Below are 215947 nucleotides of genomic sequence, written 5' to 3' on the forward strand. Positions count from 1 at the left end.
ATACATAAAATGCATGTGGCACATTCCATCAATATGGAAATCCTGACTATCTCAAATGGATCCAGCAGTTAAACTCCTAGTATAATTTAGTATTTTAACTTTGTTTAATTGATATTTAATGTATTATAGTACAATTACTTTGTTTTACGTCATCTTAAATACCAAAGAAGTGCAATGTTTAGTTGCCCCAAAGTTTTACTTTGGTATAAAATGTAGACTACCAGATTTTTTTTTTTTTTTATTATTATTATTAATATTTTTACTCCGCAAGTATGCATTGTCATGCATGCGTTAAACTGTTACAAAAGATTTCTATTTCAATGCTGTTCATGTTTTTCTATTTATCAAATAGTCCTGAAATAAATGATTTTCAGAAATGTTAAGCAGTACAACTGTTGTCAACATATAATAAGATATTTATTGAGCATATTAGGATGACTTCTGAAGAGTTGTGAGACACTGAAGATGCTGAAGAATCAGCCATCACTAGAAAATATATAAAATATATATAGAGAGAGAGCGAGAGAGAGACTATATTAAAAGTGAGAAGATGTTTTAAATTGTAATAGTACTACTGTAGTTTGGTCAAATAAATACAGCATTGGTAAACATAAAATATACATTTAAAAAAGACATTAAAACTGGCGCAAATCTTCATAGGCATGAAGAAATGTCAGTTGAACCCTTTTAATTACATTTAGTCAATATTTTCCTTTTGATAATTTCATTTTAGACATTAGATGCTTTAATCTGCTTTATATGCTTTTATATCTCTTCTTTTTTTGTTGTTTCAAAAATGTTTGACATTACAAGACCTATTTCAAGAAATGTCTGCAAATTAGATCCATCAGTATTTAGTTCTGTTTTAGAACGAAAAAACAAAATCACTTTTAGACTGACATAACATTTTGAGAGATAATCTCAAATGAAACCATCTTCAATTTTTCATGTAGTTTGTCAAAACAGAATACAACAAAGATGCATGCTGGTCCTGTTGGTCTAAATCTCAGCGTTTTAGAAGAGATATTGATCGATCTCTGAACGGTTCTCGCCTTCAGAATGGCAGATATGTAGGAATCCCACTGAGAAACACAAAGGAATGAAGGTGTGCGAGCGTAGCGGCCCATCCATTATTGATCGGGTGTATTTAAACCCAGAGCGTGACTGTGATCCGGTGAGCTGAGCCGTCCGAGACACGAGCGTGTATTCGCACACGTGTTCATGCTCAGAGACGTTAGATGGATCCTCCCCAGTTGGCTGTAATTGCAAGGTCATGACGTTTTTCTGGGAGCCGTACGTGAGCAGAGGGGCTGTATCTGTCCCCTCTCCTCTGATTTATCACGAGGACGTGGAACGCACAACGGCGCTTCAGCGTTTTCCTGCATTGGAGATCTGATCGGCAAAATTGTCGATAAAACAGAGCTGTTGTTCTCAGGGCTCGTATCCATCTTTTAAACTAGCACAGTGACCTGGTTCTGTGTTTAGTGTGCGAGTTCACTGGTAATATAACGGCTCTGTGACATTTCCTCTAATTAGGCTTGTCCTTTGGCGTGTGTGAGTCTTGTGGGCTGATAGCATGCGTGTTATTGTTAGCTGATTTTAAAGATTCAAATGAACATTAATATTGACGACATTAATGTCGCTAAAGCACAATGAACTTGATTATAAGGTCATGTAAACGCTTAGGCTTCCTCGCGCAGGTCATTAACCGTTTCAGGTAAACGGGTAGGCCTATAACTAACAGGAAACATTTAGCAGATTTTATTTCATTTATCACTGTTACGCAATGTTGAGCACATGGGTTTGCTCACATTTTAGCGAAACCGAAAAGACAAGGCTGGAAGAGTTGTTTAATGTGCTCTCAGCTATTCTCGGGGAAAACAAATATAGAAAAATAATGGCAGCTGTTGTACAAAAACTGTCGAAAATTAGCATGATAATAAAAAGTATGGCGAGTTCGAAAATACCAGTGAACAGGCATTTCGAAGCCTGGGGGTTCCAAGAACCAAGACTTTTTATATCATTTTTATGTGTTTAAAAAGAGGATCTCTTCTTGGGTCATTTATTTCATTCCTGTTGTAATGCTGTGGGATAGTTCTGTGGAAAATTCAAAAGTCACGCTTATAGCGCTGTAGGTAGTTGGCAGTTGTTGCTGTGAGGTCTGTCCTGAGAGGTTGCTAAGGGATATTCTGAGGTGGTCTAGGTTGTTGCTAGGGTGCTTCCGTGGAATGTCTGACTGGCTGACAGGCCTTTGCCAGGGCATTTCTACGGATGATGATTCGCAAGGCAACTTTGAGCAATGTTGCCATCAACGGACAATCAGGTGAGACACAGGGCCCACAACCGATCTAATCAGATCTAATCATGAAATGGTATATTGGTCTAATCTGAATCGGCCCGTGTCTGGATGCTGTGGGGGTTTCTAAGCTGTTCTGATCGGTTGCTAGAATGTTAGCCTACTTACTGGCCCAGTTCAGTCTCATGATTCTAATCCTTAGATATGGCTTGGACCCCTCCTCCAGTATGTATGATTTTTTATCATCCATCATGAAAAAGCCCAATTGCTTATTGAAGTATCAACACCCCTAATTAAGCTGCGCTTGTTTGAGTTAGTATATATATATTTGTAACACAAATAGGAACTTGCACCCTAAAGTTTAACCTTCACTAGGATGAAGGTTTTGCTCATTTCCCTAACCAAAAATATGTGCAACTGTAATAGCAATGCTTGCCTCAGCAAACACTATTTAAAAAAAAAAATTAATAAATAAAAGCCTCAGATCTGTTGGAATAGCTGAGAGACAGGAATTTTGTATAATCTTTTACAATGGATCAATAAACAACGCTGCATTTTTTTTCTTGAGGCTGCACGGATGTTTTTTTCTTCAGTATGTTTCTACCATGAGATCTTCTTTCTCCCTTTATCTTTCTGTCCGTTGGAAGCTATTTCCCTCCTCTCCTCCCTAGGGTGCTGTGCTTGTGTTGGAGTACGGCTCTTTGTACCCCGCAGGTGTTGCCTCTGTTGTGTCGGACGGGTGACACGCTTCCCTTTGTTCCCCAAACAAGCCGCAACAGTCGAAGTCGCAGATTCAAGACCTTGAAAAATGGCTTCAATCATTTGAGAGCCGGTGTGCGGTTGACAGTTCAGTAAATTAGACTCCAGTGGCCACCAAGATAAATCATTGTGAGGGACTAAAGATGTCCTTTTGCATACTTTTTCATGACGCTAGCAGCTCTTCGGAGGTCTGAGCCCATCGATTGCTGGTGTAGGAATCCACCCAGTGCTTAAAATTTAAATAATGCAAATTGGGAGGGAAAAAGGGAGATGTAGGCAGAAAGAAAGGGCTACATCCTCTGTTCTCCAAAAATAATAGGCTGTGAGAGTTACCCATGCGTACTGCGCTTTCATGAGGCTGTTGAATCATTTCAGTGCTGTTTTCTCTTGTGTTTAATATGAGGCTTAGTCACTGACAATCTCCAGGAGCTGTAAAAGCTACCCTTCGCAAGTTAATATAAAGGAGCTCCCCACCACTGAATTTTATTATGAGTGATATGAGGCACTGGTGAGGTTTTTACCTGGTTTTCTAGTTTTTCCTCAGTGGACACGGTGTAGTTCAAATTGTTTCATGTTGCTTTTAACCGTAGACCAAGTAAACTAACTTTTACCGGTCTAGCAGTTAGAGCACTGTACGATGAAAATCTGTTGATTTTAAAAGTTATTTATAACCATTCATAATAAAACAGGTGGAAGAAATACAAATGTGTTACCACGCAGACACAAAAGCACATCAATATACACAATGTCGCAATAAAAGCAAATAACAAAAATGTGCCATGTAAACTTAATGCATAATGTACACCAGAAAAAGGAAGACAGCTTGTACAGTAAATAAAATATAATTATGAATCACACAGGGGTTTCTATTTTTAACAAGGTTTTACCGTTATGTTTACCGTTTACCATGTTTTCTTGAATGCAATTTGAAATTTCACAGTAAATTGTTCATATCAGGAACATAGCTTACATCAATGTGTCCTTAAGTCATGTGAGTATCCCATTTACTGTAGCACCATAAACTACAGTACGAACAGCAGTTATATACTGATACTGATAGACACTTTATTTAAAGACAGAGCCAGAGGTTTAGTAGTGACAGTAACGCAGTGTTTAATAAAGACAAGAATAAGAAATATATATATATATATATATATATATATATATACTGTATATATGAAGTATGCACACGCACATATGTTTCAAACTTTAGCTGACACATTATAATAAAATGAAGCATAAAGTAAAGCAGCTCACACGTACAGAAACCCATAGTTCACTCTGCTGGTTCTGGCCTAGCCAGACATTTCCCTAGGCTAATGAGTGTTACAATACGGCCATATCTCGCCTCTGTAATTACCTTTCCTCAAGAGAGAGAACGAATGATTGAAAACAGCTATAGAATGTAATTAAGTGGAATTGACAAATTGAAGAGCTCAGTGTAAGAATCAGCACAAAAACAGCTTACACGAAACAACAAACATATAGCAACTACATCTCCTGCGCGACGTGATCACAAATGCATTTGACCTTTAATGTCACATTTGATGTAATGGGTCAGGGTTTTCATCGCGGTCATTTGACGTCTAATACGACACATCATTCTACATTTGAGTGTGTGAATGTATTTTTGACCTGTCCTTAGGGGTCTCTCCTTATATCTGACGCACACTCACACAAACGCGTGTTACACACTGCCAGACCTTCCGGACTCCAGTGGTCCTCTGCCACTCTGTGTAATCAAGACGAATCATCTGCTTGATTTTTGTAAAGAGAATGACCTTCTACTACCGCCCGAAGCATCAGAGGCATGAGAGAGACAGAACAGGGGGGTTCCAGGAGTCAACGGGCCCCTCAGGTTCCCTTATGCTAACAGTCAGTCATATGGTACAGATATAGTGTTCATCTGCACAGGAAGCTTTATATTCACAGCTCTGTGCCTGCTTCAAATAATCAAAAGCTTCACTGGAAAAAAGGACAGATATAATTAATATCTCGAAGTAAGAATGATGAAAAGAAAAGGGCTCAGTGAATAAAAGTTTATTCAAATAAAAGAAAGGAATCATCTCAAAGTAGAAACTAGCCATATATTTCTTCTTTTTGATATGCAAATTTTGCACTTTCTTTGAATTGCTTTAGAGCTTTATGGTTAGCACAAACACCAGCTAAAAAGTTTCAAACTACATTTTAACTCCATTAAAAATACAAAAGAGAGCTGTGACTGTAATAAAAATGAGGGAATCAAACGGAAATTTGATCATTGTAATAACTAAAGCCATTGCACTAATTGTATCATTGTAATGCGAAATAATATAATATTAGCCTAGCATATAAAATACATTTTGTGCTGAATTTGAACAAATAAATAATAAGAGGCCAGAGGTGACGTTCATGACAATTAGATAAAAGTTTAGATATTCTGAACAATGCCACAAAGCCTTGTTTTGAATATAGATAGATAGATAGATAGATAGATAGATAGATAGATAGATAGATAGATAGATAGATAGATAGATACAAAAAGGTTCCTTACTCAAATCCTATTTTATTCTTTAACAAACAGAAAAAAACAGAACACAATAGAATTGTTAATTATACTTAGAATCCGCATGAAAGCCAGATGTTATTGCAATAGTATACAGTAAACCAATACGAATTTTATTTTGCGTCCATTTGAGCGTCTGGTCAAATCTCGACGTTCCCTTAGCTGTGCTGCCTTATTAAGTATCCCATAATGCACCACGTCGCTGTCATGGCTGCTCACTGATGACACTTGCAGCACATGGGCAGAAATCAAACACATCACAGTGAGCACACGAACTCTTCACACCTCACATTCACAGCCAGAGCAGGTCTTGAGCGACGTGCCGCGTGTTTCATTTCTCCGCTGAGGGTTGACGAGGATGACGATGCTGCAGCTCGAGGCGGCGGTTCTGGGCGGACAGAGTCCGGACTGGAAACAGAGCGGCTTCAGCACCGCAGGTGAGAGACAGCGGCGCATCTGAGCTGATCTGGTTTTGTATTGATGATGATGATGATGATGATGGTGATGGTGATGGCCGATGTGGATAGTGTCCTCCAGTCGTGTTTGGATCTGCGCAGTTATTGTTGTGTGCTGGTTGGTTTGCTGGACGCAGCAGTTAACGTTACACACTCTCACGTGGTTTAAATGTGCCGCATGTGTGTTGAAAACTCCGCGCCGCACCGACGCACGGGACTGTGTCCAGACAGGCGTGAGTTTCCGCTGACTGTGAACTGAGCGGCGTTTGACAGCGTGCTAATAGCATTACTTCTTTATTTGTGCGTTGACTGCGTGGAGGGATGGTGTGTGCAGCTTTAGCGCATCGAGACGCGTGTATCCTGTTGATGTTGAGGTGAGAGAAGATACGCTGTTATTTAGCTCTCAGTTTAAGAACAAAGCCGGGCTGCACCTGCCTACCTTACCTTGCATGACTCCTGTGCGTGCATTATTTTAAGTGGGCGTTCACACAGGACGCCTTAATGACAACTGGAATGAGCGCAGCGCATTTCAGATGTCGTTATTAATGATGTTATTACACCGGAACTGAATTATTGCCGCGGTTAAAGGTTTCACGATTAAGTGGTGTGTTGGTTGTTATCGGTTCTAGAAGCTGTCGATGCGTACGGAATGCCGTATTAAATACTGAAGAGTAAGTTGGTGTTTCTTGCTCGGCACCGCAACACCGCTAACAGTTACAGGTTTTACGACGCGAAACATAGCAAGCATATACTTCGATTCTCTAAAGCACGACTGTGACGACTCGCTTATTTTATTATATTAAAAGCATGTTGGTGTAGTTAGAAAACGAATAAATGGCTCGTTATTGGTTATGAATGGCACAAACATAAAAAATAAATACAGCGTGACATGTAGTTCGATTCCTGAACAAAAAAAAAGAGTCTTGAGAACCGATTCTTTTAGTGAATCCATGTAGATTCCGAAAAATGATTCTTTCATCCGGTTCTTTTTAGTGAATCGCAAAACAGCGCGGCACAGTCCAGTTCCTGCGCGAAAGACTATTAAGAGCCGATTCTTATAGTGAATCAAGCAAGCACAGTGTAGTTCGGACTCGGACACCGAACGAATTATTATTTTAGCCGGTTCTTTTTAGTGAATCGAATACTGCGCTGCAAATGTAGTGCGATTTCCTACAAAAGCCCATTCGTTTAGTAAATCAAGCAAATGCATTCTAGTTCAGTCCACGAACGCAGCATGTTTATAAGCTTTTTTTTTTTTTTTTTTTTTTTTTTTTTTTTACGAAATCAAAATTCAGCACGTAGCCCGTCCGGCTTACCCGTATAAAACGATTGAGTTGACCACAGTTGACCACAAGCGTAACTCGCCGAGATCTGATTTGTGAACCAATGACTCGAATGAACTGGTTACTCCACAGAGCGGTCGTTAAGGAAATTATCTGACTCATTAGAATAATCAAGCTCTGACTCGAACTCGTTGGCGTTTGAAAAGTATTTAAAACGAACTGTTTCTTCTGAGTGCAAACGTTTTAAAATGTAAAACTGACAGTGCAACACCTCGGGCAAAGTCACACATGTGAATGAACGCAGAGGGAACGCGTCCTTGTGTGAACGCCCCATTAGCCTAAATGATAGGATTCATGATTGCTTTATTGCCGGCCTCTTATTTCATACATTATCCATCTCCCACATCCTTCTGTCAGTTTAATGTGCTGTTATTGGCGTAACAAATAGCTGTGTGTTTTGAATATTGTCAGTAAGTGTTCAGTTGTATACATCCTACACTGCATACTTCATTCCTCCCGTGTGTGTGTCCCTCTCTCATGGACATCAACCCCAGGAGTGATTAATGTGTAATTCACAGGATAGTGCGTCTGAGATCTGTCGATCTGATCTTCAGTAAAGCTATTTCAGTCCGTCCTCATTCAGTCACATTTATTCACGCCAGTTTCTCCTCAGAAGAGATCAGCGACTGAAGAAGTGGCTGGAAGCGGTGTGTTCTTCTAGAAATAGTGCGGCTTTGTTCACTCGTATCAGAAGTGGCACCATTTTGTATCTGTAAAGTGATGCATGTAATCCAAATTGAGTTTGAGGCTGTTCGTAATTCTGTAATCGATTAAGTTTCCATTTAATTAAGTCTAGTTGTCCATATATAATGTACTCATAGGTTTATATATAAAAAAAATTGCTTCTGTATTTGCTTCTGACTTTTTATAGCAGAGACTTTTTTTTGTGTGTCTGGTGAATGTTTCTGCAAATATGCCGTGAAGTAACTGCAAGTTTGGTAAATAAACAGTTTCTCTGAGGGAGAGTCATTTTGTTATGCTTTTTCAGGCCGGTGCTTTGTGTACAATGAACTATTTAATTTCACGGTTCGCACATTTCATGGAGGCGTACTGCTGCTCCTCTCCTTTTTTGTTTATGATTTTCCTTCCTTTTTTTCCGCTAGTATGCAAGTGAGGGAGTAAATGGCTGAAACTGAATTTGACTTTGATCCCGAGGAGGTGATGGCTGGAATTGAATTTCTGTTTTATTTGCGTGGTAGACATGGGTGTTCGTTTACTCATTTCTGAGTTTGTTTGTACTACGACGAAACAAATTAATTATATCAAATATGTTTTGTGTAACGCAGGGTTTACGGGAACGTCCACTCTAAGAAAAGTTAGTGAGTTACTAGTGTGTTAAAAGATTGTGTGTTGCTGTAAAGGATTTTAAGTGTTGATTTCACAGGTTTTATCCGTATTTGATGAATGATGGATTCTATTGTGTTGTGTTTTAGGGTTAAAGGTAATGTCTGGAAACCGAATGGTTTGTGACCAGGCTTAAAATGAACAGCACAGTGAAATTACTTGTAGTTTTCACTTTACGGTATATGGTAACTAAACATAGTTAACCAATGGTAAAACTTTTTGTTTTCTGTGGAATTTCCAGGTAAAAATTTTTTTTTAATAACGTGTCAAACACTTAAGACTGCGGAGTGTCATCAAAAGTGACACCATAACGAATCGTAACTTTAAAAAGTAGGATCCTTTGTGGCATATCTGTGTAAAGTTGTTAGAGCTTCAAGCTGAAAAAGCCTAGGCTCATCTCACAAATGTATTTTTGCGATCGATTGGTTTTTTTTTTTTTGTAACTTCATCTAGAAGCCAGTGTCATATTTTAAACCTCTCCACACGCGTACTGTACACCTAATGCTCGTAGTCGAGTTCTTATTAAAGAGCTTGAGAACGGAGTGTTCTGCTCTCGTTTCAGTTTGACAGTCAGCTGAGAATCGCGTTGGTCTCCGCGTGAGGCACTGGCGCTTTTGAAAATTGTGCTAAAACGTGGCTTTCTGGAACAAACCGTAAACGCATTGGCTTGTTTGAATGCTGTCTTTAGCTGCTCTCTCCTTGTGTCTGTGTGTATGTTTTAGATGGAGGGTCCTTGCTGCAGTTGGTTTGTGAGGGAGACTTCGAGGCAGTGCTCTTCAGCTCTGCGGTGCAGGTGCTGCTGGGAGGTGCTCCTGAAGAAGATGACAGTATTGAGGCCTATCTGGAGAGACAGGTGCTGTCCTACCTGAGCGATGCCGCTGAAGAACAGAGGAGCGACAGGTAAGGATTTAGAACATATGATGGCTGGCTTTCCGTTTTTAACTGTGCTTGTATAAAGAACACAGAATGTTTAACTGTTGTTTTACACTATCAAGCTCCGTGGTCTTCGCCATAATGAGAAATATGCCTTTTGCTCTTAAATGCCAAAGGCACATACGTGTCCTATGCTTTAAACACGGAAATTATGCAAGTTAATCAAATGAATTAGAATCTAAATGCAAATGAGGAGTAATTTAATTAGGGAAACTGTATTATTCATTTAAATTAGATGGCTGCCTAAAGATGTCCTCAATTAGATTCACTTATTGTTAACTTACTGAGGTTTCGCCTTTTATTGCGGCGGATTTGCAGTTAAACAGCGCTATTTAAATGAGTTCTGTTCTGTGGAGTGAAATGTCATATTTATTGTGATTAATGGGTTTTTATTTGTACTGTCTAATGTAATTGGCTACGAATTATTTAACGGCAGTTCAGCCTGTTTATTGTAAATACAGTGTTTCTGTGGAGGAGTTATTGATGGGTTAATGGGTAAAAAAGAAAAACACTGACATAAAAAAAAAAAATCCTTTTGTGTGTTCTTTAGATGAAAGACACACAGCAAATGATGACAGAATGTTCATTCACACGCTTGCACATTCGCACTGAGCAAGAAACGCAAAGCTAGAATGCTTCCATTATAATCAAGGAAGCTGACTGCACCGCAAGTGCGACGTGCAGCGCCACGTAAGGACTTTTAGCGGGTTGATTGTGGCTTCAGCTGAGTGGAGCGTTTTATTGTGTTGAGAATGAATAAAACCACACAGAAGAGTTCAAACACTGTCCCCCTCTTTTCAGGCATAAATTATTAATTTTCGATAAGCCTACTTTAACATCCTTTCTCTCCAGAGAAAGAAGGAGTTGAGGAAAGGAGGGTTGCGTTGCGCTCCTCAGCCGTGCCTTATCTCTCCTTGGCTTGATCACGCTCCCTCTCGCTGTATTTGTCTTCCTCTACAACCTCACTCATTCTGGCTTCTGTTAGTGAGGCAAGAAAAAGTCGTAGATGGATGGAGTGAACTGAATTATGAGAGATGCTTTCTGGTGAGCGATTTAGATGCAGGTAGATTGATGTTTGTCTGCTGTTGAATGCAGAGAGATACATTTTTTTAGGTTTTTTTTTTTGTCCTAACCTTCTCTTTCTGTCATGTTCTTGTGCATTCTCATTTCTGTATTATTTTAAACTGTACAGTGAGATTCATGCCTCTCGGTCATTTCTCTCCTGTGAGAATACATCAGCTCTGTAAATCGCAGTGAAACGTGAATGCATGGATGTGTGCGCATGTAAATATGTCCTTTCTCAATGGCATCTGGGGACTGACTCCGCCGTAGAGCAGAATTACAATCTCAGGTCTTTGATTTCAGCAAGCATCACATTGCAGCCATCCGATTCGTTCTTCCAGGTTTGTGCAGAGTCTTGTAGTCCGAGGGCAGAAATAAACATTCAGAAATGAACAACATTTACCTGATGGAAAATTGTGGTGGTAATCAGATGAATAAATCCAGTGACTATAATGACATCGGCTCTCAAACGTGCATGTTTCTGAATCTGATGTCTTGTCTGCTGTAGAGAAGCTGCTCTGTTGGCGTTGGCAGTGGCATGTCTGAACCTTTTCGTTCAGAGTAATTGGACCGGGCCGCCGGTTGAGCTCCATGTCTCTGATTATCTGCCTGAAGCCTTGCTCCAGAAATACTCGCAGGTAAAGTACCCTGATGCACCTGTGCTTATACACAACCAGTGTCGCTGTCTGTAATTGTCCAAATGTATTCAATACATTGTGTGTGTGTGTTTATGAGCTTAAATATGAGAAGTATCACATGAGAGTAACAATGTGATATGGCTGTATAATCACAGCATGCCGGTATACAGTCATGTCGCACAGCAAGGAGTGTGATGCTGCATTTCTATAATATTTTGATGGCACAACTGTGTAAGTACTTAAAAAAACAACAAAGAAGTATCTTTAAAAAACACAAAAATGTCACTTTAGATACAGTAACGAAGAATTGTTGAGTAGCTGTACTGAGTGTGATTACCTGCATCTGATACAGCATTCATTCTTAAGATCAATCTCATGTTCACAATAAAACTTTAGTTTTAAAATACACAAGTAATATTTAAATCATTATTATGAATAAATAATAAACAGCGAAAACAGCAGCCGTTATAAAAGTTGCTAGGCAATTCAGTCAGAAGTACAAATCAATGCTTTGATATGCAGCATTAATATTACATATGTGCTGTATACAATATAATAGCATGAAGAAATTTTGCCTTCAGCCAAAACTATTTGCTCTGAAACAAATAAGTAATAGACTGCCAATCATATTCAGAGGAGCAGAAAAAACCTGTTCTCTGTGTACGTGTGTGTATTCCTTCATTTTGATATTTTATAGATTTATTTGTATTTATAATTTTTTATATTATCTGGTTGACCTCAAGGATCATTTTTCAGAGTGTGTGTATTCTTTAGGTTAAGTAGTATTTTGGTAATATCAGCACTTTTGTAATGGGTGAAGGAAAAAAAAATGGCTAAAAGCTCATGTGATGCATGCGTGATGGATGGAACGGAAGGAGATGGCGACTCTGGGCAGGTCAGTGCTCTGGATAATGAGTGTGTCGAGGGCTGCAGGGTTGCTAATGAAACCTCTTAGGGCTCCTAATTATGCAGAGGTGAAGAGATTCTTCTCCCTAATGCCCCACGGAGGCCTTGTAGATCCCTAGAGAGAGTGTGTGTGTGTGTGTGTGTGTGTGTGTGTGTGTGTGTGTGTGTGTGTGTGTGTGTGTGTGTGTGTGTAACACTTTCTGCTGTCTCACACCTTTCTAAAGCTGCTGATTTATCAGCCTTGTCCTAGAGAGCACAGGCCCTCTAAATTAGACTGAGAGCAGCACACTTGGTGAGAGATGGATGGACCGAAAGCACTTACCATCAGTAGGGCCTGAATATAAGCTTCATAAAATCAATTCAATAAATATCAAAACAGGTCCTGAGACTCTTTAAATGAAGTCATTTTGTTCTGTTTATTCTGTTGAAATAGTTTAATTTGAATTTAGAAATTGAATATGTATTTGTGACCCTAAAAGTTCATAGTTTATTTTATAGTGCTAAACCTAAATATAGCAAGTGATGTATTGCATACAATGCTACTCTTGATTTTATAATTTCCTCTTTTCTCACAACAAAAAAGAGCAGTAAGTAAATAAAAACAAATTGGAAAATCGGCTATTAAACTTTTTTTTTTTTTTTTTTTTTTTTTTTAACAGTAGATGAGAAAACTAAAATGAAGTTTGTGGTTTAATTTAAGACTTAATTAGTACTTTATTTACAGTTTAACTCAATACCATAGTTGCTGCAGTTTTAATTATTATTGTAAAACTATGATAAATTGATATTAGATGTCCCTAATACTGTGAGAAGTTGTAATTTTCTCTAATCTTTTTTCTCTCCACTCTCGCTCTCTCTGCCTTTCCTCATTTCTCTTTTTCGCACACAGCCTGCAGCCCTGAACACAGCCGTGTTGTCCAATCTTCAGCTGGATGGAGAGTCTGTCTACGGTCTAGTCTCCAACCCCCTCCTGCTGCTGCTGACCAGAGTCATATTCGTCAACTGCGGCGCCAAACTGGAGACCCTTCAGGTGAGATACACAATCTCTTTTTGCATCACTGCAGGAATGCAGTAGAGTTCACCTTGGTTTGCAAAACCCACAAGACGATACACCATTGCACTGCAGCAGCGAGACAATATCAGGTGACATACCAAGTAGATTATATATATATTGATTGGAATTAATATTAAAACAAGATAAGAGAAACTGATTATCGGTGGGAAATTAATTTTAGGGTCAAGGAGTGTTCTGTGGTTTACTTGAACTGTTAATATGGTGCTGTTTGTGTTCATAATAAGAAAGTGTCACTTTAATTTTCCTCCCATATGTTTAAGGGGTGACTCCATGCTCCTTTAAGCATTACTGAGAGAGAGGAGAAAGAATTATGAGGCTGTCAGAAGTAACAGTTAAATTATGACCAAGGTTGGCTGTCTTTTGGCTGTGTGTGTGTCAAGGCCTAACCCATTACACATCGGCAGATCATTAGACTGTTTGTGTCCCATATTTATTACATGATCCAGCTGGATGACTGTTTGTTTGTATTCTTGTTTACAAATTCTTATATTCACATGAGGAAAAAAAACTGCTGGCCCATTAAAACATTAAAAGTGCAATTTCATAAAAATGTGCAAATATGCATACATATACACATACACCCACATATATATACACACACACACAGTATATTTGTTTTTTGGTTTTTTATTACTTTAAGTATTGAAGTTTCGAAAGCAAAGCATTTAAATATATATTTTTGCAATGTTTGTTGTAAACTTTAGAATGCCACTTTAAATGATCAGTAAGTGTTTAGTAAACCCATGAAGCTCCATGCATGACAAAAATGTCATGAAACAGCAAAAATATTCCATACAACTTAATTTAAATATTTCATTAGCCCTACAGTTGTTTTGTTAGAAGAACCGACTAATATTTAAAATGTTATTCTCTGATGTCACCTACCGTGTGTCAATTAATGATTCAGTTCTGTTCTAAAAGGGTTTATGGCTCATTACTGGAAGAATGGTAACAACCAATTCATTGCCATGCGCAGTATAGACATTAATTGTGCTAATTGCAAAGTCACAGGAGTTATGCAGCCCGCTTCCACGGGATCAGCCCGTCGATAACGTCATCGATTGATTCATTATGCATTAAACGTGCTTCCCACTTTCTCAGAAACCCTAAAAATCATCGTTAGCAGAACTGAAGGTGTCGTTCTTGCTGTTTCATGCTGTCAGTCAGAATAGGATTAATTCTGTGAGAGAGAGATGTGGTTCTTATGCGTTCAAAATCATAATCTCACTGTTCTCTCTCTCAGTGCAGTATGGTATAGCCTTAGTCTCTTGCTGTGATTTAGGTTTATTAAATTGTAACTATTAAACTGTTTATTTTCCCACTCTTTTACAGTATTATAACTGTTGTGCTGTACCATGTGTCTTTTTCCCCCTCCCTTCTGTGGATATTTATGTGGTCAGACAGGCGTTACTAATGCATTTATATATTTATTATTTCTCCTTCTTGTACGACTACAAGCACAGGGATGAAAATATTTCTGTTGCGATTAGTTGAGCGAGAAGGAGAGGCTCAGCGTGTCACCCCCATCCCCCCCCAAACCTCCCGCTGCTTCATGTCCCAGAACGTTATTTCATTAGTGCAAGAACAAACAAACACAAACTCTGACTCTGGTCATTTTCAGGGCAGATACATCAGCATAAGGATTGACTGATTGTGTGTTGTGTGAAAATAAGCTAGTGAATGCTTCTCTCTAAACATAACAGCTCTGTGAGTTTGTTTGCGTACACAAAACGAAGCCAGGTTTTTCAGGGTTTTTTCCTTTCATACTTGACTGTTTGAGTGAAAGTGGACAACATTTGCTCTCCAGTCATGACGCATAAATGTTGCTTGTCTAGAACAGATGAACTAACAGTATGTTGTTTTAGAAAATTACAGTTCATTTCTTCAACAAAATTCAATTCATAGGGAGCATCTAGACGTGAATGTACTGTACACTAATGTTCAAGTTTGGGGTCAGTAAGGTGTTTGTTGTTGTTGAAAAATTTATGATATTGACCAAAAGACACAGTTAAGGCATTTATAATGTTACAATGCATTTTATTCAAGATAAAAAATCTAATTTAAACTTTTTTCATTAAAAAAATTCTGGAAATCCAAAAAAATATTTTGGTTTCCACAAATAATAAGCATCCGAACCTTTTAAGAGTGGAGTAATGGCTGCTAAAAATTCAGCTTTGCCAACATGGGAATACATTTACATTTTTAAAATGACATTTTAAATGGAGATCTTTCAAAAATATAACCATCCACAAAATATTTCTGTAGTGTGAATGTAACTTGTGTTCTTGTCTCTCTGTTTGCGTGTTTGTAAATAGCTGCTGCCCTGGTGGACGCTGCGATATGTCAGTCTACATCAGCAGATACTAGAGGAGAGATCCCCACAGCTCCTCAACCTCGTGCTCAGCTGTATCGAGAAAGGCAAGAAAACATGCACACTGTTACGTAGTTCTTGTTACCTGAGATTGCAGTGCAGCAAAGAGAGTCCTGGAGGGAAAACTAAACTAACTCCCTTTTCTTCAAGAAGTTGATTTTTAGAGATAATGTAAGTCTTTCGATATAGACCGATCAAGAACACTGTGCAGCTATGCCTTAGAAGAACTATTTTTGATTCTACAAAGAACTGTTCAGTGAAAGGTTCTTTTAAAGAACCCTTTCTTTCTTATCTTTTTATAATTTGAGAACCTTCTTTAGCTACAAAGAACCTTTTGTGAAACCGAAAGGTTCTTCAAATGTTAAAGATTGTCTGTTAAAATCTTTTTTTTTTTAATTTACTGTCTGGGGTGTGGGCTTTTTATTGGGGGGTGGGGAGGGAAGGAGTCCTTGGAGTAAATAAGAATCAGAAGTGTTTAAAAGGATTTGAGATTTCTTCACAGCTCAGATCCTGACGTCACTTCAGCTGCTGAAGGCACATGTCAGCGATGTGAGATGCTCTTTAGCGGAGGGATGACACAGCTGTCAGCTCTTATTAAGTGGGTCGTTTTTAAGGAAGCTGATGTCACCCCCGAGTTGACGTGGAGATTCAGGGTGTGTGTGTGTGTGTGTGTGTGTGTGTGTGTGCGGTGACAGTGACAGCGTTAGTATGAGCTGATGATGTCAGCACTTTATGTTTGTGTATGAAATGGAGATGCAGTGACACAAGGTGGAGTAACTTTGAGGTTTCACAGGGCTTGTGATCTGAATGCTTTTGTCGGCTGTGATCAGATTTTGCTCTCTTCAGACCAAACCTATTACCAATGATCTTATATTGTGAACCATGTGGAAAGTGAATGTGCATTATGGGACCATCTCAATGGGTTCAAATGATAACCACTTTAAAAAAACAGAGGATTAACACCGGTAGAGTTCTATAGGTTGACCTTATGAACCTAAACACAGCAAAAAATAAACATGGAAGAAACCTGATTATTTTGGGGCCAAATTTTTAGATATTTCAGCATGCCATTTGAAAATCTCATTAAGTGTGTATTTCCCTTTGGGCTAGTTCATTACTTCTGTTCATTTTTTTTGTTTGTTTTTAGAAGGATTTAGGTTTTTAGGAACAGGATTTCACACTCCTCAGGATTATGTCACCTCTGACTTAACATAACATGACACCCGTGTGTCAGACGGCCCTGCTTCAACCCTCACATACAGTCAGGTTTAATGGCTGTGTATTAATCACTCCATATGGATGCGTTTAATACATTTTCAAAATGTTTGGGTCAGTAATATCTTTTTTTGTTTACTTGCCTTGGCAAAACATTAAGCAGCATACATTTGTCAAAATTGATATAAATAAGATACCAATAACATATTTGATGGATGGATGGATGGATCGTTATCTGAAAGAGTTGATTGGGAGTCATTCAGTTGGTCAGATAATAATAAAGGCTGAGTTGCCAATAAGTTACTTGGTGTATATTTATTCATTCAATATTGAAAATGCTACGAATTGCCAATGTATCAAACCATTACTGATGAAATTAAAAGGTCTCGGCATCAAACATGCGACGGCGGTTTCCTTTTTAATACTTTGTGTGAACTGAAGCATTCATTGTAGATGCCCTTGAAATGGTTTGTGAGGAGAGAAAAAAGGGAGTCAAAGATTGCCTTGCTTTAGCGGCAGGATATAGACCCGTTCCTCTGAAGAGTTTTGGATGTTAATGTGGATTCACCAGGGAATCACAGACCAAATGATGAGCTCTGCAGCAAAGCAGCATCTTAATTGGGTTCCTGTGCCTTCGGAATGAGTTTCCTGTGCTGCCTTTTAATCAGACACGCATCAGCTACACCCCAATATAGATAATCAGCAGAGATGTTAAGATGCGATATTTACAAGAGGATGTAGGCGATAATTCTGTCTTGTATTGGTGAGTGGATCTGCTTCAGAAGACCCCAAACATCACTCCTGTCTTTCGTGGCACGCAAGGTTGAATTTGCAGAATGATGTTATATTTGCGAAGCTTTCAAAGCTGGAATAACACCTCGCTGAGGTGTGTTGTCGGTTCCAGTATTGACTGCCAAAAGCATTCGCTGTCCTTCACAGAGAGTTGTGGGGTATTTAGGGGATCGCCAGGGATTCACTGTAGCCGACACTTTGACTGCTGGGCCATTTTATATCGTTTTCAGTGGAAATAACATGCAGTTAAATATGTGGTCATAGACTTTATACACAAGGTAGAATAATGCTTTTTATTGTTTCCTTTTTATCTTTCCGTCTCTCTATATTTGGCTTGAAGTTTTTTCCTCACCAGTTAATCAACGTGTGGCAACAGCGGAAATATCGTTTGAGTTTTCTGTCGTCTTTCTCTGGGTTTAAATAACCTGTGAGGGCTGCGCCTGTTACTTTTGCTTTTAATTGTACTTTCACTTGTACGATAGTGGCAATTCGACATCAAACAATAAAATACAACGTAGAACGTTTATTAACACAACGAATGAAAATACACCATGCTATATAAAATACCTAATAATTTACCCAAGATTAAAAATTAGGGGGAACAAATAGGCTAACTATAAAAAATAGACTATACAATGTATTATAGGCTTTGAATATGATGAATAACAAAATAAGGAGGCTAACACGCTTTTCAAAATCCAAATTTTTTAACAAGGTGCTTTTGCATTTCGTTTTAAAACTCTTCCGTCATCGTCTTGTCTTTTTCACCTCACTCTTCTTGTCCGTCAGCTCAACTCACTCACGCTCAGACAAGTTGTAAGGCCAATTCACTGTACCTTTCTCGGACAAACTAGTACTTAAACCTCTTATTCAGCTTTGTATATGTTTACCAGGGAGACAACATTAGCGTGAGGGGGAGTAGATTGCAAGTGTAATTTTTGGGGTGAATTATTTCTTCATTATCAGTGCAATGTTTATCATTTTTAAAGCCATTTTCTCCGTTATGGATTTTTACAATTTTAATTAAAGTTTAATTTGCCTTTGCATTTTAAACAAAGCAGAAAGAAGTACACATCCAGCCTTTTTAAATATAGCTTTTTTCATTATTTAGCAGAAGCATCGACAAAGTTGAAACTAAATGACAAAAAGCTCACTTTACTTTTTGCAACAATTTACTCGACGATTATTCAGAATGCTCAGTTTGCGATTTCAGACAAAAGCATTGATTAGCATTCATGAAAAGAGGCTTTATTTTCTAGCCTTTAAATAGGTTTTAAAAAAAACCGAACCACTGTCTTGTGTGGAACCAATCAGCTAAAAGTCAGGGGCAAATAAATTTTTGTGATCTGCAAGAGCATCTCTCTAAACCTTTATGCCTTGAATGCCAGCAGAGTTGTAAAATTAGCATTGACTAACTGCTAGTTGTTCATGGATTACCAACACTGTGAAGCAGAGCGTATCGATCAGCAGGAACAAACAATATCTAATATTCACTTCACAAATAACAGCAGTCTCACAAACGAGATGAATTCCTCTCCAACTTCTCGAACGTGGCCTTACAGTCCAATTGACTCAAACGGTTGTTGAATTCAAGTCTTGTCAAGAGATTTGATCTATTTATGTGATGAACCGCTTTAATCGAGGCTTTCATTTATATCTAAACAATGATGCGCATGCACACACATGCTTAGAGCACAACACGATATTCGACAGAGAGACAGAAACTGCTCAGCTTTCATTAAAATTTTTTGTAACCGTTCTGTTTTATAGGAAACCCACCTTTACATGCCAGTTTTACCCTTCATGCGCGCACACACACACACACACACACACATACAAACAATCTTTTGGCCTTCAGGCATCAATTTGCTGCAGGAATGGCTACATCTAAACAATCAACACACCTGCCTCTCAAATCCTCTGGACTGTTAAATTCATTACACAAACGGCTATACAGGTTTGCTTTGTCCTTAATCTGGCTGGCTGAGCTGTGTGGAAGGGAATGTCTGAAATAGCTGCTTTGCAATTGCTTTCCGAGTCTGACCGGCATGGGTGGCTTGTATACTTGGCCAGTGGCACCAGAGCCCTGGGACCCCTGAGATGAAAATGTAAAATGTTTGTGCTTGAGTGCACATGGAGGTTGCCACATGAGAAATAAGCAAACTGGTGTGCGTTCATAACCACTGTTTCCTCATCATTACAGCTTTGCAGTTGTACCAGTCGTGTTTATTCTTTCTTTGCAATGCATAACTCTTATGGAACTTTATATCTTGCAATTGCAAGTTTATTCGTCATATTTGCCATCTAATTTTATTAGTACGTCTCCCACCAAGGGCCTAACAGAAACATAATCCATCCTCGCTGACCAGATGTCATTATGGAGCCCCTAATGGAAGGAACTGAGACTCCCACAAACAGAATCCGTTACTGAAATATCTGCTGCGGCTGAGAGCCCAAATACATTTGAACTGAAACATGGTTTTATATTCCAGCTAGAAAGTCTTATGATCTGAGATGCAGACGTGAGCGAATCGGTGTAACCTCACATGCTGATATGTGAAGGCCTTTAAGCTCTCGAAGCCGGTCTACTTTTTTTATTCCGAGTGCATCTCCATACGCTTTAACAACTCTGATTAAGAAAAGCTGATGTGCTACACAGTTCAATCTGAATAAAAGCACACCGTGTGAAACGTATACCCTAACAGTCATTACTCCCGCAGGACACGGGCTGCTTTTGGATTTCAAAAAGTAAAAAATGAACCGAAACGCAGAAAGGATTTTCAGAACGGTAAGGTCGTATTTCACTTCAAGAACCGTGCTCGGGCATAACCACGAGATGAGATTTCAGTAGGGTTTATGTTTCGAGCAAATTTGTCTGAGCGGGGTGTTTTTCCCTATTTATCACTGACTTTGAAGTCAATGGAGCATTTTATGAGTTGGTAAATAATAAAGGTGAATTATTTTTTAATCAGCGTTTACATTGGGTGAGTTACATGGGTGAGTGGCTGTTGGTCCAGGTCTTTCATCATTGTGGTTAGTAAATGTCAAGGCCGTACTGGGATTTCTCTGGTCCACTGAAGATGTTAACGCAGGTTTGTAGGTGACCGTCTTCAAGAGGGCGTCCGTAGGAAACCGATTTGGTGGCGTTTTTATTATTCAGAGTATGAAAGTATTCATAAGGCCTGTCAGTCTGCGTGATTTGTAGATTTGAATGAATTTAGCCATGGCTGCTTTTTTTTTTTTATAGATTTTACAGTAAATATCAGTTAAATGTGTTTGATAAATCCCTTAAAACGTGAAAAAAATAATTAATGCTAAACCTATCCATAACATGTGGTTAATAAATATTACTCTGTAATTATATGTATATTTAATCTAACAAGGACACCTTAAAAGTAGTGTAACGTGTATTCATTTGTGTGTATATCATCATATCATAATTCATTGCATTGTTTTATAATTAATTTTATAATAGCTAAATTATAAATGAATACATAATTAGCTTTTTTTAATTGTTGCTCTTGTTCTCATTCTAATACTAACACCATTAGTACTGCTACTAATGTTAAATAAAATATATATTCAGTTTTATTCATGAAGCATTGTTAAATAATTCTAGCATTCATATTTAAGGCCCTACTAGAAATATAAAATTATCACTTATGTCTGTATCCCATTAGTCACTGATTTTTGTTTCTGGAATAAATGCCTCAAATATTGTTACACTTTTTTTTTTTTTTTTCCCTCTTAGCCCCCAGGCAGAGAGATCTGTGCTGTAACACGCTTTCATAACATTTGATGACATTTGAAGATGTGACATTGAAAGTTGGCTGCTTGTATGATGAATTCAAAATTAGAATTTCAGCTATTTTAGTCAGCGTGCACAAGGCTCTTTGTGATATTTTTAAGACTGTGATTCTCGCTGATTTCTGTTGTTAACATGAGGTAATCGCGGTTTATGTCACAAGTCTTTGTGAAGGGGAAGAAATGAGCGCTCGTCTTTGTTCTGCACACACAGATACATGAGCGTGACTGGCCCATCAATGATCCGGAGCTGTTAGTATATGCAAGGAAAGGTGCTGCTTTCACTCGCTAAGTGAGCTTTAATCTGCAATGAGGGGACTTTAAAACACTCAGATCCTCTCCCAGATCACGCTGAAGGTCACTGTGACGCACATTTTCATACTAGAATACAGCTGAAAGTGGACCGAGAAAAATAAATCAGTGACCCTTCATTTATTCAGTTCTCCCTTCTTTCTTTCTTTCTTTCTTTCTTTCTTTCTTCTTCCTCCCTCTTTCTTTCTTTCTTTCTTTCCTCCCTCTTTCTTTCTTTCTTTCTTTCTTTCCTCCCTCTTTCTTTCTTTCTTTCTTTCTTTCCTCCCTCTTTCTTTCTTTCTTTCTTTCTTTCTTCCCTCCCTCTCTTTCTTTCTTCTCTCTTTCTTTCTTTCTTTCTTCCCTCCCTCTCTTTCTTTCTTTCTTTTTCTTTCTTCCCTCCCTCTCTTTCTTTCTTTCTTTTTTTTTCTTTCTTTCTTTCTTCCTCTCTCTTTCTTTCTTTCTTTTTCTTTCTTTCTTTCTTTTCCTCTCCTCTCTCTTTCTTTCTTTCTTTCTTTCTTTCTTTCCTCCCTCTCTCTCTTTCTTTCTTCTTTCTCCCTCTTTCTTTCTTTTCTTTCTTCCCTCCCTCTTTCTTTCTTTCTTTCTTCCCTCCCTCTCTTTCTTTCTTTCTTTCTTTCTTTCTTTCTTTCTTCTCCTCTCTCTCTCTTTCTTTCTTTCTTTCTTTCTTTCTTCTTTCCCTCCCTCTCTTTCTTTCTTTCTTCCCTCCCTTTCTTCCCCTCCTCTTTCTTTCTTTCTTCCCTCCCTCTTTCTTTCTTTCTTTCTTCCCTCCCTCTCTTTCTTTCTTTCTTCCCTCCCCTTTCTTCCCTCCCTCTTTCTTTCTTTCTTCCCTCCTCTTTCTTTCTTTCTTTCTTCCCTCCTCTCTTTCTTTCTTTCTTCCTCCCTCTCTTTCTTTCTTTCTTCCCTTCTTTCTTTCTTCCCTCCTCCCTCTCTCCTTTCTTTCTTTCTTCCCTTCTTTCTTTTTCCCTCCCTCCCTCTCTCCTTTCTTTCTTTCTTTCTTTCTTCTGCACTACTACCTTTTCCCCTCATTTCTTCGTTCCTATACCCTGCATTTCACCGTCATTTTGTCCTTTCTCCTCCTCCATTTGTTCATTGTCTTTTCTTTTCATCTTTATTCTTTCTACTCTTCTCCTCCGTCCTTTTCTTTTTCCTTCCTGTTTCTTTTTTCTATCCTACCTTTCTCCCTCATTTGCTCCATTTTTTTTCTCTTCATTCTTTCATTTTTTATTCTTTTTTTAATTTCTTTTCTTTTTATTTTATTTATTCATCCTTTTCCTTTTTACCACTTTATTCCTTCCTCCTTTTCTCCATTCCTTCCTTATTCTTCTTCAGTTTATCTTTCATCTATCCGTCCTTCCTTCCTTCCCTTTCCCTTTCCGTTTCCTCTTTTTCTTTTTTTTCTCTCTCATCATTCATTCTTCATTTCTTCCCCTGAAACACTGTTTGGGCTCTCTGTGGGTATCCAGCCATATCCTTACCGTATAGGCAATAGGTTTGTTCCCTCGCAGTGCAACCTCATACTGTATCTATGATAATCATAATGACATCTATAAATGTGCAATGTATTATACAACCATTTAGCATTGTCCTCTGGAGATGTATGGTAATATAATAAATGCTGAATATATAGAAGACTGTAAAAATACAGATGGTGCCCCTTATGAACTAGTCTTTCCTCTCTGTCTTGTAGTGTGTAAATGTGAGGAGCTCTTCACCAACAACGCACACAGGAACCTGGCCATTCAGTTCCACCTGGAGTGCAGTTATACCTGCCTGACCTACTACGAGTATCGCAGGGCCAAAGAACACCTGCAAGCAGCCCGCGATCTGTCAGGAATCGATGTTAACGTGACAGGTAAGGAGTGTTATGTAATGTCAAGAAAAATGATTGTTCTGTGGAGGTGATTTGTAGGAGGGATAAATGACGATATGTGACTCAAGTAATTGGAAGATGAAATGAATGAATGGAAGAACCATATTGATGACCCAGGCGTATTGATGGAATGCATGAATGAGTAAATAATTGTTTGTCTCTCTCAGGTGCTTTAGGAAAGAGAACTCGTTTTCAAGAGAACTTTCTGGCTCAGCTCATCTTAGATGTGAAACGGAAGGACAGTTCGCCTCTTCCCGATTCTGAGAGTCCCTCCCTCACAGCAACACCTAAAGAACTCTTACCAAAGGTACATAGAAGGTCTAGTATTAGCTTATGCAAGATTTTTGTAATAAAATATCCAAAAACACTTGCATAGTGTTATACATTTCATGCAATGGTGTACTTGCGTTATCTCAAAAGTTCCCTTTAATAACGACCCATCCCTGGTCATTGTCGCCTATTAATGATGCAATATTTGCGCTATCCTCAGTTTCCACCTATGAATACTACGGCAACACACTTGGACAAATACGGAAGTAGTAGTTATTTATCGTGCAAATGCAATACAGTTATCATGATTAGACTTAAAATATCGGTGTAGCGTGTCCGAAATGTTGAGAGCTTCTCGAAATCCTCACAATGGACAGAGGCTCTTGTATGTGTTTTCATAGACAGGTAAGCAAATATATATTATTTATTGTACAAGTAATAGTCGTGTACAGGTGATTAGGTGATTACATAGATATAAATGAGCAAAGATCTTCGAGCTTTGCCTTTATTATTGGTTTGAAAATGTGACCTCTAACGGGGAAAGCGCACACATTGTGCCTTTTAATGTCACGACAATGGAACGTTAAATAAGAAAAAAATTACAATTTATTTTATTAGAATTTAATCATTTATTTATATTAACTGTATTTATTTTGTTGCAGTAAAATTTGTTAGCTGTTGTAACTAGTAACTATAGTGCCCTATGTCTATGAGCATAATATTTAATGAGCTTTATTTATTTTATTTACTTGCATCATTTACATGAGAGTGGGTTATTTTTGTACATTTCTGAAATTTATACTCTCATTTTAATGAATGCCTATCACAGTCCCTGCAGGGGCAAGAACGGTGCAGTTCTTATGCCATCCATCAGGGGGCGACATTTATTCTTGTGCTGATGGGAGACATGACATTGAGCTTCAGTGAAGGTCGTGAAAAATAAATTTTATGCAGATTTCCATCTGTCCCAATCTTTCCCCTCTTCCTCACGCTGTCTCTCTCCTCTCACCCTGAGGCAGTGCTTTACTTTTATTGCACATTTTTGGACGGCGGTTGAGTTTTATCTGGTGTTTGGCTGATCTGTGCAGTGGCATTGCTCTGTCTGGTGTTATCTGCTTTGGCTGCAAATATGACAAATTGGGGACAGACAAAGATTTTACGGAAAATTTCCTAACCTTATCTCTGTTTTCCCTTAGCTGGCCCCATTTTATGTGTTGTGGCCCTAAAAAGTGCATTAAATCATTTTTTCCAGGATGACTTGAGTTTTTGGATTAAATGTGATAAGATCAGTATTGCTTACAAACTCTGAGTTGATAGCACTCCAGTGAGTCTTGGTTGTCATTTATCTGCATGTGAAAGCTTTTCAGGTAGAGTGTCTGTCCGTGTGTGAGAGCTGTCAGACTTCATTTCATGGGAATTGAATTTGGACGTCAACAAATTCGATTTTAAATAGGCTAAATTAGAGGAACATTTCCATTTGCATATGCCCCGCCCTATGCTGACTATCATTGATTTCTTGATGCATGAGCCAGCATGGTTTTCTCTAATAATTTTTCTAAAGGGATTAAAGATCTAAATGCTTGTTTTAATACACTTTAATAATGTAAAGTCCGACATAGGGATGAGCAATGTTCTAAATGCTGTTCCTAATACAATAATAGAGTAATGTTGCCATAACGGTGTTTAAATCATTTACTCATCTAAACGGTGATCTGTGATTTGTCATACTCTGGTCATTTGGGGATCTGCTCTGGTTCTCATGCCCCTGTGTGTGTGTGTGTGTGTGTGTGTGTGTTTATAGGATCATCAGTTGAGTGATGATACAGTTCTGAACCAGATTAACCTGGCAGATCCATCTGAACATGAACTTCCGGACCTCAGCGCTGAGGAACAGACGCTTATATTGGCCACATGGTGAGTGTCTCAGCTGATATGTATATGAGATGTTTAAAGGTGGCTGTAGTAACAGGATGGGAACTAGTACCTAGGTATCCTGAAGTAACAACAGTTATCGATCATGAAGAGCAGTAATTGTCTCGACTATTTTTTTTTTTTTTTTTTTGACTTCAGAACATTTCATACAGATTGAAAAGCAGTAATGACTGTACACAGATGCACAAAAGTGGCCTCTATTCTATTTTCTATTCGAGATTGCTTGCCACTGCATTTTTGGCAGCATGTTGAAGCCTGATTTCACCAGACAGCAATTTGTATCAATATTGTTTATGGTGGCTTGGATGTGTCATCAACGCTCGATACTAAGACATTTTTCTTTTTGAATGGTGGTAGACTGTGTGTAAAACAATGATTAAAAAAAAATAAAATAATAATAATAATTTACTATTTCTATAATGCAATACTTTTATTTCTAATATTTAATTTATTTTAAATGTTTATTTCTGAAGTATAATGTAACGTTTAATAGTTCTAGTTTAGTATCTGAGTGAATTCCTTATTTCTTTATTTATTTTAACATAAAAATGCAATGCTAATGTTGTGCAACAATTTAAAAGCGGTGAGACCTGACGCAATGGCCAAATATGACGATGTAAATAGATGCGAACATAGACCAGCAGTAAAAAAAAAAAGATCAAAATAAATGATGCAAATATTTCCAGTATTTTCCCAATTACTCAGATATTACTAAACTAAACTAATGACTGCAAAACAGTACATGTCTTGAACTTCATTTTAGATTCAGCTTCAGTTCAGTTTTATTAAAACAGTATTTTACGTTAATTTTAATTGAATCTACATATGATTTTGTAAGAAGTGAGGATGTTGCTATGAAGGTAAAATCTTTACTTTTTATAGAAGAAATAAATCTTCCTGAGGAATTGCATATTCTGCCACTGTCAACAGTTAAAGGAAACGCACATCCCTTTTTTGCCACAAGTGTGTGTGTGTGTGTGTGTATATGTCTCTTGGTTTGTGACACTTTAATATAGTCTGTTTTAAGAGTCTACCTTGTGCATGTGAGATTGAACATACTTCAGAAAATCAGGTTGTCAAAGCCCAAGCCAAACCGTTTTACGAGTATGACTTCAACAGGTCCTCTGGCTGAAATGTGCTTAAAAAATTCATAGACACAAAAATCCAAGGAAAAATTGTCTCCTCTTTGTCTCCTCATCCTTGAGATTAGTTTTAGTAGCTGTAGTATTTTAGTTCCTGACTTTTAAAGCCGCAGCTCAACATTACTCGTGTTGGGATGTGTAGATCTTTGTTATTGCTGAGGGTCTTGTTTTATCTTAACTTTGAAGTGCTGCGTGTCTTGCAGACTTTTGTTTTTGTGCCCGAGTGCATATAGATAGTAGTCTTCTCTATCCTGAATTAAAAAAACAAAGAAGCGTGCGGTCATCCACCCCCATCTCAGGCCCGGGAGGAGGTGCGGGGTTCTCCTACACTGCTCTCTAATTAGCTTTGTACCAGCTTGTGCGCCCTGTTTGTTGTAGAAAGGTCGTCATCCTGCCCGACTGGCTGCTAGGAGACAAATTGCAGGCGTGGAATAATTAGCAGGGCGTAATTATGCAGGCCTGGGACCTTAATTGGGCTGCGTGATGGCTGAAGGTGAATTATGGGCCGTCATTGGTGCAGTCGAGCAAAACCGCACATACGGTGTAACTGCATTCTGTTGGAATGCAAACCGCCCAACAACGTATATTTATTATTCTCTGCTAATATAAAGAACTCTGACTCAAATGAGAAATTCATGCAGTTACAACTTGAGGAAAGTAGCTGAAGTTACCTAGAATATTGAGTTATGGGTATAATACGAGGATTAAATAATTGAACTGCTGAGTGAGAGTTGAGATGTGCAAACTCGCATAAAATCTTTTCGACTGCCTGTGACAACTTTGTTTTAATGCCTCTACTGTAATAGAGCGGAGTGAATTTCATGAAATGCGGGGGTCGGGTTTCAAACCCAGATGTAGAGAGAAAAGGAAGCCTATGTTTTAAGATCTATATTTCTGTCTTGGTGCTTAGTTGAACTTGGGTTTTCATTCGTTTCTTTCAATTAATGAAGAACAAATTACTGAGAGAATCTTCAAAGTAATAATGAGACTTTTATGCATTACACTAATGTGTCATTATGCAAATAAATCATAATGGAAGGCTTATTTCTAAGTTTTTATGAAATATGTCTCGATTCTTAAATGTTTTTATATATATATATATATATATATATATATATATATATATATATATATATATATATATATATATATATATATATATATATATATATATATATTATTATTATTATTATTTTTTTTTTTTTATTCAAATGTCTTTTTTTTTTTTTTTTTTTTTTTTTGGGTGACTTGTGAACTCAAATAGAAGTATGCATCATTTATGTGATGATTTTTTTTTAGACCACTGTTTGTTGTTTTGCAGCATAGACTTTCAGAAGAATAATCCAGTTCACAAGCTAAATGACGAGGAGCTCCTGGCCTTCACGACGGTAAGATGCACGTTTTTCTGTCTTCCTCTCACTGCCACCGTGCAGTTGACACATCTCTTATCAGTACACGCAGTTGTATTTTCAGCCTGACAGACGGGGTGCATGTAAACAGGTCTCTCTCATTTGGTGACAGTTTTTATGTCTAGAAAGTGTGTGTTTACACTAACAAACACAAACCAATGAAATGGTCTGTCGCTCTGCCAGGAACGTATAGAATTAATGAGGCGTCATGACCTTGTCATTTTAAACTGCACTAGTCAAATCTAGCACATAACCTTGTATACCCCTGGTCAATATATTTTCATAGGTTTATGTCAGCACAAGACACACTTAAAGATTTTTAACAGACAGATTTGACAGATTTTTACTATGTATTACACATAACTATAAATAAATTTGCATTGTTATTATGCAGTTTAAAAGGAATTTATGTAGAATGTGGGATATTACCAAAAAAACCAAATACAAATATATGGTCCATAATATGCATAAAAACTTACATATAAAATGGATAAAAACATGCATAAATATGCTACTTTTATTTACAATTCCAGTATAACTCCTTACAATTCTAGTATTACATTAGTTAAAATAACTAGTCCTCACACTTTTGAAAAGTTTGAACAATCTGGAAAATTGAGGGCCCGTAAAAAACAAAGCTGTGAGAATCATTGATTTTTGAGGAATTTGTGAGGAACGCCAAAACTTAACCAAAGACCCAAATATTATTAAAATGTTTAATGTTAAAATGGTATTATATTGTTAATATAAATGTTATTATTGTAGAATATATGCAAAAACCATAAACATTTTTTTTCTAGGCAAAAAAGAAACCAATAAAAATCCAAAACGCGTTCAGCAGGGATATGTAAACGTATGAGCTCAGATGTATAAGTCTTTTTGACATCTGTATGCTGTTAAAGATTTGACTTCCAGACTTTTTTAATGTCAGAAAGAACGTGGTTTGTTATTTTGACACGTCTTTATATTTTTACATGTAGCAGGTTTGACAGCTTGGGTGAAAATGATAGGCAGATTGAAAACTGCCCATTTCCTTTCAGCTCATTCACTCAAAACTCGGATTACAGAAGAGTGAAAAAGCATCGGAAACCTAAACGTCTGGTCAGTTATGGGGAAAGCAAACTCACTTACAGAAACCGAGCTAATGAAGACGCTTCTCCGCCAGCAGGCCATATTGTCTTCCTCGATAATCTTTAAGCCACTTCCTGTTAATTTAATTAGTTCAGTGTTTCAGCCACAGCAGCACACAAACAATTTGGAAAGTTTCCCTAAGGGTCACTTCTTTTTAATCTGTAGTGAGCGTCTCGCCATTAAGATGTGGAAACAACAATGTGGGTATTCTTATTAGCAACCACCCTGAACTAAAGCACTGCATATGTTCTGCTGAATCGATATATATATACCGGGGTACCACAAATGAAACCCTGCGGCGGAGACGCGCCTGTAAGAACAGTCATGTGCTCAACTCGACACTGTCTACATCTGCTGTGAACATCATTTTTAACCAGCAGCAAATTAGCATACAAAGAGTTTCTAAATCAGCAACCTGTGCCCACCAACAGCCACAATTATTTATAGTCTGTTATTGCTGCGGACAGTTGTGTGTGATTTATATCCATTTACAAATGTCTCTGACAGCAAAATCAACCACTTCACGATCACAGTTGTGCCTCTCGCTCTATTGTAGAGGTGCCATATATTGAGTGCTTAATATGTGAAAATGTACATTTTTCCATTACCAGGTCTTGTTTTACTAAACATGGCCAGGAAAATGTTTAATAATCAGACTTGAAGATTTGCATTGAAACAGTTGCATATGATCATTGCATATATATGGGAAAAACATACAATAAATTTTATATATATATATATATATATATATATATATATATATATATATTAAAAAACGTTTGTATAAATATTTAAAAACAAATAAATGATTAATGATGTAGCTATACAATTAAATGTATTCAATCAAAATGTATTGTATATTATAAAATCTATTATTTTTTGCCATTTGTCAACTTGGTAGGTTATCTATAAAACATTACATGTTTCATAAAACATTTTTTTTCTTGGTACCTCATGTGCTGTATTTACTCACAAACAGCACACACACACACACAGCTTGTATCTTGTGATGTTAGTCTGTTTGAATCTGAATTCTCCTATTCCTGCAGCTGCTTGTTTAACTCCGTCTGATGCTGTTTAACAGTTCTTTAGCTCATTTTCAGGGGTGATGTTTCAGCTTGTCCTCCTCCTCAGTTGTTTTCTTCTTTTCTAATTTATACTTGGGTTACTGCCCTACCCATCTTCACAGACTCCGAATCTATTTGCATTCATTAGAAGTTGCCTTTCTCTGGCTCTCGGAGGACCTCGGCTGCTCCGCCTCGCCTCGCTGTTCAAAGCTCGATATCTTTATTTGTACGAGCAACGAAGTGAGTCCTCTGCTCTCGTACGTTCGGCTGTGAGCACTTCTCTTTTAAACTGTCCCATGTCTTGGAATGAGGTCAGTTCTTTTCGAGTATTTCTGTGTTATGGCCAATTGCAAATTTCCCTAGAGTATAGTGACTTTCCCAGACAACTTTAACCTTGAGGGGACATGGTCTGACGCTTTGACAAATACCCGCACCTGTTCTCATGGCTGTAGCGCTGGGATGTTGGTGGTCTCTCCTTGAAATAAATCCTTCCTAATCAACACCTTTTAAGATCACAGATTGTCGAGGAGCCCAATTAGGTGTGGTGCTGTGAAATATGGGTTTAAATCCATGGAAGGTTTGACTGTCTGACAGCTTTTGGCAAACAATTCAAATCCAACTTTAATGTGTCAACACCCACCCCAGAGACGTCACCACAAGTCATCAGATATGCCAATCTCAGGTTTGCTTAAGGTACGGGGCTCTGACGGACAGGGTGAAGCGGTGTGATGGATTGGAAATGAGCAGCAAAAAGGGAAAGAAGGAAAAATGTGTCTCCAGAGTCTGACCCAGAGGTTTGCATCATATTCGGCAAAAGCTGTTAGAGTCAGGTCCCTCTGGAAAAATAATCTACACTTTGAGCAAAGAGTTCAAACAGCAGTTTCCTGTTCATGATGGAGCTCTGCTTTCTGCATGAACTCTAGAGTCCATATTTTAAGCAGGTTGGAAACAAAATTAATGGGGTAGAATATGCCCTGTGAGTCAGTTTGGGATGAGGACATCCTCTGCCTCTGGACATAATTCAATAGAAATCACTGTAGTTGATGAATTTGTGCTCATAAACACTAGAAAGAGATGAAATGATGAATATTTGGTGGTTTTTCACCATGGTTGGGGAAAATTTGAATAATTTCAATGCGTAAGGCTAATATTGTTAATAGAATATTATTGTGATGATATCACAATCAGTATTCTATTGTTAATAAACTGTGTTAATTTTCATGTGACAATACTGGTAACATTGTGGTAGGGGTTGTTGAGTTTTCCGTCTTTTTTTCTCACTTTCTTTTTGATTTTTAAATAGCCTGTAAGCGTGTTTTACTTTCGCTTTAAAATTTTATTCAAGCAGTTGTTTGCTTTTAGATGAGTTGGGTTTTCCCTCTTTTCCTCACTTTTAAATAAAGAAACGTATGCATTTACTCTTAAATTCACACCGATTTGAATCCAATTCAAGCATCAACGCAGAACATAGAACTTTTATTAACAAAATATAGCCTATACCTAAAAGAAAATAACATGACTTAAAGTTTAAATGTGTATGCAGAACTAAAAATCAGTAAAGAATGAGGAACAAATAATTATGTATTTACTGGCAAAGCGAATGGATTGGGCATACACCTTGGTATAAAATAATGACGTAAAAAAATTCAGTTTAAATAACAAAAATCAGAAACAAACGCGGAACCAATGTTATTTTTTTTTTTTTTTTTTTTTTTCGTTATCACTTAGATTGATAGCAGAAGTCAAAAGGCTTTTCAAAATCCAAAATATTTCAACAGGTGCTGTTTGCATTTCGTTTTGAAACTTTTCCGTCATCGTCTTGTCTTTTTCACATCATTCTTCTTCTCGACTCGCTCTCCTCACATTATGAATTAAATCTAATCTGTTTTTCTGTAATCGTGTTTTTCAGTCAATGTGCTGCATTGAGCAGCCACCTTCAGTTTTAGTTGTCTGTTCTCTCACTGAACTAAATGATTTTTATTATTATAAAAAAATCTAAACAACAGTGTGGGACTATTGACGTTACCAGTGTTGGGACTTAACACTGGTATCATCAGCACCATCTATCGCAACAAGGCTACCCTGTAGTTGTATTTTATCAAAATAAATGGTCCGTTTAGACAAGAATCAGTCATCAAATTGATGTGTAAAACAACAAATTGCAGCTCATTCATAGTCATTGTCAGATGGAACTGTTTGCAGTGCTGTTACAGGGAGTAAAGACTAAAACTGATGTTTAAAGTGTTTAAAAAGTGTCACTTTTTTGGGAATGATAGATGGGTTTACGGACCTGATTATGATTTAGGTTTAGCTCATGAATATCAATTTAAATTCTAGTTAAGTTAAAAGGTTAAAAATACTATTTGTCAGAGCTGTAATAACCATATTCATTAGTAGTCTGTTGTGTGACATGCTGTTTAAACTCTCTCCTGAATGTCATTTCTGGATATTTCGTTTTACTGAGCTTCTTTTTAAAATGCATGAGCTATACAGCGTTTCCTATTTAACCTGCCTTATAGCACTCGAGCCATCCAAGAATAACCAGAGAGATGGAGCGTAACGAGGGGTGGAGACTATCATTTATATGTCAGGATTATTTATTTTCTTCATCCTCAAAATGAAGTCTTTTCAGAAAAGGCAGGGAAAGGGACATGTTCGTGGCTGAGTTAGCACTTCTGTAGGAACAGCAGGGAATACTTTCATAGCCCATGCGTTTAACGCAGCAAACACTCTTTCCTCTCATTTAATCATTTCTCGTGAAGGGTGGGAGGATGATAAAAATGTGTGCTGTCAGAAAAAATACATTGACGTACGCGCCCTCAAAGGATGGGGATGTGTTCTTTTTGTGTTTGCGCGTATGTGTGTGTGTCGGAGAGCTCATTGCCGTAACTCATCGCATAAACGTCCTGTCGCCCGATGGATGACTTCTGGCTGTGAATCCCTCCGGTTTTAATGATCAAGAGTCATCGATTGACCTCGGATACTGTTGCACGTACAGCCGATAATGATTGTATTGAATGAAGCGTTCCTATCATTGTCACGTGAAGTGGTAAATCATTTAGGACTTATTTATCATTGCACATTCCCATTACCAGGATCTGTTGGACATCAATAGGCATTTGCTGTATCATATACTGCTCCTAGAAATCAATTCAATACCACGTTTGGCTGAGTTCCCAGATGCATATTAAGCCCGGTGTAGGATTACGCTGTTAATTGGCAAATCAGGTTTGAAAAACCTTGTTTAGTTGACAGTATGTCCAGGGAAACTAGCTCTTTAGATGATGAGGTTGTTGAGATGCAATAAAGCATTTGTTTGTGTTCAGTCCCATTTTTAGCCATTTTTATAAAGTAGTACTGCTGTCTTATTTCTCCTCCTGATCCTTCCTGTAAACCGCAGGTCTTGGCCATGGGAAGAGTAACATCATTCGCATTAAAATCCCCCTCGTAAGTGCCAAACCCGCTTCGGTTTCAAAGAGCTCCTCATCTGAGATGAATCATATGGGTTTTGAGGCTGTTCTGGTCTGATCTCTTTGGTTTGTGATGTCATGGGTGGTAGCATCCGTTAAAATGGAGCCCAGCATTTGGCAAAGCCACCTGGGTGGTTTGTTCTTCCTCTATCTTTCAGCACTTTCCCGCTGTTTTGGCCACCCAGGCCACATGCGGTCACCTCCAGGGTGTGTCGTTTGAGCTTGTGTCAGCGGTTTAATTTCCGTTGATCGCTGAATCCCTGTTAGGGATCTTGACCCCCTCCTACACCGGGTCAATGTAGAGATGGTGTTATGTATGTAATGTGAGCTTGTGTTTGTTTGGTTGGATTGGGTCGTTTCCTCGCTGTTACCCATGAGGCCGATGCTTGTGTTGATCTCACCAATGATCTCTGGCCAAGGGCAGTACACTGTTGGCTGCATTGTGTTCCTAAATCCAGTGCAGCAGAGTGTGAACGTGTTGGCTCTTCCATGGCAGCGTGTCCTCTCAGATCTAAGGTGAACACCTGCAGTTTAACTCATAAATCTTTTGTTCACCGAGATGGGCGTCTTCGTTGGGAAATGGCAGGACTGCGCATCTTGAGAGTATTTCTGTCAACGGTGGCTAATTTGAGCTTGGATATGGAATGGTCATGTCGCCAGTTGTTCATGATGTCATTTTTTTTTTTTTTTTGGTAGGTGTTGCTTACGGCCACTTTTGTCCCTGGTTGATTTTTAGTAAAAGTTTCAAGCTTTTCATTTTGTAACAGGATTAACTCTTTTCTTTATTTTCAGTTTCTTTTATAAACCCTAATAAATAAAATATGAATTATAAATTGATTTATATCCTTGTGTAATATTTCATTTTATTCATATTTACATATCACTTGACAAGTTAACAGAAAACAGAACTATGATATTTTGAAGTATATGCCCCCCCAAAAAAGTCTACAAAGCAGTCAGGCTTCCATTTTATAAAATTATACAACAAAATATTTTTTTCCCTTTAATTTTTAAAGGGTTAAAAGTGCCAGTAGTTGATAAATACATTCTTTGACAGGTTTGAGTTGGAATCTAATTTTCCCTAATTCTTCCTGAGGGTTCATCTTCACTGAGAGAGCATCTGGTTTTCTCCCGCTGTGTTCAGAGAGCGTGTTGATGTCAGCTTAGTACTTTGTAAAACATGCAAACCACAGTTGATATTTTCTGTGGAACAGAGGCAGATTTAAAACATTCATGCGCAACTTTTAGTTCCAGTGGGCTGTATATTTGTACGCTGCAAAAGTAGTTAATGTGGTTTGAATGAGAAGATGCCTTACACTCAGGGAAAGATCAGTTGAAGTAATATGAAAAACATTACCCAGATCTATGGGTGACCTTTCAGATTTAAAAGTTTGAGGATTAGACGTTAATGAGACATTTCCTCATTCACTGCTGAAATATGCACCTGACTGAGATCTAATTTGTTTTCCCTCGCTCTTCATGTCTCTGTGCGGTGAAAGTTTATTTATGAGATAATGGGGTTGCGTTGTTAGGGAAGTGATGTTTACTTTCTGGTACTTTTTGGTGACATGGCTCATGTTGGATGTACCCACAGCCCTTTTTTCCATATAGTACAGTCCACGTGATTTTGGGCTTTTCCTTGTGCCTTCCTGAATGTCAAAAGAGCAGTTATGACGATATAGTGAGAGAACAAACAATCCCTTTCCTTCCACTTTTGAGATTTACTTAATTCTCTGTGACTGATTGATTGCACCCGAAGCTCAGTTTGATTTCACACCTGTGTTTCTACAGCCCTTGTTTTCTCTTAGACATCATAATCGATGTCAGCATCAGTTCATTGACATGATTTGCCACCAGTCTTTCCATCTTCTGCTGATCTGCAGTCTGCTGTTGCTGCTCTTCACTGGCTGGTTGTGTGTGCAGGCATCTTTCCAGTCTACATGTGGATCCAGGAGTCTGCAGGCTGGTTAGATGGTTGTCACGTACCCAGCAAACGTCACAGAGTTGTATTGTCTGTTTCTTATCTTTTTATGAATTGAATCATGAAAGTACATTTACATTTGGCAGATGGTTTTATATTTTAAATTTTTAAATCATGTTCTATTTAATGCAGTTTTTTTTCATTTGGGGGCATTGTATGCCTACAGTCCTTGTATGTTAATCTTGTGGTTGCAAATTATTGCTATTATTGTGGTTGCAAATTCAACTACAAAAAAGTTGTTACAAAATTATGGAATTTTTATCTACTGTAAAAGAACACGGTCCACTTTGTGACATTTGAAGAACTACCAAAGACACTGTTGTTAATCATAAGCTAAAATTTACTTTCACTCACCGGATCTTAGCTTGTTGGCTGTCATCTGTAATATGTCCCCTGACAAGCAATTTCAAATATTTGTAAAGTTGAAACCATCCAGAAGATCATAAGTGTCTTTTTTTTTTTTTTTTTTTTTTTTTTTTTTTTTTTAACAAAGTGCAGAGAATCCCTTTAGTCTTAGCAAAGAATAACCAGGTTGTCATTTTAAAGGGAATGTGTGCTAAATTGTAATATATTTTCAAATAATGATTTGCGTCTAATTTACAGTTAGTTCTATGTGTGACTAATACAATTATATAATTTTTCTCATTCGCATTACTAATGTAACTTATACAGTTTGATTTAATACATTTTCTTTCTTAAATGTAATGTATGTAAATTGTTAATTAAAATAAATGATATTATCAAAGTATAGTTTCTGTACCAGAATTAAGCCGTTTCTTGGAGCTCCTGCAGTTGTGCTTGGACGGACTGAATTTGGAGCAGTTCTGGATCTGTAAAACACAACAATGTTACCTGCCATTTTGAGTTTCTGTTTATAGGGTGATAAAATAATATTTGAACCAAAGGTCTGTCTCTTGCTTTGTTGATCATTTGGGATCTTCATGTGGCTCTTCATTCACTGAAAGGTTTATGTGTCTGAAGCACCTGCTGTAATCTGAATGATATCATGGCGGCCCAGACGTGCGCTGGCTCAAGTCGTCTTACTGAATGGTTTCCAGGAAGGACCAGCCATTTCAGGCTGAACTTGAGCTCTCAAATCTGTTTGGAAAGTGGAGCCATTCTGATTGTAAGCGGGTCGGCCGCTGGGGTTAATTTATAGCCGTGGCGTTTATGTGGCCGTCTCGCCATAAATCTTTTAGTTCCACAAGGGCCTAATGACTTTACCAGAGTTCTTGCTTTTCATGTATATTTCTAAATAAATACATGTGGAATTGGGTCTTTGCAAACTTTATTACGAGATTAAGTCATCGTCTGTTAATTATTTTTGTTCTGTTTGTACCCTCACGGTTGAATTTTCCATTAGGACCTTCAGGGCTTCTCTTGAAATATTACCCAAAATAACAAGAAATGGGACGCTCCTTTCATACAGCTACTAAGAAAATAGAGAAGTACGTCTTCAGTCACATTTACCTGAGTTGTCCTGTCACTGTTGAAAGCTTTTGCACGGTTCATTGCTCACCAGTAAGTGTGTTCCATAGGGGGTATACTTCTTTCCTCTTATATGTCTGCTCAACTCTGATCAGCAACTTCAAGACCTCACAACAAATTATCCTTCCTAAGCTGCGACCTTCTCTTTCCCAACTCTGTTCTTTCGCTCAGGGGTACATCTTGGACTAAAGACATATCACACCACCCCATTTCCAACACTAGGCTTGTGCACATGTAGAACCTGGCATGTTTCTGTCTTGCTGAATTAGAGCTGTTGTTCACTGTTGGGGACCCTTGCCATATCCAAACACCTTGAGGTGCTTGAGTCATAGCAAAGCTGGTGCACCTTCAAAGCTAGTTATTCATGTTTTCATCTTCAGCTCAGAGACCACAGACATTGGATATTGGACGGTAACCTCACAGGACGTCTGCCGTCCACCTTTGCTGTTAGTTATGGGGCTTTATTGTCAACATGGTTCACTAGAACAAATTTCGAAAATTGAGAATTTCACGGTAGATTATACAACCATTGACACAGGGATGCTTTGACTCTTTAGTAAACTGCATTTAGGTCAAAAAGGATCGTGTTTTACAAATGAGCTAAATCGATTGTGACATGATGGATTCGTTCAGACGCAAGAGGACTTTAGGGAAGCTTTTTTAAACAATGCAGAATCTTGGGATGGTTTCAACAGTCAGAATTCCTCAGCATTTTCAGTGAATGATGTCTTGACCAGATGTATTCAGATGTGTTTGGAGGTCAGCACTGAAGTGGTTTCAGTGACAGGGTCAAATTGAAGATTTGTCTCCTTTTCTGTTTGGATTAGAATTGAAATGGCTACAAAACCAATGGGTTTGAATTAGAATGAACAGAATTGGAATTTGCTTGTTTACAGTTCACAGTTTACAGGTTTGTAAACGTATTAAATATGAAAAATATAATTTAGTTGTAGTATAGTATTATTACATTTATTTTATTAAAATAAGCAAAGCTCTCTTAATTAAAAAAAAAAAAAAACATTGTTATATAATGGCATAATAAATTCTATGGTCGGCACTTTTTTTTGGCCTAGAGCTTTTTGAACTTGAACGTTTTAGAAATCAAAGTAATTTTCATTTAATCCTCAATTTAAAGTCAGTTTAAAATTGAGGATGAGAGACTTTTAAATACCAGCATTTCCCCATTAGTAAGGCTGCTATTGAAGAGGTATTGCATCAGATCCAATAATGTAGCCACAGATAATAAACTTTTTTTTTTTTTTTTTTTTTTTCAACAGTTTAGTGACGCACCAGTTCCCCATGAAGTCCTGGTGATGCGTTACAGCTGTATTTTATTTAGCTGTCATCGACAGATTTAAATGATATAATGCACAAAATAATAATTTTTAAGCCTGTGCATGGCATCATACTTGGGCCACCTGCTTTAGAATTAAATGACATTTGAACTGAAGATAAAGATGTTGATGCTATGAGATCATGTCTGACACTTTGCTATTCAGAGTACCTTAACGCTTTTGCATTGCATATGTAGCCCTCTTTTTGGGGTTTTATCCACACACCTCACCAATTAAAGTAATCTACATATAAATACTTTGTGGTGGCCAGATTGTGTTACATTAGTAGCTCTGTTAATGGGGACTGTCTCTTTTTCAATGTCTTTCGTCATAGATATTGTGCAGATACACATTAGTTATCTGACACTGAAGGACTATTTACACAGGCTCACGGACAAGCCTTGGCAGCATAGCATGCCAGTTGTTTAAAGATGAAATGCTGGGATATCCTTTTCAACAGATGATAGGCTTCACTTACATCATCTGTTTGGTAAACCACCTTACGTCAAAGTGATGCCTGATCAGTGACACTTTTTTTTTTTTTTTTTTTTTTTTTTTTTTGTGAATGTTTGGGCTAAGAAATACTCGCTCTTTGGGAGCCAGTTACTTGTACTTTTTTTATACTGTTTTTACTATTTATGCTCTGGTACTAGTATGGAGTTTTAAAAGTTTACTTGGAATAAATAAAAATGACCTAAAGTAATTTTTTTAAGTATAGTTCTGTTTAACACATTTATTTGTTTTGTTTAAAAATTGGTCTTTAAGGATAGTAATGTTTTTTTTTTTTTTTTTTTTTCACATTCACAAATATACCTTGTTTCTAGACAGATATTTATACCTACCTTTTTTGTATTTTTTTTTTTTTTTGAGATATGTAAAATTAAATGATGCATCTTTTAAATCTGCTTCTAAATGCGGTCAACTATGTATGTCAAGATACTTTTGCTTTTTTCTTGGAATCTGAAACATACTTATTGCAAAAAGACTTTAACCAATTTATCTGGTTGTGTAATCATTGTGCTTTTGTGCCCCAAGAGAAATTTTTGGTTGATGTTAATTGTTCTACAAAATGATCTAATATTCCCTCTATTGCTCAATTCAATGACATCTTAGTCTCTGAGTCTCCTGATGTCTGCTCTTGTCCACTTCAGCAGTAGTAATATGAAGTATGCAGCCCTGAATGTAGAAACTTTGTATTATATTGCTGGTGGTTTTGTTGTAATTAACCGGTAAAAAGCAAAGACTGATGTTCAAAGAATTTCACAATAGCGTTTCAGAGTCGGTCATGCCTTCATCCTCCATTAAAAAGAGCCTAAAGTCTTTTTTTATTCCCAGAAATTAGGACATTTTACTCTTTCTTTGTGTAATTAAAGTAATAAAGGTAAAGACTCGGACCACTGAACAGCTCATTTAGGCAGCTCTTAAATTTCCCTCTCCCTCCATCTCTCATGGTGTCTCTTTGTCTCTTGGAAAGACCACCGAAGAGCTGTGCTGCTACTGCTCACATCTACCGTTCTGTGCCTTGTGCTTTGGACGGGTGTCTCTACAGGCAGCCTGCTGCGGCTTTAGCTCATTTATTATTCCAGCTGTGCTTTTATTAGTGATGTCAAGCTGCTCTGAGTCGCTCAGAGTCATCCTTCTTTTTATAGTCTTATACATTTAGTAGCCAGAACACTGGCTATTCAGTTTTTTTTTTTTTTTTTTCTCCCAGTTGTGCTTTGTCATAATTAAGGATGTGAAAGTTATCTCGACCGAAGTCCAAAAATGTGTTAATCTTTAGCTTGAAATGATGCTCTAGTGTTTGGGGTTCATCAGATGAAAAATACTTTCAAATTGTGATTTTATTTTTGCTTTTGTAGTTATTGGTATCAAGACCCTTGTAGATATTAATCACAGTGCTAAGAGACAGAGCCAATGAGCTTTGAAGTCGGGTCTGGAGTTAAGGTGCACATGGAGTCCCTCAAGAATCAGTGTCTTTTATCTGGTCTGGAACCTTCCTGTAGGATTAAAATCACCCAACTCTTAACAAAGATCTTATGGAACAATGGATAACAATTGTGAAAACAAAATCACATGCCAAGAAAGGTTATAGGATCGGTGAACAATCAATACCAATGCAAGCACATTCAGATCAGCCTGCATCCAATCAACAACCGATAAATAAAACAAAGTCCTTTTTCCTCTGTTTTACTTAGATGTGTGTCACACTGAGGAAAAAAAAGTATTTGTGGAACATAAAGGGGATCTTATTATATTTTTGGTACCATGATATGCAAGTTTCCACTTGAAGAGAAGAGAACTGTGGCTTTGATTTACTTACTGTATATTATGCTGCCGCAACAAAGATCTAATACAATACATTTTTTTTAATTTGTGTTAACATTTAACAATTAAAGCACAATAAGACATGAGAAAGCTTAGTTTAGTTACTCCCATGCAGCTCCTTTCTGTGCACATGCTTCAGGCTCAGAAAACCATATATTTAAAAAAATAATAATTTTCACAAAACCAAACCTATATGTTATAGCAGAATATCTGAGGTATGAGCTGTAAAATATGACATATTATTAAAAGGGACATATGTCTCTTTTTAAAGCCAAGTTTCCTACTAAAAAAAACAACTAACCATACACTGACTCTTAAGTCTTGGGCTGGTCTAGTGATTTTAAAATGCTTTCCCTCCCATTTCCGAGCCTTGATACTGTTACCATAGCAACACGGGTTTTTCAGAGCGGCAGAAGTGTGGGGAGAGGAACAGAGGTGCCATTCTGGAAGTAGTGGGAGGGGTCAGCAGCTTGAGAAGTTGTTTCTTGGTGGTTGATCTTCCCCAGGGAATGAAGCAGCTTTGTGATAATCATCTTGTCAACTTGGCATTGCAGTGAGCAGCGAGATCTCCTGGGGTGGGAATTTGTTTTGTACAACCCCAGAGTACACACACAATATAAGTATTTGTGCATATACTATGTTTGTGTGCTATATGTAGGCCTATAAGTATGTATGTATGTATGTATACTGTTTAATGTTGCATTTCTCCCTGATTTTGTGTGTGTGTGTGTGTGTGTGAGTATTCAGAGCATAAGACTAAGTGTCACCCACTGTGCTGAGAACAATTTGCTTCCTCTACTTAAAAATCAGGTTTGTTAGATTGATATCCATTTCTGTATTGGTATTCAATTTTGTAAATCTCAGTTTAGTCATGGTCTGAGTTAGTTTGGGTTTTGTCTGACCTCAGGCGGCGCTGCGCGTTCTTCTGCTCCTCAGAGATCTTATGTTATCAGGTTCAAATCTCAGATATGCTATGCTCCTCTGGAAGATAGATAGCACACACTTAAAGGGAACTCAGGAAGTTTTGCTGCAGAAAAAGACAAAATAATCCACACATTATCAGCTTGAGTTTCCAACTGATGAACTGCCAAAATGCTTATGTCACTAACAATTTCTGCCCTTCCATCTGATACACTCGGCCCGTTTGGAGACAGCCGAAGTATCTCTGTTATTCATTATGTTCATCAGCGCTTCAGAAACATAGCCAGGTTTTATTTTATTAGGATAGTGCAGAACTGAAAAATGAGATCTTTCTGGCTCTCTACCAAACCTTGAACGTTTTGCTCTCTAGAAGTTATTTTCTAATATGGCATTCTAACCAAAAAGTGACTTGGGCTTACAAACACTTTGTAACTTTGTTTAAAAAAAAAAAATAAATAAAAAAATCTAATTACACAGGAACAATGCTTCTCAGACAAAAGTAGTACATTTCTAGCATTTATTTTTTTTTAATGCTCAGCTAGAAAGTGCATTGAGGATGCCTTATCTGTGATGATACATGCATAGATCAAATGTCTTGAGAGGCAGCATAACTTTTCTGCCTACTGTTCAGAACAACCTTTGCATTGTGAGCTTGCCAAAGATGCCTAAAAATGCTGTCTGGGTAGTCGGTTCAACTGGTGACAAACTCTCGCTCTGTAGTCTTTCTGGAGCCCTTGTGTCTGTAGACAGAGTTGGGGTGAGGCCTGTTACAGTATGGGTGAATTAAATATAGACATTTCCACACAGATAAATATAGACCCCCACCATACAGTAGGCTAACACACAGTGAGAAAATGGACCACAGGAGACTGATGTTTCTTACAGAAACATAACTCCTCAGCAGGGCCCATTTTCCTTCTAAAAATATATCTGCTGCCATTTTGCTAGTCTTATAAGACAAATTCATCACCGTTAGCATCATATTTAAATGTCAGACTTCTTAGTTCATTGAGTTTGTGCTTCATTGTCTATTAATATGATTTAAAATATACCATGATCATATCGGATTGAGGACCTTTCCCATTTCCACCCACCTCTCTCTCTCTCTACCTCTGTCAGCTCTAAACTATCCTAAACTAACATGGTTTAAGAAATGAAATGCTTGAAGACTAAAAGTTTTGCTTTTTTTTTATTTTCATTGGTAAAATTTAACAAAACAGACAAGATTGTGTATATGCAGTTAAAAACTGAATTCAAGCAACTGTAGTTGTCAAGAACACATTTGTAAATGTATATTATCTGTGTATTTTCCATTTTTCCTAAATAGCTGATTATATTTATAGAATCGGGGTATGCGGTTTAATGTGTTGATGTTGTAGTAAATTGTGTCTTACACATATATTAAATTGCTCACCCTCATCCTCCTTGCTTTTACAGCAGTGTTTCACAGCATATCTGATGTTTGATGTTAAAACGGGAGATGGCAAGGCTTTGAAGTGTATGTCGGTTTAAGAGCAGGAGTTTGATGAGTCAGGCTTGAAGTCCTCATAAATCACATGTAAACACTCCAGAGCTTTTTTCCTTTTCTTTCTTCCCCTTTGTAGGTCAGGGTACCGAAGTGCTGTTACCCTTTCCTGTAATAAATGCTTTGAGGGGAGGAGGCCAGACATAGTGCTTGAAATCATGAGATGTGTATATGTATGTGTATGTACACTCCGTAGTAATACTCAGGAACTGACCTTTTGTTCATTGACTACAAATACTCCATTACTCATTGCTTTCCAAGAAGACCAGGATCAACCCTTCCTCTCCTTTTCTCTTCTCGTATCTCTCCCCAGTTGGCTACAAAGACAGAGCTAATCCTCACACTGCTCACAATGGTTGACTGTCTGACGATTCAGTATCTCTTACTGACCTACTGTACTCCTGGTAGACTCACCTTTGCCTTTCTCTTAGCATCGTTGCTGTGAAACCATGATCTGATCTCTGCTGCTGCCGCTAATTCCCCTGCACATCTCCGAACCTCTATTTACGAACCAAATAGCAAATTCAAAATGATTTGGTTTTAAGCATTTGTTTTGTCAGCGTAAGGAATATTATTGGCTTTACGTGTCCTGCCAGTGCCTGTATTAAGCGTACTGAGAGTTACTTAGGATAAAAGCATTTAACTTTTAACTTATTTTATCTCACAATGATCCAAAAGCACATATTCAAATTGGATATGGCTTGGGTCAGTATACGCTTTAAGTCGCTTTCTGCCAAATGTATAAATGTAAATATGTAAAGGTTTGCTCAACAGTATTTACCACTTAAAATCCTTCTCCCAGCCGCAGATGTATATTTCTTGATTTCTTGAATGCCTTGTCCCGTTTTAAACAGACACCTCATATATTTTAATTTAGTATCGACGTGTTGGTCTTGCTCCAGTTAAGACAGGATGCTTTTCCAGTAACGTGTGTCGGAAAGTATTTCCATCTGAGTCCTCTACCTGCCGCTCTGCTGATGTGATACAGGCCACTGAACACTGGTGTGTCTCTGTATGCAGGAAGCGGTGTGTTTGTCGGCGACGCGTAGGTGTTGCCTTTTTAAATGTTTGGTGGCAATTGCAATCTCACTGCAGCTGAGATTGTGACAGGAATTTCTCTTATTGGTTAATGATATAGTTGCACATATGATTTTTATATTCATGAAAGGGGGATGTGAAAAATCTGTACGTCGCCGTGAGTGATTTTTTTTTTTCCATCTCTCTCTTCCTCAGTGTTTGCTGTCTCAGCCGAAGTTCTGGGCAGTGGAAGTGACATCGCTGTGCCTGAGGACCAAGCTGGAGAGAGGAAGCTCACGAAGAGTTGAGCGTGCCATGATGCAAACGCAGGTAAAGTGCAGTTCAGAACACACAGGTTTGCTTTTCTTTCACAACAATATTATGCAGCTTAACTGTTTTCAGCATTTATGAGAAGAAATGTTTCCTGAGCACCAAACTGGCAAGTTCAAATTTGATTGTGACGCTTTAGTAATAAATTTTAATTTATAGAATAAATGTACTTATTTTGCAATATTTTCATAAAAAAACAAACAAATCACACAACATGCAAATAAATGCAGCCTTAAAATAGAAACAGATCTTACCAACCACTTGTGAATGGTAGTGTGAACTCTTTCATTCTGAGACTCAGTAAATGTTTTAGTCTGATGTAGTAAGTAGTATACTTTTTTTTTTTTTTTTTTTTTTTTTTTTTTTTTTTGCAAAGGTTTGCGTCATTCAATATGTTTGATTCATACATTAACTGGCTTCAATGTAATGATTCCAAAATTTTACGCCACCCAGAAAAATGAGATCCCAGATTTCCTCACGTTGTTTTTGCTGCATTTGTGTGTGTGCAAGAGAAATGGAGATAAGCCCGAGGGAGGAGGATGCTTTAGCTTCCCTTTGGCTGCTTCCCGTTTCCTCTGTCATTTGTCATGACAGTTTGTGTCCATGTTTAACTGAGGAAAAGCCAGAACAGTAAAACCAGAGAAGTGCTGATATGTTCGGTGTGTATTCTTGTGCTTTTGTGTGTGTGTTGGTGGGGTGGGGGGGTGTGCGGTTTAGGCAGGATTGGAGAATTAGATTTGTCACCCTGTGCTCTGGAGGAAACAGAACAACCTGGCTCTTCCTGTCCTTTTGATCAAATTTAGTTTAATAGCTTCTAATGTCTTTCTGAGGAACAGAAAGACTTTTGACAGAAGCTGGCTTGTTTGTCCTTTTATTATTCATTTATTTATTACTGTAGTACGTTCACTGTAGGACTGTGAATATAAATCTGTCTCGCCACACAGACATTATATGGCTGTTCTGCTCTGAAAGTGGTTTACTGCTAAGGTTATGGTTTGTTTTTAGGCTTTTTAAAAAGTCATGGCTTAAAATCGAGTCTGGTGAAAAATCTAAATGTAGAGAGATTTTTTTTTTTATTATTATTAACAAAATGTAATTATAATAGGTCATAATTCACTTAATGCAATTATTTTGCATCTCTCTATTACTGTTATTGTTTTTATTATTATATTATTAGTAAAATGTCATTATTATAATACATTGTGCTATCTATTTTTCAGTTTATCATTAAACACAAAATATATTATAAATGTATTAATCCCTCTAGTAGGAAACACAACTTTTTTTTAATTGTTGCTTTTGTTATCGTTTGTAGTTTTAGTACTAGCAGAAGTAAAATGTTGGTAAAAATATACATTTAGTTTATTGAGAAACTGTAAATAATTTTTTTACAGTTATCACTGTCTGCTGCTAACAAATCATAGATATTGCAGTAGTTAAACTTTGTCAGTTTGCTGTGGCTAATGATGGCATCCCTCTTTTTGAGCTCAAGTGACGCCCATAGACACGGCCGTGAGCGCTGAAGGTGATCATCATTTAAGAGCCCAAAGAGCTGAAGGGTGAGATCAGACGCTCTCTGTATGAACATACGAATGATGGAAGGTCGTTATCGAGCGAAGTTTGCTGCGACACATTGCTCTCTATTCTTTTTTTTGATTGCTTCCTTCCTTTAAGTTTTAAGTGTTTGCTCAGTGGAGCAGCTCTCTGACATCCCAAAACTCAATGTGACAGATCGTTGGGGGAGCCTGACTCTAGGAGGCCACCCTGAGGGGCAAGTTTGAGTCAGACAGGAGATCACAGCAAGTCACACAAACACCTGTCCATCACAGAGTTAGAGAAACATGAAGCGCCCAGCAAATCCCACTGCTGACACCGGTGAGTTCAGTCACCCTGAGAGCGATCCCGGCAGAGCAGAGCCCCGGAGCGATGGCGAGAGAGTGGCAGCACAATCTCTGATGAGTGAAGAAGGACAAACACTTTAACAAAGGGATAGAGAGCAAAATGATGTAGAAGGACAGTCAAAAAGTAAAAGCCTGCATATACAATTTACATATTCCTCTTTTCTTAAAAGTTTGCATTCCCTTTAGCCAAATATGAAAGGTGTTTAGCACTTTCTTCAGACTGATTTAAAATCTTTTAAATAAGACCGTAATATTGTTTCTGTACTGCCCTGAAGAAACTATAACTTGATGCATATGTTCTACAAGACAAAATAATAACTTGATTTGTGCAAAATGCCGTCTATGAAAGTCATTTTTACATGTCTTTTGTTCTTAATGTTGTGTGTTGCCAAGGAGTGTTTGCAGGCATTTTGTTTTTTTGATTCTGTTAAAACCGTAAATGTTGGACTGGCAAGATGGCTGCCCTTAGAAAGGTGGTGTAGAGTTCTGGGACCTGACCAGATTTCATGCGCCGTGGGATTAAATTCCTGAATAAAACGTTGTAGCGGTTGGTAACTCTGGTGTAATTTGAACGGGAGCGGGCGATCTAACAATATCCCATTCCCGACTTCCTTTCAGAGCAGCTTATCTGTGCTTCGTTCTTACTGACCATCGGTACAGCCAGCGTTCAGGGTTGTTATGCACAAGCTGCATGCGTATACCGTGCTTTCTGTGTCACGTGTATTATTTGTGACGTGCACAGTGATGCCCAGCCTATTAGTGGTAAATATACGGCCATGCAGTCGATGATTGGCAGAGCAGAATAAGGATTGAGCAGTGAGCAGAGAGTGTAGATGCGCTGTCACTAAAGGACTTTCAACTCGGTTGTGGTATTTTTATTTTTTTCTCAGTCTATACTTTTAAATGCAAAATCAGAAAGCTCTCGGATTTCAAATGCATCTTAATTCGTGTTTTAAAAATAAACCAAGGTCAGGCAGGTTTGGAACAACATGAGGTTGAGTAGTTGAAGACAGAATTTACATTTTTGGGTGAACTAACCCTTTAACAACATGAATCATTTATTGTCTGCTGACACGAGCCTTCTTTAATGGCAGAAGTTCTAGTTCTTGATTGGGTGAGTTCCAGGAACGTACTGAACATTTTTACACAATCATTTGTAAGTTCTCATCCACTTCACATTTGACGTGATCAATTTAGAAAGATTTTTGTTTTGTCTTCAATATTCAGCTCTTTCCATCGTGAACAGTCGTGACATTTTGTGAATATCTCACACGCAGACTGTTATCTCCTCTGTCTTGCTGCGGTTCGAGTTTCACAGCGGTACTTGACGAACTTCATTTCCTCTGCCTCTTCTGGCCTTTCTTCTGAGATCAAGAGCACAGAGTATGTATTCAGAAATGGCAGAGAGGCACTTTGCCTATGTGCTTGGCATTTTTCTCACAGTTTAGAGCTGCCGGTATCTAGGCCACGGAGTGGGCCAGGACTTTAGAAACTTTTTATTCCCTTTGTATATTCAGAATGGCAGAGTCTGGTGCATTGTTGAATTAGAGGCACTCTTTGTGACTGCACACTTTGCCTGTGCAGGGCTTACACCACGCGCTATCGACTGCCGACTTCTTATTTTTCATTTAGGACTCCGATCAGGCCCTGGATGAAGTAGATTTCTCTGGATGCAAAATTCAATTTCAGTGCTTAATCAATAATATCCCTGAAATAGAAGTTGGCAGCTTGGGTCTTTGCTATGGATTTAGTCTTCTCACGGCAACTTTGGGAAAAAAAGAGACTCCAGCATGTGTGATATTTTTGCCGCAGAAGCACGGTTTGTTTTGAAGTAATTCGCCGGAGAGATGTTTTTATTTATTTTTTTAATCTACAACACATGCACACTGCAATGGTTTTATGACAAGCATTTGATTATACACAAACCTTACATTTTAGCTAAAAATAGTTTGGCTGTGATCAGAAATTGTTCATTGTATTGTTATATGTTGTCTATACACTAAAAATACAATTAATTGTATTTTTTGTGTATGGATGGTCTCAGAACTAACCAGACACGGACCAAAAAGCCCCATAACTTTAATATGGAATTTAACTGGGTCTTTAAAAAGTTCTACTGGACTTGTTTTACAAATATGAAGCCCTCAATCAGTTATTGTTGTTTTATTTAAATGTCATATAGCATTTGAATTGCTGTGAATTAATTGTGTCTTTCCACAGGGTTAGTTTTTTTCTTTCTCTCCTAAAGTATGCTGAGTCATGAAGTGTGCTCAATGATGTCATTTCCTCCCGCCACTTTATTTGGCTCTTGGAGTTCCTCCATGGAAAGGTTTACGCGTAATTCAACGAAGCGGCCAAATTGTCAACTGTGGGGTAGTTTGCTTTGCCCCATTTTGTCAACTGCTTGAGCAGAGAGAGCTAAAGTTTAACTGACTAAGCAATGACCAAAAAAAGTTACAATCAGTTATATATAATATTTATATATATATAATATTTCATCCACCACTTCAATGGCTTGTTGCAGTCTCTTTAACTCTGTTAGGTAGTTATTACTGTGTGTTACTTGACTTATTTTCTATGCCAGTAGTCACTGACAACTGATTAAAGGTCTTCTGAGATGTTTTAGTGTTTTGTTTATTCTTTAATGAAAGGAATGTGCATACTGGGAACACATTAAAAGCACAATTTGTGATTTGTTATATATATATTTAATGTGTGTGTGTGTGTGTGTGTGTGTGTATTTTTATAATTTTATCAAAACTTATTGGCTTACAACAGTAGAATAAAAGAGATACAATTGTTGAGAGAAATATTTAAAATATTAAATTTTTAAAAAATATAAATTGTTGCACTTTCTAATAAACATCTACTGGCCAGTTGTGGTGTCCTTCCACATCAGAATTCATTTCTCAACTGCTCCCTCAACCTTTCCTGATCGGTAGATTAGCATTTATATATTTAAGGCATTTCCCAGCACTCCAAATGCTAAATAAGTAATTAGTTATCTGCTACCAGCAGACAAGCTTTGCCATCCTCCATAGAAACTGATCGTATCTACTCAGTCGGAGGTTTTATTTCCAGATGAGTTTCTTCCTAAGTGAACCCCCAACTGGAGCTAGAAAATTGCGTCTTTATTGCATTTTGTCGTCAGTTTACAAAATGCATTTTCTGGAATATGTAACATTTACTTTTGCTTGATTCTGAAATGTTCTGGAAATGCTTTTGATATCGGTTCCACGTGAAGTTATTTACAGCATCTTGGAGAGAGATATTAAAGCCGGTACAGTATGGCACAGTTTTCCTGTCCTTCAGATTAGAGCTGGGTGCAGTCCATATGTTCGTAATGATTGACAGCTGGAGGTGTCAATCAAAGATTTTTTTATATGGTAATGCCCAGAGACAGCATTCTGTGTACAATCATTATTAGTCTGTTATTTTGTAGACTAAGATGCTTCTAATTTGCTTTTGCGGCCATTTTTGAGTGTTGTACACAGCTGCGTTGTGTTGAGTTTTGTCTTATTGCTTTTTGAAATATTGAAATATGGTTTGTGAACAGAACGAGTGTTGATCTTCTCACTACAGTCTAAAACAGCAGGCCCACACATGCTTTAAGTGAGTATGTAGCAGTCAAACCCTGTAGCGTTTCTCTTTGGAGAGCAGAGGCATCTCTTTCAAAAAATTTGAATAAAGATGCTGTCATTTTGGCATGTGCTGACAGATCTATTTCTTATTGCCATCATTCTTGGAATTTGTGATTTGATTTGTTTTTTTTGTTTTTCTTCTTGATCACTTTTTGCCATCTTGTTAAGGATTGGAAAATATATTTAGGTCTGTGTTGAGCAGTAAATCAAAGTTTTGAGTCACTGGAAAAGTTTCTACATAGTTTTTCCCTCACAATGCTTAGGGGTGTTTTTAACACTAACATATCACACTAAACCTTAAGCACATTAAAAATGCTCTTTATATTAATGTCTATTGTGTTCGAAGGATGTCTGTAATACCTGGAGAGAGATATCTGTAAACATTAGTCTTGAAGGCAGCTGCTCTGCTGTTTTGGGACTCTCTGGAAGTTCATGATTTGAAATCTTTGCTCAAGGCTGCTCAGCTCTTTGAACTACCTTGAGGAAAATCTGCAATATTTCAGCATAGAAGAGAAAGATGTCATTAGCAAAAGCAGCAATGGTTCAGAAATAAGACTGAAAGTGTTGTAAATGTCATTGTGTTGTCTTCCAGATCTTGGTTGATTTCTTCAGTGAGAAGAACTGTCCCGTCATTGAGAGACTCAAGATGTTTTACACCTGCCGGGCACCTCCTCTTTGGGATCTTCAGGTGAACTGAATTCCTATTTGTTTATATGAAACTTTTTTTTAACTTTTTTTTTTTTTTTTTCAAAATTATACTTTTAGAAATGTTGGTTTATGAGGTAATTGTATTGCATTTATTATTTATTTATTTGGTAACACTTTACAATAAGGTTCATTAGTTAACTACATTAGTTAGCATGAAGTAAAAGTGACAATACTTTTATAGCATTTATTAATCTTCATTTAAGCATTTACTAATGCATTTTAACAATCACAAGTTGCACCTCTTAACATTAGTTAATGCACTGTGAATTAACAAACTAACATTTAACTATTTTTATTAACTAAATATTAACAAAGATGAACTAATACTGTAGTAAATGTTTATCATTGTTCATTCATATTAGTATGTTAACTAAAGTTAACTAGTGACATCTTATTGTAAAGTGTTACCATTTATTTACTTTTGTTCTTTTTGAGGGCGACACAAAATACTTTATTTAATATAATTTTATTAAAAAAATTATTAGATGCTGTATTAAATGCTGACCAAGATAGAAGTTTCTGTGATGAACAGAAAGATTAATTTCTTTTAAAGTAATAAATATGCGAAATTCCCAATGCTAAAATGATATCCTTTCTGAGGTCTGAAGAGCTTGATAAAAAGACTGTGTAGTTGATCGTGTGTGTGCTTAAAAGTGCATAAGAGAATTTTGATCTGAAAACCCATTTTACCCTTGACTGAGCCCCCAACCCTCATTTTCTCATCTTTATTATGTCTGAATTTATTCCCATGTAAGGAATAATTCACATATTATAAAGCCAGATTACCTGAGTTAATTTGAAACGGAAATGATTGACTCATTTGTTGGTGCCTAAATTGATTTGCTTGCATATTTTCTCTCATTACCACACGCACAAGTGCATTGAGCTAATCACCACAAATGAGCGTGGGCAGACGTTATTTATCTGTCTACTTCTCAGAAACCCATTTCAGTAAACACAACAGCTGGGTTATACAGCCAGTGTCGCGTCAATAGGAGCTTTGGCAGATAGAATATGAAATTCATTTCCTGTACACGGCGAGGGCATCCAGGGGTATGAGACGAGTTCATTTTGACAGTGTGTCAGGTAATAGAGCAACCTGTAACTCTCCGTTCCTGCCTGATTGAGCAATAATGCAACTAATGAAAAGCAAACAAATGTTTTCTGAAGAGAGACGTTGTTAAACAAGTTAATAAATCAGAGAAAAACGAACAAAGTATGGAGGAGAACGGCAAATTGTAACAGGCCAGCATGGATGGGGGCTTTTGAAAGAAAATGACTGAATAGAAAAAGAGAGTGAGTGGGTGGAGGGAGAGATGGATAGATGAAAAGAAGGGAGGGCTGATGTGATCAGTCCTGTGGATGACATTGCTCGCGCTCTGTGTAATAACAGTGAACAGCAATAAAGCTGGAATTGAAGTCGCTTCTATTGCTGGCAGGGGAATAGAATGCTGCAAAACTGCAAGCGAGCGAGAGAGAGACGAGAGCAGCATGCAGCCAGAGAAAGAGAGTGTGTGTGTGTGTGTGTGTGTCAGGAGTAAAGAGACGGCAGAGTGTTGGAGGGCATAAAGGTTTTTTGTTTGTTTTTTTTGGGAACAGATTTCAGAAATTGTTGGATTTGCTTTCAGACTGAATCATTTTGGCATGTGTATGAATCAGGAAAGCGTTCACTGTGGCAGTTTTGTTGGAGATGAAATGAATGAGGAAATGAAAAGACAGAGAAGTTGCACAAATGGGCTCCCAGTGCCTTTCCTTCTCTCTCACTTTTACTTTTTTTCCTCTCTCTGTAAGTCAGTTTTTCAAATTTAGTATGTTTTATTGGCAAGACAAAAGCTGCATTTTTTTTATTGCTAAAACGTTTGCTGTCGTAAAATGAGAAATTGTACAATTTAAAATGAAAATAACTAACTGTGAATAAAATGTAAAATAATTTAAGAATGTAAATCTTTTATTTTTTTTTTTAAGGTGTTTAAGTAATGTAGATATGAGTATAAAGTACAATTTAAATAATACAAATAAATTATTGACTAGAGATATCTCTCTCTCTTTCTCTGTATTAGTTGGTAGCATCATATTTTGTCTCCTTCCTGATAGGTCACATGATCACCGGCAGTGTGTGTGTGTGTGTGTGTGTGTGTGTGTGTATATCTAGATTTATAGGTAGCCATAATGCCTGTGGGACGTGATATGCCACTGAAAGCGGGTGAGGAGGTGTGGGGGGGGTGTCACAGGACCGAAAGGTGAAGGAGAAATTGAGCAGGAATTGAGCATTTCCTGGCACTGAACCGCTCGCAGCTACGTGTCTGTGATGTCTTGCTGATATCCGAGGTCGAGGGTGACGGCGGTTCAGTGTGTGTTTACTCTCCACAAATATAGCAATTTTATACTTCGCCATCATAAACGTCAATAGATGATCTCCAGCGGGGGCAGTGCGCGTCTCAGTATGTTTATTATCAGAAATACACAGACTTACGGTGGACACAGCCTACGACTCTTCATCCTTTTTGGCACTTCATCCATCCATTCTCAAATGATCTGTGAATGACAGAAGGAGTTGAAAGAGTGTAAACACACGTTTAACCAGTAGCATTCATCAGAGACAGACGAGGATCATTAATAGCACAGATGTATATATAGCTGCTGTCTGTGAAGCATGACAGGGGTGATCGATGGCCATCCGCAAAATGCATCCTTCAGAAAGAGATTGAGAGAGAAAAAAGACTGAGAGAAAGAGAGAGGGGGCAATCTATAGCTTTGGGGAAGGGTAGGTGACCTCCTGAAGAATATTTTATTTCATTTTATTAACTAAAACACTTGTCTAAAAGACCATCCGATTATGTTATAACTTTAGATCAAAATTATGTATCCACCCATAATATCATTCCAAACTTATTTTTCTTTTGGTGAAACAAAATGCCATAACTGTATGTAAAATATATCTCTAATGTATCCAATGAACCCCATTGAAGGTAATTGCATATAGTGTATAAATACAAATAAATAAATGTACTAGATGGATAAATACTAGAGTACCTGATGGGTCATTTCAGATACGTCACAAACTGAACCAGTAGAGGGTCATTTTCACTGCTCAGATAAAATGGCTTGATTCCCCTGGTGATATCTGTAATTTAATGCCAAAATACACCAAAGTGAGCTGAAAATCACTACATGGATTCCTTTAATTTTTTTATATTTTTGTATATGCTAAATATATATTTTGAGTGCCTTCCACATGCTGTGTGTATATAGAAGCATGTGGGCTGTATGTTAACTGATCTTGGCTTGCTGTGTGTGCGTTTTAGAGGCAGTTGGCGAGTCTGTTGACTGATTTGGGCCTTACAAGTTCTGCGCTGCTAATCTACGAACGACTGGAACTTTGGGAGGACGCAGTTGTCTGCCTGGAGAGGATGGGACAGCACGGCAAGGTACGCTACTCACGTGTGTTTTGTTAAACAATACGATAAAAAAAGCATTCATTCACCCAAAAATGAAAAAGTAGCCTGTTCTTTACTTACCTTTTGAAGCATCCTAGGCATATGTGACTTTCTTCTTTCAGTTGGCAGATGCACCAAGTAAACGTAAAAAAATGTTAACCCAGTAACTTTGTTTTCGTAAGCCTTTTTCTCCAAACCAGAACGTCTGATCTCTCTCCTTGTGACGTTGCAAAGGGATTGAGCAAAACGTTCTAACAGAGCCTCAGAGAGCAGTGGATTTATTTACTGTAACTAATATTGCTGCTGCCACACAGATCTAATATAAACATGCAATTTATTTCTCTGCTGTTTTTTTCTCTGCTATTTCTTCACCGACACCCAACAGTTTTGTAACTTGTGTGTTTTTAATGTAAACTTGTTTCCCACAAGTTTTTGAGCATTGACATTTTGAGCTGAAACTCTACAGACACATTCTGGGGACACCAGAGACTTATATTAAATATTGCAAAAAGGGGCATGATATGTCTCCTTTAAGGCCTTCTCTAGCAAATCCATGTGTTTGTATAATATTTCAAACATAAACACTTTTCTCTCACTTTCTATGGAAAGCCACGTAGATCTCGGATACTTCATAGGCAAGTAAAAGACGAGGCTAATTTTAATATTTGGATGAACTAACCCTTTAAGTATCAGTGTAAATGAATAGTCCTTTCCCAAATAAATGCCAATGGTTTAGTCAGTGGTGTTGTGCTGGTCATCTCACAGTATTTACTCTTCTGGGAAATCAACCTGCAAATGACAAGCTTATAGTTGTCTCTAAATTTTAAGCTGGGATAAGAGAAAGTGACTTCTGTTAAAGATCTTCAAGAGGCCTTTTCCTCTTGCAACATCCATCTCTTCCCTTTGTCCTTTCTATGTCTCCTGCTGTCTTCTTTCCTTTCTATATGAGCTCCTGTCAGCATGCTCTAACAACACCTCTCTCTCTCTCTCTCTCTCTCTCTCTCTCTCTCTCTCTCTCTCTCTCTCTCTCTCTCTCTCTCTCTCTCTCTCTCTCGCTGTGTGTGTTACTGCAGATTTCTGGGAGCCATTTCACAGCTTTATTAAGTTACTGTCCACTTTGTGTACCAATCAGATTATAGGGTACATCTGAGGTCAATAAAACCAGCCAATCACCCCCAATCTGAGCTGTAATATTATAAAAATGTACTGACATCCACTCCACTGTAGTATCTACCTTTCCCTTCACTCATATTAAAGTTTAAAGCCATAAACTGCAGGAATGCATGGAAAAGAAAGTAACGACAGAGTACAGAGGCGGTTGAAAGGGAGTGACGCTTCATATAAAAGGGAAAGAAATGAGAAAATCAGTGAAAAGGGTGAAGCAGAGAGAAAGTGAGGTGAGAAAAGGCGTATACACAAATCAGCGAGACCGGAGTGAGGAGAAGTGCTTTGCTTTGAGTTTTGCTGGTGGTTTAATCCATGAGGTTCTGTGGTCGTTTAATGAGGGAACATCTTCAGAGCACGAGGGATGTGTACTGATGTTTATTTGATTTGGGTTAAATTTATTGTCCCACAAGAGCTTGCATGAGTAGTTGTAGATTACTATTGGAATTTACTGTTTGGAGACTACTTTTATTTTTACTAGGGCTGCCTTCGTCTAAGGATTTTTCTTTTTAAGCATTAGTTGACTAATCGACCGTTTATTAACAAACCATTACAATCATTATAATGAGCCTTTAATTGCCTACATAGTCTAATAAGCACTTAAACACATGCATAAAGCTTGCTACAGTGGAACGGATTACGTAATCGGAGAATGTTTGTTTTCCATTTGAATTGGTTCATTTAAAAGTTGACAATTCACTCTATAGATATATATTTTTTTATGTCTGTAAGGCAAAGATCACGTCTATTTGTGTACATTAACAATAACAACAAAATGTGGAGTCTTTACAGATTTGACAGTTGTACACTTTTGTCTATATGACCAAAACTGAGGAAGTATATGATCAATAAGTGAGCAGTCCAACCCCTCCGTCTGTCATGCAGTGAGCGCTACTATTCAGCTCCACACAGGCACTGAATAGTGCACATATACTAGGTTAACATTAGATTGAGCGAACATATAAAGTTGCGTATACTTTTTTAAGAAGATAAGCCATATTTGAGGCTGATGAATTATTGACAAGCTTTTTGGATGTCCTGCTTGATGTACTGTACTTATAAGCGCCACGTGACGTAACTTTTGGATTTTATTATTTATTTATTTATTTATTTAACGTTTTTAGCTTTTTTTTTTTTCTGCAACTAATCAAATTTTGGTTGACCAAGCCTTTTTTGGATGACTAACGATTAGTGATCATTAGGGTGCTGCACAATTTTTTTCTTTTTCATTGACCACTGTTATGACTATTATCTAATGTCTCTATTATCTATGTTCTCTATTCAAGTGCATAAAACTATTTTCATTTTAAATTAAGAAAACATTTGGTGACAGAACACTTTGTATTAGAACTAAAGGTTTTCTAACTAAAGGATTGCGGTTTTCTTGCAGTTAAGCCCAGAATGTTTTTTACCATGGTAAACCTTTCTGAAATTTCCAACCTGTGATTAGCAGCGAAACCGATGACCTTGCCCCTGATTAGCATCTGTTTGTTTTGTTGGCTGTCATAAGATCCATCAGAGCCTGACTGGGCTACACAAACCTTTGTTGGCCCCAATGGCGCCTTGCTTTTTGTGGGCAATATGAAATGTGCGCGTTGAACAAAGGAGCATTCAGGTGCTGTCAGACCATGAGGTTCTCTTTCTCTTCAGCGTTACCTCGTGTTATCAGTGTTGTTCCTATAGAACAGAAACATGTGCACAAGTAAATATCTTATTCATCCTCTGTCTGGGGCGTCAGGTTTTGAGCTTTCCTTTTTATGTATTGTGTCGAGCATGAAGAGATATTGTTCCCACTTCTCAAATTATATGTACCCACAAAAATAAATAAGCACCCAAATAGAAGTGCTGGCCAAGCAATGTGAATTTTATTGCCGCCCACCCCCTCGCTCCCACTACAGCTTTAGTTCTGTTCGTTTGCAAAAAGCCCTTTATCCATCCGTCCCCATGAGTACCAGCAGGGGTGGAAGGGCAGGAGGCGATGAGAGTAATATAGCCCAGTGTCCAGCGTATTTCAGAGTGAAGCCACATTCACAGGGACTATAAGGGTATGTGTTAATGGTAGCTGAATTTTCCCCAGCTTGTACTGGTGACTCCTTCAATGTCAAGTTCTCATGTGCGCAATGGTGTGTGGGCATAAATGCTGAAGATATGCTGATCCTTGTTTCAAAGTTTGACACACTCCTGCTTTTAACCCTTCTAAAATAGTTTCCTGTTCTGTTTTGTACCAAAAACTGATGTTTCTTGTTTGATATGTCATCTTTTTTTGTCTGCTAAATTGATGCCCATTAAATTTTTATTGCTAGAAAACTCAGTACTCAGTTGTCAAATCTATATTTAGACATTACTTAAGTATTGCTATTATTATTTTTGCAAAGATTGGGTAAAAAAAATTATTTGCATGTCATTCTAGAAAAAAAGACTCCCAAAACAAAGTTTCAGCACATGATTCCCTTAAGTGTTTTTATGTGAAGTGGCATATTAACTGGAATTAAGGGGCCTAGACAAACCCAATAATTAGAAAGAGGTCTCCACATGCTTCGGGCCATGTGCATATTTTCCAATATGAGGATTAAATCTGTCAAAGTTTGCTTTAATCTGGCGGGGCTTTTTTGTTTTTCTCTCAGGCGGAGGAGATTTTGAGACGTGAGCTGGAGAAAAAGGAGACGCCATCACTTTACTGTCTGTTAGGCGATGTGCTGAAGGATCCGCAGTATTATGACCTAGCATGGGAGCTTTCCAAACACCGCAGTGCACGCGCCCAAAGGTCCAAAGCTCTGCATCACCTGCGCCACAAAGAAATCCAGCAGTGCGTGGAATGTTTCGAACGCTCACTGCAAATCAATGCCATGCAGGTATGATGTGCATTTGTGCATAGCTTTATAGTCCTTACCCAAGTGTCCTGTAAAAGACTTTAACCACCCATACTTCTTTTTCTTTTTCTTTTTTTAACTAAAATGATTCCGGTGTATGCTGGGTACTTTTATTTAGCACTGAGCAGTGTTAGATCACAAATAAAACTGTTAGATCACGAATAAAAATGGCCTTTTAGTGTTAACGCAGCAACGTATTTTAACATTTATAGTACTTTTATTCAGTATTTGTATGGTGCTTTGGCAGTAGTGATCAACTGTTAATTAATACAATAAATAGCTGTGGAATTCCACATGATATGCACAAATAAAAAATTATTTTATATGAACAGGGCAATCAAAGTTGCTGGAGCTGGTGTGCAACGCAAAATTGCACAAAAGTGCAGTTGTAAACAGTATAATTTGAATGTGGCACACCCACAACATTCAAACATATCATTTTTATGTAGAAAAATAATGGAAAAGCTAGACAGTGTGTGAATGTGCTTGTGAACTTCATGTTGACATACACAAGTTCTCTAAGAGCAAAATGATGAATTTACCCTATAAAGTATAATAATCAGTATAGTTGAGAAAGTAAACCTTTTAAAGACACAAGAATTTAATAATGTTTTTTGCTGGATACCGGGACATATGAGATTTGCTGGCAATGAACGGGCTGGTAAAACAGCAAAAAAAGCATTCCAGTTCAATGTGACCAAAGGAAAAATACCAGAAACTGACATGAAACCTTTATTGACTCGGTACATTAATAGTGAAAGGAGTTAATGTATAAATAACAAACTGTATGGGGTAAACCCACTATTGAATCAAGGCATAAAAACCCTTATAATTTTGAGACTCAATATGGTCAGGTTGTGTATACAACGTGTCAATTTGGTCACACATGACTTCCTTATTCTTATGTCAAAAGGGGAAGAGAAACAGTCTGTGAAAGGTGTAAAAATCATTTTAGTATAAAACATTTTAATTGAATGTACTTTTTTATTCAGAAAATAATGGAAATTTTCAAAAAGAATTCTCTTAGGATGATTTTTTTGGCATGTATTAAGCTAAAAAAAAGATATATATATATATATATATATATATATATATATATATATATATATATATATATATATATATATATATATATATATATATATATATATATATATATGTCATAAGTTTTGAAGTGAGATCTAGTTGAATTAAGATGTTTCATCTTGTCATGAATATAGCCATTGTTGCTGACATGACATAAAATCATAAATAAATAATAATAATAAATGTACTGTATAGAGAAGATTGGCAGAGTGCTGACAGAGAACATGAAAAACACAGAGGCAGAAAAAATTAAGACAGCAGTAGTGTGTGTGGATGAGAGGCATCAGGTTCATCCACCACAGACCCAAAAGTGCACAGCTCTCTTTTTTTTTTTTTTTGCCTTACATTACTTATTCTTCATTCCTGCCTTCATCCATAATGCAGAAGCACAGGCAGCAATAAGACAGAGTAATCTTCCTGAGGGACTCATTGATGACCCTTGCGTGATCTTTAACACCACCTCGCAGTGCTGCCGCAGGGCCTGGCGGAGCTAAAACTGCCTTCAGGCCTGGAACTCAAAGTAAGGACAGAACGAGGGCCACAGAGATGCAAGGATGAGCACTCGGGAGAAGAAACGTTGATTTAAAACATATGAAAGAGACAGACTCCTTGAGGTTCATGGGTTCAAAAGACATCATTAATTTTTAGGGGCCGAATAACACGTTTAAAAGACGAGTGAAGCTCTTGAAACCTCTCATCAATTTTATTTTTGCCCTCGTCAGTAATACTCTTTCTCATGCTCTCTACTCCGTCTTTTATCTCCTCAGTTGGGTGTGTGGTTCTCCCTGGGCTGTGCGTATTTTGCACTGGAAGGCTACGAAGGGGCCGCCAGAGCTTTTCAGAGATGCGTCGGACTGGAACCAGATGTAAGTCACATGGCCCTTGTAAGGAGATCAGTGTCATATGACCGTAAAAAAAGGGCTTGTGCTTCGTTATTCTGTACTTGTGTGGTCATATCTGGTTTATGTCTATCGTAATCGATTGATTGCGTCTGCAAACGCCTCAGACTATTGCTTGTTTTGTTTCTATAAAACTGCGTAGAATGAGAACACCTTTACATGTAGTACAGAAGCCTCTTATGCTCCTAATGGTGTACTTAAAATTCAAATGTAGTCAAGCGGCAGGCTTAATAGTAAACAAGCTGTTAGGAAATATTCTGTACATGTCTGGTTTCTTATTTATTTATAGTGGTTTATTTTGACAAATGGCTTTCACCTGTGGACCTGACTCTGATTGTTACTCTCCTCCATTTAGAATTCAGAAGCATGGAACAACCTTTCCACGGCCTACATCAAACTGAGAATGAAGTGAGTATGAGTGTAAGCGCTGAGAATAAAGGCTTCTTCAATGAAGCTTTTGTTTTGCTGGCGTTTTAATCCAATAAGAGCATTTACTTTTTTGCTCGGTAATGGTATTTGCAGTAAAGACACTAATAAGCAGCTAGTTAAGCTTTCCTTGAATATTTTGGATGTCCTGTAAAACGCCAGGCACCGAAACAAATGGCATGTCGGTATTTTGTGAGAATACATGGTTATTTTTTAAATATTCTTTTTCTGGCCATGTCAGTTTTGGGTTTTTTGTACACGCGATGCTGTTTAAAAGTTGAAGGCAAACCAGATTTATTTAATTATTTTTTGGAAGAAAATTAACTCTGAACTAAAACTGAACAAATCTAATAAAGACCATTTATGTTCTAAAAGATTTTTATCTGAAATGTTTTTTACTTTCTCTTGATCACCAAATATATCATACATCAATACATCAGAATGATATTTACCATTACAGGAACAAATTACAATATTCTAATATTGCACAATTATAATAACAATGTATAAATGGTGCGCTTGAGAATCTTTAAACACTGTATATAGATAGATTAGTGCTGCTTCTATTGATCTTTTTTTCCCATCCCATGACAAAGTGTGAATTTCTAAATAATAGCTAGCATTGCTCACACACACTTATCTTTCTCTGAAATCGCCACCATGTACAAACTGTAGATAAGCTCCTATTCAGGTTCCAGTTGACCTGATTTATGCTGCTTTTCTGCGTTTCCTTCATCCTGCATCCGCTGGGGACCCTCGGAGGCCTCCTTGCTTTTCAATTACTGCAGGAATGACTTTGGCAGCTGTAATTGCAAAGATAAATCTCCTCCGGGCTCTTGCTGTGTCTACCCCAGGAGCCAGCACTTTGCCACCACTACCAATCGGCCAATATTAACCAGATTTGGAAACTAAATGCCAGTTAGGACATTTGTTGCTTGACATGATTGGAGATTTTTTTGCTGATTTCTTGCGAGTACCGGAGATGTTTCCTGGAACAGCACTGTAACGGCATGTAGCTGAGGGATTCTGGGAATGATTCCTCTCTTTTCTTCCTCTTCTCCTCTGCCCCTCGTCCAATTAGCCCTGTGCACTCATCCCTGAGATGAGTCTTTGGAATCTTCTATTAAAACCTGATTAACGCTCCCAGGGACCATCCAGAACAGAGGAGGTGTGTGTGTGTTTGACAGGGGATGTGGACACACCTGCATGTGTTCAAAGGAAACTAGGCTTTAGATGTTACAACGAAACCCAGGTCAACCCCTGTGTCGCAGCCTTTTGCTGACTGCGCTTACAAACATCCCAGCTCTGTTGCTGTCTGCGGTCTGTACCAGCAGTGTTCTTACTGAAAGCTCATACTGTATGTGAATGCTCTGATAGAAGTCTGTGGCACACACAGCATTTCTCACAAGACTAACCCTAGATTACATCTAGTTTGATTTTAGCAGCTTGCTAAGCTAATGGTCCAGTACTCTTAAAACAATTTGTTTTAGAAACAGTTTTCAGTTAGAAGCTGCTGGTAAATTTTAGTTAAGTACAATGAAATGGCTAATAGTACATTTTAAGGTAGAAGGACTGAAGTTATTTTCTTGTAAAATGTACTTCAATACACTTTTTTTTTTTACGATTTATTTTACTTTTTTACTCTTCACTTTCGTTTTTGTTTTCACTTATTTCATACTTATTTTTCACTTTCAGTTTCTTTTTCCTATTTAACCTTTTTTTTTAACCTTCACACATTTTTACACATATTTTTTTCAACTTTAATTATGTGATGCTTTTTTTTGTTAGTTTTTTTATATAGATGCCGATCTAACGTTTTATCAAAAGTATGCTTCCATTTACATTCAAAAATAAGAAGAATGAGAATTATTATTATTTTTATTTTTATTATTATTAAATTATTAGTTTTTTTGTTGTTGTTTTGTTTTACTTCATCATCCCCACCCCGGGTGGCTTTTTTATTTGTGTAGGTTCAGTTTAGGATTTGTTAATTACGAACCTGTTTTATTCATTTTGTTAAATAATTCAGTCTTATTTAAAATAGTTCAGACTAATTAAAAATTGACAATTCGACCAAAGTACATGTGTGCTTTGAGCTCCCTTTTTATGCTTGGAGTGTTGCACACATTAACATCACCTCTGGAATCAACCGTGAGGTAGTGTACAGTAATTTCCTTGACTTCTTGTACATTTTTAGAACAGCCTTTGTACCTCTCTTTGTAGACAGCTTACTAGGTTTTCGGAAGACAACTACTATACAAGTCTGCCAAATCATTTTTTGTAAGGGAGAACCTTAAAATAACTTTTGTGTACCATACTCTTTAATACTACAGTACATCCTCAAGCAACTCCTATTAGCAGTAGTTCTGCTAAACACGCCAATCTTTCTGTGTGTGTGTGTGTGTGTGTGGCAGGGAGAAGGCGTTCCGCACTCTTCAGGAAGCGCTCAAGTGTAATTATGAGCGATGGCAGATCTGGGAGAATTTCATCGCTGTGTGTATAGACCTGGGTGAATTCAGTGAGGCTATCAGAGCCTACCATCGGCTCATGGACCTCAAGGACAAATACAAGGACGTGGAGGTGAGTCAGCCTCGCAGTCTATCCCCAAACTCTTTCCATACATTTCCAAAAAGATAAATCGGATAAAATGGCTAAGAACATAAGCTTGAACTTTTGATAAAACCAGTGTAAAGCAGCTGGGGTCTCATTTGTGTCTCATGTGCTGCTGTCATCACTGCTCCGACCACACTAACAGCTGCCCAACTGCATGCACAGATGAAAGTCATGTGAGAGGCTGTGTGTGTGTGTGTGTGTGTGTGTGTGCGCGTAAGTGAGATTTGATGAGTGACTGAGTGAGATTTGATGAGTGAATGTTTGTGTGAGAGAAGAGAGAGATGATTTCACCCCGATCTGCCCAAATATGCATGAATATATACATATGCGCAAAGTAATTCTTCCCCCAGATGGGCTTCTGTCTGCTCGCTTTCATCCAAACAGCTCTGTTTTCAACGCGCTGCCCGTATGTCTCTCTGCATCATGGCCCCATCACACCTCTCCTCCGTCAGCTGTGAATCTAATAGCGGTGCTGTCATAACACACGTCTTAAAGCTTTACGCCATTAGACACGTTTGTGCCGCGGCTGGTTGATGCACCAGCTGCTGCATCCTATTAAATGCGTCGATTGTTTTATCATTTGGTAGTCAAATTGCCTGGTAGTTGTTTACCTCCTTCACTTTACAGCGGCTCCGGGGTCACCATGGTGGCAGTAAATTATGTTTTATTTTCACAGAAATTATGGCTGCATCTTAAAAAAAGAAGCTGTTTCTTGCATCTCTAATTTTTAAACACCCACCTCGGACTTTGTGAACAGCGCGAAAGAGCAGAAAAGTCAGGCTGCGCATGAGCAAGTGGCAAATTAGTTTTGTGCTCCATTTATTTTTAGCAAAAAATGAAAAATTAGTGGAAGCATGCACTAGGAAACTGCATATTAATCTTTTTCGAGGAAGTCTCTAATTTGGAGCAATTATGTTGAAAGGAGACATCCTGTGGAAGTGGCTTTCAATGGTAGTGTATATAAAAAAAAAAAAAAAATTTTTTTTTTTTTTTTGCTAAATTCAAGCTGTCTGTGTTATACAGTATGTAATTTTGAAAGTATTACATACTGATCTTTTAGAAATCATTGATTTGTTTATGTGGAAATAGTTATAAATGTATTCATCTGTAATGAATAGAAAGTTAAAATCTTTTTGTTAATCGTTACAAAATGTATTTTTACTTTTATTCTGCCTTGCCATGTTACATTTTATTTTTTTGTAGTTTGACTTGATTTCATGTCATTGCAACCAATTCTAGCAATTTTATACTAAATTCTAATTTTATTTGACTAGTATTACATTACAATTTCTCTCTCTCTCGCTCTGTCTTTTATTTATTACTATTATTATTTTATTTAATTTTTTTTTTACTTGGATACAGAAGCAAACATGCACAAACAGAGAATTGAATTGTGGTGGAAGTTTTGGGGTTTATGATAACAGGGAAATGCATATAATCCCATTTCTGAATGGTATCCCATAGCTGTTTTCACACACAACCGTGTTTTGATTGCCTTCTAAGTACTTTTTAAATTAGTCAGCTCTACACTTAAACATTATCCCTACTTACATGGTCACTTCCAACTTAATTTCCCCTCCTTCCTCAATTTAAAATTTTTCGGATTATTCGTTTACGTCTAGTGAGCGGCTAGTAGCTCATCAATTAAAAGTTGTGATGTGAAAGCACAAAAGTTGAAAAGGTCAACGCTAGCATTTGCCTCCAGCCCCTGTGAGAGTTTCAGACAGTAATTGGGATCTGGGCGCTTGGCTGGACTCAAAATCATCACTCACTCTCTACTGTTCATTTTACTCCCTTCATCATCTCTCTCTCTCTCTCCATACTGAAACCCTTCAGAGTGGGAAATTAGATGAGAACAGCTGTTAATAAGGGAAAATGTTGCGCGTGTGTGGGAACATCTTGGTGTACAGTCATAAGACCAGTCTCTGTCATTGATCCCACCCATTAATTCACATTCCACAGAGACCGAAAAAAGAGAGACCATCCTCCCTCATCCCGAGTGGGGAAAAAAAAGATGGATCAAGTATCCTCTTATCTCTCCCTCTCCCTCTTTCTTTCTCTTTCTTTCTCAGTACCATTCTTCATTCCCTCGTTTCTCTCAGGAGAGTATTACCTCTCTCCTTAATTTCACGCTGTAAGAGGATCGTTCAGGAATTACACCCAGACACCCATTCAATTTCCCCTGTAACATATCACTTCCCCCATCATGAGGGGGCGGAGTCTTATCCAGTTAGCCCATTTAGTGATTTCACAGCAGACAGTAACAGATAGCATACTGACTTTTTACTATTATACTATTATTTAATTGTTTTTTTTTTGTGTGTGTGTGTGTGTAGATGCATTTTGAATTAAATGGATTAATGGGTACAAAAATGGGGTTGTTTTAGGTTTATTTTTTTCATTTATAACACCTCTTTGTTTACCTAAAACAAGGCAATAAAAACAAATTTGCCTTGAAATGCATAAATTTATTAAAAAAAAAAAGAAAAACTTACTTACCCGATCATTTTGAAATGTAGTTTGTGTGTGTTAGTAAAATCATATACCACTATTTAGACAAAATAGAAAATATATTGTTCTTTTTTAATTTTTTTATTTTTATGCATTTTTAAAACTGTAAACAAAAGTGAATTAATCAGAATAAGGGTTTTTTTATTATGTGATACCAGTGACCAAATAGTTTGAGGTAGAATTGTGGTTATCAGAATCTCTAGGGTGAAAAAGGATATTTCAGAGGCAAAGCCTCTGGAGGAGAAGTCTGAGGAGAGTTAACAGATATTACACCACTGACTTGGGTGACAAAGATCTCAGCACATCTGCTGAACAGCCTGAAGGGGTCTAGAGGTGAATGAGAGAATCAGGAGAGATGGTGTTATGAAGATGAAAAAGTGATAGCTGTAAGGAAAGAGAAAGGCGATGACGGATGAACTTTTACTTCAGGAATGTGTGCTGTATATTTTCATGCTTTCGAGAACGATGTGACCACACAGACACGCTCATGAGAACATGTGGTCCGCATAAAAAAACACACACGCTGATCTGTGTGGAGGCTGTGTGCTCTGATGAAGTTAAAGTGTTAACATTAGTCTTTGTTGAGTGTATTTACACACACGCACACTGCTGCATGTCTCTCACTTTCTCTCTCTCCGTTCGAGTGCTGTCATTGTCACAGCTTCATACTCGCATGTGAGGAAATATATGGAGCATGTAAAGTAAATTGGGGTCAGTTTTCCCTCTTTCATCTTGTGAAAAAACACTGCTGCTGAAGTGAATTAAAGTGTTCTGGAATGCTTAGAATGTGACATCATTAATCGTTTTTGGTGAAGCTGTCAATCATAACGCAGCTCATATTTGTATTACCTTAATGGTATCTTAATTAGTAAACACTTAACAGTACAGCATAGAAATCATATTTATAGATGTTACCAGATTTGTAAATAATGGCATCAAGAACTTTGACCTCATTATTCATGATAATGAGTATGTAACAAAACTATATAATCTTTTTTTTTTTTTTTTTTTTTTTTTTTTTTTTTTTTTAAATGTAGATTAAAATGAAAATAGGAAATTAATACTTTTATTTAGCAAGGATGTATTCAATCAAGGTCAAATATCAAAAATATTTGTATTTCAAATAAATGTTTTCATGTGTACGATAAATGCCATTAAAAAATTAATAAATTGCATATTAAAATGCATTAAAAAAGCTTAAACAGACACTCTCCATTATTGGTTATTTTTATGATCATGTTACTACCTAATAGAACTAGGCAAACTTTTGCATAAGCAAAAACACCCCTCTCCTTATTTACACACACACACACGCGCACACACAAAGTTAATGACTGCAAATCCTGGTTCTGCTTTAGTAATTACAGTACAGTTTGGAGCTTGTTTGTTACAGAGCATACGGACACACAAACACATGTGGAACACTGTGTGAAGGCAGTGATTAATAGCTCTTACACACACACACACAGAAAGAGAGAGAGAAAAAGGAATGCGGAGCCCAGCATTCAGGTCAAGTATTCTGGTAGTTTAGTGAAGTTTAAGGGTGTGGTGTGCTTAGTTTAGATTTTGGAGTTTGAAGAGAAAGCCTTCTCTGTCTCTGACACACACACACACACACACACACACACGTGTACTTACTCACTCTTAACAGCTTCCCTCCTGGGAATCAGACACTTCAGACTAGTCACACCTCACCGGAGACTTCATAGACCCTGCTATTAACGTTAGTTTCTAGTGATCCAAATTAGACTGCGCTGAATTCTAGTGTAAACCGACTCAGAACACATTGTTTAATAATGTTTAATTCATTTATATATATATATATATATATATATATATATATATATATATATATATATATATATATATATATATATAAGTATAGCAAAATGCAGTTATATATCATCCAGGCATAAACTGCAGTTTCTGAATAAGTGTATATGAGAGAGACAGAGAATGAATGAATGAATGTAGCATTTGTATAGCGCTTTCATTGTGTATTCCTGTATACCCACAGCGCTTTATGATCATATGAGGGGATCTCTCTTCAGGAAGTTCAAATCTGAACTTTTTGGCTGTTCCTGGTTTCTCTGGCGCATGTACAGACTCTGGAATCTGCTTTTGTTTGAGCGAGAACAGCTTTTTCTTTCTTTATGTAATACCTTTTTTATTATAAGGGTGTGATTTGGCTTAGTTTCAATTTGCCTGTACAAACTAAACTGTAACACACTCACAGGTAAGAGTGTGTGCCTCATATTTTATTACAGTTGTCAGTCAGAGTAGAGGCAGGCAAACAGAGACCTGCTTCAGGAACTGTGTGAGGCGAAATCTAAGTAGTGTCAGGCTGTCACACGGCCAGGACAGAATAAATGTTAGGGAACAGAGGGCTGGAAGAGGGAAAGGCAGCATCAACAGACGGTTGGTAGACTGTAAATGTAAGAAAGTTGAAAAAAAAAAAATAGCGATACAAAAGCCAGGAACATGAAAGTATGCAGAGGTCAAGTTTAGAGATTTGTGTTTTGACCTCCTAGCTAAAGTTATGTCAGGTAAGGTTAGATCAGTCACAGCACACAGTAAATGTAAATCCTACAAAGATTAGATATAGATTTTTGATATTTTTCAGATTAGATATGTTAGGTATGTTTGGTTGAGCAGCCAGTTTTACACTACTCCAAGTAGTAAGTTCTCTTTGGTTACATTTTAGTTTAAGGTGTCCCTGTTACAGAGTTATAGTAACTACATGTACTTACTTGCATGCAAATTAGAAGACAAACCCTAATCATAGTATGTATAAATTATTACTATTATTATTATAAAAGTAAGTACATGTAGCATGTGTAACAAAGAAACCTTAAAATACATTTTATTAAGGCACATTTCTTTTTTTTTTTTCCCACCATCAGGTGCTGGAAATCCTGGTGCGTTCAGTAGTGGACAATCTGACAGATCACCGTGGCGAACAGGCCTCCAATCTTAAAGCCAAACTGCAGGAACTCTTCGGTCGAGTCTCCGCCCGCTGTAGCACAGACGCCCAAATATGGAAGCAGTACGCTCGTCTCTATGGCGATGGCAATAGCAACAACGTAGAAGACAACGAGAAGGTGAACTTTATTTAATTTTAAGATTTTATTTAGTTTTATTTTTTACTTTAGTATGGGATAGTATATAAGTGACGGGAGGGAAAGTGTGATCGGGGAAAGGTCCTCGAGCCAGGATTTAAACTCTGGATGCCCATAGCACGACGCCACTGTACGTCAGAGCACCGTCCACAAGGCTATCGATGCCATCTTTATTTAACTTAACAAGAAAGCATCCGTTATTTTCTACACCAAGGTTTATAAGCAAATAGTGTTCCCTAAACCGTTTTAGGGAAACCAAACAGTAATTGTAGATTGTAAACGCTTTTTGTTTTTTAAAGTTTCAAATAAAATAAAGATTGATAGAGTAAGTTTTTCAATCTACGTTGACCGTGCAACTTTTGAAAATGTATATCTTGAAGTCTTTTTGGATAAAACGCTTGAATGTCAATTTAGCTTGAAGAGCACTTCCTCTCATGGTGCTGCATCTATAGAAAATATATTTATTTACAAATTCAAAACAATCTTGACTCAATTTGACTAGTTATTGGTTTTATTGTGGTTTTATTACCTTGCATCTGGTTTGGTCTTGTAGTCTAACTGCATTTTGATGCGTGTGTTTGTAGGCACTGCAGTTTCTGAGTAAAGCGCATCGGTGTGAGACGCAGGCAGCTGGCTGGGAGAAAGACATGGGCACCTTCAGATCTGTGGTGAAAGGTGCCAGAGATATGGCTAATGGTAAGACTTCTCATACATGCACGCACACACACACACACACACACACACACACACACATCTCTTTCACAAGGCCATTTGAGAGGAACGTACAGAATCGTGGTCCTGCACTCATTCAGAGAGTCACTCTATCATGGCTAATGTGGCAGTGCGTGAACGTAGAGAGAATCTGAAAGGGCTGATGGATCGAGAGCAGGGAGCAGGAGCAAGAACGACAAACAAGCCTTTTACCCCTCTGACCTCCACCAGGGACAGACTTCTGTTTGTGTGTGTGTGGGCACGTGTGCCTGTGTGTGTTTACCAGATGGGTTTGCTTTTGTCTGTCCATCTGTGTGTGCGTGTCTCATTAGAAGGGATGCTGAGGGTTTGGTCAGTAAGTGTGTGTTGAATTAAACATCAGTTGGGACTGAGCGCAGGTTTGTGGTTGAATAGCAATTCTTTCTCCGTTTCTAACAATCTGAATTTCTGTGTCTTAAATCAAACTTTCACATCATTTTATTCTCAGCTGGCATTGAACATGGACAAGCCTGTCTAACCGAGTTACATGTGTGTTTATTTGCCATCATTTTAGCATCTCTCCTCTTATCCATTTCACACACCCTCTTTATCAGCTTGTCCTTGAGTATGCAGTCTGTTTGTTGTTGATCTTAATGATTTATAAAGGGGGCGGCTCGGCAAATGTAGCAGAACCCTTCACACTCCTCCATCCCATCCCTCTTACTCTGGTTTGTTTGTTTGTGTGTGTGTGTGTGTGTGCGTGCGTGTTTTTGTGACGCATGAGGACACAAATTTGTATAATGACATGGGTATTACAAGGAGGTGACTTATGAGGACCTTACCTCATTTACCCACTTTTCCAAATGTTTAGAAATCGTAGAGAGTGAGGTTTTTTGAAAACCTAAAAATGGCTGTAGTCCAGGAATTTAGAAAGGGGAAAAAATTGGGGAAAGCAAAAAAAAACATAATTGAGAGAGAATTTACAAATTGGCAGGAGTTTACAAAATTATTTAGAAAGAAAAAAACATTTAGAAAGGGAAGAAATTTGTATTTAAAATTAAGTTCAGCAAGAATTAAGAATTTCAAAATACATAATTCAGAAAGAATTGCATCAAGAATGTAGAAAGAATTGTTCAGAAAAAATAAAAAGTTTCAAATGATTTAAAATTAAGAATTTAAAAAGAACATGAAAGTTATATTTAAAAAAAATAATTTATGTAATTTATGAAAGAAGGGATTTTAGAAAGAATAAAATAGAGAAGGAGAAGCACAAAAATAGGGAAGAAGGAATTGGAATGGAAAGGCGGAAATAAAAACAGGTGTGCAGATATGAGAAAAAGGTGAGATGAGGAAAAACTGAGAATCAAAGTAAAAGAGGTCTTTGACACTGAGGTAGATACAGATACTCATGAATCTGTTGCTTTCATATTTGTGAGGAAGACAACATGCACACATGCATGCTGGGAATGCACCTTCTCTGAAGAATTAAAGTATCTGCACTAGCTCTATTCGATATTCATATTCTGCTAGATGTGCTAGTCTGCTAATTATGTCTTTCATTGAGAAAACAAGTGTAAAATAGATGGCAGTGGTGTGTGTGTGTGTGCGTGGAATGACACTTGTTGTTTCTCACACTTACAGCTGTACTGATTAAACATAAATCGCTTGGAGGTCACGTAATCCATCACATAATGTAAACAGTACTACACACACACACAAGTGTGATACAGAAAACAATGACCAACTCTTTGTATTAGGCCACAGTCCTTTATATTGCATCGCCTGACCTCTCGTGACCTTTGACGGGCCGACACATGGCTGTCTGTGCAGCATACAGATGTTCAATGTTTTAGCACTGCCGTGACTCTACTGGAGATGAAAACTCCTCAGTAATTCCTGTCTGTGTCTCTCAGTCTCTATCAGCTGTAGCAGGTCTAAACGAAATTCTCAAGAGGCTCTACAGTTGCTGTCTTCAGCTCGACTCAGTTTGAAGAGCCTGGTCACCAAAGCCAAAGTGAGTTTCACACACTCTCAGCTCTTAAAGTCTTTAGCTTTAAGAGCTTTGCTTAAGTCTTTTAAAGCTATCAATAAAAACAGGCCTTTTTTATTTGTTTTGTAAAAAGTTAGCATTTTCTGGCAAAACCTGCCCGTTTAATGCTATTACACACATGGCAACGCTTTACACCAGACCAGTTCTGACTATTAACTAGTTGCTTATTAGTGTCATAAAAAATAGTGCCTTTTTTTAGTTCTCATAAACCACATATTCTGCATGACCATATTCTACATTCCTAATACTACCCAATATCTAAACCTAACAACTACCTTACTAAATATTAATAAGCAGCAAATTAGGAGTTTATTGAGGCAAAAGTCGCAGTAAGTGGTTTGTTAATTTCAGGAATTTGACCTTTTAATATAAATGTGACCAAATATTTAAGCCTATATAAAATAGTGCTAAAAACTCATGTTACATTCATTACGTGATAAATGCAACAAAACAGGATATGAGAATATTTAAAGTGGAAAATAGGACATATCACCAAAACAGCATTTTATTTTATAATAATGTTTCACAATTTTGCCATTTTATGCTGTATTTCTATCTAATAAATGCATGGTGAGAATAAGAAACAAGTTATTTCAGTTACATTTTGATGATTTTTTTATATTGAATAAATGTGCAATTAATCAACAATTTAGTAATTACAATAAAACCAACATTTTTTGTTCTAAATAATTTGTGAATTTTGATTTTGTGTTATCTGTAGATAATATATTGTAATGTTAAGTTCACCTTTTTTAATTTTTTAAGAATTAGTTTTTTTCTGTCAGCTGCCGTTTATCGGTCTGTTTTTTTTGTCTCGTCTCTTCGCAGCAACTCTACACTGATGTTGCCACAGGTGAACTCCACGATGACCTCAGAGGTGATGTCACCGAGCTCGAGCACCTTGTCGAAGAGTTGCAGGACCTGAGTGCCCAGCTGCGTAGCCAATGAGAAGCCATAGCACTGTTTTCTTCCTCCCTTTGGTTTAAACAGTGTATCTTTTTAAAGTTGTTTTAAATGAACAAAACGTATATCTGGAAGTCCTCAGGACCTCTGTGGCTTTTTCAGTCAACAAGAAAAAATCTAAAAGAAAGACTTGGTGACTGAGTTAAAGATGTTTCTCATCACGACCTGTTCCAGGGTCAGCTGTCTGTGCCCTAAACGGGGCTCCTGTTATCACACAATGTGATGTTAAGGTCCCTGAGGCTTGCTATATTCAACAGTGCCTCATTCCAATAAATAATACACAGCCTCTTTCTTACATAAATAATCTTTGTGCCTGTTTTTTTTTCACCATTTGTGCATGATGATTTAGTTAATATTAAAAGATTCACAGAAAGTAGATTCAGATGTGGACAACCAAGACAGCTAAGTTCACACAAAATCACATGCGTTGCATCATTCCTGTAGCGAGACAAGCTCATGCGAGTCTGAATCTAGGCCTAGACTTGAGTAGGTCGAGTCTGAGTCGAGACGAGAAAAGGGTTGTGTTTGAGTCAAGATGGAGTCTGAAGGCTCCAGAGACTGACAGGACCAAGATCATGAAAAGTATTGGACACAGGACAGACTCACTGATGTGTATTATCATTTTAACTGGAGGATTTTCCTACAGCTGTCATATAAAGCATAACTCCTCATTGACCCTCCTCACCCCGTCTCTACTGTCTGTTTAGTGCTCTGCTGAAGGGAGTGTTGGGAGATTGCCATCTTGATTCCTTGCTGTTTACCTCAGGATGTGCGCCTCTGTTGGGGCCTGTTGTTTTAGTTCATTTAAAAGACAGTTTACACAATGTAAACACTGACAACGCTTGCTGTAAATTACTTTAGCAATCTTTTTTTATCCACACTAAACTTACTCATAGGTTAATGTAGTTAGGTCAACTTCCAACCTAGGGTTAACCACCAATTTGCCTTTTGAATTTTAAAATAGTGAATACAACTGTGATTTAACAGCTTCAAGTTTTAAAACCCAAGATTTGGTTGTTTAATAAGAATATTACGTGTATAAAACATTGCAATTAAAATGTTTGGGGCTGTAACTTTTTTGCAAAAAGCCCCTTATGTTCACCAAGGCTGCTTTGTTTTGTAATTAAAAAAAAAAATAAAACCAAAATATTGTGTATTTTTTTTAATTTTTACAAAATAACTTGTTTATTCATGTGATGGCAAAGCTGAATATCAGCAGCCATATTTAGTGTCACATGATCCTTCAGATCCTTCCTTATAATGTCTTCGCTCACTTATGGTCAATGAATGTGTCCTTGCTGAATAAAGACAGTAAAGTATTATTTTTAAAAAGACAAATCTTACCACTTTTAAATATTAGTGTCTATGCAGTATGTATCAGATAAGGTCATTATGTCATTGAGAGTTTGCAGATCTTTCTGAGTCTACTGATTTGAAAGATACTTATATTTACCCGTCTGATTTCTCACAAATCTGGACTCTCTTCCTGCCCTTGACGTAGTTTTGCTCGCACATCTCTTTGTGTCTGTCCTCAGAGAAATGACATCAAGCCAGTAATTTTTCAGCGTGGTATTTGAGCATTACAGTGTATCTGTAAGTAATTAAGTTTCATTTTTGTTTGCTTGACCGTTACAAGAAATGAGGAAATTGGCAGTGTTAGGTTATTCATCATATTTGCCTATTTGTGTACAAATGATGCAAGACCATTGCCTCGAGTTGCCCCAGAGAACCTACAGGACAGCTGAGGGATAAAAAACATATAAATCTGATGCAAAGCCAACATCCTGTGTATACTGTGGGAACAACTTCTAGAGATTACACAATGTCAACATGCGATGGTAGAGCTATTTAATATCAGTGTATCCACATATATCTCACATATGTTTGGTATTTTGTTAGAAAAGCATCCTAAAAGTTCTGGTCTGTTTTTTCTGAATAGAGTGCTGCTGTGATTATGCATTATTATAGTCACATGACTGTTACACAATTGCTAAGCTTACATTTTCTCTTCCGTTGCTTATTTAAAACTGAAATTAAATTAGAGTTGTTTGCCATATAGTGTAATTATAAATGCCAAGCTTTGAAAGCAGACCAGTAAGTAGATGAGTTCACCTGTTTGCCATTGTAATGTTTTTTTGTTGTTGTTGTCGTCGTCAGCCTCTGTAGTCCAATTTATCCACTTTGTTTTCTACAAGACAAAAATCACAAGGTATATCTTGATCTTGAATCTTGATCAAGGTATATCTTGATATGAAAATATCTTGACCATGTTTTAACCACTAACTTTATTTCGGACATTTACCCAAAGCTTCACTGACTTTTGAACGTTAGAAGTCGTTTCCGAGCTGTGGTCTGCAAAACGGCATCATCTCTGCAGCACCGCTTTTGGAAGCTGTCAAGATGTGCCTAAAATAAATATCAAGCTCTCTTTGACTGTCCTGGAGGTTGTCTAAATGGCAAATGTTGTAGCTCAGGTAGCGTCTGAAACCAAACCGTAGTGTTTGAAAACCATGTATTATAGTAGAGAGTTGCTGACGGGAGATATCTGCGTCCCTCCCACCGGGGCTGCCCCGCTGGCTGTGACAACAATCGCAAAGCACATTTTTAGCTACATAAACTGTTAATTCCCCAGCACAGCTCTCCTTCCTCCCGCAGGATTGTGGTGATACCGCTGATACAGTGTGAAGTTCCTGTCCTCCCTCTGTGGGCTGCATATGTGACTGTTGTATCATTTAATCGCGTCCCTGCTGTCTCACGCACAAGTGAACAACTTAACGCGTTATGTTCTTTAACAGTTTATTAGCTGTAAAAGTTTATTGTGTCTGACACAATTGATCTTTTGAATTCCGAATTTGATTTTCAAGACGAGATTACAAAATTTGATCCCGGACGTTCGATTAGAAATGAGAGTTACTGTTTGTAATACAGAAACAAATGATACCTTAAATTGGAGAGATGTCATCAGTGGGGTAATTACGGAGTCTGGGCCCGCTGCGCAGAATTTGTATGCGAATTAATTTGGATTCGCAAACTAAACTAAGATTTGAGTGCGGTGTGAGCTACTTCAAATCAATCTGAAGTCCTGCCATTAACAATGTCTTTTCTTTCTCTCTTCAGCTCTTTTAGTTATGATGGTCATTATTTTTAAACTAAAAATAGCTATGACCCAAGAATAGCTTTATGACAGCACTGTCTCTCTTCCTTAACTGAATCCCCTTTTCAGCTCTAGCCATTAGACCTGGCAGACGTCACAGGAACTGTCTTTTTATTAAATTAGTGATTATCAGTTGATGAATGCGTGAATTTAATTTGGCAGTATTCTTAACAGAAGCATGTGTTTTTGCATTACATTATAAGAATGGACTGTTAAACACCTGTTCGGTCGTGTAGAAACAGAACAGTTGGTTCTCCTCAAGGATGATCTAATGCAATCGATAAATCAGTCTGAAATCTCCTTCCAAAAAGCTTATGAGGAATGGTATTTCATGTCTGTCTATGTGTCTCTCTGGCCGTCTCACCCACGCATATTCTAGTGTGGGCTGAGCTTAGTCTAGGCCTAAAATGCTCTTGATCTAAGGAAGTTTCTGAGTCACCTTTCAGTAATGCTGTAAAGACATTCTGGTAATCCAGATAACAAGCATCTGTAGGAGGACAGCGGCTTTTGGCTAAGTTTAGGGAATTGTGAGCATGTGAAAGAATGGAGGCATGTTTATCTATTTGTGTGTCGAAACAGGAGGGTGTGTGCGGATGCTGAATGTATTAATAGGATCCGGTTTTTGACGTGTAGGGAGGCTATAGGGTCCCCCGTTCATGGGCAGAAGGCTCTCAAAGTCAGATTTAGAGCTGGTAAGCAGGCAGGCATGCTGTAGGGAGAAAGTCATTTGGATCACATAACTGCATGGAACTTCACAGACTGCTTTGTTTCAGTGTTTCTGAATGGCACTCGAGTAAATCAGCAGAATAAATTAATAGCTGATGGCTTTGCAGGTCTGGTACAATAGTGTTGTGAATGGCATCTTTAAAATGGTCTAAGATGGTTTTACTGCTTAGTCAACACACTTAAAAATAAGCTTTCCCGAAGGCTTTCGCAGTGATGAAAAATTCAGATTTCCTCAGGAACATTTTAGTGAACGATTTTTGAAAGTGCTTTTTTTTTTCTTAGTGTGATAAACATTTTAACAATATATTGATCCTTTGTACGCTGTAAAAAAAACTTTTGTGGAATAGTAAGTTTCCATCTAAGTTAAAGTTTTTTGTGGAATAATCTGCCAATAAAGAACTTTTATTTTTAAGCCAGCTAAAATATTTCCAGCAAAACCATATATTTTTCAACAGTGTCTTTTAACCCCCAATCTTACCAGTTTCAAAGTGTTTTTTTTTTTTTTTTTTTTTTTTTTTTTTTATAGCTTATATTGGCGGGGTTATACTTTTAGACTAGTTTTCATGCTATTTTTATTTTGTGGCTAATGTCAAATACTAAGGGAAATTCTACCAGATGAAAATATAGGAAGGGTCTCCTCAAAACTATAGATTACAAAGGCTATATTTACAAAGCAACAGTCTGATTACTGATGATTGGCTGAGTAAGGAATTATTCATGTTCAGTAAAATATTCAAATTGTTTACATTCTACATACCACTGCCATGTGTTTTTACTGCAATTTTGTTGCTGTTTTGTCTTCAAAAATGAAATGTTGGCCATTACTCAACAATCTGGTCAATTACATAAGCTGCTAAAAATCATTCCATTGCTGTAATTTTAAGACTTGATCATGGATCAACATTACTGTCCAAACATATAGACTTATCCCAACCAAAATCCTTACCCCTAAACCAGTGTGAAATGATAGCTGATTAACAAGGGTGTAAAAGCACCTAACCCTGATCATAAGCCTAAAACAGGTATTTGCTGAAAAATTATCTCTCAATGATTGGCTGATTGGAATGTCCACCAATGGTAACACACATTAGATTTCAGAAAAGTAACCCTGTTTCCTGAGCACCCCCAAAGCGTGGCGGCTTCTTTTCGGTAGATGCACACTATCAAAGAGAAAAGAAATGTGGTTAAAGCATATACCGCGATTATGGTTACTTATATGCATAATGTTGGTACCTTTGTATAAGCAATATTAAAATTCAGTCTCCAGTTGATGCCCAATGTAATATCCTGAGAACCTTTTTTGAGTGGAGCAGTGGAACTGATGCCCGCGTTCTACATGACAGGCTTGATTTATGATGGATGTACTTATCTGACATTTTTACAGACGACCCCCACAGTCAAATCCATGCCTCTGAAGCTCAGTTCTTCAGTTTTTTTGCCTTTGGTTTAAGGGTTCAGCCCCACATGTGTGTTCCAATAAGAGCTCCATCCCTGACGTCATGTCTGCAGGAGATTGGCTATATGGAGCTCGAGCACAAACTCCTGCCCTTGCACACACACGCGCTCAAACTTTTCTAAGAGTTTTCAAACTTCTGCTCGAGCTAAAATCGCCCGCACGCGAGCTCTCTCGCCGCCTTGACTCCCGTTTTCCCCGATTTCCGTTTCGTGCTTTGAAAACTTTCTTTCACTCCAAGCATTTTTTCCCCTCTTTTAAGTTATGCTTGCCTCTTAAGTGTTTTCTTATGGCGAATAGATGACAGCGCGCGAGGGTTTACAACTGCTTCACACGCGACAGAGTGGAGCTGCGCTTCTATAGTTTTATTTTTGTGTCTTTCTATCTATAGTGTGTGTATATAGTAGGCTACAGAGTAGTTCTCTCAAACTTTCCCAACACTTTCACTTCCAATGGATATGGCTGCGCTCATGTGGGACATCATTGTTTCTCTAACGTTATTGATTTCTCCGGCTTCGCTCTCGGCGGATAAGAGCGGCTTCAGGAAACTGTACGTGCTTCAGCCGGGACCGAGCGGTACGGACGGGGTTCACGTGAGCTCTATTTCGTCGCTATCGGGAGCGTCGGGACAACCGCACTCCTACAATGTGGAGCTCAAAGCCAGCTTTGGTGGCCAGGTCCGGACCCGCAGAATGGGTCACCAGTCGAACCCGAACCCGAGCATTCCGATCCGTCAGGACGCGCAGCCCGGCCGACACACAACCAGCCATCATTTGAAAATGTCAGGGTAAGAGCAGAGCCAAGTGTACTCGTCTAGCTACATAACATGTACAGCAATTTAATCTTTTGTATGTACCATACTATACCTACTGCATTAACCTATACAGTAGGTATTGTATGGTATACTAGCCTAGACAGAATAATAAATACTTGCCATTAGTCAGCTACAACAGTAAAAATATGGATATGAATTGTCATTATTATTATTATATAATTCATTATAAATATGTTGTTTTTATGCAGAGTGGTTTTGCGGTCTAAATATTCTCAAAGTTCATTATCCGAACTAAACACAAATGAATGAAAAATAAAGTAACTTTATAAGTGAATACCGATATTAAATGATTTTCTTTAGAGACCCACAAAATGCTGCCGATAACGAATATCGGTAAGTCAAAAGGATTTTTGAGCTGTCTGTAGTTCAGGAAAAGAAGAAAAATTATAGGTTTTGTATGAGTTTAAAAACGATGTGATGCTTCCATTTTAACGCTTTATTTGTATTACGCCAATTTGTTAACGTAAATTGTGTCCATGTAATACAAGAATGTGAGTGTTGTAGTTCCATTAGTTTCAAACTTGCATTTGATTGCCAATGATGTTAGCAGCCAGATGTCACTAAGGAGCGATAAATTTGATAAGGCAACCAGTCTACAGTGATCATAACATTCTTAAAAGCAAAGTAACATCTGTTGTTTCAAGAAACCATGCGAGCCAGATTAAATGTAGGCTACCGGCTCCCCTACCAATGAACCTGATGCCCCTTAAAAAGCTTCACCAGGCCATTCACAAAGATTTTTCCACATTTCCTACAATCACGAAGAGTACTGAGTGTATCCCAGGCCTGTATTTCTTCATATTTCCTGTGCTTTGGATCGGTTCCTCTTGCTTTGCTCTAAAGTGCAGTATGAAATAGCACAGTGGGAATAAGAGGACTGATTATATTGGAGCCTCATCTAGCTTTGGCCCCCGGGCTCTCATGTCACTTCAGTGAGAGCAGACTTGCGTCAGAAACCTCTCTGGGTGGGCGAGGAGATTGACCGAGGGGGTTACAGTAAGGTTAGTAGGTCCATTCCGTTTATGTGTGAGTATGACTCTTGATGTCATTGCAGAGTGAACGTCTGTGGGGGGCAGTGCTGTGTTGGTTGGAGCAAGACCCCGGGATCTCAGCGCTGCACTAAACGTGAGTTATGACTATTCTTTTGAATCATGCATGTGCTTGGGTTCTCTCAGGTCTTTCTTCTGCACTACACCACTCTTGAACTTCAGTTTAAAATCTTGCTTGAATTAGGGAAGTCCTACAATCACCATGAACGTCTAGTTCGAAATGGTTTCTGGATGACTGGATAACAGTTGTGTGTCTTTCAAACCCATTGGCGTAGAAAAGGGGATTGAGTTTGTCTAATTAGAAAGGGTTTAGGCTGAGAACACAAAAGCTGCAGGTTCAGTCATATTTAGGCATCATCTATGAGTTAACAATCCTGCCCAGCATCATTTACTGATCACAGATCGAGGGTTTGGATTTACACTTATGCCCCTTTGGCTTCAAACCTTTATTATGTGCCTTTGAGCAAGACTTTCGTCCATGTCTTGCCCCATAGTTCCCTTGATATAAAATGGTGTCTAGAAGCTCCCTCTGGACACAAATGTGTGCTAAATATAAGTGAGAGGAATTATCAATATTTAGTCTCTATGACTTTAATTCTTCTTTAAAAATGTGAAAACAGATGAGGTTCAGTTGTTGTTTTGGGCCCCATTGACTTTCATTGAATGTACAAAAACTGTTTAAACAATTTTTCCCAAAGTAGAAACAAAGTCATACACAGATTTTCTGAACTGTCCTTTAATGCTATGAGCAGTTGCTGTGGTTAAAACATGACATATGCTAAGACATTTTATGGTGTCCTTTATAAACAACCAGACAGACAGCTGCAGTGCCCACCTGTGATCAGAGTCAAAATGGTCTCTGTGAGATCTGAAGCAGAGGGATGGGGGTGGTCGGAAGGAGGGTGTGTTTTGTTATCATAGGTGTAGATTTCGAGTGGGTGGCGGCGGATGGTTCATGATAGCATATATTAGCAAACACTCAGTATATCACAACATGCTCAAGTTACAAGCAAATCTAATCTGTAAGTTACTGCACACAAAACCCAGAACACCAACATGAGGTTTGTGAGGAAAGGAAATGCAAGACATGACAGAAATGTTTTAGTCAGAAAGTACACGAAAGAAAATACTTTAAATATAATTTTAGAAAACAAAGAGAGAAGGACACGGTGATAAGGGGTAAAAGGTGCATAATTTTGAGGCTACAGAGAGTATGATAACCCAGTGGAAGAGCTGGATCAGTTTCTCCTCATCCTGTGTGTTTCTGCCAGTAGGTTATATAAGAACTCGCCACTGTATGTGTGGAAGTATGTGGAGGGCCACAGGGGAAAAGCAGGAGCTGCACCTCCACCCGCTGTCTGGGACTTACCTCCAGCGCAAATTCCTCTTACCCACCTTTTACACATATCCTAGACAATCAATATTGTGTCTACATCGCGTGTCTCCAGTGACATTCCTCCTTCCTTCCCCTTGTTTTTCAGGAATGACAAATTGACTTTTTTTGTGTGTAGGGTCTATGGCGCCTCCAAGATTGTGTCTTGGATGTCTGCTGCATTTTGACGAAGTGTTTTGACTTGGAGCCTTGCATTGAACATCAGGTGTACATTTTGCTAGTGTACAGTGATTATGCAGGCAATTTCATCCAAGTGATCTTTCTCATACATTAATGTCAGTCTTGGTTCTGGATGTCTGTATTTGATAGATATGGGTTTGTTTCTCAGTGGCTGGTGTGCAAACTACTAAGTTGCAGAGAGTTTTTGCAATGCTTCTTGCATTGCTTAGAATGCTTCTTACGTTTTCTATTGTAAAATCAGATAACTAAGATGCTATTAAAACTTAAAGGAATAATTAAATCCAAAACTAAAATTCTTTCATTAATTACTCACCCTCGTGTCGTTCCATACCCGTACGACCTTTGTTCATCTTTGGAACACAGTTTAAGATACTTTTGATGCATTTTGACAGTTTTCTCTTAGACAACAATGTAATTACAACAATCAAGGTCAGAAATGTAGCTAGGAGATCAGTAAAATAATCAAAACCCTATGTGTTTGAGCGGCACAGTACAGGATCTTCCATTAAACCAGTGGTGTTAGTTTGGGGGCAGGGCTATTTTACACTGTTATATCTATTGCATATCTATGTTCTATTTTCCAGCAAACTAAAATACAAAACAAAAACAAGTAGCTTTGTTCTTGCATTAATCATTGAGTTATTTAAGTGAATGATTGTCACCTGATGGCTTATTTAGTTCTTGAATTAATCATTGTTTTTTTAATTATTGAATTATTGAATGATTTGTTCATTAAAGTGATAGCTTGTTTCATTAGTGAATCATTTATAAATTTTGCAGCTTTTAAAGTCACCACCTACTGGCAGAATGATATTACCTACACTGAAACATCGGCAACACTATGCACAGTGCTGTCTGTGCCTGGAATGTAATGCATCGTGTATATGTGAGAGATTTTAGTAATTAGTATTATAATATACAATAAATATATATTTTATTAAAATATCTCTATATATAATAAGAGAAAGGGAAAAAAAAAAAAGAAAACCCCCTGTTTACAGAAAGAGGCCCTGTTTCCCTGTTTACACGGGCAGAGGAATCACTTCGCAGGCCATCTGGAGCAAACCCAGAGCACATTCCTGCTTCAGCCATCCCTTTTATTTTCAATGGAAGCATCTATAGTTTGATGTCAGCCGCACAGTGAGTAGCCTGAGAGCTCTTAAATTTGAGCTGAAATGTAACAGAACGTTTTTAATGGAAGACCTTGCAGGAAAATTGAGTGTGGAAAAGGGAAGCCTCTTTACTACCTTGTATTATGTCTCTGACCATTTTTTCTGCTGACTCAGGAAATTTTGGCTTTATATTGTTTTTATTTTGTTATACAGTACCACTATGGTGTCATTAAGCCATTTATTTGTATGTTTTGCCAGCCTCTGTGCGCTTCTTTTAAAGGCTGTTTTCATAAATGTACAGAATCCAGTTTTTCTGCCAGATCACTTGCGTAAACCCATAAACGTGTCTGATGGGGTCACCACTGTGTACACATGCTTTCAAGTAAATTAAGAATGAAATATGATCTTTTTCGTTCATCTGACAGCAGCATTAGCATTAGATGTTGTAATTTATGGTGACTGGGACATAGTGGCAAGGGACTAATCATGGGTCAGCCATTTTTCATTGCTCATATATTTTTTCGATATAGGGATAAAATGAGAAAGTCCAGGTTATAGTCAGTACCTCCCCCTGTCTCTATATATCTTCCTTTCCATTTTGTTTTTTAGAATAACTGTCTCCATCCACCACCTCTCTTGTCTTAGAAGATAGACCTAACTGTAAATTTTCCTGCTAAATGTTTAATGGTGGTCGATTTTTCAGGTTTTAAAACTCACCTCACTCAAAGTCCAAACAAAGAGAGTAGTCTAAATAGAAATGCCTTTTGTTTTTCCTGGCTCGTCCCACCGAGCTGCAAGAAACCTCATAGATGAAGTGTTTTATCTGGAGCTGTCAGTCATCCAGGTAGCTTTGGTGTCTGACATTGAGTCCTATTATTGTACAGTACAGAAGGACGCTGGGATGTTAGCCTTTCTATTTTACCACCAGGATATTGCACTCCAGTTCTTTATCTCTAACAGAACAGGAAGAGTGTTAATCCTGGTTCATTTTTGGCCCACCATGTCCTATAAATAAATGACAATGTGGACGAGGGACTGGTTGTAGCAGCTTCAGCACTAACTGGCTTGCACTTCTAAATGTTTGAACATTGCACCATTAAACTTAGTTGAAACGTGACCCTACTACATATAAACTAAATATTTACTTAAGTCATCAACCAGAAGTGATAGTTGGAATAAACTGGAAGACTGACTGGATCAATGAGCTCATGTTTTAAATGACAGATAAATTATGTTGACATTTACATTTGTTTATATTTTTAGAGAGTGAACTTTATATGGATAAATTAGTTCTAAGCAGCTTTCTGACAGTGAACTTTACATTGTGCCTGTCATTTGTGCATGCCAGCTTTTATTAAAAGAAAATAAACATTTCTGGATTGCTGTACTACTATTTATTTAATTGATTTACTGTTAAATTCCTGATTCCTGATTTAATTAACTTAATAAATAGATTTAATTAATTTAATTGACACATTATTTTAGAATTATTATTTAATTTTATAATTGATTGTTTTTCAACACATTTATTTTTACAAATTTGAAGGCAGCTTATTGGACCCATAATTTTGCTCCTGTTCAACTACACATTAATTTATTTATGAACTCCTTTCTAAGTCTTAACAACAATGGCATGTGTGTGTGTGTGTGTGTGTGTGTGTGTGTGTGTGTGTGTGTGTGTGTACATGTGTTTGTATATACGTATGTATGTTTTGGTTAGGATGAAGTCTGATTGTGAAAAAACAACAGACATGTTTAAGAGTTGTCTGAGCGGATGTCACGAAGTGAGCCTAGGTTCAGTCTGCAAAATGACTGCCGCCTTGTTGGCCTCTCTTTCCTGAGGAGTTTTCGTGCTTGCATTTGCCATGTGATATGCATTCAGAAGCTTCTCAGACTTTCCTTGAGTTCTTTTATTGGATTGAGATCATCAGGAAACATTCAGAGCATTTTTGTGTTTCTCAGACAGTCGAGGGTTGATGGGTGATTTAATTTGTCTGCACAATGGAAGACTGTGTAGCACCGAAGAGCTTGCAGATGGTAAAAACTCTAATGAAAATTTAGCACCAGAGAGCAACTTTTGCATTGTTGACAGCTTTGATTTAATGCCACTACATAATTTACATCTTATTTACAGTTTGTTTTACAACATGTAAAATGCAATGAATGCTCATGTCTTCCATCTGAGCCTGGATTTCTCATATTGCTCATCTGAAGTGTTTGAGTGTTTTTCCTGAGCTCAGGCATGTGTGCACAGCTCACCGCTGAAAGACTGCTCAGTCTATTTTGTCCCTCAACTGAACACGGCCCAAGCGTTCAAGTCCTTCGCCAGATAAAACACAACATGAAAATATTTCACCTGGGCTCCACAGCACGGCAGAGAGACAGATACGTTTTTCCTGGCCGTCCTCGCTGAAAAAGTGTCCTAGATCTGCAGGAACAGGTGACTAAGTTGAGGAACCTGCTGGGATGATCCTGAACTAAAGAGAAGAGCTCAATTCTGTTGCTTTCCCTGAATTCAATAGTTGCACCACTCTTAAATGTGGTAATTCAGTACAGTAACCTGTGTCGTCTTTATTAACCCCCTGCAATGCAATACAGTTTAACCAGCACAAGTGATCATTTTTAGATGGGGCTTATTGTATTATAGTTCAGAAAAGTGGTCCAGATCAAATTATTAAGCATTTTTAGTTTTTCAGATTGACAGAATTAAGTAAGGTTTAATCAGATTTGTCCATGTTTTCCTAGGCATATGTCACACATACACAGGAAACTAGTTCTTGATTGCCTAATAATGTCAGAGATTTGGCTTTGTTTACCTGTTGGCATGCTCTCAACAGCCCTCATACATTATATATACCATATTTGTATTGCCACATTTGTACCACATTTCTCTGTAGATTCCTCATAATCTTGAACACCAAAATTGGTAGATTATGTCCAAAGGCTGCACACAATTGGTCAGTCATTACTTTTAGCAGGTATGAAAACAACAGGAAAACAAATTTAAAACCTGGAATTTTTAGACAATTACAAAATCCTGGCCAGGACATTTCCTGGAATAAGAGGACTTGTGGTCGCTTTAAAGGGTTAGTTCACCCCAAAAGTAAAAAAAAAACTTAAGACCTTTGTTCATCCTTGGAACATTAATTAACACAAATTACCCTGGTCATGATTAAAATAATAGCTGTGTTCGTTTTTAATAACTAAGTGGTCCAATGTCAATCATACCATTAGCACATGTCTTTGTAATGTTTTGGCCCGTAAAGTTTTTTATTATTATTTTACAGGTTAAATTCCAGTCTTTACACAACCTAAGAATCCATTAATAGTTTGAAAAGTACATGAAAAAGTGATAAAGATTTGCAATCTGGTCTAAAAACCTGGAAATACATACTTAATAGTCATACAATTTATAACCATTTGAATCTAGTGTTCAACAAAGCAGTATAAATCATACAGGTTTAAAACGACATAAAGGGAGTATGACAGAAATATCCTTTTTTGGGTGAACTTTCTCTTTAAGCTTAACATAAGTGCTTATTTTTCCAGGTTAATTAAGGCATGGCTTGTTTGAAAGGGGTTGCTGTGTCAGTATCTCCACAACAACTTGTGAAATGCCTCTCCTGTCTGCTCACACTGCACGTTTTCAGTCCTCAGGCAGTAGCTTAGCATGCTAACCCACATGTTACATTCTTGTCCAAGCAAATCCAAGTTCTACCTTTCAGATTCAACACGTCTAAAGATGTTAGAGCTGTGGGAGAGCTCTGCAGCATACAGATCCTCTTGAATGAGCTCTTAGATGTGTTACACGTATAAAGCTCAGCGGAGAAATGGCCCGACCGCAGCCGCCTTTAATTGCCTCTGTGTCTACTGTGAAATACTAGCAGACTGAAATGGGCTTATCGACCATTCTGTCTGCCGCATTCAGCTGTGCGTAAGCTCTTACACCGCTGAGCACGTTGAGGGTACAATGCAACACATTTAACACCGATTTCAATATTGACTTGAGGGATAAAACTAATAAGAAGCTGGACGTGTTGGAATTACCCTGCACTGCTCCCCATAGCCCGGTCATCTGAGTCAGCAACATCGCCCTCACTTTATCAGTCTTTTTTTGCTTCGTGTTCTCTGTCTTTGTGAGGCCTAACTTTATCTCTCATATTCTTTTTTGGGTGCAGTGAAGTCAGCAGGAAGGTTCATTTGAAGAGGCTTTGAGCAGAGTATTGTATAGTAGCCCTCAGCATTAGTCATGAGGATTGGTGATACGATCTGACTCATTTTTAATGATGGCAGGATGTCTGCACGATCTAAAACTTGTGATATACTGACTTACTGATTCACACTGTACAAGCAAGTTAGTTTATACTAAGAGGCAGGACACACTTATGTGTGGTAGAAATTATTATTATTAAGGATTAACTTTTTGCTTCTCAGTGGCTTCAGTGTTATGTGATCCTTTAGAAATCTGTCTACATTTGTGCCCACATGTGTTCATTTTGTGTGTGTATGTGGAAGAGGAGGTACACAAGGGCATGACATGTACAAGAACAGTGTTCATGTGTGTACCTCGTTTCTAAGGGCTGTCTCACTTTGTAACCCTGAGCCCCAGAGGACCAATGAGGTACATTGGAAAAGGAGGGAAACCTAGTGAGGGTGGAAAAGAAAACAGAAATCCCTTGCTGTGGGTCACGTCAAATTAAATGAAAAATTCCAAACCGGGAGGAGTGGTTTATATGATGTCATATTTGATGTAATCCCTCTCAGCTCTGTCACAAGGCATGTGCATAATAATTTCTGGTTAATAAATGCTAATTTAATCGAGTTGTGTTTGGGAACACTTTCAATTAAACCTACCTCAGGATCTGGAAAAAGAATTTATCAATTAAGCACATTATTTCTATTATGAAAATAAATTATTATTTCTATTATTTTATTTTGTTAAATAGTTTATAACTTAATTAAATGTGAATCAAATTTATATAAATTATGATTTAAATCTATATCATGTTTATTTGTAAGTAAAAAAAGGGTGTGGCTTTGAATAAATCATAAAATGCACTGTACTCTAAATTCTGGCCTGTAATAGGTATATGAAGATGTCTTTCTGTAGTAGTTTGTGTAAAGCAGCTGCTGTTCAGTGTGATGTCACAGAAACTGTTGATGAGATCATCCTTCCTAACATCTGTCTTGAGCTCTGGGCACTGATCCACTTCCTATTTGGGAATCTCCACAGTACTCAGACTCATATATAACTATAAATTTGCTGATGAGCAGCAAGCTGCCCTGTTTTTGTGTGTGTGTGTGTGTGTGTGTGTGTGTGTGTGTGTGTGTGTGTGTGTGTGTGTGTGTGTGTGTGTGTGTGAGTTAGTGAGGGAGGGAGGGAGGGAGTGAGGGAGAGAGAGTCTGTGTAGGTTGGCCACAGAGACCTGTAGGCTCTTTGTAGTTGAATGACAGCTTTGTTCCTGTTCCTCAATGATGTAATTACAGACCACAAGTCAACACCCAGTTATCCACTCATTTTCTCTCTTCTCTCTGTTAGTCTGCTTCTCTCTTGCATTCTCTTTGCTCTTTCTGTCATGATCTGTGCAAACAAATGTTCTGAGCTTTAGTTTTTAAGCTTTGGTCCACATCATAAAATAAGTATACAGAAACTATGACCTTACAGACTTTCTACTGTATTAAGAATTCTGAGAATTTTGTATGCATATCTGTTTTTATAAGTATACATATAAGTAATTAAACTGTAGAATATTATATTTTTAAGTTATATTATTTGTATTATATATATATATATATATATATATATATATATATATATATATATATATATATATATATATATATATATATATATATATATATATATATATATATATATATATATATATATATATATATATATATATATTATTTATTTTTTTTTATTTATTAGGGTCCAGGTTTTTTTTTTTAATTATATTACATTTCCCCTCTTTGTTACAGCTAACTGTACACCTCCATGCAAAAATGGAGGAATGTGCTTGCGGCCCCACATTTGTGTGTGTAAGCCAGGCTCTAAAGGCAAGTCCTGTGAACAGACCACTCTGCCCCCATCCTCTCATCCAACTGGACCGTTAAACGGACACACCAATGGTGGACTTCCAAATGGAGGTCATACAAATGGATATCCCAACGGTCATAATTTAATTCCCCAGCGGCCTATTCCTCAGCAGATCTTCCCGCAAGGCCAAGGTCAAGTGCCATTACCGTTGCCAGGCACCAACATGGGACATCTGACTCTGTCCATGAAGCCATCACCGAATGGACCCATTCCTTATCAACCACAGTGAGTATGACGTCTGGATTCAGTCATTTATAGCAATACTGTGTCGTGGTTGAGGATTTGAGTGCATTTTCATTCATAATGGTTGTTTGGCTTTGTACTTTTTAGCATTTGGTCTTTTAGGTCAACAAATATATTTCCAAGAGGTTAAAACATTCCTAACTGATTGTACTTATTAATAAAAGGACAGTGCAAAATTCCTATGACCAGAGTTTTGACATTCACAATGAAGTCTGGTTCACGCTCGTAGTTGAATAATTAAATATTATATGCACTTCCAGCTAAATGCACAGTGATGTAAGGGCATTGTAGAATGATAGTTTTAAAAACTTACTAGATGGAAGAATTTATTAGTGAAACTGATGTTTAAGAAGCAATTATATAACCAAAAAAGTCTGAGTAATGGTAGATAATAATAATAAATGTATAATCAAACAGTTTATTTAAAAATATATGCGAAGGCCTGTGAGTAGTTGTGTAAATGTCTTTCGGACTTTTGCTATGCATCAGGCCCTTAGTTCACTAAACTTGTCATTTTATTATTTCGGAATAAGCTCCATAGCTCTGCATTAATGCCAGACATCAGACCCACAGATGTCACCGACCTTCCATGAACCCCTACTACTCTCACAGCCTGGGTCTATTTTACAGAAATACCTACTGTTCTTTAGCCTGACAGAATTTTTTTTTGCATGACTTACACTTGGACTTTCACCAACTTGTGATGTCCTGTTATGTATTAAATGCCATAACTTTTGTTTGCCCTCAAAACATGATTTTTATGAGAATCTTTTACTGTGACTCATTAAAACCCCTGCAGATCTGTTTTTTTGAAAAGTTCTGGCTTTTGATTGTTTTGACTGCCACAAATATAGACGACTGGAAAGTTCACAATCATATCGGATGTGAAGCTTTCTTTATTTTTTTCTAACAGAGCAAATCGGACTAAGTGCACACACTGAGTCAGAATCCTGAGATGTGGGGGGAAAGCCACAGAATTGCCCCCATGTTGGTTCCAGGAAAAGCTGTAAGATTGTGGCAGGACAGGATATTGATGAATTCTACTTAAAATATTAATGAAAGCAGTTTATGTGCTGGGACTGACGTGCATTTTCAGTCAGAGTTTGGACGTATCTGCTTGGTAATTGCTACCAGACCTGTCCTCGAAAGCTTCTGTGGGTTTCCACAGGGTTTATTGTGTGTGGAGGAGGTAGGCCTCTCTCCAGAACTCCCCTTCCTCTCAGCTGCAGACAAACTTGCTCAACATTTCAGAGGAATTTCCTGCATTTTAGATATTTGTATTATTTTGATGTTATCAGTGTATATATAAACAATATTTAATTATATTATTAATAAAATATTTGGGTTACAAAAGTCAAAAAGACAAGACTATGAGTGTTACAAGGTAGAACTATCAGGATAAAATAATTTAATTAAAGTTTTTGTTAATGTTAATATTTTGTAAAGACAAATTTTTTTATTGTTTTTATTTTTAATCAATATTTTTTTATTTTAATAAAAAAAGCAACAATGTGCACAATATGAATTTAATTTTATTTAAAATGTATTTTAAATAATCTTTTATTTTAAAATGACATCTTGTTACAGTTTTGAAAACTGGATAGTTACTGTCAATATATTTGTTCTCTTAGACTGTCTCTGGGTTGCCAGGGTAACATATGGAAGCAGTGAGTTATGTATTCATAAATTTTATATGCAATAACATTTAACGTGTTTTTTCACTGTTATTTTATTTTTCAAATGGGATATTTTCAAATGTCAAAATGTGACAGTTATTAGGCTACACTTCCCTCCAAAACCGACTGAATGAGTGAAAGGTTTATTGAAGCACAGATTGAATGATTTGTTGGTGACACGCAGCTGTGAATCATCAGTGTGGGTTTAGTTTAGTGAAGCTGTGGTTGGGTGTCATCACCGCAGAAACAGGTCAGTGAAATGGTTATTAAAACACTTGGGGAATCTAAACGTTTTGGCTAATTGTGGACAAGCATCTAGGAATGAATAGATTCCAATTAGAACCAAGTATGAGCCATGTAACAAATCTTTTTGACGTCTCAATGAACCCTTAACGCTCACAAAAAGAATCATTTTCAGGAAGGTTTCACGTGGCATGATTTTACAGGTGTGCAACAGTTCTACTGAAAAAAAAGTCTCTCTGCGATGATAATTTTAAAATCAAGATGTTACAGGGTTAAATTTGCAGAGGCCTTGTATTAATATAATAGTGAGAAAAACTTTTAGATTTATAGTTGAAGGGGTTTGTGGATTTGTGTCTAGAAAACCTGATCCATCCACAGGAACACTGCTGGTCATGGAAAGGATTGAGACGCTTTAGGAGAGATTTTATACAGTGTTTTCTGTTGACGCTTTATTTTCCGAGCCTGGATCAATGCTGAGCATTGTGCTCAAGCTGTGTGGCACATTGTATTTACTCTAAACCTATTGTTTGACTAAAGTGATTTGAGGTGTTTAATGTTGGAGGTTATAATTAAATCTTGTAGTGTTTGTGCTCTGAGGATTTTTCTGTGTTGACTTATCCAGATCTGAAGTAAACTCATGAATCCTTTGTTGGCAGTTTAGGTGACCTTTAGGTGAGTCACTGGTCCTTTTAAAAACCCACATAAAACCATAAGTTTGAACTGACTGGGCTGGTTTAGTATATTGTTCACACCCTATCAAATCAGATTTTGGTAGAAAATAATTGCTAATTAAAGTGAAGAAAGGAGCTTACAGTATGATGCATGTAAAAGCAGCAGTAAGCACCAGGTTGCACTCTATTTAAAATAATAATGAATGGAACTTTTGTATTACTTGTTGATACTTCTTCATTTAGAGTATTTTGTGCATCAGTATGCTAGTGTAAATTAGTCTGGAGAAGTAAGCAACCAAGGCTAATTGGAAATATGTACATTTATGGATTAGGAGTAAACAGTAAATCAAAGACTATAACTTTAATTCCTCCTTCAGTTACTATCTGTGAGCCCAGACTTGTGTTTTTTTCTAGGTAATCTTTTAGTTGATCTACACTTACTCTATGTACATTGAATGAAAAATAACCTTATAGACAAACTGTGTGGTCTGTGTGGTCTGCATAATGTAAAATAACCCAGTAATGTCCTGGCAGAAAATGACCAGTACACCTTCTGTTAATTTTACATTTTAATGACCCTAAAACACAGCACAATGCAGTGTGTAGTTCAAAGTAAAGGTAAAACACCTGTGAAACGTCAGTACAAAAAATGTATGCGTATATAATCACCCTGCAGTGCATACTGACTCCACCACAGCATGATGCAACCGCTAGCCTCCAGTGACAAAAAGGCACCCATAATAGAGCAGTGATGTTAACACACACCTGGCTCTGTAACTCCTGTCAGTCATTGAGTTCTGGAGTTCATCTGTGCTGCTTCTCTCATGTCTGGCAGGACTTTGAAGTGTCAGTCACATTCAGGTTACACCATGATATGTTTATGTAACTGGTGATAGTACATTGCAATAATACAAATAGGTTTGCTTATTAAATTGACAAAACGTAATTTTGCACAAAGCAATGGTATCATCAGCATAAAAAAATACTCTAAAAAGTTCTGCTTGGTTGAAAATACAAAACTGTGTAGGACACAATAACTTGCGGACTCTCACTTCAGTGAGGCTTATATACTGTGTCTTTAATGTTTTAAAGTATTATATGTCAATGTGAACCGTTTGAAAAGAAAATAGCCAAGTGAAGGTCACGAATGAATGATTTGGAGAGGTCACTCGGAAATATAAAAAATTACACTCTCCAGGCCCTCAAATGGGCTTCATATTGAACATTTTTTGTCCTTTTCAAACACTTATCTATAACCAGATGTCCTACTTCTCTGTCCTCTGCTCACTTTACAATGCCATTCACTGCAATACGGCGGCAAGACATATTATGCATTGAATCGTTTGTTTGTGGAAATTAGACAAAAATATAAGCTGGCATTTTGCATTAAATTCTGTGAGCACAGAATCATGAAATCACGAGGGACTGTTTAAAGAAGTAATAACAAAATGCTTGTGACAGCTGTAGCGATTTTAAGGTAATCAACATTACGATTTATCAAACAACATTAGCATGTAGTCTAGGTGTTATGCATCACTGATAAGATTGGGTCTGCTGGTGTTTAGGAAACAAATATCCATCTGCAGACAATAGGTATTGAAGAGAGCAAAAGCATCGTGATGTGGGTCACTGGGTTCATTAGAAGAGAGAGCTGTGTAGTGTCTCGCCGAGCACGAGGGAGGAACTGCGGCAGATTCCGCCAGATTCTGGAAATAACAAGAGGATAAGAGCGGAAGGAGAAGAATAGACAAAGTGGTCAAAATGTGGGAGAAGGAAATGGAAAACCGAGATGGACGAAGTACTGATATTATTAAAGGAGGAGGATGGGCAGAGTGGTACAGAAAGAAATGGAGAAAGGTCAGATAAAAGAAAGACACAGAGAGAGAAATGTGAAAAATTAAGTTGTTTATGTGAAAATAAGCGACATCTGGAGATGACTGGAGTTCAGACCTTTGTAGCTGTTCGGTTTTGATTGAGAGGGAGAAAGAGAGAGAGTAAAAAAATAACTCCCTGCATCTTTTTTTCAATTTAATTACAGCACGTCTGCCAGCGTACGAGGTCGCGCCAGCTATTTTGTTGAGACTGGAATTGGAGCTTATGTTTATAACTTTTCTCTCTCTCTCTCTCTCTCTCCCTCTCGCCCTCTCCGACATCCCCCTCTCACTCTCATCTTCTCTCTGATGGAGCTGTAGACTTCAACAGCAGTAGCTGGATGATCCATAAGTATTGATTTCAAATTAAATGTTCATCTGCAAGTGAAATTTGAGAGATGGCTTTGTCACCATATACATCACATTCTAAAGCTATTCTAATTAAGTGGACTGTAAAAGCAAAAGTGGCTCACTACTAGAGAATGAAAGAAAATTACTTGGTAGAAAACTTTTAGTTAGAAAGTAAAGTAGATAAATTAATTCACAATAATACTGATTAACTGAGGTTTTGAATAAAAGATGCAACCATATTGAGCGTAAAAGTCTTTCAAAGATATTAACCTTACCGACCCCAACCTAGTAATATAGACTGTATATGTTTGAGTTTTTTTTCTCCTTGTGATGCCTTTAATTACCATGCTCTTTCATTCAGGCAACCCACTGGCTGGTTGATTTTGAAAATATGTCGTTTTGCACATTCCAAGTCATTAGATCGCTGGGCTGCAATAGACACATTAGAAGAAGTGAGCGGAGCCGCATCACATGTGTTCAACCGCTATGCTCCAAAAACCATAATTACAATTCATATTACCAGGATTTACTCTGAATCTCAGCCCAGTGTCGTAAAATTCAATATAAACAGCTCATTATACTTCTACTCCCCTTGCGCAGAATAATCTTAGGGCAAATAAACATTAGTGAATTTTTCAAAAAAAGAAAAATATGTGGCTTCATGGCCACAGGAGCAGCATTAAGTGCTGACTGGCTCTCTAGAGCGCTTTCTGAATCCAGAAGCGAGCGGGTTCAGTTCCAGTCTCAGACAGGTTCCTCTTCATCAGAGACGGCACATGTAAACAGATGTCCCTGCTGATCTAACCTGTCTACCAGAAGAGTCTCTGTGGGCAGAAATCAGCTGGGATCGCAGCACCTAAATGGATCTGGCTCTCTGCTCTGTAAACTTCTTCTCTTACTGGCCTGCTGTGGTGATGTGTGGAGGCAATAAAAGATCCTGCTGTTCTTTTGTTGTGGTTTTTATTGAGATATTTGAATGCAGACCACACAGTTTGTTCAGTTAACTGCTTGTCTGCAAACCTCATTTCATATTATGATACTATTCAAGTAGCTTTATACTAACATATTAAACTCATTTCTCACAGTGACTGTGTTCCTTGCTGAGTTTTTTTCTTGCTTTGTTTGAAAAATGTTAAATGTTAAAGGAAAATGTTAATATTGCTTATGTGTGTATGTATATGTAAAAAGGTCAGGTTTGAAACAAAATATTGTGAATAATAAAAGCAGGACCTTCATTTTTGGGTAGACTGTCCATTTAAGACAAATTTTTAAAACATGTAGCGTTGAACCCTAGTGAAAGCAACATAAAAGTGCACAGCTCTAATGGTACAATGAGATACTTGTTCTAGAGTTGATGCTGAAAAGAGTTTCAGTACATCCATCCCCATCCCTTTCGGCGGTCCACAGGAAGACAATTATAACTTGAACAGTACTTAGTTGTCTGTGCTAAACATGCTGAAAAAATGGTCTGGGCTACAGAGCACATCTGGGCACAAACCCAGTGGTTCCCTTACTATGATTTACATTACGGCACACGTGTATTCACAGATTTATGTCACCGTCTGCTGAACATTCAATAACAAGCATAAGAGAATTCTGGATTTCACATGCATACATCATGTGCTGCTTACATCTTACACACGTGTGTTATGTGGCGTTGAAAGCGTCCAGTCAGCCCTTCAGGGAGGGTTTTCGTCAGGGATAGTCTTACTCTGTCTGCGGTTGTGGGTGTTTGGGCTTTACGTCACAGTCCTAAGTGTCTTAAGGACTGATATTTCTTTTAAAGGTTGTCCTCATTTATATGTGCATGTGCCTGTATGAGTGGGTTTCAACTAGGTCTGGTGTTTTAGGGAGGATCCGTGCGTATGGACAGTGTTTGTGTGTGGGTTTAAATGTATTTACAGACTGTGGGTGTGTGTGGTTAGTGTGTAGGCATTTAGAAAGAGTGTATGTGTGTGGTTTGTGTGGGTGGGTGTGCACATGTGGTTTGGCTTGAGTGTGTGTGTGTATGTATGCATTTAGAGAAGGTTTGTGTTGTTGGTGTAGTGTGTTTGAACTGTTACAGTGTGTGTGTATGTGTTTGAACTGTTACAGTGATCCACAGGTGCTGGGCAGGTCAGGTTTCCTGTGTTATTTGGTTTCAATCTGAAATGCAGCCTGGCAGTGAACCAGAGTCTGGATTCATGGAGCACCTCGGGTTTAGTGTGGTAGACCTATCCAGACACCTGTCAGACGAGAAGCTGGGGAGCAGTGTGCGAGAAGAGGAGACAATAAAAGAGACACATGTCCTCCCTGTCGCTATTGCCGCCAGCTTGTGCACCTGTTGAGGAAGAGCTACGAGATGCCCGCTGGCATAAGAACATGAGAAACCGTCATGGTGTAGTGTAGTCCTCTTGGAGGAGATTTGAACAAGCCAACTGGCCTCCCTCGCAAACACAGACGCAAAATTTAGTTTTCCTGTCTGCATGTGCAGGAAACCCACAGCTCTTTCCACACCAGGTCTGGTAACGCAGCTTATTAGGAAGTTCATGAGTACTGGCTTTAGAATTATAAACCCATTCCGGCTTTTAATGCTCTTGGCTTTATTAGTAATAATGCTTGCTTAGGCAACGCCCAAGCAATCACCCAAACACCCAGCTTCACCGCGTTGGGCTGCATTCATTAGTAATTGCGCCCAAGTGTTCTTACTTGGATTGGCAGACACAGTTCTCGTGCATTAAATTTATTCATTCCCTCGTTCTAATGTTTATAAATCTGGATTATTTTGAATGTAGAGCACGTACCTGCAGTTGCGAATTAGCATAATACATGCCCAAGACATCGCCATTTAAGGCAATTTTGTACAAGCTGTCCTGTGCAACAATTCATCTCTCTCTGCAAATGCATCCTTAAACTTATGTGTATGTGTTTGTTTATAAGGGAAACTGGTTCTACGTTTACGGTGAAATGAATGGGGCATATATCAAACGTCACCTGACTAAATCCGAAAAACAGATCTCATTACATTTGCTACATTTGACAGTGTTAACAGCTGTATGAATGAAATAAACTTTTCGATATCAATTTACATGTGATAGACATAGGTTATGACCATCTTTGGTTTCCCCTTTGAAGAAATCTTGAGTAAAACTGCTCCATATTTAACTAAGCACATACACAACACTTGAATGAGACCTCTATAGAATACGCAGGTCTGTCTCGCATGACTCACCATTATATGTATACATGCATGTGTATAGTAGATAGTGGGAAAATAGAGAGATACATCTGGAAATGCTTGAAACACTGTCTTCCACTAGTTCACACCACATATCAGCTTCCACTATCCAGGACATGTGATGGTGTGTGTGTGAGAGAGAGCACTTACACAGCTCATTGCTTTTCACCTGTTTAGGAAGAGACATTTTGCACTCTTTCTTTTTATGTGTGTGTTCTGCTTTTTGTAAACTGTTAATGTTCTGTGTTCTGTGGGGTGTAAGTGGTTTTACTTCTGAAAAGACCAACTTGCATTGTCATTCTGGTTCAGGGTGGTTTAGCTGGTGAACAAGCACGGCTTTGTTTCTTGACAGCAAAACCAGTAACAACCACACTCTGAGCCATACAGTATCTTTTAAGTTAGGTTTGTCTTTGCTGCTCTAAGTAGAGGGCCCAAAGTCAATTCTCAAAAGCTATTATATGCTTTTCCCAGACAAATTCAGTTAGTCCTTGCACAAGGCTTGACTTTTGTGTCTAAACATGAACACATTTACCTTCTCATAACTAGAATGCAAAATACTTGCTAAAATCTTTTTTATATCTGCATGCCTCTGTTTTTCAACCCCAGAGTTGTGAACACTGAGCCAATTGACTGTTCTTTAAATCGTTTGATCTGTTGGTACATATGCACAGAACAGAAGTACAATATTAGAAAGACTGTGAGAAAGGGTGAGAGACTATGCTCTTCAACACGCTGCATGACATTTGGAGCAGTATAAACATACATTTTAAAATGAGACCTCTTAGGAAACATCAAATGAGAGATGAAAGACAGACAGAGCAACAAAGCTGAATAGTGTGAAAGACAAGATAGATCAGTGGAGAAAAGCAACTTCTGTTTACACTTTCCTTGTAAATATTCTCATTTTGTTTACTCGTTTCTGTGTATCTGCTTCTTCCGTTGCTTTACATTTGATTAGAAATCCGACACTGTTTATACTTTGTCCTCACATTCTCGCTTTGTTGTGGGATTGTTTTGAATAAAAAGCACGTTGTTATGTCTAAAACCTTGCCCGCACTGAAAGGCGGCGATTACTGCCTACACTTCCATTGGTAGTTTTTTCATTGTGTAGCTGCTCATTTGCATGCAGTATTTGTCAGTATTGGTGACAAGTTACTGATGTCTGTTCCATTTTCAACTGCAATTTTACATGATGGTGAATGCCTTTTATCACTAAGACACCATTCAGACAGATCTGAGGTCTGTGCTGTTATTCTAAGTTGCCAACCCTGATTTAGTCCTGTGCGTCACCGTCTTAGAAAGATTCCCAGCTGTGATTCTGAGCAACCACATCCCTGTTTTCTTCATCCTAATAGATGTATGAAAGACAAATCAAATTTTACATCCGTTTCCTCACAGCTGTGTGCTGTGTTTTGTCTCCTTATTAGCAAGATGTTTGATACTTTCACACAGACGTAGCTGATAATTATCAGTGCCCATAATCCCCTCACAGACTTCTTGTGTGGAATTTGGCTGTATTTGGTTTTTAAGTTGTGTTCTGTACTCGGGCTAGTAGTGATCTGACTATCTAAAGAGCGTTTTAAGGTACTTTCCAAAATTTTGTGAAAAAGTCTGTCTTTTGAGATGGCTCAGTTTGGCCAAACATTAAAGCAACATTGTGTCCTCATTTTGATATTATTTATAATATATTTATTAATTAATATACATTTTTTTTTCAGTTTTGATTTTAGTTGTAGTGGATGTTATGTGCTTTCATTATTTTTCATTATTTATATTTCTGCATGGTTTTACTTTTTGTGGTAATTTTAGTTTTTAATCTTAATGCATCTGTCAAGGCAGCAAATTGAAGTTTATCATGTAATATTTATATTTTATTAAATTTTTTATTTAAAATTTGCTTTTAATAGTTTAAGTTGACACTGGCAGTGAAGGCAATCCCAGACTGCACTGCAACAGCAGTATTTCATTCATTCATAGTTGAGCTCACTTGGTCAGTAAACTGATATGCTATACAAAAAATATAGAAAAAAACATTTTACAGAAACATTTATATGGTTATAATACAAAGATCCATGTCTCTAGTGCTATGATTGATTTTTGTCCATGTGCTGGCGTTCAGCTGCGTGTGTGTAATGCAACATAATGCAAACAAATATAAATCATGTGAATGCTGATGTGTTTTCTATGTTGCAAATGATTGGTTTCATTTATGTGACCAGAAGCATGTCTGAATGTTCAGGGTACTATGGGTTTCCATATGGCCTTGAGCAGGAAATGAATCAAAATGAAAAGCACATAAATTAAAATATGAATGCATGAATGACATAAATATATGAATATTTAAATATGGACATAAATCATTGTAGCAGAAAGACAGAGTGACAGAAAAAAGAAATAACAGTAAAAACAAAAAACTTTAAGTGATTTAAAGTTTTTTTTTGTTTGAATTTCTTTATCTTGCAGAGTACAAAACCCGGTTTCAATGACGATGCACCAAAGCAAAACCCAGAAATACATGGTTCAACAGAAAAACTACCACACTCACACACAGGTGCATGGAGTAGGCCCTACCCTGAACCGGGCCATCCCTCTTTCAGTGGGACACAGTCCAATAAATGGTAAGTACAATCCATTTAGTGCTGGATCAATTCAATGTGTTTTTTGTGTTGTTTTTCACAGCACATGAGCTTGTCACTTAAAGGGTGGTTGTGGGGGGAAGCAAATGCAGTTTTATGCATTCAGGAAGTAGGTCTATGTTTTCAAAGAAGTGTGTTTTGATTGTAAAGGGAAAGATAACCTTGTTAAGCTTTCCAAAAGAACCCAGCATCAAATCTCTATGTTCTGTTCGAAATGGGAAGTGCTCGTCAGTCTTTAGCTCCATCCACAAAGAACGCTTCCAGCTCTGCTTTTTTCTGAGAAAATCGTAAAACCTTTTGGAGATATTGTCAAGAATTGTTCATGTGTCACTGAAAACTGGACTAATGGCTGCAAGTAGAACTGTTATTTTAAATCGTAATAACATTTCACATTATTACTGTTCTTGCTGTGTTTCTGAAAAACTAAATGCATCTCTGGTGAATATTATGGACTACTACTTCTTTAAAAATAATTAAAATCTTACTCACTCCCAGCTCTTTCATAGTAGTGTGTGTCTTGGCTTCCACTCTCTATAATTTTGACACACTGATGTAATCCCAAAGCATCTTCTCCTGTTGAAGAAATCTGAGAAAGAGTGACATAAGCATCTCAAAATGTTATTTAATGTATCAGTTTTTATTTTTCAACAAGTCTCACTGACTCTGCGTGAAGTCCCGGGTGTTTGACGGAATGATAGATCACACACACCGTGAAACATTCTGTGAAAAGAGTGACAGCATGTCTGGCTCGCTTAGAAACATTTAGCTCCCTGTCTGCAACGCTGTGAGATGACAGTACGGTTCTGTTAAATGTCTGTAGTTGAATATGGTGATAAAACAGGGTTCCCACGGTCATCAATATTAAAGATGAATATTAAAACTTACACGCCTGGACGAGTTACGCAAATGTATTAAATATTGAAAAGTCATGAAAGTATCTAATCATGCTGGATTTGAATACAATAGCTACAAAATGATTTTTAAACATCATTATCTATCACAAACCACCAGAATGTCATGGAAAAAGAAGGAAATTCATTGATCAAAAGGTGTGGGAATCCACAGTATACAAATTAGTGGTTAGATGATGCACAAACACAAGCATGTGCATTTCAGACCCTACTTTCTCACTTCCCCTCTCTCTATTGCTTGTCTGCTGCTGTCTCATTTATTGTAATTTTGTATTGCTGCAGGTCAGCCCTTAAGTTATGGCCCCATTGTTTTTTTCCAAGCGGATCCTCTGGTTGAAATCGTATAAAGACTTAAGCATTGCCTTGTGCGCTGCACTGTCTAAAGTGAATTATTAGCCTCATTTTCTCCGGGTAATTTTAGATAAAAGCCTGGCCATAAGGGAAGGCAAGAACTGGAGAAAAGAGAGAGAAAGAGGGGGGGGCACTAAATAAATGACAGAACGTTACGATAAACGGTCATTGAGTGCTCTTAGGAGGCAGGTGAGAGGATTAGATACAGTAGTTGTGCATGTGAATGAGGGGACAGTGGGGCGGCAGAACTAATGTGTAGCATGACATCTATTATCCCTCTTCCTGCCCTGCAGACTGGCAGCGTTACACAACTATGTCGAATACAGCCAGAGCTCTGCTGTAATACTAATGCAAGGAGGAGCCCGTGGGGTATTGGGTAACTGTTTTTGCACGGTGTTGTGGTCTGACATGCCGTTTCTCGCTGCTTTGAAACTCAGCCAAACCGCACGCTGACTGGATGTCGGATCTTACAGAAGTGACCGGGTTCACTCAGAGGGAGACAGACCTTTACATATTACATTACGTTAGTCTGTAGGTCGTAAGAGACAAGCATCTCACTGACTTCCTGTTGACCTCATGTTATGTTTGTAGTTTTGATTGGATTTAAGGATTTAAGGGGTATTGTGTTTTCTTGATATTTTGATAACAATGCATATTTCAGGTTTAATGATGGACAAATACTTTATTCGATTTATTTATTGGTCCACCTAGTTTTACTTTGAAGACAATGAACACTTAAAAAAAGTCATTTGCTTACAAATCAGACTACACAGACTGTGCTACATGTTTCTGGTTCTCTAAAAAAGCAGATGTTAGGAGAATTCAATTTTATTATATTACATTCAATTCCTGTTAAATCTTAAGTCTTTCAAGGTAGCCTAACTAACCAAAAGTGTTAGCAATAGGCATAAAGGTAAAGCAAATATTCATTTCCTGTTAATATAGTCTTGATTTGAATTATCTCAGCTCTCAAAAGTTCAATTACTGCTGTGTCTGCAGCTTCAGGTAAAGTTTGTAGGCCAAATTCAGTGCAAAGATTTTGTTTACTGCAAAATAATGAAAAGAAAACACAGTTTTGTATTACTGTGTCTTATTCGCAAAACAAATGACTTAAACTTTTTACTGAATTGAAAAATAAGCAACCAGTGTTATTTGATACCTCTTGTCTCTTGATCCATTTCTTTAAATTGTAATGTTCAAAAAAAGATGGGAGTTAACATTGAAATCAGTTTGTCACATCCTGATACAAGTGATGAAATACAGATGCTATTTTAATATTCATTTATTTAATGAAAAAATTTACCATCTCTTGCTTGACATGCAAGTTGCATCCCTCTAAACCGCATTAGCTCATGTCCAGGTAGGGGAGGGAAATCCTACATCTGGGGTTAGCCTTTATAATTAGTTCTTACAAAAACAAAACAAGTCTGTGGTATTTCCTATGGTAATTTAGGTTTTCCAACTAAAAGTGTTTTTGTGGTTAATGGTAGTTATAGCAGACTGACTAGTTTCTCAATGTCATCTGGCACCCAGTGAGGTCTGTCAGCAGCCGTCTGTGTGTGTGGGGTCGGGCACTCTCTGGTAAAGCCATTCATCTCTTGTCGTCTGTTGCTGTACGCTCTCAGTGTGTCTTCCTCGATTTACTTTCCTTTCTCACTTCATAACAGCTGTAGATGTGTGCGCGAGCTTCATTAGTAACTAGCTGATTTATCTTGTGTCTGTGGAGACGCTGTTTGATCTTTGAGGAAAGGTTACATGTTAGATTCTAGTTGGTACATGACAGAGAGAGGGAGGAAGACTAAGCAGTATAAAGCATAATGCAGATGTTGGTGACTTTCGGCCAGCAGTGATGCAAATTAGCTCGCACTTCACTTTGATCTTTTAACATAGCTAGGATATGGCACAAACTGTGTGTATGGTCTGCACAAACTGTATGGCCTACTTGTATTAAAACCTCTACGATATAAACGTTTTTTTCTGTCCCACAGAGGAAAGTCATGGTAAAAGTCAGTGTTATTCATAGTATTTTTTTAAACGATCCTTTAATGAGATTTGTTTTTAATGGATCAATGGAGGATGAATGATAGCGTAAGGGTCAGGAATAGAGACAAAGAAACAACAGAAACAGGAAGCAGACAGAAAAACAGGCAGGTAATTGAGCAGAAAACAGGCCAGGAATATCTACAGATGTATGACTGGAAAATATTTAGTGAGACAGTGATTCCAAGAGTATATCAGACTGCAGTTTAAATAACATGCTCACTAATACAATGAATTAATTAACTAGACACAGAGAGGGGAATGTGAGTAGATTCTTTTCCACATACTTTTACAGGTGGAAGTGACATCATTTCAATTAAAGGATTCAGTACAGACTATTTTAGGAAATTTGTTTTCCTTGCATTTTTCAGATGGAGGTGTGAAAGTCTATTTATGCTGGTAAGAGATGAAGCTGCTTAAGAGAGACAATGAGGTTGTAAATGGACTTCAACTAACAATTTTAAAATCATTTAATCTGACAATTATACATTTTTCTTTAATTAGATTAATTTACACCTAGCCAAACCTGATTACCATAAAAAACTATACACTTTTCATAGTTAATAATATTAATATGTTTGATCAGTAGTTGTAGCTTTAGATAGATATGAGTGGAAAGCCATCATTCCCTGTTTTCGTCGCTGTATAAGGCTTGGAGTTGTGGTCACTTTGTCCGAATCATGGGAGAAGAACTGGGTCTGGTCCCAGAGTTGTTTGCTCTCTCTCTCTCTTTTTCTCTCTCGCTCTTTTGCTTCTATTTTTTCCCCAGTCACCTCCTCATGTTCCAGAGTCTGAGATATTGGACCAAGGACAGAGAAAAGGAGGGAATGGACGAAAAAGGAATCAGACAGTCACAGGGGAACACGTACAGGAGACTAAGAAAAGACAAGACAACAGAAAGACTTTTTTCCTTTCTCCAGCCTCTCTCCCTCTCGCTCCCTCTCTCGTTTCACTTTCTTAAAGCTGAACTCCTGAGCTGTTCTGCCAGACTCTGCCTACAAAAGTGAGAGAGAGAGTCGTCCTGAGTTGTTTATGAAAGCCATGCCGTCCAGACTGATGGATTTTTCTCTCTTCTCTCTGTTGATGTCTCTGCTTTGCTGGGCTGCAGTAGGGAACCACACAGGCCGGATCAAGGTGGTCTTCACCCCGACTATCTGCAAGATGACCTGCACCAACGGCCGCTGTCAGAACAGCTGTCAGCAGGGCAACACCACCACTATCATCAGCGAGAACGGGCACGCTACGGACACGCTCACCGCCCCCAACTTCAGAGTCGGTGAGTGGCATGGCCACCTCTTTTCAATGTATTGTGGGAAAAGTGGGATGTTTTCATTCACCCAGGTTTTTGTAGAACATGTAATTCCTTTGGCAACTGGACTGTTGAATGTATGCGTATGCTTGTGTTTGCTGTATACTGAACAGAGAACAGCTGGCCGCGGGCCTGTTACATCATGTCCAGCCTTAGACAGGTCTATAATTATGGCTGATGTTTGGATGTGTTTCTAGTCGCAGTTCGGAGGGGAGTTTTCACTTGCCTGGCAGATATTGTGGAAAAGTTTAAGATGCTTTAGACTGTGTCTGAAAAACCTACATAATTGGACCTCAGTTCTTCTAGGTTCATTTCCAGTAGTGAGATTTCACAATGAGGGCTCAGAATGAATCGAAAGCATGCGGTTATGACACAGCAGAATGTCTTCTGCCCTCTGGCTCAGCCAGTCCATGTTCATTTACTGAATAGAGACAGAGCAGTATGGGTTCTTCACACACTTCTTAGTTGCGTAATCTGGTGGATCCCAATCAGGGCATATGAAAAGAATTTAATTTGGCTGTTATAGAGTCTTTGTTTATTTTTTGTTAACTTCTCATTAATATCTGCCCTAATTTTGATGTATTTGGTCATGAATGGTGTTTTTTTTTTTTACCTGTTGAGCATTGAATTTGAATTCCAATATAGGATATGCAAATTACTGCTGTTAAACATTCCAGTTGGATTTCATTTGTAAATTTGGCATTTCTCTCAGAGAAAGTGTGATTGCCCCAGAACTGTCAAAACTTGTGAAAAATAAACTCGGGTGTCTTATTATAGATAGTGGAAACTTTTTTTTTTTACAAACTTAGTTGCTATATTAGTTTTAATATTAATGATAAATAATACTATGAATTCATAGGAGCACATTTCTAACCAGTGGGGTTTCTGGGTACAAGACAAAAAAGTACACTTCCTTTCTAAGTAAAGTCAAAAAGTACATTGACTTCTTGCTCCACTGCTCTTTAAGGTCCTGTACTGGGGGACGAAAAAGTAGTTACTTTGTGACTTGCATTAGGGTCAGGAATGGAGCAATAGACACAATTTATACACATAGTTGTTACATAAAGGTTACTTTTGAATCCAATTACTTTGTGGACACAAAGGTAGCATTCATCTAGGGGTTGTTTTCACCAGTGGGTTTTGTAATCAGCACCCGGCAGGTTGAGCCGCTGAAATTGTATTCCATATAACAGGGTCAGGAAAGCTCAGAGGAGTAAGTGTTCGGACAGATACTCTCAGAATAAGCAGAGTTGTGCGTGGCGCTAAGATGTCATTCTCTCTTTTTCTCCCTGGGCAAGCTGTTTGTCTGAATGAGGGGAACGTCTGGAGTGGGTGAGTGTGTGCGGCCTTATAAGGAACACAGAGCATTCTGTCAGCTCTGATCCAGACGCAGCTGGGAGGAGAGATCCCAGGCCGAGCTCCAGACACACACACACACACACACACACACACACACACACACACACACACACACACACACACACATACAGATTAGAGTTGGATCAATACCAAGATTTTGGCTTTGGTACTCTGGACCAACCTCTAGTACCTCAGTGTTGATGCTAAATCAATACCTTAAACAACAAATAAACAGCTTCAGGCAAATGATAAATGAAACTAGAGCTGTCAATAGGTTTAGTAATTTGACTTGTCTCAGAGCAAATGTGCAATAATTAAATATGCCTTTCCCCATACATCACCCTTCAAAAGTTTTGAGGCAGTAAGATTTTTGATGCCACATGATCCTTCACTGCCCAAGAAACAATTCTTGTTATCATCAATCTTAAAAACAGTTGTACAACTTGATTTTTTTTTTTACTGCCTGAATAGACAGCTTAAAAGAACAGCTTTTATTTGAAATAGATGTTTGTTCTTTGTAACAAAGTAAAAATCTTTATTGTTTGTTTTCACATGAAAAAATTAAAAATTACACTTATTGAGCTTTTCTGACTTTTACATTTTGTAAATATCAGTTTTATTTTAGTGTTAAATTTGTTTAGTCTTCTTACGATACCGTAATACTACATGAACCTTAAAACTACGCACATACTGTGTAGTATAAATTATCAAATGGATCATGTCAAAATTGGCAAAATGACATTGTCATGGACATTTTTTTATCAGTACTCCATGCACATAGAGACTGTGGTACAGACCTCTAAAGTATTAATCAACTCTAGGTTTTGACTGCCACATTGATCAATAGACCATCTCATAGAAATACTAAAGCATTATCACAACTGATCGATATGTAGCTGCATGCTCCTTTATTATGATTGCATTGGAGATAGGAATGTATTACTGTACTTCAGAAAATCATCAGTGATGTCCAGACTGCTCCAACTGGAGTTGAATGTTTATCCCGAGTGACTGTGTATGTGTATGTCTCACCCAAACGCGTTTTTGGACACAGATGTGCTGGGTGTTTTGAGAGTCATCCCCATGGATCTGCCATTGAACCTGTCTGTACTAGCAGAGGCGTTGGGGTTTACAGGAAAATGTTATTTGTTCTGTTTTAGGGCTGTGAGTGGCTGCCTTTTTTTTTTTTTTGGTATTTCAGGTGGGCTAATGGCATTACAGTTACAAAAAGCTCTGACGACTTGCTTTTTCTGTTCTCACTTATGTGGAACTCAACTGCCAAATGCTTTTAATGGGTGTGTGTTCCTGAACACATATTCACAAGTCATATTTTCATCAATATTCACATGCCATCTGAGAATCTTGCTAGATTTTTTGATTAGTTGTATAGAATTAGTGTGGATGTGAGGTCTTTAAAACTGATTTTGTTTTAATAGTGTCTGAGTCTTAACAACTAAACACCATACTCTATTATTTTAAAGTATTAGATCACTACATTTTTTAAAGAATAAATACTTTTATTCAGCAAGAGTTCAGTTGATCAAAGTGACAGTCAGGACATTTTTAATCTTATAAAAATGTAAATGTTAAATAAATCCAGTCATTTTTATGTTTTGTCAGGGCATCAATACACAGCACAGCTGTTTACATCATTGATAATAATAAGAAATGCTTCTTGAACATTAAATGAACACAATAGAATTGTTTCTGAGGGGTCATGTAAAACTTAAGACTTCAGAAATGACTGCTGAAAATTCAGCCTTGCCGTCACAAGAATACATTTCATTTTAAAACATATGAAACTAGACAACAGGTGTCTTAAATTGTAATAATATTTCACAATATTTTTTCTTTTCAAATAAATGCAGACTTTTTAAAGACAGTGTGCATTTTTTGCATAGAATAAAGTACCTCATATTTTTATTATTAAATATCTCATGATGCTACTGATGAAAGCCAACTGTATTTTAATATTAGCATTTTTTTATATTATGCCACCTGGCTAATATGAAATCATATATGAGTGAAGTTAGCTGGCATAATTTCTTCTAGGTTGGTTGATGTGGAATAAAAAGAAATTGTGAACAGTTGGCAAATGTAATGAGGACAAAAAATAAATAAATAAAATACAAAGGACATTGTTTGACACAAGTGTACAACATAACTTCAGTCATATATTTCTGGAATATTTTATGTATTTTTTATTTTCTCTTTGGGGTTTTGATTTCTTTCATTTGCACCTATTTGGGTTTTCAAAATGTTTATTCCACCAGAGATATTCAACAAGTATGAAAACCACTATGGTCTGCTCGAGTCAAATCTGTTCTGCCAGGCCTCTCATTAGAGCTGCTCCTGGCTGTCAACTCATCTAAAAAGTATTGTGAATGTGTGTATGTATAAGAACCTATGCTACAGATAAAACCAGCCATGACAACAAAAAATGATATAACCACCACATCAGTAATAGGTAGAGCTCATAAATATATATGCATACCTCTTTTATATAATAAATCATGTTATTAACGTATGACACAGTTAAAGTTAATGATTGTGTAGTCTGTCATTCTACTAGCTGTCTTCCCATTTCTGCCACATTATATTTGTTTACTATCATACAGCTCTATTTCCTTCTGTCCGGGAGATAGTGGTGCTGTGTAGTAGTACACTAGTTGGGCAGGAAATATATGAGTGTGTGTATGTGTGCGTGATTCAATGTTGATACATGAGTGTGTCAAGTTATTGCCTGAGGTTCACTGTTGGCACTGTAGAATAGTCCTAGATTTCCCACTAGAGCAGAAATAATGAAAGTGTGTATGTGTGTGCGCGTTGCGTATAAATCATGCTTTGTCAGAGTGAATGTAAATATTTATATAAATACACCAATGTATTGGAGAAAATATATGTATTTTGTGTGTCTGTGTTTGTTTGTGTGTGCGTGTGTGTATGTGAGGTTGTTTAACTATACCTTGGGGACAAAATTGTTCCTGGAAGACAGTTAAATATGACAAAACCTCCTCTTTGTGGACATTTTGGGTTATCCTCATTTGGACAAATGAACAAAATAATGCTTCATTAAAAAAAAAAAAAAATTGAACGTTTATATATAAATAATACAAGACTGATATGCCAAGTAAGCAGTCTACCCTTCCTTTATTCTTAAATTATGGTATCTGCAGAGGACTGGCCACAGGAAGTCTATGCGGTTTGAGAGGAAATGACATCATGTTGTGCTGTGTGGGAGTGGCGGTTCTGAACACCGTGCTGTTTTAACGAGCATTTAGCATGAGAAGTTCATGATGGTTAATTATATTATGTGGCTTTTGGATTGGGAACGTTTTTAAAGAATATCATGACAGGAGAATGAGGTTCACCTCATTTAAATGTTCAAAATATTGTCCTTTACCACAACACAAACATATTGCAGTAAAATATCAAGCCCCAAAACGTTTATTTACCTCAGCTGTGGGATAATTAAATCCATTCATCATTTCGCTAGTAATATTACTGAGCCGAATGTGATCTAAAAGCTCAAGTCGAGATTTTAAGGAGTGTGAAATATGGCTAAAAGCAAGCGAGGTTGAGAGAAAGTCGAAGATGTTTCACGGCAGAATGGTCCGTCACCATAATGGCATGTTTCAGTGGAAATGTGTCACGTAGAACTCTCGTTACACGCCACCACAAAAGTTCCTAAACAGCTTTTGTGTGAAGCGTTTAAGCACCTACACACACGCACACAACAGCCCACAAGCAAAACCTTGCTCAAGCACGGGACAAAGCTAAAGTTTGATGTTAATTTTGTTAGTTCATCTGTGTGTATGTTTGTCTCTTAAATGTGATGGGTCTATTAACAGGAAGTTGAACTAAACTAAACGCTGAAAAATGTCACCCGAAATGGCTGTGCTTAACCACACTCCGCTCTGTTTGTGTGTGTGTTTTAGTTGTTTGCCATTTGCCCTGCATGAATGGAGGAAAATGCAGCGCACGGGACAAGTGCCAGTGCCCACCAAACTTTACTGGAAAATTCTGCCAAATGGCGAATCCCACTGGTCACCAGGGTCAGCATACTGTGTTAAACGGGCAGAAGACACACGTCCATTCAATGCACACGTTGCCCCTCACCTACGGCACTGGACAAAACCAGGGTAACCCTTTTATTTCTGTTGAAAATCTTGCTGAAAATTGTTATTCAGAAACACGTAGCGTTACTGTTATCAAAGGAATAATCAGTGTTTAGAATTACTCCAAAAAATTGTTTTCTAGAATATACGTGCATGTGTGTGTATTTATTTGTATATAATAAATATACACAGCACATACACATATATTATGTAATCTAAAATTTTATTTTGGATGTGATTAATCATTTGACAGCACTAGTTTATTGTAAATTTCTCATAAACTGATTCCTTGAAAAATGGTATCCAATTTTACCACTTCATTGTCAGGGCAGTGCAATGACATAAACAGTAAAACTCTGAAATGACCGTAAAAAACAAATGCAACATCTCAAGTAATGCACAGTTTTTAATAGAATAAATATTGCTAGTTATTTTTAAATGTATCACATTTTATGGCATTTAAGTCTGCCAGAAACTGTCCTCAATCACTTGTACGTGTCTCATTGTTACATTATTTAAATTTTTTCCCCTTTTTTAGAGAAGAAAGGACCTTTGTCAAAAATATTTTTTTAGCAAATTAACATTACACCACCAATTCTGTTGACTGAGGTTTTTATTAAACCATATGAATCCCCCTAAACGTCTAACTTTTCTGTAGGTTTGGTGAATGTCCATGTGAAACATCCTCCAGAAGCCTCTGTCCAGATCCATCAGGTATCTTCGGTGGACAGTAACGGACAGATGAAGAACACACAGTCCAGTCACACCTTCACCTACCACAGCAGCAGCCAGAGCATCCAACACGGTCACACTCACAGCGGCGTCATTTACCCCAACCAGCAAACATACCCCCAATACCTGCCGGTGACTTCCAAGAACCAGCTAGGACGCTGCTTCCAGGAGACTGCTGGAATGCAGGTCAGAGAAACATATTGTTTTGTTTGTAAACTCATATATACTGCTTTCATATGAGGAAATGTAATATTCACACTACATGTAAAACCTTAATTGATGTCATTATTTGCTCACCGCATCTCAGTCCAAACCTCTGTGATTTTTCATTATTATTTCTTTAAAAAGGAAAGATATGTGTTTTGGTGCATACAATAAAAGGTTTCAGTGTTATTTAGTTTTTTTTATCCTGTTTTATTGTATGGACAAAAATTCCTTTCCTTTTTATTCAATTGTGTCTCTGTCACTCTCACCATTGCTGTGAGCTGTGAATCATACACTATTACACTCTGTCTCTAAACTAACTCATTTTCAGCTATCATCAAATGATCAAGAAGTAGAGCGAGAGACAAAATGAATAGTGAGATTAGACTCCCACCAGAACATTGTGGTGCTCAGGGGAACATCTGTCTCTTAAGAAGAGCACTGCAGATGAAATACAAAACAATGATTCTCAAAAGAGTACCTGCCTCCAGCTTAAAAGAACGTTCAGTTGTCTTCTACTCCTATAGTTGTTAGTCTATCAAGTTATTATCAAGTTCACCTCAGTCCTGTTTGTTTACTCTAATCCTGAACGTGCCGTGACTGTTTTTGCAACCATTCAGACTTAATTTGCGACTTTGTCTTTTCGTGTCAGCAGAGAGGAGGGTGTTATCAGGTTGCTTGAGTTGCTTGTATCATTGCCGTCTCTCAGATTGTTGTTCATTTCGTGCCTGGTTCAGCAGATTAGATTGAGTCAGGGGAGAGATATCAGAGTGTTGATCAGAAAGAACAGGGATCAAGAGCTGTGTGTGAGCAGAATTATGTGTATGTGTGTGGTAAATGGTCTAGATGAGTATCACTGTATTTCTCTCTTATTTATTACTGGATTTGATTGTGTTTTGTTGTTGTAGTGTGGGAAAGCTCTGCCCGGCCTGTCTAAACAAGATGCCTGTTGTGGGACGGTGGGCACATCATGGGGATTCCACAAATGCCAAAAATGCCCCAAGAAAACATGTAAGCTACTGCCTCGCTCACACAAACAAACACTTCGGTCTCACACAATTATCTGCCTCATTTTTACAAACAAAAACACCCATTAGACAATTATCTACCTAGCTTTCACAAACCTAAACACTCATCTCACGCACACAAATTGCTCTCAAGATCTAAATATGGTACAATTTTCTTTTTTCCTGCTCACAACTGACAATTCACAAAATCTGACAAACAAGACAGGAGAGTAGATTAATGTCAGTGAACTTGAAAAATGGTATGTTTTGACATCTTTCTGTGGTTAGAATAAGATACCTACTGATGTGCATTTATGTTTATTTTATAGTAGTTTAAACTAGTAAAAAGAAAGAAAGAATCAGTTAACATGCCACTTGAGGCACTACAGCGTTCTGTCAAGATACATTAAAGAGCCACAAAATGTGATTTATTGATTGAATTTCTTTTAGAAATTTGGCTTAGACTTTTTCATACGTGAAGTTCTGCTCTTTCTTGTCTGTCAATCCGCACTGTGTAGGAGCATGATACTGTCAGACATAGCAACAGTATCTAAGGGGGTGGGATTTTGCAAAGAATTAATTGAGCACACAAGTTCAAATATACTTTATTGACCCCAAGCGAGGATGGACACATTCTGGACATGTGCACTACCTGTTTTTTGGATCTTTTTTTAATATAAATTCTGTCCACTTCTTACACAGAGAAACATCATGACCAAAAATACATGTCTCACTCTCGCACATGAAAACATCTTTCTCACACAGCCAATCTTCACATTTTCACCCAAAAATACCCATTTCTACCTTACACACTAGAACAAGTCTCTTCGTCATGTAGAAAATCATCTTCCTCATTTTAATGAATAAAAACACCTGTCTCACCCTCATACCCTCTCTTTCTTTCAAACATCTGTTTTACCTTACCACACACGAACATCTGTCTCTCCCTCCCACACGAGCATATGTCTTAGATTTTCACTTTTAGTCTGTTAATTGAAAAACCAGAATGACTGAAACAAACTATTGTATGATCAGAGTGAGACACACGTTAAACATTAATATGTTTGGGCCTTTTTCGAGATGAAACACTTTCAGAATGAGTGTGCTCAGTTTTCTAAAGTAGTGCTGTCCGAAAAGAGCGGGAAATCAATGATTCATCAAGAGGCCCAGCCTTGATTTCTCACTAACTAAAAGAGACTATGAGGAGTTCAAACCATTTGATGTCAAACCTCCAAGTGGCTGTGACTCAACAGACACATGTTCCTAATATCGCAGTGAGAACGAGATGGAAGGGATGCATTCCACAGAGAAAAGGCAAGTGCGTAATGAGTGGGCAAAGGAAAGAGAAAGCTGTAAAGTATTTGGTTACACGTGCTATGTTGAACTTACTGACATGCTGACTCACCTGGCGCACACTCCAGCTTTAGTAATGGTCCTTCACATACACACACATTTACTCATACAGTCGTGATTCCTCCATGCTTAGTCACTTCTCTGAAATCAGTCCCTACAGAAAACTTTTAGTGTACCACCCCTCTCGCTCTCTTTTTCTTTGCGGTATGTCCTTAGATGTTTCTGAAATTCTCTGCCCATATATGGGCATCACTGCATTCTGTGCATTCTCAGACATAACACTGATTTAAACCTTATGGACTTCACCAAAACAAACGTTCATGAATTTCTAAAATATTTCAGGATTGTTGTTTGTACTCTTAAAATGCCAATTAAAATGTTATTCCTTTTCTTGAAAAGTGTGGTTTAGTCATTTAACACTTTTTCATCTCATTTTCATGTGGATGGTTAGTCCATTTTGGAGGCGCAGTGATTCAATATAGCATTGAGAGGTGTGAAGTTGATCTGACATTGCCGTTGTCTCTGAGATCTGTTCACAGCAGCTGAGACGAGCACTTACTAGGACATCAGCTGGCACTGAACGGAAATAGAAGTGCACGGCAGTAACTGAACACAAGTGTTGGGGTAATGAAGATGTAAACAAGTCTGGAGTTCAGCCCCCTTTATTTCTGAAGCAGGCCCAAAATATGACCCCTGGAAGTGCCGATGCCATTCTGTTCTCTTCCAAATGAGTCATTCTGTCTCACTCTCTCTATGTTCTATTTATGTAATTTATTACGGTCATTACCCATGAGAATGAGAGGGAAGTAAACCCTGTTCCTGTTACGAGTTCCCAGTCGCAAGGCCTCCCCTGAGACAAACCGCTACAGAACTATGTACAGTGTTTTTGCTGACTTCTTATCTTTTTTTAATCTGTGAGCTCAGAGACAATGGTGTGTTTAACAACACGCTATGTAAAGTGATTCATGATGTGTGTTTGGATGTGTTTGTGTGTGGTGTGATAGTGCAGAACACGTAAGAACAGTGTTCACTCTGAATCCTAAGTGATTTCATTTTGCTTCACTTTATATGCGTATATATATGTGTGTTTAAACAAATAATTCAATAGATAGGTAAATATCTAGATATAGATATAATGCGTGTGTGGGTGCGTCATTTTTTAAACGTATGCTGATTATCATGATGAATTATTGTACAGCGGACGTAAAATAGCACTTACAGCTTATATTTTCATAAAACTAGATTTTGTTCTAACTGCAAGGGTTTTCTTTGCTGTGGAGAGAATGCTCGCTGTATCTAAATGTGCGTTTTTTTTTCCTCCACCTCCTCCTTCTCTCTCTTTTCTCCATAGCGATTCCTTTGATTGAATGTCCTCAAGGCTATAAGAGGCTGAATGCCACTCGCTGTATCGGTAAGAGCCACGACTTGTTTCTGCTTATATTCTTTATCGCTCATGCATGCATATGTTTAGCTAGGTTTTTTGTTCTTGCAGTGGACGTGTGTATGTTTGTTTTGTTGTGCTATTTATTGATTGTGGTGATTTTTGATAAGATGCATGAGCAAATGTGTCATTGTCATATACTTATTATTCAGCTCGCCCCCCACTGGCCTTTGCATGTCACAACTGGCCACATACACCATATACTGTCCCTTTCATTGCATTGCCATTTTAAAACAGTGTCCCAGATCTATCACAGAGAAGACTTTCTTTCACCGTTACGAGGAGAGACAGGTGGCATCTTTGATAGATCTGTCTAATCTATGTTGAAGCTGGATGTAATAGCAAGAGATCCAACACATCAGGGCCAGCAGCCAGAATAACTTCAGGGCTTTTCCTCAGCCTGAGTCAAAACTAAGTAACACTCATGCTGTCATGTACTGTTTATGTATGCCTTGGCAATGTAATCTCTTGTTTAGCATGCTAATAAGACAGAGTTGTGATGGGGGTGCTTGTATTGTTTAATTGCTTTATTTTAGTTAATAACTATAAAATTGCTAAAGCTGCTATTAGTTACTCAACCAATCAAATGTTTGGGGTTGGTAAGCTTTTTAAATCCTGACCAATCCTGATTTATTTGGTAATATTTTGAAAAACTATTTTTTTTCAAAAATGGTAATGGCACAGTTGAATTATCAACTCAGTTACTCCAGTCTTCAGTGTCACATTATTCTATAGAAAGCATTGTAATATGCTAATTCCTTGCTCAAGAAAGATTCATTATTAATGTTGAAAAGAGTAATGCTGCTTAGTAATTTTGTGGAATCTGTGATTTTTTTGGGGATTTGTCATTTATTTGAATGAGAATGTACTTTATAAATGTCTTATCTGACAATTTTGATCAGTCTTTTTGACCCCAAGCTTTTAAACATTGTTGTTTTTTAGTCTGTGCATCCGTATTATTCTATATTAAGGCTTTGCAACCTTTGCTACCTATTTGCCTTTCTGTCTCTATTTCTCCACACATCTGCTGTTAGCAGCCACCAACAGCCACCTCAGTCTGCCAAACCCAGAGCTGAACCACAGCTAAAAGTAAAGCAGACTGTGTTAAGGGGAAGTGCCCAGCGTGTGTCTTGGCCGCAGGAGAGGAGTTTGGAGGCTGGTAGATCTGGGCAACATTGGGACATACATAGAAATGCATAAAAATAATAGCAGAAAGATGCTATTTAGTCTCCATACACTACGAAATAAGCCAAAACTAGCTTTTATGTAAGGGGTTGACATTATTAATAAAGCTTCTTTTTTGTTTATGGTCTGCAAAAGTAGTAGCTGATCATGTGATCATTATGGGCGTCATGTTAAGATTGCTACAGAACACTGTATTTCTCAAAAGCTATTGAATTTTGAAAATCTAGTGCTCCTAGTTATAATTTCTTCACAGCATTAGCATGAAGAGGCTTTAGGAAAACATACCCTGTTTTGATGATTAAAATGTATCTTGGATTTTATAAACAGACCTCAAAGGGGGTTATTTTACCTTTATGTCTTCATGAATATTTCAGAATGGGCTGTTCTCAGAGGCTAGTTTACAGCACTTCTTTAGCGCTTAGTGTGCCGTTAAGTTTGAACTTAATCACTGCCCTGATAACACGGCCTGAGGGTCCCACTAAACCTTTGACGCTTTCCTGCGTCAGGCCAGAGTTTTACTGCGTAAGTGGACGTGTCTCCTGTGGTTTGGATGTTCTGCCAGGCTCTGATGCTCCCACTTCTCTCTTCCTGCCATTAGTCATGTTGCTGTCCTCATTGGCAGGTTTATGCTTTCAAATATAATCAGAGAATAATCTGCCTTGTCTTCATAATTTTTAATCTGTAAACTTATTTATGTTCAAGTTACTTTAAATATTTCTCATTATATTAACATAGAATTTTCTGCCTACATTGTTTTTTTTCATACTTTTTTTGCATACTATGTTTCGTAAGTGTAATCAATATGTATTTTCTTGCCACTAAGCGAAAAATAGTTTACCAATCTTGGGAACACAGTCCTGTTAACTAACAATGAGCAATACATTTTCAAGTATTTTTTCATCTTTGTTTACATCAGTTGATAAAATGGAATTGTTAGTTTGTGTATAATAATAATAATAATAATATGCAAATAATATATGTTATATAACATATGCTAAAACTGTGGAAATTAACATTAATTAAGATAAATAAATGCTTTAAAAGTATTATTCTTTGTTAGTTCATGCTTATGTTGTTAACTAATATTGACAAATGGAATATTATTAAGTGTTGTTACAAAAACATATCTCAATAAGCAGAATCTAAATAAGCATAGTTTATACAGAGAGGAGACATTTGAAGTAAAAAAAAAAAGAAATACTGTGTATATCAGCGCTATTATCAACTCATGTAGTGCCTAGTTAACCTGGTTTCTGGGTAGTTAGTAAATAAGACGCAGCTCGCTGAAATGATATGTGCAAAAGTGGTTTAGATGTTGTAAATTCACCCGTTAGGAGACCTTTAAGAATCTGCTGCCATATATTTTGTAAAGAGATGTGGGGTTTTGATGGGGACATTATGATGTCATGGCTTTGAGTGACAGCTCCTCTGGGCCAGTCTGTGTTCTGGTGCAGATGTTTGGATGCTTGAGGGATTGAGTGTATGCCCTCTCTCCATGAACATCACTGTCATCATGAACACATTAGCATTGCGTTAGGAAATGTTTGGATCTGTGTCCTGTTTTAAGTGACTGGGAATGATGACTGTCCACGCCCTTAACTCGCACTCAGTGGCCTCTTGAAGGGATATTAGTGTGCTCTCTCTGTGTGTGTAATTTTTTTATTATTATTTATTTATTTATTTTTAAGAAAAATAATTTTAAGAGGAAATCCAAAGGCATGTTTTCTTCAAAATTTTTCTTCACAAGTAAATTTATCTTTAAAGTATTTTATTCATTTTTAGATTTTAATGCCAGAAAACAAATGCAATGTGTGTATCGTGTTTCTTGTATTCTCAATATAATACTGTCATCGTTTACTTGACCTCAGGTTGTTCCACACTGTATTACTTTCTTTGTTCTGCCGAGTACATAATAAGATTGAAAATGCTTAATTGTTTTTTGTCTGTACAATGAAGATCACTGTAGTTTTGATCAGTGGACAAAAAAATAGTTTCGACATGAATCTTTCTGCAAAATATCTAATTTTGTGCTCCACAGAAAAAAAACATGAGCGTTCTTTATGTTTGTTATGATCCTAGATATTGACGAGTGTCAGATTCAAGGAGTTTGTCCCAATGGAAACTGCATAAACACAATGGGCAGCTACAGATGTATGTGCAACCCAGGCTTTGTGCCTGATCCCAGCCTGACCGCCTGTTTCCGTAAGTCTCTTCTCTTCTCTTCTCTTCTCTTCTCTTCTCTTCTCTTCTCTTCTCTTCTCTTCTCTTCTCTTCTCTTCTCTTCTCTTCTCTTCTCTTCTCTACTCTACTCTACTCTACTCTACTCTACTCTACTCTACTCTACTCTTCTCTTCTCTTCTCTTCTCTTCTCTTCTCTTCTCTTCTCTTCTCTTCTCTTCTCTTCTCTTCTCTTCTCAATCTTTGGCATGTTCCTGCTGTCTTGATGTTTACCTACTCGAAGATCTCTACAAATGTAACTGTATTCAGTGCAGCTAATCACTTCAGCTTATATCAGTAAGACTTGCTGATTAGTGCAGCTAGCAGCATGATTTAACATGGCTTCTAACACTAACCGAGGCTGTCACGTGAGCGGAGTGTTCTCTGCTGTTCAGTCATGGACATGTAACAGCAAGGTTGAAATGTGCTGGCATCATTCGTGCAGTCGGTCAATGGGGCACAAATACGCTCAAGCTTTCTCTGTGATTTAATAAGGTAACCTAAGTGTGCTGTCTGTGTTATTGTGATAAATATAGTGGCTGATCCTTCTGCTGGAAACCAGCGCTTGCCAAATTACACCTCTGGAACACGCCGTCATGTCCTTTTGTTCAGAGAAGATCTGAGAGTTCTTTTAATCCTCCTTTTAGCCATTAATTTTTTACTCTCATGCATACAGTATGTTTTGGCTGCCAGTATAAGGTCTGTCAGCACAAATCTGCTGTTATCTGCTATATGAAAATGTAGAATTGTCCATCTCTATAAAAAACTTGGCTTGGAATCGGTTCTTTATTAAAGTGAGAAATATGCCAGAAAGCACATTGACAATTATTTTATACTGTATATCAATAAATTTACCTGAAGGCATTGATTTAGTCTGTCACATTAGACAGTGTCAAATGTAAGTGTCGTACTATATTTGAAACATTTAACATTGGGTCTCATTCACTAATAAGTAGTAGTAGTATAAGTTTGTTAGGATAGGATGAAATTTGGCTGAGATTTTGAGGGTGGAAAATTTTTATTCTAAATATTGAGAAAATCACGTTTTAAAGCTGTCTGAATTAAGTTTTTTTGCCATTCATATTACTAATCACAAATTAAGTTAATATATTTATGGTAGGACATTTACAAAAATCTTAACTTAATATCCTAATTACTTTTGGCATAGAACGCAATGTATTTTTGGCTATTGCTATAAAGGTTCCTATGTTACTTATGACTGGCTTTGTGGTCCATAGATAAAGATATATAGAAATATAGTAGTGTTCAAACATTTGGGGTCCATAGGTTTTTTTAAGTGTATTGTAAAATATTTAATAAGATATTTGATAGTCATATCCAGTGCTTCTTGATTTACTAACCGCCCGTATATACTCTTTCTCACATGCTTTCTGCTTAACTTTCTCTTTGCTCTTGGTAGTATTCTTGTGCCGTGTTTTGTCTATCATGCATCTGAAAAACAGTATCACTTTTTTCATACACAGTCTCTGTCATGCTTTCCCCTACTCTCTGTTTTAATGTGGTTATAGAGGCAGTTGTTCTTTTGTTATGGCATTTTAGTAATTCATAGATGGAACACAAGGTGAAGGGAATCTCTTTTCTCTTTCTCTTTTGTTCTTTCTCTCTCTTCCATGTTTGTGTCATACACCGTGCACACTCCTCTCCTCCCTCCCTCCTTCCATCTCCATGGTAACCAGCCGAAACACCTGCTCTTCGCGAGGAGAAAGGTGCTTGCTTCCGATTGGTCAGTTCGGGGAAGCAGTGCTTGCACCCTGTGTCCACTCAGCTGAGTAAACAGTTATGCTGTTGTAGTGTGGGCAAGGCCTGGGGTCCTCATTGTGACCGTTGCCCTCTACCTGGGACAGGTAAGCGACCTGAGACACAACCCCTGTCGGCCCCATCTATTCTACTGATATCATCCCCTCTCTCTCCTCCACTTCAGTGTGGTTTGCATGTGTGTTCCACAGCTCGGCTGTTTAGATGCTTTTACACGCCATCACACGTTTTTGTTAGCTCTGCTATAGAATTTAGCAATTTAATATACACTTCTTACCTTACGTTTGTTTTTGCCTTCCCGTGAGGCCTGAAAAATCTGTTGATTTTTGCTCTTTTGTTTGGAATTTTTAGCAATGAAAGAAAATAGACCATCAGACAGATAATGAACTGATGGATGAAAAGATAGATTGGATACAGACAGATAGTTGTTGAGCATTTTTTTCTTTCTCTCATAGCTGCGTTTAAAGAAATCTGTCCTGGAGGAATGGGGTATCATGTCACCACACCATACATTTACAAGCCCAAACCTCCTAATGGACACATCCACCCAGACGGTCACGGGCAGAGCAAGCCCACCATTAGACACCAAGCACCTGTGGATCCACCCATGCCCTTCCCCACCCTACAGCAGCCCGTGGAAGCCCTCAGCATCACAGAGAGGCAGCTACCTGGTGAGTCACACAGAAGCTGCGCTATTTGTCCAACAGTCTGCATTATGTCTGTGAACGTACAGGCATTGTGATTTGTGTTTGTGATGGAAAGTTTATTTACATGATGGTCTGCCTGGATGCACCACATACACACTATAACTACACCAGCAAGAACTCTTTCACCCTCTTCCCTGTCCTTCTTTCCTTCTCTTTTAAATGTCATCACATGCACGCTTGGCACCAGGAAATGGAATGAGAATTGGCACCAGTCTGGAGTAGACTGAGATCCAAAATGTAGCCAAGCTTCTGTTGTTCCTATAGAAAGTGAACACAGGACTGTTCTCTCTTTGGCAGAGACAGAGAGTCATTAGTATTGCTTCCACCTTGCAAAACCAATGTCAAAGCTGATGAAGGATTCCAGAAGATCAGTGCATCGCATCATATTTTCTCCTTTCACTACTCTCACACAAAATGAACTGCACAGATTTTTATAGCCTCTCTGCAAAAGCAGCCCATAAAAGCATTGCACAGCTGAAAAGTGTGGTGGAGGTGGGCCAGGTTCAGAGAGAAAGTATTTGTCCTTGGGCTTTATTAAGTTTTGTCCTGTTGCTGGGAGACAGTGTTTCAAAGTTGCTCTGGAACTAAAATTGGTCCACTGAAGTTCACCCTTTTATACATTACATGACCAAATATTTGTGGACAGCATTTTTATTTTATTTAATTTCATCAGATGTTTTAATGGATTTACAAATGTGTGAATATTTGTTTCCTAGCTTTGTGTGACACAATTAATTTTTGTGTTTTTATATGACATAATGACCTGCTGTAGTGCCCACAGTTCCTCGGCAGGTAGGTTGGGTTTGATTCAGCAGTAAAGATCTGCTAAATATGCAGCACAGCTGATGCTTTCACGCACACATCAATGCAGCACTGCAAAATAGCAACAGACTTGCGTGCAGGAACATTATCATGTCATCACTACTGCATGACTGCTCTGTGCGCTCAGCATTCTGCTCTACAGAAGCGTGTGTATGTGTCAGTGTGTGTCCTTTGCTTTGTGAATGATTGTGATTATGTGCGTGTTTTTAATTAGCCTACATTAACGTTTACAAAAGAGCGGTTTTAAGTGACACTTTCACTATTGAAAGTTTAAGATTTATGCTTTGGTTGTATAAAATGGTACAAACTTGTAACACTCAAGATCGGTCTAGACATGCAGTGTTTAGTGGGTCTGCAGCAAAATGTCTCTTTTGAGTTTATGAAGGATAGAGATTAAAAAAGAAATCTCTTGAATAATGTAATTAGTGAAGATCTTTGTATGTGATTAGCTATTTGAGACTCTTTAACAGCTCAGTTTAGGAAAGCCTGGCTTTTAAGTAAGATAAGGAGGCCTATTCAAGTGTTTCTGGTCTCTGTGTTGAACAAAATTAATTTGATTTCACCATTCAAAAGCATTTTTTTTAATGATTGGTTCCTCAGATTGTCATACTGGTGGAACCTTATGCAGCACTTTTAGGCACCCTTGAATGTACAAAGTGGAGCCCATTAAGTTCCTTCATGTTCCTCCGTAACATGAATTTTGAGGTATTTGAGGAACTTTTAAAAGTTTCCTAAATGTTTTTCGTCAGCATAGCATCGGAGGAACCACAATTTGTTCCACAATTATTTATTTTATTATGGTTTAACTGTCTTGTCCCTCAGCTAAATCAAAAGGGTATGCATATAGTACATGTGAGATTGTGTGTGTGTGTGTGTGTGTGAGAGAGAGAGAGAGAGAGAGAGAGAGAAGGCAGGGTTGGAGAGATTGCATCTTGCTTTCTTTTCACATACTTGAAAGGCTCTGTCCTAATTGCCACCTTTAGCCCTTGCGGTCTATTTCCACACGTTGTTGATGTAATTGTTCATAGGTTTTCAGATAGTATGCTACATCAGTGCCACCATGTCTCGGGGTCGTTCTTTTTCTGAAATCTAAAGTAATAAAGTATCGTGAACTTTGCAAGACCGCAAGTATGCATCAAATGTGCCATTTGGGACAGAGCCCAAAATTTTTACAGCTCCGCCCATTTTAACGCCCCATGCAGTCAGAACAACAGCAGACTGAATTGCTTATTACTTTGCTTTAGTTGCCAATTAATTTAATGTATCTCTTTGTGGATCAGTCGATTACTATGTGTGTCATTTGTTTCTTATCTGTTTGAAGGAGCTTTATACTCACATGAGTGTTGATAGGTCAGTAGTACAGCCCGAACAGGCCCAGCTGTCACCCGGGGTGTCTACAATGAGGATGGAGCCTGCCCTCCCAGGTCTCATATCCCCATAATATCCTCTTCACCTCTTTTACATTTACTGTTGACCCACTGGTTTATGCAAAGATTTCTGAAGTCTTTGTGACTGGATTGCTGTTTAAATTGGAATAAAGCAATTCATTTCAGATGTGTGTAAGTGGCCTAAACAAACGAATCCAGATGGCGACAACAATGGGTTGATCTGTTATCTGTGGTGGCAGATGTTGGACATATTTAGTTTAGTTTGTCATACTGAAAGAGATCCTGCAATCATAAAAAAAAAAAACTTGTCTATGTCATTTAGTAGGACTTCTTAGCAGACTTTTGAATGGGCTGAATCTCTTTTTCTTTTTCTTCCTATGTTTTCCCATTTCTGTCACTCTCCAGAGGTGGTGGAGAAGGTGTCACCACCCGCTCCTGTGGCACTTCCGCCATCCGTAGAAAGTCAGGACATCTCCCCAACACAGCTGGCAGGTGAGTCCATCCATGTAGTGTATGTTTGTGATATACAAAGGTACTGATGAATCTGTAGTTTTATTAATGTTATGACCATAGTTATGGCCATAAAAGTTAGAATCAGTCATTTAAATGCTAGAAACCACTTGTTTTCCTATGGGCATATTTTAAAGTCAAGTCTTTAAAGGACATTAAAGACCTTTAAAGACTTTTTTAATTTGCATATGTAATTCTTTTAAAGCATGTAACCAATACGAAATTAAAAACTGAACAGACTGCTCAAAGTAACTTAATTAGATCTTTTGTGCTCTTTCACCTCTTGCGGATTCTTTTTATTAACATTATTTTCATTATTAATCCAGGGAGTGGTAAGCAGAATGTTCCACTTTCATAGGTCAGTAAAGGCCGCAACAAGCAAGGGATTAATTAGAAAGTTGCAAAGATATTTTTTTTTTCGTTGTTGCCGAGCAGATACCCATCATAAACCCTAACATTTATTTTTTTCCATTTATGCATTTCTTAATTTTTTTACTTAACATCAAGACAACCAGGAGCTTTCCTGCATAACTGTTGGTGCAGGGTTAATAATCCGACTTATGCAATTCACATTCTTCAGATACATGTTCAGCAATTCTTTCCTTCCCTCAGAGAAAGAAAAATTCATACCAAAGCCAAAAAATGTTTCCAATAAGTGATGGAATGCATGACTTGTTTGTTGTTTCAAAATTCATGTAGCCTTTAATTTATTAGTTTTATTTAATGCATTGCCTTTGCTGTGAACTTGCAAAAAAATGACTGTGTTCTTTATTTTTATCTCTCTCTCTTCACAGAGATTGACGAGTGTCAAGTGAGACCTGATATCTGTGGTGCAGGAATCTGTTATAACACAGCTGACAGCTACAAGTGCATCTGTGATGACGGCTATAGAATAGACAGTGAGGGCACCACATGTGTAGGTGAGAGTTCAAAGGTTAAAGTACTGAAAGTACAGTTTCAAGAACTGGCTATCTAATTTATATTTAATACAGTGGTTCATTTGCATATGTAATTAATTTATAAATCCATGATACATCCATTGAACATAATCATTTATTGATTAAATAGGCATTGTTTGTGTGTCAAGGAACCTCTTAAATAGATCCAATGAAAGCCCACATTTAGTTCCAAACAAATTACTTTTCAAATTTCTGTCTTGTGTGAAACACAAAAAAGTATTTTGAAAATTTGTCTATACAATGAAAAGGTCAGTGGGGTCCAAAACAAAACAAAACAATAACAAGAATTGTTTTGGTTTTGAAAATAATAGCAGAATTTAATTTTTGGGTGAACTTTACATTTAAGAAAACATCACCTTAGTCACCATAATGTCAAACGATTTAAAACAGAACCAAACGTTGACTACAATGCTTGTTTCTATGTAGAAAGATATTTCTGAAACAATTTATGCACAATTTTACTAATTTTCACTTTATATTTAGGCACCGTTTTTAGTATGTGACTTGCTTTATAAGAAGTCTATTCCTCAAAATCCAAGTGGTGGCATCTCAGTCGGTTGCTTGCTGTGAAAATACTGGATTCAAATAGGAATTTCTCTTAAACTGCCTGCAAAGACAGATCTATCAATTACCTGATGATTATTTTTGACAGATGTTGACGAGTGTGCAGAGAGCCCAAGTTTGTGTGCTAATGGTCACTGTCAGAACACTCCAGGCGGATTCCTGTGTGCGTGCGAGCCTGGATTCATGCCTAACGAGAAGGGCACCAGCTGCTCCGGTAATTACGAGACTGTCCCATATAAACTCACCCGTGTACACAGAATGGAGTTCATAATTTTTGACTGGTACATAGATTTACCATTTAATTTCTTCAGCTTCTTCTTTTAAGAATTTTTTTTTTATTATTTATTTATTTTCTGGACAAGTTAGAAGAGCAGAAACATGTGCCATTTGGAAGTTTGAAGGTCTGTATTTTTCCTCGTGAGCCATTAGCAGTCCTCCTCTTCCACTTTCTTGGCCATTATTTTGATCCAGACAGATCAGCACTCATATGAAGTCTGCTTTTGGTCTTCGACCGCAGTGTGGTCGTCTAAATACAGGCACAGCTCTGTCTCTTTCTCAATTCCAAATACATCCTGTGTGTGTGTGTGTGTGTGTGTGTCATTAGCTGGTTTTCAGGGTTTGCAGACGAGGTAGAAACCACCTCCTTGTGACACACTTTGAGGTTTGTGGAGGAAGAAAAGTGGTATTATCGTACCCTCAACCGAGTCACCCAAATACCTCAGCACTGCTGCAGATGAGGAAATGTTCACGGTACTTGGAAAACACATCTTCTCCTCATATTAGGAAATCCAGAGTACAAGACATCCGGAAACTTCTGCCCAGAGTTACTCATTACATCCATTTAAACTGATATGGCCAACACATTGGTTTTTCTGGTTAACTGGTTTAACTGTTCCAGTAATATCCTCTTTAAGTTTCAGAGCAGTTGCACATTTAGGAATGCGTCCCACCTTTTTTCCGCAATCCGAAATTTTCGAAACTGCTACAGAATGGGGAGCGTCAGCTCTTTAATGCAGTTGTTTGTTTGTTGAATCCATATATATGAGACAGAAATTATTTTAATCTGGTAGATTGATTTTGCTCTTTTCTGATTTGGCATTTTCTTTACATCTACGTCTTCCACTTGTTCCCTTCATTGTGGTCATAATACTGCTAAATTATAGCTCCAGTGTTCTTTATAATTTTAGGGTTACTGAATTCAAGTTCTAGGTAGGTTGGAGATTTGTTATGGGAGTTTATACCTCAAAAAATGTGACCTTATAATTCAAAGAACATTGAAAAACATTGTTTTAAGCATTGAAAATATGTCCTCATAAATGCAGCCGTCTTCTTTAATGTAAAGCTCTTTAAAAATCTGTTGTCGTGGTGATTAGGTGATGTGTTTTCACACTCTAACTGCTTTAATGTACCACATCCATTCAGTGTAGAGATGAAGTATCTCTGGCAGCCGCTGGAAGCAGTAATAAAGGCGAATGGATGGTTGAGCATGTAGAAGGAAGAAGGCATGGTGCCGTAGTACATCACAGTTTCACAGTTAAGATGTTTTTCTTTGACTAACTTCATTAATAAAGGTGTAGCAGAGAGATTGAGAACAAAATGTGCTTTCCAGTCGATGGTTTCCTGTTCTCCTCACAGTAGTACAGCAATAACACCCATCCATAACAACAGACCCTCCTATCAAACCTTCACAGCTGGCACATGCAGACTTTCCACTCTATGGATGGGCATCATGAACTTGTGTATTTCTTCTTGTGTCTGTGTAGATATCGATGAATGTCTAGATTGGAGAGTGTGTCCGTCCGGTCTCTGCTATAACACTCTGGGCTCTTTCATGTGTTCTCCTTGTCCGGATGGGTTTGAAGGGAGAAATGGCCAATGTGTTGGTAAGAAGCCCTTTTTTCTTTGCTTTTATACATGTGATGAAATGTGTTTAACACGGCCTTTATAAATTTGAGCCACAGAAGTGTCTTTCATCGGATGTATTGTGTGCGTGACCTTCTCTGTGCAGATATAAATGAGTGTCGGGATGAAAAAGTATGTGCTCACGGTCAGTGCTTCAATCGGGAGGGCTATTTTGTTTGCATGTGTGATGAAGGATTCTCGCTTACTCCTGATGGCAAGGCCTGCATAGGTACTATCCGTCCACAGTTCAGCAGCTTTTAGTACTTAAGAATTTGTTTGTCTTTATCTTGTGAAGACAGATAATCCTATCAAAATTTTGTGATTTTCTCATGTCGTTTTGTTTTGTCTTGTTTGATGTATTTTGCGTTTTCTTTATTTGATTTGGTTTTGTTTGTTGCTTTTGTTTTGTTTTTGTGTTATATTTTGATTTATATTGTTTTTAGGATTAATTTTGTCTGCGTGTTGCACAGCCTTTTACAAAACAAGGCTTTAATGTGCGTTATGACAGTATTGTGAATTTTAGCATTGTGATTGTTATACAATCAGGTTAAACAAAACAGATAATATGCAACCGAATAAAACTGCAACTTTGTGTGTTTTCATCTTCTAGCAAATGGCAGATAAGCTTATCCAACTTTTAAGTGATTTTCTTCTTTTGTTTTGTTTGATGTATTTAGTTTTTGTTCTTTTTTGTAAGTGTGTTGTTTTATTTTGGTTTTCACTTTTTGGGGTTTTGTGTTGTATTTAGCTTTCTCTTGTTTTTATGATTAGTTTCATTTTGATTGTTATACAGTCAGGTTAAACAAAAACATAAATTCAAGTGAGCAAACTGCAACTCTGTGTGTTTGTGTCACAGACATTGATGAATGCCAGGATGACAGCGTGTGCATCCAAGGTCACTGTCAAAACACAGAGGGGTCATTTATCTGCAACTGTGAGCCCGGCTTTATATTATCATCCACGGGAGACCAATGTAACGGTACGAGTGTGCACGTGTGTGTGATATTTAATCGTGTATTCATGTTAAGTGCATCCTGGGTTGATTCTGTGTGCAATGTTGAAATATTCTGATGTTTACAGATGTGGATGAGTGTTTGGAGTTACCTCAGACCTGTGATGGTGTGGGGCAGTGCGTCAATATCTTGGGATCTTACCAGTGCAACTGCCCACATGGATATAGACAAGTTAATGGCACCAGCTGCCAAGGTTAGAATCCACATTATACAGAGGATGTGTTCTAGAGTATACTATCTTACAACTCTTTTGTACAGTATGTCCTATATATAAAATGCATTTTGCTATTTTTTGTGTGTTTTTAACACACCCGGATGAACAATTTGACACTGCTGATTGGTTTTATGAGATTTTAGCTAAGGATAGGAAACCAGCTGGCTAAACTTGCTAGGACTCTAGACTAGCTTGGCCATTCTAGGATATCATCCCAGCTAAGACCAGAAAACCAACTTAGACTGGTTTAAGCAACTTCTTGGAATACTGTTACTGATTTCACTGATTCCTTAATTCTTGTAGATGTTGATGAGTGTGAGGACGAGACACAGCTGTGCATCCCCAACGGCGAGTGTTTGAACACAGAGGGTTCGTTTCTGTGTGTTTGTGATGCCGGCTTTGTGTCCACCAGGGATCCACCAGCCTGTGAGGGTATGTACACACGTATTCTCTCATTGATGCATCCTGCTGTGGTTTGTCCTGATTCTCAGCGGCACTGTGCTGATATTTATCTGATGTTTAGGCAAAATTAATCTGTTGTTTTGTTGAAAAGCCCCAGTGTTTGGCAGCACAAGAGAGAGTGAGAGAAAGAAAGGGATTGTGTGTCTAATGGGTTTCACATATGAGCCAATGTTATTTTTCCTCTGGTGGGATGTGTGTATGTGCTCCCGGGGCCCAGTGAGGTGCCAGAGTTGTTTTAAATGCCCAGTCTAGCAGTCAAATGGGGAGAAGGAAGCATTTGAGCTGAATGTCTAGACAAAGCAAAATATATTACATTAAATTACCTGCTCGTGTGTGTGTGTGTGTGTGTGTGTGTGTGTGTGTGTGGGCTTTTTCAGATGTAGATGAATGTGTGGATGGCAGCAGATGTTTAAATGGTACCTGTTCAAACGTAGAGGGCTCATATCTCTGCCATTGTGAAGCAGGCTATCGCCTGGAGCCAACCAATCAGACATGCCAGGGTAAAACCTAAGATCCAAAACAATTTGCTTTTTGTATCATCCTGCACCCAGAAGCTCTTTGTTGGTTTACTAGTGTGCTGATTGGTTGGTTGTGCTGTCTGTCAGATATTGATGAGTGTGCTGACTTTGGGAAGTCTATTTGTGGGGTTTGGGAATGTCTGAACACACCTGGCTCTTACCGATGTGAGGTGCCCTGCCCACCTGGCCATTCCCGAGGCGAACTTGGCGTCTGCATCGGTGAGCGCCCTTGGGCATCAGCTTCAGCTGTGATGTAACCACCTTAGCTGCTCACATTGTTGTACTGCATCATCCATATTCTGGTTGTGATCAGAGCTGTTTGTCTCTTGTGGCTTAATCATTTGCTAATTAACACTGCAGACTGCAATTATGTTTCCGATCAGACAAACCCATACTCAATCCATCTCCATTCAAGTATTGCTTTTGTTCATATAAACTACTGTTTGACAAGTTAGGGGTCAGAAAGGAGTTAATACTTTTAATCAGAAATAATGCATTTAATTACTCAGTAAAGTCAAGGATTTCTATATCAAATAAATGCAGTTCTGTTTAACTTTCTATTCAGTATATTCAAATATAAAACAGATATTTTAATTTGTAGTAATATTTCACAGTATTACTGTTTTATAATAATACAAAAATGTAGCCTTGGTGAGCGTAAGAGACTTTTTCCAAGAACTTTAAAACAATCTTACTTATCCCAAACTTATGAACAGTAGTGTTCTGTTGTGTTCTTCCTCTCATCCATTCAACTCTGCCCAGACCAGAACACAAAGAACTCTAACTTTCTCAAGCTTTCTGTCTTATTGTCTCTCCCTCTCTTGTTCTAGATGTGGATGAGTGTTCTCTGAATGAGAATACCTGTGGAAGTCATGGTGTGTGTCAGAATACAATAGGCTCCTTCAGCTGCCAGTGCGACCCGGGATTCACAGACTCTCAGGATGGGCAGGGGTGTGTGGGTACGTTTTATTTCTGTTATTTTCATTCCATAGTTTAAAAATAGACTCAAAATGGACACCATTCAATGAATTATCACTATTAGAAGGCTTACTTCAACTTGACAGCTAAAGTGTTATCATAGCATACTGTTAAAGGGACTTATTTACTCACCTTCATGTAGTTTGAAACCTGCATGACTTTCTTTTTTCCAACCACAAATAGAAATTGTACATTTCCACAAACTTTTGGCAGTCAATCCTGTTGCAGTATGTGTGCAATCTGAATGACAAGTAAGAGTTGCAGAAGAATGAATGATTTACAGCCAAACATGTTGCGTAATAATGTGGTTTATTCCTTACAGAATGTGTGACTTTTTTAAAGACTTTTATTTGTCATTTTTGGTGATTTGATCAACAATGAAGAATAAAACGGATACATCATATTAAACATATTTGGAAAATGCATAAACCATTGGTACATTGGTACACTTTTAGCGAGACATGAAATATGTACCAACAAGTACATAACACTAGAGGTAATAAAACTCCAAGACCTTTTATTCCTTTTCACACAAATTTAGAATTTTGATTAATAAAGCATCATTTTGGCACAATTACTTGAAGAATATCATGTTATGACTAATATGCTGAGATATTTGAAAACTGACCCTTTTGATTGTGAGCATCACACTTATCATGCTTCACATATATAGGTTTTCGGATGGTAGGTTCATTCAGTTGGTAGGTTGATTCAGATCAATGGAGTATGGAGACGTACATGAGAAGTGAGGAGTTTGACAAAATAGTTAAAATCCATGTAAAAGGAAGCATTACACTATTGGGTAAGTTTAGGGTTGCATTTGGTGTAGGGCATATTTCCAGCACAACTTTTAGCAACAATCCACAGATATTTCAATTCTGAACCATCTCAATACATAACTCAAGCAACTAAAAACACAGCAATACATGCCTGTAAAAATGTACTGCTTCAAACTGACGAAATGTGCAGTAAGGCGCATAAAAACGGTGTTGCACAAAAAGTGCTTAATGAGACCAGGTTAAAAAAAACTGCAGTGTTACAATTCTTTAGGTATAAAGATGTTTTGGACTGGGAAAAAACCATTTAGTTCTCTAATCTCTCTTGTCCACTTGGAGACAAGAATTTAACTGGTAGAATATGGTATGGTCTGTTTGTAAAACTCTTGTCCTGACAGACATTTGAAGTCTCAGCACTCTCTGAGATTTTTTGCCACTTCCTCTCAGACAACATAAAAAAGATGGCAGACGCTTTGCTAAAGCCGTGATTGATGTGAGTGTTTAGTTTCTTCCAGTCTGAGGGTGGACGGCACAGACCCCGGTAATGTTTAAAACACAGCGACCGGGGTGAAACACATCAGTGGCCCCCACATACACACATAGACACATTAATACACTGACACAGAGTCAAGTCCTATTAAAGTGATGGAGCCACATGTATTTATGTGGCCTGGTGTTTAGAGGTCTGGAGTTGGTGGCTGTTTTAAAATAACAGTGTTCTTGTGCAGCCCACCTTCTGAAAAGAGAGTAAGAGCAGAGATGGAGGAATATGTGAATTATGTGAAGAAGGATGGGTGGTATGTGCAAAATAAATTTATATATATATATATATATATATATATATATATATATATATATATATATACATACTGTATATATACTTTACTGTTGAAAATATTTTTGATTTTTGCTGCTTATTATTTTACTATTTTAAGTTTTGTTATTTGTATTTGTAGTTAATAAAAAAATGTTACCATTATTAAACGGTAAAAGTAAAAATCATGACAATTGTCTATACTATTACTTTTGCTCAAATTAATAAATTGTTCCTGAATTAAATAAAAAATTACCATGATATTAAATTATTAGATGTATACCTCTATATACAGTGTAGGCCTATTTGTCTTCTGGTTTGTTCTGTTTGTGATTAGTTTGAGGAGGGAATTTTTCATACATACACTGGCATACAAACACACACTCGCTCTTAAAAACACACACTCTCTTCAGTCTCTGAACAGAGGTTGTTTGTCTTGCCGGCTTATGTAACTGGCCACAAACAGCCTCCATCGTTTCTGGTTTCCCACGGCAATAACACACACTAATACACACAAACGCTAATACACACAGGACATGCATTCCTCTTTTCCTCCCACTTCTCTCTCTTCTCTTTCTACCCTTATCCAATCGTCCATCTCCCGCCTCAGTTTCCTCTCTTACCACATCCCTTACTCTTTCTCTTCCTCTCCTATCCCTTTGTCCTCCAATTACCTAGAAAGACAGAGATCTCAGGCCTAATGAAATGCTACGCAACAAGATTCCAGCAACAAGAATGTTTCTTTTCATATTGAAAGCAAAACACTTGCACTATTCTGAATCAGTTTTTCGGTTTCAATTGTTGCATATATATATATATATATATATATATATATATATATATATATATATATATATATATATATATATATAAACAATAGCTCCTTTATAAACTTAACAGAGTGAGTTTATGTTTCCCCCAAACACATCCTCCTATAGATAAATTTGCGTACCACCTATGAATAGATGTTGAAATTTGGTTAACTATGGTTAACTGTTTTTTTTTTTAAGAAATTTAAAGAAAACCTATCCCCTGGGGAAGCTAACATTATAGCACTATTAGCTACAGGAGTGCAAGATTCAAATATGATGATTCAAACCTTAAGAACATGTGCAAGAGCCATTATTTAAATAATAAAGTCTAATTTCTTGTTGTGATGATTTATATTAAGCAATGCAGCACTCTTTTTTAGAAAGTAGAAAAGGATCCCATCAAACCATATTCTAATCTGGAGTGCACAGAAAAAATTGCTTGTGTGCGTATATATATATATATATATATATATATATATATATATATATATATATATATATATATATATATATATCAGTACTTATGAGGCCGTATCAGTCTTTTACATTGCTCATCTGGCACTGACGTCCATTTCCAACTTTTTATCATTCCCTAGTGGTGCAGCACCCACGCTTCTGCTGACTCCAGACGACCGTTTAACACTTCCAGGCTCATTGACGATCTGGCCCACCATCACTGAGCGGGTCTGGAGTGTGTACGTGTGTGCGTCTGGCAGGATGGCTCCATTAGAGCATGTAGACTCTATTGCACATAAAGGCTCTCCACACAAGTTGATTTATTGCATCCTTTTGTATGTGGTGCTCTGAGATGATTGATAAAACCAAGAGAATGAGAGTCACAGATGTGTGAAGCATTGAGAAGAAAAGAGAGAGAACAGAGTAGAAAGGAGGAGAGAGCCTTGTTGCAGGAAGTAGACACTTGCATTATAGTGCTACTTTGGTCGTCATAAATTTAAGCTGTCAGAGACAGTCGGCAGAAAAATGGGGCTGTTTTATTTACTGAAGTCAGTTGTGCACATTGTTTGTCATTGCTTTATGAGGTTCCCAAAAGCCACCGTTTTGATAAGGAAAATTAATGAAAAGGCTCTGAGCCGATCAGGACAAAGCTATAGAAATGATAAACTATGACTAGGTAATGACCAGTGTTTCACAAGCTTTTGAGTTCACATAAGTTTGTGGTTGTAGAACGTCTAGTCAGAAATCTAGTGAAGCCGTGTCTTCTGCACTTTTTATTATTACAAGCAATTTGTGTACTTTCAGAATTATTGAATATGGTACTTGTAGTCCCTACAACTTGTGTGCTATATAAAAAACCAAAAAAGTAAAAAACATATTGTAATACCTTTTAGCAAGCAACAGATCAAACGTTTTTCACTGATCTTCCACTCCAGTGAGCTGTTATCTGAAGAACCACACGTGACCAGATTGAGTGAGTCAGTTCAACTAAAGAAAAGTGAATGATTCATCTTTTCAACTGATAATCATTTTAATGAACCTGGTGAACTATTCCTTTTAAACTAGAAGCTTTTTAATGGTATTTAGCAATATTGAACTGTGCCGACACTACTGGATGTGAACTGAAATGACATCATGTTTTCTACAGGGCTGCTTTACAGCTAAACTAAACAAAAAATGATAAACTGAATCAACACTAAACTCTGTTAAACAATGACACTTTCTTTAGAGTTGCTTTACATCAGAATCATCTCTGCATCAATGAATAATTATTCTCCCATTTATCCCTGTTAAATTGCTTTGAAACAATCTGTATCGCATAATGCACTATAAATAAAGGTGACTTAACTTTACTTGACCTCGTAGAACAGCAAATGATCTAGATTGCATCTTCGGTTCAGTGATAAAACACATTTTCTTGCCTGTAGATGTGAACGAGTGTGAGAAGCTCGGTGACGTGTGCGGTGAGGCCACCTGTGAGAATCAAGAAGGCACCTTCCTGTGTTTGTGTCCTGACGAGATGCAAGAATTCGATCCGATGTCGGCCAAATGCTTCTCTACACCTCCAGGTAAAGCTGTAGCCTACTGTAATCGACACTACAATGTGATCGACCAATTCATTATCCTGCAGAAATCCCACAAACAGTGACCTAACCCAAACCTACAAGACCAACAAGTTGCCACAGATTGCCTTTTATCTGGAAAGATGACCCCTGTCCTCCTTCTATGAAACGTCTCATCTTCACTGTATACCTGAATGATTCTGAAGCTCTTCACGTTTTAATCTCAGCCATGGAGATCCTCTAGTGCAACAGGACATTAACTTCGTATCATCAGGGTCCAGCTACGAGTAGAACAGAAGGAGGCAAGGCGTGATGAATGGGGGTTGTAAACGATCTGGCAGGAGAGAAATGAGATTCAGTCTGAGGATTACAGAGGGACCAAAGCACCATGGGGCCCAAAGTGCGTAGGAGTCGAAAAAGAAGCTCCCACGCAAAGATAAAAAAGACTAGTATATGGAGAGACAAGAAGAACCATCAGAATGAGATAACCGCTTTTGAAAGTCTTGACAACTCTTAAAGATTTCCTGATTGGGATTATGATATTTTATTTAATTATTTGGTTTCAGTAGTCCACTGTAGACATTCTACTATCTGTAATATAGATGACATACTTATTATTATTTTAATTAGTAGAATGTGTGTTCGAGGACCATCAAAAAAAAAGTTTTTGCAGATATTAAGCAGGCAGTCTAGCAATGGATGCTAGTTGACATCATTTCAAAGTTACAGTTAGTCTAAAGTGAGCTATCAAAATAAACGGTGACCTATTGCTTTTACACTTTTAATAGTGACCAATTCTTATTATTAACTAGTTGCTTATTAGCATGCCTATTATTAATATTGGCTATTGAATGTAATATAATATTGTAATATATTAGTATTTGTAAAGCACCTATTCTGCACGACCATATTCTACATCCCTAATTCTTTGTAATATTCTTCTGCTTGTTGATAGCATGACTTTAAAATCAAGTTTGATCCTGTTTTCACTATGAATAATTCTGTCTGCTCTTAGCATTTATTTGCTTATGGCTAATGCTGTTACAGCAGCATATTTACTAAATGAACTATCCCAATCAGGAAGTAATAATAAAATACAATCAACAATTAACACCAACTGCAATTAATGCAAATTTTCCAATTCAGAGACTTGCAGTTTGCAAAACTGTTGTTAAGTGATCTGGGAACAGCTCTTTTTACAACTAAAAATCAGGAGTGGCAGAATAAAAAAAAGAACATGTCTTGAGGTTTAAGGGATGGTGCTGGCTAGATTGGAATCAATTTATTACTCTGGTGGTGAAGAAGATGGTGGAACTGGAAAATGAAAGATCAATGTTGAATGGATGTTTGTGCGTGAGCGGCTGCACACACAGATCCTAGCCAAGTGTTTTAGGACTTCATCCGCCTAATCCTCCTCCCATCATAAAAGTCTCCTGAGTTTAAACAAGATTTTTTCCTTTTTACAAGTACCCCGGTATGTCTTACCAGAGCTGTAAATTATGCTTTTTACATACAAAGACACTTTTACATGTAAAACACCAGAAACTACAAATACAATAGTTTGGAATATGAATGCAAATAATAAAAAGGAGCACTCAGTGACTGAAAAGCCAAGATTGATGTCATTAACAGTTTCTGCTATATTGGCTCTTGGCTCTTGTGATTTACCACATTGCGGTGAAATATTACAGTTATTCATTGATTTTATTTTTCCGTGCTCTGTGACAAATCATGACTGAAAATTTGTATCTGAAAATTTTAAAAGGACAACACATCCTGTCTGAGTTATTTGTGTTGTGGTGTTGTCTTGTTCCCACATGCACACCAGTGGAAAGGAAGGAGTGTTACTTCAACTTGAATGATGAGAACCTGTGTGATAATGTGCTGGCCAGCAGCATGACTAAAGAGGAGTGCTGCTGTACGCTAGGAGCCGGCTGGGGGGACAACTGTGAGGTCCATCCCTGCCCCGTACCAGGAACAGGTACTTAGTTACATCACAAACAATGACAAAATGCATGAACTGGAGGATGGTGAATGAATCATTCTTTTGAGACAATTCTTTGCAGTGAATCAGTTGACCTGGTTCATTTTAGGTGAACTGTTACTTTGAACTTAAAGCAGAATTGTGTTTTCCCTGTTTTAAAACTTTTTGGAAAGCATGACGGTGAAGAACTTAAAGATGAAAAAGATGAGGCCAAATTTGCAAATCCAAGTAGGAACTATTTAGGCATCAAGTCAGTGAGTTAAACTTGAGGATAGTCAATTATTCATTCTTTCGAAGTGATTCTATGCAATGACTGGTTCATTTAAGGTAAACTATTCATTTTAAACTAGAAGTAGAACACAGTGTTGCTCATTTTACAACTTCTGTGGTGGGGAAACCCAAATCTCCAAGTAGGAAAAATTAATTAAGGAGACACAGAAAAGGTTTAAAGCCATTATCGTTCAACACTGTAATGATTCCTACAACCTTTTTCATATCTTTCTAAAATTGATTGAAGAGAATGTGTCCTGAAGGGAAGTATTGCACATTAGTCCTTATCTGTCTCTTAATTTCAGACAGGCAGATCAGATAGAACTGAAAAGTGTAGTAAGGTTGAATGCAAAACAATATCCACCAATTCTGCCGATGATGCCTGCTGAAAGGTGTTTAACACATGTGAATGCTTGTCTATCCTATGATAACCTAAATGACTAAGAATCTTCACAGACAAGCCTATTACGTTAGTAAGTCATGTCTGTACCTCATATAAATGAGAAACAATCACTCTCATATGTATTTTGCCTAACCAGCTCATAACTAAAATGCAATCTTTACTTACATCCAACTGACACTCTTCTGTGCAGATCAGTTCTCCCAGATGTGTCTTGCAGGCCGGGGTTACGTTCCTTCTGGAGATCCTATGATTCCTGGAACCAGCTTAGCAGAAAGCTTCAAAGGTATCTATGTGTCCATGTATTTTTAATAGTTCACCCAAACAAGATGAACATGAAACAATTTGCCGTCAATTACTCTCTCTCGTTCCAAAAGACCTCTATGACTGACTGACTCTGTGGAGCACTAAAGAATGTTTTTGTTCATACAATGAAAACCAGTGGTCTCCCAAACAACACCGATCCCCAATGTCTTTCATTGTATGGATAAAAAAACAAAAAAAACATTGATTTAATTTTTGAATGAACTGTCCTTTTCAGTGTCTGATTGTTTACGTGTGATCTGTTTTTATGTTTAAGTTCTGATGTGTTTTGCACTTTTACCCCCATTTTATGCACATATTTTTGACTGTAATGCATGGAAACAGCCGCAGACATCGCTTAGCATCTGACCTACATATGCTGAAACACACACACTCAGCAGCCTGCTTCCCAGTGTGGGGAAACCTCAGTCGCAGGGCCAGTCTAATGCACTGATTTAATTTATGAATGCAGCAAGAGTGTGGTTTGGCTGGTGGCAGCACGAGTGAATGCAATGTAGTCGGGATGTGTGTGTGTGTGTGTGTGTGTGTGTGTGTGTCAGCGTACGCTTGAATGGAATGCTTATGGATGGTAAGGACATTTCCTCCCTGTCAGTCTCCAGTCAAATGACATTTCTGCATGCAGCAGATCCCCAAATAAGAACACTAACCAGAGCGGTGCGCCCAGATGCATGCTGATATGTAGGTGTGGTCCAGGGTTTCAGGTTTATACTGACCTGTCTGTTTGGTTAATGATGATATAATGAAAACGTGTTGATGTGTGTGATTTGCAGACGCAAATGAATGCACGCTTTTTGGAAATGAGATCTGCAAAGATGGCTTTTGTTCCAATACCGCCGGTGGGTACGAGTGTTACTGCAAGACCGGACTCTACTATGATGACAGCAAACTGCAGTGTGTTGGTAAGGTCCAAAATCACAATCTGCATGTAAACTGTGGATTACTGTGTCTCATCTGTCATTTTTTCATAAAGGTAGAGTTTACAACGATTTCCTCATGTAATCCAAACCGACTGTTCCAAAGTCTTATTTAGAGCACAAAAGAAAATTAAACTCCATTGACTTCCATTTACATTTGTATATGAATATATAAATGCTACTTATTTGAACAAGGTGTTTAAACACAAGTGCACAATAATATACTGAAATACATAAAATGTAATGTGAAATTATTGAATATTCTAGTGCTACTCCTTTATAAATATGATATGTGTATTTCATTGCATCTTTCTCAGATATACACAGATTAAAGCAGCTTTATGCCGTTTAATGAAATACTTTATAAGACAGTATTCAAAAACATAATAAGGTAGATGAAAGTGTTTTATTTTAGTCTTAAGTATTCTTAGAAAGGTTAGAAAGTAATCTTAGGAGGGTTTGTTATTTATAACATCCTGCTTTAGCCGTTTATTGCCTGTGATGTTTGGCCTTGAATTGTCCCTGTTCTTTTATCGGTTTGGAATGACAGGCTTGTGTGTGTTTTTGCGTGGGTGTATGCGAGTTCACATGCTGAATAGATAGTGTGTATTGGTTTAAGTGTTGGCCTAGATTGGCTCACCGTAACGCCAACACATTTAAATTGGATTTAAATTTAAGTTTTAAACGTGCCGCAGCTGCCGGCTTGTGGCTTGCGGCCAGTTTATGCATGCAGCATGATAGCAGGTTATATGTGTGTGTAGGCTTGGGTCAAAGAGCTACATCTTGCGATCGGTCAGGGCGGCACAGTCGTTATGATCCAGGCCGCAGCGCTATGGTGCACCGCAGGCTGTCTGCCTGCCTAAACACACATACACACACTCACACAAACCACAGACCCACGGCAATGGATTCTTGCCCGGCCGCACTGCCTTAAAGTTGACACACCCCTGAACGCCTTACACACACACATCCCATGTAGCCGCAGTCATTTGACTTCCTACACCCACACTGACATACACACATATGAGCACCCACTCACTCTACACACACAAATATGTCTTTCTCATTTCTAAATGTGTGAGTATTTTTTCACACCAGGTCTGCTGGTGCAAAATTTACATACACACTGTACATCTGGTTTTATGTAAACAAACACACGTTAACCCCCAGTTTCACAGACGAGGTTTAAGCCTAGTACTAGATTAAATCTAAAGACTGTTTCATTTAAAAGAAACTTGCACTGATTGATTTTAAAACGTGTTTTTCTGTCTTTAAAGTGCCCCTATTATGGATTTTTGAAAATGACCTGTGTAACACACCTCAAAACATCCTGCAAAATTTTAAATCTGGAAGTACACCTCGTGTAAAGTTTGTGTCTCTAAGAAGAAAGAGCCTACTCTGAATCATTGAAAGGGGTCTTTAAAACGAGTCCCAAGCCGTTTTATGTGATGTCACAATGAAATATTAGCATATTACTCGGCCTCTTGTTGATCTTTTCACATTGGTTCTGAATGAAAAAGCTAATTCATTCTTTGCCACTAAGGGCCAATGCTAGGGAGTGTTTGAACAAATAAAGATAAAATAATTGCATGTTATAAGAAAATTTAAGTGTTTTTTGACTTTACATGCATGTCAGCCTATTGTTTGGGACTCCCAAAACCAAAATATGAATCCTGATTTAGGATAAGCCATGTATGAAACCGGGCCTTTGTGTGTTTAAATGCACTGTAGTTGGACTAAAGCAATTTGTCACTTTTTTGGACCCTTTCAGTGTTGTTTTTAGTAACTAACACTGAAATGATATAAAACTATTAAAAATGATTTTCATTAGTAGAAATGAAGTTGAAATAACATGTTAGAAAAAAAAACGTATGACCAAAAATATCACCAACTAACTGAAATAAGTTGAATTACTAACATTACTAAAACTGAAAAAAAATAATATATAAAAAAAATAAATAAATATATATATATATATATATATATATATATATATATATATATATATATAATAAAAATTGAAAAATAAAACACAAATAACTAATGATAACTAGCACATAACAAAATATTTAAAATATTTAAAAATAAATTTAACAATAAAAGTATTTAAGAATTATAGATTATAATTATAATCATTCATTCAGAAAAAATTTTACAGGCCGTGGCAGATAAAGTCTTATACATTAACAGTAACAAAGTACTATGCACCTAACACGTTACAACACACCGTAAAATATCTACAATCAAAAGCCCTTCACTCCAAAAACCCACACCTTAAAGCAACTAAAATCACACTCAAAACGTACAGCCTAAACTCTAAAAGATAACGTCAAAATCAGTGTTCGGCCCTCAGAATTGCACATGTTGGATGTCTCCTCCTGATTCATCTCATAAGATCATTAGTGAAGTTGTCCATGACCTGAATACAGTGTGTCAGATTAGTGAGACACCTAAAATCCGCATTGTTGGGGCTCGACAAGGAGCTGAATTGAGACACAACGCCTTCTCAAATCCTTTCATCTAAACCCTAAATTCTCTAAAACCTATGTTCTCTCTTCTGAAACCCTACATTTTTACATTTTAAACACGGACTAAATGTCACACCCCTTAATGTGCTATAATCTACCTCAGTTGTTTCTGAGATCATTATTCGATCATCTCTGACCTATATTGCTTTTCTTGAGCTCAAAGCTATTTCAAATAGTGTCATACTGCCATCTAGAGGTCTAGAAGTCAAATGAATTGTTTTATTGATTTTTCAAAGGAAAAAAAAACTTTTTGTGATTTGGTGTTTTAAGGAAATGTCTGTAAACTTAACTGAAAACATACTGTTGATTTTCTGCACATTTTAAGTTTAATTTGGTTGACACTTATTAGTCGCCATTTAATGAAATGCTATTTACTGTGTTTGTGTATTTACAGGGCAAAGAGAAACTGATTTGTACACAGATATTTGCTGGAAGACCATAATGGAAAACCTGACCTGTACAAAGCCCATTCCCAATCTACAGACCACCTTCACAGAATGCTGCTGTTTACATGGAAATGCCTGGGGCATGAATTGTGCTCTCTGCCCCCAGAAAAATACAGGTATAAATACACAGCTGCACAGCAAAACACAGAACCTTTTTGGAGTCAGTTTGTAAATATGATACCTCAAGACTTGTGCTCTTTCTTAAAATTACATCAAAAAACTAAGCAAGCAAAACAAAACTGCCTTTTATTCTCATCCAGAGGTCTATGCCACTATGTGTAATACCCGTCAGTTTAGTGGCCCCCATCAGCCGTATGGTCAGGATGCTTTGGTCGCCGGCCCGGTCACTGAATATGGCCCTGAATATGGCCCTGAATATGACTCTCGACCTTTGAACCCTGATGGCACGCTGCACCTCTACGAAGATTACGACGAACCAAGAAGTGAGCGCAAATATACACCTTAAAGAAATAGTCGAAATTGTCGAAATACTGATCGATTGTCATTATTCACTCCTATTCATTTTTCCCAAACCTCTTTCTCAGATCCATACGATGCATTTGAAGGGCTGCGAGCAGAGGAATGCGGTGTGCTGAACGGGTGTGAGAATGGACGGTGCGTGCGGGTGCAGGAGGGATACACCTGTGACTGCTTCGACGGATACACACTCGACATGTCCCGCATGGCGTGCGTGGGTGAGCATCATGTCACACGTGTCACGTGATGGGTGGCGTTGCAGTCTAAGGATTTTTTTATTTATAGCCATCAATAGTATGTAGTTATTTCATATGCGCTTGGGTTTATTTTGTGTATATTATTAGAACTTAACCGTTTGCGCATCAATTGAAAAAAAATGTCTCATGTATCATAAAAATGCGAAGCTTGGGAACACAGACTTAAGTCTCATTTCAAAGATGACCCATGACAGATTATTGTTGAAGTAAAAAAAAAGTGTCAAATGTGAAAACAAAAAATGTTATACAGGTTTCAGTTTATGTAAATTATTTATAAACAATATTTTATAAAAGAAATATATATTTTGAACTCTAAACCTGCTAGGAAATTAAAACCATAAATGTAAACAAGTTCCAAATTTGAGGTTGATATGTCAAAAATTTGCTTTCAGTGATTTTATGTTTGGCCACAGTACCAAAATATTCCCATTTGATGCCAGCAAAACTCTGCTGGTGCACACAGTGGTTGGTTTGTGCTTTACAGTAGAGTTTTTCTCTCTCAAATATTACAAGAACACAAACACACACACACACACACACACACACACAATTGTTTTTTATGACACTCATACAAACCATGCTCTGACATCCAAACCAAAACAATTATACCGCCATTATTTATCAAATTGGCTCTATAATATGCAAAAGCAGAAAACATGAATAAAGAAGATATTTGCTTTATAGGCCAAGCATGACAAATTGCACCATCTGTTAAAAAACAGTAAAGAATATCATTTTAAAGCCTTGTCAAAAGAATGAAAGCCTGTTAACAAAAATTGCATCATTTTACAGTTTAAGGGCACTGCGATTAAAAATAGCAGTTTTAATGTGGTTAACATTTTTCTCCAAAAGGTGCTGAAGGGAAAAAAATGAGTACCTAGTCTAAAGTAGATTTATTAAAAGAAATGAAGGTGGAATATTGAAGTTCCTATAAAAATACACACCTGAGCCAAAATGTATGCAGTTAGCATTAACATATTATCAGCAATATTATCAAAAACACAAACAAAACTAAAATGGACAAAAATGTCCATAAGGTTGCACAAGGGTTAAACGTCTGAAGGTTGAAAGTGATTCAGAATCTTGTCTGTAATGTAACTTTAAAACTCTCATTACTAGCGAAGGGGTGTGTTTTTCTTGCATTGTCATGGATTGTGATTATTATTATGACTAATCTCCGAGCAGATGATATACACCCAGGCACAGAGTGGCTATTAGGGTTGGGAAAGAGAAGTGGTTCTTGTTCAGAACCAATATAAATTTTTAGTTGCGTAAATGGTTCTTGCATATGTATTTTTTCTCTAATGTACTGTATGTTTTGATAGAGTTGCTAGTGGTACTCATTCAGTGACACCGCAACACTGTTACAGAATCTACAGACCGGTGTAGTCATATTCTCAAACAAATGATGCTTTTAGTATATTTAGTATGCTTTTTAGATAATTTGGTAAATCATAAACAAACCTAGCAATCAGCAAAGTCCAGTTCTCAAACAAATGACATACTAGCCTGAGTAGTCTTGATTCCCAAACCAATGACTTATATAAATAAAGCTAATTTAGTCCTATTCAAAATTGAATGACTCTATGAATTTGTTATATTTAGTCAATCAAAAACACACCTTGGAACCAGTGTAGTCCAATTCTCAAACTAACGACTCTTTTGAATGGTTCTTTGTTTTTAGTGAATCAGAAATGTTCTGTAAATGTAGCATGATTTTATAAGCTATGAAAATTGGTTATTTTTAGTCAATTAAATCATACAGTACAATGAAAGCATTATGATTCCTGAACTGACTCGGTTCTTTTAAGTGAATACAAAACGTACTCTGCAACCAATCTAGTTCGTTTCTGTATGAATGACTCAGTCAGTTGGAAGCATAACAAACAACTAATGTAGTGTGGTTCCCAAGTGAATGACTCTTTTGAATCTTTCTTTCTTTTAGTGAATCAAAAACACACAGTTTAGTCAAATTCCTAAATAAATTACTTTTATAATTTTTTTATTGAAACTTAAAAAAATGGCTGACTATATATAAGCTTAAATTTGTGTACTGTTTAGTGTTGTTTAATTCTAATTATTGTATTGCATATTTACACCTAAAAAGATGCTTAAAGTATTTTTACAATATGCCCATTTCACTTTGGCAAAATTACATTTCCTTTTTCAAAAAATATTTGTTGCCATGTCTTCTAAAAGAATCATGATTTGAATTGTTAAGGGTGAAGCTGCTTTCCAAACAAGACTGTCCACTTCTCTGACACTAAATACGTTTTGTGTTCCAGATATCAATGAATGCTCAGAGCTGAATACGAAGATGTCTCTTTGCAAGAACGGCAAATGCATCAACACGCAAGGCTCCTATAAGTGTGTGTGTCTGCCAGGATTTGTCCACTCCGCCCAGCACAACTACTGTGTGCCCCAAAGACAGAACGCAACCGGCACGAGCACGGAGTGACCGACAGGGGGCGCAAGATACAACAAAAACACTCTTATTTAATCAAGGCCCATATACTCTGCACTGTATAAAACAAACACCCAAAATTCACCCTAGAAATAAAGTCCTACTTGAGATGAAGAGTTTAATGTGCTATCTTATGGTGTCTATGAGAGAACTGTATAAAATATTTGTTTTATTGGTCTATGTAAGTTTATTATTTTTACTGTATTAGGAAGTAGAAAGTTTTTTTTTTAGGTGTGAACATAGCAGAGGTGATATTTCAGCAAACTGACAAACCCTATGACCTTAAGCTGGGGGACTGCTTTATTTTAACCCAGTCAAAGACGCAGAGCGTGTGGATATTTTACTAATGCAAAAGCCAGAACCTCTCTTTCCCATTTTATTTGAGCTATTCTTTTGATTTTAGTTTGTGTCTTTTCCCTTCTTGATGTTTTGATTTTTTTTTTTTCCATTTCTTTTCTTTTCTATTCTTATTTCACATTTTTCCGTAAGGTCTTAGCGAGGCAGAACACACCACAAACACACAAACCTTCAGTCTGTAGATTTATTGAAACATGCACATACACTACAAAAAAAAAAGTGTCAAGTCTTTAAAATAAGCTTTTTATATGAGCTGCTTTGTATTAATGACAGACACCAGCTAATTTTCTGTGTCTGGGACGTTAGTCCACTGCAGATGTCTGCCCTGTGGAGCAGACATGACCTTTAACCTCACCTTTCTTCTAGAAATTGTTTCTTTGAAAAGAAAATAATAAAAATGAAGTGCCTTTATGTGTTTTTTTCAGATGTTTTTTTTTTTTTAACAGATATCTTTTACTGCGTTTGATCGAGTTGGCGAAATGTCTTGCCAAGTTGCAAAGCTGCTATTAAACAGCCGTGGGATTTTTTTTTAAAAACTCTTTCTTATTTTTTTTTTTTTTTTGTACATTTAAACTGAAGAGTTGATTAAAAACTATGTATTTGTAATTTGTACATGAATAAATATATTCTGAATATCCATATAATGTATTAAAAGTCTTGAAATAAATCAGAGATGGTGATGTTTAAACATATTTATCTATGTTGTGTTGTGTACATGAAATATCAGTGCTTCACAACTCGTGAACAAAAAATAAATAGTCCGTCTCAGACAGAAAAGAATAAACAATGTTTAATACAATCGATGGAATCCGACACACCACAGAATAGAATTACATCACCTTAAATAATAATTTTAAAAATAGTTTGAAATAATAAATACAGTAGATTTACAGTAAATTATTCTCTTCCCACAATAGTTCTTTAGAAATCATGTCCTTTGTCTCACCTGTTTATTTTGAGCCATGATCTTGTGTGAGAAGTCAGGTGATTTATGATTCACATCAATTGTTTCTCGCTGAGAGAACTTAACTAATGGCTTTGATGTCAAAAGGGTTGTAATGACTAAATATTGTACAGCTCTCTGGAATCCTGTCTGCTGTATTGGACAGTCTATGACAACACCCTATCGAAAACCGTTCATCCGGGTAAGTGAAATCGACAATACTTTCAAACCGCGAATTGTATAATAATTACTTCAGGGGACTTTTAAAGCTTACGTTAAGTATTTAAATTCAGTGGGAGTATCGCCACTGAACAGGACTCGAAATGTAATCATAATTTCCAGAAATACGTTTAATTCCCGTCAGCCATTGGTCGAACAAACGAATAACCACGCCCACACCCCATCCCATTGGTCAAGTAAATATTGTGAGGCGGTAACTAAAAAAACGGGGGAAACGTTCACAGTAATTTAGCAGGCTTGCTTATTGTTTTCTCTTCTTATAAATCTGTAATAGGATTATTTACATACGTTGACTTTTATATTACTCTAGTCGCTGTGTTGATCTTGTTCCTATGTCGATAGTTCTATACGTTGTAATTCAACAGGAAATCAATATTTAATTCCCACTGAGGTATTTGCATTTCCTAAGAATATTTTAGTACTTATTATATAACATTGTAGATTTGTGTGCTTATTTGCATTACTTTACTCAGTTTGACTGTATTTATATTTTTCCAAAGCATACAAAAGCAATACTAGCATACTAGAAATCATCGAACAAAACAGATGAGCAGAGATAAATCATTTATTAATTTTATGCTACCATGGTGTATGAGTATAGTACTTATACAATACATATGAAAATTAAATGTATTTATCAAATTACCATGCTGTCATAATCTAATACATACAGCCTATATTTGTACCTTTGTAAAGTTTAGCTCAAGGACAATCCAGCAAGGATGCCATTATTTTCCCCTTGTTATTGTCGAATTTATGTACTGGAACTGAGAGAGAGAGAGAGAGAGAGAGAGAGAGAGAGAGAGAGAGAGAGAGAGAGAGGGGAGAGAGAGAGAAAGAGGGAGGAGAGAGAGAGAGACAGAGAGAGAGAGAAGAGGGAAGAAAGGTACATAATAATTGACTGACAGAGTGAAAAGACACAGAGCAAAGGGAAGTGAGGGGTGGGACTGAGTGAAAGAGGAGTGGAAGTGAAAGAGGAGGGCCAGAGAAAGCAAAGGGAGGAGAGAGGCAGCATGCATCTGTGTGGGGTCAGTATCACATGCTTGGCTCTTGCACACCACACTGTTGTTGATTGTGTGCGCTTTGATCTGGGTGCATCTGACATGCAGTACTTTCTTTCTTGTTAAGGAAGGCATGAACTTGCAGAGAGACATGCTGCATGATTCACACTTATGAGTCAAAACAGCTCCAGTGATCTGCACAGGCAGGTAAGATCTTATTTAATTACTTAACAGACTGTCGCTCCTTTTTAAAGCCAGTAGTTCAGTGGTTACACAAACTAGTGATAAACCGTGAATGTTGGATGTTGGTCTGATTGTGCAGTTCACACACTCTGCACAATCAAAATGTGTGTAGTCGGTCATCAGATGGTGTTACTGTGATCATTTGAAGAGTACAGAAGGCCACTTTACGCCGTCAATGCAAACATTTGCAGGCCGGGAGAAATTCAACAAAGGAATTCCAAGGTCACAAAGTATTCTGGTGGTGTGTCGTGGCTTGTTTTCTGTTGTGCTGTGTTGCAGGGTGTCTGTGTAATAGTTGGAGACAGTTAGGGAAACGTTGATATTTATTTGTCAGTCCAGATGATCACAGGGATGAACAGCGTCTCTATTAGTAAGTAGTAGGTCAGTCAACCATCATGTTGTGCAGAGAGTATGTGTATTATATGCAGGTGTGATTTTGTGCATGCATTCCTATAAATTTGTTAGTGACAAAGTTTTGGTACTAAGCTTATATATAAGCTTATATATTTTTCTTATTTTTTAAGTATATATATCATAAAGTAAATATAGTAAAATATATTATTATATTAATTTTATATAGTAGTTATACATAGTTGTACATGTAATAAATATTATTTTTAATATTGGTATTATGTGTATTTATATATATATATATATATATATATATATATATATATATATATATATATAATAAATATAGCACACACACATATATAATGCAAACAAAAACTTTTATTTTGGATATAAAACACTAGAGTGACATAATGCGGATTTTAGTCAGTCACATTGCAGTCTTCTCAGATGTTGCATTGCAAATGTTGTTGTAGTTTCAACTTTTGTTCATAAGTCACAGGGACGATCGTGGCCCAAGGACATCTACGTTCTCTCTAAATCCCACTCGCACACATGGATACACACTGACTCTTTCTTTCCAACACATGCATGCATGCTTTCTCTCTTTCGGTTTATCTCAGCAGCTCACTCTCGCTTGTTTTATTAACCATGTCCATGTTTCAAGTCAATGCATTAACGGAAAAATCACAGGTATTCATCATCGTTTCATAAAAATTTCCGTAAAGCAAATAGCTGAGAAGATGACACTCTGCATTAACCTGTGGCTTTTTAGAGCTGGCCACAAGTCTAGCATCACTAAAAAGTTCTTGCGTATATTCCTTTGCAGTAATTAGTCATATATGCACACGTGAACATCTATTCTTGAATTACAGGATGCTGAATTACTGTGGTACAAAAGCTTGTCTATTTGAATCAATGACTGTTTTTTTATTTATTTTTTATTTTTACATTGATGAATAGAGTAAATATGTACTTTTAAGATTATTATTAACATATAGTTGTTAAACGTCCTATACAAACAATATAATCAGCATTTAGTTGGCTTGGTAATCGAGTTGCAAATAATAACCTTCTCTGTTCTTTTTTCATCCATTTGCTCGGTGTGCTGATAATCGGATCTGCGTATAGTAATATATTTAAGCTCTGTTAACACATTAGTGCTCATGTATTCGCTAAACACGCACTTATTCACAGAGCTGTTGTTTCTGCAGTTACACAGAGTCTATGACGGCAAGTGTAGGCAGGTGTCTGTAACATGGATGGTTCTTCCTCACTGTCTCACTCCACTACATACTCTCCCTCATGTGCTGTCTCATTAGATTTTTTTCATAGTGTCTTTAAACCTGCTGTTTCTATTTCTAAACCATCTTTCTCCTATCTGTTTAATTTGCAGTACGGCTGTGAGCCAGTAAAATGGCAGACTATTTATAGAGCAAGCGTGTCAGTGTGTTTTTTGCGTCCTGCTGCATATGTGCTTGCATGTCTATCTTCTGTTCATATCAGAGTGTTTCTGTAACTAGCCTTGCTAAAGTATATTCAAGTGTTACTTTGCTGATATGGTCAAGGCGTTAGCACTGCATCGTTTGTTCACCAATGAACCAGATCCTCTGCAGTGAATGGGTGCCGTCAGAACGAGAGTACAAGTAGCTGATAAAAACAAACCAACCATAGAAGTTAAGTATTAGGAAAGTCTTGTTAGGTTTGTTAGAAACAATGCTATGGTAAGCTTCCGCTTCTGTCCATAACATAACCCATTATAACTCTTTCTCCAGTGAAAAGGTCCATCCCTGTTGACCTTTCACATCAAAATCAATTGACATATTTGTTTAGAAATCTTTCTGCTTTTAAACAGTACTTGATCTGTGCGTATCTTTCTCCTGATTCAGACAAGCACGCAGCCTTCCACTTTACAAAATGTTAATTTATCACCATGATTCATGCTTTTATCAGCTGTTTGGGTTCTCGTTCTGATTGCACCGCTTCACTGCAAAAGTTCCATAAGCAAGTGATGTAATGCTACATTTATCCAAACGTGTTCACTTTTTGGGTGAACTACTGTGCTTCTTTAAAGTCTGTGTGAATTGCCATCCGCAACCCATTTATTTCAGCAATTTGACATATTTTTTTCCTTTTTAATGACATGCATCATTGAATTGTTCAACATATGAGGAAATAGTGCTCATTTTAATTTCCTCAGTCTTCTACTTTAGTCTTCCTCTTTCTAATTATAAATCAGGTACAGAAATTCACACGCTTTCTACAGTTGATCAAGGTGGCAGTGAATTATAGCAAAAAATTAGAAGCCTTGGTGACCTCACAGAAATGTTTGATCCCTGAGCCTAGATCACCCTTTCAGTAGCTTCTGTGACCTGTCCTCTGTTTTGAGCTGTCATCGATTCAGTAAATGGTTACTGCTTGTAAAATTCACCTGTAACATTTCCTCATATTTAGACAGCATGCATGAATTCACTCAGTCACACATTAGCTACAGCTTTCATCAGAGAGTTTTTATCTGGTCTTTTCTATGTGTAACATTACCCAAGACTTGGAAGTGTTTTGTAAGTGTGAAGCCTGGATAAATGTGTTAGTCATGATTACTAAACAACAAAACAATCCGACTCCGAGCAGTTCAACATTTCTATGAATGTTTCTGTGAAATCCAAGTTAATGTTTGGTAAACGGGATTCTTAGACAAGGGAGTCATGGTTTCATCAAAGATATGACCTCAAATCTTCCACAGCTTTTCATGTGACACAAACCTCAGCCACAAAACAATTAGTGAGAGAGGCAGTGCGCTTAAATATAAATATAAATCAGTCTATTCACATTTATTATTCTGCAACAGCTTTTCAGAAGGATGATGGAATGTCAGTACTTTATGAAGAGGTTTCATACGCTTTGTTCTTGTCTACTGACACGGCACACATCGGTAACAATAGCCCAATGCTAATGTTCACGTAGCTGTTTAAAACAAACTGTGTTGGCGGAGCAGGATATGTGCTCATTGTTTGTGTTTAGCTGGTTTCTTTTTTAGACGCGATGAGACGAAACAAGATGGTCTGCATCCCTTTTGAATGAACAGGAAGGTGGACAGAAAAACAGCTGCTAGTGTTACACACAATGCACATACGCGTTTTGAGAAAAAAAAGAGGGAGAGGAAGTGAAGTGTCCTTCAATGTTGCTATGCCCTACTTCATCATTTAATAATGATTCACTGAACTGTTCACATATTATGATGTGAACTCAGCTCTGCGTTCACTAAAACTTCAGAATTATAGTTAGGCTGGTGATACACAGGCCAACTTCTGGAGCGGTTTTGCTGAGCGGCAATGTTTTTATGCACTGTCCCACTGAGAATGGGAAACAAATTTCTGGATACTTTATGTTGGGAATGTGATGGGAAATGTGTGGGTTCTTATCAAAATCTTTTAATTGCAAAACAAAAAGATACTCAGTTTGATCTCTTTGATGTCTGCGAGAAACAATTGAGACATTACAGACAAGCTAATTGTTGTAATTTGTGTTCGCCAGATTTTTTGGAAGTGTCATCTGGTACATGAATATACGATAAGAACATTCAGTACCTTGGTATATGCCAAAGCTCCTTCAAATGAAACTTTATACTTCTCTAATGGATTGCCAGTGCCTATATAGTATTTGTGCATTAGATGAGAAGGGGTTCTTCACCAAAATGTCATTTTCAATGACGCACCCCCGTCCTGAACATGTGCGAATTATAAATATATCTCCCTGTATTGCAGTCCTGAGGTAAGAGCTTTGATCATTCAGTGGTTCTCCGAGTCTCACCTGAAACTGGAGTTAAATTCAGCTGTTGCATGTTTAGTGTTACCAAGCCATTACTTGTGCAAAGCTCTTCCGTTTTGAAACCTGTCTTTACCTCTGTAATCTTGCTTATATAAACCACAGACAGATCGAAGAGCTTGTACCTCAACCAGACCCACTAAAACAGGCCAAACAGATAGATGGGAAAATACAAGCTTTCGCAGGGCATACTTGTGGGGGGCCTGAGGGTGGGTGATCCTTACTGTGAGTAATCCCTGCCCGTAAATATCGGCAATTGAAAGACACCCTGCTGGGTGGGAAGTCCTGTTGTCTCTGAATAAATTCTCCTCACTATGGTAACCAGAGGGGCTCGTCCCCTCAAAGAATGGAAGCTGGAAAAATAGGCTGGGAATTTCTATACATGGTAGTCATATTAAATATTTCTGGCACTCATTTGAAAAGAGGGCCTTTGAAACAAAAGAGAGAGTTGAGAATTGGGGTTGTCCATTGTTTGAACATGCCGTTAATGTCCCTCGCTGTTGTTCGGGCCGAGAGTTTGATGTATTTGCAATTGTTTTGTCGCTCTCATTTGAGAGCAGATCAAGGTCATGCTGTTTATTGAAGCTATAGTTACTCTGGCTTGATTATTTTGGGGGAGGCGGAAACCACGTGACGCAGATCCACTGTGTGTCTATGACATCCTGTTCAAAAGCCACTGACTGGAAAAAAACAACCTTCTTTATTTACCCTGCAATAGTGAGGAGAAAGAAAAAGACAGTAATGATAACACTCCTGACTATTGTCTTTTGCTCATGATTTTTTTCGTTCCCTCACACCCCCTTTTGCACACACAAAAGGACAGATTGGTGGTCACCACCACCCCTCCTGCGTGTGTATTGTGACGTGGTTCCTGTGTGCCGGGCTTCAGTTTACGGTGTGTTTTGGAGTATTTTTAGCCTGGCACAGGGACGCCTGCTACACAGACAGGAAAAAGGCCAGAATAGAAGGAAGTCCATTCGCCTTTAGACAAACAATCCCTTCATCTGCATCAGTGAACTGTGGGAGAGAGAGAACGAGAATGAATATTTCTCACATTCACTAGTGCCACATGGTGTTCACAGGCCTTCTTGCTGAATTTCACAATGTTGGGGTCCAGAGATCTATCTCATGATATTCACTGTCTCATTATTGCAGAAACCTTGCACTTCTACTTTCTCTCTGCATATATAATGTTAAACATTTTAATAGTTTAATCATGTTAAATATTTACAAGAAAATCAAAAAAGCGTGATTGTATAACTTAATGGATTTGAAGCCAAAATAAATATTTAAATATTATTAGATAAAAATTTAAAAAATTACTATTGTTGCAGTGCTGTTTTAGAGTAAACTTTGAGAACCCTAAAAATGCATTTTAAAACACTGGTGTCAATGGAGTCAGTTAGAAGAAAAAGGGTTTGCCATAATTTATGCATCTTCATTAAGATTTTCAGTCATACAGTTTTCATTTTTAGTTGAACAGTTCCTTTAAAATGAAAAACTGTATTTAATAAACCATCTGCCATGTATTGCAACTGCCAAAAGCTATGTATTTAGTAACAGATTCCTCCCTTTCATCCAGATTTCTGATCGTGAGGTAAAGCAGTTGCTCTCAGGCCAGACCCATGCCAGACTTTAGAGTGAGTTATTATTTTTGCGCTTTTCAAATGTGTCATGAAATATCTGAGCTTGTCCAGTTTCCCGTCAGTTCAGATCATCACCTATAGTTTCAACTCTTGGTCTGGATGTCACAATGAACAACAGTACAGTCAAGTTAAGTTGTAACTTTTAAGTAGGTTAGCATTAGCATGACTCTTTAAAAATGCATGGTGTTGGGGAAGTTTCAGCTCAGTGTGAGGAACAAGCGACAGCCACTGCTTTATGAATTATACATCTTTTGTTCCTCTGGATAATTACTTTGTTTTAGCCTTTTCTATATGGCAATTTCACACAGACTCTAGTTCCTGCTCAGTCCCTTTGCAGTGTGTGGCAGGATGTTAGCAGCTCTGTTACAGAGAGAAACTTAACCCAAAGTTGTCAAAGTGTTGTTCCTTTTTCACTTGCACGGATGCTGTACCCTTCATTGTTGGAGAGTACCTGACTAAGAGCAGCAGTTACCTTTTTCAGTAGTGTGGAAGTAGATATACTGGTTTCATTTTTTTTTTTGTGAGGTTCCTGAGTAGAGCACTACACAAGGTCACGCTTACGTTTGGCTTCAGATGAATTATACCATTGAATGCAATGTCGTTTTGAATAAAACCATCTTCCAGATGCATAGATATAAAAATAAAGATCTTGATTTTCCAGTAACAAGCTACTTTTTCTAAAAAAAAGTAGGAGCTTGGAGCATGATCACTGTTATGCTGCATCGCTGTTTTATTATCAAACTGAGGCAAAAATTAGGCATATAGCTATATCTGCTTTGAAAAGTCCAGTTCATTGTAATGAATTGATTTGTTCAAGCAGATGTAAACGTACACACAACTGATTCATTAACCTGCACAGGAAATCCTTGTGCAGCATGCACACATCCACACTATTTTTTATGTATAAATACTGCTGTGGTTACAGCCAGTGGTTACCAAAACTGTTCAGTTACTGACATTCTTTAAAAAAACCTCATTCAGGATTACAGCAACATCTCCTTTGGCTGAACTGTGCATTTAACTAGCTTGTACTTTAGGAAGTCAAGTTTCTAGTTCTAAATGAAATCCTTTAATTGATGTACTGACAGGATGATTCATGGTTCATAATTTGACTGAAAGATGTAAATCTCAAAGTACACAGGTTGGGGCCCTGATCTGATTTAGAACTACTGGTGGTGTTGTGTTTTGGGTTTGCTGGGTTCATCTGTAGTAAATCAGGCTTTATAGAGTGACTGTCAGAGATAATCGGCTGTTGTCTCTGTGGGCTGAAGCTTTAGATGACTGTTTGATAATGAGGTTGCGGGGAGGTAACTCATTTACTGATTGCAGGTCTCTGGCGTTGTGCGAATGGTTCAATGGAGCAAGATAGGTTTGAGTCTTTGTGTTTGTGTTTATGTGCATGAGAGCTCTCTGTCTGCGTTTGTGAATGTTCTTGTGTGCGTGCATCCATGCATGCTCACTTTTTTCTTGTCTGTATTATCAGTGGAAACTCTGTGTGAATATTGTGACACAGTCCTTGTCACATTGCTGTTTACAAAGAAAGGGAGATCAAATTCTTACTGCAGTTTAGTGTTGGTCACTAAATGTTTTGTAAGTGCGCTCTGTACTTGTGACTTAAACTTGATAATCAGCCCACAGCAATGTCATTCAAAACGTTTTACCATTTAAAGCAGTTCAGTGTAATTGCTACAATAATGAGGAGGAGATATACCAGTTGAGAGGGAGGTATCATGACTGTGGTTTTGAGTTCAGCTACATTTTTTCTTTAAACCAGAGCTTACCAAATAACAAGCAGGAAGCCAGACCCAGACCATGAATATTTTTCTTTAATTTGTATACTCTGCCATTCAAATCTGAAGAAAATAAGAAATGTTACTCAAGCAACAAATCAGCATATTAGAATCATTTCTGAAGGACTGTGCTACTATTTTCTTTTTTTCTTTTTTTTTATATATTATATTGTAGAGCACAGTAGTAACATTTATTTCATAATAATATTTCCTCTTACTTTTATCTCTGCATTTTTTATTCAGTAAATATAGCCTTGGTGTGTCTTAAAAAGAGACTTGTCTTAAAAATAAAACTCTTACTGATTTTGTCAGCATGTTTTTTTTTTTGAAAAAATGGTTGCACAAAGCAGCATTGTATCTCTAAAAGGTGCTTTTCAAAGGCAAAAACGTATCCCAATCACAGGATACTGTATAAATCATCTGAAATATTTAGTTTATATACTGTAACTCAGCCAGCAACTCTATTTTTAAGCATCTGCGATTTATATACAGGTCAATGCAAAGTTTTTTTAATTAAAAAATTTGCCAACTTGAAAATTTACAATGAATTTTCCTGAAGATCCGCTAATATACATGTACATTACATGATGAATTTTCTCTTTATGATATGTGTAATTTTCTAGAAAATAAATGGTAAAATGGACGAAAAATACAGTGGAAATGATTAATGCTGTGTAAAAAGCACCTGCACTGAAATAACTGCAGGCTAATGAGCTACATCAGTCTTAAGTTATACAGAAATGCTGATATGCTCAACTTCTGTGACCTTTCTTGAGGGTCATCAGGAGGAGTCTGGGTTTTGAACAGCTGCAGTCCAGATCACTGAGAACCCAGTGACTTCATCTCGCTACACGCTCACAGATGTAGAGGGCAGCTGTTTCTCTCTCGCTGCCAGACACAGAGACATCTGCCGCATCTGCTTTTCACCCAGACACTATGTCCTGCTTGTCCTGCCTTATTTCACATCATATTTGTTATTTTTCTTGCTTTAAGTGTTTTTGTCTATAGCGTATTGCCAACTCCCGGTGCTGAAATACGGAAGATCTAGCTTTTTTTGTTCTTAATTTTCGGAGTCTCTTTTTCACTTTATTATTATTCGCATATTACTATTCATCTCCTCTAGCTCGATTCTCACACGTCATCTTTCACTCTCTCTTTCTCATTATCTCTTTCTCACTCTTTCTCTCCCATTTGTATTCATCTTGTCCCCTGTTCGTGTTCTGAGCCCTTCTGTCACTCTGATTGGCTGTGATGATCTGTCATATGGCCGTCTGATGTGCGTTGGTGTTTACAAACAGGCGTGGAGGACAGTGGGATAGTGTCAGCTGATCACAGTCTGTTCTGCTAGAGAAGAGTTCGCCTGTCCTCAAGCCACAGACGCTTTTTGGAAGTTACTCTTGACCCTCCAGATTCACACCGCTGTCTTCAATGTGAAGATTTAGGGTAAGTGAATGAGGAATATGCGAGTCTTTGGCTCTTGCGTGAGATTTCTGAAAAGCGCCTTCGATCTGTGCTCACTCTTTATGCTATTGACATCATCACATTCAAGTTCTGAGTCCTTGCATTTTCTCAATGAGTAATTCTCTCGCTCTCTGTTTTGCTCTGATTTTTGAGAGCTTCTTCAGCACTCTTGCATTAAATGGTATTTAGGTCTTGTCTGAGGCAGTTTATTCCAGTTTTGTGCTATTAAAAGCACTCCTGCTGTTCTAACCTCACATTTAAAGACAGTATTAAATAGCTTGATGAGTATTCTTTCCTGTGTTGATGTGTTTTCTTTTGAAATTAGACATTTGGGCATAGAGAGGGTTTTTCCCCCTTTTAAAAAGTTGTTCAGATTTGGTTATAAGCATTATTTGAGTTACAAGCTAGTAAGAGGCAGGTGGTATTCGAGGGCAGGGCATTCTCATACTAGAGAGCATTTGATTGGATAACAATCACTGTGGTGCAGGATGAGTCACTGTTTTCTACAAAGAGAAAGACTGTACATTTTAAATTCATGTTTAGAAGTGTACTAGCGTATACACTACCCCTAAACGATTGTGGTCAGTATATGCAAACTGCATTTCATTATTTTTAGAGTTTCTCTTTCTATTTGAATGTTTAAACTTTTTACCATCCATTATTCTAATATGCTGATATAGTGCTGAAGATTTCTTTTTATCATTCACTGTTAAAAGCAGTTGTGCTTCTTAATTTTTTTGTGAAAACAATTACCTTTTTTTAACAATATAAATATCTTACTAACTCTTAGTAGTGCATGGTATTTTTCTCTTCTGTGCTGTCAAAACCGAAAGAAACTGTTTTGTTTAAAACTGTTAGGGAGAAAAGAAATTTCCAACAAGGTCAAAATCTATTTATAAAAGCATTTCACAGAAATATAAGAAATAATTCAGAAGGGGAAAAGTCTGAAATTCTGAAATATTGAGTCGGGTTAGCAACTAAAGAACGGTATGAGAAAGATTTGACAGGAATTTTCTCCCAGGAACACAGTGATGCAGCTAATCTGACATTTGAAAGTGCAATTTCTTCTTTTATGACTATATAGGATATATATAGTTCCTACATATATTTATAGAATATATAGGAACTAAATTTAGCTGTTATGTTCAATAGTGATTCATCTTAAATCACTATTAAAAACTGTTATCACAATGAATTTTACATCATGCAGGATTTTATAGAGCTTGAGTCATAAATATCTAATATATTTGGCTTCGTGTGATGGTTGTATAACTGTGTGCTGGTCTGGATGAGGCGAGTCAGGACAGGTTCCAGCCGTCAGCGCTCGAACTCACAGATGAGAGGAGTGAAAATTAGACTGAGATATTTATAACCACGGTCCCTTCATCTCTGTGGTCAGGGATCTGTTTTGGGTGCAGGTGTACTTTAAAATGCATTTCGTGTGGATTGAGATTGAAATGGTTTTGCGGTTATTTTGCACGTCCCGCATAGAGTCTTTCATCTGAAGATATATGCACTTCCAGTCACCCCCTCACTTACTGAGGTCATTTATGACATCAAGAGAGGGCATCTCCAAGACAACGGCAATGAATTCCGTTATCGAGTTATTGACAGCAGCGCAGGTACCTCATTTGCCCTTGTATCTCACACATGACTTCACACAGGGACTGTTTTACTTCAAAGATCAGGATGTCGACTGAAGGTCCCACGAGATTAATCTGAGCCTTCTCTGTCGCAAGCAGCTGCTTAACCTCTGAGTGCATTCGCTGTTGTTGTTGTTGTTATTGTTGTTATGGCTAGATTTGATTTCCAGTGTTTGTGTATTGAAGGATAATTTGTTGTTGATCCTTCAGATTGCACCTTTTCTGATCTTCGCCGCAATAAAAATAAACCCAAATCCAAAATTAATCTGTTAGCTATTTGTGCACAGGAACACACACTCACCCTGCCCGTTTTGATTACACAGATAAAGGATTCAGGAAAAAACACACCTCATCCGGAAAACCGATGTACGCATCACAGCGTAAGACAGAAATAAAACAAAGCGACACAAGTTCGAAAGGCTAGTTATCCTTTTACGCGTGGGCACACACACGTTCATAAGCGTTAATGAGTTAAAACACTATTATGTTATGTAAGCTCTAATCAGGTATTGTACGTCCAGCTCAGTGGGCCAGAATGATGTCATGCCATCTGTGTGGAATCGTGATGTGTGATGTAGCGTCATGCAAACAGAGCTCCTGCCAGAGAGATGAAATATTGATAGCTGCCATGGGGAGTTCACAGAAGAATAAAGCAGTCAAACAATTCAGCCTTAACACAGGTCTGTCTGCTGATGTGGTTTGGGAGAGAAGGGCTAGGGCCAAATACAGAAGGCACTTTGTGGATACCGTAGTTTATTTATTTTTAAAGCATTTGTGGCTCAAATCCCATGTTATATTGTTTGTTTGCTTTTTATAGGATCTATTAAATGTTTTAGATAAACATAGATAGGTTTAAAGACATATTTTTGCGAGCTTAATGGGAAACAATAATCTATCCATTTCATATTTTATGTGAATATGAGATTTTTCTATGTTTAAGTATATGACAAATTATGCAGGTACTGAGCTACTCATCACTGGTACCTACCCGAACCAATCTAAATAGTCTGAATATAAATGTAGCGTAGTGATTCAGGACGCACAAAAACACGCTTTGGAAAATGGATTTATGGTGTACTCTTTTATTATTCTTCATTGATCTAAATTTTGTGCATTTTGAACAAAAAAAGTTCTTCCAAAATGATGGCTTAATTCAGACAATGGGCCTTTGCACGTTTAAAATAACTAGCCTCAATGTAAAATGAATGAAAAATGAAATAGCTCATTTACTTGGGTTGATGAATTTACAGCTGGGGTTGATGATAAAAAGAAAAAAAAAATCAGGGCCTATTTTGTACTGCATTCATTAAAAAGTGTGAAAAAGACAAAGATTGGCCGGCAAACTTTACAGCAAGAGGTGATTACTGAACAGCATCAGTTCATTCATTATAAAGCTTCATCAGTTCATTCACTATAAAGCCCCTCGGTGCAAGCATGTGAAAGGCTTCATAAAATATTTCTTTAACTTTTTTTTAATAATTGACACTGTTTTGTTTGTTTCTGCAGTGAGGCACAAGTCAACCATTGTTTTGCTGAGCACACTGAGCACATTTAAAGGAGAGGAGACGTGGAAGAGAAGAGAAGAGAAAAGAAAAGAAAAGAAGAGAGAAAGAGGGCGGCTTGCCTAATGGCAGAGAGCTGGATGTCCCAGTGAGGTCAGGTCGGACGGGAGGTCATGGGGTCATTCACGCTGGGGAAAGCTGCTTCTCTGGAGCTACTACTGGAAGCCTGCATTCATGCGTTTGGTGAGTGAACGCTAAAATGACAAATATTATTTTGGACAAAAAGACAGATTCACGCACCAGTCTCAGACTAGCTCAGTCACTTGATCTTATGTTTGTTCAATTCATTGTAATTGACCACTGTTAGTGGTCAATGCCATTATGGATTGCTGTGATTGCATATGATTAATGACCACTGTTTTGCTTAATCGTAGTTGTTAATAACTATAAATGATCATACTTAAAAGTACCGCTCTTATTGATCAGCGAAATTACTGATCAATGTTATTGATCCATGTTATTGATTGTTTACTGATTAAAAATTTAGAAATTTGTACAAGTTTTTCATATATGTATCATAAGTATCTTATATTATGGTTTTGAGCCGCTATTCATTAATCTGTAATGAATGCTAAAAATGTGTAACCCTCCCTATTACTCATGCTCTATATTTTCTTATAATGTATTATTTTTTTAACACTTTTATTGGGACCAATTCTTTCTATTATCAGTTTATTAGCACATATAAAGCTCATATTCTGCATGACCATATTCTACATTCCTAATAGTACCCAATACCTAAAATTAATAAATTCAGAGTTTACTGAGGCAAATGTTGTAGTTAATGATTAATTAAGAAGAACAGGACCTTAAAATAAAGTGTGACCTATTCTGATTATTTTTTAATTATTTATTCTATGGTTATATTATGTTATCTGATCTTATAATAAATTCTTATAATCTTTTTCTGTAATAGACGATGAAGGAGAGCTGCATGAAAATCAGCTTCCCCGAACTCTTCTGCTGATGCATCGCTGGTATGTGTCCTCCACCGAGCTCGCTGGGAAACTTCTGATTATATATCCTGTGTCAAGTGTGTGGTTCGTGTGTGATGTTTCAGAAGATAACTGTTTTTAACATTTTGATGTTAGATCTCATTAGATAGGCTACCAAGTGACATCTCCAAAAAAATGACGTTACGTTCTCAGAATTCACTTTGTTTTTCTTAGCTTCTTTTTTGAAACGCTTTGCTTGAAAGTGTGCTTCTGCTATCCATCTTTTATATAAAAGATGCCACTTAAATCGATATGTTGTGTATTGAAATGCCATACTGTGTGTGCGTATACATCCGTTTGTTCTCCAGCATGTTTAATGCTCCTTGACTCTCTATCACGTATCGTGACTGTCGGGGAGATGACTGCCAGCGGACACGACTGAAGATCTGCTATTTAATGAGGTAAATAAAAACAGCTTCCGTTTACCAAGATAAACAACCCATTTATTCCCCAAGAGTTTCCTGCTCTGAATGAGTTAAGGTGTTTATTTGCATTGCTAGGCAACAACAGAACGTGTCGTGAGGAGGCTATTATATAGCGTTTCGTTTTTTTATTCCCCTTCTGTTCTTCCTCTTTTTCTCCGGAGGCTGCGTGACTGTCGCCTGCGCTCAGAATGAGGAGTGATGATGTCACAAGGACAGGCATCGCTCCTTCAGATCGACGTTTGTCCTCACTGGACATTTTGTGTTTTAGCGCACAGCAAAGAATGATTCAGCGATTCATCCATCTATTATTCACAAAGCATGTCTCCTCAGGCAACCTCTCCTTGTTCACATCTGCCTGCCAGTTTTCAGAGCTATCACTCCACAGAAACCGCAGGCTTTTATTCAGGCTTTCAGGATTTGTTTTAAGAATAAATACAAGACTGTATGATAATCAGGGATGCAAAGTCTAATTTAACACTCATGTTATGTTCCAGCCATTTTGAATTTTCAGAAGATTTTCTTTTTTTCGAAAATGCTTGTTAGGGTTAACACTAAACGTGGGACTAAGCGTACTCACTTCGCTGACACATTTTGGGACTTGTTGCATGCAGTATTATAGAGACGTTTTCCTTTCATCAAAGCACAAAATTCTCTCTGAATCATGCTAGAGAACATAATTTGGTTTTACACAAACCTGTGGCAGTTTTGCAGCTCGTCATTTAAGTGAAAGAGGAAAAAAACATACAAGACATTTTGAATTGCTTGTTGATTTATTGGTTTTGATTTTGGCTTATGCTTATTTTCAAAATGATAATATGTAGTGCATTTAATACACAATGTAATCATCAATAATGTGAACACACCTGTGGTTAGCATAACTTATCAGTTATCAGTGTGTAATGAGGTATTGTGTAGAAGTTGATGACCTTTTGGCCCCTGCTCTCGTTGGTCTCACTAATATGCACAGTTACACAATACAAACACCCTTGGGTTGTATCCTCCTAACTGCATGATGTCACTCTGACTCACACTGGGCAAACATTCCAGCTGATGTTTATGTCTCAAAAAAAAAACAGAAAAGCAAGAAAAGAATGTGTTTTTGTGTCTCAGTGCCCTTAGTGAGTCCGACAGTCAAAAACATCTACATAATTAATGATAAAAGGCATGCATCTGACATAAATACACTTCATCCGTTCCTTTCTCCAGGGACTTGGTGAGAGTCACCAAAACAAAAACATCACAAAATGAAGGAGGTCAGTGTTTTGTAGGACTGCATCCTGCTGGGGGAAAAGTAACCTTGCTCGATTTAAAATGTAGCCTTGATATTTACTGGAAGCATCCAATCAGGCTAGATTTGTTGCTGTTTTTCAGGAGATCCACAGGAAATCAACTCTGCATGTCTCATAGAACTACAAAAAGTTGTATAATAATACCATTGTTTTTTGTTGTTTTTGTTTTTTTAATATAAGCATGTCATGTTTTTGGATGTGAACCATCTTTTTAATGTTTTAAAAAGTATGCTCACCAGGGCTGGATTTATTTTATCAGTACAGTATAAACAGCAATATTGTGAAATATTATTGCAGTTTTAAAATGTTTTCTTTTTGAATATATTTTATATAGTCATTTATTGTCATGCTGGTTTTGTGCTCAAGAAACATTAATATTTTGTTTTGAAAATGATTATAGCCCATTTGATGCACAGCCTGTCACGTCAAAAAACAAAAGTATAAAAAAAGCAGGAAAAGGAAATCCTCCCTTTTAAAAAGGCAAATAAGGTATTCTAAATTTTCAGGACTGTACAGTTAGTTATCTTTATTACTATTTTATTTTTGCATCTAGTTTTTTCCCTTTTTGTTTGTAACCCAAAATAGACAAGCAAACCAGTTAACAACCACAGATATAAAATACCATGAAATTCCATCTAAGCACTGTTTTGCTGCACGGTAATTCTTGCTTCAAAGTATTATCTTGTACCATCATCATGGTGCTACCACAATCATTTTTTGTAAGGGTAAGATGAGTTTAATTAGCACACCAGCTAAACAGATGTTTGCAGACTTTTGAGCTGTTTATATATTTCGCGTTTGTGGTCTAGACTGACTCTGCTTCAAGGTTACTGTTACCCACAAGTAAGTACAGTGATGATGGGTTTGAGCGTTTTCTCAAGGCTGTTACCTGACAACAAACAGCATTAAGCCTTTCGCTTTCCATCATTTTGTTGAAATGTGAATTATCTTGTGCAGAAAAAAGTTTTGTACATTTTTTTTTTAAATACTGAGAGCCATTTGCACACTTAAAAAAAAAAAAACACTTTGTGTTTAACCACAGCTGTTAAACTGTCGTGTGTGTTTGTGTGTGTAGGTACTGGATTGCTGAATTCCCTGCAGAGTTTGATCTGGATCTAGGTTTGATCCGTCTTACAGAAGAATTTCGAGATGCAGCTGCTCAACTGGGTGGTGACGAGCACATTAAACTACTTGACATTTCTACAATGTGAGTGTTGTTATAACACACAAACACTCTGAACGCTGTGTATCTGCTCACAGCGTGCTGATCATTGACTGTGTCATTACCATTGACCTATTTGGCTTAATCATGAGCACCGTTTTGATTGAAATGAATATACTTTGTTGTAAATTGAAATGTCGCCCTTTTATGGCATAGCTTGACACTAATGAGCACGTGTTTTAATCACTGATTCAGATTATGTGGAAATGAATGCAGAGAGCGCTGTGCACCTGACTTTGTCACTAATTAACATTGAATGACATCTTAAAATTTGCACGTTGTAATTCATGAGATCATTTCATGATTATATTATTAGATAATTATAGCAGATGTCTTGTCATAACGAGCCTAAACTATATTTCTGTTTGTGCTTGACATTAGTGAGGTAACAGTTTGACATTATATAGGGGAAGATTTATTTTAGAAATGTTATGTTGGGTTAATTTTATTTATATTGGAGTATACTGACACTGAAAGGCTGGGAAAAATGAGCAATTTTAAGGCATTCTGAACGTAAAAGATTGAAAACATGTCTTTTCAGCCCCTCGTATGACTGGATGCGTAAACTGACTCAGCGAAAGAAGCAGGTGAAGAAGGGTAAAGCGTCACTGCTCTTTGATCATCTGGAACCCATCGAGTTGGCCGAACATCTCACCTTCTTAGAGTACAAGTCCATCAGGAGGATATCGGTTAGTGTGCACAGCAGAAATGGAAAAATAGAGTGTTTCCTTCACCTGGGAAGGCCGGCAGCTGTAGAGGACTTACGTCAGTGAAGATAATGCGTGTTTGCATGTGTTTGTTTTTGTGATATAGAAAGAAAAAAAGACTATGCATATTAGAACACACTTTGGATCACTTATCAGCGCTGCTGATTTTTTCCATCAACCTGTATTGTTACTCTTAGCAGCTAAGAGTCAAGTATTTTTTTAAGTTAACAAGCATCCTTCCTTTATCCATTCTTCCCTTCTAAATCAGTACTAAGCTTTGGTAAAAGTAATGTGATAGGAACCATGACATTTAAAGGAATAGTTCACCCAGAAATAAAGTTGGATGAAAATGTACTCACCCCAATAGTTTGTAATAGTTTACACTCAAATTCTAAGGAATCCATTGGTAAGCGATGTGACGGTAATACTAAATTTCTCCAAATCTATCCCGATGAAGAAACATACTCATCTGCATCTTGAATGGCCTGAGGGAGTGTAGATTTACCACAAAGAAAGCATATGAATCGACCGATTTACTAGAATGAAACTGGTTCACTTCCAATGCTTGCATTCAGACTGGTGTCTTAATTTAGCATGTTTATTCACAAGTTTTAGCTTTTTACTGGGAAAGTTGAACTGCTTTTTGAACTGCTTTTTTTCTCTTTAAAACTAGTATGAATGAATCTCTGTTTATGTTCTCAGTTCACAGATTACCAGAGTTACGTGATTCACGGCTGTCTAGTAGATAACCCCACTTTAGAGCGCTCCATCGCTCTGTTCAACGGGATCTCCCAGTGGGTTCAGCTGATGGTTCTCAGTAAACTCACCCCTCAGCACAGAGCAGAGGTCATCAACAAATACATCCATGTTGCACAGGTGAGAACATTAATTTATCTTCAGCTTGTCTAACAGGATTGCAATATTCCTGAGGAATATAATATATAATAATACAGAGGTCAGAAATAAAAGAACAGGAAATGCAGCTCGAAGGTGAATAAGGCCTGTAAAATTTTTGAATTACTCATTACAAAAGACTAAGTTTGCTAATAGGCCAGGATTCTGAAAAATAAACGTGCATTCTGAGCGGTGCGCTAAAGCAACATGCTGTCGAACTGTACTGTTGATTACGCAAATGCGAGACCCTTCGCCCAGCGAACCAGTTTCTGTCAGTGCATTCTGAAAACAGCTAGATGACATTTCCAGGCCCTTTGATATGTAAATGTCTGCCGGGGAAAGAGTGTGCGGGAGCCGCCTGCTTTCACGCCGCCGGGGGTGTATGAAACGCCTCTATTGTGAAGAGCACCCAGGCATCCCTTCAGTACAAAGCCTGTGCTTTTAGTATCTGTTTTAAGGCCTGCTGGGCATGATCCGTGTCAGCTAATAGATGTTAAGTGTCGAGCTGTCGAGTCGCTGGAGCTCCAGTAATAAAGGAGAGCTCCGCTTTTATGAGATCAGCCAGCACTTGTGCAATTATGCTGCAAATGAAAAGCCCTAGATTACATGTGAACTAATGGATAAAAATCTATTTATCTATCTATCTATCTATCTATCTATCTATCTATCTATCTATCTATCTATCTATCTATCTATCTATCCATCCATCCATCTATCTATTCTATGAGATATCCCATTTATTTAGCAATCTATGTTTCTTCTGTCTCTTTCAGAAACTGCTCCACCTGCAGAACTTTAACACGCTGATGGCTGTGGTTGGGGGTCTGAGTCACAGCTCTATTTCCCGCTTGAAGGAAACTCATTCTCACCTCAGTCCAGAGGTCACCAAGGTGCAACAGTCACTGCAAAAACAGCTGTTTAATTTTCTCCAAGAATTATTAAGAAACTGTTCACTCCCTTATCCGTAAAATCAAGCTGTCTTTGAAGGCCAACTCCTAATTCTGAATCAGCACATGTGATGTTACTGTATGAGACATAATGATATTAAAACATTATAAAAATGGCTTAGAAAAGTATAGTTTGTTGCGCAAAAAGTATTAGCACATTGCAGATGTTAATTGATTTGATATTTTGTTGTAAAATGCTAAATAAATTCCATTAGGTATAGGTAATAGAATTTAAGTGTCTGAATACAATTTCAGACCCTTGTATATGAAACATGCCCTGATAAGAAAAACAAAAGCAAGCGGTCAGACGTGTGAAATTTAGAACGTATAAAAGAAAGAGGTGATTAATTTCAGTAACTGTCTTTTTCTATGCTGCTGACAGATCTGGAATGAAATGACAGAGCTGGTTTCGTCAAAAGGCAATTACTGTGCTTACCGCAAAGCCTTCAGTGAAAGCGAAGGGTTTAAGATCCCAATCCTAGGCGTTCACCTGAAGGACCTGATCGCTGTGCACGTGGTCTTCCCAGACTGGGTGGAAGATGGGAAAGTGAACATTGTGAAAATGCAGCAGCTGTATCTCACCTTTAATGAGCTGGTGTCTCTGCAGAGTGCTGTGGCTCAGGTGGAGCCCAACATGGACCTGATCTACCTGCTCACTGTGAGTTCAGCTTATCAGTCTCCACGTTCAATCAGTCTCACTGCAGCACTGAATCACAGCCATTTTTTAAATAATTAATAATTAAACAAGTCTTTAATTTTGTTTTATGTCTGTTTATGTCAAGCTGTCCTTGGATCTGTACTACACTGAGGATGAAATTTATGAGCTGTCCCTTCTTAGAGAACCCCGTAACCCCAAATCTCAGGTAAGATCATTCATTATTGTTAAAAAATTGAGGGGATAGTTTTTTTAGAAGACTCATTAATTGTAGTTGAAGTGGCACTAAACACTTTTATAATGTTGCAAAAAAATTATTGTAAAATAAATGCTGGTCTTTTTTAAATATTGAAAAAAAAATCTGAGGATATATTCCTGTAACTTCCGATTTCTTCCCCTTTCTCAAGGAATTTTTGCTGAAGAGGGTTATTTTTGTAGTAATTGATGCAGAGCATAATAAATGAATAACATCAGTGTTTTTTCTGCAGCCCACCTCACCCACAACGCCCAACAAACCTCTGGCTCCGCTGGACTGGGCCTCTGGGGTCACCACCAAACCCGATCCTTCAGTGGTCAACAAACACATCAGAAAAGTTGTGGATGTAAGACGCTGTCAACACTAATACTCACTGACATTTAATAAATCATTAAAAAAAAACTATATTATTTAAATCAAAATGATTTTCATATTTTTTCAAATGTATAAATGCCACTAATTGTTTTCCAGTTCTATAAACCAGAATATAAGGGGCTGATTATGTCGAGCCTGTTTCAGTGGCTCCAAACATCCTGAATGGTTTAATCATATGAATTTGATTATATGGTAGATTATATCTGTGCACATTTTTATGCCACATACAGAGAACAGTCCAGTCATTTAACAGATACGTATTTAACTTTTGCTCAATGCAGCACATTCACTAAACTTGCGTATTGCTGTTTTTCGTTGCATATGAAGTCTGTCTTTCGTAACTACGACCATGACCATGACGGCTACATATCTCAGGAAGACTTTGAGAGTATCGCTGCAAATTTCCCTTTCCTCGATTCCTTCTGCGTGCTTGATAAAGACCAGTAAGTAGGAAACACACACACACACACACACACACACAAAATGTGTGATTCTTGTAAAAGCCCCCTGCAGTGCCAAACTGTTAATAGCGTTTCTTGGCGAGGATCCTTTATAAGCCTGGGCATAGATTCAAAAGTGCTTAGTGATATTAGAAGGGATGCATTTTCAGCACATCATCTTATTTTTGACAGGGTCAATTTAGTGCGTCTGGAAATTCCTCAAAGGGTTCTTCTCAACCGTGCTAAACTTGTAAGCGTGTTTTATCGCTGCAAATGGAGCAGAGCATGGCATGCCGACTAAACAACACAGTGATGTAATATTTAAACAACAATAATACATTTTTAAACAGAATTAAAGTGCAGTGTTTTCGAGTTGTGGGAAAAGACTGACGCTTTCTGTACCACTGGATGAACACATAAAAGTTTATTTATGTATTTAATTTTAATGATCAGAGAAAATGCATCATGAGTAATGCAGCATTAGTGACTTCAGGCCATGCAGCTGCTCAGCGTGGGTTACCTGCTGCATTGTTTAAAAGCTGAAGGTCATGACTCCCAGTGAAGGCACGCACAGACTCTCTCACACACTCACAAATTCCCCAGGCGTCCTCTGTGGTTCATCTTAGCCGTTCAGCACTCAAACCACATTACTAGCGTGTGACTGCATGCATTTCTTCTGAGCTTTTGTGCTCACACTTATGATTCTGTTCAGACATACCTGTTTTGACACAGGAAGCAAAAAAATACTGCTTCATGAGCTGCAGGCTATAACAGTGATCTCTCTCTTTTTTTTGTGCAGGGATGGATTGATCAGTAAGGATGAGATGATGGCGTATTTCCTGCGTGCCAACCCATTGCTGCAGTGTAAAATGGGGCCTGGGTTTATTCACAACTTCCAGGAGATGACTTACCTGAAGCCAACGTTCTGTGAACACTGCGCTGGATTTGTAAGAGCTGATATTATTTTGCTTATAAAGAGCTACTAAAGAAATAAACATCTTTCATTTCATATAAACACAATTGATAATGCATGTTGGGATGTTTCTGCTGTGCAACGCTTATGCAAAGTTACTCTCTAGGACTAAAGTGCAGTAGAAGGCTTCTGAGGGTTCGGCTCTGTGTGTGTGTGTGTGTGTGTGTGTGTGTGTGTGTGTGTGTGTGTGTGTCCAAACAAGCGTATGAGTTTACCACAGCATCACTGAACCAATGCAGACGCGTTTAAAGGTTGAATCCAACCTTAAAACCAGTGTCTCACTGTTTTTCGCTCCCAAGAGTTCTGGCTAGTTGAGTTACAAATTTTATTGCTGTTCTTGTCATTACAGGCCAAGTGGCTGACTGTTAAAAATAGTGAAATACCGTTCAAAGGTTTGGGGTCAGTAACATTTTCATTTTTCTTAAAGAAATTTAATACTTGAATGCTTTAAATTAGTCATAATTGACAGTAAAAATGCTGTTCTTACAAAAATATGTGCAGTAAATAAGTCTCACGCAGCAAATTAAAATGATTTCCAAAGGATCATGAGACCCTGAAGACTGAAGTAATGGCTGCTAAAAATTCAACATTTGTGATTACATGAATAAATAAAAAATGTTTCATTTTAAATTATAATAATATTTCACACTATTACTCTTTCGCCTGCATTTTTTTATAAAAAAATAAAGCAGCCTTGATGAGCATAAGAGACTTCTTTTCAAAAAATAATTACCGACCCCAAACGTTTCAACAAGATACAGTAAATAACGCTATATAATATAAATCAACAATAGGATTTTTTTTTTTAAAGCATGACAGAAAACTATACACACACACACACACACACACACACACACACACACATTCCTAGCAAATGCAACACATTTCCTGTTGCCACTGAACTGAATATTCTGGGCTGATGAACTATAGAATGAGTGTATACACTACAGTGAGTGTTTAGTCAAAGTCACTGCTGCTCAAATTGTCCTGTATTTACACAGATGGTTAGACAGGAATCTGCTGAGTTAACACACACATTCTTTTAAACAGACTTTCACACACACACACCAAGATCCACCTTGTCACACTATATTGCACAGGAAGGGTGCAACGTGTGGAAGTATCCTGTTTATTACTCATGGGTCTGTGTACAGAAAACTATAAACTCCAACGGCATGAACTTGCCGCTTCTGTTCCTAATTCATAATTACTCACATGCTTCTCTCTCTCCATTTTGTTCTCTTCATGCCCTTCCTCTTCACCCCGTTGTCCGTGTTTTCAGCTCTGGGGAATTATTAAACAAGGATACAAGTGCAAAGGTAAGAAATAAATAAATAGCGCAAATCACAATAGATGTTTGAACAGGGCGGTAATCTTGTAAATTCACCGTTCGGTTCTTTTTTCTGTTTGTTTAGTTGATATTAGTGGCTTGTTAGAGAACGTGTTTCTCACATTTAAATAATTATAAATCGGTCCCATGCATACATGTGTAATATATTTTTTGAAAGATTAAATTGTATACAGTTGTCATGTAAATATTCAGTTAAATATGCATTTTCTGTTGTTGGTTTTCAGACTGTGGTGTTAACTGCCATAAACAGTGTCGTGAGCTGCTGGTTTTAGCGTGTCGGCGTCTCCCTCGTTCCACTTCCCTGGGCAATGTGTCTCCTGGAGTGCTCACACACAGCTCTTTACCCAGCAGCCCCAGCCTGCCCACCTGTAAAGGTGAGAACGCACCTGTACAGTACATCACCATCTGCTTGTCTCAGAGTAGAACAGGGTGATTTGCATTAGTGTGATCTGTCTCTCATCCACACACAAACATACGCTTACCACTGAAAACTACTGTATCATCTTTTGTATATTCATTAAAAAAAACATCTAATGAAACTAAATGTAAAAATCTCACAAAAAAAGCAAAAAAACCCTGTAATACTATACCCTTTTTTTGGAGAAGCAAAATTATGTGAGATTATGTCCAGAGAATATTTATTTCTATATATATGTATGTATGTATGTGTGTGTATATATATATATATATATATATATATATATATATATATATATACTCTGATAATAAAATATTGAAGAAATATTCCCTTTGCTAACATTCTCTCTTGCTATTGCACAGATGACGATGAGGTGTTTACGTTCCCTGCCGTGTCGTCGTCATCAGGCTCTGATCTGGAGGGTAAGTCCATCACCCTGATGACAGGTTCAGCCCAGCGCATCTCAGTGCGGCTTCAGAGAGCCACCACCAGTCAGGCCACGCAGACAGAGCCCTTGTGGCCTGAAAATGGCTGGGTGGCCGTCGCAGACAGTGGGTCACACACCTTCCCCAAAATGAGATATAGGCCACACCGCAAAGCATCCAAGAGCAAAGGCTTTGCTCGCTGGGAGAACGACACGCAGAGTTCGGCAGCGGCGAGGAACAGCAGGAACTCCCAGGAGCACAGCGAAGAGTCCCAGCAGAACGGACTCGCAGAACAACATATGAACAAAACCAGGACCTCTGAGGTACGACTGAGAGAAAAGCACCTCATTTGAATTCTAAAGAAACAATCCTGTAGCTATTTTTAAAGCTGTGGTGTGTTGTCCTCAGATTTGATTGAGATGGATGATCTTGTAAATCCAACAAACCGCCCTTCTTGTTTCACTATCTTTTAATTCCTACATCTCTTCCAAGGCCCTAAAACATCTTTTTATGAAACTTTGCACCCCTGTTTCCATGGAAACGCCAAGGTTTAGCAGCCTGGTCTTTTGTCGCTCTAGAGATAATCTTCATCAAGGTCCGCAGAGCCGAGAGCGCCACAGCACTCAAGCTGATGGCCCTAAATATGGAGTAGGACTAACCTGAGTAGGGCTCTAGACTGTTATTTTAGGACCTGGCAGACACTTTGTTTTGGGTTAAAATGCAGAGCATATGTCTGACCAGGATTGTGTTGCTGTGTTTGTTAAATGCAGATCTCAGATGTGTTATTTGTAGAACAGGCTTTAAAAAGACAGGGTCACTTGACACACAGGGATTAGACTGTTGGTGCACCTGTCAGCGTTACAATGTAGAATTAATTTTTTAGGTGAGCAGTTCATGAATATGCATGTTCAACTCACTTAAACTTTGTTACCCTTTTAAGGCAGACATATAAAACTACAGTCATTATTATTAATTTAATAAACTATTTTAATATTTATAGCAACAACTGTCATTTGAATAACTTATGGTATTTTTATGTTCCAGATATGGATTTAATTTCAACAAAAAACATAAAAACCAAAAAAAAAAAAAAAAAAAAAAATATATATATATATATATATATATATATATATATATATATATATATATATATATTACTAATGTTAATATTATATTAATTATTAATCAGTGTTGAAAACAGTTCAGCTTAATATATTACTTTTCTATTTAATGAATAGGATTTCAAATGAACACTATGATGCATAAGGGGTCATGAATGATTTTATTAATGTCTTTACTGTCTTACTTTTTATCAGTTATATATGTTTGCTGGCCAAAAGTTTTTTTTTCAAATTGACAAAATCTTTCAATAGCAGTGTACACTGATGTACATGTTTAACTATATAAATTTAAAAACAAATATATATATATATATATATATATATATATATATATATATATATATATATATATATATATATATATATATATATATATATGCAAATAAGAAAGTTTGTTTGCTGAAGGTCTCATAATTGAAGAAACAATCAGTAACGGTGTTAAGTTCTCTTTTTACACTTTTTTTGTCTGTCTGTGGTTGCCCAAGTGTTGTGTATTTGTTTACTAAGGTGTTCTGAGCGTACTTTTTTAGCATGTTGTTATCAAATTGTGTTCAGAGTTTACTTACTTCTCCCAAAATCCTGAATCGATACTGAAATCTTCCTGAGCAGGCAGCACTAATTATTTCCCCTAAACAAGTGAGTCATGTGTCCTCATGATCTTCCACTGTGTGTTTTCAGATCAGCTGACTTGACTGCTCTGTGGGCCCATGCAGGACACCCTGGAGCCTGTCAGGACCACGGCCCAGAGGGCTGTCCGCTCTCGGGGGCGTGCTGGGGTGCCTCATGCCTCCAGTGGATCAGGAATAGGGCCACTATTTCCACAGCCACAGTAAAAGAGGGGCGGCAGGCAACCCGCTGGCTGAACTGGGGGAAGGGTTGCATCAAAGGAAAGGTCTCGGACTAAACAGAGAGTGACTGCGCTGTGCCGTCCTGGTTGGAAATCTTACTGAGAATCACTGGAAGCTGATGTGACGGAGACATCAGCGTGATAATAGATGAGTGAGCGAGAGTATTTAAGGTATGCCGTTGACGTGTTTGCGACGCACGCTCTGATTTTCGATCTCCCAAAACACTACTCTGAAAGGACACAGTGGATGTGAAGGTTATATTCGGGCCGTCTGAAGTCGAGCATGGATCTGGGAAAGATGAAGATCAACGTATGTATAATCGGACATTAAAACACTAACTTCATTTATGTGTTACCCAGCAACACATTATGATCTGAAGTGGAAGGTACGTCGAGTTTTAAAACCCTTTACCCCAAATATAATTATAAAACCCACTTACACTGTTTTACAGAATGGTTTGCACCATAGTTGTACCTCCTGTGCTTGAGAAAATTCAGACAAGTAACCTCTGACCTGCTTAGCAACATTAATAGCTATGCGAGGTTGAAATGATCTTTATATATACATGAATTCAAAGACTTTTCTGCCGACACAGGTGTGCCGTCAGCCAGGTGTTTATATGGCCTCTGTTGCTAAGCGGCAGATGAGTCCATCGACAGTCTGTCGCCAAGGCAACCCACCGTCCTTCAGCGCCATATGTTCTGAAATAAGTTTGACACCCAGACTCTCGGCTCAGTTAGAGCCCAACAGCCTCAGATGGGACGAGCCTTATACAATCATTTCTGCAGACAGTGTATGTGAGAGAGAGAGCACAGGTGGATCAAATGAGCTAAGACAAATAATAATTATAGTGAGTCTTTGAGCCTATAGGATTATATGCTCTTCTGGCAATACATTGGCAGATAGCACAGTTCCCCAGCAAATGAACATTCTGTCATTATTTACTCACCCTCATGGCTAAAGTGAGTTTATTTTTTGTATTTATTGTGAAAAGCTGCCCTTTTTCAATACAATGACGTTAATGGTGACCACGTCTACCAGGAAAGGTTTTTAGCAAATATCAATTTAAAGGGATAGTTCACCCTGAAATGAAAATTCTGTCATTATTACGCTCTCTCACGTTGCCCTAAACCTGTAAAACCTCTTAGGAACACAAATTAAGGCATTTTTGATGAAATTCAAGATCTTTCCGACCCTCCCTAGACAGCAATGCAACTGCCACATTCAAGGCCCAGAAAGGTAGTAAGGACTCGTTGAAAGAGCAAAATTTATAAAACAGAAAAAAAAATATTCTTGTAACTTCAGAAAACTACAGCTAAACCACTGATTTCACATGGACTGTCTATGGAGGATTAGAAAACTTGTGTTTCGATGATGAATAAAAGGTCTCACGGATTTGTAACAACAAGAGGGACATGCAAGTGATTAATGACAGCATTTTAGCATTTTTGGGTAAACTATCCCTCAGTAACCCGCTGCAAAAAAATCTACTGAAGGCTTATGAGGGCTTAGCATGAGTCTAATGTAATGTACAAGTATGGTGTGGTTTTTTTTTTTTTATTCCCATTTACATTCACTGTATGGAAGATATCATCTTAAAAGGTCTTCATAGAAAAGTCATATGGTGAGAGGCGACATGCGAGACATTAATTTAAATGCATGCTAAATTAATGTTAGATGCCAGTGATTCCTGAAACGGTTAAGAAACCTTCACGTGTAGCCTAGTGCTGAACGCGCTTGCCTGTTGCCATAGTCATTAGAGTACTATTCTAATTCTTTGCTAATGATTTTGCCCTCATCTGTGTATGTCTGGCAACATGATAGATGTGTATCTGTAGTGCTAGTTAGAATTTAAATGGTCAGAGATCAGAAGATGAGGCGACTCTCAGAAGGCACATGCTGAAAGTAATTCATTTGATTTGATGTAGCATATAAAGCATACTACTGAAAGGGATAGTTCGCACAAAAAATACGATTCTTCATTGCTATATGTAAGTTCATACAATGAAATTCAATAGGTACCAAGACTGGTTATTGTTTTTCATTTTTGACTTAACTATCCCTTTAAAATGTTACAACTTAAGCGTGACTTTCAGAGCCTTAAAGTAGCAGAAACTCCTGTGGGATATTTGTAATACATCTGCTGTCTTTCACTTGTTGGAAAGTGAGAATTACTGCTAACGTGTCGAGCACACATTATTTGACATACGAGCAGCAGCAGCAGTCACATCAACACAATTTCTTGTGCAAACATCTTTACATAATACAAGCTTTTGCGAAATCAAGAGATGTGTATTGAAAAACTGATGACTCCTGACTCTTCTGAGCCATCAGAAGATATGGCCAACAATTACTGCTGTAAAATGATCAACCTTGTCATTGCTGTATTGAATTTATCTTTATCTCATGAATGGTCATGTTTCTGGTTAATGCCAGGTTTACATGAGGGAAAGGTGTACATTTACTACATTTTGAACATCAAGCTTAAAGACCCGTTTATTACCAAGGATCTTGCTGCACTTATTTCTCCTCACTATATATGAAAAAAATATTAAGCAATCTAATTATTAGGTTCTTCCCATGCCGAAATAAGGTTGTGTCATCTCAGCGTCTCAGGGTTGCCAGTGAAGATAAGCTTGACCCATAAAACTGAATATTAAACATCAAGGGATTTTTACCATCTCGACTAAAATATTTGGACACCATTTACGTAACTTTAGCTGGAAAAGTATCACATTGAGAGTATTTATAGTGTATTTTTGAAGACACAAAAAACTGGATTTAGATTTGAGCTTAGTCTGCTATTACTAGAATGACTGTAATAACTGAATGTGTCATATGTAGAAACGTTCTGTGATTCCTTTTATTGCACTGTTATAACTTACCTGCTGTTCATGGAAAACATCGATAAACACACTACCCTAAAACAGACTAAATCACAACTATTCAGAAAATTCTTTAGCTTTTAAAAACGTTCTAGTTTGTGTTTAATGTTTCCTAACGACTGATTTAAAACTGTGATTAAGTGACTTTGAATGTTTAGAAAATTGTTTAGGCCATTTTGCAGGTATTCAAATAAATTGCCGTCTGTCACCCCCATGTGGCCATTGTATTTATAAGCATGTCACAAGCACATAGGAATCATAGTTTCTGAAGAATTCTTGTTTTTAACTTAAGTTGTTTTTGTCACTGTAACTTCTGATATTTTATTGCCACTGTAATGCAAGAAAAAGAATCTTTATTTGAAAATGATTAGATTTCTGTGATTAAAAAAAATAAAAATACACCAAGCCGGTGATCTCTTCTCTTTACGGTTTATTTAATCATTTCAAAACCTTTAAACATTGTAAAGGTGAACTGCATCCACTCATCCCAAACCAGCAGAAAGCTCAAAACAAGTCAGTCAATCAATCTCAGGGTTTCCACAAAGTCAGCAAACGAACATTCACACGGGAGCGTCAGGAACTCAGCTGACCTTTATTTGTACGTTAACAAAATCTCACTGAGGGAGATGAAAAACAAACATTTTCAAGTGCTGATCGTTGAAATGACAGGATGGACATTTGAGAACTAATTAAGTCAAAGTAATTTTTCCATAAATAAAACTAGAATAACAAAAGTTTGATCACTTTCTAGTATAAGGCTTCGTCAGAGTCGGGACAGCGAGATCAGGCAGTAGACTGGACCGATGTCAATCATCAATGAGGAAGGAACAAGAAAAAAAGCCAGCAACACACCAAAGTTTATCCTAGGAGGTTTTGGCATCCCAACCTCGCACTTCCAAAATAACTAAAAGTAGAACAGTTCAAACCAACCGTACACATGTAGAAGCGCATTGTTCATTCAGAGGAGATCTCCGTAAAACAGACTCCAGAGGCACCATGGGAATGATGAGATGTAATGCCTGTCTGCTCGTTCAGAGGCCTGTGATTCTCTCTTGTTCTCCCACCCTCAGAGAATTGTGGGTCCATTTTGAAGTAACAGTAGTAACAGTCTGTTTTCAGCTAGTAAACTGTCTTCCCTGGCCAAAGCCGGCCTGGTTATACTGTTGCCCGCCTTGCTGAAAGAATTGCTCGAATTGCCCTCCTTGGTTATAATTCTGCCCTCCTCTTCCACCCCATCCTCCTCCCTGCCCACTTCCTCTTCCTCCTCCTCCTCCTCCTCTTCCTCTACCCCCACGCCCACCCCTTCCACCTCTCTCCTGGTGTCGTCCTCCATCCTGATAGTAGCCCTCGTGCTGGTAACCACCACCTCCACCCTGATATCCACCTCCTGGGTACCCCGGTCCTTGTTGGCCTCCTTGGTAGCCTCCTCCTTGGTATCCCGAGCCCTGCTGGCCTCCTTGATAGCCTCCTCCTCCTCCTCCTCCGTATCCTCCTCGATATCCACCGTCCTGGTAATGACCCTGATATCCACCTCCACCAGAGCCGTCCTGCCAGTTCCCCTGCGCTTTACCTCCACGGTGGTCTCCTCTTCCACCTCTGCCTCCACCTCCTCTCTCGTGACCTCCACGGCCGCCCTGCTGCTGATCGTAACCACCTCGACCACCACCTCTTCCTCCTCCGCCACCGGAGTAGTACTGTCCTCCACCGCCCCCTTGTGGACCATCCTGCCGTTTCTGCCACGTGGGCATCTCTGGAGGTGGGGCTTCGATCTCATTGGGTCTCCCTCCTCGATCAGGAACACGACCCATGAGGACCTAAAAAAAAACCAAAAAACAATAATAATCAATCAAGTAAATTACCACTTAGCCTTTTACTTTTAGGAATGAAATTAAAATAAATGCAATACTTTCTTCTATTTAAAGAACCCTGAAAACAACATGCATCAGTGCAATTGGTTTCGAAATAATGTTTTTAGAAACAAATCTGCCTATTAGAATGGTTTCTAAAGGAAAGGTCAACCTTGCCATCACAGGAATATATACATTTTTTTAACATATTAAAATATAACACTTAATTTTTTAATTGCGATAACACTTCACAATATTATTGTTTTCACTGCATTTTGATCAAATAAGTGGCTTTAGTGAGCACTTCCTTTATAAACATTTAAAAAAAAAATCTTAACTTCTGAAATTGTGCAGCAACAAAACAATCAGTAACAACATACATGTACAAAGAGAAAGTACAGTAAAACCTAACCCACCTTGTTAATGGCACAGGCTGTTTTCTCCCGGATGTGACCGCTGCTGGTTCTGAAGATCTTTGATAAATCTTCTCTAGCAGCAAACAGGTGAGCCACAGACACTCTGGTTTTAGCGGCCAGCACCACACGAAGAGGCTGGTACACTTTTGAAAGTTTATCAGAATGTGTCTGTATAGAAATACAAAGCAAAGTCATTTTAAATTTAATTTGCTTCCCATTTCTGCTCACTCTATTAGTTTAATCGGTGTTACGATATACAAAGTAAAACAGATCGTTGTACCTTGGCTCTTTCTGACCAGCCAAAAGACTGCACTGTAACATCCAGTCGTTTCAGCAACATTTTCCTTCTGACGTCATACTCATTCACAAGCGCTTGGTTTATTGCTTCAATTTTCTCCTGAAGTTTTATGAGAGAAAAAAACAAATTAACACAACATACAAATTTAAAATGGTTAGTTTAGTGTTTTTAAAATTGGAGCTTACCCAGTGTACAGGGCCCAGTGGTTTCTTCAGCAGAGGTTCTCCTATATGAGATGAAGGAACCTTGGACAAAGCCTCCTTCAGCTGTGGGACAATAGTATTTGATTAGAGCATACAAACAAACTATGATTCTCATTCACATGCTTTCTTATACGAGCAGAAAAGATTTTTATGGAATAAAACATCAGCTTCACAACAGATGTGTCATTCTTATGTTGATTAATCTGGATCATTCTAAATGGAATGTGCAACTGCAGTTAATAATTAGAACTGGATGTAAATATGATCATAAAAAACATTTAAAAGTGTAAAACAGTTTAATTGTATTTATTTTTATTTAATACTAAACCTATTAAAAAGCTGCAATTGATTTAAATAAACCTGAAATAAAATATTGGATAAAACAAACACAAGCCATTTTTTTCTTGCTAACTCAAAGTTTAAGACGATGTACTAAACTTACAAATAATCCAAATCATATAAACAAAACTAACAAAAATGAAAAAAGCACATAAAACAATTACTAAACCTCAAATTAAGAATATCAGGAATTTCAAATGAAAAGGATAGACAAAACAATAAAATAAAAAAATACTATAACAGCTTATAAATAATAACATACAGGAATTTTCTGCACAAATCCATTAGTGAGTCAATGTGTATATACAGTAGTTGAATTAACAGCAATATAAATCGCCAGTAAATAAACCTCACCTTTTTCTCAATCCCACTAAAGAACTGGAACATGGTGATGTTAGGAGGGGGTTTGGACATGCCCAGAGCCATACAGATGCCCTTGAGCTCCATGAAGATTTTACTGCCGCCCGTCTCCTGTTCTTTCTTTTGGGGCTGGTTCACCAGAATCATTCTAGATGACTCAAGCTCAGAGATCAAAAAGCCTGGGAGAATTGTATGAATATGAAAAATATTTATGACGACAGGATCTTGAGGCCACGTTATTATACTTCAAAGTAGTTATTTTTATATTTTACATTTTCATTTGTTAGTATTAGTATCACCAACAGCCCCATAAAGAAAAAAAAAAAGAGAAAAATGCTCTGTTGGTAAAAAAAAAAAAAAGATTTCTAAAGATTCACAGTAATGACTTTGTTTGCATACTCAGCAGTAACAGGCAGTTGTTTGCGTTCAGCAGTCGTTTGGTGACGTCTCCTGTGATGAGAGCAGGATACGGACAGCACAGCTCGGCTAAAAGACCGCTCATCTCCAGCTGAAACCCCTCAGCCTCGCTTGGACCTGCGCAAGCCACACCCAAAACCAAGAATACACATTCTGACCGACGCTTTCACCGTCTCCAACATTATATTATGTTCGGGATCACACTCACAGCTGGTCGCCTGCACATTCTCCTCTAGTTTGCAGTAGAGCCTGAGCTCAGACACGAGCCAGGCACACAGTTTAGTGAACTCTGGGGATGCAGCACCACCAGTCACAGCCGTCTCAAGAGCTCCGTCCTCTAGGAGTGGACCCTGGTATCTGCAAACACACACCATTTGGAGAAGTTCATTTGCAATTTATCAAGCACTTCCCCTGCTATGTAGGAGAATGAGAAGTGACCCATTGATGGTGAAGTGTGTGAAAGCTAGACACTTTCAATTATTAAAAAAACAACAACATTACGCTGTACAAGTTCGTTCTTATCCTCAAATGGCATTAATAATTATTTACTTAAATCATAATTTATTTACTTACATCGAAAGGCTTATAATCTTACACAAATGCGAGACATTCCTATCGGTTCTTCACTGATTCTAGAACGGTCTACGGATTGACAGATCTGGAGCTGGGAACGTAGTGACAGAGGTGTGTTCATTTAGGCTATGATGATTCAGGCTATTTATGGCGGTGGAGATATTTGAGATATTTGAGCACTGCTGACGCAGCACGACGCCCAATCACTTCATTGATTATATAAATAATGCTGTCAAATACACCTGCCAATATCCCGCGCTTTAATGTAATATGACAGACAACTAATCACGGCTGTTGAGGAATAAAAAAAAACACCTGAGAATGTTTTTATATTCACTTAAAGTTGATAATATCCACAGCAGTTCAGAAGAGGGAAAGCTGTTCGGTGTCTCAGATCATGCAGAACACCGGCGTGCCGGGACATGCGTGCACGAGCTCAGATTTGTGCAGCTAAACCGCAAAATTAAAACGGCTGATAAAGTACAAATATACGACAGCAAGATATTTGATTCACCTACCCTAGGTCCTCCAGAGAATCAAGAATATCAGTAAACTCCATTGTAATTTACTCCCTCTAGCAGCCGTAATGACTGCAATGCTGGGTTGGCATAATGGGGTCCTCACAGCTCTTGTAGGCGACCAAAAATATGCCGGATACGTTTTATTAGTTCTTGCTTTCCCCTGTAAAATGTTAAAATTAAATAAATTATAAAATGAATCATTTATTTAATTTGATAATTTATGTAGTAATTTTATAACTGTTTTAACTGCTTATCCATTTATGCATAATTTGCTAAATTTCATATACTTAAATTAAAATTTACTTCGTTTATTAATATTAATAGAATGCTGGTGTGTGTGTGTGTGTGTGTGTGTGTGTGTGTGTGTGTGTGTGTGTGTGTATATATATATATATATATATATATATATATATATATATATATATATATATATATATATATATATATATATATATAATCTGATATATTTAACATAATTTGTTATATTTGTAATATGCATTTAGTGTATTGTTCACTAAACAAAAAAAAGAACAGGTGATTTTTACTTTTTCATTTGTTATTGTTGCTTGTTACTTCACAATATTCCAAGGAACACAGTATAGACATTGTTTGCATGTGTACCTCAATCCTAAAGAATGTGTCATACGTATAATAAAATATGTCATACGTATTCAATTTGTTATATCAATATTGTATATTTATTTATTTGTCTTTTTTGCCAAATAACATAAGTGCTGAATTTTTGAACTGGCGTCGTTTGGACAGGCGTTTGGGAGCTGCGCTGTGGTTCCAGTTCTGCAGGCGGCGCTGTGGCAGAGCTCACGGTCATGAAGACACACAGGACCTCAGCGAGTGAATGAAAAAATAAACTCGTTGAAACCACACATGAAGTGATCAGATATTTATAGAAAAAGATGTACCGAGGTACTTCGAACCCGGATTATCACCGACCTCCCGTACCCCAGGCAGGGTTCGGACATCCCGCAGCATCTTTTGGACTTCCGCCGTTCTGTCCACCTTTTGGGGTTCCTCCAGGGCCTCGATACTGCGCTCCTCCGCCCGGTCCTCCTCCAGGACGACCGTATGGAGCAGGGAATGAAAACTACAACAGAGAAGCGTATTACGAGGTGCGTGTTTTTCGAACCCGCCATAAACTCAGTCGGCATCTTGTCGTAGCATAGGCGTCCACCTGGTGAAAATGCTAAATTGATCTTTTTAATTTAATATAAAATATTTCATATATACACACGCACACAAAATCACACAATATTAAATATATTGTATATATCCAATATCTTTGGATTCCATGCAATGCATGAACGTATAGTTTTACTATTGCAAGTTGGTAATTAAAAGGCAATGTCATGCTTCATTTAAAACAATGCATTTACAATGGCACTCATTTGTTTGATTGATCAGTGGCCTGCAGATATTTAAATATTTTGAATACTTTAATTCTTCGGGTTTAAATGACAGAAATGTCAGATTTTCATTGTTATCTCAGAGGTCTGTTCAGGACATTATTGGAGTCTTAATCTGAATATGAATATAGACTTGTCAGTGTATAGTGATACTTGTTTTTCTTCTGCAGAACCACCCCTTCACCAGCCACACTGCTGACCAAAGTGGTTCCACGCTGATCAGCTCTCTGCTTACATCTTCAAATCAGCATCAGCTTAGTCACGCCTCACAGAATTGGTCAACCAAAAGTCTAGATGAGCAAAACCAAGAAGTCCGGTATGAAGAATTAAAATAACTATAGTTCTGAATTCCTCTCATGTGAAGCATTTCATGATTTCCTTTAGAAATCATTCTAATATGATGATTTGGTGCTCAAGCGACATTTGCTATTTTCGATATTATGTGTATGTGCAGAACTAACTTTAAATCCAACGTGTTTCAATAAAGGAAAAAGGCTGAAGAGTTTCTCAGAATCCTGGAGGCAAGTGACCGGATTGAGCTGCCGGGAGATAAAAATGACAGTGGTGATCGCACAGCAGACAAGCATCCCAGCCGAATGCGGAGCCGGAGCAGAGGGAGGAGCCGTCCACGCAGTCGCAGCAGGAGCCGTGGAAGGAGCCGGGGGAGAAGTCGAGCTCGGAGCCGTGGAAAGAGTCGGCCTCGCAGCAAAACACGCAGCCGCAGTCGAGGTAAAAGCCGCACGAGGGCCAAAAGTCGTGCGAGAAGTCGTAGCCGCAGCCGCAGCGCAGTCATGGGAAGAGCGGAGCACACAGTAAGAGTCAGTCGCGCTTGAGCCCCAGCCAGACAAAACAAGCTTCCAGAGGAACCGCTGAAGGCAATCGCAGCTCAAGCAGCGCCGGCAGCGGAAGCAGCCTTGGCAGCAGTGCCATGCCTGATCTGTTTCATGGGCTAAAACAGATCCTACAAAACAAAGATCTAGACAAACACCTGCCTTTGGTCAAGAATGCCCTCCTTAGAAGCCAGGTGCGCAACACTATTCTGTCAAGTTTTGAATTTAAGCTTCTGTATTATTTGATTTGTGGGTCGATTTATGTGGTGTTTTATTAAAAGCTTAAATTAAAAGAAATAAAATTGCTTTTCAAATAAAAGTTATTAAAAATACACCTTCTAAACTATTTAACCAAATCTACAATAACATGGATATAATGTAATAAAAAATATTTTAGAGCTGTCAGGATGATTTTACAGGAAAGTGGATAAATACCTCATTTCTACGTGCTACGTACTACTTGTAATATAATTTTGTTTTCACAGAGTAAGTACTATATATTTAAATGACAAAACTTTGGGGAATTACCAGTTGGGAAAAGTATACAAACACTTAATGTAGCTTTAAAAAAACACACTACAATGCTATTCATACAGACTTAAATACAAGTAGATAAAATTTTGTTTATTAATTTCACATAACCTTTTATGAATGTAAAAAAATAGTGATATTTATGAATATTTTATTTCAGCGGTTTAGGGTAAAAGATATTTTGAGATAATTCTATTAGAGACAATTAAGTCTTTAAACCACCTTGAAAGAGTACATTTTTAGGAACTTGGTACAATCCTTTTAACTTTTCAGGCCATTTAAAATCATTTAAAGTTCTCTACAAGTAATAAAATGTCTGTCTTCTGAACAGAATACTGATGACACAAAGGGAACGTCTCCAGCAAAAGTAAGAGGCTTCCAGAACCTAGAACCTGAAGCCTGTGCTGAACTCTGCTATGGTTCCATGCTTCCTCATGAGAGGGCTGGCAGAGACAGTGGCAGCTTTTCCAATATCTTATCCTGGAACACACCCAAACAACAGCCTGAAACCAAGCCTGCGTACCAGAGTGTTGAAGATGAAGAAAAATTCCTTTACGGAGAGGAAGAGGAGCGCTCCAAACCTCAGGCCGTGACCGTTCCATTGGCCCAGACGAGATCTGTGAGGTCTCTGATTCATCCTCTCAGTAAAGAACACCAGACTCACGGTCTCCAGGAACCCAAAGCACATGTCATGCCTGCAAGTGTGCCGCCCGCTGCTTCTGGCACAACGAAAGTCACTCCAGAGGAATGTGAGAAGGTGAGAACCCTCCTGAGAACCATCGGCCTGAATCCAGGCATGGCTGATATCTGTAAAATGGCTGCCAGACTAAAGGAAAAAAAGGAAGAACATGGAACGCCTGCTTCGCTTCCGATGCTCAAACCAACCCTGGAGGCACTGCAAGCAATGTCCAGAGGTCAGAACCGGCACGTTTTATGCTTTTTAACCAAAGTGAAACTTGAAAGTTTGATAAAGACCGAGCACTGTTCAGTATGCAAATATTATGATGACATCACCAGAGTTAGTTTTTTGAGTACTGAACATGTTATGCATATGAGAAGGAGGTTTTCAAACAGTTTCAAAAGGGTTTTTTTTTTTAAGTAGGCCTATGCATGAAACTAAAAATTATCCAAAAAAAAGTACCTAAAAAAAGTTTGAATGAATCTGTACCGCAGCTAGTTGAAATTGAATTGAACTGGTCTTTTAACTTAAATTGTCAGGAGATTCTTGAAAGTGCATTTTAAGAGACTGCATTGCATCACAGCTGTTGTTTTGTTCTTGATGTCTGTCAGCTATTTGAAGAAATGATGAAAAAGACCAAGAAGACTGCATAGGGACCTTGTGCTTGTAATGCATTCAACTTTTAATGTTTGTTTTCAGCGACCAAAACCGATGACAGTAGGAGTAATTGTTCTGGAAGCAGCCATTCTAATCACGATTCCAAGCGCGAGGAGAAGGTATGAAGAGTCTTGCATCACAACTCTTAAAGTCTTTGTTAACACTATTAGCTCAGTATTATGTCATGCCCTCAAGAGTCTAACTGTGAAAACACTGGACTGTTTTAGAAGAAGAATGAGAAGGAGAGAGATAGACGAGAGAAACAGATTCAAAAGAAAAGGAAAGAGTACTTGGTGAAGGAACTGGAGGGTCTCCTGAAACAGGAAGGTATTAAATGAGCTTGAACGATGTATCTAAAGAAGTTACTTAAAGATGCTATTAGCGATTTCAGCTATTATTCCGTTATTCCGTGGTTCTAAGCAATTTACAAAATAATGTTTTTTTGGTTCAATTCAACCGTTTATTTATTGCAGCCATATATATTTTTTTAATATTTGGGTTCATTTCATAAATTAATTTATTTTTCATTGACTTGAACCATGCACCATATATTTAGCAAATATACATTTATGTATCTAAATGCATCTTGATTGTAGGCGATGGTGATTTGATCCCGGTGATGGGTTTCTTCTGCCAGCGTTGTGAGGAGTTCTTTGGTGATCTGAACAGTGCAGAAAGACATGTAGAAAGTCACAGCCGCAAGGACTGGAGCAAGGTGACATTATAAATGCTATATACCATTCAGCACTAACTCTAAATCATTATGCTGCATCAGAAATTGTGAGAAAGAAATAAGCTTTCTCTCGTTTTTGCAGACAACTGGGTCGCAGGAGCAGCACAGGGATGCTAAGAGACATGAAGACCAGCATAACACAGCATCTCACAGACAAGAGAGCCCAAACAGTAGGTCCTTAAGGATCTACCAGGACCACAGGGAACGCAGTCCTGACGGAAAGCGCACCAGAGACGAAAGAAGTCCTCATTCTACTGATAGCAAACTCAAAAACGAGCCAGAGGGCAAAGACAATAAAGATGAGAGTAAAGACAAGCGCAAAGAGAAAAAGGATAAAACTGATGATGATGATGTAGAATCAACAAAGAGTGAGAAAAAGAAAAAGAAGAAGGAGAAGAAAATGAAGAAAAAAGAAAAGAAGAAGAAAAAGGACAAGAAAAAATCAGATAAGGAGTCACCTTAGTTTTAATGATCTTTTTTCTAAAAGCATCAGCTGTGTGTTTGAGCCACATTTCGATCAGCAGTCCTCGATGAGTCTTCTCTGGTTGAAGGCCTCAGAATGTCTAGACATGGTTGTTAAAATGTTAATGCATCCTGTAGGTGACACTCCAACTGCATACAGTGTAGAACCGGACGCTCAGCTTGCATAGTCACTTTTAATGTGAAGAACCAGAGATGATGTGAAACTGAAACTAAGGTCAGAGCCTTCTATAAATGCGCAGACATGCTGGTTGTATATTCAGCCCAGCCTGAAGTTTGTCCCACTCGTCATTATCCTATCAAGTGTTCCACAAACCAAACACGCTGCAGCGGTTTAGTTCTGAAACATTTGTGTGCAGGAATAAAAGGTTTTTTGGATTAGAGAGCGGTCATTGCTTTATAATCTTCATGTTAATGCCTGTCTGGTTTACTGGTCCTTTTTGGTGTTTATTATAGTTTCTTGTTGAATTGGCTTGATGTACAGTTGTTCAAGAGATTTTTTTTTTTGGTGCCTTTTTTGTCTTTCTGAAGAACATGCCTAATATTGATGACTCTATACCATCATCCTCTGTATATGTTATGAGTAAAACCTCCCCTTCCCTTTAAAACCATTTACTTGCAACAGCTTATAGCAATTTGCAGCTGTGACTTCATTCATTTTATAAAGTTAGTCTTTATTTAAAGATCCAAAATGCATTTGTCCATCATAGAATCTTTCAAAAAGACTCACTTCTGACAAATTATGATCACTGTCTTTTTAAAAGGCAACTCACACAACTCCAGTCTATCCAAATGTTTCAACAAACCATTGCTTTCTCGCTTTGAGTCTTCTATGCAGAGTAAGTTATTAAAGTTCAGGTTAAAATTTTAAAACACCTTAACCATGGATTTGTTTCTAACAACCACTGCTTTGATGGCACTCATTTACTGCGGAGTATCCACTGTAGAGCCAGTCAATTTTTGGGTTACTGCTCCTTTGTTTGCATCTTTTGCATTAGTTGAGTCCAGTTCAAGATTACACTAAGAAAATGATGGAAAAGCAGCAAAGTAAAGTGCAAAGAAATGCCTTGTGTGAAAAGACACTAGTACTGTACAAAGAATGTAGAGAATTATTTTTTCTTTAGCAGTATTTCATTATATTTAATGTTTGAAACAATGAAATTGGGACACAGTGGATCATAAACCTCTCATCAAGCAGCAAACTTTAAAATACATTTTCCAATGATCTGCAAATGGCACTCTTCAAAGACGTACTGACTCCATGTCTGGTTTGCACCTTCTAATAAACTGCTAAGCAACATAAAATTTTACAAGATGTGAAAAAAAGACTGGAAGACAGCAGGTCTCCAATACTGGTATTTTTCCACATCTACGCTGGAGCCCTCACACCAGAAACGCACATTAATAGCTGTCACGTAAAAAAAAGAGACTGTACAAGTGAAGGAGAGTTTTAAAAAAATTGGGTGTGTGAAGAGGGGAAACAACACTTAAATAAAAAAAAAAAAGACATTAAATAACAGAAAAAACATCAGGAAACGTCAAGGTTCATTCATTTGGAGTGTAGTAGAAGGTGCAAAAGCTAAAAGCTGATCTTGTTTGCCGCTGATTGGTTAGTGTGTGTACATGTGTTATAGGAGTGTGTTCAAATCTTTAAATATAGCCTATTATAGCAAAGAAAATCTGGAGTGCTAATACCCGACAGAACCTGTTAATAGAAATCCAGATTATTAGCTCTTGGTCTGTGTGTTTTTGGGACATACTGAGAATAGTCATAGAGCGCAGTGGCTCTATGCCTGCTGTCAGTGGTGAATGTGTTATCAAATATCAATCAGGCTGAATTCAGATAAATGAAGAGAAACAGCTGAAACACATTTGGTATGGGCTAATGAAAGGCTACTGCAGGTTTATATTTTGTGTGTATGTGTGTGTGTGTGTGTATAACAGAGAGCCTGCCGCTGGTTTACATCAACCATAGAAGTGTTCAAATAATGTGGCACTGACCTCTGAGTGCATGTGTGTGTGTGTGTGTGTGTGTGTGTATATATGCGTGTAAACGATTCTGATTAATTTGTTTTCTTATAGTTACAACATTACAAAAGTAACATTGACAAAGTTGGCACATTATACGTTCACCTGACTCACATTTCTCTTTTTCTTGGGCTCATTCTTACACAAACACACGCATTAAACGCACTCGCGAGCGCAAGTGAATAAATGTCCCTTCCACAGGACATGAGTTCATTAGGAGATTCTTCAGACAGGACAATCAGCACATCAGGGCTGAGCCTGAGCTGTCCCTCAGGCACACTGCAGAGGTCAAAGTGCTGAGTGATGACCGCCATCCCTTCAGAGTCTCAGAAAAATCATCACTTCCTCTGGGACAGAGTCAGCTGTTAGCTTCTTAAGGCAGGACTGTTGCTGCTGCTGCTGCTTTTGTCAGTTTCTTTGAGTCCATCTTTCATCAGAGCAGAAAAGACCTGGAGGAGGAGGAGGGGAAAGAACTTTCTTCTTGAAGATCACATTAAATCTTACTTGACTAGCTTTTAACGTGGCTTTATCATTTTATTTTATTGATTTACTGCTGACCAAATCATATAAATATGAAATTGTAATTGAAACTAAAAGTGAAATAAAGCTTTGGTGTAATAAATATTTATATTTTAATAAAAATGAACTGTCTCAGTTTGTGTATTTCTGACCTGGTTCCACCGGCGGTTGTTACTGATCATCTGTGTGTTTGCGATGCAGGAGAAGAGTGCATGTGCAGGTGTGTTTTCAGGCAGCCGGGAAAGGAACTGTGCACTATGGATGAAATCCATCTGCAGTAGAACATCCTGGTACAGCCTCAGAATTCCCAGTCCTGTCCGGAATAACGCCTCTTCTCCATCTCGGCAAAACACATCCCAAACACGACATGCCACGTCCAGCGGTAATGACTTGCTGTACAGAGTAAAGATCCTAAGAGCAGGACAGAAAAAAAAGGTGTAAGAGAAAAGTTTACTTGAAGTCGGACAAATGCTCAGATGTTGTTTTTGCAGATGAAACTGTAATGAGTATAATCATTATTAAAGGGTTCCAATAACAATTCAGTTTTGTGGAAGAAATATTTAAAAACAAGATATTCACACTTTTTTAACTTACATGTATATTACATACTTTATTGAAATATTATTAGAATGTAATATAGCTTTGGTGAGTCGTTTATGCTTATCTTATGCATTTTAAAAAAAAAAATCATATCAACTCCACATTTTTAAATGCTAATGTATACATTAAGCATTAATACTATATATACTAAATATACTTTATTTACTTTTGTAAAATACTACTAACACATTGTGCATCTTTATCTACTTTAACAAGAACATTTATAAGATGTGCTAAAAAGAATTGATCGTAAGAGTCATTGATTTGGAAATCTGACTGCACTTGTTTGGTTGTTTCCATTTTAAAAATATTAAAAAGGAAGTGGTTCTTGTTTCCCAACACTGTTAATTAGATTCAGCCAACCTAAACTTGCCTAAGGCTTCCTCTTCTTATGAGAAAAATGAATGAATTTCTCCTCACAGGAGAGAACATAAAAGCAGCCCTAGAGGGCGATAGAGAGCTACTGAAGGAAAACATGAATCTCTCCTCGTTCTCAAAACAAGAAAAAGAAACAAGAGAGGACAAACAGCAGGAAGAGAGATTTTAAGAGCAGATTTACCAGTCTATGAGGTAAAAGTCAGGCGTCAAGCTGTTGTTCTGAAAGTGCTGGAATAATTTGGGAAGGTTCTCCTCAAAAAACACCTCAAACGCAGCAAAATACTTCAGCATCTTGGGGGAAGAAAAAAAAATAAAGTAGCACTTCAATACAGAGCACTTAACGGCAACAAACACAAGCACGGACAAAAGCACAACACTGAGTGTTTAAAATAAAGGAATGTTCTGCAACAGATCGTGACTTTTGGGAGTTGTTTTACTGTGTTTGTGTCTGGCAAATGAAATCTCTATAAGTGGGTCAACAGATGGTTGGAATAAATGCTGACTGCAAACGCAGACACAACGCTCTCTCTATTTTGAGAGCAAATGTAGGTTTTGTTGCAGGTCTACTAAAATCTGTTTGATGAAGAGAGAGCGCGTGTGTGTACCAGGTCATGGTCCACTCTGAAGAAGGCCATCTGGCATGGTTTGTTAAGGAGGTTGGCAAAGGCAATGAAGGCATCGGCTTCCTCCAAATTCAGAATTAGAACAGCAGCAATGAAAGACATCCCCTGAACCTAAAACACGACACATACACATCAGACTCTCAATAAAACACATCCCTGAACTGACATGATTCGGGATGGTACTTACATAGCCTACATCAGGTCTGTAACAGGTGTAAGCCCCCAACACACTGTGCAATATATCATGATATGGTCCACCCTGATGGGAAATGAGACAAAAATCTAATTAGGCATGATGGAAACTCAATTAATATATCCACACACAAAAAGTATTATAATTGCAGTACCAAAACACCTGTTCTTACCTTCTGGAATATGTAGAGAGAGGGGAAAGTTCTGGAAATATCCAGCTTGATTAAATCCAGACTCGACTCTCTGTCTGCCAGCGACACTCCACAATCTAATCAATTAAAACCAGATGAAGTCATCAGTCAGGCTACAGCTGGTTGACAGAGCTAAAAAAAAACCAAAAAAACTCAAATTTTATGGATTTGCTCTGAAATAGTTTAAAGGACGTTTTTGTTGTTTTTAGCAAAGGTTAAATGAATAAATTAAATAGCCAGTGTGGATTGTAATAAACTCCTTTTCAGCTAAATTTAGCAACATACAATACTGTGCAAAGGTTTTGTTATGCTAATATTTGATTCATTATGTTTATGAAAGAAGTCTCCTATTTTCTCCAAGCCTGCATTTAATTTGACCAAAATGTAATACAAAATACAGTAATAATATGAAATACTTTTACGATTTAAAATGGCTATTTTGTTTTTATATTACATTTTCAAATGAAGAATTGACTGGTTTACTAAAGCACTGAACAATTTAACCTGTTTAAATTCTCACCATCTTTACAACCAAGTATAAATCTCACACTATAAATCTGTCCGTTACAGGTAAAGATGCAAAACAATGTTAATGGCTCTCAAAGAGCATATTAAAATCTTTACAGCATTCACTTCATTTACAGCAGAATTATGATGGATATGTTGTAAATATTTTCTGCATCTTCCATGTCAGATTAGATAAGGGGGAAAAAAATCTTATCTGCTTTATTGTTTCATGTGAAGCAATTCAGGAAGCTGTTAATGGAAACAACGTATTTGACACAATCAACACACTGACAAAGTAAACACACTCTCAATCTGGGTTTACTTTCACTTTCAAGGATAGAATTGTTCAGTTACTTCATTCTTTGGTGTAGTTTAGTTTGCAGACAGGGCAAAAAGTACAAACAGACCTTCATTTTCATTCACCGAACTAGTCTCACTGAAGCTCCTCCACTTCTCTTTGGCTCTGGACAGGAAGATCTCATACAGTTCTAAAACACACACACACACACACAATTGCTGTGACAAAAGCAACAGCTGCTTCCTTGTCAACAGTTCATCTGGACACAATCTGTGTTTGTTTGTGTCACATTGATGTCACACGGAGGCAGAAGGCCACAGATGATCAAGACTAACCAAATGTGAGGAGTGCAGCAGTTGCCATAGTTACCTGGGGTGATGTTGAGCTCATTCCCGATGGCGAGGCTCCAGACCTTCCCGCGGACGCTGGGCGGGACGCCTTGCCACCAGAGGTCTCGGACACGGCGTGTGTTGCGCCTTTGTCATGGCAACAGAACACATCATTACACGACATTAAAAAACATAAATTCCAAATGGACAGATATATGGATGTGACACTTACATGCTTTCCCAATTAGGCAGAACTTCCGTGTTCCAGATGACCATGGCATTGGCAATGTTCTCCTCCTGTCGGTATCGCTCTTTCATTTGACGTTTTTTCTTCTGTGCCTCTTTCATCTCTAAGTGCAAGAAGGGAAAATGTTTGGCTGTTCGTGAATATAGGCAGTGAGAGGGGCAGCTGTGTGCTGAAATACAGGAGCGTATGGCCAACAGATCAAGTGTCAGACATCATTATCATTGTCAAACACGGTACTCACCCCTTCTCTTGGCCCCTGCTACCATCTCACTGTATTCCTGCCGGTGTCTCTGAGATTCCTCTTCTGATTTAGCAGGCAAATTCCTAAAAATACAAGAAGTTTTTGAACCTGCACAAACAAACAAAACCTTCACCCAAACATACACTGCTGGTTGGGGTCATGTGTTATTGAAATAAGTCTCTTATGCTCACCATGAACGCTTTTTGTGGAATATTAAAATGTGAAATATTAGAATTTTGAAAAGAGTGTAGTTTTTGGGTAGTTTCTGTACCTCTAGCATTACTAAGCAATATAACACAAGTTATGGTATGTAATAATGAGTTTTAGGGGCACTTTGTGTCTGACATTGGTGGGGCAAATCAATATCCCCACCCCAAACTTTGAGACAATGTTGCTGTATCATACATTAAAGTATTTTAACATTAAATATAATACCTTCAATCTAATAGCAAAAACAATTGTGCTGCATGAAGCTAAAATGGACAATCTCTGCATTATACATTAAAAACTGACCATCTGTTATAAATAAATAAAACTTTCTGCAACACTTCAGAAAGGATTTATCCATGTTTTCATTGGTAAACCTCCAGTATGTCAGTTGTTTCAGGGTTTTAAATTCAGGCCAAAGCCTTAAGTCAGAGGAATGATAAAGGCTAAAACAGACACGGTTTATGAGGAAAGTGCACAGTTCTTCAGAGGACTGTATTCACTATATGGATGGAGTTCTTTCTCTTCTTTGGTCAGTGCCTGTTTTAGAAACGTGATGTGGGCTTGTCAATTGTTAACTATTACATTATTATTAATTATTATAACATTTGGTTTCCCCCTAATCCTGAATATGTGGAATATCACAGTTTAGAATCATTTTCTCTCTCTGGGCATGTTCCCAAGTTCCACTCAGATAAACTCTTCCTGGATGCACAACTATACAAAAAGCTAGTTTTCAATTATTAACAAATAAGCAAAGCATATACGATTCTTCTACACACTATAAGAATTTTTTTTACAACAATAAAACCTGCTTTTCAGGTTTATAGGCACACATTTGGTACGACAGCCTGTGTTTCACCACCAGTGCTCAGGGAATTTGGGTAAATATTTGATTAAATGGAAGCTTGTGCAGCACTTGAGGAGCTCTAGTTAACATTTCACACTTACGCAGGTCTGTCTTCCAAAATGAGAGCAGTCGTGGATAATGGCTCAAACTCCAGATTCTTGCGTCTCGTTGGATGAGGGTGAGGGGGTGGTCCTGTGGCAGGTCCCACCCTGGTCTCATACTCCTTAAAAAAAAAAAAAAAAGGAAAAGGAAAGGAGGGCAGTCATTATGAGATTACAACAGAGTCTACAATTTCTCAGCTGCCACATGCATCAGGAGGAGGAAGAATTCCATCATGAGATTCCCACATGCTACAAGTGGAAAGGCCCAAAGGCAATGGCCTTAATGCTAAACCCATATTACAACTGAAGCACAAACAGCACGACTCCGATACAGGATCAAGCAGAGCAGAGAAACAACACATTTACATTCACATTCACAGAGAAATCGCACAAACACCAAGGCGAACTGCAGTTCAATTTGTGTGTATACTGGACAAAGCCACAAAGTCATTATCTAGGTCTATCAGTCAGACTTTGCAAAAAATAAAAAAAGCATCCTTGCAGTTTCTATGTGACGTTTTACCAGCTTTATGCGTCAATGATGTTTAAAAGTTATAGGATATAATAATTACACAGACAAGGTCAGAACTGAATGTTTTATGTTTCTTAAAAAAGGAAAAAAACAACAACATTCCTTTAAGGAGAGGAGGATCTGAAAAAAGCTTTAGGAATTGAAAGACACGACAAGTCTTCGTGTGTGAGTTTATCAGAGGTCTCTCTCTCACTGGAATACAGAGAGGCACCTGCAGAGTGTGGAGGGGGAATTAAGCTCAAATCCAGAGCTGAAAACAACACAGGCTCAGTCATCACTTACTGAAGGGGAAGAGTAAAGACAGCTGCATGCATGCACACACACACACACACACACACACACACACAAAGCCCACACTCGCCCCACACACACACTAGTCTCTCCTGGCTGACACACTAAATGACGCAGAGTTTCCAGCAGTAATCTAAGTCCTTCTTTATTTCACTTACTCTGTCATTCTTGGTTTCTCTTCCTCCTCTTTCTTTTTTGCTTTCTCGCTCTCTCCCTAACCCTCTTGTGCAAATACTGACTTCCCTTGCTATCTTTTCTCTGCACAAATAAGGGTTAGAAGTGTTTCTAGTCATGGAAACAGCGGCACTGTTTCTTGGGTTATATACTCGTTACAAACACTCAACCAAATAGGAAAATTATGTTATGATTTATATACATTTGTTCCGTGTCTGTGTATTAAATATGTACAGGTTTGGGGCCAGTACAATTTTGTAAGTAAGAAGAAATAGGCTATTATTTAACTGGGATGCAACATAGTGATCAACACAATAAAGTTACAATAGAGAAAATGTTACAGTTCTTCTGTAAATTTAGGCATCACAATACCATAATGTTCAATAAATAAATAATAAATAAAAAATATCCAATAATGGGTGATTTTTTGCAACTAAAACCGAATTTTATGTTCCACAGAAAACATATCAGAGAGGTCTGAAAAATCTGCATAAGCCATTCCTTTAAACCACCTCTCTTACCTGTTGTATGGTTTTAGAGTCCTTTGGAAGGTTGTCCCGCAGTGGAATTGTCCCAAACAGCTTCCATCCTGGAGCACTGTTGGATGCTGCAGCCCTTGATTCTTTGGACTTCCAGGAAAACAAACTCCTTTGAAGACAGAAAGTAACGGAGACCGAAAAAAAAATTACATTCAGAAAAACATACTCTACACAACTTATCTTGCGAAAGAAAAGAGAGAGATTCTCAAACAGTTAAGTCCTTGTAGCCTTTGATCTAAAGAGGCCAAAATATGACAACCATTAAACTCATTAAGTTCAGACTATGACTATAGGGAATTAAGATCTTGGCCAGCTCAGCCGAGTTAATGCGGGTAATACAGGAGGTTTTAAAGTGCTCGTGGTGATACGGCAGCACCAGCATTCTGCAAATAAACCTTGAGTCACAGTCACAGGTGCCCTTTACACAAACACACAGATAATGAGCAGGCCTTGCTGTGGAGATGAGCTCATTAAATCTCTGAACATGCTTTCTGACAGGACAATCGATCTAATGCTGTCTTAATTACATAATAAAGCCAGTGAGGCAGGTCAATACCGTCCTGAGAGAGACGGATAGGATGACAGACACAATAGTGAGGGAGACGGACAAGGAGAAAGCGCGACAAAGGATGATAGGGTACGGTAAAGCTGGAAAGGAGAAGTTTGTTCATGTGGGGAAAAAAAAGAAGGAACTGAAGATACGGAGTGAGCAGAAACAAGGTCTCGGCAGCAAAACACCACGAAACCTAACTCATAAAAGCTGACATTAAAATTCCTCAGAGTGAGTAAGTGAGTGAGTGTTTTTTTCCATACTAAAATCTATGAAGGTCTTTGTAGAGACCAAACTCCTGGGAAGAGGACTCCCTGTGAACTCTAGTATTGCATTACTGGTGCAGTAAGGTGAATTTTACCCTAAACATAACATAAGCAAGTCAGATATGCAGTCTGATGGCACGGAGTTTGGTTCTGATGCAATATTTTGGCTTCATGCAAGTCTGAGACGACTAAATATTATTCCAAATTGGATTTGACTTTGATAAAGCAAAGCGGCTTCTCTTCACCAAACATCTGAAAACATAACACAAGGAGTGTGTTCAAAGCAAACAAAACACTTCAGGTCTTCTGTGAGGCACATCTTTGAAGAAAAAAGCCACAAGTGAGCGGCAGGCAAAGCACCTGTTTTTACTCATCATTCATTACCTGATCATGTGAGCTACAGTTTGAATTTTGCTCTGAAACAATAAAGCGCTTCCTCGCGGATAACAACACTTAAAAAAAAAAAAAAAAAAAAAAAAAAAAGGCATATAGGCAACATTTAAAAATTAAATGCAATAATTCAAGGAAAAGCTTTAAGGAATTAGTCAAGAGAGGTGGTGATTGTGTAAATCTATGGGCTTTTTGTTTCCATATGATCTGGTTCACTTTTCTCCCTCACACACACACACACACACACACACACACACACACACACACACATATATATACATATACAATCAGTTCAGCATACTAAAAACATTTCTTAAGATTAACGTAACCCCAAAGGAGACTAGAGTAACGGCTGCTGAAAATAACAGAAATACATTATATTTAAAAACGTATTAAAATAGAAACCTGTTATTTTAAATGGTAATAATATTTAGCGATATTGTGTTTACTATATTTTGATTGAATAAATGCAGCCAATGATGGTGCATATATTAGGAGGGGGGCATGCATCATGTCAGTGTTTAGACACCTGAATGGGGCAACTGTGAAAAGGTCAAAAAGAGGTTTACTGCATCTCATCTGCCTTTACCTGGTCAGGAACTCAGCAATGCCGTGTTTCTTAGTGCCAAGCATCTGGTCAGGAGAGGCATCCGTGTCACCGGCGACCCTGTCTGGGGCGCTCTGCCGCCGGCCGCCCTCAAATGCTTTCACAGAGCCGAGACATTCATCCCCACCGCCCTCTGCTCCAAAATACCCATCGTCCCCAGGGCTCAGAGGAGTGGCATCACAGCTGAGGGAGACTGTGTGACCAGGGTTAGTGCGGAGGTTCTGGGGCCTGAGCGGAGGAGGGTCGCTAAAATCCTCCTCCGGGCTCGGGTCCGTCTCGGTGTAATCGCTGGTGTTTTCTGCCAGGGGAGACAAGGACAGCTTGGCACTGAGGTCTGACAGGGTATCTGCGGGATCCGGGTCACAGGGCTGGGCCTCCTCTGAGCTCTCAGCACTGGCACGACTGATCCTTTCACATGACCTGCCTGCGGAGAGGACACCCCCCCTTTGATGAACAAAGTCGCGGCTTTCTGGAGCCGGAAGGCCACCCAAGGCTCTGAAGGGGACTTGAGACAGAGTGTCATAACTGTTCACAATCAACAAACCCCCATTGCCCACTTTTACACCTCTGTCCAAAGAAGGCAGCTTCCTGTTGAATCCTTCTGCGTAATCCACACATCTTAAATGAGTCTGATCGTGATCCATGTGCTCGTGGGTAACATGTCCATTAGGCATCTTCGTGTCCGGCGCGTTTTTACCCATAAACGACACCGCAGAGCTCAGCTGCGAATTTAAATAGCCTTTGTCGGGTTTATTCACGCTCTCGGCTTCGGAAGTCCCTGGGCCGTACCGGGTTCCCCCCTCTCCATCCGGACACACCATATCCACCTCCAGCTTCCCGGGAAACCCGTTTAATACTCCAGCCCTGCACCCCACCACCACCACCGGGGAGAGAGACGACAGTCCAGCACCGCCCGGATTCGCATGAACCGAACCGTAAACAGACCCTTCCCGTGCGCTTTCGGTGTCTGAAACGCAAACGCGTGCTTTGTACTCCTCCCGGTTGTCGTTGACATCGATGGACGGTGCGAGTCCCGGCTCATCAGCAGCATCCTCCACTTTTTCCATCTCACTGGAGGTGTCGGCGGCTCGGAAAGGCAGATGAAGCCCTGCTGCAGCGGCGGCGCCCCGGTTCGGCTGGGCTGTCTGCAAAACAAACTCTCATCTTATATACCCCGCCGATTCTCCCGGTCCAATACATTCATGACATCGCGCCTCCGAAGCCTGTAGCGTTGAGGATGGAGTGTAAAGCCACGGCTCGTTGTTGTTTATGCACATTTTGATCCACGTCCAGCGCAGTCGATGATAGAGGCCATTTTGAATGTGGTGTCGGCGTGTCTTTTCCAAGCGAAAGGTTGGAAGTGGGATTTCCAGGAGTTAACGCGACATCCACCGGACAGTTGGAGCAACTGCAGCACACTCGGCTTTTAAAAAGCAGCACATAAGAGTTTATTATTTTCGTGAACCTAAACTGGAGTTTTATATGACCTAAAACGACATAAAAAGCGTTAAAAAAATCTGTCTTGCTATCTTCCATTATTTGTATTTCCTTCATTTTTACATTATAAGAGGATAAAACGTGTTAAAACATTAGACATATTTACAGACATATTTTAAAATAATTAACGAATAAAAACATAAATACACATCAAAATGTAAAATTCTGATTGGTTGAGCCAAGTATTTACAAATTTGTTGCATCATTCTTTGTTTACTTTTGTTGGAACCACAACCGTTTCCGGGGAACTACATTGTTTGGCGGAGGAATGTTATTATTAATATCATTACACCTTATTTGCTCTGCTTATCTGTTTTATCTTCTGTGTGTGTGTGTGTGTGTGTGTGTGTGTGTGTGTGTGTGTGTGTGTGTGTGTGTGTGTGTGTGTCTATTTGACTGTCTATTACCATTATTTTAACAGATTGTTAAACATTGTTGTTCGGTAAAATCTAAGGTCCCACTAGAGGGCGGCAAAACACAAGATGAGTTTAAGTCAGGCTACGTTACAAGAATAAATCACCTGCATTGCTAAGCTCTTTATGTATGTTTGCAAATTAATTAACTTAAATTTGATATCAATTCTCAGTATCCTCATCTTAATAAATTAATGTAAATGCTAATAAATTCCTAAATGTACTCAAGGAATGTAATATGACACTGTATGGTGTATTGTATGGTGTGTTACTAAAAATCCAAACAAGACCCTTGTGTGTAAATTTTCTCTTTTTTCCCCAAAAAGCATGCACTTTAAATTCATACATTTGGAGAATGCAGACTCTTAGCCTTTTATGTCTCAGCATTTATGAATTAAAAATGTTATGTTATTTTCTGAGTATAAAATGAAGGCCGGATTTTATTCATTAAGATGCATTATTCTTAGCCATTGCATTAAAATTAATGAGTATGATTCTCTCAATGTCTAAGTGATGAAAAGGAACACGTTTGGGAGAAAAGTTAATAATTAACCACACTCTTCAAATACATATAAAACAAATGATGTGCTCTTTGGGTTCCTGGGGGAAAAAAAAACTGTAAAAATGATTTGTGCCTTTTTTATTTTTTATTTTTTTACTGCTAGTACTTTGAACAATCACTGAGCTTTTCGCCGCACTACGCCATTACTGCCAAAAAAATATTGTGGTATCTAGTAACATGTTTGACAGTTGAATAGTTTCTCAGTGAATAGACTGGGAAACCTAAAACCAAAAGCAGAAAAATGCAGCTCGACCAGTATACAGCAGCCATTCACTAACACTGTGTGTTTCTCTATGACAGAGTGAAGTGCAGCTAATCTAAACTATAAACTGCAAGACATAGTCTTGCACTACTGCTAATCATTTTGCACTACCCTGTACGTTATCGGTTTAATTGACAATAACTAATATATATCTTAACATTATGATTCATGTTTAAGAAAAAATTATTAAATACAAAATGTGTAGGCCCTAAATATTATGTGCAGCGTTTAGGCAAACAACAACAACAACAAATCAATCAATCAATCAATCAATCAATCAATCAATCAGTCATGCCTTTAATTACCAATCCCCCAATTACAACTGACTTGGCATAGATTACCCTCTCAGGACCCCGTGTCCTCGCATGAGGACGTTATGTTTTTGTGAATTTCTCTAAGACTGCGCATGTCACGGTCTGGATGTCCTGTACAGATCACATTCGGGGCTTTTCTACCAAATGATTGGATGTTTCGCCATGACCACTCCCTCTCCTTATGAAACATGATCCTATTTTCTAATTATCATTCAAATCTGTACATTTTTTAAATTGTGTGTCATAAATCAACCTCTCAGGAAAATGTTATGAAATGTTATTAAAATATCTAAATAGGACTTTCTGTTATAAAGCAGGATGTTGATTTCATACATGTCCTCATATGAGGACGCCAGAACGTTTATTATGCATTTTGTGAGACATAACAAATGAATTATGCATTAAATAATGAATTAACTAATAAATTATATTTCAGTATTCTTCTTATTATTATTACACTTGTTTCATTACATGCTGACCCAAAAACACATGAATACGCTAATTAGATTTAGTTTACAGATACATTGTATGTAATGAAAAAAACACATTGTGCACACATTTTGCAGAAATAAATATAGCATATTGAATAATTCTGTTATAACAGTTTAGAATGATCTCTATACAGAGTTTAGTAAACAAAAAATATCTTGAAAACTAAAAACGTATTAGTGATTTTAAATTACAAAGCTTTTGCCTATGCATGTTCATTCATGTCTTTCATTATTTTAAAGAAATTGAGTGCCGATGTCCTCAAACGATCTTATAGATGAAGTTATAGATGAAATAATTTTAAATTTTGCACATTGTTTTAATGCTCTAAGCAACGTAAAACTAAAACCTTTTTCACAGATCTTAAGAGGTTACTATCATTAAAATGCCACCGAATTCTTAATGTAATCTGTGGGTATTTAGATGATTCATCAGCATGCCGAACTTTATAACTTCAACATAAATGATTAAATTTGACTATTAATGTGAATTTGTTACATATACTGTTGTTGTTGAAAAGTCTGATTGAAGTGTCAGCTGTCACCAAAAGTGCTTGTTTAGATGTTTTCTATCTAATTTCTGCAGACCTGGTTAAATGAAGATTTCAGGTTAATTGTAAACTAGTCGTTCCGAGGGAATGAATGTTGGTGTGGATCACACAGACTCAGCGGTGTGGACATAAACCAATCACAAAGCGAGAACTTCTCGAGCGAGACGCACCAGCGCGTGAATGTGGGTCATTCCACGCGCTCGGCACCGGGAACGGACGCAGTTTCCCCAACTCGCCAACATGGGACAGAGCTGGAAATCGGACCGATCGCTCACAAAGAGTATCCCAAAACAAGGTAACTGGCCGTTATGAGGTGTCTTGGTCGGATGCGATATTAACGGGTATGATTTTAGAGATGGAAAACGGCACAAACCACACGCAGGACCGCGCGCACGGAGCGCAGGAGCGAGAGGATGGAGACGGACAGAACAGCGTGCGCGCTCTGCTGGGTTTTGTGCTCTTCCTTCTCATCGTCTCCACGCTGCTCGGAAACACGTTGGTGTGCGCCGCCGTGGTCAAATTTAGGCACCTGCGCTCCAAAGTGACCAACTTTTTCGTCATATCTCTGGCCGTTTCGGATCTCTTCGTGGCCGTCCTGGTGATGCCGTGGGAGGCCATATCTGCGGTGGCGGGCACTTGGCTCTTCGGCCGGTTTTGCGGCATCTGGATCGCCTTTGACATCATGTGCTCCACCGCGTCCATCCTCAACCTGTGCATCATCAGCGTGGACCGCTACTGGGCCATCGCGAGCCCGTTCCGCTACGAGCGCAAGATGACCCACCGGGTGGCTTTCATGATGATCGGTGTGGCGTGGACCCTGTCCATCCTCATCTCTTTTATACCGGTACAGCTCAACTGGCACATGGCTGAGGACGACGAGGAGGGCGCCGCGGGCAACGGCACCGACTACAGCGACAACTGCAAAGCCAACCTGAACCGGACTTATGCCATCTCGTCTTCGCTGATAAGTTTTTACATCCCCGTGATCATCATGATCGCGACGTACACGAGGATATTCCGTATCGCGCAGACACAGATCCGCAGGATCTCCTCTTTGGAGAGGGCAGCGGAGCACGCGCAAAACCACCACCAGTCCAACGACTGCTCCAACGAGAACTCGCTGAAAACCACTTTCAAGAAAGAGACCAAAGTTTTGAAGACGCTCTCGATCATAATGGGAGTATTCGTGTTCTGCTGGCTGCCGTTTTTCGTGCTTAACTGCATGGTGCCCTTCTGCCAGTGCGTTAGCGACACTACCTTCACCATCTTCGTGTGGTTCGGATGGGCCAATTCCTCCCTCAATCCCGTCATTTACGCGTTTAACGCCGACTTCAGGAGGGCGTTCTCCTCGATTTTGGGTTGCAATAAAATTTTCCCCAGCACCGCAGTGGAGACTGTGAATTTCAGCAACGAGCTGGTATCGTATCATCACGACACGACGCTTCAGAAGGAAGCCCAACCGCTGGCCGTTCAGATGCCGAACCCTCGGGAGGAGCCGAGTCTCCCGTTCGATAAGGACTCGGTTACTTCGAACGCGTCCCGGAACCACAAAAACATGCTCTTACCCAACATCGGACAGTTTGAGTGCGACGGGGAGATTTCCCTGGACACCATCACGCCGTTCACCTCCACGGGACTCATGGAGTGCGAGGGAATCCCAGGTCAAATCATTACTGAATGACTCAGGGGGTTTGGGAGGGGGGCTCCTCGAATGAAGCCTAAACTAATGAGCGGTATTACAAGGCGCGCCGGACGGGTTTAATGACACGAGAAGGAGATCATTAACAGCTTGTTAATCAACCAAAAAGTATCGCTTTTTCGCCTGTCACAAAAAAAAGAAGAACAAGACGTAAAACGTTTCTACGCGTTTTTTTTTTTTTACAAACGCAAAACGAAAATGTAGAAAAGCCAAACCGAAATATCCCTACAAATGATCTTTCTGAAAGTCACAGTAAGCACACTTAAGACTTTTAAAGTGAATCGACTGACGCTGACGGATTCATAAACTCAGAACATACAGGAATGCATAAAGTGGGCCTCGTGACTCTTTATCGATCTCAGTGGTTTTCTAAAAAGAAAATGCATCTTATTTTATTGGTATTTTAAGCATTATTAATTAACTTAATTTGTTTCTATTGCGTTCATTTGTTTACTTGCCATGTAGACCTACATGTACAGTAAAATATGAAATTTGGCTAATTGTATATCATATATCACGTGTGTTTTAATGTGAGAAATGTCGGTTTGCTGACTACTTTTGCAAAATATGTAGCTATAATCCATGCAGGCGGGATAAGAACATTCTCTTTGCACCTTTCTGTCCACGGCTTTTACCTGAAAATCTTGTATACTCTAGATTTGTCAAAGTAGACACTCCATCGGCATTCTCTCATGTGGTGCCACCTGGGATGCTTTTAATAGCAGCCTAGTGAACTGAGATCCACACTTTTCCTTCACTCTCCAGTCCATACGCCTAATTCATATTTATCTACAAAGCTAATTGCCAGCCTTGCAGAGCACGAGAAATACGGTTTCAGTCAAAGGTCTAATCTTCTACATGCATTAGAGAGATACAAAGCATTAGAATTTAGATGCATGTGCCTAAAATATCTGCAATACGTTTCAGAGTTGACATATCTAGGTTAAGGTTACTGATTCTGACCACATAAAACCTTTTTGGAATTTCTCATAAATATCGCTTTTAACCCTTTGATCATTTGTCTTTGTGAACAGAGGCGCTATATTCCAAGGTGATGTAATAAGATATTGTTAACAGGACAACCAGGTCATTCCTTCCAGAGAATGATTTATGTCTCAGCTCCTCCCTGTTTCTAACCTACTTCATGCCGGTTTGCATGGTGCGATGAATAGGCACAGGTTTCTCCTGGTAAAATGCACAAACAGAAATTTGGCATTAAGACGGCAGCAGCTGAAATCTTATCCTTAGATCCTGTTGCGTAAAAACTGATTATGTTGTATAGTCGTTGCATCGAGTTATTAAGCTGAATTTTTTTTGCTGGTCTATTCAGTGCAGCCTCCTTGAACAAGCAAGGAAACAATGAGAATATGATCATTAAATGTAACGTATAGGCAGCTAAGAAATTATATGTTTAAAAAGCATATCAATAAGTCATATCTATAACGATAACAGTTTATTTTGGCACTGTCTCTTAGTTAACGTGTTTTATTATAGATGTTTTCAAATTTGTAAGAAGAAATTAATTAATCTCATGAAGGGGATGGGCTATGTTTCTTTTATTATTTTAATCAGAAATATAATACTACATGACTTTTTCATCACACACTAAAAAGGTTGTCACTCTTATATAAGCAAGATATCAGACTCACGGTGATACCCTAATTTTAAGCAATTCTCCAGCAACTTGTTTTTTTTTTTACATTTCAGAGTGAGAGTGGACCTGAGCAGAGATAAAGACATTTCCGTTGCTTTGCTTTCCACTGTCATCCTGCTTTCACTCAGAAATTCTTCAGCCTTGTGAGACTATTCAAAAGCTCTTCAAAACAAATTGAAAAGGGAAAAAACAATATTGATAAAAAGATGCTGCTCTTGTAGCGTCACCTGGCTCAGGAAGTGTTTCATCTCGTCAGAACAAAGGCTTCGAGTCGCACTGCAACCTCAATCCGGCCTGACCTACCGAGACCCGAAAAAAAACCCCAACGGCTACCGACCGGCCGGAACACACAGCTGTGTAACAACATGACAGTGCGCTGTAAATAAGAGCAATTACATTTTATGCTTTTCACAGACACTAAATTATAACTATTTAGAATCCTTACCAAAATATCAGGTGAACAATATACTCCCAAACAAGCCTAAATAGTTGTTTGAATGGACTGTTTCATACTCAATGTTGCTAATTTGTCAAAGAAGCTCCCAGCATGCATCGCAGCATTTTTTTTTAGAAGTAACTGCTTAAAAATTATTGTTTTGTTGTTTGCTGATTTTAATCATGTTGTGACTCTTCATAAAACTATTATGCTGGATATCTTTGACTTAAAAGATATTTCAGGATTCCTAAATGGTAACTTTCTGAACAAAATGCTTTTAGTGGATGTGATAAGAATTTAATGGCTAAATAATGCATTTTGCATTTGCTGACCCAACTAATTCAAATTTAGCGAAAAAGTTGCCGGGGACTATTGATTTTTAATCATTTCAATTCTTCATATTTTTTCCTTCTCAACAATTATTTTTTGCAAGGAGTGTTTGTGAGAATGTGTATCTGTGCATGTGTTTATGTGTGTGTTTTAATGGAGTCTCTTATGCTCATCAAGGCTGTGTTTATTTGATCAGAAATACAGAACAAAAACAGTAATGTTGTAAAATATTATTGTGATTTCCAATTGTCTTAAATATAAATTATTTTTGTGATGAAGCGATGGATTTTCATCAGGCATTACTTCAGTCTTTAGTGTCAAATAATCCATAAAAAAATCATTTCTTATCAGTGTTGAAACTGCTGTTTATACATTTATATATATCTATATATAGGTGCATGTGTGAAAAAAGTAAAAAAGTTAAAAATAGCAAATAAAAAAAATAGCATTACTAATAGCATTTATTCAAAATAGAAATGTTTTATAAATGAAGTGGAGAAGTCTCCACTATCAATTTAACACATTCCTGACCCCAAACTTTTGAAGCTTTTTTAAACTTTAGTAGCATAGTGTAATACTGTAACACAATTTTTCTCCTTTTAATAAACACTGCTCTTTTTAACTTTTTATAATCAAAGAATACTGTCATAGGTTGCAAAACATACTGAACAGCGCAACAGTTTCCAATATTGATTATAAATCAGAATATTAGGTTTCTGAACATGATCGTGTGGCACTGAAGACCAGAGTAATGATTTGCTTTGCTTTTAAAGTAATCGACATTTGAAGTGGATCCAAACCTGTCATCAAAGCTGTCCTGAATGCCCCACCCCCCATAATAAATATTGTCTGCTATATATTAAAAGTTCTGTATTTTAAATATATAAAGCCGTGATGACAATATGACGTCTCTTTATAAAAATATAACATATCTTACAGATCTCAAACTTTTAAATGGTAGTGTATGTGAAAACATATGTGAATGATGAATGCTGGAAAAATGTCTTATGGTTAGCTCAAAGTATTAATTAACCATATATAAAAACATAGTGTGTGTGTGTGTGTGTGTGTTTGTGAGCGCTTTGCCATGGTTAAACTCAAAGTTAAGCCACTTACAGTAAGGACTGGCAAGCATATGCTTTTGATGCAACAAAACAAACATCAATTCTAAGAAATATGTTATTAAAAATGTTATGACCTTAATAAAACAAAAATGATTTTTCATTTCTGATCTGTCATTAGAGCAATACAGCAATACACTGCAGTCTATAGTGGTGCTTCCAAGTAGCTTCTACAATCTCCAGCTCTCATGCACAGACCTCTCGGACATGCAGGAGCATACAAGAACAGCAGATGAAATTAATAAGTGAACAAAAGGCAGGTGAATAATGAGAAGTTAAAATGCCACGCGAATCATAGACAGGCTCGTGAAGATAGAGGTCGCAGGCCAACGACAGGACACAGACAGAATCGTAATATACTTTCATTAAATGTGACTTGTTTGTCATGTTCCTTCACAAAACATAAAAATAAATATAAGCATCGCAAAAAATAAAGCTGTATAGTGGCAGTGTGATTTCTTTCTGCAGCTGTGGTTCCCAAACCTCTCATTACAAATGAAGATGTGCAGTTTCAGATCAGGAAAAAAGAGGAAAGAGCCAGATCCCTCACTAGCAATTTGATCTGAGAGACTCGTCTGAAAACAGACAGAGAAGAAATCTGCCGACGATGGCCACGCTCACCAAGTATTCTTATGTACATTCAATACATTTCAAACAGCACACAATTCCTGGGAAAAACTAATGTGTTTGAATGAGCTTATAGAAAATCTATAAAAATAAAAGGTGCAGTGTTGCATTCGAAGGGGAAATCCAGGGTCACCGAAACATAACGTGATACCACTGACCCATAAAAATATAAATAATGCATTTATGGAGGCAGTGAAGTCGTGAAAAAGTCTCTGACACATTCCCACAGCCAAAGATCACGGCTTACTGACCCGAGCTGTTCTGAAATTGATTAGAATCAGCACACAGTGAAAAAGGACTTCACCTTTGTCATTGATACTGTGAATGAAAGATGAGTGGCACAGATACTGAACCACCCACTGTGTTTATGCTGCAAATAGAGGAGTTTGATTTGAAATTCAATATCATGCCCCATTTCAGTCAGTTTCTCTGCAAGAGCCCACTACACACAGCATCTGCAGCGCATCATTAAGACCAACAGGGAATGAAAGAGTGAGATTCTGTGCTCAAAAATAGTCAAACATTAAAATAATCCTCATTTACATTGCAATCATCATTCCGAAACAAAATGGCCACATTCCTGCTCCAGGCTGCGCTGAAAGCCTCCCTACATGTCTGAAAACAACTGCCGTAATGACCATCTCGCTTTTTTTCCCTACGTTAAAGAAGACAAACAAACTTTCTGTTCATTTAACTCAAAATGCATCGCTTGTGAACAAACAAAGCACGAAATCACAAACCAGCTTACGTACGATTGAGCAATTGAGCAAAGTAAATCCCTTGTTATTGTCACAAGGAATTTGTTTTACCAAGTTGTCAAACAGTTCCAGTCCTGAGACGCATTTCTTATCGGTGCCACCTTTTCTATATATTCTGCAGCATTTATTGAGGATATAAACAATGCATCTGTAGTTTTTGTAGTTGCGATGTGCAGAATAGGGTCAGAGTGCTTCAGGAAACAGCATGATATTGCTGCTGGGTCACATAAAAACCACAGCAACGCAGTAAAAAGTGCTTTTAAGAAATCTCAGTCAGTGCAGAAAATGTTTTTTTTTCTAAAAATAGAAAATAAACAAATATCTGAGAATAAAATAGCAAACTGCATTGGACTCAGTACAGCGATGAACAGATGGCAAGTGCAATCTTACACAGAACTATCCCAGAATTATTATTGTTATTTATTTATTTATTTATTTTCATGGAAGCGTGATAATATTAGTAGTGTTATATTGCATAGACAGTGTTTATTTAATGTAACATTCCAAGAATATTTTTAGCAGTTTAATGATATTATTTGTATACTGTAAACATTGCAGGTGAATTTTGGGGGGAGGTGGTAACGTTTCTTAAAAATGAGTACTTGTGAAACAGGGATTAAAAAGCAGATTTTAATATTTAATAACATCATGTCTAACTTCATGAAAGTTCTGTTTTAAAATTCGGTTGAGTTCAAGATGGCAGTTCAGGCCAGGTATATTAGGGTCATGTTGCTGAAATGTGTAAAAGGGAGAGTGAAAGGTTTTAGATAGCCAGGAGGCTTTCAGTCCTCTGGTCCTCATCAAAATTGCAATCACCTAGCGGATTCATCTTGTCGTTAGTTTGTAAATCAGTCCTTTAGAGGAAAATTTGACTCTATTTATCACTTACTTCTACCCCTTTCTCATTTTATTTCTCTTTCCCACATTTGTGCCATTTAGTTCAAATGGTCTTTATTGTAATGACACATTATTTCCAACGCTTTTAAATTAGTATGTCATCTTACAACAATAAACAGTGAGAGTGTGTATGTAGTATGTGCAGTGGAAAATGGCATTAGAAAATTGATGATTAGATATATAGTTATATTTATCTAACATTTATACACTAACACATTACAAAAAGAGGAATGCCACTATAGCGTTGATTAAGATTTTAAATGAACAATTTAAGTTGCTGAAATTTGTTAATTAATGCACATCAATAAAAATGCATTTCATTAACCCAGAAACCATGTCTTGTGCGTGTGTCATGGACATATCTTGCCTATATTTCCAACTCAAAAGTAAACCTTCATATTTCAGGTATTTTCATACATTTTAAATTGTTCTGTCATCATTTAAAAAAAGTTTATAACCAGGCTGTTTTGGTCATCATTGACTCCCATAGTATTTTTTTCCTACTATAGAAGTCAATGGTGGTCAAAACAAGCCTGGTAACAAACTTAGTATTTCCTTTCTGTTCGGCAGAACAAAGACATACACACAGGTTTGGAACTACCTGAGGGAGAGTAAATGATGACAGAATTTTCATCTTTGGGCGAACTATTCTTTTGCACATTTTTGCACATTCCTTTTTTTATTTAATGATCTTTTTTTCAGTAAAATCTACCAAACATAAAGTGTTTGTGCATCTTGCTATTTTGTGTTTGTTTTGACTGAACCCAACACATCTGCATCAAAGCAGTGGGTAAATAATTCCCTGCTTCATTTGTTGCATAAAAGCATACACTGAGAATGTGTTGACTTTAGCACCACAACATAAACATAGCCCAGCATTTAGTAGTAGTAATCAACATGCAATCTGGTTGCCATGATAACCTGCTGAAGTTTGTAATCATAGTAAAATAACTTGAATATGGTACACATTGTGTGAATTTGTAGGATTATATAGTAAAAGTGACTAACCAAATCATCTAGCTTGGTTTGAAGTCTATGTTCTAACTGAGAAACCGCTTTATTAGTTCTTGCACCTGAACTGATTGGCAGTCACTTCAGGTTTCCTTCCTACACTTAGAATAATGTCTGTTATTGTTGAAACTTTGAGGGGGTGTCTGAATTCTGCCCTACACAGGAAAAAACCTAGCCAATTGGCTAGTAAAGTTGTTATTATCTGAACACACACTGTGAGAAAAGTGATTGTGTTCCACATGTAATTTTAACTTATTACACTGCTGGAAGTGTTACAGCAAAACCGGATATACAGTTTGTTTGATTTTAAGTGCTTTGCCTCACGTTTAATCAACCTGACATGTGGTCAAATCAAGCTGATAGTTCAAGGTCCAAACGCTGAAAAAACATGACAAAAACTAGGCTTGACAGTGACATCATGCTGCGACTGGTGAGTATCGAAAACTCTAGCCAAACGCACTTTCTAAAATTGTAGAATAATACTAAACTGCATCATTGCATTACGAATTGGAAAAGAAGTATAAAGAGTAGGCTAGTAAAAAAAAAAAAAAAAAAAAGAAATATCAGTCAAGTGATGATATATGTTAAGGATTTTGCTGCGTAATAATAGGCTTCAACCAGATTATGCATAATACAAAATCTTTTTTTTTTTAATATTGAAATGTTCATAAATTAAAGAACTAAGTATTGTTCCATGTACTCTCTTCTATCATTTATATATGTTACAGAAGGACTATATTAGGAGCATAAAAAAAAAATAAAAAAAATTAAACCATCAAAAAAATGAATCCATCATTTCCCAAGGCATTAATAAAGAATTCACTCACGGTTATTTCTTTAGATTCTCTGTTTGTAAGGCGAAATACTCAATAAAACATGTTAACGTACAGATGTTGGTGTATTGTCTATTACGCTGTCATTGAAAAAAATAACAATAATAACTATGGCACTTGATCAGAGTTGTTCATATTTGAAACCCTGTGTGTGAACTGCAAAACAGGTTTTGCTCTGAAAAACAAGCTTCTTGTCCTGAAACTAAACTTGATATTGCAGTGTGTCATGCTGAGACTTTTTTTTTCATATTATCCTTAGGACACACATGCGCTAGAAGCAGAGGCGTGTCACTCTGTGTTAATACTAGGTCATTCCAGCAACCCTCATGACCATCTCTATTGAGACACATCATTATGTGGCTATCTGAGAGGGCAAGTAATTCAATTACTCACAACAGGCTAAAGGGCAGCTCGATCAACAAGTCAATGTACCTGCCCTCTTATATCCGTGAATGATGGATATGGCACAATGACCATGTCACAGGAAGCGTGAGTGTTAGCCTGCACACATAATAAAGGCTTTTAAATACACTTCTGGTATGTAACTAACTGTGTATCGCTACTCTAAAGCAAACAACAATGAGCACCTACAGCTTTATTCATTAATTAGCTATGTAGCCATGACAACGGCAGCGTTGCTCCCAGAGGACTGTTGTTGGCGTAATAAATTGAGTCATGTTTGTGTGTATGTGTGTGTGTGTATGGGGGTGTGCAATTATCACCATTTGACTTTTCTTAGCAGCACTCTTGCTCTCGCTCTCGCTTTAATTAGTCATCAGTTTGGCAGTCAAGTTACTTCAGGTGCATTGTAGAGGAATCTGCAGAAAAATATTTTTAACCTCATCAGACTTTTGGGTTAATGTGATTTTAATTTACAGCACCGCACAAAAGCCTAACGCCACTCGGGAAATTATGTCTAGAATTGTTTATTTGGGCAGTCCCCCTCTATTTAGAAATGTTCTGTTTGACGTGCTGCTTTTCTGCATTTCAATGCATTGGCCAAATTGTGCATTCATCTAGTTTGTACTTGAACATTGTGAACTTCAAATATTATTGGCTCTTGTGATAAATTGATTGTGACGCTCCTCATTTGAACCTTCGAGATGCTTCTGAATAAAAGCGTGTGCTAAATGAATACATGTAATTGGCAGCCACAATCTGTGCAAAAAATGCAAAGGCAAAAAAAAAGACCAAATTTCAAAATGCATGAAATGTACTTATCACCAGTGCATGAAAAACAATGCTTTTGCTAGCAGTGTCCTAAATTAAAAAGTAACCATTTTGGTGCTCTGATTAGAAAATCTTGTAATAAATATTAAGCATCTATAAGCACCACTGAAGGCTGCAGAAGATCTAAAGAAGACTGGTTTCTTTATACCTCCGCAAGACATTCTATTTCTATTACATTCTATGTATGAAGCTTATATCACTGTGCCAGTGACTGTTCCAGAAGCTGAGTAAGCATTTCGCTTGACTTCCTTTTGTTGTTAAAGATGAGTCTTCTAAGTAGTGTAAAAAAATGCTGTTTTTGGTTGTTGTTGTTGTAGTTTTCATACTGCTTGGTTTCTTTAAATTTTGTTATGACAGCCGGAACAACATCTTTAAAATCCAGTTTTGGTGGCTATATTGCAGACTGTGCAATATATAAAGTTTGGGGAAAGCAACAAAACACTAACAAACAATATTATTTAGAAAAATATGTAAATAATGAATCACAAAAAGAACAGCTTGGAATATGTTACAAGCGTGCTCACCTTTCTTTTGCCTTAATAAACGTACTGCAGGTTTGGGCACCTTGAGCTACGCGACCAGCGAAGGTCAGTTTATTATCCAGAGTAAGTTTTCACACACCAGGAGACAGTGATCATTTGACCTTCATTTCCAAAGACAGTGGGGGAGTCTTTGGCTGTTATGAAAAGAAGCTTGGTTTTGTCAAGGTTCATGACAATCAGTTGTTGAGTAATAGTTCAAGTCAGTTTTTTGAGCAGTAGCCTGACTTCTTTGTTATACTGAAAAAGACAGATATTGTGAACAGGACTTTGAGTTTGTTAACGTTTGAGAATTTAGACAGCGCGGACTTAGGCACAGAAATATGGCATTCAATATTGAAAACACAAGATATTTTTTTATGGTTCCTCACGCTTTATGGTGATTTTTAAGACAATACATTTTCTAGAAAATGGTGTCAAAGGCAGGTGCCTCCAAGCAAATCAATTCTTTCAACTGAGCCAGTCAATAACTACTCCCGGTATCGATCTGACATTCAAGAGACTGATGACAGTAAAGTTCTATTAACCTCTAAACTAATCTACCAATTTTGCATCTTTGGTGTTCAATACATACACCCTAAAGCCATTATTCCATTAAAATATTTCACCTAAAAAAACATACATCATATTTAATTGTCCATTGAGGTGAAACATGTAGAATTTAGTATAGACATGCAGTTAGGGGTTACTTTTATCACAATACAGAACTTTGAGGGGATTACTATAGATGATTGATACAATATGCTGCTTGTCATATTAGCTATTCAGATGTCGATTCTGATTTGGGCTAAAATCATTTTATCTTTTTACTTTAGAGTTAATCCTAGAACTTTAGTTAAAGCTGCAGTTTTGCCTCTTTGTCACCAGATGCTGTAATAGCATCCTAGCGAAATTAAATTACATGCATGGGTTGTGCTCTAAGCGCAGATGAATCTAACGTTTAGCGTACGTACATAGTATGCACACGAGGAACAGGACCGTAAAATAAAGCATCTTTTTATATGACATGTTACAAACCATTATTTAGAAAATAACAGCACATCAGCACTTTTTCAGCTGATTTTTTTTCTATGTTCACTTTGGAGTTGTCATTGTTTGCTGTTGTTTTTTTCTTTAACCGTAACGTCTTCAGTCCCCTCGTGTGAGAAGGCAGCAACTCATATCTGTTAGTTTGTGGAAAGTAAAGTAAAATACCTTTTTTCCTCACAAGTGATAAAGGACCTTGTTTACCTCTGAGTCAGAAAGAGGACCAGAACAAATCAAAGAAGTTCAAGGAGATGAACGCACTCTGGTGCAGTGTGAGAATGCTGGACGTTCAGAACTCAATAAACCTGCCCACAGAATGTAGAACATTTCTTATCTTATTCTTTCGATGTGCCGGCTCATTACAGAAAATACATCTCAGCAATGTTTAGCTTGCTATAGATATTTCTTTTTGCGTCGAGCTGAAAATGCAGAATATTCAAACCAATTTACAAAGATAGTAGCAAAGGGCACAAGATGGAAACATTTTGATTCTGTCAGTTTCTTTGATCTCCCCAAAAGCAATAACCTTTCCATAAAGGAACTGTCAAATTGGCAGGTATTTAAGATTAAGGTGATACAGAACTTATATTTAATAAGCTACATCGGAGTAGGTCAACCAATAACTAAAATGGTCTATTTTCTCTATTTGCATAATAATTGCCAACACTATTAGTTTCTTTTAATCACTTTGTATGATATAGACCATGTATATGGCCTTTGTATGAACTACGTTTATCATTCATATGGTTTCTGTACAGTTGTGCTATGGTTTGTTTAGGTGTGTATGTTTGTATATACAGTACATACACATTATGATTTTCAGTTTCATTGCAGGGGAATAACTAGACAGTAAATAAAAATAACACTATTTAGGGACAAAAAGCTCCTGTAATACCCACATTGGAAGCACGATAAGTATATTTTCTTGTACCCCTCACTGCTACAATGAAAGCTCTATTTGTGGTCAGATCAGAAACAATATATTCTGTTGTGGCAGTGCAACAGCTGGATTTATGTATCGGCTGTAGTCATTAAGAGGACTCCATGCAGAGCGTAAGATGAGTGAAGTGCCCCTAGCACCTGTCAACAGAGACATCACTCAAAGTTGCAATCCAGCCACTCTGCCTTTTTCATTTTAATGACATTCAGACACTCTTCTCCTCTCTGGCGTAATGCAGAAGTCTTCGCGTCTGTTATCCTCCCCTAATGACTGATGATATGTGAGATTATCTTCTTCAGCAAGCGGCTGATGACACTACACGAGTCCTTGATGAGGAGCGGCGTTTCTTCAACACCCAGACCCGGTTTATCTGCCGAGCGGTTCTGCAATCAGCGAGCGCAGTGGCCATCCAGCCCCATCGACGGTGATTACCGAGCAGGCAAGATGCACCCCGCGTCGACCTTGCGGGCTGCTAATGACGGGGGAGAATCTAATTGTGAATCAGACGGAGGCCGAGGCACTCTGGACAGCTGCAGGCCCATCAAACGAGATAAGAATTCATGGAATTCAGATTTCTTCAACTATCCTATGCTATGTAAATGAACAAACGATCACCCAGAATGTGGTCACCATGACAACACCCTACTTATGGCCACTTCACATGGAAGAGACAGAGATGTGTGGAGTCAGCTTATGTGCTTTGGGCCATATACAGTAGTGATTATAGTTTTCTGTTCGGCGGGCTGACCTCTAATAGATCTTTAATTGATTCCTGTTGACTGTTTGGAATTCTTTGGATATACTAGGAAGAGCTGGTTATGTTTAAAATGGATGTTATAAGTGGACTAATACATATTAAAAGCAGCTTTAAAGCAGTTGTAGTCCCTAATTTCAAACGTTCAAAATTTACATAATAAGTGAGTACATCATGAATCCATTTTCCAAACCATGTTTTTGGCTTGTCCTGAATCGCTAAGGCACACCTTTAATAAGCGTTAACATTCTGAATCTTTAGACTGGTTCGGATAAGTACGGCTGCGGAGTAGCACCTGAGTGATTCGCCATAGAATAAACAGAGAGAAGTAGCTCCGGCTAAAGTATTCTTACGCAGTTCTGTTTATTAACCGCTAGACCGCCTAAAGGTACGCAGCTTTAAGCAAAGCAATGCATTTTTCTTTTTTTGCTTAAATTAATTTTTTTTTTCCCCCAAATGTTTTTTTTTACTCATTATATATATAATTTTTTGTTTATATATACGTGTGTGTAGTGTGGATACTTGTGTAAAGACACCTGCATATAGTATATATTGTGTAATATGCATATATATATATATATATATATATATATATATATATATATATATATATATATATATATATATATATATATATATATATATATATATATTCCAATCATTTATATTATATATATTTTTGTTCTTAAATATACATATATATGCATAATAAGTAAACATTGTACACACACATGTATTATGTACACAAAAACCTTTATTTTGGAATCGATCACAATTAATCATTGCCCAAAACTTACAGTATATAACTAAACATCAATAGTCTTTCGGTGTCAAAGGCTTTCACTAATTTTACTGCTGTTTTACATTACAAACTAGCTATTTAAAGTGTCCTGAACTTTATTTTTATTGTTCGAATAGCTCACAACCATTGCAAAATAACACCTGTAGAAATCTCCACCACCAGCAGAGGGAGATGTTGCTGCTGTGATCTGCTGAGAAAGCACTGCTAAGATTCTTTCTCGAATATTAACAAGAACACATTCTTTGAGCTGAAAACCTTCACACATGCCACACATTCTTCTCGTGGTAAATTAAAAACATTTAATCAATCTTCAAAATGAAGAACTATGCAGTGCATCTCAGGGCCATATTTAATACCCAAATTGTTGCTTTTTTCCTAT

General features: G+C 37.7%; 7 protein-coding genes across 16 annotated transcripts; 5 read left to right on the top strand and 2 right to left on the bottom strand.

Annotated features, from left to right (window-relative positions):
* The first annotated feature begins 5606 nt into the window (after positions 1–5606).
* On the top strand, positions 5607–73441 carry ttc27 (tetratricopeptide repeat domain 27). Its single transcript, XM_043262818.1, has 20 exons — positions 5607–6037; positions 9465–9642; positions 11246–11375; positions 13171–13311; positions 15672–15774; positions 23535–23699; positions 23885–24024; positions 25789–25901; positions 28383–28449; positions 44946–45059; positions 51194–51289; positions 54615–54737; positions 58535–58762; positions 60634–60732; positions 61121–61173; positions 63606–63771; positions 69219–69416; positions 70019–70130; positions 72038–72138; positions 73003–73441. The coding sequence occupies exons 1-20, from the start codon at positions 5959–5961 to the stop codon at positions 73120–73122; spliced, it is 2526 nt and encodes an 841-aa protein (XP_043118753.1). The 5' UTR covers positions 5607–5958; the 3' UTR covers positions 73123–73441.
* A 5122-nt stretch (positions 73442–78563) lies between these two features.
* On the top strand, positions 78564–145609 carry ltbp1 (latent transforming growth factor beta binding protein 1). 7 transcript variants are annotated; one of them, XM_043263146.1, is made up of 33 exons: positions 78564–79257; positions 80360–80430; positions 89022–89364; positions 99875–100029; positions 104458–104625; positions 109956–110159; positions 110794–111053; positions 111980–112082; positions 114783–114842; positions 118137–118259; positions 119972–120139; positions 120506–120721; positions 121530–121549; positions 122901–123003; positions 123373–123459; positions 124272–124397; positions 125089–125214; positions 126764–126883; positions 127009–127131; positions 127759–127881; positions 127983–128108; positions 128433–128561; positions 128969–129091; positions 129197–129328; positions 129940–130068; positions 134373–134513; positions 136336–136488; positions 137355–137447; positions 138256–138384; positions 141322–141489; positions 141634–141816; positions 141919–142068; positions 144393–145609. In XM_043263146.1, the coding sequence occupies exons 1-33, from the start codon at positions 78923–78925 to the stop codon at positions 144563–144565; spliced, it is 4863 nt and encodes a 1620-aa protein (XP_043119081.1). In that variant the 5' UTR covers positions 78564–78922; the 3' UTR covers positions 144566–145609. The 7 variants fall into 7 exon arrangements, with proteins under 7 accessions (XP_043119081.1, XP_043119082.1, XP_043119085.1 ...); XM_043263147.1 differs by lacking the exon at positions 128969–129091 and having other exon boundaries at positions 78565–79257; XM_043263150.1 differs by lacking the exon at positions 119972–120139 and having other exon boundaries at positions 78565–79257.
* Positions 145610–147088: 1479 nt separating this feature from the next.
* On the top strand, positions 147089–176260 carry rasgrp3 (RAS guanyl releasing protein 3 (calcium and DAG-regulated)). 4 transcript variants are annotated; one of them, XM_043262815.1, is made up of 18 exons: positions 147089–147139; positions 147240–147319; positions 159578–159816; positions 160550–160652; positions 160967–161029; positions 163418–163549; positions 164106–164253; positions 164974–165147; positions 165939–166055; positions 166495–166770; positions 166895–166975; positions 167256–167369; positions 167726–167841; positions 168638–168785; positions 170094–170130; positions 170387–170536; positions 170943–171328; positions 172805–176260. In XM_043262815.1, exons 3-18 carry the CDS (start codon positions 159747–159749, stop codon positions 172811–172813), a joined length of 2124 nt encoding a protein of 707 aa, XP_043118750.1. In that variant the 5' UTR covers positions 147089–147139; positions 147240–147319; positions 159578–159746; the 3' UTR covers positions 172814–176260. The 4 variants fall into 4 exon arrangements, with proteins under 4 accessions (XP_043118750.1, XP_043118751.1, XP_043118749.1 ...); XM_043262816.1 differs by having other exon boundaries at positions 147121–147139; positions 147244–147319; XM_043262814.1 differs by lacking the exon at positions 147089–147139 and adding an exon at positions 156266–156410 and having other exon boundaries at positions 147149–147319.
* Positions 176261–176272: 12 nt separating this feature from the next.
* On the bottom strand, positions 176273–180938 carry fam98a (family with sequence similarity 98 member A). The gene is made up of 8 exons (XM_043262817.1): positions 180831–180938; positions 179948–180096; positions 179722–179856; positions 179317–179501; positions 178606–178686; positions 178403–178519; positions 178123–178290; positions 176273–177673 (listed from the first exon to the last, which is right to left on the bottom strand). The coding sequence occupies exons 1-8, from the start codon at positions 180869–180871 to the stop codon at positions 176975–176977; spliced, it is 1575 nt and encodes a 524-aa protein (XP_043118752.1). The 5' UTR covers positions 180872–180938; the 3' UTR covers positions 176273–176974.
* A 691-nt stretch (positions 180939–181629) lies between these two features.
* Positions 181630–186547, top strand: si:ch211-195b21.5 (zinc finger protein 318). Its single transcript, XM_043262717.1, is given in 9 exon segments — positions 181630–181960; positions 182425–182570; positions 182742–183034; positions 183037–183278; positions 183947–184529; positions 184994–185070; positions 185179–185278; positions 185548–185666; positions 185767–186547. Coding segments are annotated over 9 exon segments (2154 nt in total). The 5' UTR covers positions 181630–181747; the 3' UTR covers positions 186148–186547.
* A 729-nt stretch (positions 186548–187276) lies between these two features.
* On the bottom strand, positions 187277–198270 carry tbc1d12a (TBC1 domain family, member 12a). Its single transcript, XM_043262716.1, has 13 exons — positions 196807–198270; positions 194994–195120; positions 193476–193597; positions 192318–192400; positions 192062–192179; positions 191870–191976; positions 191610–191690; positions 190678–190772; positions 190500–190571; positions 190295–190423; positions 189871–189980; positions 188864–189122; positions 187277–188641 (listed from the first exon to the last, which is right to left on the bottom strand). Exons 1-13 carry the CDS (start codon positions 197889–197891, stop codon positions 188558–188560), a joined length of 2472 nt encoding a protein of 823 aa, XP_043118651.1. The 5' UTR covers positions 197892–198270; the 3' UTR covers positions 187277–188557.
* Positions 198271–199464: 1194 nt separating this feature from the next.
* Positions 199465–203598, top strand: LOC122361765 (D(1)-like dopamine receptor). The gene has a single exon (XM_043262718.1). It carries the CDS (start codon positions 201003–201005, stop codon positions 202590–202592), a length of 1590 nt encoding a protein of 529 aa, XP_043118653.1. The 5' UTR covers positions 199465–201002; the 3' UTR covers positions 202593–203598.
* The last annotated feature ends 12349 nt before the right edge of the window (positions 203599–215947 follow it).

Source organism: Puntigrus tetrazona, chromosome 17 (assembly GCF_018831695.1).
Source record: "Puntigrus tetrazona isolate hp1 chromosome 17, ASM1883169v1, whole genome shotgun sequence".
Taxonomy (NCBI): Eukaryota; Metazoa; Chordata; class Actinopteri; order Cypriniformes; family Cyprinidae; genus Puntigrus; species Puntigrus tetrazona.

Coding starts and splice junctions, on each gene's coding strand:
- ttc27 (XM_043262818.1), top strand. CDS start 5,959: ATGACGATGCTGCAGCTCGAGGCGGCGGTTCTGGGCGGACAGAGTCCG. Junction 61,174..63,605: donor TACATCAAACTGAGAATGAA/GTGAGTATGAGT, acceptor TGTGTGTGGCAG/GGAGAAGGCGTTCCGCACTC. Junction 69,417..70,018: donor ACGTAGAAGACAACGAGAAG/GTGAACTTTATT, acceptor GTGTGTTTGTAG/GCACTGCAGTTTCTGAGTAA.
- ltbp1 (XM_043263146.1), top strand. CDS start 78,923: ATGGATATGGCTGCGCTCATGTGGGACATCATTGTTTCTCTAACGTTA. Junction 114,843..118,136: donor GAATGCCACTCGCTGTATCG/GTAAGAGCCACG, acceptor TTATGATCCTAG/ATATTGACGAGTGTCAGATT. Junction 134,514..136,335: donor ATGCTTCTCTACACCTCCAG/GTAAAGCTGTAG, acceptor CATGCACACCAG/TGGAAAGGAAGGAGTGTTAC.
- rasgrp3 (XM_043262815.1), top strand. CDS start 159,747: ATGGGGTCATTCACGCTGGGGAAAGCTGCTTCTCTGGAGCTACTACTG. Junction 166,976..167,255: donor CCCGTAACCCCAAATCTCAG/GTAAGATCATTC, acceptor TTTTTTCTGCAG/CCCACCTCACCCACAACGCC. Junction 167,370..167,725: donor ACATCAGAAAAGTTGTGGAT/GTAAGACGCTGT, acceptor TTGCATATGAAG/TCTGTCTTTCGTAACTACGA.
- fam98a (XM_043262817.1), bottom strand. CDS start 180,871: ATGGAGTTTACTGATATTCTTGATTCTCTGGAGGACCTAGG. Junction 178,520..178,605: donor CACTGGGCCCTGTACACTGG/GTAAGCTCCAAT, acceptor ATAAAACTTCAG/GAGAAAATTGAAGCAATAAA. Junction 178,291..178,402: donor GCTGGTCAGAAAGAGCCAAG/GTACAACGATCT, acceptor ATTTCTATACAG/ACACATTCTGATAAACTTTC.
- tbc1d12a (XM_043262716.1), bottom strand. CDS start 197,891: ATGGAAAAAGTGGAGGATGCTGCTGATGAGCCGGGACTCGCACCGTCC. Junction 192,180..192,317: donor AGCAGGGGCCAAGAGAAGGG/GTGAGTACCGTG, acceptor TCTTGCACTTAG/AGATGAAAGAGGCACAGAAG. Junction 190,773..191,609: donor TTCGGTGAATGAAAATGAAG/GTCTGTTTGTAC, acceptor TTAATTGATTAG/ATTGTGGAGTGTCGCTGGCA.
- LOC122361765 (XM_043262718.1), top strand. CDS start 201,003: ATGTTGGTGTGGATCACACAGACTCAGCGGTGTGGACATAAACCAATC.